Below are 219826 nucleotides of genomic sequence, written 5' to 3' on the forward strand. Positions count from 1 at the left end.
GCTGTGATGGGAAATGCGGAACTGCTTTGCTAGACTGTGGCCCTCGCTTGGTCTTGGCGTTGGGAGGAGAGAGAAAAACCAGAATCACGGGCGCTCGTGGGTGCCTGACCCGTCCTAGGTTCTCATGTGTTTCGTGCAGCGGAGCCTCGCTGAGCCGCAGGCTGAGGGTAAAAATCGCCACCCCAGCTCACGGTGAGTGCGGGCTGCATTTGCTGAGATGGCCACAGCGAGATGTACTCCACATTCTCTCCTTAAAGTACCCTGTCGATACTTCCCCATCGAGAGGTGGGGTCTATCTCCCTCCCCTCTAATCTGGTAGAAAGTGACGCCGTAGGACCCCTGAGGCTTGGCCAGCTTGCACCTGGTCCGCCTGGGACATTCCCAGGTGGCTTGGAATCCAGCCACTGTGAAGAAGCCACCGGTAGGTGGTCTGGTCATCTGAGGCCCCAGCTACTTCAGTGTCAACCATCAGATGTGGGAGAACTTGACCCCCAGAACTGTAAGAAACAGCAATGATCATTGTTTCTTGGCGACAAGTTTTGGGGTGATTTGTTACGCAGCAGTCTGGTAACCAACACGGAGGAATGCATGGGGGCTCGGTGACAAGAAGTGCTGCTTGTGGAGGGGCCAGGTCTTGAGCCTGCATCTTCCTAACTCCAAATGCTGTCTTTGCCTCGATCCTGAACTGCTTCCTCTGGTTTCCGGGATGGCTCTGACCCAGGGAGAGAGTCCCCTTCCCCCCAGCCCCCACGCAGCAATGGCCAGGATGAAACCCCAGCCAGAGGTGCCCCGGGGCAGTCCACAAGGACAGGCACGTCCAGACACACACTTGTGGTTTATTACGCGCAGCGACAGCCGTCTACACAGACATGGGAGGTGCGTGGCTGGGACAGAGATGGCTGCTGGGAATGCCTGCGACAGGTGGGACAGCCTCTTGTCAGAGCGTGGGCAGCTCTGGCCGCAGCCGCCTTGCTCAGGCCAGCAGGGAACCGGCCTTGAGGTTCGCCTTGTCTGCACAACTCACCAGGAGAACCATTTCCGGCGGGCTGGCCGGAGCCACGGGTGGGAGACGTGGGCCCAGACTCTGAGCTGGAGGCCTGGCTGCTCAGGCCAGGAGAAGCCCCGTCCCGTCTGTGCTCTGATGCAGACACGGGGACAGGAAGTGGCAGCCAGTCCAGCCTGGGACCCTCCATCCACGACAGCAGTCACAGAGCTTGGCCACTACTCTTGGCCACAGGACATGTATTCTCGTGGCCGCTGGTGTCCTGAGGCCTCCCGAACTGGGTGGGAGCTAGACCCTCGGTGCTTTCTGCCGACTGCACCCCAGGGCCAGCTGCAGGTGCTTGGCGGGAGTCTCGTCTGGGGGGCCGAGCGTGTGGGCAGCCGGCTGTGGCTGGGTCCGGCTGTAGCTATTGCCAAGCCCTGGGCCCTCTTGGCGGGGGTGTGTCCCGGGGGGCTCCAGAGCTCCGAGGGGCGGCTCTTGCAGGGCAGCCCCACAGCTGCGAGTCTCTGCACTGCTCAGGCGACCGCAGGCCCAGCCGGGACCTCTGCAGCCTGTCCCGAGCAGGAGCGTCCACCTTCGTCTCCTTCCTGGGAAAGCCAAGCCCCCGGGGGCCCTCGGGGCGAGCTGGCCCCAGGTCGGCCTGTCCGCATTCCTGTAGCTTCACGTGCTGATGGTGCTGGGCGGGTGGGCACACTCGCAAATGCGAAAAGGCCACAGGTGGCACATCCCATGAAAAAAGATCAATATATTACTGCTTTGTTTTTACAAAAATTAAAAACGTCCACACAGATCTGTACAGGTGTGAGCTGGGTCTGGGGGTCACTGGAAAAGGAGGAGAGACAGAAGGTGACGAGGGGCCCAAGAGACCCCTCCGGCCCCACTCCCATCCAGGCCACCCTGCTCCAGCTCCCCTGTCCCGCCCATGTCCTCAGGAACACGTCCGGCCCCTCCTTTCCTCCCTCTCCTCTCTCCACCTCCACTCCCTCTCAGCGGGGCAGGGGGCACTGACGGTTTTGCACTGGCTGGGCCAGGTGTCAACCCAGCCCTGTGGGAACAACAGGTGGGTCACGCACAGTCACCCAAGACCACACGGTGGAAGAGGCACAACCAGGGACATGATGGGAACATTGTGCAGACGCCCAGCACTCTGAGTGAGCCCTCCCACCCCCCATCCTCCCTCCACTCTCCCGAGCCTGCCCCAGAGACACTTCCCTGCCAGGTACCTTGTGCCAGCAGCCAGGCACGGGCAGCCCATCGGGGCCCTGGAAAGAAAAAGGTTTCGGTGACCGGACTGGGTCTGACCAGCTCCCTGCATGCCGCACACCCCTGCCCTGATCTGTAGAAAGATGCAGCCCAGGTAGCTGCTGTGTGTGGCTGCTGCAGCCCACTGAGGCAGGGCTAGGACGCCTCTTGTGTCCACCTGGGCGGCAGGGGTGAGGGACATGATGGCCCTGGGGGAGCCTGGGACAGAAAACACTTCATGCTGTTCCAAAGCACAGGCACGGGCCACAGACGCTGGGGCAGACCCCCTGGGACATTCCCGGGTGTGTGCGGGGCACAGTCTGGGGACCAAGAGGAAGGTGGGGAGGAGGACCGAACGAGGAGGAAGGCTGCAGGGAGGGAGGGCAGGGGCAGAGTGGAGGCCCAGGCCACCCAGAAGGCCACACAGCACACAGCACACAGCAGGCCCGACCGCCTACCGCAGGGCAGGGCCTCAGGCCCCTTGCCCGGCTGTGCCAGCCCGGTGCACCTTGCTGGCCTCGGCACGCGGGATTCTCCTGTTTCAAAGGAGACAAGGCTCACTGACTCTCGGGGAGGGCTGTGTGCCCCCCATGCTGCTCTCCGCTCTTTTTCTCATTTATTCCCCAAAACCTCTGGAGAGAGGGCGCCCCGCCCACCGCGCACAGATGCAGACACTGAGGAAGGGTGGGGTGGGCTGGCGAGACCCATTCGCAGCCAGAGGGGCAGGTGGGCCGGCCGCCCTGACGCCCTCCAGAGGGTGGGGGCGGCTTGCGCAGGACACAGTGGGACGCCCCTCTCCCAGGCCCCGGCCGGGCACGGGCATCTGGGCATCTGGCCGGTTTCACTGTGGGAACCCAGCTGCTTTGTTTTTCCTCCTTCCTGAGCTCCGCTGGACGAGCAGGACTCGAGACCCTCGCTGCCTTCCAGGCAAAGGGTGGGCTTGCCAGCGCGCCCGGGGAGCAGCCAGGGCTGCCCCTGCCCAGAGAAAGGCTCTTCTGGGAAGCAGGAAGGAAGAGGAGGGACACCCAGAGAGGTCAGCGGGTCCCACCCCTCCGCGGTGGGGAAGCTCAGTTCTAGCCCAGCCTGGCCTCAAGCCCAGAGGGAGTCCGAGTCAGACCGTGGACCTGGGAGGCAAGGGTGATGGCTGGGGCCGTGCAACATCCCCGTGGCAACGGGGTTCCTTCCTCAGGGCCTGGGGCTTTCCCGGGCGGCCCCTGACATTAGTGACAACTCCGGGGAAAGGCTGCTCCGAACCTGGTCAAGCCCCTCTCCGGGCCCGCACAAGGTGGCTCGAAAAGGGTCCCCACTTAAGCCAGCGCTGCCTTGGGGCCGAGTAATGGGGGCAGCGACAGAGGGGCTGGGTCTCCCAGCCATGCCTGTGGTGGGGGTCAAGGCCAGAGCTGGAGGAGCCGGGATGATGGCGGCAGCAGCAGCAGCAGTGGCCCTGGCAGTGGGCGTGCTGGCATGGGACTTGCAACTGAGTTCTGAGGACAGGGGCTGCCATCCTGCTGCGACACGTACCACAGGACACGGCTGGTCCAGGCCCGGCGGTCCCGGTTCACCCTTCTGGCCCTTCACTCCTTTCCGGCCGGGAACCCCTCGATCTCCCTGCACAGAGGCAAGATGATGGGATGGCCTCGGCTTCCCGGCTCAGAACCCTCGGACCTCGGACCCCGGACCGCAACACGCAGTCAAGCCCCAGCTGATGCCTCCGCGTGACCCCGCCCACCGCCTCCCGCCTCCCCCCCACCCGGCCTCTCTCCGCCTGCTTGGGCTCCCCTTCTGCTTGCTCCCCTCCCGTGCGCCTGCCCCCAGCTCCTGTCCCCCCTGCACCTTCTCTCCACGCTCGCTCCGGTCACCTTTCTCCCCTCGGGGTCCAGGGAAGCCCTGATGAGAGGATTCAAGGTCAAGGCTGGACACGAGGCTGCCCCTCTGTTACCCACTCATCTCCGCGCCTCTCCCGCCCACCCCCCTCCTTCCTCCACGCATTTTTGTGGCACAAGTGGGTCTGGCCCCAACTGTTAGGTGACCCGAGTGCTGGGAACCAGGCTGACGCACTTAGGACACCAGCTCTGCTTCCTCCAAAGCAGACTGTTGTCGGCGTGTGGGCGGGAGCCCTTGGCCAAGCTGTCTCGAGGGGCTGCTGCCAGGCGCAGCCGGGCGGGCCTAGGCCTGGCTGGGCACAGACACCCCAGAACCCATGGAAGTTACATCACCACCTTCGACAGAATGAGAATGGCGATCTCTCGTTCTCTGCCCCCGGCTCAGCTTCTGCACACCTGTCTGTCCATTCATCTACCTGTCCTCCCAGGCAAGCAGTATGCATAAGGACCCACTAGGAACTAGGCTGGACACTGGGGACAGAGGAAGGCATCTGGCATGTCCCCCCATGTCTAACGGGGCAGGCAAGAGTGCAGCTGCTGACGGTCAGTGCTCAGTGACCCAGTACGGAAAGGGGTGGCAGGGCGGTGGGCGGAACAGTTCTGTCCAGGGATGGGGGTTCAAAGGAAGCTTCTGATCAGAGCAGGGTCCCCCATTTCAGCTGGGCCTGGTGGAACCGAGGACCTCCCAGGGTTTGCCAGGTAGAGCGGGTGGGCTTGTCACTGAGAGGCCACTCTGAGCCCTGGCCTCCTAGAAGATGGCTGTGGCCAGGTCCATGGAAGCCTGTAGTCCTCCGCTCCACTCCCCAGCGCGCCCAGCGCCGGAACTGGATCCAGGCTCGTCTTCTCCCGTCCCTTCTCGCCGATGGAACGCAGCCCTCCCGGTCAGAAACCCGGGCTCTTCCTCTTCCTTGTCCACGCTTGCTCTCCAAGGCAACATTCTCTTTTTAAAGTCCAGAGGGGACCCCAGAGTCCTCGCAGCCCTGTCTCTGTCCCTCGCGACAGCTGCCGCTGTTTCACAACCCACTGCCTCCTCCCCCAGGGCCGAGCCCGTGAGCAGCCTGCATCCCCAGGGCCAGGCGGCGGTGCAGTGTCCACCTCCCTGGGGCCGGTGAGACTACCCGGGAGACTTCCTCTGGGAGCTGGGAATGACTCCCACGCAGGGGAGCAGAGACAGGAGATCGTGGCCCAACCTCCAGACTTTTCAGCTGTAACTCATTTTAGGCCAGTTTAAACTGTGTTTTCCTCCTATGCGACCAAAGGAGACTCGAGACATTCAACGTTGGGCTAATACTTCCCTTCCTCTCCTTCTCACAATACTGTCCCAGCTGAAGCCTTATCGTGTGTCACCAAGATACTGCGACAGGCTTCTCACTGCTCTCCCATCTCCTTGCTACAGTGCATTATCCATCCATCATCTATCCATCCATCCGTCTATCCATCTATCCATTATCCATCCATCCACCCATCCATCCATCATCCATCCATCCATCCGTCATCCCTTCATCCATCCATCCATCATCCATTCACTATCCATCCATCATTTATCCATCCATCTGTCTATCCATCTATCCATTATCCATCCATCCACCCATCCATCCATCCATTATTCATCCATCCATCCATCCATTATCCATCCATCCATCCACCCACCCATCCATCCATTATCCATCCACCCATCCATCCATCCATTATCCATCCATCTATCCATTATCCATCCATCCATCCATCCATCCATCCATCCATCCATTATCCATCCATCCATTATCCATCCATCCATCCACCCATCCATCCATCCATTATCCATCCATCCATCCATTATCCATCCACCCATCCATCCATCCATTATCCATCCATCTATCCATTATCCATCCATCCATCCATCCATCCATTATCCATCCATCCATCCATTATCCATCCATCCATCCACCCATCCATCCATCCATTATCCATCCATCCATCCATTATCCATCCATCCATCCACCCATTATCCATTCATCCATCCACCCATTATCCATTCATCCATCCACCCATCCATCCATCTATCCATTATCCATCCATCCATCCATTATCCATCCATCCATCCATCCATTATCCATCCATCCATCTACCCATCCTCCATCCATCTATCCATTATCCATCCATCCATCTATCCATTATTCATCCATCCATCCATCCATCCATCCATTAATCCATCTATTCATCTATCCATTATCCATCCATCCATTAATCCATCTATTCATCTATCCATCTATCCATTATCCATCCATCCATCAACAATCCATCCATCCTTCCATAAAGCACCAACTCTGGGCTGTGCACTGAACTTGGCACTGAGGACCCAGGAGTCAGCTGCAGTTCCAGCCCTGGGAAAGGGGGTCACACTTGAGCTAGCCAGATCAGGTTACCGTATACGGGCGGAAGACACACACAGAGGGACCAGAACACTCAGAGTGAATGATGAGACACTTACGTCTAGTCCTGGCTCCCCGGGCCTGCCCTGAGGAGAGACACAGAAGGGTGAAGGGGCTTGTGGGGGGGGGAGGGTTCTGGAAGCACAGCTGCTGATGAAGTTCAGCTCTGTGAGTTGGCCACAGACACGGGGGCAGGGAGACCCACTGACCACGCAGGCTCAGAGGACAGGGAAGACACGGCACCCACAGAGCCTGAGCTCTGGCCCCGTGAGGTGCAGGGACCCCGCGAGGTGCAGGGTTGAGCACGCAGGGCTGGCTGACACTGTGGACACACGGCCATGGTTGGGGGGGTCCGAGCAGGGTGGTTACCTTCTCTCCTTTGGTTCCTGGCAGCCCGATAAGGCCCGGTGGGCCAATTGGCCCCTGGACGGAAAAGGACTGGGTCAGGAGGCATGCCAGCTACAGGAGTGACCCTCTGGGGACAGACAAGGCAGGGACACTCACAGGCAGGCCGCCGGGGCCTCTCTCGCCAGATGCGCCCTTCTCTCCCTTGGCTCCATCCGAGCCCTGGAAGCAGAGGGGAAATCGGTCAGGGCGTAGGGGCGGACAGGCAGCAGACGGGCACGCTTGGGGCCTGCGTGGGAGGTGGGTGTGCACGGCGGAGGGGCAGATCCAGGCTCCACAGGCTTGGCCCAGCTTCCTCCATGGCAGGGACAGTCGGGATGAGCCACAGGCACGTGCATTTCACCTTTTCCCACCTCCGCTTCCCCAGCAATCATGGAAGGTGACTGCAGCCACCCCGGCCACAGATGAGGGAAGGAGGTGCAGGGAGGGCCAGGGACGGGCCCAGCCCCGCAGCTGGGCAGGGAGGTGGCAGAGCTGAGCACCAGTCAGGTTTCCGAGCCCCAAGCTTGGACCCGTCCCTGACAACAGCTGCCTCTTGCAAACATGGTCTGGGGAGGCCTCAGGAGAAAGCGGAGCCAGGAGCAGCACCTCTCTGGCTGGGCCATGCTCCACCCCACTCGGGCCTGGGATCCCACAGTGGAGCCCCCGTCCGGCCTCCGAGCTGGGGGAGCAGAGAAGTGCTGCTCGCCGGGGCAGGCCCGGGCGAGCTGAGCAGCACGGCCAGATGGCCTCCCCTTCCGCGTCTGCCTCCCTGGGGCTGGGCGCACAGGCAGGCCACACTCGCGGTTTTAATTCAAGAGCAGAGAACACGCTGTTATGTAACGACACCCACCCCGAGGAGACTTCATGCTCTGTCTGCGCGAGGGCAGTTGAGAAACAGCTGTGCATGGGGTGGGGGAGGCGCAGAGAAAGGAGGTGAGGCGGGGACTCAGAGGGAGGCCGACAGGAGGAGGAGAGAGGACAGAGGGGACTGCACGGGAAAGTAAAGGAGCAGCGCCCCAGGTGGGGGACTGGCCGAGGACACGTTAGGGCACTGGGAGGACGCAGGGCTGGGCCCGGGGCTGGGTGCGGGTCCCCCACTCGCCCACCAGCAAGACTTCGCACCCCAGGCTGCGAGTCTGGGGTGAGCAGGGGGTTCCACCCACTCACCTTGGGACCCTGAACTCCCTGAAGGCCCTAGGGAGGGAGAAGAAACAGATCAGAAGGGCTGTCCGGCTGGGCCCAGACTGCAGGCCAGGGCCCTGCTCGGCGGCCACAAAGGCTTCAGGCCGTCCGCTGGCCCCTGGGCCCTGACCTGGGCTCTGCTCTCTTTGCAGGACATGCCCGGCTCCCCCCATGAGGATGCCTATCCGCCCCCCCCCCCCAGCCCTTGGTGTCCTGGCTGCTTCAATCCAAGCCATGCTTACCATGGGGCCTGGGGGCCCGGGGGGGCCAGGGGGCCCTGGCTCCACTATGATCTGGGCCTAGGAAGGGTCAGAGATGGGTTAGTCACCCACTGCGCCGTCATCCCTCACCCATCCCCCACACTCACTGGCTGTGGACCAGGGTGCTGGCCCTGGCCCTGGGGGTGAGCCTCCTTCCTGTGTCCAGGAGGGCACGCCCAGTGCTGGCCTTTGGGTTCTTGGGCGGGCCTCAGCTGGGGGACACGGCCCGAGGCTTCCTTGCTACTCTCCCCCGCTGCCCTGGGCTCGGTCGGGCCAGGTGGCCTTTGTCCCAAGGCTCGAGCCCCCACTGGCTGGGACTGGGTGCTGGAGGGAAGCCCTGACCCCATGCCCCTTACCAGGCTCTCCTGCAGGCTGTCGGACGCCGAGTCCCCCTTCTCCCCCTTGGGGCCGTCGGCGCCCTGCAGGACGGGATGGCCTGTGAGCGCTTCCTGTCCGGCACCGAAGTCACGCCGCCGGTGCTCAGCGACCTCCCCCTCCCTTCCCCACACAACGGGTGCGCAGCTGTGATAAGCTGGCCTTTGCAGCTTAAAAACTGCGCCCGCCGGGCCCTGGGAGGTGAGCACGGTAGGTCTGCAGAGACACGTGGCCGGCGCACAGACTGCTTTCCGGCCCCGGAGGCGCAACTGGGGCTCTGGGGCGAAGATCTCGCTTCCAGCAATCCTCGGGGACAGACAGCGGGGTTAGGGTTAGGCTGTGGGACACCCGGTGGCACTTCTAGCCCTGCCACAAGAGCAACAAGGACCACGGCGATGATGACAACCAACAGTGGGTATCTATGGGGTACCGGCCACAGCTCGAAGCCCTGTCCCCACATCCCCTCGTGGGGGCGGGGAATTATCCCCCCCCCCCCCCCCCCCCCCCCGTCAGACGGGAGGACACCTGGCAGCGAGGGAGGCTGCCCCTGCAGGGATCCGAGTCAGCGAGGGCGGGCGGGAGGCAGCTCAGGGCAGAGCACAGTGCCCCCTGGCCCCGCCGGGCCGGCCCTCCCGTTTCATCTTGGGGAGGATCCTGGGGGGGGTGTCCTTGTACGGACGAGGAAGTGGAGGCTCACAGAGCACAGGGGCAGCCCTGGCCGGGGCACACATTCTCCTGGGGACCGGCCACAACGCGTGGCCCAGCCCGGCCACCTACCGGGAGTCCGGACAAGCCCATCTCGCCTGCTTCCCCTTTGAGTCCAGTGGGCCCGGGCTCCCCTGGGTCTCCTTTTGGTCCTCGGGGACCCTGAAAGCCACAAGAACAAGGGATAAGTGGGGCTAGACAGGCATCTCCCCTCCCCCACCCGGGCGGTCCCCAGAGCTTAGTCTGGGCCAGACACCCACTTCCGCTTTGTGGGTCCCCACCTCCAGCCCGGGTGGCTGGGAGCCTCAGCAGAATGTTGGGGGGGTATCTGGATGGAGACAGGGAGGGGAGACCCCACTCCGGCCTCACTGCACTCGGGGTGCAGGCACTTGGAGCAGGGGGATGGGGAGGAGGGGCCGGGGCACGTGGGCCTGGGGCTGCCACTTGAAGGGCACTCGTGGGGTACACTCTGTGCTCACAGCTCAGGGCCTGTGCGGGGCACTGCCAGCCCCCCATACCCTTATAGCCACTGCACCCCTCCACTCAGCCAGTCACGTGACATCCAAGGTGTGCTACACACTGGGGACCTCGAATAGCGAGTGACCCCACGGATGTCCTCATATCCGTGTAGGATTACACGTGTGCACACACACGTGTAGTTACAATAATACCAACAAGGACAGCAATGCCAGCAGCTGACGTTTGTGGGCCCTTTGCTACCCCGTGGCGGGCACTGCTCTAAGTGTTCTACCTGCACGGTTATTCAACCCTCAGGACAGCCCTGGCACCTCTCGCCTGCGTGCACGAGGAACCTGCCTGGAGTGGGCGGCTCGTCCCAGGCCTGCAGGCAGACCGGGCCCTGCACCCCGGCAGCCTGGCTGCGCAGCCCACACCTAGTGCCTCTGTGTCCCGTGGCCTCCCGCACACGGTGGTTTCTGACTCTGACTGCACACATGCATAAGCACGCAAACACACGCACACGCAAACACACACACACACACGCACACAGAGCCCAACACCAGGCACCGGCATCACCAAGGAAAGGAAGGGCCCAGAGACCTTCTCTCCATCGATTCCTGGGGCACCCGGCAGTCCAAGCTCGCCCTGGAAGGGAACAGACAGTAGGAGGGGTCACGCCTCCCTTGGCCAGAGAGGGGCTGGCGGCTTGAGCTGCTTCCTGACCTGCACCTCGCCTGGGAGGGGTCCCTGCAGTTGCCCCTCCAGGAAGGTGCCCCCCACCTCCTCCCTTTCATTTCCGTGGCCCCCTGAGGGGCAGCCGTGGCCCGTGGCTGGGAGCTGTGGCAGCCGTGGCACAGACTGGGAGGCTGGGGTGTGGAGGGTCAAGTGGCTTGCTCCAGGCCACTGGGCCCAGGTGCAGCAGTGCCAGGACCAGACCTGCCTGACCTCAGAGCCTTGGGCTCGTTCTCCTGGGACAAACCGGCAGGCTGTGAACCGAGGGGCACCAGCGCAGGACCGGCCGTGCACTGGCCTGGCGGGATGTCACGCGGGCTGGTTCTTCAGTTTCAACATGTGAATGAGGGTCCCGGGAAAGCCGCCCAGGGCAGGCAGCGCCCAGGACGAAGGCCCCCGGCTTGGTTAGGAAGCAGCAGGGCCCCTTTCTCTGAGCCCCAGCGGCCGGGCCAGGAGCCCAGGGGGCAGTGGAAAGGGCACATGCAGGGAGGAGGGGGAGGCGGGCCCTGGGGACAAGGTGGGGACCACACAGCTGCATCTGCACTGACCTTGGCTCCAGGGATCCCTGGTGGCCCTGGGGGCCCCTGTGGCCCAGGAGGACCCTGTGTGTGAAAGTCACCCCAGTCAGTGGTTAGGCAGGGCCTCCCTTCGCTGCCCGCCCAGCCCCCCACCGTGGGCCAAGTCCCTGTCCAGCTGAGCTGCAGCAGGGCCAAGGGACCTTGGAGCCCGCTTCTGCCCTAGTCACATCAGGCCACACTGCACATGGCTGGATCTGGCCCCCAAGTCTCAGAGAAGGCCAGGGAGCAGCACCCAGCAACGGGCAAGAGAGCATCGTGTCCACTGCCACAGAGGGCTCTGAGCCCCTCTGCCCTCAGAGCCAGTCTGCCTCACGCAGAGATTTCTTCACAGCACTGCCCTGCTCAAGATCCTGCGATGGCTCCCTACTGCCTCTGGAAGCAAGGTCAAATCCTCTGCTGGTATTCAAGGCTGGGCCAAACTGCGTCCCCAGTAGCAGCCTGGCACTGCCGTCTCTGCCTGTCTTGTGAGCCCTCTGACCATCTGGCTCCGTTGCCTGCTACCTCCTGGTCCCGGGGACTTCCTCGGTCTCACGGGTGGAGTGTGGGGTCTTTAGCTTTTCTAGGTCTGCCCCCATTTCCAAGCTCCCGTCCTGACCTGTCCTTCCTGCAGGCTGCCTGCCCACGACGGCTCATCACCTGCCTCTACTCCGCCTCTGGACAAGCTCTGGTCCCCCGACTGCTGGGTCCCTTCCCCCGGGTGCTCCTTTCTTGTTGGCGTCTCCACTGAGATGGCCCTGGGCTTCCCTCATGCCCTCCATCCTACCCACCTTGCTTTAGACCCAGGCCTCTCTGCCGGGGCGCCAGCCCCCCTACGCCTTCTCGCCGCTCCCCAGCACGATGGGTTTTTATTTTTTGAGACAGAGTCTCACTTTGTTGCCCAGGCTAGAGTGAGTGCCATGGCGTCAGCCTAGCTCACAGCAACCTCAACCTCCTGGGCTCAAGCGATCCTCCTGCCTCAGCCTCCCGAGTAGCTGGGACTACAGGCATGTGCCACCATGCCCGGCTCATTTTTTCTATATATATATTAGTTGGCCAATTAATTTCTTTCTATTTTTAGTAGAGACGGGGTCTTGCTCTTGCTCAGGCTGGTTTTCGAACTCCTGACCTTGAGTAATCCGCCCGCCTCGGCCTCCCAGAGTGCTAGGATTACAGGCGTGAGCCACCACGCCGGCCCGATGGGTTTTTATTGCCTTAGCGGCATTACCTGCTCGAGAACTGGCTATCGTCATCCTCCTAGCGGGCATTCGAAGTCCCACTCCTCGCTCCCTGCCCTCGCGGAGCTCCTCCCACTCGGCTAGCCGGCTGGGACACGCCACCCATGTGCACATGCATTGGGGCCACGCCACACCACACCACACGCCATGCCGGCCGCAGTGGGCCACAGTTACCGTCAACACGTGCTTCCCCGAGGCCTTCGGGAGACACCTGGAATTGGCGCTCCTCGGAGACCCGGTGCCAATGCCCCGTCTGGTCTCCGGCGACCACCCCTCCCCGACTTCACGGGGACCTTCTGGGGTACCCAAGAGCGCCTGGCATCCAACCTGTCTCTCCACTGGTGGGGGCCCCCAAGTCTGCCAGTGACTGGGCAGGGTTCGGGGACACAGGGACCACACCTCCCCGGGGGTTGCTGGGCCAGGCCTTGCTGCTATCATCCTCCCCCACAGAAGTCCCTGCAAGTCCCAGCCCTCCAGCCAGCGTTCCTGGGGAACGGTGTTGGGACTAGACAACAGGAAATGCTCTGTCTCCTGCCCTTGAGTGGGGAGCTTCCCTTTTTTGCCTTGGCCTCTGGGGAGCTCAGGGCCACATGCACGCCACATTCACTGCAGGTCTCTCCGCATCTTGCGGGTCTCAATACAGCACTGATTTCCATATCAGGCGTCTACTGAAGTTGGGGCCTTTTCTTTTTCGAGGCAGGGTCTCGTTCTGTTGCATAGGCTGGAGCGCAGTGGCGCGATTGTAGCGTACTGCAACCTCTAACTCCTGGGCTCAAGTGATCCTCCTGCCTCAGCCTCCCGAGTAGCTGGGACTACAGGCATGCGCCACCATGCCCGGCTAATTTTTTCTATACGTATTAGTTGGTCAATTAATTTCTTTCTATTTACAGTAGAGACGGGGTCTCGCTCTTGCTCAGGCTGGTCTCGAACTCCTGACCTCGAGCAATCCACCCGCCTTGGCCTCCCAGAGTGCTAGGATTACAGGTGTGAGCCACCTCGCCCGGCCGACTATTCTTTAAGGAAATGAACATCTGGGGTGCTTCCTGGGAACACTACCTTGAAGGCATCCAAGATCCGGCCATCGTAGTCGATCACCACTGTGTCGCCTTGCTCACCCTTGAGGCCTGGGGGACCCTGAGGCCGGAAGCAGCATGAGAGTTTCAGGGAAGAGCAACGAGGGTGGGCGAAGCCGTAGCTATCTCTGCATCGCACCCGGGCAGGAGGCGAATGGAAGAGCCGTGTGATGGGGCCCACACGCATGCTTGGTGTGCGCCAGTTCTCAGATGCAAGCTGGCGACATCCCAGCACGTGAGGGTAGGGGCAGGCGGAGGAGGGGAGACTCAGGGACACGCCCTGCCTGGTCTGAGCCCAGGGTGCCCGTGATCGGCCTTAATGCAGGCGTTCAAGCCTCCTGAGTTCTCAAGGGAAAATGGAAAGCCTGATTTTTTTTTTTTTTTTTTGAGACAGAGTCTCGCTTTGTCGCCCAGGCTAGAGTGAGTGCCGTGGCGTCAGCCCAGCTCACAGCAACCTCAATCTCCTGGGCTCAAGCAATCCTGTTGCCTCAGCCTCCCAAGTACTGGGACTACAGGCATTCGCCACCATGCCCGGCTAATTTTTTCCATATATTTTTAGTTGTCCAATTAATTTCTTTCTATTTATAGTAGAGGCGGGGTCTCGCTCTTGCTCAGGCTGGTTTCGAACTCCTGACCTCGAGCAATCCGCCCACCTCGGCCTCACAGAGTGCTAGGATTACAGGTGTGAGCCACCGCGCCCGGCCTGGGACTCTTATTTTCATATATTCACATCTGAGCATTTTACCAAAAGCAAGTGTTATGAAATAAAAAATAAAAAAAAAAATCACTAATAAATTATTTAAAAAATTTAAAAGGACTCCTAGTTCCTGCAGCGCCACTGTTTCTCTGGCTCCGTGGGGGCAGGGGCTCTGAGGCCACCACGACCCTGGGAGTCCATCGGTGTGGCCCTGCTGGGGCAGCAGCTTACCCGGGGCCCCGCCGCTCCGTCTGGTCCTCGGTGGCCGGGCTCCCCCTGCGGAGACACACGGCGGGGCGCATGTGCAGGGGTGCAGATGCGAAGCCCAAGGGCCCCCACCCCCGCCCACCTGCAGGCCCCTCTCCCCACAAGGCTGGGGCCCTGACGGCCGAGCGTGTGACAGTGGCACTCCAGCGCCAGGACGCCCGAGCCCCCACCGTACAGAGACGGGGACTCCGAGGCCTGGGAGCCAGAGACTGTGTGGTGACCTGGCCCTGGGGGGGGCCTCGACACTCACTCACACGCACTGCCCCGCCCCCAGGCCGGCCTCACCCCGTAAGTCCAAGCAGACCCCCGTCCCCAGGCCAGCCTGATGCCCCAAGTCCAAGCAGACCCCTGCCCCCAGGCCAGCCTCACCCCGAAAGTCCAAGCAGACCCCTGCCCCCAGGCCAGCCTCACCCCGAAAGTCCAAGCAGACCCCTGCCCCCAGGCCAGCCTCACCTCGTAAGTCCAAGCAGACCCCCGCCCCAGGACAGCCTGATGCCCCAAGTCCAAGCAGACCCCCGCCCCCAGGCCAGCCTCACCCCACAAGTCCAAGCAGACCCCCGCCCCAGGCCAGCCTGACGCCCCAAGTCCAAGCAGACCCCCGCCCCCAGGCCAGCCTGACGCCCCAAGTCCAAGCAGACCCCCGCCCCCAGGCCGGCCTCACCCCCAAGTCCAAGCAGACCCCCGCCCCAGGCCAGCCTCACCCCACAAGTCCAAGCAGACCCCCGCCCCCAGGCCAGCCTGACGCCCCAAGTCCAAGCAGACCCCCGCCCCCAGGCCAGCCTCACCCCCAAGTCCAAGCAGACCCCCACCCCCAGGCCAGCCTCACCCCCAAGTCCAAGCAGACCCCCACCCCAGGCCAGCCTCACCCCCAAGTCCAAGCAGACCCCCGCCCCCAGGCCAGCCTCACCCCCAAGTCCAAGCAGATCCCCACCCCCAGGCCAGCCTCACCCCCAAGTCCAAGCAGACCCCCGCCCCAGGCCAGCCTCACCCCACAAGTCCAAGCAGACCCCCGCCCCCAGGCCAGCCTGACGCCCCAAGTCCAAGCAGACCCCCGCCCCCAGGCCAGCCTCACCCCCAAGTCCAAGCAGACCCCCGCCCCCAGGCCAGCCTCACCCCCAAGTCCAAGCAGACCCCCGCCCCCAGGCCAGCCTCACCCCCAAGTCCAAGCAGATCCCCTGCCCCCAGGCCAGCCTCACCCCCAAGTCCAAGCAGACCCCCGCCCCAGGCCGGCCTCAACCCCAAGTCCAAGCAGACCCCCACCCCAGGCCAGCCTCACCCCCAAGTCCAAGCAGACCCCCGCCCCTAAGCCAGCCTGACGCCCCAAGTCCAAGCAGACCCCCGCCCCCAGGCCAGCCTCACCCCCAAGTCCAAGCAGACCCCCGCCCCCAGGCCAGCCTCACCCCCAAGTCCAAGCAGACCCCCGCCCCAGGCCAGCCTCACCCCCAAGTCCAAGCAGACCCCCGCCCCTAAGCCAGCCTGACGCCCCAAGTCCAAGCAGACCCCCGCCCCCAGGCCAGCCTCACCCCCAAGTCCAAGCAGACCCCCGCCCCCAGGCCAGCCTCACCCCCAAGTCCAAGCAGACCCCCGCCCCTAAGCCAGCCTGACGCCCCAAGTCCAAGCAGACCCCCACCCCCAGGCCCTCCCCAAAAGGGCAAATCAGAGGCGAAGCCACATGGGCCCCTCCCGACTGGGTGAGGGTGTGAGGGGCCTGCAGGGCGGGGCAGTCACCTTGAGGCCAGGGGCGCCGTCCACGCCGTTCTCTCCTCGGGGCCCCGCACTCCCTGGCTCGCCCTGAAATGGAACAATCGCAGTGAGAGGGAGCGCTGGGCCGGGGCAGGCCAGGGAGGGGGTGCCTGAGCCCACCTGGTGCCTGAGCCCACCTGCCCCAGGGCTGTCCCCAGCTGGGGGGGGCACAGGACCACTGCCCCCGATTGCCAGTCTGGACCTTGGCACACACTGGGGCAGCTCAGGGGCTCAAGAGACAGCCTGGACGCCGACTGGCGGGATTTGGGGCTGTCGTGAGGGGTTGGAGGAGGAAAGCTGGAGGATGACCCCCATTCCTGGCTTGGGGACAGGGCGCAGAGTGGGGTCCCCGGAGATGGGAACCAAGAGGGCTTGGGGGAGTGAGGGGAGGGAAGTGGCCTAGACGAGGAGCCAGGCCCGTGGGCAGGAGGCGCTCAGGGCCCTCCTTGACCTGGCTCTGGCTGCCCTGGGCACCGGCCCAGCCAACGAAGGGGCTAGGACGGGGCTTTGCCAGGCAGACAAACCCGGGGCGGTGGCAGGCACAGGCCTGCTGAGGGACGGCAGACACCCACCTTGGGGCCGGGGGGTCCAGGGAGTCCTGGCTGGCCTGGCGTGCCGTCAACCCCCTGCGGAGAGAGCAGCAGAGCTCAGTGGTTCCCAGGCTCGAGCTCACATGGGTGTCACCTGGGGGCTGGTGAAGCGGACCTGGGCCCGGCCTCACGGTGTCTGCTCTGGGGGCCCGGGGGCTGCACCCTAACAAGCCCCGGGGGACGCTGGTCCCGCCGTGCCAGTGTCCCGCCATTCCCACACTTGGGAACGACATTCCCAGGCCCCGAGGTGGGCACGGATGTGACGTGTTGGAGGAAGAGAAAGGATGAGTGAGACTCCGGCTTCACGGAGGACTGGGCCAGGGCGGTCACCCCCGTGAGGGTCTGGTCTGGTGGACGGAAGGCCACCTGCCCTGTGGGGGCTCCCATGCCTGCTCCGGCCCAGCCCCCTCCTCCTGGGCCCCGAGCCTTCTTCCCAGGCACGGCGGGCTTATCCGGAGGGGCGGCGGGGGGGCTCAAGAGAGAGGTCAGAGCCTAGGCGTGGCCTGGACGCACACAGGCCTCTCGTCCTGTGGGAGAAGTGGCACCAGCGGCCCGCCCAGGGCCGGCCAGAGAGCCCTGGAGCCTTCGGAGAGGCACTCGCGGGCAGCGGCTGACGGTCTTGGATTCCACGCCTGAGCCAGTCGCCCCGAGCTCGATGACCCCAGACAGGTCACGGTTCCTGACAGTGGGAGGTGGCTCTCCAGCCGAGGGGACGGTGCCCCATGGACGGCCAGCCCTGGCACACACTGAGGGCGCTCTCCCCACCCGTCCTCTCCGGCAGGGAGGACCTCGCTTTCCGCCCGGCCCTGCACGAGGAGGGGACAGGGGAGAGGGCGACATCGCGGACGGCGTTAGCAGCTGAAGCGGTGGGACACGTATGTCCACGCAAAAACCCGCACGTGGATATTGACAGCTGTTTTCTTTCTTTCTTTTTTTTGTTTTTGAGACAGAGTCTCGCTTTGTTGACCAGGCTAGAGTGAGTGCCATGGCGTCAGCCTCGCTCACAGCAACCTCCAACTCCTGGGCTCAAGCGATCCTCCTGCCTCAGCCTCCCGAGTAGCTGGGACTACAGGCATGCGCCACCATGCCCGGCTAATTTTTTCTATATATATTAGTTGGCCAATTAATTTCTTTCTACTTATAGTAGAGACGGAGTCTCGCTCTGGCTCAGGCTGGTTTCGAACTCCTGACCTCGAGCGATCTGCCCGCCTCGGCCTCCCAGAGTGCTAGGATGACAGGCGTGAGCCACCGCGCCGGCCTTGACAGCCTTTTTCATCATCGCCGAAACTCGAAACTCGGAAGCGAACAAGAGGACCGCCCGCGGGCGAGCGGGCAGACCCGCCGTGGGCCGCTCAGACATGTCTTCTGAAAAGCTACTGAGCCAGCACAGGCGTGGAGGGGCGCGGTGCGTGTCACTAGGTGGAAAAGGCTGGCCCAGTGCGAAGCCACCGTGGCAGGCAGTGGCTGCCAGGGCGGGGAGGGCGGAGAGGGCGGGCACAGAGAGCGGGCAGGGTGGCGAGAACACTGCGGCACTGCCACGCTGGGCACTTGTCACCACGGTGACATGTGTGCCCAGGCTCTCACGTGCACAGTGCCAGCGGGGCCCTGGCGCGTGGGCCTCGGCGAGGCTGTGTCGGTGCGGGCCCCTCAGCTGCCACCCACGGGCGCGGGGGCGACACGGGAACTCTCCCTACTCTCCGCTCAATTTTGTCGTGAATCAAAAACCGTTCTAGGCCGGGCGCGGTGGCTCACGCCTGTAATCCCAGCCCCGTGAGAGGCCGAGGCGGGAGGATCACTTGAGGCCAGGAGTTTCAGACCAGCCTGGGCACCACAGAGAGACCCCGTCTCTACAGAAAAATTTAAAAATCAGCCGGGCATGGTGGCGCACGACTGTAGTCCCGGCTACTCGGGAGGCTGAGGCAGGAGGATCGCTTGAGCCCCAAAGTTTGAGGCTGCTGTGAGCTATGATGATGCCACTGTACTCCAGCCTGGGCAAAAGAGAGAGAGATCCTGCCAGAAGAAAACAAAACAAAACAAAAATAACCCCCTCAAAAAGTGAAACAAAAACCTGTTCTAAAAATAAAGTCTATTAAAAACCAAAAAGCTAGGCCGGGCGCGGTGGCTCACGCCTGTCATCCTAGCACTCTGGGAGGCCGAGGCGGGCAGATTGCTCGAGGTCAGGAGTTCGAAACCAGCCTGAGCAAGAGTGAGACCCCGTCTCTACTATAAAAATAGAAATAAATTAATTGGCCAACTAATATATATAGAAAAAAAAATTAGCCGGGCATGGTGGCGCATGCCTGTAGTCCCAGCTACTCAGGAGGCTGAGGCAGGAGGATTGCCTGAGCCCAGGAGATTGAGGTTGCTGTGAGCTAGGCTGATGCCACGGCACTCACTCTAGCCTGGGCAACAGAGTGAGACCCTGTCTCAAAAAAAAACAAAAAAACCCGAAAAGCTGAAGTGTGTTTTGTTTCAATCCTCACCACTGAGTGTGAAGAGGGCAGGAAAGGTTTATCATGCCCCATTGAACAGATGGGTAAGCCGAGGCCCAGAGACACGCAGTCCCTTGCTCGTAGTCACAGAACTTGGTTTCCTGGCCCTACTGTCTGGCGCTCACGTGTGGGCGCTCTGCAGGAGCCCACCCGCAGGCTGGGTCGGGGAGTGGGGCACACTCGCCTCGGGCCCTGGGGGTCCCTGGGGCCCTGGAGCAGGAGAAGGGACGGTGTCAGATGCCATGCCAGGGGCCACTGCGGCTCCCGTCTTCCCGGCACCAGGTCCCGCAGAGGAGGAGGCAGGGCTGTCGCAACGCCGGGGCTGCGCTGCCCGCTCCCGCCCGACCCCGAGTGCCGTGGGCACTTCTGCACGAGGACTTGGTGGTGACGGGGGACCGCAGGGCCCCCCAGGAATCCGGGGCTACTCGGGCTCTGCCCCGGCTGGCACCTCCCCCATCCAGAGGTGGGAGGACAGGTGTGCACAGGCGTGCGTCTGAATCGCGTGCGTGCACACGCACACGCACACTCGTGGCGTCCATGGTGTGGGGAGGGGTTCCGGGACTGGGAACCGCAGTCCTGCCCGCCCAGCTCCGAAACGCCCGGGACACTGACCGTCTCGCCGTCGCGTCCGGGCTCTCCTCTGGGGCCCTGAGGACAGCAAAGGGGGGGGGCAGGACGTCACGTCTGACTGAGCCCAGACCTCAAGCCGGACCCCGAGGGGCTCTGAGTACAGCGTCTCGTGCCATCCCCCCAAACCCCAGGAGCGGCCCCGCCCGCCCCTACAGATGAGAAAGCTAGACTCGGGCCGGGTGACAAAGATGAGCCTCTGAGTGGCTGCCTGTCGGGGGGCTGGGGTGGGCTCTGCACGGCAGGGGGGGCAGTCTGGCGTCCCTGGGGCGGGGAGGGGGTGGCAGAGTGCAGTCTGGCCCCGGGATTGGGTTAGGGCCCCGGGATTGGGTTAGGGCCCCGGGATTGGGTTAGGGTCCCGGGATTGGGTTAGGGTCCCGGGATTGGGTTAGGGCCCCGGGATTGGGTTAGGGCCCCGGGATTGGGTTAGGGCCCCGGGATTGGGTTAGGGTCCCGGGATTGGGTTAGGGTCCCGGGATTGGGTTAGGGCCCCGGATTGGGTTAGGGTCCCGGGATTGGGTTAGGGCCCCGGGATTGGGTTAGGGTCCCGGGATTGGGTTAGGGCCCCGGGATTGGGTTAGGGTCCCGGGATTGGGTTAGGGTCCCGGGATTGGGTTAGGGCCCTGGGATTGGGTTGGGGCCCTGGGATTGGGTTAGGGCCCCGGGATTGGGTTAGGGTTCCGGGATTGGGTTAGGGCCCCGGGATTGGGTTAGGGCCCCGGATTGGGTTAGGGTCCCGGGATTGGGTTAGGGCCCCGGGATTGGGTTAGGGTCCCGGGATTGGGTTAGGGTCCCGGGATTGGGTTAGGGCCCTGGGATTGGGTTGGGGCCCTGGGAGAACTCAGAGGACTCGTTAGCAGCAGGGAGGGCAGAGAGAGGAAGAGGGTTGCTAATGACCAGCCGGGAGTGTGGGGGAACACGCAGGGTCTCAGGGTCTGGCTGGGTCAGGATGGGGACTGGGGTGGCAACCAAGGGCAGGGTAGAGTTTGGAGTCAGGGTCACGGTCTGCAGGGGTCAGGGTTAGGGGCTGCCTAATTGTCTCAATTGGGGTTGTGGGTCAGGATTTGGGCCCACGGTCTTTTTTTTTTTTTTTTTTTTTTTTTTTTTTGAGACAGAGTCTCGCTTTGTTGCCCAGGCTAGAGTGAGTGCCGTGGCGTCAGCCTAGCTCACAGCAACCTCAAACTCTTGGGCTCAAGCGATCCTCCTGCCTCAGCCTCCTGAGTAGCTGGGACTACAGGCATGCGCCACCATACCCGGCTAATTTTATATATATGTATCAGTTGGCCAATTAATTTCTTTTTATTTATAGTAGAGACGGGATCTTGCTCTTGCTCAGGCTGGTTTCGAACTCCTGACCTCGAGCAATCCACCCGCCTCGGCCTCCCAGAGAGCTAGGGTTACAGGCATGAGCCGCCGCGCCCAGCCGGGCCAAGGTCTTGATTGGGGTTAGGGACCCCATTAGTGCTGCATTTAAGGTCTGACCGGGGTAAGGGTCTAGGCTGGAGTGAGGGGCGGGCTTAGGTCTGGGTCAAGGACAGGATCTGAACTGGGGTCGAGGCTAGGCTGGGTTGGGGTCCGGCTGGGCCCGGGTCCGGTGTCCGGACTGGGGTTAGGATCACATTGGGTCTGCACTAGGGACAGGGCTGGGGTTGGGGTCGGCTCTGGGACGAGGCTTTGGGGTCCCGGTCAGTACAGGGCAGGTCCTTGGCGGGCCAGCGCGGCGCCCCCTCTTACCGCCTGGCCTGGTGCTCCCCGGGGGCCATCCTTCCCAGTGTCTCCAGGAGGGCCCCGGGCCCCAGGCGGTCCAGGGGGCCCTGGAGGTCCGGCAGCTCCGTCTTGCCCTTGGTCTCCCTGAAAAAGATGGGGCTCAGCATGGCTCTGAGAGTGGGGGCAGGGCTCCAGCCTCCAGAGTGGCGCCCGCAGCCGGGCAGTCCGCCCTTTCCCCGCCCTGGGCTGGGCTCGAAGGGAAGGGCTTTGTCACTGGGCCGCTCGCCACTCTGTGGCAGCTGCACGAAGGACAGGTCTCTGGGCCTCGGTGTAAGAGGCCCGGCAGGGACTTTCACACTCCCGGGGTTCACTCTCCAGCCCCTCAGCCCAGCTGCGGTGTTTGGGTGAGTGTGTGCACAACGGGTGTGGGGGAGCCCCGTGCCCGCCCAGCCCCCGCCTTCCGGAAGGGGGCTGAGTGTCTCCCGAAGGACCTCAGCCGGTCAACGCCTGCCTCATTGAAAGTGGTGGAAGTGTGCACTCTCGGGCACTTATCCCAGAGAAACGAAAAGTTAGGTTCACACAAAACCCGCACACGTATGTCATGGCACTTTATTAGTGACAGCTCTGACCCGGACACTCCAAGCGTCTTTCAGTGGGTGGCGGTCAGTCGGCGTGGTGCGTGGGCATCGCGGAACGCTACTCGGCAGGAAGGGAAAGGACCAAGCCACTGACACAGGCAGCCACTCGGATGCACCTCAAGGGACTCGTGCTGAGTGACAAAGCCCATCCCCAAACGCCAGTGCGGTGTGACAGGATCTACGCGGCACTCTCGGGACGGCGAGGTTACGGACATGGAGAACAACTTTGTTTTTAAGACAGAGTCTCGCTCTGTCACCCGGGCTAGAGTGCCGTGGAGTCAGCCTAGCTCACAGCAACCTCAGCCTCCTGGGCTCAAGCGATCCTCCTGCCTCAGCCTCCCAGAGCGGTAGGATGGATGACAGGCGTGAGCCACCTCGCCTGGCCGAGAACAAGTTAATAGCTGCCAGGAGTTTGGAATAAGAGAGACAAATGTGATTTTTAGATCTCCATGTGATGGTTAAACGAATTTACAAGTGTGATAAAATTGCATAAAACTACACACACACACACACACACACACACACAAATGAGTGTATGTAAACTGGGGAATCTGAATCAGGTTGGTGGGTTTTATCAACGTCGATTTCCTGGTTGTGACGTCGAACTACAGTGACGGAAGGTGCCGTCACCGGGGAGGCTGGATGCAGGTGTACGGGCGTCACCTGTCACCAAGGCAGGTGGAATCTGTAATTATCTCACGAGGAAAGTCACAAGCAGAGGTGAGGCAGGGCCACACAGGCTCATGCAACACTAAGTCCCCGGCTTTCGGACTTGATGTTAGTACCGGGTCAGACCTCAGGCAGCCAGAGCCCTCACTTCTTGGCCCAAGCTTCAACGAGAAAAGCCCACAGTGTGACCAGCACACCTTCCTGCCCCCCTAGCAGGGCCTGCCCAGGGCACAGGAACGGGGCACAGCAAGGCCATGGTGACAGTAGCTCCCGAACTTCTTGTTATCAAGAAAGGAAGAAAGAAACCTTCTGCGGACCCCGCACTGAGCAAGTGAGGACGTCGTGAAGACCGTCCTATTCTACTATCCATCTGCATCTGCATGACGAGTTGGCCAGGGCACGGTCACCGTCTGGCTGGGGGTCAGAGAGGGACAGCATTTACTTAAGCCTGCAGAGCCTTCTCTGACCGTCAGGGCGGATGGTCCCTTTTATTTATTTATTTATTTATTTTTTGAGACAGAGTCTCACTCTGTTGCCCAGGCTAGAGTGAGTGCCGTGGCGTCAGCCTAGCTCACAGCAACCTCAATCTCCTGGGCTCAAGCGATCCTCCTGCCTCAGCCTCCCGAGTAGCTGGGACTACAGGCATGCGCCACCATGCCCGGCTAATTTTTTCCTATATATATATTAGTTGGCCAATTAATTTCTTTCTATTTATGGTAGAGACGGGGTCTCGCTCTTGCTCGGGCTGGTTTCAATTCCTGACCTCGAGCAATCCGCCCGCCTCGGCCTCCCAGAGTGCTGGGATTACAGGCGTGAGCCACTGTGCCCGGCCTAGATGGTCCCTTTTAGACACTGTTTTCACCCACGGTTGCCATGATCTGAGAGAGCTCCTCTCTCTAGCAAACTGCACTTAACACATAATTCATCTGGTTTCCCAACAACAAAAAATCAACGGAAGCGCTCAGTGTCTGCCATGCAGATCTTCCGCCCAGTCTGGCATAGCCAGGGACCAACCAAAAGGTGGTGACTCCGGCTAGAAGGAAAGAAAACTGACAGTCTGGCCACCAGCTTCGGGTGGTGAGAGGGTCAGGTAACTCCTGTTCGTCTTGTGCTGTGTCGGGGAGATCTGGAGACCCCCCCTCACCCCTCTGCTGCTCCTCCGCAGCTCAGGGGTCTCAGCCTGGGGACCTCCTACTAACAAGGCAGGAAGTGGGTCTGGACACCCGACCGGGTCCAGGACAGATGCTCTTAGGCTCTTCCCCGGGCGCCCTCCTCCCTCCGCTTGGGTGGCTGAGGTCTCGCCCTGGGGGTGTGGGGTGAGTCCAGGGGTGAGCACAGCAAAGCCGCGGGCCCAGACCCCGCTCGGCAGTCTACCTTGAGCACGTGGAGACTGTACGCGTGGCGGTCTCTATTTAGAAAGCCCGGATGGAGCCGTGGGAAAACCATCTAGTCCGCAAACAGATCGTGTGGTCAGAAAGGCAGGAGGGTGATTGCAAAATCCACAAGGCTCTTGACCCTCTGGAGGCAAAGCCACCCAACCCAGCCCAGGGAAAGGCGGCTTGGTGATCGGGGACACAGACGCCTACTCCAGAGAGGTCCCTGCACCAGCTCCCGTCCCACGGGCTCTCCAGGGACAGCAGGTGTGGGGGGGAGGGGTGGGGGTGGGGGCACTACTTCTCCACCCCCTTGATTTGGGACGGCCCATGACGGATTGCACTGACGAAACACAGGGGACATAATGCCGCCTCCGTTCTGGGTGTGGCTCTCAACAGGCCTCTGGTGGTGCCTGCCTCTAGCCTCCGCCAGGCTGTCCTCGGGAAGCCCCCGGCCTCCTCTGGGACCAGCCGCTCTCTCGGCTCCATCCCCTTCCACCCCCAGCCGGTGAGCAGGTGCTCGCCGTGGGTGACCGGCTGCAGGCTCAGTTTCCACCCCACGACCTGCTTAAAACAGCCCGGCGCACGCCGCTCTCTGGCCTGTCTCCGGGCAGCTGGAGACCTGCCTGTCCCCCCTGGGGCCAGTGCTCTGTAGCCTCCTGCCCGGCTGTGCCAGAAACGGCAAGGGCCCCCGTGCACGGCCAGCCACTCAAGTGACCCTCCGCCGAGACCTGCTCTGTGTGCTACCTCGGGGCTCGGCTCCAGCTTCTGTGTAGGAGACCCGAGGCCCAGCGCGAGGCACTTCTGAGCGCATGGGTGCAGGGACCCTGAGGGCAGGTTGGTTGGGAGACTGACCTGCTGTCCCCGTGCCGGGGGGCAGAGTGCTGGCTTGTGTGAAGCAGTGAATCTTCACCACAACCGCCTGGGGTGGGGGCTGTCACCCCCACGCAGCGTTGTAGAAAGGCTCAGAAGGGGGAAAGTGACTTGCTCAAGGCCCCTTGGCTGGTAAGCGGCAGAGCTGAGCTCTGGGCTCACGTCTGCTGGCCCTGGAGCCAACCCTCTTCCCGGGGCTGCTGCCCACTCCCTCCCGACGGTCGGTTTCGGGTCTGGGTCGGTGCCAGCCCCACTGCCCAGCATCTCAGTGATGAGCTTGGGACCTGGACACCTGCCAGACACTCTTCATTTGTGCAGGGGGGGTCCCTGGGGGCCCCCACACACTGGCCATGGGGGGGAGGAGGGGCTGGCTGCCTCCGTGTTTCTGTGACCAGCTCTGGAGAGCTGGGAGGCAGAGGGAGTGACGGGGGCCTTGTTATTACAGAAAACCTGCGGCGTGGACAGACGAGGGAGGTCCTGCTCGGTTCTTACCCGGGGGCCAAAGTCTCCTGGTACACCCTAGGAACAAAAGACAGGGAGACACGTCACCACCGCTTCCGTTATTTCTCCCCCTTCCCTGCGTGCTCTGCATGCGTGGTCTGCCTCAGCCCTGGCAGAAACTGCAGGCGGGCTCTCCTGCTGTCTCCTTTCCAACGGGAAACCGAGATGCGCAGAGGCCCGTGACTCTGGCCAGAGGCAGCCGCTCCCCCAGCACACTGGGAGGGGTGACCGCGATGGTTTTATGCTGGGAAGCTTTGGGGCGGTCATTATGCAGCAGCAGCTACCAAGACTCGGGTTCCTGTCTGGCTTCAGAGCCCCTGCGTGGATCACTTCTGTGCCTCGGTGGCATCAGTCAGAGCCAGCGGGACGTCACCAGAGGGTCACCGTGACACCTGCCTATGCGCCAGTCTCTCATTACCGATGAACAGTCAGACCGTGACCTCACGCAGTCCTCCCCATGAGGACTGGGAGGTTGGCTTTAATTTACAGCTGGGGAAACGGAGGCTCACAGAGCCAGGAAAATTGTACAAGGCCACGCGGTTGGTGGCGGGGCCGGAAGGCAAAGCCGAGGCCCTGGACACCGAATCCTGTGCCTTCCAGCAGCGTCCTCAGCCCCGACAACGGACGGGAACCGCCCCGCTCTGACCCTAAGCTGCCACTTCGCAGAAGGGCCCTCTTCCCCACAGCCACGTCTCGGGCCGGGGCGGATGTGGTCCAGGCACACCTCCGTGTGTCCTGGCCACTCCCCCTCCTGATCCCACAGGGGACACACAGGTCTCCTGTCCCCTTCCAAGGCACTCGGAGACCCTCGCCCTCCAGTGGGGCCGAGTGTGACTGACTGTTAGCGCCAAAATGCCAGGGAAGCCTGTCTCACCGGGGGCTGCAAAGACAGCTCTCGGCCATCTGTGTTCCTGTGGGTGTCCTCCCCACGGAGAGTGCTGTGCACGTGGTCGTTCAACCCCCAGGCCCGCCTGGCCGCCCTCTTCATGATTAGTGGCTTTGGACACTCATCATTTGGGACAGACTGGGGCCCTCCGGGTTTTGTAATTTGTGCTCTGGCGCTAGGAGAACTCAGACCGAACCCTTCTGCGTGTGAAATATAAGCCTCGCAACCATTTTAGTAGGCAGGCACTGCTCGCCCTGCTATATACAAGGGGAAACTGAGGCTCTAGAAGCGGCTGTGGCATGCCCAACGTTGCACTCTGGAACTGGGGTTTGGAGGCAGGTTTTGGCATCCTCCCTCAGCTGCCACATCTGGACGGCCTCCAAGGCTTCGCTTACCTTTTCCCCTTTAGGGCCTGGAAGTCCCTGGAGAAGGAAAGTGGAGAAACAACAGGCCTGAGCGAGGAGGCCGAGGCTGGCCGCCCTTCCGGCTTCCCCACGGCTCCCAGGGCCTGTGAGGCTGAGCAGAGCCGTGGGCAGCTACGTGGCAAATGGCACAGGAGCCATCAGCCCTTAACGAGAGCTGCCCGTGCTGGCCCAAGGCAGCGCCCCGGCTCAGTCTTCAGCACGAGGGAGGTGAGGGATTTGAGGCCTCCAGCAAGGGCCCACTGGCATTTTCTCAGCAGGGAAAGGGGCACATGCACTAGCCACTCGTCCCAGAAATCACAGCTGCCCCTCCCTGCACAGCTCCCACCTGCACCTGCTGCCGGGGAGGAGACCACTGCCCCCAAGCTGCCCGTCTGGAATCTGCAAGGCAGGCAGGCACTGGACAGAGATCCTGTTTCCAGAAATGTTCTTTCCTTTAAGGGTGGTAGCCTTTTGGAGTCTGGGCTCCATCCATCAGTCCTTGCTTGGAAGAGTTATCCATCCATCCATCCATCTATCCACCCACCCACTCATCCACCCACCATCTGTCTGTCTGTCCATTTGTCAATTCGTTCACTCATCCACTCATATATCCACACACCCATCCACCTATCCACCCATCCATTCATCCATCCACTCATCCATCCATCCATCCATCCACCCACCTATCCACCCATCCATTCATCCATCCACTAATCCATCCATCTACCTATCCACCCATCCATTCATCCATCCACTCATCCATCCATCCATCTAACCATCCACCTACCCATCCATCCATGCATCCATCCATCCACCCACCCACCCAACCAGCCACCTATCCATCCATCCATCCATCCATCCATCCATCCATCCATCCATCCATCCACCCAACCACCCACCTATCCATCCATCCACCCACCTATCCACCCATTCATTCATCCATCCACTAATCCATTCATCCACCTATCCACCCACCCATTCATCCATCTACCCATCCATCCATCCATCCATCCATCCATCCATCCATCCATCCATCCATCCACCTATCCATCCATCTATCCATCCATCCATTCATCCACCCACCCAACCACCCACCTATCCATCCATCCATGCATCCATCCATCCACCCACCCACCCAACCAGCCACCTATCCATCCATCCATCCATCCATCCATCCATCCATCCATCCATCCACCCATCCATTCATCCATCCACTCATCCATCCATGCATCCATCCATCCATCCACCCACCCAACCACCCACCTATCCATCCATCCATCCATCCATCCATCCATCCATCCATCCATCCATCCACCCACCTATCCATCCATCCATCCATCCATCCATCCATCCATCCATCCATCCATCCATCCATCCATCCATCCATCTCTCCATCTACCCAGCCATCCGTGTATCCATCTGTCCACATCCAATTATTCGTTTACTTGTGCTGTCTCCCTGTGCATTTTGTTCATCTGCTGAGGATGCCCATGGACTATGGGCCCCTGGCCCAGGTGTTGAGAACTCAGCCCGACGCCCACCACGGAAGTCTTGAGAACACATCCAGAGACACTCTGTGCCTGGAGCCTGCTGGGAGGGGCTCCCATGCCGTGAGACATGAGAGTTGAGTGGACACCAGCAACGATGCTGCCCACAGCTCCCCATAACCTGAAAACATTCCTGTCGGCGAGGGGTTAATGCACCCATTTCATAAACGAGAAACCCCAGGTTTGGGAGGTGAAGAGGTTCCCCGCCCCCCTGTGGGTGTGACAGTCAGCAGGTGGTGGACCTGGATTGGAACTCAAGTCTGGCACCCAGCAGCTTCTCTCTGTGCTGAACCGGGTTCCCAGTGGCCCCTTCCCTCTGGTGCCCCATGGTCACTCACAGCCCCACAGTGGCAGTGCCATCCCAGCACCACCTAGAATTGCCTTGTCAACACTTACGGGCTTGCCATCCAGACCCAGGGGTCCCTGCAAGATGAAAGAGAAAGAGAGAAAGGGTTACACGTGGGAACAGCATTTCCTCTGTGCCTTAAGACCCAGGTCAGTGACAAGAAAAAGCCGGCCCTGAGCCCAGTGGTCTGGGCACATTCCATGTGGACTGGGGCCGGGCTGGGGGAAAGGAAGGCATCTGCTGCCTAGAGCCCCGGCCTTTGACGACAGAGCCCCATTCCTTCTCTAAAGACAACCCCCTCCCAACCCGTGGTGCCTGGCGGCTGCTGGGGGACAGGAAGCATGTCACCAAATTCCCTCCACCAGGGTGCCAGGGGCAGGGACGGGCCTGGGACCCCAGCTTGCCTGGGACTTGGAATGGTCGTGGTTTAGGGGAAGGAGGGCTCTTCTTTCCTGATGGGGCTCAGCCTGTAACTCCCGGGGCCCCCAAGTGGCTCGAGAAAAAGCTGACAGAGAGGAAGGCAGAGCTGAGAGACAGAGAGAGGCAGGGCGGAGGGCTGGGAGCTGCAGCTACTCCTGCACACTTCAGTCCCCGAGCTAATGCTTCTTTTTTTCCCTTAAGCCAGCGTGGATTGAGTTTCTTTTTTCTTTTTTTTTTTTTTTTGAGAGAGTCTCGCTTTGTTGCCCAGGCTAGAGTGAGTGCCGTGGCGTCAGCCTAGCTCACAGCAACCTCAGACTCCTGGGCTCAAGCGATCCTCCTGTCTCAGCCTCCCGAGTAGCTGGGACTACAGGCATGCACCACCATGCCCGGCTTATTTTTTCTATATATATTAGTTGGCCAATTAATTTCTTTCTATTTATAGTAGAGACAGGGTCTCGCTCTTGCTCAGGCTGTTTTCGAACTCCTGACCTCGAGCAATCCACCTGCCTCAGCCTCCCAGAGTGCTGGGATTACAGGCGTGAGCCACCGCGCCCGGCCATGAATTGAGTTTCTGTCACTTGTAGCTAGGAGAGTCTTGCAGCGCTTTGAGCTTCCTGCGTTGCTGTGGGCTTTGCAGACAAAGTAGAGGCTGAGACAAGCCGGGTCACCCAGGGCTGGCTCTGAGAGCCAGCGCACCACAGCCGCGTGGAGTAGAGAGGAATCCAGCCTGGTCTCTGCTAGCCCCGTCCTCCCCTCCAGCTGTTCCCCATCCCCACGTACACTTCGCCCTTGACCCAGCGACGCTGCACGAGGCTCCACACTTTCAACACACCCCGCCTGCCCGCCGGGCGCCTCCCTCCCTTGTGCAACTGCGGCTCAGTTACGTCCCCTTCCACGAAGTCCCCCGGGCTTCTCTGCTTCCCAGAGCCAGCCCGTCTGTCCCTGTTGCCTGCACATACATTCTAACTGTTGCACACGGCACGATGTACTGTTGTTTTTTTTTTTTTTTTGAGACAGAGTCTCACTTTGTTGCCCAGCTAGAGTGAGTGCCGTGGCGTCAGCCTCGCTCACAGCAACCTCAAACTCCTGGGCTCAAGCAATCCTCCTGCCTCAGCCTCCCGAGTAGCTGCGACTACAGGCATGCGCCACCATGCCCAGCTAATTTTCTCTATACGTATTAGTTGGCCACTTAATTTCTTTCTATTTATAGTAGAGACGGGGGTCTCGCTCTTGCTCAGGCTGGTTTTTAACTCCTGACCTCGAGGCAATCCGCCCGCCTCGGCCTCCCAGAGTGCTAGGATTACAGGCGTGAGCCACGGCGCCCGGCCACGACGTACAGTTAGCGGCGTGTGGTCTGCCAGGCCCTCCTTGGCAGAGCCAGGACAGGGTCTGATCCCCTGTGCGGATCATGAGGCCTGGCATGGAGCACGTGCCCGGAAATCGTGCGCTAAGGCGACCCGGGGAAGTAGCGCAGGAAAGGCAGGGTGTGCGCAGGTACCTGTAATTCAACGTGGAAAGGGGTAAGGCAGGACGCACGAAGGGGTCTGCCCGTTCGGAGCCGGGAGAGCGTGTCCCGGGGGACTGGACTACGAGGCAGAGCTGCCTGGGGACAGCAGCAGCGAGGACTTGGACCGACGGAGAGCAGGGAGGGCCGCTCAGGGACGGCGGCTGGCAAAGGCCGAGGAGGGACCCTGTGGGGGCCGAGGGGTAGGGGAGCTCCGGCCTCAGCATGGCTCACCACCCCGACTGGGGCTGCCTCTGCCTGGCTCTGTCCCCACCCCTCTGGGCTCCCACTGGCTGGGACAGACTCCGTGGCCCAGCATGGCGTTCTCCACGGCGGGGCCAGCTGCTGCTGCGCGGTCACTCTGCGTCCCGTCACCCGCTGAGCTCTCTGGCTTCTTTCCCACCCTCATGGCTTGGCTCGGGCTGTTCCCCTGGCGTGCAATGCTCTTCCCCGCCGTCTCTGCCCGGGGCGAGCCGGCTCTCCTCTGGGAAGCCTTTCCTGGCCCCCAGCGGACCGATCTGTCCTCCTGCAGCTCTGGACATGGCTGGGAGCTGCCCACCCGCCGGTCAGGAGGTGAAAACCGCTGGTTTCCCTGGCGCGGCCTCCACGCCGCCCTGAGCCGTGACAGCCAACCTGGCAGTTCCCCAAACGACGTGAGAGCAGCCACCCTGGGGACCTGCGGCCAGGGCCTTACCGGCGGCGGGAAACCAGGGCCGTTCTACGTGCTTCTGGCCATCAGCCCGAGGGCGGTGGAGGTCTGGACATCAGAGCGTGGGCCTGGGGCCCCAGGAGAGGGCGTGGGGCCATGCCAAAGTCTCGGGGCGTCAGGCCTGGAGGCTCCCGGTGGGGGCCTGGGCCCACGTCACAGGTGCAGTGCCCGTCCTTGCCGTCCCTCTCCCCGGAGCTGCCCCCGCCACCTGTCTCCCCCAGCCGGCGCCTGCCGTCCTGCTCCCAGGACCCCCATTAATGAGCCCGGGGCCTCGTGAAGTGTATGTAACTCATGTATCTCTTCACTTTGGGAGACGAGTGAACTATTTTTTAGGTTGCATATAACGCACACACAGCAAACAACAAAAAATAACAAGTTTTTCATTGAATTAGAAAGGATCGTTTTGTTTTCCAAGTTTTCATTCTATTTTCGTAATAAAACACAGTGGCCCCGAGGAAAAATTTTTTCTAGTGTAGTGTTAAGTACGAAAGGTCGGATTCCCCTTACGTCGTACTAAGTGTCATGGCTCTGACGCTTCACGTCGATACTTCTCGTTTTGTTTTCGTTGCGAAGGTGCATCCTCAGTCTTGCACGCACGCGTTTTGGCTTGTGAGTATCTTCCACGTCGTTTCAGAGTGATTTGTGCGAAGCCACGGGTAAGTCACGATTGGCGTTATGACTCAAACTGGCAGTTTCCATGGGGGGCAGAGCCTGGCTCTGGGTGCAGTTGGGGAGGACGCACACCTCCGGTAGGGGCCGGGGCTGGTCCGAAGGGAGCCAAGAACAAACCTGGGGGGTCGTGGTCGGGGGCCCAGGCAGGCCGGGCAGGGTCCAGGCCGAGCGTCGAAGCTGGGGCCAAGCTGCTCTGAGCAGCCTGCAAGGGTGGAGCCCCCGTGCAGGGCAGAGGCGTGCAGAGGCGCGTGCAGGGTCTCTCCTCTCCAGGCAGCCCTCGATGCCCCTGCAGAAGGAGTGTGAGGGATGGTGGCCCGCGCAGGTGCACCTGCAGCTCACAGAGGCAGGCCCGGAACCTTGCTAGGCCTGGGTTCAAATCCACGCTCGGAGCCCCAGCTGCAAAGACGCCCCATCCCCGCCAGCTCCCTCCCCTGCCCGATCAAAGCCAGGGGACCCACCGGAGGTTTTCAACACCTTCCGCCTCCACGAAACCCCACAGCTGTTGACAAGCCTCGGTGCTGCTTTAATCACTCTCTCCTCGTGGAGCTCAGTTGCGCTCCGGGACGTCTCAGCATGCGTGGGGAGCAAACAAAGCCCTGACTGCACGCGAGTGGCAGGCCAGGTGGCCGGCGGCTGGGGACGCCAGCCGGGCTGACCCCCCTGCCCCCCACCCCGGGGGCTGGCTTAGTCCCTTGCCCCACTCAGGGACCAGGGAGCTCCAGGGCCTTAGTTTCCCCATCTGTAAAATGCAGGTGATGCCGTCCCCTCTCAAATGACAAGTTTGAGTTGAGTCTCAGGTCATTCTCCTGTGTTCCTACCCCTCCCTGAGCGACCCAAGCTGATGCAGAAGTGGGGTCTGCCCTGGCCCTGGGGGGACAGTGCTGCAGGAGACCTTTGTGTGGCTTTCCGAGGGGCTGGCCGTCGGGTGCAGGGCCTCGCCGTTTGCTGTCGCCTGTTACCTTGGGGCTCGTGCCTCCTTCCCTCCCCCACGCTGTGGAATGCTTCCTGAGCGGGGTTCCAGAGAGGCGGCGTCTGAGAAATGCTGGCAAGCGTTGCAAAGAGGGGTGGGGGTTCTTGGGGAAGCAGGTTTGGGGTGCAGCACACGGCGGCTCCATGCCCGGAGCTTCTCAGTGCTCATCAGCCAGTGACAGCCTGTGCCGACCCCGTGACTCCCGGCCAGGGGGGCCAGGCTGGCCCTGCACCTCCCTGCCAGCTGCGCAGTCCCCTTGACGGCGGCCCAGCCCTCCCCCCGGCCCCCCATCAGCCCCAGCCTCTGCTGAGCCGCACGGAATCAGTAACCGGCGCGTTTCGATGCAGGCACGAGCACATGCTCCCATCGGCCGGCGCTGCGTGACTGTCTAGCTTTCTGCTCGGAACGAAGGCCGACGGCTCCCGTCGGGGGGTGGAGCCCTCCCAGCGCACTGGGATGGGGCCCTGCCCGAGGGGCTCCCCAGGATCTTCAGTCCGGCCCGGTAATTACGCCCCAGATGTTGACAATTCATCAAATTACAAGGCTGCTGGGGCCCGAGGTCCCAGCCCGGGAAGCACATTCCCACGTGCTTCTCTGCTGGCCGGCGGGCGCGGGCTGGGCGGGCAGTCCCTGCGGGGCAGGCCGCGCCATGTGGCTCTGCTCTCCAGCCCGGGCTGTCTGCACACACACGGGCCGCAGCAGGACTGTCCCGGGCTGAGCGATTTCCCAGACTCGGATTCCTCGCCGCAGGGAAAGGGAGGGAGGGCCCAGCGCTTAGGTCCAGCTCAGACGCTGCTGCTCACGCTCCGATGGTGGCACAGAACTGCCCCGGAGAGCCGCTTCCTGGCATCCAGGGCCCTTCACGGAGTGGGATCTGCAGGCGCCCACTGCCCCCACTCACAGCCAGCTGCGGCGGCATTAGCTGCTGGGGTCCCAGGAGCCTGCCGCAAGGCCCTGTGCTCCAGGCCGCCCCCCTCTGGGCCCCTCAGGGCTGGGCTCAGGCAGTGTCTCTCCTGGGGCCGGGTTTTATTTGGTCTATGCAGCTAAAATAAATAAATAAATAAATAAAAACCCCACCGCTCCAAACCAACTGAATTAGTTACAGCATTTAAAAATTGTGACCTTCTCTGGGAGGCAGAGGCGGGAGGATTGCTCCAGATAAAGAGTTCGAAACCAGCCTGAACAAGAGCGAGACCCCGTCTCTACTATAAATAGAAAGAAATTAACTGGCCAACTAATATATATATAGAAAAAAATTAGCCGGGCATGGTGGTGCATGCCTGTAGTCCCAGCTACTCGGGAGGCTGAGGCAGGAGGATCGCCTGAGCCCAGGAGTTGGAGGTTGCTGTGAGCTAGGCTGACACCACAGCACTCACTCTAGCCTGGGCAACAAAGCGAGACTCTGTCTCAAAAAAAAAAAAAAAAAAAATTGTGACCTTTTACATAAACATCCAGAATTTGGACTTTTCTTGAAAACGTGGGAGATCTCCCAGCCCCGGGCCCAGGTTCCTGCCGGGCGATGCCCGTCCCTCCCCGCGGGCATCTGAGTTTGTGACTCGTAGCCTAAAACGTCTCCTAGGGCCCTTGCAGGTCTGCAGCGCCGTGAAGCCACGAGAGCAGCTGGTTCCTATTCGGGAGAGGGCGTGCTCGGGGCTAGCCCGTGTGTGCTGGAAGCAATTACACGCATGTCCGTGTTACACACCCTGGCTGGCAGAGGCGGTGTTTACAGGGCTGTGCCTTTGAGCAGATCCCCAAATCCCTGCCGAAATTGCACATGTGCCCGTCACTGATATTTGGTGGGGAGAGAGGCGATTACCCCGTCAGGTCTCAGGAAGAGCTGTTCCCGGTCGGTCGGCGGAGGGGAGTCAAGGGCCTTGGTGGCCCCTGGGTGTGGGAGGACGGGGGGTGGGGCCAGGGAGTCAGGCTGTGTGGGCCTGAGCCACCTCTGGCCGGGTGTCACCAGCTCAGGCACAGGGAAGGCACTGGGAGTGGCAGACAGGCTGGGGCACCCCTTGCCGGCTCAGTCTGGTGCCACCCTTGGACGAGGTGGAGATCTAGAGCAAGGAGCAGCAGCTGACCAGAGGGGCCACAGGGTGGCCGGAACTCGGTGGCGAGTCAGTCCAAAGGGACGTGTGAGCCGAGACGCAGCTCGGTGGGTGCTAGGGCAGCCTGCCTGGACGGCTCAGGAGGTGCAGCTGAGACCCGCCTGGTCCGGACACTAGCCCCTGCCCTCCTGCCAGCAGGGACCCCACGGCCCTGGGCCACACCCAGGCCAAGCCCTGCTCTGCCCTCTTGCCCTTGGCCGGGCCACTCGCTTGCCTCCTTGCTGGCCTCCGCGGTAGCTGCCCCCTGGGCTGCTGGGCGGGTCCCCCTTTGTTCCCCCAGACAGACAACAGGGGCTGCACAATTGCCACTCACCACCAGTAAAGACTGAGCCAGAACCCTTAAGAGTCCAAAGACTTTGTGTAAAGTTTGGATTGCCAGCTTCTCCTGAGATATTGGAAGGTGTGGTCATGGTCGCCCTGTGGGGGCTGAGCCGCAGCGCCGCGGTTTAGATGGGGCAGGTGCCCGCAGTCTGCCCCAGGCCCTGCCTTCTCTCTGCGTCCCCAAAGAGCCAGCCTCAACCGTTTCCCGCCGGGCATCGACCCGCTCGCCCCTGTGACTCCAGCTCCGGTCTGCCTCTCCATCCTCGCGCCCTCCTGCCTGCGACTTGGCTTCCCTCCTGGGCCAGCGCCACCAGCCTCCCTGCCTCCTGCCCACACGCCCTTCCTTCCTGCCCAGCAAAGGGGCAGGGGAAATCCTGATGACCACGTGCCCGCCCTGGATGCCCCGGAGAGAGCTGCTAACCTCCCCGGGGCCGTTTCCTCCTCTGGAAAGCGGAGCGAGGCACCCAGCGGGCGCCAGAGCAAGGTGGGCCGAGAGTCCCTGTGCCACGCGGGGCAGGTGCTGGGGCAGGTGCATGCAGAGACAGCGGGACTCACGGGACGCACACTTGCCTTCTCATCCAGCCACTGCCCACCCTGCCCACAGCCCCGTCAGGCAGGTACCCTCATCGGCCCCATTTCACAGACGAGGAAGTGAGGCTCGGAGCAGCCAGGCATGGCCAGACGGGCCTGGGATGCCAGCCTGAACCTTGTGCTCGAAACCCGTGTGCTCCCTGCCTGAGCACCCTCCTCTGGCAGCAGGGGCACCTGCACACCCTCACCCACCGCCCTGGGGCAGAGCCGCGCCGGGGCCTGGCCTTCCAGAGGACTCTGCCCCCCAAGCACCTCCTTGCAGGCTCACGTGGCCCCTCCCCATTGTCCTGTCTTCCTGTTACCTCTCGTTCCACGGGACCGTCCCCCAGACCTCAGAGCCCACCATGGGCCTGGCTCTAAAGAACTTTAAGGGTCTCTGATGCTGGGCCACCCAGTGCCACCGCTTGGGTTTGAATGGCCCGGAAGGAGCCCCCACCCCCCGGGGGGCAGCGACCTGCCCTCGCTGAGGGAGACGACTGCTGGGCTGGCCTCACCCTTCCGGAAGAGTGGGCATGTGGCCTTGGCTTGCACACCTCCAGGGACAGGGAGCTTACTGCTTCCCGGGGAAGGCTGGTGGGTTTGCAGTTTCCGTTTAAGCCCAGAGCGGTCCAGGTTAGACGCTCCATCTGCGCTGCCTGGCTCAGCTGTGCTCAGCACCTCCGCAAGGCCAGGGAGAGGGGACTCGGCTCCAGCCCAGCAGAGGCGCCTTGGCTGGGGGGTGGTGCTGTAGACCCCTCTCTGCCCACCTGCCTGGCGTAGAACCTCAGCGGGGAGGGGTGGCAGCCAACTCCTAGACGGGGCTGGATGCTCCAGGGCCACCAGCCTCTCCTCTCCTGCACACTTACGAGCTGGGCCCACCCTGGGGGTGCCCTCCTTAGGAGCCTGGCCCACCCTGGGGGTGCCCTCCTTAGGAGCCTGGCCCACCCTGGGGGTGCCCTCCTTAGGAGCCGAGCCCATCCTGGGGGTGCCCTCCTTAGGAGCCTGGCCCATCCTGGGGGTGCCCTCCTTAGGAGCCGGGCCCACCCTGGGGGTGCCCTCTGTCTGGATGTTCACCATGAAGCTCCCCACTCATCAGCACATACTTGGCCTTCCGGCCTCGACCACGTCTCCCTTCCCTGGGTCTGCGCCGCTGACCCCCCGCAGGCAGGCCTGGGTCACAGGTGGTCACGGCGACCTCACCTTCGCGACCCTGCCCCCCATGCACGCTGAGGCTAGATCTGCCCCAGTTCTCATTCTCTCTCCCTCAACCACGGGCTCCAAGGGCTAGGGAGCCCTCGGCGTATTTCTTGCTACTGTATCCAAAATGCCAGTGTCTTGTGCCTAATGAGAACATGGTAATTATTTGCTGAATTAACCCACCGTGGAAGACATGATTCTCTGAATGCATGTCCCACGTCCCCGTGGTGGCCGGCCTGGGAGCACTAGGGGGCGCCCCTGCCCTGCCGAGGCTGCCGCCAGCCCTGACTCCTGCCAGCCCTGACTCCTGCCCTCCCGCCTCGGCCTGGGCGTCAGCCGGGACGCTGGGAGGTGAGGACACAGGCCCTAAAGGGGGTCCTCCAGCCTCACAGCTCCCCCTGCGGGGTCAGCAACCATCCTGGCAGTAGGAACTGTCCCCGAGCCCAGTCTGTGTGCGCAGCACTGGGGCTCCCCCGGGGGCCACCTGCCCGGCTCCCCCAACACCCGAAGGCTGGGAGGGGTCGGGGATGAGCCTGAGGTCACCCGGTCTGCAGGGCCCCTGGAGCCCACTCTGTCCCCACTGCACGGGCCGGGCACGGGCCAGTCCCTGATGTCAGGAGAAGCTGGGGGGAGCAGCTTCACACCCAAATAACTGCTTTTTCTCAAGTCTATTTACTGCGAACACCTGGGCTTGACTTGGTGACATCGGCCAGACCAGGTACGGCCCATGAGCACGTTCTTCCACTCCATGCAACGAGGCGAGGTTGCTGCCGGGGTGCCCTGCTGCCCGAGGAGGAGGGAAGAGGGTCCCCATGGCAACCACTCTGCAGACAGGCAAGTCGGCGAAGTGCAGGCCCGGCGCCCTGGAGCTGCGCCAGGATGGGAGGCTCCGGGCCACTGCCAGGAGCACGCACAGGGCGAAGGGGGCGTCCGGGAACCCAGAGCAGGAGCAGAGGCTCAGGCCTCCCTGACTGGGTGTGGCTGCCTCGTGTCCCGTGACACCCCTATGGGACACTCATGGGGCTCAATGGGGACACAGTGCTGGGCCAAGGGGAGGGGCCGGACTGAAGAAGCCCCTGCTGGGTACTGGCTCAGGGCCCGGGGAGAAAGGCCGCATGGTGGCCCCTTTCCCGCAGCCTGGCTGCACCTCCCTGAGGTCCTGTCTGGGGGCTGTCTCGAGGACGCGGAAAGTCTGCTTCCATCCGTCCCTGCTCCGCCGGAGCCTGGGGGCCGGGGGGCAGCCCTGTAGGGGTCAGATGACACTGAGATGGAGGATGTCGAAGCCTCCAACATTTGGGATATTACAGCTGAATATTTAACTAATTGCATTTTTACAATCAAAGTCGTTTCCGAGCTGCGGGAGTGCAGGGCAGCATGTGACCCGGTGGTGCTCTGTGGGCCTTTCTGTTCGCTTGATTAATTCCAAACAGTCCGACCGAGTTGTTCATCTCGAAATTGGTCCCAGGCCGAGGCCCCGTCTTCCAGACCGCCTCGCCCAGAGCTCGAGCTGTCCCCTGGGCCTGGCTGCTGATGCTCCCGGGACTGATGCTGGAAGGATGGTGCAGCCCCCGCCCCCACGGCTCCCAGATTTAGCTGGACGGGACCTGGACCCGGGGCTCTGCGGCTGGGAGGAGCCGGCCTGCGACTCCCGCCAGTTCTCAGTTCCCAATTCTTGGCTCAGGCTTTCTCGGCAACTTACTGCAACCAGCTCCTACCTGGACCCTCTTCCGCCAGTCTCCACCCTGTCGCCAGGGAAGCCTTTTCCACGTACAGATCTAAGTCAATCCAGGGCTTCCGTGGCCTCCACACTCTTCTGCGGGTGGGTGAGGGGTGCTCTTCACTCTCTGGGCCAGCCGGCATCACCCCCCTTTCCTGCACACCCTGGATCACGGTCCCCGGCCAGGGGGACCACATGTCACCTCCTGCCCCACATGCCTCCATCATGCTCGGGCTGCAGGGACTGCCCCCCACCTTGTCCTTCTGCCGAGCTCCTGGGCATCCCTCAAGACAGCTCAAATGTTGGCCGGGCGTGGTGGCTCATGCCAGTCATCCTAGCTCTCTGGGAGGCTGAGGCGGGCGGATTGCTTGAGCCCAGGAGTTTGAGATTGCTGTGAGCCAGGCTGACGCCAGGGCACTCACTCTAGCCTGGGCAACAAAGTGAGACTCTGTCTCAAAAAAAAAAAAAAAAAAGACAGCTCAAATGTCCCTCTGCTCTGGGGCCTCCCCTGGTCCCAGGCAGGGCTATCCACTCCTTCCTGCGTGGGCCCAGAGCCCCGTCTGTGCGCACTGCAGCTCCACCCGCCCTGCAAGCGTCTCTGTGTGGGAGCTGCTCATGCTCAGCGGGGCACAGCGGGCAGGATGAGGGGTGACAGGTGGCAGGTGGCAGGCCCGGAAAGCAGTGTGAGCAGCTCAGAGGGGAATTGGAGGGGACTCACGAGCTCCTGCTGAGTGGGACATGTGGTTCTGAAGGCCGCACAGACACTATCTGCTCCCCTCGGATAACGCGTGCATGAGATAGAGACCTCGACCTCGATTTTGCACATGGGGAACAGGGGTCCTTTGCCCGAACCGGCACGGGCCTTTGGCACTGGCGCCACCTACAGGCCGGAGGACTGAAGTGATGCCAGAGCTCAGCCAGGCATTAATAGAAGGCCAGGCGGTCAGGGCGGGCAGGGCCCTGGGGAGCCCTCAGGGCTGGACTGCGCCCGCATGCTTGCCACTGCGAGGTCTGGCCACCCTCCACTTGGGGCTCTCCACCCACAGGACAGGCGCTGACCCCGACAGGTGCAGGGCAGGAGGCCTTCTGACACTGCAAGGCGCTGCATCCAGCCGGTTCCTGGAGTTTTCACCCTGGCTGAGCCTCACTCTTTGCACCCGTGCGCACAGAAGCAAAGACTCGCCTATGGGCAGGCGGACCGTGCGCACACTGGCCCGGGCTGGCGGTCCCCGCGCTGTGCCCTGCTCCGTTCAGCTGCCCCTCGACAGGGACAGCGCCCGGGCAGCGAAAGGGAACAGGACGTTTCCTCGAGAGAGGTGTTTCTCTACCTAACCTCCCATCATGGCCAAGACACAGAGGAGGAATGGCAGAGAAGGTGAAGTGGAGAAATGGTCTACTTTATTTGAGTTGGGGTTTTTGTTTTTGTTTCTGAAAGCAGGAAAATGTCCTAACGGTTTGCTAACGGAGGGCGAATGCGGTCTTAGGAAGAGGGCTCCAGGGCTGGACAGAAAGGGATGAGCTGGAGAAACCGAACGTTCACGCTAATGATCTGGTTCTCTGGCTGCTAAGAGGAGAAGGACCCTCCTGCCAACACGCAGTGCGCAGGCCCAGTCTCTCGGCTGCAACCAGCTCCCTGCAGGGCCGGCTGGCTGGCGGGACAAAGCGAGATCCCGCAGCCGGGCGCCAATCTGGGCGTCGGCACGCAGGCAGGCGGTGTCTGTGCCGAGTCCGCCACGCTCTGAGCTCAGATTCCTCATCCTTCAAGTGGGGCCAAGACCACTGGCCTTCCACGGTGGGACAGCACGTGTGAGCACGCACCCAGCCGGCGCCCAATATTTGCACTTGCTTCCCTGGCATGTTGGCAGGGCTTTGGGGCGTAAAAGGTGACACAGCCCTTTCTTCTCTGTTCCAAAGAATGCATCGGGAGGGGGACACTCGGACCCCTTGGTGGTCTGTCTCTGGGGACAAGTGTTTCTGTAAAAACAGAGCCACGTTCCACTCGCCTCCCCGGCATCAGCCTCTCCCTGTGGCCTGCAAGGTTCCCTCGGTGCAGCCCTGGAGACCTCTTAGGCTTCGCCTTCTACTGTCCCCTGCCACTTGCTCACTTACTCTTGCCACATTGGACTTGCCTGTATCTGGCCACACAGGGCTCACTCTAACTTCATGACTGTGCACTTGCTTCTCCCCTGATGGGAACACATCTCCTTCAAGATCTCTGCACCTTTTTCATCATTTAAGTCTCAGTTCAAATGTCACTTTCCCCAAAAGCCTTCTGATTGTTTAATCCAACCCCCCATCCAACCAGCTAGCACCATCATCACAATCCTGCTTGATTCACTCTTAGGCACATTCCTTGTCTTCTGGATGTGTGAAACAAACCAGAAAGGCACTAAAGCTCAATAGTCAAGAAAAATCAAAATACCAAAGAAGAGGAAAAGAGAAAATTCTGATGTTGTAAATAGAAGATGAGAAAATCTAATGTTTTCTGTACAAAAGCCAAGGTATAGGCAAGATTAAGCCCTGTGTGGGAGGCAAATCTTTTCATCTCAGACAGAAGCCACAATTTAGAGAGGAAAAAAGGGGTTGTGATAAACAAGATATCTCTGGGAAGATGACACTGAATTCCTAATTATTCATTCCTCCCTCTCCCGTGGCAAAGTCCCCCTCCCACGTGGCTCTCCAAAGACTGTGACAGGGCCTGATCCATCTTTGTACCACCCCAGTGTGCCCAGCACAGGGCGTGACACCATCCAGATGTGTTGAACAGAGCTAAGCCTTCTTTCTATTTATGAGATGACAAAATTACTTCATCAATACAAACGCTAATCACCACTAAAAAATTCAAGAGTGCCATGTCCAGTGTTCCTGTATAGGTCCAACCTGTGATTCACAATGTTCTGAGATCATAATTATTCCTGTGCTACTGAGTCCACGATGCTTGCTGTGTCTGGACCATTGGGATCTGAAAGCTCTCCTTTGGTGACTTCCTCCTTAAGCTCTATGCCTACAATTCCAACCTCTACCACCAGGTGGCAGTTAGGATCACACAAACCTCCCTATCAAACTAGCTTAATCTTTAACACTTCTAATTAAAATGCACCATAAATTAAAACAATACACATACATTTTTAAACTTACGTTGGCATAGATTGAAAGGTATGATAATGCCCACAGTTGGCCAGGGTTTGGAGCAAAATGCAACATTCATTCACTGTTGGTGGGATGCAAATTAGTACAGCCTCCCGGAGGGTGATCTGGCCGTACACATCAAAAGCCTTAAACATGTGCAAACCCTTTGGTGCAGCAATTCGACATCTACATATTTATTTTAAGGAGGTAATCATGGAAATAAGCCTACACTTCTTCCCAGGATGCTGGCTATAAGGGTGAAAAATTGTCAATATAAATAACTTGGAGATGGGTTAGATAAATTATACATATTAAATATGATCAAATTCTACATAGCCATTACATTCTATAATGGAATTTTAACAGTGTGGAAAAGTCTCATGATACAGTAAGTGAAAAAAACAGGCTACAAAAAAGTATGTCCAATGCAATCCCATTTTTATGACAATAAATATAAAAACCAATTTGCATATAAAAATACTAAAAGAACAACCAGTAAAATACTGAGAGGTCTTATCTGTGGGTGGTAGAATTACGGATGAATGTGGTTTTTCTTTGTGCTTTTCTTTTTGTCTGAATGTTTTACGAGACGCATACTTTTGCTGTCAGCAGAAGAGGGCTATTAAGGAACCCTTGGGAGCAGAGAGGACAAGGACAGGCCAGCCAAGGTGACCCCAAGGCCCTTGCCAGCTCTGATTCCCTTGAGTCCACCGCCTGCCCCACAGAGGAGGGTGGCCCTGTGCCCTGTGTCCTCCAGCCACTCCCTTCGGGTCCACACATGGACCTGGTTTAGCTGCGGGGCAGCCCGAGTTAATCCAGAACGTGCAGCTGACCTGCACACAGTCTCCGCCACACCCGATCTCTTCTTGTCCTCACTTCCTTAGGAAGCGATCAGGTTCTGGCACAAGGAGAAAAGCAACCTCCGAGGCTGGTCCTGGAGTTACTCCTAAGCTACAGGAGAAACCTCCCTTTCTAAAGCAACCGTTCTCAAAGTCGTCTTCCTGTCCAAATATTGCAAACGTACATTGAGTAGATTGGAATGATTTTATTTTTTTTTTTTGAGACAGAGTCTCGCTTCGTTGCCCAGGCTAGAGTGAGTGCCGTGGTGTCAGCCTAGCTCACAGCAACCTCCAACTCCTGGGCTCAAGCGATCCTCCTGCCTCAGCCTCCCGAGTAGCTGGGACTACAGGCATGCGCCACCATGCACGGCTAATTTTTTCTATATATATTAGTTGGCCAATTAATTTCTTTCTATTTATAGTAGAGACAGGGTCTCGCTCTTGCTCAGGCTGGTTTCAAACTCCTGACCTCGAGCGATCCGCCCGCCTCGGCCTCCCAGAGTGCTAGGAGGACAGGTGTGAGCCACTGCGCCCGGCCTGGAATGATTTCTTAAATCTGTCTCTCTTTCTCTTGATGCTTTTGGCAATGAGGCAAGATAGTGACATTGATGGAGGAGCTGTCACATCTTGGAGTGGACTGGGGCTGGGCGGGGGTGGGGTGGGCAGCTCCACGTGTGACGCCTCATTTAATCCCTGACTCAGTAGGTGTGATCGCCCAGGTCCCAGATGTCAGGAAGCCTGACTAGTCCACACAGCGACCGACTCGAAGCCCATCGTGTTCATCCACACCAGGTGCCTCTGGGGGGGGGGGCGCAGACCCCTCAGCACTGGGCAGTCGCCCCAACCTCTGGGACGGCCACAGGGAGCGTGTGCAAACACTCTCCATGCTGAGAGCCCGGCAGAGCCCTCCCGTCCTCTGCAGGCCAAGAGATGGGAGTTTCCGCTCAAAACGCCCGGGTCCCGGGAGCCTACAGAAGTCCTCCCGCTCCCTGCCCCGGGAAGCCAAGCGGGGCAGCAGCCCCAACCCCAATGGCAGTGCCAGAGCAGGGGCTGGGAGGCACACAGGTCCTGGTGGGGGCGACACGAATGCCGGTGCCCAGCGGCAGGCCAGCTCAGAGAAGAGATGCCCACCTCTGCACGGAGGCCGGGTCTGCTTGCAAGCTGGGGCCAGACGACCTCAGGAAGGCGGCCGTCACAGGCTGGGACACCAGCCTCCCGGAAACTGGCAGGGTCCAGCCTGCTTGGGGCTTCCCGGTGACCAGGGCTCTGTCCTCGGACCAGGGCGCTGTCCCCGGACCAGGGAGCTGTCTTTGGACCAGGGCGCTGTCCTCGGACCAGGGCGCTGGCTGCCAGAGCTGCCCCACACAGGGAGTGGGGCCTCGCTGGACCCCAGCCCAGTGCCTTCCTGGAAGGCTCCCTGCTCCATGCCTGAGGGACAGCCCTGTCCCCACCCCAGCCTCACAGAGCCCTTCCCTGGGTCGGGGTCGGGTGTGAGGGCTGAAGGTCTCGAGCACGCTGAACCTCCCCTCTGATTCCCCGACAGGCCTGTGACCCCGGCGGGGCGGCCACTGTCTGCTCTGACTCCCAGCGTGGTGCTCCCGGCCGCACAGCGAGTGAGTGACAAAGGGAGAGCCAACTCCAGCTACCTAATGCCATGCCCCACACCGGTCCCCTGTCCAGCAGCACCATCCTGCCCGGGTCCTCGGAGGGAGCCAGGCTCCTGGCGGCTCCAGGTCACAGAAAACACAGCGATGGCGGAGGAGAGAAAGTCGCTCACCCATGCACCACCCACGCCCGCCTGGACCCACAAAAATACGGAAAAGAGCAACCCGAGGGTAAAAGTTAACCGCAAGGCCATGCCAGAAGCGGCTCTGCTAGAAGATCCCAGTCCTCCGAGCTGGTAAAGAAAGCCACAGTGCCGAGGCGCAAGGCTGAACTTTCCGGCTGTTCCCCACGACTGCCGGTGCCCTAGCCCCCCCAGTCCAGGAGTTGGGAGCCTGAGTCCTGCCTCACCAGGAAGGCTGGCCCGACCCAGCGTGCTCCCCGGGGAGGAAGGAGCATGTTGCATTTCTATGTCCCGCAGCGCCGGCATTTCTGGTCTGAGAGGCCGGCTGCTGGGGCTGCCCGGGGTGCGCGCCCCCACGTCCTGCAGGGCCTGCCCGGGGTGCGCGCCCCCACGTCCTGCAGGGCCTGCCCGGGGTGCGCCCCCACGTCCCGCAGGGCCTGCCCGGGGTGCGCGCCCCCACGTCCCGCAGGGCCTGCCCGGGGTGCGCGCCCCCACGTCCCGCTGGGCCTGCCCGGGGTGCGCGCCCCCACGTCCCGCAGGGCCTGCCCGGGGTGCGCGCCCCCACGTCCCGCAGGGCCTGCCCGGGGTGCGCGCCCCCACGTCCTGCTGGGCCTGCCCGGGGTGCGGGCCCCCACGTCCTGCAGGGCCTGCCCGGGGTGCGCGCCCCCACGTCCTGCAGGGCCTGCCCGGGGTGCGCGCCCCCACGTCCTGCAGGGCCTGCCCGGGGTGCGCGCCCCACGTCCTGCAGGGCCTGCCTGGGGTGCGCACCCCACGTCCTGCTGGGGCTGCCCGGGGTGCGCGCCCCACGTCCTGCAGGGCCTGCCTGGGGTGCGCGCCCCACGTCCTGCTGGGGCTGCCCGGGGTGCGCGCCCCACGTCCTGCAGGGCCGGCTTGGGACACGCTCCGTGCTTTCTGTGCAGCCGTCACCTGCTCGGCCTCATTCAGCCCTAATTCCGACGCTGCGGGGGACACCTCCATCACCCCTTCTCAGGGCAGGAGGCTGAAGCCACCCGGCTGGGTGACCTCCCTGCCGTTCAGGGCTGCACTCAAACCCTCCGCCGCACTGCCCTGGAAGCGCAGAGCAATCTGCCCCTCGCAAGCACGCAGGCACGCACGCACGCTCTCCTCCCCCGCGCTCGCCCTGCCCTCTGCGTCCCAGACTGCCGGGCGCTGCCTGCACAGCCGCCACACGCCTTGACGCTCACGTGGCACTCGCCGGCCTGGGCTGGGGACATGGGCCCCACGCGGGAGCCGCTGGTTAAACTGGGAAAGGTCTGCGCACGGCGGACGCCACGAAGGCCAGCCTGGAGCCGGCCAGTCTCCTGCTCCCGAGAGGCCGGAGGGACGCGGTGGCTGGGGCGGGGTGAGGTGCCCAGCGGCCCGTGGGTCCCCAAGCCTCTGTGCGCTGCCTCGGGGCAGCCTGAGTGCAGGGAGCGCCGAGCCCTCCAGCAAGCCGGGAGAGGAGCAGCAGGGCGCAGGCAGGGAGGGATCGAGGCTCAGGGGGAATGGTGGCGTCAGAGGAGAGGCAGAGAGAGCAAAAAAATAAACAGCAAATTACCGGGTAGCCATCTCGTCCTGGTTGCCCCTGTGGTAATTAATACGTCGTTAATTAATCATCAGACTTTCGGCAGAAACCCATATGGCATCACTTAGCACTGGATCGGCCCGGCCACCCCCAGGTCCCGGGGCTCTGGGCACGGAGCTCCCTCTCCCGCGGGGACAGGACGGGACCAGGGACTGAACTGGTCCTCCAGTCGGGCCTGCGCAGGGGCCTGGGGAAGATCCTCCTTCCCTCCCAGTTGTCGCCGGGACGGGTGGACCCGGAAAGAGCCTCAGAAGCTGGAGCTAAGGGGCGTTTACTGCTCCTGGACGCTTCTGGGCCCCCGACATGGGCCAGGCCTGGTTGGAGCCCTGGGCGCCGGCCCCTGCCCCCCACGCCCCTCTCAGGTTGCAGCTCCAGGACGTCTGTGTTTGTCTAATACCTTTAACATTTTAACAGTCAAGTTAAAAAAAAAAACAAAAACCCTGCAAGGCCCTGTGTGCTACGTCCTCCCGCGGGTGCACACGAGCTGGCCTCCCAGGCGCAGCCGGGAACAGCCTGGCTGCGAGGCACCGCCGTGGCCGATGCATCTACACGTTTCCGCTGGCTTGCTTTTTGGCTCAGCGTGCGGCTACACGCACGGAGCAGCCCAGATGCCGGAAGGTACTGATCGGGAAATGAATCATGGTAAGTGGAAGTCAAAAACACAATGGCTCATCTGAAAGGAATTTCTTGAGAAGGTTGGTTTTGGCCCAGGCCGGCTGTCAATGTGCTTCTTGAATGGATTCGGGGATTTACTGGGCCCTGAACAACGGCCAAGAGGAGTCAGAGGCAGACGGATCCCGGGCCCTGGAGAATGAATATGGGATCTCCAGGGCTGCTCGGAGTCCCCGCGCTCAAAGCTGCCTCTGGTGGCCACGGGGAGCTCGGGGGCGCCGCCCAGGGCTGCCCCTCGCACGCTTTGCAAATGCATCGATATTCCCGTCTGCTCCGTTGCACACCCTTGCCAGCCAGCTGTCCCATGCATCCTCTGGCAAACGAGAAAGATGGCCCCAGGGTCTGCTGATCAAGCCCAACCTATTCCTGGAACAAGTGCCTCACTCTAGCGCCCTTTCTGCCAACGTATTTGAGACAAAAGCGTTTGAAAATGCCAGTTGCCACAGAGCGTTTCAAAGCCACGGGCATGGTGCTTGCATCCTGCCCACCAAGCTGAGCCAAGCCTTGGTGAGGCGCAGCCAGGCACGGGCCAGCTCTCTTGGAAGGGAAACGGTCCCAGAATGTTTCAGGGCAAGTCAAGCCCATGGAACTCACTGCTTGCACTCACCTACAAATTGGAAAATAATGTGGCCCCTGTCCAGGACTGATTTTTTTTTTTTTTAAGGACACACCCCTCTAACCAAAAATTATTTTCACGGAAGCACTGCAGAGAAAATACCAAATGTCTTATCTTTCGGGAGCAGAGAGCGCAGTCCAGGACACTTACCGGAGGACCTGCAAGACACAAGCAGAGAAGCCACAGTCAGCGTTGAAGGGGGAGAGGGTCCCCAACTGTCCTCAGCACAGCCACTGGCCACCTCTCCTCACAAGGGTCTGACACTGTCATGGCTGTTTCCTGCCACAGCCTTGCAAAGAAGTGTCAGTCCCAAAGCCAAGGGTAGAGAGCAAGGAGCACCTCTGCCCTTGGAGGGGCCAGGGGTCACGTGAGTGGCAGTGACAGCCCCACGTGTGTTGGCCCATGCACTCATTTCTCGAGGCTGCTTGGTGCTCGCCTGTTTTGGGTTCTGGCAACCCAAGCAGGAATCAGAGCTTGTTCCTTCTTGAAGAGCAGTTAGGAGAAGTGGAGGGAGGGCCAGGGAGTAGGCTGGGCCAGCTCAGTGGGGGAGGGTTCGTCTCCCACGGACTCGGAGAGACGCAGGGGGGCAAGCGTTGCGGGCAGAGGGAAGAACGCAGGCCAGGGCACGCAGGAGTGTGCAGCCCGAGCAGACGTTGGGGTGCCAAGGCCCAGCCTGGGGGCAGGTGTGCATGGGAAGTGGCAGGGGTGAGCCTGGAGTCGAGGGCTGGTGCTGCCGCCGGGACTGTCCTAGCGGACGGGGGCTCACGGAGAGCGCTTGCAAGAAACCGACAGGGGCTGCACCTTGCACTTTGCAAAGGGTGTTGCATTACCCGTTATTGCATTTGACCTTCCCAACGACCTGTTGTGAGGGAGGATGAACTCTCCAAGGGACAGCTGACAACACAGAGGCTCAGGGAGGAGGGACTTGGGTAGGGTAGGGTGGAGCTCAGCCTGGAAGGGGTCTCCCGACCCTGCCACCCAGGTGCACTCTGCCTAGGCCGTGCCGCTGTTGCTCTGCCCATCAGACCCGAACCTCGCACTGGAGGTGGGGCTGGCCCCGGCAGGCAGCCCTCAGCGGCCCGTTGGCCAGTGGGCGTTTGCGGACTGTCAACTGCCAGCCGGGAGCCAGGGGCAGGTCGGGGGACCCAGTAGTGCATACAGGCGGCAAAACCCGACCCACAGAACGTCCACGAAGCAGATGGACACCGAAGATGACAGTCACCCTGGGGGAGCACAGGACGCTGCAGGTGCAGCACAGGGACCTGGCCGGGCCGACTCTGGGAAGTGGAGAGACTGAGACCAGCAGGAGGAGGGAGAGCTGACTGCCAGGGAGGACCGCTGCAGAGGTGAGGAGGTCAGGACGTGCCAAGGGCGTGGGCTTTTGAGCAGCGAGGAGAGGGGCTGGGAGGCCCGGGAGAGGCAGGGCCAGACGAGCACAGGGCCTGGTTTCACGTTCGGTCTGGAGGGCTGGGCCCTGAGGGCAGTGGCAGCCACTGCAGGGGGGCGAGAGAGGCCTCAGAGATGCTCAGCAGGTGTCCCCAGGCAGGTGTCCCCAGGCAGGTGTCCCCAGCAGCCCGGGTGGGGGCACTGGCGTGGCCACGGGGAGACGTGAGGGTCAGGGGTCGCTGGTCAGGGAGGAGAGACAAGCTTGCTGACTGATCTGATGGTGTGGGACCGGGGCCTGGGAGAAGGAGAGACGACAAGGATTTCTGGCTTGAAAAACTGACGCACTCAAACCCAGGAACGGTGACATGGGGACTGTGGTTTCCTGACTACGAGACTGGGGCGCCCCACACAGCTGGCTCCTCGCTTTCGGCCAAGGACCGTGATTCCTATAATATTTTCCAAAGAAAACAAGCAGACTCACCCAGCTGTGGGTGAACCCACGATGCCCAGCTAACTCTTCTACTTTTTGTACAAATGGGGTTTTGCGATATTGCTCAGGCTGGTCCTGAATTCCTGGCCTCAAGCAATCATCCTGCCTCAGCCTCCCAAAGTGCTGGGATCATAATAGGCTTGAGCCACTGTGCCTGGGCCCTTATTTCTTTTACTATATTTTTTGAATTGTTTTTTATTGGTTTTCCTGGGGATTATAATTAACACTTTAATTAAAAATATTCCAGTTTGGATTAATAACTTACTTTGAATTGTATTCAAATATTTTACTCCAATATTGCTAATTCCTTTGTACTGTCATTGTAAAATTACTACTTTATACATTATAAGCCCATCAACACAGTTTTATCATTACTGTTTTATGCAGTTGTCTTTTATTTTTTTATTTTTTTTATTTTTATTTTTTTGACTTCTAGTAAGCCTTGAATGCAGTTGTCTTTTAAATCAGAATACAGGAAAGAGTTATAAATTAAAGTACATTTATACCATATTCCGTATTTACCTATGTAGTTACCTTCAGTGGCCCTTTATTTCTTTGTGTGGATTTAAATTATTGCCTAGTGCCCTTTCATTTTAGACTGAAGGACTTTCTTTTCTATTTCTTGTAGGGCAGGTCTGGTAGTGATCATTTCTCTTCATTTTTGTGGGTTTTTGGGGGATTGTCAAATGATCCTTTATTGAGACATTTCCCTTTGTACTTTTTTTTTTTTTTTTGAGACAGGGTCTCGCTTTGTTGCCTAGGCTAGAGTGAGTGCCGTGGCGTCAGCCTCGCTCACAGCAACCTCAAACTCCTGGGCTCAAGCGATCCTCCTGCCCCAGCCTCCCGAGTAGCTGGGACTACAGACATGTGCCACCATGCCCGGCTAATGTTTTCTCTCTTTATATATATATTAGTCGGCCAATTAATTTTTTTTCTATTTATAGTAGAGACGGGGTCTGGCTCTTGCTCAGGCTGGTTTCGAACTCCTGACCTTGAGCAATCTGCCCGCCTCGGCCTCCCAGAGTGCCAGGATTACAGGCGTGAGCCACTGCCCGCGGCCTCCCTTTGTACTTTTTACCTAGCTGGGCATCCACTGCGCCACTGGTGATGTCATCTATGATGTCATGGGGGTGGCGGCCATCAACATTGCAGCCCACAGACTGGGCAGTCCCCAGGATCTCTTTCATGGTTCCAGAGAGTTCTCTGGCTAAAGATCGGGTGCCGCATCTGTCTGACAATGTTGAAAATCTCATCAAAAGTGTCAATGCCATCGTGTTTAATGTTTTTCTGTTTCTTTCTGTCTCTTGGTGGTTCCTTGAGGGCTGTGACGATCAGGGCAGAGGCAGAAGGTGCCGCCTCCGTCTGGGTCTGTCTGTTCTGCATAGTTAGTTTCACTGTAATCCTCAGACCCTTCCAGTCACCAGTTGCCTTGGAGGTGTCATCACCAACCTTTTTTTTTTTTTTGAGACAGAGTCTCGCTTTTGTTGCCCAGGCTAGAGTGAGTGCCGTGGCGTCAGCCTAGCTCACAGCAACCTCAAACTCCTGGGCTCAAGCGATCCTCCTGCCTCAGCCTCCTGAGTAGCTGGGACTACAGGCATGCGCCACCATGCCCGGCTCATTTTTTCTATGTGTATTAGTTGGCTAATTTCTTTCTATTTATAGTAGAGACGGGGGTCTCGCTCTTGCTCAGGCTGGTCTCGAACTCCTGACCTCGAGCGATCCGCCCGCCTCGGCCTCCCAGAGTGCTAGGATGACAGGCGTGAGCCACCGCGCCCGGCCCAACGTTTTTTGGAGATAGACTCAGGAAGGCGGGCTTGGGAACCCGGGCAGATGTGGCACCAACTTCACTGCCAGTGCACTTCAGGTATGCGTCTTTGACCTCGCGGGGGTCGAACTTAGGCGGCAGGGTGGAGCGGCTTGTGTTGGATCAACCCAGACTCAGGACGGCCAAAGAAAGTTGCACCTTGGCCTCTTCTGAGCCGAAAACTGAAGAAAGCTCTTCACTTTTATATGAAAATCTCTTAACTTATCCTCCATTTTTTCAAAGATAGTTTTGCTGGGTATAGATTTCTTTGTTGACAGTTTTTTCCCCCCTTTCATCATTTCTCATGAGAAACCACCTGTTGATCTTATTAAGGGTCCCTTTTCTGTGATAGGGCATTTTTCTCTTGCTGCATTCCAGACTGCTTTCGGCAGTGGCACTATGATGTGCTTGGGTGTGTATCTCTTTAGGTTTGTCACGCTTGGCTGGGTGCTGTGGCTAACACTTGTAATCCCAGCGCTTTGGGAGGCTGAGAGGGGAGGATCACTTGAGGCCAGGAATTTGAGACCAGTCTGGGCAAAAAAGCAAGATCTTGTCTCTACAAAAAAAAAAAAAAATGTTTATCCAGCTAAGGCTGGCAGCTCTGACGATGAGGTGAGTACCTCGGTCTGTCTCTGCAGGGCTAGCACAGGCCTCAGCCAGCCGCCACGTGACAGCTTCGCCCTGGCGTCTTCCTGCCTCCCACCTCTATTCTTCATCTGCCACCAGGCCCCCTTTCTCGCTCCTCCTTCCCGTCAATGAGCACTTGCGGGCCACCTCCCGAGTGCCTGGCGTCTGTTCCAGCCCAACTCGGGGGCAGCTCTGGGCTTCCCCAGCTAAGAGACCGGCGGGGGACAGAGACACACACTGGCTGCGGGACCGCGAGGCGCTCTGCAGGTGAAGGCGCCCATCTGGGGCTAGGGAGGCCCCGCCCTGCAGGCAGGGGACGCCCGTCTCTGCCCGTCCGCAGCCGTGGCAGGAAGGCCTCCTGGGCAGACACAGCCTCCCTCCCGGCGACACAGGCAAAGGCCGCTTTGTACCAGGGACGGTGCCAGAGCCAGACCGTGCCTGTGGGCGAGACTACCTGGAAATAAACGCCAGGCCCAGCCAAGCCCGTCGGGGAGGACGTCAGCTCTTGCTGCAGTCCGACGGGCACTGCAGAGGAAAGGCCGCCGAGCGGGAGGAGGTGCAGCCTTGGACAAGACACTTCTCCGCCTGGAGCCTCAGTTTTCTCATCCGCAAAATGGGAACGATAACACAGCGTCATCCTGGAGTGCTCTGAGGGTCCCGTGAGATGAAGACATGGGAGGCCTGGGGGGGCCTTGTCTTTCTCCGACGTTTCAGACTGTTGTGAGCTGGAGTCAGAATTCCACTAGGCGTGTGAGTAAGCTGAGCGATGTCATGCTCTGCCCTGCGACAAGTGGCTGCGTATTCCTCATCTCCTTCCACAAAGCGTGCCCGAAGCTCGCAATAAAAGGCAATGGAGCCTCTCCCAAGGGTAGAAAGGAAGCGCCGAGTAATGGAACGAGCGTCTTGAGGGGTTGCCGGGGCCCCGTGCAGGCCCTAGACATTCATTCATTCATTCATTCATTCAGTCACCGTGCTGCGAGTTTACACGCCCTGGGCCTGTTCTGTGCTGGGGGTGGGGTGACACCCTCAGCTGAAAGGGTTAGAGAAGGTTTTATGGTGACGACACTTGAGCTGGACTTGAAGGACAAAGAGTCATGAACTCGGGTCAAAGTCCAGGAGGGGGGCCGGGCTCGGTGGCTCACGCCTGTCATCCCAGCACTCTGGGAGGCCGAGGCGGGCGGATTGCTTGAGGTCAGGAGTTTGAAACCAGCCTGAGCAAGAGCGAGACCCCCGTCTCTACTATAAATAGAAAGAAATTAATTGGCCAACTAATATATATAGAAAAAAAAATTAGCCGGGCATGGTGGCGCATGCCTGTAGTCCCAGCTACTCAGGAGGCTGAGGCAGGAGGATCGCTTGAGCCCAGGAGGTTGAGGTTGCTGTGAGCGAGGCTGACGCCACAGCACGCACTCTAGCCTGGGCAACAAAGTGAGACTCTGTCTCAAAAAAAAAAAAAAAAAAAAAAAATCCAGGAGGGAGGCAGTGGCAGGGAGGATGCAGAGGGAAGGCTCCGAGGGTAGAGGCCCAGGACACTTGCAGTGGGGCTGGATGTGGGGGATGTGGGGTGGGGGTGGGGGCTGCTGGAGGCTGTGGCAGGAGGACTCGGGGCCGGGGTCCAAGCTGCAGAGGAGGCAGCTTGACTCGGGGTCCCCCTCGCAGGGGAGCAGGTGACCGAACACTTCTTCCCCGAGACTCGGAGGCTGCAGAAGAGCAGGCTGGGGGCGCCGGCCTGGGGGCGGGGGGACGGTGTCCACCCCCCAGAGGAGAGGACCTGGCTGGAGGCGGGGGGTGGGGGCGTTGTCAGCATCCTGGGGCAGCTGAGGCCACAGCAGTGGCAGGTTGTGGGGGGAGAGGAGATCTGTGCAGCAGGCGGTGGGGGCCCGGGGGAAGGGCGCAGAAGCAGGGGTGGGGTGAGGGAGGAGAGTCGGGGCAGCGGCCCCCAGTGAGCGTCAAGAGAGATGAAGGGACAGGAAAGCGTCCGCCGGTGTTGCCATCAGGGGTCAGGGGTCAGGGGCGACCGTGGCCAGGACAGCGCAGAGGGGCTGTGGACGGGGGAAGGTTCGTGGAAGGGGCGGCTCAGTGCCGCCCAGGGAAGAGTCTGGTGCCGTGGCCAGGGGCAGAGCACGGGTGGCGGTGAGTCCACGCTGGGTGACGATTGAGGATGGCAGGAGGGAAGGGTGGCGGGGACAGGTGCGTCTGGGGGTGTGTCTAAAGCAGGTGGAGGAGCCTCCTCCTGGTGGCCCTGCGGAGGGCAGGACGGGCCGGGTCTGGGGGCGTGGGGACACCCAGGGACACCGTCGTGCCACGTGGAAGGACCCAAGGAAGCGGTGTGGCTGGCGGCTCGATCGCCTCCCGCCCCCGGGGAGGGGAGGCCGCCGCAGAGGGCTGGCCGGGGACCGCGGCGTCCGAGGCCGACAGTGAGACGGGGGCCGAGGGCGGGAGCGGCAGTCCTGGGACTGCAGGCGCCAGGAAGCCGAGGGGAGCAGCACTGGGCGCGTGGCCTCTGGAAACGGGGCTGGAATCAGGAGGGAGGGGAGGCCGGGAGGGGAGGCCGGGCCAGGGCCGCAGGCTGTGACCGAGGGTGGGGAGCAGGTGTCGGGGCCCCGCCCAGCGACTTCCAAGGCTGGGCCAGGAACGGGGAAGTCCGGGACTCACCGGGGTCGCCTCTTTTCCCAGGCTTTCCTCGACGTCCGGGGGGCCCTAAAGAGGAAAAGAGGGCGGATCCGTTGAGAAGGGAAGTCAGTGGGCTCAGCAGGGCCCGTGGGTGCCGCTCCCCCTGCACGGGCTCACCCAGCCCCCTCCCCATCACAACCAGACGCTTTCTGGGAGCAGCTGGCCTGGGGGAGACGAGTGGAGCACCCCCTTCCTCCTGTCCCTCCAAGCTCCCCACCCCTCGCGGCGGCTGCGTTCCTCACCCCCACACGCCACCTGTCATCTGTGTCGTGGACCCTGGACTTGGAACTCGGCTCCTGGGACGGGAGACGGTGCCCTCCCAGGGCAAGGCACACGCTCCGGCAGGGCCCGGCACGCTTCCAGTCCCGCATCCCGGGAACTCTTGAGCCGGCGTGACCAGTGGGCCTGGTTCGCCCAGGCCTGAGAGGTTCCCTGGGGCTCTCGGGGCGGAAGCTGGGCCCCTCTGAGGCCTCCGGCGGCCACTCCGGCCACTCGGTGCAGCCCTGCGTGGGGACCACAGCCTGGGAGGAGCGGGGGGCTGACGGGAAAGACTCTGGGGTCCAGAGGGGCAGGCCCGGGTGCCAGCCTTGAGGCCACCAGGCCCTGCCTGCTCAGTTTCCCTGCGCCAGGGACATTAGACAATACCTTCCCAACCTCTCTTCCCCCAGGCCCTGGCAACCACCATTCTATTTTCTATTTCTAAAGTTTGATTACTTTGAAAACCCCATACTAGTGGAATCATGCAGTGTTTGTCTTTTTGTGACTGGTTTATTTCACTTGGCTTAACGTCTTCAAGGTCCATCCCATACTGTAGCATGTGTCAGGATTTCTTTCCTTTTCAAGACTGAATAATATTCCATTGCATGTATAGATCCCATCAGATTGCTTTTTTTTTTTTTTTTTTTTGAGACAGAGTCTCACTTTGTTGTCCAGGCTAGAGTGAGTGCCGTGGCGTCAGCCTAGCTCACAGCAACCTCAAACTCCTGGGCTCGAGTGATCCTTCTGCCTCAGCCTCCCGAGTAGCTGGGACTACAGGCATGCGCCACCATGCCCGGCTAATTTTTTTTATATATATATCAGTTGGCCAATTAATTTCTTTCTGTTTATAGTAGAGACGGGGTCTCGCTCTTGCTCAGGCTGGTTTTGAACTCCTGACCTTGAGCAATCCGCCCGCCTCGGCCTCCCAAGAGCTAGGATTACAGGCGTGAGCCACAGCGCCCGGCCCCATCAGATTGCTTTTGAAAAATGGTGGTAAAATATATACACAAAACAACAAAAAAAAATTGTGCGTTCGGCGGCATTAAGTATATTCACAAGAAGCGCACGTGCGACCGTCACCTCCGTCCAGTTCCGAAGGTTTCTTACCACCCCAAACAGAAACTCCGTTGTCAATGCGTCCATTAAGCCTGGGCACAGTGACCAGCTGTGGGCTGGTCTGCAGAGCTCTGCTCCGCCACCCCCGTCCGTCGGAAGGTGCAAGTGACGCTTCGTCTGCATCTGCAGCCCGAGCTCTGCCTCCCCCTGACCAACTCGGTGTACAAACTGTCTTCCGTGAAACCGGTCCCTGGGGCCAGAGAGCTGGGGACTGCCGCGCTAAGCAATACCTCCCCACCCCAGCCCACCCCCAGTCCGAGGTAACGCCTCTTCTATTTTCTGCAAATTTGCCTCTTCTAGGTATCTCACATGCGTGGAATCACGCAGTATTTGTCGTTTCCACTGGCTTCTTTCACTTAGCATGATGTCTTCCAGGTTCCTCCGGGCTGCGGGCGTGGGCGAGCCCTCCATTCTTTTCCTGGCTCCTCCGCGGCGGCATGGACAGACCGCGTTGTGTTTGTCCACTCTCCTGGTGCAGGCGCCTGGCCTGTCCCCACCTCTTGCTTGCTAAGGCTGCAGTGGACACCGGTGGACACGCGTCTGTCTGAGCCTCTGCTCCCGGCCCTTCGGGGTGTGCATCTAGGACCAGGATTGCTGGGTCATGGTCTGTGGTTAGCAGGGCAGTACTTTTTCTTTCTAGCAGAAAAGAGATTTTGGCTGACGGTGGCTGCTGAGCGCCCCAGAGGTATTTCACTGACTCTGTGGCCAGCGACCCCCGCTCTGACCCCAGCCCCGCCAGGGCCCCGCTCTGTGGCGTCCCTGGGAGCTGCCTGGCTGTCTCCCATCTGTGCAGAGGCCACAGTCTGGTCAGAGACCCCCAGGTGCCTCCGGACACAAGCGGCTCCTTTTTCCTGTGCCGCTCTGGGGAGGGCTGGGCTGACGCTGAAGGGCGCTTCCGGGCCAGGACGGTGGGGACACTGCCCAGAGAGCTGGGGGCCCACCGTGGAGAGCAGTGGCTTCGTCCTGCAGTCCCAGGTCCTGCCTACAGCTCGAGCTCGGGCTCTTGCACTAGGGAGGCGACACGGACACCCCGGCTGCTCCCTGGAAAGGCGTTCTCGCAGGGGCAGGGCGCTGGAGCGCCGCGGGAATCACGGAATGGCTTCCGCCTGTGGACCTCCCGTGTGCTGTGCCCTGCGCTGGGCTCATCCGGGGTCTGCTCGCCTGATCGCTGGTGGCCCTGCCAGGGGGGTGGCAGGAACCCTCCTTTGCAGATGGAGCACAAGAGGCTCACAGAGAAGGGGCTTGTCCCAAGACACACAGCTGGTGTGTGGCAGAGCTGGGGCTCAGACCCAGCTGTGTCCACTTCCAAAGAAGTTGCCTTTTCTTTCCTCTTTCTTTAAGAAAAAGAAATGGAACAGTCTGGGGTCTCCCGATCTATTCGGAAGCCATCGTCCGGTCAGACAGACCCGGGCAGCCCAGACACCAAAGCCCTCCCTTCCAAGACCGTGTGCGGCAGGAGGGCCGGGGCTACTCCGTCAAGTGCCGGGGTGCCCGTCCCCACCCCCGGTTTCGGGGCCCGGGGGGGGTGGGCTAGAGGGTCTGCACGTTTAGCAAGTTCCGACGACACGCTGCTGCTGCAGGTCAGGGAAACACTTTGAAAGCCACTTGGTGTTTTTTCAATTTTCTCTTTTTTTTTTTTTGAGACAGAGTCTCACTTTGTGCCCAGGCTAGAGTGAGTGCCGTGGTGTCAGCCTCGCTCACAGCAACCTCGAACTCCTGGGCTCAAGCGATCCTCCTGCCTCAGCCTCCCGAGTAGCTGGGACTACAGGCATGTGCCACCACGCCCGGCTAATTTTTTTTTCTATATATATATCAGTTGCCTATTAATTTCTTTCTATTTATGATAAAGACGGGGTCTTGTTCAGGCTGGTTTCGAACTCCTGACCTTGAGCAATCCACCCACCTCGGCCTCCCAGAGTGTTAGGATTACAGGTGTGAGCCACCTCGCCCGGCCTAATTTTCTCTTTAAATACTATTTTCTTTCTTACAAAATACTTCGAGCCTCCTGCACTTTCCCACCGTGCCACGGTGTCTTTCCCGTGCTCAGAGAGTCAGGCTGTGAGCTTGCAAAAAGCCCAGGGACACCAGCTCTGGGCTCCCAACCCGCCGGTGGCCATTTCTACCCGCACTGCCGCCGCGGCGTGCGCTTCCTGAGCCGTGACCAGTGCCGTTCTGAGCGCTGTCCCGGAAATCGCTCGTGTCATTTCCACGGCTGCCCTCCCGGGCGGCAAGCCAGCGCAGCTCGCTCCGCCAAGGAGGAAACTGCACCCAGAGGGCGCGTCCCGGGCGGGAGGCCACCGAGCATGCACAAGGCTCGGCCGCCCTGCTGTCCGGCCCCAGGGTTAGACAAGAGCACAGAAGCTCCTCATCAATTCTGGTGGCAGCTGGCGAATGGCCTGAGCCAGGGTCTTCTCCCACCCGACCCCCCAGTCTCGGAGTCCCCGGTCTGCCATCACCCTCTGCCCGCAGCTCGGCGGGGACGTGCGTGGCTGCCACACCTTCCAATGCGAACGGCGGCACAGCTGCCACTCTGCAGCGCTGTCCGCGGGCCGGCCCTGCTGGGCACTTAGGTGCGCTGACCGCGAGCCTCCCAACGGCCCCACGAAGCACGCACTAATATCACCCCCATTTTTACAGGAGGGGATTGCAACATGCTCAACGCCCCACAGCAAGGGGAAGAACCACATGCCCCCGTGTCCCCTCCAGGTCCAGCACTGACACCTCTCCGGGGGTCCAGGGTCACCGCCTCCCCCCTGGCCTCCTCCCTTTCGTTCTCCACCCTATGGGTCGGGGCGTCTTTCCAGGCCACGAATGGGATCACGCTGCTTCCCTTTAAAGGCGTCCGGGGTCCCCTGCTGTCCTCAGAGTGCACCCCCCCCCCGCCCCGGGCAAGGCTGGTCCAGCCTTCCCTCTCCGGCCCGCTCTGCCCACCCCTCCTTGCCCTCCCTGAGTCACTCCTGGCCCACCTTTTGCCAAAACACCTGGCTGGGACACGCCACAGCCCCTGAGCTGTGCTACTTATGTCTCCAACCTCCTTTCTCCCATTTCTTTTTTTTTTTTTTTGAGACAGAGTCTCACTTTGCTGCCCAGGCTAGAGTGAGTGCCGTGGCGCCAGCCTAGCTCACAGCAACCTCAAACTCGCCTTTCTCCCATTTCTTGCCAGGAACGCTCCTATTCATCCTACAAGACCCAGCTAAGACACGGTGCCTTCCTGGCTGCTCACTCTGGCTTCAGGGGTATCTGCTTGCTGCTGGAGTTCCAGCACCAGGAAGGCGCTGCCTGCCCGTCTGTCTCCCTGGTAGACCCTAGATCCCTGCACAAAGCAGGGATCCCACTGGATTTGCCATGGTCCTCTGAGTGGCCCAGGCCCAGGCAGAATCTAGCTAACCTGCACCCAGGTGGACGGCCACCAGTGGCCACGCAAAGAGGTTCTGGATTCCAGAGGCCCAGCAGCAGCTCGGGTCCCGGTCTGACCTCTGCGGACCGTTAGGAAAGGAGAGCCTGTGACCTCTTTTCCCCTCCCCTGTTTGCACCTGCGCTGCCCGCTGCGTCTCGGCGGGAAATGCCCGCTCATGAACCCGGGCACGCCGCCAGGCTCCTTCCGGCCCAGGCTGCTGGAAACCACTTGAGTGGGTCAAGCCCCAGTGAACTGCTCTCCGCCGCTCCCCGGGGAGAGCCCCGAGCCCCCAGGTAATCAGCCGCATGTGTGCAGGAGACAGGCCCATTTCCCCCGAGGATTTATGAGCAGGGGAACATGCTCGCTGACCTCCCTCGCAGGAGGGGCCTCTCTCTGGTATCCTCGCCGAATATTCCATCCACAGCAGAGTACATGTGCTCGCAGTCAGCCCGACACCGTCACGCGCATGTGTTTCTCGTCTCCTACGCATTTGAGCTCGCCCCGGAATGCACCGAACGCCCCACACAGCTCCGAGGGGGCACTCACAACTCACCCCCCGTGGGCCCCCAAACGCGCTCGGGCCCCCAAACGCCGCCTCTCCAAACGCGCTTGGACCCCCAAACGCCGCCTCTCCAAATGCACTCGGACCCCCAAACACGGCCTCTCCAAACGCACTCGGACCTCCAAACAATGCCTCTCCAAATGCACTCGGACCTCCAAACAATGCCTCTCCAAACACACTCGGACCCCCAAACGCCGCCTCTGCAAACACACTCGGACCCCCAAACACGGCCTCTCCAAACGCACTCGGACCCCCAAACAATGCCTCTCCAAACGCGCTCGGACCTCCAAACGCCGCCTCTCCAAACACACTCGGACCCCCAAACGCCGCCTCTCCAAACACACTCGGACCCCCAAACGCCGCCTCTCCAAACACACTCGGACCCCCAAACACGGCCTCTCCAAACACACTCGGACCCCCAAACGCCGCCTCTCCAAACGCGCTCGGACCCCCAAACGCCGCCTCTCCAAGTGCGCTCGGAAGTGGATCCAAAATTTATTTAGAAAGAACATTTCTTTAAAAAAAAAAATAGATGGAAAGAGAATGTTTGTGGATTCTGTCTCCCAGCCGTGGCTCACGGGGACCTTGGGCACGACTCCTCCGCCCACAGCCCGACACCCTCCGGAGAGGCCAGGGGCGTGAGCCGGGGCTGTCTGTCCACACAGGTGCGCTCCGGGCCGTCCTCTCTCCAGTTATCCACCTGTGACGCTACCTGCTCCTCCCTCCCTCAGGCCTTCTCTTCCCTCCCCTCCCCCGCGTTCCCTCACCTTGTCATTAGACGTCACTGTCCCCGTGTGATGAATCAGTCCTCCATCCATCCGTTTATCCACCATAGGAAAGCTACTCGATACCAGCTTTTGGGGAATGGATGGTTTTATTCATCCAGGCGGCCAAACATCTGCCTGCGTGCTGGTCCGCCCATCCACCCGTCCAGCCAGCCACCGATCTCTGTGCATTCGTCGCGTGGGCCATCCGTGCACCCAGGGGAGACGCTCTAACACCCCCTCCGTGCCGGGTGCTGCACCAGCCCCGGGTGCCTCCAGCAGCTCGCCAGGAGCGGGGACAACAAGCCAACCAACCCGTGCAGCGCAGCGCGGGAAGCGGGATCGGACAGGGACGCGCAGGCGCCGTGGGAACCGGGCGAGGGACACCGATGCTCTGGCCACGGGAGGGAAGACGGGAAACCGCAGGCGGCAAGCCCACTCCCTCCCCGTCCTCGGGACCCACGGGGCAGCAGCCGGGGCAGAGCAGACCCGGGGGCCACTCCACGGCCTTGCAGACATTTGTCACTCTGGGCGGGGCCCACTCAGATTTGTCACTCTCTCAGTGATTCTTTTTTTTATTTTTTATTTCGGCATATTATGGGGGCACAGATTTTAAGGTTTCAATAAATGCCCTTTCCCCCCTCCCCCCACAAGTCTGAGTCTCCAGCATGACCATCCCCCAGATGGTGCACATCTCACTCATTATGTATGTCTATACCCGCCCCCCTCCCCCTCCCCCCTGCCCAATACCCTATTGCTGTAGTTCCTATGTGACCACTTAGGTGCTGCTCAGTTAATACCAGTTTGCTGGTGAGTGCATGTGGTACTTGTTTTTCCATTCTTGGGATACTTCACTTAGTAGTATGGGTTCCAGCTCTAACCAGGAAAATGCAAGATGTGCTATATTCTCTCAGTGATTCTCGCGGCAGTCCTGTGAGGCCTGTGCCGTCACCCCACTCTGCAGGGGAGGAAACGGGGGCTCAGGAGAGTGGGGTGCCCCGAGCAGCTGCAGAGCCTGTGCTGCGGTCTGAGGACGGGCAGCAATGAGCGTGGCCCTTGCACGGCCGCTCCACTCTGAAGGTCCCCGGGGTGCCCAGGCCACAGGCCCCATCGCTGGGGGGGGGTCAGGCCTCCCTGCACCCCACATATCCCAGAGCTGTGCGGACACCCGGGCAGCCAAGTGCCCCAGGTCTCAGCACCTCCCTCTTCCCGGCCCGGGGTCCGAGGTGGAGGACGAGGGCCTTGCCTGCTGAGTGGGCGCCGCACACGTCCGGTTCCAGGCTCCGGCCCCTGCAGAGAGTGCAGCCTGGTGCCACCAAGATCCTGGACCACCACTGCCCGGCCCCTCCACGGGGTTGGGCAGCCCGCCTGCCCCTCCAGCCGGACCCCCTCTGGCACAGGGAGCACTGTCCTTCAGGCTGCCCCCTCCCGCCAAATGACAAGTCCTGCCCGTGTCTCCTTAGCCCCGACAAATGCCCCCGCCTGCCTCCGGCTGTGGGGGCCTCCTTACAACCTCCCTCCCCTGGGCTCTGCTCCTCCCGTCCAAGGCACCTACCTCCAGCCAGGCCACCCTCCCCTAAAAGGACAAAGCCGAAGCCCGTGGCCACCTGCTCAGCACAGACCCAGGACGGTAAACAGAGGCCCGGGTTCAAAGCCTGGCTCGCTCACGTACACTATCCACGTGTACTTGGGTAACTCGAGGGCTCTGGGCCTCAGGTTCCCCATCTGTGGAATGGGCACATTAATAACTTTCTCATGCAGCAGCTGTTGTTCATTTTATGGGGTGCATACTCACATTTATTTTTTAAAAAAAAAACAGCAAAGTACTGCTTGGTAACCTAAACCAGCCCCAATCAATGTTAGTTCTAGAGGGTAACCCAAGGGATCTATTAAAAAAATAAACAAAGAAAAGGAGCCCAGCAGTTAAGGATGGGAGACCGCGGGTATACACTCGTCTCTACTCCTGCTAGCAGCCTGCTAGGTCCAAGGGCGATGAGATCAGGAAAGGAAACACCAGCGACGGTTAGGACACTGGGAGGCAGACAAGGGAGGGCAGAACACCCCAAAGCTCGGGGGTCACCAGCGCTGGTGACCTGAGGAACCAGAGTCTAGACCAGGCATTTCAGACCGCGGCCTGTGAACTACATCCGACCCGCCACGTGTCTTTGCAAATAAAGTTTGATCAGGACGAAGCCGCCCCTGTGCATTCATGCGCGCTGTGCCCCTGCGTTTGCTCCACGGCGGCCGAGACGGGCAGTTGTGGGAGACTGTGGGACTCAGAAGCTGGGACATCTGCCGTTCGGCCCCAACCTGGACAGCTGCCTTTCCGCAAACCGGGCAGAGCCGGGGGCTGCTCTCTGGAGAGAGGAAAGTGGTCCCTAGACTGCAGCGAGCCAGGAGCAGTTGAGGAAGAAGTACCATTAAGAGAAAGTTTCCTGTCATCCTAGCACTCTGGGAGGCCGAGGCGGGCGGATCGCTCGAGGTCAGGAGTTCGAAACCAGCCTGAGCAAGAGCGAGACCCTGTCTCTACTATAAATAGAAAGAAATTAATTGGCCAACTAATATATATATAGGAAAAATTAGCCGGGCGTGGTGGCGCATGCCTGTAGTCCCAGCTACTCGGGAGGCTGAGGCAGAAGGATCGCTCGAGCCCAGGAGTTGGAGGTTGCTGTGAGCTAGGCTGACGCCACGGCACTCACTCTAGCCTGGGCAACAAAGTGAGACTCTGTCTCAAAAAAAAAAAAAAAAAAAGAGAAAGTTTCCACTGAGAACGTGGAGGCCCCCCCTTCCTCAGCGTGGCCCCAGGACACGGGCAGCCAGTCCTCTGCTTCCAGGCAGGGGACAGGCAGGCTCTTCTCGGGGACGCTGATGAGGCCAAGAGAAAAGACTGCAGCCAGATCACACTCCCCGGAACCCACCGCCAAGAAGCTCCATCAGTGTCCCTGGAGCTGCAAGGCAGCGTTTTATTAACAGGCTTCCTTCCACTCTGCAAAATGAGCCAAAGGTGCCAGGCATATGAGGAAGTCCTAACTTGAGAGACGGAGGCAAGACAAGTGGAGAGAAATCACTCAGGGGAGATAGGCCTTTCAGAAAGAGAAAACTTGGAAAAAAACCTTATTTAATATGCTCAAAGACAACGGTGGATATTATATCCATGAAACAAGAAGAGGATGCTATTAAAAAGGAACAGTCCTTTTTAATAGCATATTAAATATTTAATATTCCACTTGCACAAAATCCCTTGCAAATTAGACATATGCCGGCAAAGATTAAAATTTCATTAGAAATAGAGTTGTGAGAGAAAGGTTGGGGGGGTCTCCAAGAAAGTAGAACAAGACATACAGATGCAGAAAATAGAAAAGAAGAGTTAAGAAAATCAGTCCAGGGAGTCAGGATCAGTCCAGGAACTATTCACAGCCCCCCATCCCCAATAAAAACTTGAGAGAGAGAGAACAGAGAAATTTGGAGGGGAAGTCATCAAGGAAATAACTCAAGAAATTTGGTGTTGTGAGAGTCCAGCTCAGTGAAAGAAAATAGACCCTGAGAAGGAACTTCATCTCGAAATTTCAGAACACTGAGGTTAAAGGGAAGATCCCCAAACTTGCAGAAATAAAATAGCAGATTTTGTGCAGAGGGCTGAGAAAAAAGGTAGGCTTTGGATTTCTACTATTATAGATAATATTTAACACTGAAAAATCCAGAAGTTGCAGGGTATTCATGTTATTTGGAGGAAGGTGACAGTTACCAACAGAACCCCCACGATTTAGCGGGTGCTGTGCCAGCCACTGGGGACAGAGTGGGAGAGAGGCAGGCACAGCACGGAGCCAGGCGTGGCGGCTCATGCCTGTAGTCCCAGCTACGCAGGGTGCTGAGGCCGCAGGGTTCAAGGTTACAGGGAGCTGTGATCATGCCACTGCACTCCAGCTTGGGTGACAGAGCAAGGCCCTGCTCTAAATAAATAAATAAAAATAAAAATTTGAAAAACGTTCTCCTACAATATTTTCTTTCTTTCTTTCTTTCTTTCTTTTTTTTTTTTTTTTTTGAGACAGAGTCTCACTTTGTTGCCCAGGCTAGAGTGAGTGCCATGACGTCAGCCTAGCTCACAGCAACCTCAAACTCCTGGGCTCAAGAGATCCTCCTGCCTCAGCCTCCCAAGTAGCTGGGACTACAGGCATGCGCCACCATGCCCAGCTAATTGTTTCTATATATATATTAGTTGGCCAATTAATTTCTTTCTATTTATATTAGAGACAGGGTCTCGCTCTTGCTCAGGCTGGTTTCGAACTCCTGACCTCGAGCAATCCGCCTGCCTCGGCCTCCCAGAGAGTTAAGATTACAGGCCTGAGCCACTGCTCCCGGCTCCTACAATATTTTCTGGAAAAATAAGAAAGGTAGGCGCAGTCCCCCCTCCCCCCCCATCATTGCAGATCGGTGGGGGAGACAGGCCTCAGCCCAGGAATGTGCCAAATGACAAGCTGCTGGGAGCCGGGGAGGGAGGCCCAGCGAGCTCTTACAGCACGTGCCACGGTGATCACAACCTGGCCTGGAGCGCTGGGTCTCCCTGAGGAGCTTATGCCTGAGCTGCGGCCAGGCAGGCGGCAGGAGCTGGCTGGGGAAAGAGAAGGAAGCGTGTCCCGGCAGGAAGAACGGCCTGCACACGGGCTCAGGGCCACCGGGAGGGATCTCAGGACAGACTGCTGGGCCTCACTGCCAGAGTTTCTGGGTCTTCCTGTGTAAGGGCCTGGTTGCAGCCCAAAGCTGCTGGCTCACTTGTGCGAGCCCGGATAACAGAAAATTGGCCCAGGGGAGGAGTAATCGGCTTCTGGAAACTGCTAGCTTGGGGCCCAAAGGTAGAGCTATCGGCTACACGCATATTTCTGCTTCTGAGAATCGCTTGCTTGCAGCTAGACGCATAGGTACGGTGCCAGATAAGGGAGAAAGCCCCCTTGCCGCCGGCGGGCTACCAGTCCACCAATCATTTTAAAGACTAACCGCACAATCAGCTTGTGCAGCTCGGGTGTTCAAGAGGGAGGGGGGATCAAAGGGCAGCCCCAGCTTTGGTCAGGGTCCTTGCCTGTAAGAGCGACCACTGCGCTGGCACTCTAGGGCCTGGACCCTGGCTAGCCAGAAAATAAAGCTCCTCTTGAGTGATTGCATCCTTGGTGTCTTTGTTCATCTACCTGGCGGGGTGCAGGAAGCCGGTCCCTAACACCTGGGGCTCGAGAGTTTGCGATCCTAACAATTCCCAGATGAGGCAGGCGCTGCTGGTCCCAGAGCCACCGCTGGGGAAGCGCTGTCCTTCCTGTCTGCAAAGCCCAGTTCTAACAATCCTGCTTCATCAGAGGCGCTCAGAGGGAGACTCATCTGGGCACTTGTTTTTTTTTTTGAGACAGAGCCTCACTTTGTTGCCCAGGCTGGAGTGAGTGCCGTGGCGTCAGCCTAGCTCACAGCAACCTCAAACTCCTGGGCTCAAGCGATCCTCCTGCCTCAGCCTCCCGAGTAGCTGGGACTACAGGCATGCGCCACCACGCCTGGCTAATTTTTTTCTATATATATTAGTTGGCCAATTAATTTCTTTCTATTTTTATAGTAGAGACGGGGTCTCGCTCTTGCTCAGGCTGGTTTTGAACTCCTGACCTCGAGCAATCCACATGCCTCGGCCTCCCAGAGTGCTAGGGTTACAGGCGTGAGCCACCGCGCCCGGCCCCGGGCACTTGTTAAGCATGCAGTCACCAGGCCACCCCAGGGGTTTGCATTCTGTGGGCCGGGCGGGGCACTCCAGGGCTGGCAGGGGTGCCAGGCAGGCACCTGGGGGACGCGGGAGGGAGTGGCGGGGCCTCCCCAACCCAGGCAAGGGCCTAGTGGTGGGAAGGGTGGCACGGATTTGAGAGGGGACAAGACAGGGCTGAAGACGGAGCCTTGGGGACCAGGGTCCGACCTCAGGCCCCCCAGCCAGCAAGCCGTCGGCTCCCGCCGCGCGAAGCCCCTCTGTCAGGCTGAGACCCTCCTCCCGGGGGCCGACTTCGGGTTTCAAGTGTCAGGAAAAGTTCACCGCCCAACTGATTTCCAAATTTTGTGAAGTGAATGCATCCCCAGGCCTTGGAGACTGCCGTATCTGATTTCGTCTGTGGACGGCCCAGCCAGCACGGAAACCTGCGACGTCTGACTTCAGAGTTCAGCAGAGTCAGCCGCGATGTTTCGGACGGCTGGACGGAGCCCCAGCTCCACTGTGTCCCGGCAGATGAAGCAGGCTGCCCCCGAGCCCACACCAGCCCTGGACCCTCAAAAGCCCAGCCCGGGTCCCCCCCGCCGGCCAGGAGGCAGCCGATCCACAGACCCCGAAAAGCACTTGGGTCCCCCCCCAACTCCCCAGGGGAGACCGCTGTCCCTTGGCCAGAACAAGAGCTAGCAGAAGTCCAAAAAGGCCATACTCGTCAGGCCCGTAGGAGCTCCGAGTCACACCCGCCCCTCGGGGTCCTCCCTGGGCCGCCGCACCCAGCCAGGGACAGAGGGCTCCAGGGCAGGCTGTCAGCAGCTTGCGCCACGCGGCCCTGGGTAGCGTCCCTGGCTGGCGGGTCTGAGGAGGGAGTGAGCTCGGAAGGGAGAGGTGGTCCCTGCACACTTCTCAGGGACCCCTGGGACCCCGGCCCCGCTACCCACCACGTGGGAGAAGGGCCTGGACACCTGCCCACTTTCCAAAGCCTCCACCCCCTTGCGAAGGCCGGACCTACGCACGCACCCCATCTCTGTCGGCTTTGACCTCCGGTTTGTCCAACCCTCGGGCCCCTGTGCGGGGTTGCTCACCCCTTCCCACGCAGCCCTCTGAAGCCGCCCACGGCACTCGGGCACAGAGCTGTCCCCCGGCTACATCTCTGGCCTCATTTCAGATCCCCCCGCCCCAGTGAAGCGCTCGGACTTTCTCTCTGCTCTTCCACCCCAGCCCCCGGTCCCCGTGTGTGTCAGCCCTGCCGCCTGCCCAGGCTGCCCCCTTCCTGTCACCCAGGTCTCAGCTCAGGTGCCACCTCACCGGGGAGGTGCTCGATGACAGCCCTCTGGGACTGGCTCCCCGATGACTCTGTCACAGCCCGTGACTTGACGTGTCTCCACCCTGCCGGAAGGTAAGCAGGGTGGAGTAGCTCTTGTCTGTCTGATTTCCTAGCGCCTGGCACGCCGTTGGGGCTCATAACTATCTGCTGAACAAATGAGAAGAGAACACGGAGGCCCCAGTGGAAGGAGAGTGACCGGCCCAAAGTCGCAAGCTAGCGGGAGGGGCCTGTCATGCTGCACTCCCTGCTGCTCCCTCCCTGCTACTGGGGTGCTGGCTTGGGGAGCTTGGGGGTGGCTCTGTGTCGAAAGAAGCTTCTAGAAGGCAGAAATGATGTTTCTGGGTTTACCAGGCACAGACAGTTGCAGAACGTGCAAACCAGATCAGAACTCGTAGTCACTGAGCCAGGAGACTGTGAAGCCAAATAGGCCTGGCCCTGCTGCTCGCTCCCTGCACGGCCCTGGGTGAGCCACCTAAACTCAGTTTCCCCATCTGCAGACTGGGCGTAACATGGCATCCTACCTTCTTGAGTTGTCACGAGGCTCACGGGAGCCCTGGCACAGCAAGCTTCAGGCCACGTGCCCTCAGAGCTCTGTCAGTGGTCCCCAAGGAGTCAGCTGCCCTCAGGGCGGGTGATGGTCCCCTTTGGCTGGGGTCCTTAGTGGGGAGTGACTCTGAGGACACAGTCAGCCATCTGGGGGGGTGGGGCAGGCCCAGATGCCACAGGGCACAGGGTGTGTGACATATACCGCAGGCGTCTCGATTTCAGGCGGCGCTGGGCCAGCTGCAGGGCTTTTCATCTCCTAATCCCAGCTGTTATCAGCTGCCGGGAAATAGCGGAGCCCAGCCGCTAAGCTGGCAGAGGCTTCCTCTGAATTCCACGCAGAGAACAAAGAGTTCCGAAATAGTGACACAGCTGTCCCGACTGGCAGCCCAGGCAGTCGGCCGGCAGGGCCAGGCCAGGAGGTAGCACGCAAAAGCCAAGCAAAGCCACTTGGCCAGAGGGCGGGGGCAGCTGCAGGAGCCCCGGCTGACCGGGCACCAGCCAGGAGCCGTGCTGGGCTCGGGGGGCTGCCGGGGGGCTGGGGGGCATGCTCTCTCTGAGCCGCGCCGTTCACTGCTTGGGAACCCAAGCCCTTTGCCCCCTGTACGGAGAGCTTTCCTGTTCAGCTGCTTTCCTGTAGCGTGGGCCCTTCCTTCCAGCACTGACGACAAATTTCCCTGCTTTCTTGCTGCTGGGATACAGGTGTGATCTATAACTCACCGATCAGACGCGTCTGAGCGAGATTCTGACTCAGAGCTGAGTTGGGGGGCTGGCGTGGGGGGGAGTGTGGGTCGGCAGGAGCGCTCTTGCAGGTTGGCTCGGAGGGCGGGTCACCCTGGAAGCTCGAGGGCTCCGGATCCCTTAAGCACCCCCCCCATGCGACTCTGAGTCGGTCTCCAGGAAACGGTGACCGGCACTCGATTTCAGGGCCGAGAGGCACAAGCAGCGGGAGGGAGACTGGCACACTGGAGACCGGGCCCTACCCACAGCAGCTGCTACTATGCACTCACAACTGGCTGCTTCCAGATCTTTCCATTTTTTTTTTTTTTTGAGACAGAGTCTCACTTTGTTGCCCAGGCTAGAGTGAGTGCCGTGGCATCAGCCTGGCTCACAGCAACCTCAAACTCCTGGGCTCAAGTGATCCTCCTGCCTCAGCCTCCCGAGTAGCTGGGACTACAGGCACGAGCCAACATGCCCAGCTAATTTTTTATATATATATATACATATATATATATATATATGTGTATATATATATATATTAGTTGGCCAATTAATTTCTTTCTATTTTTTTTATAGTAGAGACGGGGTCTCACTCAGGCTGGTTTTGAACTCCTGACCTTGAGCAATCCGCCCGCCTCGGCCTCCCAGAGTGCTAGGATTACAAGCATGAGCCACCTCGCCCGGCCCCAGATCTTTCCATCTTCCAAGAGAAGCCAGGAATTGGGATTTTTATGTGAAGCAGTCCTTATTTTTAACTGTTGACTCATGTCTTAAAAATACTATGCAGGCCCAGAACAGAAACACCCCGGAGGCCCGATGCCTTCAAGTCTGCGTTTGGCTTGTGGTGGGCCCCTGGTGACCACAGACAGCTTCCAGGGTCTCGCGACGGCATTTAAGGCCCTCTGACCCCCCTGTGCGCAGGGCCCCACAGCATCAGCCCTGTCCCAGGTCCAGGCTGGCCCTGACCAGCCACACCCTTTAGAACATGTTCCGCCGTCCTGCTCACACAAGAGGCTCCCTCCCTGGGGACGAGAGTGCCCCGGGGCAGCCCAAGGCCGCGGCCGCTGGAGTCCCTTCCTCAGACCCAGACGGAAAGGCCAGCGCTCAACTCCCCGAGGGCCTGCCTCGGGCGCTTCCTAATTAAAAGGGAAGGTGGGATTTCACAGGAATGCTGTTTTTTTTTTTTGAGACAGAGTCTCACTTTGTTGCCCAGGCTAGAGTGAGTGCCGTGGCGTCAGCAACCTCAAATTCCTGGGCTCAAGCCATCCTCCTGCCTTAGCCTCCCAAGTAGCTGGGACTACAGGCATGCGCCACCACGCCCGGCTAATTTTTTTTCTATATATATATTAGTAGGCCAATTAATTTCTTTCTATTTATAGTAGAGACGGGGTCTGGCTCTTGCTCAGGCTGGTTTTGAACTCCTGACTTTGAGCGATCCGCCTGCCTCGGCCTCCCAGAGTGCTAGGATTACAGGCGTGAGCCGCTGCGCCCGGCCAATTTATATTTTATCATCAATTTTTTTTTAAGAGACTGGGTCTTTCTCCACTGCCCAGGCTGGAGTGCAGTGGCCCGAGGCCCAATCTAGCTTACTGCAGCCTTGAACTCCTGGGCTTAAGAAGTCCTCCCACCTCAGTGCCCTACATGTGCCTTACGCTTGGCTAATTTTCTTTCTCTCTCTTTTTTTTTTGTAGAGACAAGGTCTTGCTATGTCGCCCAGGCTGGTCTCAAATTCCTGGGCTCAAGCCATCCTCCTGCCTCGGCCTCCCAACGTGTTGGGATTACAGGCTCGACCCACGACATCTGCCCTGTCACCAACATTATTAGTATTGTTGGAATCTCAGTCCCTGACACTCACTGAGTGGTCCCGCCACGCCCGGGCACTATGCTTTGGCCATCCTTATGCCCCACGCTAAGAAGTGGGAGCCACTGCTATCCTCACGTCAGCACCGAGAAACAGGTATGCTGTGAACTGAAATAAAATCTTAAGCCCCCCCCACCCCCGTCCCACCGGCTGACCGAATAGACCCGCTTGTGGCCAAAGGAATATCCTAAAACTAAATTCCTGCCAGGCTGGGGAGGTCAGACAGGCCTCATGATATTCTTGGGGACATCCTTGGTAACCCATTAACAGGCCTAAGGGCATGCAACACAGCCCTGGAGGCCCTCAATTTACACAACAGATCTGTGTCTGGTGGCTTGTCTCTGATAACAGACCCTTACTATGAAACATTCCAAGCCTTCAGACAAAGCTTCATGTCTCTAACCAATTACAACAAGCCCTGCTGACGCAGGCAGGAGGACCGAGGTGCAAACCCCGTCACTGCCCAGGCCCAGCAGAGTGACTGTGGACAGTCTCTCCTCCTCCCTGTGCCACGGACTCCTCGCCTGCAGGACTCGGCCCGTGGGGCCACGGGAGTGGTGAAAGGGGAACCCACACGGCCTGCCGGAGCAGGGCCCCGAGGGGGCAGGCCCTCGGGGACAATTTATTTTAAAAAAGAAGATATTGAACATGAGAACTCATGGAAAAAAGAAAAAAAAATTAAAAATAAAATAAAAAATAAAAAAAGAAGATGACTTGTGATATGCCAATCATTCTCAACCCTCTCTTTCATGAGGGCCCCTATTTTTCTATTAATATGCATTTTGCTAGATAAGAAGTTGGGTTTGTTGTCACTGACTACACAGACTGCCAATAGCACCTGCAGGAGAAAACGGTAGCACTGGGGGTAAATAGCAGATTGCTAGAACTAAAGAAAGATGAAAAGATCTCGGACTGCAAGGGCCCAGAGAACGCCAAATAAAGTCCACACCGCGGTATGTTCGAGGGAAACTGAAGACCGTCAGAGGTGGAGCGGAGCCTGAAAGTCCCCGGGGAGCAGAGAACAAGACGAAGGGACAAGACTCAGCGGACAGTGCGCTTTCCCGCCGCAGTGCGGACTGCAAAAGACGGGACAAGCATCTTAAGTACAGAAGGGAGCACCGACGTTCCAGCCTGGATTTTTATATCCAGCCAACTGTCATCCGAGTATGGGATGGCAGGACCCGAACATTCTCAAACGCAGAAGGCCCTAGAAGTCTGCCCACGTGGGAAATACTCAAGAACTCAAAGGAGGGCCGTGCACGCGGTGGCTCACGCCTGTCATCCTAGCACTCTGGGAGGCCGAGGCAGGAGGATCGCTGAGGTTGGGAGACGCAGGGACAAAGGGGAGGGGGGGCAGCACAGCTCTCGTCCTGGCTGAGGAACACATGGGGAACAGTTTTCTTTATAAAAAGAAAGGATAGGCCGGCGTGGTGGCTCACGCCTGTCATCCTAGCACTCTGGGAGGCCAAGGCGGGAGGATCGCTCGAGGTCAGGAGTTGGAGACCAGCCTGAGCAAGAGCGAGATCCCCCCGTCTCTACTAAAAATAGAAAGAAATTAATTGGCCAACTAAAAATATATAGAAAAACTTAGCCGGGCATGGTGGCGCATGCCTGTAGTCCCAGCTACTCGGGAGGCTGAGGCAGGAGGATCGCTTGAGCCCAGGAGTTGGAGGTTGCTGTGAGCTAGGCTGACGCCATGGCACTCTAGCCCGGGCTGCAGAGTGAGACTCTGTCTCAAAAAGACAACAACAACAACAACAAAAATAATACAAAAAAGAGGAGACACAAACCCAGGACATGCTCCAAGACGCACGTAGATCAAAGGGTGACCAGATTTTGAAGCAAAGACTGCCGTCCCCAGTACCCCAACCCCTGAGATTAGCTAAGACCCAGAGAAGAAAGAGAAGACGCCGTCCGCAATGACACGATGGGACCGGGTGGTGGGAGACGCAGGGACACGGGGGGGGGGGCAGCACAGCTCTCATCCTGGCTGAGGAACACATGGGAACAGTTTTCTTTACAAAAAGAAAGGATGAACCAAAGAAGCACAGAAAAAGCAGAGGGACAAGCTGAAACCATAAATTTGCCAGTAAAAAGGCAAAGACTATTGATGGGCTAAGCCCCAAATCCAGCCATAGGCTTTTTACAAGGAACACACGGCTAGGTTATAAATCTAGTGACGAAGGGGCACGTGGTGGAGGGGGCTGAAGTCTGTTGGCCCTGGACGTGGGTCCGCCCGAGGGGGTCCACTTACCACCCTGCCCACCCCCGCAAACCTCTGCATTTTCCCATTTAAAAATGCTTTTTTAGGGCCGGGCGCAGTGGCTCACGCCTGTAATCCTAGCTCTCTGGGAGGCCGAGGCGGGCGGATTGCTGAAGGTCAGGAGTTCGAAACCAGCCTGAGCAAGAGCGAGACCTCGTCTCTACTATAAATAGAAATAAATTAATTGGCCAACTAATATATACAAAAAATTAGCCGGGCATGGTGGCACATGCCTGTAGTCCCAGCTACTTGGGAGGCTGAGGCAGGAGGATCGCTTGAGCCCAGGAGTTTGAGGTTGCTGTGAGCTAGGCTGACGCCACGGCACTCACTCTAGCCTGGGCGACAGAGCGAGACTCTGTCTCAAAAAAAAAAAAAAAATGCTTTTTTAGGAAACTGTGTTTTCTGACCAAATTTCTCTCTTCTCTAAAAGTCCAAGCCAGCTGTCTTATTGCTAATGTTTATGTCGTCGTGTCCATCGCTTGAACTTTCAAAAATAAAATGGCTACGTGGAAATGAGCTGACAGACACGGCTTCACTGGGTAGTGGCGTGAGCACCGGCGTCCCTCGGCGCCTGTGTGGGACTGGCTCTGGGACCCCCGCGGACACCAAAGGCCACAGATGCTCCAGTGCCCGATATAAAAGGTGCAGCATTGGCATGTGACCTGCACACAGCGTCGTGTGGACCCTAAATCGCCTCTAGGTTACTTACTATGCCCAACACAGTGTCAATACAGTGTTACGCTCTGCTGTTCAGGGAGTAACGACAAGAAAAAGCCTGTACATGTTCAGCACAGATGCAACCACCCCTTCTCCCCAAAAAACTTTTTTTTTTTTTTTGAGACAGAGTCTCGCTTTGTTGCCCAGGCTAGAGTGAGTGCCGTGGCATCAGCCTGGCTCATAGCAACCTCAAACTCCTGTGCTCAAGCGATCCTCCTGCCTCAGCCTCCCAAGTAGCTGGGACTACAGGCATGAGCCACCATGCCCGGCTAATTTTTTGTATATATTAGTTGGCCAATTAGTTTCTTTCTATTTATAGTAGAGACGGGGTCTCGCTCTTGCTCAGGCTGGTTTCGAACTCCTGACCTTGAGCAATCCGCCCACCTCGGCCTCCCAGAGAGCTAGGATTACAGGCATGAGCCACCGCGCCCGGCCCAAAAAACTTTTAATATTGGATGCAGAACCCATGGATAAGCGGGCCAAATGCATGCCCACTGCCTCCAGAAGTTTCCGTAATTCCTCTTTTTTTTTTTTTTTTTGACAGAGTCTCGCTTTGTTGCCCAGGCTAGAGTGAGTGCCGTGGTGTCAGCCTAGCTCACAGCAACCTCAAACTCCTGGACTCAAGCGATCCTCCTGCCTCAGCCTCCCGAGTAGCTGGGACTACAGGCATGTGCCACCACGCCCGGCTAAGTTTTTCTATATATTTTTAGTTGGCCAATTAATTTCTTTCTATTTTTATAGTAGAGACAGGGTCTCGCTCTTGCTCAGGCTGGTTTTGAACTCCTGACTTTGAGCCATCCGCCCGCCTCGGCCTCCCAGAGTGCTAGGGTGACAGGCGTGAGCCACCGTGCCCGGCCCTCAAAAGCTTCCAGAACTGGGCTGTCCTCTATGGTAGCCACTAGCCCATGCGGCTATTCTAACTTGTTTTGTGTTTGTTTTAAATCGAGGTATAACTCACATAACATAAAATTCACCATTTTCAGCGATTTGGGGTATAGTCATATCACTGTGCAGCCATCGCCACCGTCTAATTCCAAACTGCTTCCACCACCCCAAGAAGGATCCCTGGTGATCTCGTCCCGGGCCCCTCCCCCAACCCCTGGTGGTCTCGCGTCTTCTTTCTGTCCTTCTAGATTCGCCCGTCTGAACTTCTTGCATACACGGGATCCACAGCGTGTGGCCTTGTCGTGTGGCTTCTTTCTCTTGCCATAATGTGTTCAAAGCTCACTCACGGCTATTCAAATTTAAATTTAGTTTAATTTAAAATTCGGTTCTTCGGTCACATCAGTGACATTTTTAGTTTCAGTATGGGGTGGCTCATCGCAGAGGGGTCCCTGCTTGGGGGGCCTGTGGGGACAGGGAGAGTGGGGCCACCAGACCTTGCTGGGCCCGGCCCTGCCCACCAGGTGGGCGTGGGCTCGTCAGGTCCCCTGGTCAGGTCCCCGGGGGCCGTAACGGGATCCGCCAGCAGTGTCAGCGGTTTCATGGCCTCTGGGGACAGTCGGCCCCCCCAGGCCAGCCCAGCGCTGGGCTCCCTCAACGTCCACTGGAGTTCTCCCTGCCCGTGCAGGGCCGTTCCCGTCTGCAGCATCAGAAACTCCGCCCGGCCGCTGTAGGTGACGCCGCTTAACAGTGATGGGGACACAAGTTGGCTGCTGCTCCGTCAGCGCAGCCTGGGACGCATGATCTCTTCGGGGGGGGGAAGGAAAATTGGAAAGGGGCCTCGTGGGATCTCACCGCGCCAGGGCAGCCGTAGTTAGCGTTCTTGCCGATAGCATCCAAGGCTAAGGTTCGAGGATGTGCGTGTGTGTGTGTGTGTGTGTGTCTGTGTGGTATATAACGTATGTATACATTGGTGTTTGATTTTGAAAGATCAATTTAAATAACACAGTTTTTTTTTTTTTCATTCCTGACAATTTCCAATGATCATCTTAAAGAGGAATTAGGGGGCCGGGCGTGGTGGCTCACGCCTGTAATCCCAGCACTCTGGGAGGCCGAGGCGGGAAGATCACTTGAGGTCAGGAGTTTGAAACCAGCCTGAGCAAGAGCGAGACCCCGTCTCTACTATAAAGAGAAAGAAATTAATTGGCCAACTAATATATATAGAAAAAATTAGCCAGGCATGGTGACGCATGCCTGTAGTCCCAGCTACTCAGGAGGCTGAGGCAGGAGGATTGCTTGAGCCCAGGAGTTGGAGGTTGCTGTGAGCTAGGCTGACGCCACGGCACTCTAGCTGGGGCAACAGAGTGAGACTCTGTCTCAAAAATAAAGACAAAAAACTCAGGCTGCAGCTCACCCACTGCAGAGGGGCAGCCCCCCCTACCTGCAGGGGAGGACAGACTGAACCCCAACTCCCACCCGGACCCACGTGGGAGTGGGGTGACCTGGGGTGAGGAGGTTTTGCTGGACACACGGACGGCGGCATCGCCCCTGCGTCCCGTCAGGCACAGCCTGGAAGGGATCCTTGGCCCCAGCACCAACCGGGGCTCACCAGACTCCCGGCACAGCAAGGACGGGGTGATTGATGCAGAGAAAAACATTCTCAGCAGCTCCCCATCTGGTTTGCGTTAAGAGACGTCCGTGCTTGGATTTTGCTTTTTCCCAAGGTAGAAACGAACAGCGGGCCGGGCTGGGAGAAGGAACGGGCGCGGGCAGCTGGCGGGGAGGGCGGTGGAGCAGGGGGAACGGGGCCGGGAGACGAGACTGGGGCGGGCAGGAGGCCCCTTGCCCGAGGGCTGGCAGGGGGCCGTGGGTGCCCAGGGTGGTCACACTGGTGCCAGCACCCTTGACGCTGTGGCTGGCCTTTCTCACTTTGTTAGTCACAGTGGATGAGGTAGCAGGGAAAGGTGGCTGGTTCCCGCTGGCCCTCCCCCCAGGCAGGGCCACCCTGCCCCACGCCTGGCCCCGCACCCCAGCCCCCTCCTGCCTCATCTCTCTCTGTTGTACTGTCACCGTGTCCTCATGTCATACCCGGAGGCCTTCCTGTTTTGTCCCCTGTCTCCCAGCTGTGGCACGGACGCCCCCGCCAGGACCCGACTCCACTTGACTGCTAATCGTGTGACTAAATGACAGACCGGGTCCTGCTCCTGCCCCACCCCGGGTCGCCTGGGCCTGAGGCTCCTCTTTGGGGGGCTGGGGGTGTCCCCGTGGCCTCAGTCCCAGCAGTGGGCGCGGTCGAGAGGAGGCATCTCCCTGGGGTCGTCCCTCCCGGCCAGGCCTGGGGCGGGTGGCAGGCGTGGGGAGGCTCCGGCCCGTGGCGAGAGGCCAGTGCACACGCACGCGGGACGGGCTCTGACGAGGTCCTCGGCCCCTGACCCACCGCTGGGCACCCTGTGACCAGGCTGCAAAGCACGGCTGATAGACAGGCCCGAGCTGCGACGTTCCCCTGCCTAGAACGACCTTGCGCTCTTTTCCTCAGGCCTCGGGGCCGAGTGCCTGTGTGTCACCTCAGGGAGGCGGTGGCCCTGCCACTCTGTTCGTCCTTGCTCCCAGCCCCCCGAGCTCTGCAGGTTGCCCCACGCCTCCCGCACCACGGGCCTCGGACCTGGACAGCGTCAGCTCGGCCGGTGAGAGTGGCTCCGGCGTCCTGGCTCCTGGCATGGTGCCCGGCGGCAGGGAGCGGTCGGCACGGCGTTCCAGCCCCCCCCGCTGCATGGGGACAGGGTGGGCAGCACACGTGGCGGGGTGAACGGAGGGTGGTGGGTGGCCAGGCACCACGCCGGGGCTCACCAGCGTGCGGAGGAACCTGGCACAGGAGCCCCGGGCTGCCCCGGGGGACGCCACGCCCGAGGGTGAGCCAGGTTCCAAGAGCCCCAGAGGACGCGTGGCAGGTCGCAATGGCAGCGCTGGACACGGAGTGGGTGATCCTGCCAGGCGGGGGGCGAGGGGGCAGCTGGCAACGGGGCAGGGCTGCAGGGGCCCGAGCCGCCCAGGCCGGCCCGACTGCCTGGTGGCCGTGCGTGTGGCCTGCCACTCTGCCGCCCTGCCCTTGACGGAGCAGGCTTGCTTTGCTCGTCCAAGACCCTCTCCCTCCAGCACGCCCGCCTCTCCCCGGCCCGGGCTCAGCCATGCTGATACTGCTTTTAACAAACTGAGGTGTGACTCCAGGGTCACATGACCAGGCTGGACCTCCTGTCCAGAGTAGGGGCTCCTCCCCGACTGATAGTAAGGACGAGGCCCCCGGCGCGGTCTCCCACGGTGCCAGGAGACTCTGCCAACCCTGGGAAGGCTGGACGCCCGAGGCCGCGCAGGCAGGAAGCTGCGCTTGGAAGCGCCAGCCGTGGTCCTGGCTGGGTGGCCACACGGCCGAGCTCCGGCCACACAGAGACACGGGGTGCAGCCGCGGCGTGGGGGCGCTCACGGAGGGATGGGGAGGCAGGCACCTGGCTGGCCCTAGGGGTGTGCAAGGGGGATTCTGGCTCCAGAGAAAGAGTAAGGGGAGGCCGGGCGCGGTGGCTCACGCCTGTAATCCTAGCTCTCTGGGAGGCCGAGGCGGGTGTATTGCTCAAGGTCAGGAGTTTGAAGCCAGCCTGAGCAAGCGCGAGACCCCGTCTCTACTAAAAATAGAAATAAATTAATTGGACAACTAAAAATACATAGAAAAAATTAGCCGGGCATGGTGGCACATGCTTATAGTCCCAGCTACTCGGGAGGCTGAGGCAGGAGGATTGCTTGAGCCCAGGAGTTTGAGGTTGCTGTGAGCTAGGCTGACGCCACGGCTCTCTAGCTGGGGCAACAGAGTGAGACTCTGGCTCAAAAAAGAAAAAAAAAAAAAGCTCGGGGAGGGAAAAGGGAGGAAATAAGAAGATTGAGGGAGGACAGCCATTAGCCTCACATGCAGGGTAGGACAGGGAGGTAGGAGCTGTATTTCTTCCTGTCATAGAAGCAAACCTTTGAATGAGCAATGACATGTGTGCACAGCATGACGGGGCAGTCGGCAAGCCCTGCTGGGGACACATCCCAGCAGCTGTTGCTCAGGAAACGAGGAGCACGGGGGGGGGGGGGGGCGGCGAAGGGCCAATATAGCAAACAGTCCCTGGGGACAGGCGGTGTCCAGAGGAAGTGTGTGGGGCCAGGAGGCTGGGGTGCAGGGGCTTGACCGGTCTGGGGATCAGGAGGTGTCGGGCTGGGATCTGAAGGACTGTGGGGCTGGGGACAGGGTACTGGTGGAGGGACGTTCGGAGCCCAGAGGCAGGGAGAGCATGGCCTGAGGGATGACAGAGATTCTCTGCTGGACCAAACTTCAGTCAGGTGTTTAGAACGACCGCTCCGGACATTTTTTGTGGAGAGCCACAATTCGCTATACAGAAGGGTTTTAACTAATAGGCAGGCATGGCAGGGCAGAGCTCCTCCACCACTCAACCCACAGTGAGGACGACCCACCTGAGCCCTTGTCGGTGAGGAACGTGGCACCTGGCTAAGGGACAGGGCACCGGTTTCTGCGGCCTAATGACCACTCGCGCTGCAGGCCTGGAAAATTGCATCTGCTTCTGAGAATGCCACCGTGGGGGCGGTGGCTGGCCACTCCCCGGGCATCGATGAGTTAAACACCACTGCCGGCCGGGCACGGGCGGGGAGGTCTCCATGCCCAACACGTGCGCGGAACTTCCCCCCACACAGCGTTTGTCCACCTACCCCACGTCGGGTGTTTTGGGAGGGGAATAAAGAGAAGAGACCGGCCGGGCGTGGTGGCTCACGCCTGTAATCCTAGCTCTCTGGGAGGCGGAGGCGGGCGGATTGCTCGAGGTCAGGAGTTCAAAACCAGCCTGAGCAAGAGCGAGACCCCGTCTCTACTATAAATAGAAAGAAATTAATTGGCCAACTGATATGTATATAAAAAATTAGCCGGGCACGGTGGCGCATGCCTGTAGTCCCAGCTACTCGGGAGGCTGAGGCAGGAGGATCGCTCAAGTCCAGGAGTCTGAGGTTGCTGTGAGCTAGGCTGACGCCACGGCACTCACTCTAGCTTGGACAACAAAGCGAGACTCTGTCTCAAAAAAAAAAAAAAAAAAAAAAAAAAGAGAAGAGACGGTTGGCAAGCCACTCCGAACGCCATACCAAGGGGGACCTCGTGCGGGACAGCCTCCCGTGAAAGTAATCTGGCAACACACTTTGCAATCTGAAAAAAGGCACACACCCTTTGATCTGGCAATTCTGCTTTGAGGGATTCACCCTGGAACACACTTCCACATGTGCACGGAGGCACGATGCAATAGAGGGCTCACCGCGGCACCGCGCTCAATAGGAAAAGACTGGAAACTGGGCCCAGATGCCCAGTCAGGGTGCCTGGTGAAGTGAGTTACGACACACTCCTGCAATGAGACTCTACGCAGCCTTTAAAAAGACCGGAGCAAAATGAAGCTATAAAAGTACTAAAAGGAGCCATAAATTTCCCCCGTAATGTCTGATTTGGGAAGGCCCTTTTGTACACGACACGAACGAACCTCAGAAGCCACAAAAGACTGATAAATAGGAACACGTTAAATTTTTCCATGAGTCAAAACACACAGCAAAAACCCCCCAAAGCAGTTAAAAGTATAAAACCATGAGAAGATATTTCCGACTCGTATGAAAATCTGCTCAAAGCATTCCTACAAGCAACGGGGGAACAACCCAACAAAGAATGGGCCAAGGACGGGACGGGGCCGTTCCCCAGGAGGAAACGTAAGTCTCCCCGAAACGCATGAAGGGGAAACGCCCACCCTTAGTCTCAGGGGGACTGCAGATGAAAACCGCCCTGGGACCCTGGGACGTTGCTCCTCAGGGCAACATGCAACGGGGCACGCCTTGTAAGGGGACAGGGACACGCGGCTCAGCGGGCCGGGAAGGGCCTCCTGGCCTGAGTGGCCGAGCAAGGGCGTTGGCGCTGCCCCAGCGCAGACACCGGGACCTGCAAGCCCACGCGGAGGAGCCCACCCCCCAGACGCCCTCGCCCAAATGCCGTGCAGTGGCGCGTCCCAAACACCGAGGAGGCCCCGCCCGAGAGACAAACACCTCTCAGGTCGTCTGTTACACACGATAGCGTGTGTGCGTGTGTGCATGCATGTATTGCCATGGAGTTAAAAAACAAGAGGGTGAAAGACCGTGTTTATACACGTGTTGGTTTGCTTGGGCCTGAAACACCCTTCTCGGGATGCAGGAGGAGCGGGCAACTCCCCCTGCACCGGGCAGGGCGGCTTTAGGCTGCTGAAGGACAGGGTGGGGGGGGGGTCAAGTGACCCCCCCCAAGTCACACCGAAGAAGCGACTCACAGCCCGCGTGAGTTACCCGCCGGCTTGCTCTCCTGCCTGCAGGACTCAACAACGGGAGCAGCAGCGCGGTGGAGCAGCCACGGGATCGAGTCCCTTCCCACCGTCACCCTCGTCTGCGCTCCGTCACCCCGTGCCAGGGGCAACGGCGGCGGACGTGCCCCAGCCCTTCCGTGTGTGCCAGGCTCCGCTGGGAGTCCATCGCGCAGTCAGCCCTCAGCAAGTTCACCTCCAAGCAATCGGGACAGGCTCGTGAACGCCCGCACAGAGCCCGAGGTTTCCAACCAAAGTCCCCCTTCCTGGGGAAAGTACCAGCAGAAGCTGTGTGAGTTAGGAGTCCCAGCGGAGTGTCGAGAAAGTCAGGGGTCTCAGGTGGGGAGAACCGTCACGGCTGTCTAGCTCTGTGGTCCCCAAGCCCAGGGCCGCAGACGGGCACAGCAGGGGGAGAGCGGTGGGAGGGCCAGCGAAGCTTCCTCTATTTATGGCTGTTCCTGTCACCTGCATCACCGCATAAGCTCCGCCTCCCGTCAGATCAGCAGAAGAGAACCCTACTGTGAGCTGCTGCACGCGTGGGACCTAGATTACCGTATTTCCCCGAAAATAAGACCTCCACATAAAATAAGCCCTAGCAGGATTTCCAAGCATTTGCACAATAGAAGCCCTACCCCGAAAATAAGCCCTAGTGACGGGCGTGGCTGCGCAGCGCATCTGCACAACCCATGCATTTGGTCGCAGAGCGGGAAAGAAGACGAGCAGCCCTTCTCATCTGCCCCATCGTGACATGACCAGAAAGGTGCGGGCAGCCCCACCAACAAGGTCTGCTGCCCCTGTCGGGTCCCGGCCATCCTGTGCATGCTGCAAGCTGAGGCTTGGAGGGGAGAATGACACATCTCCTGAAAATAATCCCTAGGGTGTCTTCTTGAGGAAACATAAATATAAGACCCTGTCTTATTTTCGGGGAAACACGGTACACACTCCTTATGAGAATCTGATGCCTAATGATCTGGGCTGGTGCTGAGGAGGTGAGGGTAGCAGCTGCAAATATAGGTTATATCGTCAGCAGACAGGTCTGTCTGCACAACAAATGCAAAGTGCTTGAATCTTTCCAAAACCATCCCTCTCTGCCCCCTCCGTGGAAAAAATTGTCTTCCGTGAAACGGATCCCTGGTGCCAAAAAGGTTGGGGACCGCTGGTCCAGCTGAACTTCTCCTCAGCATGGAAGCGTGTCCACCCATCCAGCCACCCACCTCGTGTCTAGCATCTGCCACGTTGCCGGGCAACGGACCCTGCGCTAGCAAGACAAGGCCATCCACACGTGGCCCGGTCACGAGGTGCTCACAGTCCAGTGGGGGCCAATTCAGCGTTCTTTCCATAATGGCCTTGCACCCTGATTTTGCTCACTTCTTGCGCTGGGAACTCAGCACCGGGCAAGGAATCTCATTCTATCTTGTGGCATATGTGGCCTGTTCACCTCCTTCGCTTTTTTTTGTAAAAGAGACTGAGGCCCAGGGAGCGGAATGCGCGGCTGAGCTTAACCGCAAGCCAGCGGCACAAGGGCCCGCCAGTTTCAGGGCTGTTTCTTCCAGCTCCGGGCTCTCGGAGCCGCGGCACGTTGCTTGCAGGTTCTGGCTGAGATACTGAAGAGTTAAAAACTCATAAGGAGTTTACGTTGGTGACCACAACACCTACGTGGCATCTCAAATGCACAGTGTGTTCTGATGGCTGACTTTGCAAACCGAAAGTGCAATAAAATCAATCTGCTATCGTCTTAAAAATATTTTTATTTTATTTATTTATTTTTTTGAGACAGAGTCTTGCTTTGTTCCCCAGGCTAGAGTGAGTGCCGTGGCGTCAGCCTAGCTCACAGCAACCTCAGACTCCTGGGCTCAAGCAATCCTCCTGCCTCAGCCTCCCGAGTAGCTGGGACTACAGGCATGCACCACCATGCCCGGCTAATTTTTCTATATATATATATATTAGTTGGCCAATTAATTTCTTTCTATTTATAGTAGAGACAGGGTCTCGCTCTTGCTCAGGCTGGTTTCAAACTCATGACCTCGAGCGATCTGCCCGCCTCAGCCTCCCAGAGTGCTAGGATGACAGGCGTGAGCCACCGCACCCGGCCTTAAAAACATTTTTTTAAGATTGCTTCTTTCCTGCCCGGGGGGGGGGGGGGACAGAGCCGTGACAGTAGTCTCTGGCTCCGGGCCTGGCGCGGACGTGGGCTGTGGGGCAGGAGGCGGCGCTTGGGCTTCACGGGTGCCAGGCCCGACCGCAGCCGCCTGGGTACCTCTCCCACCCAGGGTTCTCGTCCCCACCTCTCCAGATAACTCGAACTACTGCGTGTGAAAAAAAAACAAAAAATCTAACATAGCAACACAGAGCCTGGGACGAGTGAAAAGTTAGCTTGCGTTTTTCAAAAAAGCGATTTCAGTGGAATGAAAGCATTGCTTGAATTCTGCAGAAGAACGGCACACCGAAGCGAGAGATCTAACTCCCTTTCCGCCATGCCGACCGTCTTCCCGTCCCCTCCGCCCCCAGCCCCTGGCTGCACTGGGCAGGCGTCCTCCCTCGGGAGGAAGTGACCCTGAGGCCGCCTGCCCAGCGACCTGGTGACATGTCCCTCCAGACGGCGACCTTCCGTTCTCACGGGCCTCCTGGCCTGGCCCGGCCCTCAGGGGAACTTCGCCTGCTCTGTGCTTTTGGAAAAGCCGGGCCACTTCCACACGGGGGCCTGTCTGGCTGGGAGCACGGCGCTGGGGGTCTCCAGGCTGTAGCTGTCTGCGGGGACACTCTTTAGCAAGTGTCTAAAGGAGAACACATTTTGGAGGTTGGTCTGATACCACAGGGGCAGGCGGCCCAGGGGCCAGCCTCGGGCTCTCCCTCGGCACCAAGCTGACAACGACGCCACGGCCCCGGTCTCAAGATGCTTGCCCCAAATGTAAAGAGATTCACCTGTCAGCTGGAATTTTCCGTTTCTATTTTGTTTAATGTCATGTCATGCCAGACTCAAACTACATGCATACAAGTGTGTGTGTGTGTATAAACACGATATACCCATGTCTAGTTTAGTGTGTGTGTGTGTGTGTGTGTGTAAACCCACACATATAAAATATTTACATATGTGACACATACAAGAAGGTCTGCTTTGTAAATGAAAGTTCTTACAAGAGAAGTTACAAATAGAGGGAGAACATGACCCGTGATTTTTATCACCTTTACACGACTGTAGTTAAAATTTGGCGCATTCCGTTCCAGGTCAGTGCATGTCACGTCAGTCTGCCTAACAGGAAAGGCTTGTGATTTGGTTTGGAAGAGCAGAGGGTGATCTATGGAGACAGAAAGCTGGGAGGGTCTCTGTGCACACTGGGAGGCAGCTGCGTTTTCCTGCAGGCCGGCCTTGGCTTTGACTCCAGCCCTGAAGGAATCGTCCGTGTGACCTTGGGCGAGTCACTTAACCTCCCCTGAGCCCCAGTTTCCACCGACAGCCCTTCCTGGCTACTGCCAATGACGTTAAGTCCTGAAGGGACTGGCAGGGCTCCTGCCAGAGTGGAGCCCCTCACAGGGTAATTCTCCTTGTCTGGTCTCACAAAACGCTTCCCCAGAAGATGAGGAGGAGACCGGGGCTGGCAAGTTTAAACCCTGTGCGTGCTCTGACACGGGCAGGTGCTCACGCACGGAGGCAGCGGGAAGCGCAGGTCGCAGGCGCAGAGCCCGCGCGGGGAGGGGCCGAGCCACCTCTCTGTCTGCAGGGACCCCCGTGGGCAGAGGGAAGCCAGAGACCTCACTGGGTTTCTGGGGAGAAGACGGAGGAGCGGGGCTGTCACGGTCCCCAGAAACCAAGCTTCTTTCTCCAACGGGGAGGAAGAGGGAGCAGGGGAACAGGATGGAGAAAGAGGGGGGCTGCGGGGGTCCCCAGGAGCAGGGGTGTGGTTGGGGTGGGCTTAGAGAAGCAGAAGAGCTTCTCCCGAGGCCAGAGCCCCACGTGAGACACGCAGCCAGTCCACGTCACAGGCCCTGGGGACAGCTCCCACCCCACGGTTCTCTTCTGTGGCCGCCATTCCTGCCCAACGTCCCGGAGCAATTTCAGGTTAGGAAAACACAGTCTGCCAGTTGCACCAGGAGGTGGAATAAGAACAGAAACTGCTCCGTTACTCCCAAGGAAAGTAAGTTTCTCTATCAGATTGCAAAATCGTTTCCCAGTGTGGACGGATCCATTTAAAGCGGCGGCTGCAACTGCGGGAGACGCACACGTCCAGGGAGAAGCTGCCCGGTGTGGACCTCGTCCCCTGGGGGGCCAGGTGGGGGCTCACATGGGAGGGACGGGGGGTGGGGGGTGTCCCGCGTTGGGGCGCACTCCCGGCTGCGGCAGAGGCCACGCGTTGCCGACAAAGAGTGAGGCACTCTAGCCCAGCAACAGAGTGAGACTCTGTCTCAAAAAAACCCACAACAATCCCTTGGGGAACCAGAGACCCCAGAGAGCTATGGTCGCTCCATGTCCCGGGGGGGAACTGGCTAATGGCGCAAAGGTGATGGGAGGGAAACGTTATGCGCTGTGGGCATGTTCTGCCGTCTTCCTCGGGCCCACCGGACCACGCAATGGAAGGGGTTCGACATTCAGCTTCAGAGCCAGCAAGCAGGGCTGGGAGGGTCAGAGCTCAGGGACACAGTGGCCCTGTCTTTGCTCCATGTAAGCACAGGATGCCCGGAGCTTCTGCCAGAGTCTGTTTCTAGGTCTTCAGTCATTGTACCATCTACACCGTTGTTTTAAAAAAACTTTTTATTCTTCTTCTTCTTTTTTTTTTTTTGAGACAGAGTCTCGCTTTGTTGCCCAGGCTAGAGTGAGTGCCATGGCGTCAGCCTAGCTCACAGCAACCTCAAACTCCTGGGCTCAAGCGATCCTCTTGCCTCAGCCTCCCGAGTAGCTGGGACCACAGGCATGTGCCACCATGCCTGGCTGATTTTTTCTATATATATATTAGTTGGCCAATTAATTTCTTTCTATTTATAGTAGAGATGGGGTCTCGCTCTTGCTCAGGCTGGTTTCGAACTCCTGACCTCGAGCAATCCACCCGCCTCGACCTCCCAGAGTGCTAGGATGACAGGCGTGAGCCACCGCACCCGGCCTTTTTCTTCTTTAAATAAACTTCACTTAAATAAAATATATTTGAAAGGAAGCCTCTATTACTGCCACAAATGGAAAACGAGTCTTCCACGCCACACGGCGTTTATTGTCACCGCAACACAGGACTCAACGCAGCTCTCTTCAGCTAGAACCCTTGCCCGAAAGTGCCCGACCGAAGGTCCATCCCCTTGTAAGAAAGGAGATTAGCAAGCATGAAAGGAGCGTTGAAGACACACTAGGGCCAGAGTGAGACACTCTCTTGGACCAGCGGGAAGGATTGCAAAGGCTTTGAAGACGTTTCTCATGTGGAGTCAACGTCTTGATATCGAGTTAAATGCTCCTGTGCCCTCCCCCTGAGGAACTGCCCTCCTGTGACAGGTGGCCTCGCTCTGAGGAACTGCCCTCCTGTGACAGGTGGCCTCGCCCTGAGGAACTGCCCTCCTGTGACAGGTGGCCTCGCCCTGAGGAACAGCCCTCCTGTGACACGTGGCCTCGCCCTGAGGAACTGCCCTCCTGTGACACGTGGCCTCGCCCTGAGGAACTGCCCTCCTGTGACAGGTGGCCTCGCTCTGAGGAACTGCCCTCCTGTGACACGTGGCCTCGTTCTGAGGAACTGCCCTCGTGTGACACGTGGCCTTGCCCTGAGGAACTGCCCTCGTGTGACAGGTGGCCTCGCTCTGAGGAACTGCCCTCCTGTGACAGGTGGCCTCACTCTGAGGAACTGCCCTCCTGTGACAGGTGGCCTTGCCCTGAGGAACTGACCTCGTGTGACACATGGCCTCGCCCTGAGGAACTGCCCTCCTGTGACAGGTGGCCTCGCTCTGAGGAACTGCCCTCCTGTGACAGGTGGCCTCGCCCTGAGGAACTGCCCTCCTGTGACACGTGCCCTCGCCTTGAGGAACTGCCCTCCTGTGACAGGTGGCCTCACCCTGAGGAACTGACCTCGTGTGACACATGGCCTCGCCCTGAGGAATTGCCCTCCTGTGACACGTGGCCTCACTCTGAGGAACTGCCCTCGTGTGACAGGTGGCCTCGCTCTGAGGAACTGCCCTCGTGTGATAGGTGGCCTCACCCTGAGGAATTGCCCTCGTGTGACATGTGGTCTCACTCTACACACACACACACACACACACACACACCCGCTCTGCTTAACACCCCCAGGGCTCTTCTCCCCACCTGCGCCGCAGCCCAGCCCTGGGACCCTGGCCTCGTCTCCCTCACACGCCTGCCCGCAGCCACCAGCCCTGCCCAGAGCGCCCGCTGCCCCACATCTCCAGCCCTGACCACCCGGCCCCACTCCTGCCCACACTGCACGCTGGACCCTTGTCTCCTTTGGGACCCACGGCCGCCTCACAACAGGCGATTTCACACAACTGTGCTCGCTGCTCCTGTCCCCTACACACGAGGCAGGAGGGGCGTGGCGGCACGGGTCAGGGGCCTGGCAGTCTCCATCCGATGCTTTTGCTCCCCTCCAGGCATCTTCCCACCGACTCACTCTGGAACTTTCTCTGCAAGCTACAGGCTGAAACAACACAGGAGCCACAGGTCCTGCCTAGGAAATGCTGAGTGGGAGATAAAGGAGTCGCCATTACACGAAGGTGTCCCTCCTCGGTGCCCAGACACGGGCTGTTATTACAGGCAACGGGGACACTTCCCAGGTCCGGCTCTAGCTGACGTCACTGCAGGTGTGGCAGGGACATCGAGGCAGGAAACACATGCGGGCACTTCTTTCCCCCGCTGACCGCCAGGTGGTTTTCAGACTGGCTCTTCCTGTCCCCGCCTGGCGGCTGGTAAGTGGGGACGCCATGTGCGTTTCTACCCGGAGCTCAAGGGGAGGGAGGGAGGCAGAGTTTGGAGCCAGGGGCATGTGGGTTTGGGTGGCAGCTTGACCACGGACCCCAGCGGCGCTGGGGGTGTGTCCCACTGAGTCCCGGCCAGCCATGTCAGTGGGTGACTCAGCATGGCACCCTCCACTGGGCTCACGCCCAATCCTGGCCGAGCCACGGCTCCCTTCCCCTGGGGAATCGGCCGTCTCTTCCTTTGCCATCAGCACCCCAGTTCTCCTCCGGAGAAACATCCCACCCCACCCCCGGGCCACGCGCATCCTCACGTCGGAACTGTCCCCACCCGCCCTAGCCCAGGGCAGGTGACTTTGGCCTGGCCCATGGGTGCACTCTCGTTGTTCTGGCTGCTGTGACTGGCTCAGAGTGGGCCATGTCACCAAGGACTGGTCACCATGTCACCAAGGAGTCTCCGCCATGGGACTTCTACTGGATTAGCAAAGGGAGGCTCTTTTTTGGTGAAGCTACAGGAAAGGGGCAAGGCTAGAGCTTCGAAGACTCCACTTCCGGAAAATGAAGCCAGCACGGAGCAGAGCAGGCCCAAGCTCTGGGAGAGGTGGGCTCCACGCCACAGGTGAGCACCCAGACCCTATCATCCTCTTGTCACCTGTGACTCTGATCACTGTGTACGTTTTATGTCTTCAGGTTGTTGAAAAGAGCTGACTTGGGCCTACGTACGAAACCCGCCGTCCACAGGAAGGAAACTGGAATTGCCTCTTGGCTGACACAGCCCACTCCTTCCCTCCCTGGCCCAGGGTGTGTCGAGTCCGCCTGTGGGCTGGTCACTGTCCCCATCAGACTGCCGTGACTATCAACCAACCACCTACACTGCCAGCCAGACTCCGGTCTCCTTCTCATACGAAAAACATTAGGACCTTTTTGTCAACGCTCGTCTGCAGTCCCAGCGCACTGGGAGTAAACACTGCCTGGCTCTGACCGGCGCAGGGCTTGGACCCGGCGGGCTTGCAGCTCACTGTCACCTGGTCACAGAGGACACTTCGCCTGGTCCTCTGCCGGCGGTGGCTGCAGGTCTGCCTCTGGCTCCCTGCTCCAGGGCTTCTAGAATCCATCCCTCTGCGAACCGGGATGGTGCTGTGGTCACGTCCACCAGCCTCTGTTCTTCCTCCAGAGGCAGCGTGTCTCTGAGATTCTCTTCCCGAGTCCTTGCCACACTCGGGCACCTCGACCCACAGAAGGAGCCGTGGGCACAGCAGCGGGCCGTCCTCAGTGCGGCCGCTGCCCCTTGACCTTATGCCACACGGGTGGCTCTTCTCTGTCCTCGTGCCAAACAGACTTCTAAGAGCCAGGTGTGCCCGTGCGCACATTCTTAGCAGCCCTGGGCCTGTCCTCTGTCGGGCCACCCCCGGCCCTGCTCCTCCCCCCCCCACCCCCGCAGCACACACCCCTGCTTGGTCGGAGGAGAGAGTTCCACACGCGTGTGGCCCCAGCAAGACCCGCCCGGCTCCCCCGCCCGGGGAAGAAGCCCTTCTTTGTCCTTCGTCCTCCTAACAACTGCCTTCCTCATTTGCAGCGTAGGAATCCTTCGGTTTGCGAGACGGCAGCTCCAGGTCCCCAGGAGGGTGAGTTGGGGGAGGAACAGCCGCAGGTGGCGCCCACCTGTGTGGAGGGGCCCGTCCACCTGGCAGAGCCGGAGGTCACGACCTCATAGGCTGCGCCTCCCCCATCCTGCCCCGCCCATCCCCAGCATCTGTAGATACCGAATTCTGGTTCCAGAAGGGGGGAGGGGAGCCCTTGGAACCTGTCCAGCAGTTGCACCTTTAATCATCAGCATCACCCCACGTCTTTTCCTGTCCCCAGCCCAGAGCTCTGGGGTGAGCCTAAGGCACCAGGTCTGTGAAATCAGCATGGGCCGCGCAGCGCCCGCCTGGGACCCGGGCTCCGGCGAGCGCCAGGGTCCCGTTCCCGTGCCGCCCGCCGGGCTGGGGGCTGGGCCCCGCTGCTTGTGTCCGCGCAGCCTCGCCAGTCCCCAGAGCCCTCGAAGCAGTGGGGACCCTGCCGTCGGGCCAGTAAACAGAGGCACAAGCAGACAACTCAACAGAGAAACAAACCGCAGTGGCAACAGCAAGCTCTTTCTAACTTCTCCTTAGGGGTGGGCTTTACGATGTCGCTTTCTGTTTTCTTTTTTGAAAACAGGCAGAATTGTTTTCTTGGGACTCCATCCAAGAACATCAGATAAATAACTGGGGCCCCGCTCCGGCCGCTCACAGGAACCCGGGCGGGCAGAGTGTGGGAGAGCGAGGCTGTGCTTTGATGCATGGGGAGGCCACGCTGGGGGCACGGGGGTCTCTGCGGATGTCCCAGGCTCTGTCGTCTCTGCCTATGGCCTCGGGCAGTCCCAGGCTCTGCTCCCTCCTCCCCGCACACGCTCAGCGCGTCATATCTGACCGGCGCTGTCCCCCTTCTTGGTGTGTAAGGGGCACACGCCTCCGGGGCAGGAACCAAGTGCCCCCGGGTCCAGCCTGAGCCCACCCGATTGCTCCCCGATCACCCCCACCCCCCGAGCTCCACTCGACTGCCCACTCAGCCCCCACCTGGGGGGCAATGTCCCTTTTCTCCGCAACAGCTGTGCTTTCTTGGGCAGAGCTGTGTGATTTCTGTTCTCCGCCTGGAAAACCAAATCCTATCTGCCAAGCCCAGTTCTGAAGTCACCTGCCCACGGCCAGAAGCCCTCCCTGGCTCAGGATGGGGCTCCCCTGGGGTCCACTCGCCCTACTCTCCGTGCCGGGCACCGCCTGTGAGGGTCTCCCTGCCACACCGGGGCTCCTCGAGGGCAGAGCCTGGGTCCTCCAGGGCTGGGCACACTCCTGGAGTCCCCGAGCACGGCAAGAAGGGGCTGTGGCCGGGGGCACGAAGGGCTGGGAGGCAGACACACTGAGCTCAGACCCCACTCGAGCCTCCCCAGCAGAGTCACTCCTTACGGCCTGCAAGAACCTCCTCTTACCCCCAAACTCAGCTCGGAGGACCCCCTCTATCACAGTGGTCATCTTCTGCCTTGTGTCCTCACACCTGGTCCCCCCTTCATCGGGGCAGGTATTGCACCCGTTGAAGCTCCAGGTCCCCTTCTGGATGGTGAGTCCCGGAGGGCAGGGCGGGGGCTGAGTCATCTCCTCCTCCCCGGAGCCCGGCCTCGGCCAGGCCCGAGGGCCACTGCGACTCTCTGCTGGCTGAAGGGGCGGCTCCCAGCCCTGCTGGGCTATCGGTGGCGAGGGGAGGCCCTGCCTGTCCCTGGGTCCCCCGGGCATCCCCTTGTCCTGGACCGCGGCTGCCCTTCCAGGCTGCTTTGCACCCTGCCCCCGAGGGAGTGCTTGCAGCCCACCCTCCTGAGACTCACGTCACTGTGCCAGACCAAGGCCCTGTGTCTCTCTGTCTAACCCCAACCCGCCTCCCAGCGTCAAACAGCACCCTGCCGTCCACACCGCTGCCCGGCCGCACTGAGCCCACTGCAAGCGTCCCCACCCCTGCCCGCTGCTCCCGCGTGTGTCCAAATCGGGTCTATGTTCGGGCTCAGGGCGGATGCCTCCTCTTCCTCTCCCCGTCCCCCAGGCAGCGGGGCTCCCCCGCCTCCGAGGCCCCAAGGGACCCATTTTGCAACTGGGGCCGGCCGTTCCCCAGGCCTCCAAGACCCAGAGGCGTCCCCTACGAGGGGCACGGTGGGGGGAAGCATCTGTCCACCCCGACTTTTACACGGGATGCGTGAGACCCTTCTCTGCACGGGCTGTGGTCTGTCTGCTAGGCAGTCCGTTCTGCTATCAGACGGAATTCAGTCGTGGTCACGTTAGAAGCGTCCCCCTGGCCGAATCACTGTCCCGGGATGCCACCGGAGTATAAATCGGCACCGGCTGGATCTGCTTGGAGACGGCCGTCGGCGTTTGCCCCGAGCCGTCTGAGGACGTGCAGACGAGGGCGCCGCCCCCTCGCTGGGGCGCGTTTCTGTAATTCGACCGACGGGAGCCCCAGCTAGAGAAGGAAGGGGGTTTGGCCGCAGGCAGGGCCCCTCTCTGCGTACCTGTCTCCCCTCGGGCGCGGGCAGGAAGCGCCGCACGTTCACGTTCACGCGGGGGGTGGAATGATCTGGGTGGTTCTGATGCGGTGCCTGGGTGGGTGTGTCCCCAGTGTCCTTTCTGCAGAGCTCCGAGCCACCGTGGCGGGGGCACGGGCAGCCAGGCCGCTGGCCGGCAGACCCTGCACCTCGATTTTCACCCAGCGCTTAAAATGCCAAAGGAATAATGGAAATATGGCAGACCTACGCAAGGGAACACTATTCAGCCTTCAAAAAGGAAAAGGGAACTGCATCATCGCAGACGAGGTGGGTGGGCCCAGAGGATGTCGCGTTGGGTGGGACACGCCAGACACGCCGTGTCACAGGGCTGAACGTGGCAGCTAAGAGAGCAAGCCTCACAGGAGCAGAGAGACTTCGGGGTGGTCGGGAGATGGGGCAGATATGGGCCGAAGGACACGAAATTTCAGGGAGACAAGAGGAGTGAGTTCGAGAGTAAGCGCCAGGCCGGGCGCGGTGGCTCACGCCTGCAATCCTAGCTCTCTGGGAGGCCGAGGCGGGTGGATCCTTTGAGCTCAGGAGTTCGAAACCAGCCTGAGCAAGAGCGAGACCCCCGTCTCTACCATAAATAGAAAGAAATGAATTGGCCAACTAATATATATAGAAAAAATTATCCGGGCATGGTGGTGCATGCCTGTAGTCCCAGGTACTCGGGAGGCTGAGGCAGGAGGATCGCTCGAGCCCAGGAGTTTGAGGTTGCTGTGAGCTAGGCTGACGCCGCGGCACTCACTCTAGCCTGGGCAACAGAGTGAGACTCTGTCTCAAAAAAAAAAAAAAAGAGTAAGCACCAACCATCACACAACTTCCTGACTATAGTTAGGAACGCTGCGGTATATACTCGAAAACCAAAAACCGCTGAGAGAAGATTCCGTGTTCTCATCACCAACAAAAGGGGAGTACGTGAGGTCACGTGTGTGTTCAAGGGCTCGACTCGGCCAAGCAATGTGTACATACATGGAGACATCCTGTTGCACACCATAAACACATATAATTTGCATTTGTTGCTTAAAAATAAACGAATTAAAAAGCAAAGGAAGAACATTCTGGGTAGAACTGATGAGGAAATCACACGCAAGGACCTCTACCTCCTTATTCTAAATGGGTTTGCCCAGCGTCACCAAGGCAGCACCCCAAAACGCGAGACAGGTGGTGGCACCCCGTGTTGGCAGGCTAGGAGGGGGGGAAATGATGTGGGCAACGCTCAGACTACAGGTCCATTTGACTCTAAAATCTTTATACTCAGGGGCGCCATGGCAGGCAGGGAGCACAGCTGAGAGGGGGCCAGCCCTGCCTCAACCTCCCCTACGCCCATCTGCTGAGCTGGCTGGCCTCGGGCTCAGCCCTGGGCATGTGGTGACCGGCTCCGGGCCTCCCTCTGGGGCCCTGTCACCGACCCCTGGCCTGGGCTGACTGGCTGGGCGCCCGCCTGGCCCTGGGTCCAGCTCCCCATCTCACGTGCCCTGGGCCGGTCCCACACTGTCCTTGTCCCCCCCTGACAAGGGAGCCCCATCTCGTGTTCCCTCCCGGGCGGCAGGCATCCCACCGACATGGCAACAGCGTCCCCTCTCCTCTGGCCACCCAGTGGGCCTCTCCTGTCCCCCTCTTGCGGAGTCCGGCCCCACCTGCCCCTGCCCTGGGTGTTCCACGGGGCCCACTGCGAATCCCAGGGCGGGAATGTTTCTGAGCATTAATTTTATTGCTACTGCCGACCAGAGTTAAACCCTCCCAGTTCAGCTTTGAACTCTAGAACGACAGCTCTGAAGGTCTAATAAGCTGGTTAAGACGGATTTTAGGAAAAAAAAAAAAAATCAAGCCTAAGTCTACGACAGCAAACCCAGAACCATCTTTTTTTTTTTTTTTTTTTTTTTTTGAGACAGAGTCTCGCTTTGTTGCCCAGGCTAGAGTGAGTGCCGTGGCGTCAGCCTCCCTCACGGCAACCTCAGACTCCTGAGCTCAAACAATCCTCCTGCCTCAGCCTCCTGAGTAGCTGGGACTACAGGCATGCGCCACCATGCCCGGCTCATTTTTTCTATATATATTAGTTGGCCAATTAATTTCTTTCTATTTATAGTAGAGATGGGGGTCTCGCTCTTGCTCAGGCTGGTTTCGAACTCCTGACCTCGAGCGATCCGCCCGTCTCGGCCTCCCAGAGTGCTAGGATGACAGGCGTGAGCCACCTCACCCCGGCCCCATCTTTACATTAGAGGTTGCACAGCAATGACTGCCGTGGCCAGGGCTGCCCCAGACCCGCTGCGTCTGGCCTGCAGGGTGTTTGTAAATCATGCGACTTTACCGTCCAGAGTTAACAATCAGGCGATTTCACACACAGCTCCGGATTTCTGGTTCCTCTTGGAGAAAAGAGGTGACCCGGAGCAGGCACCAACCCTCCAAAGACGGGGACTGGCTTGGGGTAGAGGGGCCCACGCGGCGGGCTGGGGGCTTCTCGCGAGAGTGTCACTTAGGAGAGGGGCGCCGGGCCGCAGATGCAGACCCCGCTGGCCGCAAGCGCTGGCCCGACCTCCAGCCTTGGCAGGAAAGCCCGTGTCCCCAGGTTTTCTGTTTTTCATTAAAGCTTTTAGGCAAAGGGCTTAGCTGCCGACCGCGGTGCCGGGGTTGCCCTGGCCTCATTAAACACAAGCACCCAGCCAAGAGGAAATGAAGAAAGAAGGAAGGACAAGCAATGCCAAAGGGGGAAAAACGGGGCCAAAAACCGGCGTCCAATACCGGAGGGAGGGAGGCTCGAGCCCTGCAAGGGGACAGACGGGGTGAGGTGGAGAGCGACAGCCGTCCTCAGGTCTCTCGGGAGAAACCCGCGCTGTGCGTGCTGCTGGGGTGTGTGGGCTTGAGAGCCACCACCGCTGGCTCTGTGCCCTCGGGCCCCAGTGGGTTTGTTTGGTGCCTCTCCTGCTCTCAGTTTTCTCAGCTGTAAAATGGGCACAGCAACAATACTGACACAACAAATTCCTCTCGCCCCGTTTCCTGCCATCCTTGTCCCGGTGGGGCTGCCCCCACGGGAGGCGTGGGTGCCAGGTGACAAAGCACAGCAGTCAGCGTTACCTCCACACACACCTGAGCAGGCCCTGCACCTGCGGGGAGGCAGGAGGGGCGGGGCGGGGCGGGCGGGCAGGGGGATCGCTCACGGGTTCCGTGTGCATTCAGTCACCCACGCGCCACAAGGCGTTCCCGTAACCTGTCTGTTCACGGTGATCAAGTGGGGCCTCGAGGGTGTGTAATTCTCAGCACACTCTGGCTTCTGCCAGAGCTGAGACGTTTGATCTAAAAATATTCTGCTTCCGTGAATAACGGAGTAGTAAGTCCTTTAACCGAGGAGGGGCAGGGTCTGCCAGCTCCCCCTGCAAGGACTGGAGCCAGAGCGTCACCCTGCCCGGCCTCTGCACACCCGCCCTCCCTCTGCGCATCCTCCCGCCCCTGCAGCAACCCTTCCACCCTCCTTGTGCGCTGGACGAACCCCCACTCGCCCTTACACACCAGTTCCGGTCACTTCCCGGACACCTCACAGTCGCTGCCACTCTTTGTGCTCGCCGCCCCTCCTACCGAGGGGCTCCCTGGACCCCGGTTGACGGGCATGCCTTGCACGCCGCCTCAAGGTTTTGCACGTGAAATCACGGGCTCGGGGACCAGACTGCCTGGGGTTGCGTCCCAGCTCTGCCAACTCCGTCCGTGCCTCAGTTTCCTCATCTGTAAAATGGGGGTGAGAGCAGCGCCTACCTCACGGGCTGGTGGAAGCATTTAGGTGAGTTCACGCATGTGAAGGGGTCAACAGCGCCAAGCCTTAGTAAGCGCTGGAACCCTGAAACCAGCTGAAACCGCTTCACACCGGCTAGGAGGGCTGGAATCAAAAGTCAGGGAGATGTGGGAAGACTAGAACCGTCACCCATTGCCGGGGGAATTTGGAAAACAGTCTGTCGGTTTCTCAAACGATCAAACCAGAGCTATCCTGTGACTCCCAGAATCCCACCCCTAGGGGAATCAGGGGTCCAATAACCTCATCAGCCAAATAACCAATAACCCACTGTCAAATAATCAAAGAGAAAGGATAACACAGAGCCACAAGAGAAACTCGTACACCGACGTTCATATGAGTGTTATTTACAACAGCCAAAAAAGGTGGAAACGACCCAAGTGGCCATCCACTGATGAACGGACAAAGAAAACCGTGGCCCCTCCGTACACTGGAATCTTATTCGGCCCTGGGAAGGGACAAAGTACTACCACCTGCTGCAAGGATAAGCGCTGGACACGCCGTGCTCGGTGACAGAAGCCAGGCACAGAAGGCCACTGACTACCTGATCCCGTTTATACGAACTGTCTAGAAGAGGCAAATCCACCGCAACAGGCAGCGGATCAGAGGTGGGAGGGGTAGGCCAGGTAGGGGGACGGCTAGAGAGCGTGGGATTCCCTCTCGAGGTGATGAATATATATGCTCTAACATCGACTGTGGTGACGGGTGCATATATCTGTGACTACATTAAAACCATTGAATCGTACCCTTTCAATGCATGAATTGTATGATACATGAACTATGTCGCAATAAAGATGAGAGAAAAAAAACCTCAGTGGCTCAGCTCAGTTGCAGGGATCACAGCTACAGCTCAGCGCGGGCATGCCCATGGACAGGGGACGTGGGGAGTAGGGAGGCCGGGGGAGGAGGAGGAGGCCACGCGGAAGACACCCCCCTGCAGAGGCAGCCAGGGGACGATGGCTTCGGCGCCGTGAGCAATCCCGTGTGGGTGGCAGGAGCCTGAGGCCACACCACAGGGCACAGCAGAGACTGGGGAGGCAGGCGGGGGGCCCTGGCAAAGGGATTTTCTCAAAAGACACCACGGTGGCTCTCCAAGAGGCGAACAGACTCCGGCAACCCTCAGAAAACACGCGTGTGCACGCCACCTTCTGCCTCTGCTTAGGGTCTTCACGCAGCCCTGAGGTCTGTGGTCCCCGCCCCGCAGCAGGGGGGCTCCCGAGCAGGAAAACACCAGCAGGGACCGGAGCTGCAGAAGGCGCCGCAGGAAGGGCACGGGCTGGGACAGCTTCAAGTGCTCAGAAAGATCTGGAGCCTCCCGGGAATGGCCACCTGCCCCGGGAGGAGGCAAGGACGCTTATCGACAAATCTGAAGGGCGGGGAGCACAGAGATCGTGGGCAGGTGGCAGCGGCAGGGAGACACAGAGGCTGGCCCAGGCTCGGCCAAGTTCGCCGGACAGGGACAGGCCTGAATGTTCGCAGGGACTTCACACAGAGGCCCTCCCCTCCTCCCCAATCCAGAAAGCTCTGAGCCCCGGGAGTTCTTGTTAAATTACAGCAGCCCCCCCCCCACTCCTGGAGGCAAGCCAGACGGACGGGAGGCTGTTTACAGACTTTACTCATCCCACTCGGGGCGGATTTATACATTTCACCGCGGAAACATGAGCCGGTCCGGCCACAGGGGGCTGCCCTCGAACATTCGGAATTCTGCACACATCAGGCCCGAAGGGTTTGGAGAACATTGTCAACCTGCGCCAGAGAAGCCCAATTAAATTACTGCATATTTGTGGGACGGTCAAAAACAGAACCCAGAAAGACCTCCAAGACATAGTGCTCAGCTAAAACAAAAACAAAAACAAACAAAAAAACCCTCCAAAACCTTATTCCTTTAACCATGTAACAAAAACTTCAGAAGTATCTAACGAGCCAGGCACTGGAATCAGAAAAGTGAAGCCCGTGTAAACATACACCCAGCGCACACCTGTACGTGCGCAAATGCACAGGACACGGCCTGGGTGGACCCACGGGAACCTGGTGGCAGAGGGACCTCTGGAGAGACGGGGCTTGCAGGGATAAAGGTAGATTTTGACATCTTACTCTTCACACTTCTGTTTGTATCTTTTAGCAATAAGCCATCGTTCATATTACTCCTATAGTTAACAGAGAAAAAACAAGAACTGTTAAAAACAAAAGCCAATAAAAGTAAAACAAGGAAATGGAAACCACTCACATAGGTGAATCTGCTTATTTTACAGATGAAGAAACCGAAGGTCAGGGAGGCTCCACAGCCTCAGGTTGGGACCGGAACCAGGCCCCGAAGGCTCTCTTTCAGGCTCCTTCCCAAACCCAGGCTGCCGGCAGCACAGACCCCACGACGATGACGCAGCTAATGGCACTTTGGGAGCTGTGGGGAGCCGCACGCGCTTGCCCTTTCTGATGGACAGCACGTTGTGTATTTGGCGTGTTTTGTCAAAGCCGTTTTTGCCACTGGGGAGCAATTCTATTTATCCGTGGAAGCCACGGAGAGCAGGGTGTGGCAGGCCAACAGGTCCAGGGCTGGAGGGACGCAACCCTGCGTCACAGGTGTCCCTTGGAGAGGGGACGATGTAGCTGCGTAAAACTTAACACCCCTGAATTCCCGGTGTATGCGCTACTGCTTTGCGGGTTTCTTTTCTTGCCGTTTTTATATTTCTCTCATATTTCCTTTCTTCCTATTTTTTAACTAAAGGGAAAAAAAGCGCTGTCATCCGCAGCATCTGGTCAAGAGCTCCACGTTTCGATCTTGCGACTGCAGTTGATTTCGTTCATTATTGTTTTGAATGCGTTAATTTCCACAACGAAACATTTTTCAACGGGTGAAAAGCAACCCGAGAACCAGGCCCCACAGGAAGTGCGGGGGGGGGGGGGGGGAGGAGGGCGGACAGCACAGCCCCGGCGGAGGGGACAGCCTGGGCATGGGCACAGAGGACCAAGTCTGTGGCCAGTTTGGGGACTCGCAGCAGGTGGGAGGGCCGGGGGTGTGGGTGAAGCCGTGTAGACTCCTTCCGTCCCTGAGTGTCCTGCTGAGCCCTGTCCCAGCTGCGGCCTGGGAGAACCTTCTAGGGCCTAGCGGCAGAGGCTCCGCCCGCCGTGTGGGGCTGATCCGGCTGAAGCAGGCTGGGGAGGGCGAGGCCCGGCACAGGTGCAGCCCACTCCAATCTGCGGCCAGTGCTACCAAGCCGGTCATTTCACATTCAAATCCTGATTTTTGGCCGGGCTCCGTGGCTCACACCTGTAATCCAGGCGTGGTGGCTCACGCCTGTAATCCCAGCACTCTGGAGGCCGAGGCGGGAGGATTGCTCGAGGTCAGGAGTTTGAAACCAGCCTGAGCAAGAGCGAGACCCCGTCTCTACTATAAATAGAAATTAATTGGCCAACTAATATATATATATATATATATAGAAGAAATTAGCTGGGCATGGTGGCGCATGCCTGTAGTCCCAGCTACTCGGGAGGCTGAGGTAGCAGGATTGCTTGAGCCCAGGAGTCTGAGGTTGCTGTGAGCTAGGCTGATGCCACGGCACTCACTCTAGCCTGGGCAACAAAGAGAGACTCTGTCTCAAAAAAAAAAAAAATCCTAATTTTTTTCACTTAAAACATCAAGGGGCCTGCAGTCTGGCGTGGCCACCATCACGGGCGTGGACCTGGGCTCTGCCCGTCGCCGCCCCTCGCTCATTCACTCCACCCGTCTGGGGTGGGGATGCCGCCTTCCAGAGTTAATTCAGAAGTGGCGTGCGCAGGTGCCTATCACCTGGGGAGGGAACAACGGGAAAGCGGGCAGCGCAGCAGGTGGCCGCGGACAGACACAGGGACAGCCCTCTTTCCGGGGGGCCAGGAACCAAGGGGCGCTCGAAGGCTGCCTGGGCCAATCGGCTCGGGAAGTCCCTGGCATCGCCCGGTGTGTACGGTGGCCGCAGGACAGCTGAGACGGGGGCTCGACCGGCGGCAGCACGTCCACCCCAGCAGGACCGGCCGCCCCGGACGCCAGCGCCGCCGGGCAGGCGGGCCCCGCCGCGCCTGCTCTGCTCTTACCGCAGCTTTGGTTCATGGGACGAAATGACACACCAGAGACGGGCTCTGACGCCCCGTGACTGTGTCTCTCTGGGCCCAGCCCTGCCCACACGGGGATGCTCTGGCCTGGATTTCTGGATCCAACTGGTACCTTCCATCCCCCGTGGGGAAGCCACAGGCGTCCTGAGGGCAGCGCGGTCCCGGCCCCGAGCCTCTGGGTGAGACGGTCTGGTTTGGGTCCACGACACTGCACTGCCACCTCCCTGGCACTGACGGTGGGGACTGCGGCACGGCCCCGTGGGGCTGGGGCTGCTCAGCCGAGAGGCAGAAGCCCAGAGAGGGTGGGTGAGGGGGGCCGAGCACGGTCCATCATGACGGCGGCAGCGTCAAGCCAGGCACGACAAGCACGCCGAGCTGGTGACCACAGTGTGCAGAGTTCACCGCCCAGAGCTGTTTCCAAACCCAGATCCAGGGACGGGAGCCCAGCCCCCGCTGCCTCCACCTGGCTGGCTGCGTTCTCATAAACCCGTTTTCCCGAGGTGTCGGCTTCTCCGTCGGTCGTGAAGCCTCAGGAAATCCTGGAGGTGTCCCCAGAGTGGTAAGCAAGGCCACAGCTCGTCTAAGGCAGGCTTCTCCTCCCTGCCCCCCCACAGCCCTCGGCGTCACGGAGACCGCGCGTGGACGGCCCCAAGGTCCCCGCCGGTGCCGTGCTGTGCACGGCCAGCGCGCCCCACTCCCTCCTCCCTCCCGAGCTCATTCTGCACCTGTCCCTGCAGTCGGGCTTTGCAGACGGGGAAACCAAGGCTCAGAGAAGGCAGAGCCAGGATTCAGACTCAGACGTGTCCCGTTCCGGACCTGGGAGCCTTCCGGGGGCCATGGCCACCCGAGTCAGAGTGGGCACGCACCGGGGTGACCATCTGACAGCTGCCCAGACCCGCACTCCACAGTGGGGACCTCCCAGAACAGCCTGGGGCGTGGAGTCCCCCCGAGAGAAATAGGCGAGTCTTGTGCAGCAGCATTAAAAGACTCTGGGGGCCGGGCGCGGTGGCTCACGCCTGTAATCCTAGCACTCTGGGAGGCCGAGGCGGGCGGATTGCTCAAGGTCAGGAGTTCGAAACCAGCATGAGCAAGAGCGAGACCCCGTCTCTACTATAAATAGAAAGAAATTAATTGGCCAACTAATTTATATAGAAAGAAATCAGCCGGGCATGGTGGTGCATGCCTGTAGTCCCAGCTACTCTGGAGGCTGAGGCAGGAGGATTGCTTGAGCCCAGGAGATTGAGGTTGCTGCGAGCTAGGCTGACGCCACGGCACTCGCTCTAGCCTGGGCAACAAAGCGAGACTCTGTCTCAAAAAAAAAAAAAAAAGACTCTGGGGAAAAGTCTGCTAGGAGGAAAAGACCCAGGGGTTAGAGGTTGGGTGGGCACAGAGGCTTCCGTCGTTTGGGTTTTTTTCTTTCATTTTTTTTTTTATTATTTCAGCATATTATGGGGGTACAAATGTTAAGGTTATGTATATTGCCCTTGCCCCCTGCCCCCTTGAGTCAGAGCTTCAAGCGTGACCATCCCCCAAACGTTGCATATCTCACTCATTATGTTTGTTTGTACCCACCCCTCCCACCCGCTCGACACCCGATGAATGTTATTCCTCTATGTCCACTTAGGTGTTGATTTGTTCGTACCACTTTGCTGGTGAGTACACGCGGTGCTTCCGTCCTTTGGTGCGTGTGTCTGCCCGCCCCTGCCCGCCCCCTCCGAGCCAGACCACCCGGGCTGCCCAGCCCACACCTCCGGCTCCGTCCCCAGAGCCTAAGCACGTTCGCACCGCTAGCACCTCTGTGGCATCCACTGGTGGCTGGGCCGGTGCTGTCGCGGCTGGGGAACCAGCACTGGGGACATCCCGGGGACCTGCATACCCGGCGGAGCTGTCTCAGCCACGACACAGGGGGCGGGTCTCGCCGTCTCCCGGGCTCCTCCCTCCCAGGACCTGAGATCTCGTGAGCTGTTGGGGCGGAGAGTTTGGGGCGGGAAGTAAGCCGCCCCCACACCCCCCTGCACCCACGTGTCTCCACACCTTCAGACTGGAGGCAAATGGCCCCAAATGGCAGAATCTGCGCGCGGTCCTGACTCAAGTTCCTTTCCCCGGGACAGAAGCCCGGCCCGGCCCCAGAATCTCCGGGGTCTGGGACCTGGGCCCCCTCCTCCCTGGGGGTGGCCGGGCGCAGAGCCGCCTGCCACACGTCTTGGTCTGATGATGCACGCCCGGGCCCGCGGAGCAAGCTGGCGTGGGAAACACCAAACAGCCGCCTTCAAAGGCGCTTGACACGAAAACCAGGACCTCTGGGATCAGAGAGTTCCCATGTCAGCCAGCCGCCAGGGTTTTTAAGAGACGCATTCGATCCATGTTAGCCTGGATTTCGCACGGTGTTTTGCTGATCTTCCCTGTGCTCATACGAAAGCTGACGTTTCTTGGGAAACTAAAACCCACGTGTCCTGACCATCTAGCATCAAAGCAGAAGAAGGCAGGGTGCGCGTGGAGTTGATAAGCTCGTGGCTGCATTAACGGGCGGCTGGAAAAACGGACGCTGGTGTTGCAGGCCACCAGGCCACGCTCGTACCCGACCGGGGCTTGGTGTGCACGCGGGTGGTGGGCGCGTTCTTTCAATATTATTATTAAAAAGGCAATATGCTACTCCAGGAAATTTTAGGAACAAGACCCACCCACGATCCCAGCAACCTAGCACAGATATTTCCATTTCTGGCCACCTGCCTGCAGCCTGCTGGCACGGAGACCTCGGTGCGCGGGAGGACGCCAAGGCGGGGGCCGTCTCCCTCCCTGAGCGCCCCACAGCCGCGACCCGGGGCGCCGGCCCCCGAGAGGGAAGTGTCAGCCGCACGGGCCTGAGCGGATGCCCAGGGGTCCTCCGGGGACAGAAAGGGCCGAGCCTCAGCTCCCGGCGGGAGGCGAGAACCCAGGAGGGGAGGTGGCGAGACCCGCGTCCTTCTGGCCACGGTGGGACAGCCTCTCTCCGCCGCCACGCCGAGCAGCTCGCTGCTGTGCACTGAAGCAAGGCCGTATAACCGGAGTGGCCATTGCCACTGTCATCAGACGCCGGAGTGGCTTCCCACATCTCACCGGTAACACGAGAGCGGCGAGTGTCTGGGTCCCGGCCTCGAGTCTGCGCTGCTGGGACTCCGGTGCTGGCTCTGCCTCTCGGTCCAGGCTCCCTGCTGTCTGACCTCCTCCCCGCCCTCCCCTTCTTCTCTCTCGAGCCAGCGGCGCCCAGTCCCTCTCTGCTCTGCCACTTTGCCCGTCTGGGCGCTGGCAGCGCACGGCTACCCTATGCAGGAACCTTCCGGGGCTCCCGCGTCCAGCCTCCCCAAGAAAAGCCACGCTTCTTGCCCTGGCGACCGAGCCCCGCCCGTCCCAGGATCGATCCCCTGGGCCTGGACTCCCCCCGCCCTGCTGCCTCACCCCGTCCCGCACGCCCTTCAAATTCCCAGCTCTCTCAGAGGGTCCGCCTGCCTTCTGGGGCCACCACGCTGCCGGCCGACCTCTGTGCACCTGCACACGTGGCCCCTCCACTGGGCCCACCTGCCCACGCAGCCCGGCCCTCCTGCTCTCCTGTCCCCGCACGGCCTCGCCCACGCCCCCCGGCCAGGGCCGGCCGTCTGCTGCGGTTTGTGCTGTCCCTGCCCGCTTGCCTGCTCCTTCCTCCCGGCCTGGAACCCGGGGAGGAGCAGCCTTCGTGGAGGGCCCTGGTGGCCTTGCAGAAAACGAGGCAGGAACGGAGGCAGCTGTAAGGAGGCCTTCCCTGGCGCGCTGGAGCAGTGCCGACGAGAACTGCCACCACTGAGACTGCAAATCGGTCCCCGGGAGGAGAGGGACGCCGGAGCCTCTGACCCCCACGGCTGCCGCCCGCCCCGAAGCCCCTCCTCCGCGTGCCCACGGACGCGCTGTCTTCAGGTGCGACTCTCTTTTCCATTTTTTATTTATTTTTTGAGACAGAGTCTCGCTTTGTTGCCCAGGCTAGAGTGAGTGCCATGGCATCAGCCCAGCTCACAGCAACCTCACACTCCTGGGCTCAAGCAATCCTCCTGTCTCAGCCTCCCGAGTAGCTGGGACTGCAGGCATGCGCCACCATGCCCAGCTAATTATTTTGTGTATGTATATTAGTTGGCCAATTAATTTCTTTCTATTTATATTAGAGACGGGCGTCTCACTCTTGCTCAGGCTGGTTTCAAACTCCTGACCTCGAGCAATCCACCTGCCTCAGCCTCCCAGAGTGCTGGGATTACAGGCGTGAGCCACCGAACCCGGCATCTTTTTTATTGTTTTTTGAGACAGAGTCCCACTCTGTCGCCTGGGCTAGAGTGCCGTGGCGTCAGCCTAGCTCACAGCAACCTCAAACTCCTGGGCTCAAGCAATCCTCCTGCCTCAGCCTCCCCTGTAGCTGGGACTACAGGCACGCGCCACCATGCCCGGCTAATTTCTTTCTATTTATAGTAGAGACGGGGTCTCACTCTTGCTCAGGCTGGTCTCGAACTCCTGACCTCAAGCGATCCTCCCGCCTCGGCCTCCCAGAGTGCTGGGATCACAGGCGGGAGCCACGGGCCTGGCTGGTTTTATTCTGTCGGGCTCACCTGTCAGAGTCCTTAACGTTTTTACAGGGCGTAAAGTTCTGAGATTCAGGGTCTCAGCCGCTCCCTGGCCTGAAACGGCTTTTGCAGGGAATTTTCCATAAACATAAGTCCCCTGCCAGTAAGCAGGTCCATCTAAAAATGTAAACAGTGCCTTTATCAGAGCTAGTCCTGATAATCCCACGGAGAGCTCTCCACTCTGCGTGAGAGTTCGGGGATGGCTGGGATGCATCGGATTTAATCCCAGGTTCCCTGGTCCCCAAAGGTGAAGGACGGCCAGAAGTGCCCTGTGGGAAGCAGGTGTGACCTGGGGCCTTCGGGGTCGGCCTGGACAGTGACCTGCACTTACTGAACACAAGCACATTCCAGCTCTTCAACTGCTCTTTCCAAGTCCCAGAAGCAGCCCAGGGGCCACGGCCACTGCCAGCCGCGAGGACGGGGTCTCTGGGTCGTGGCAGCAGTGGAAGTCCGTGCCGCTCGGCCCTCCCTCTCTGTGGCCCACTCCATCCTCGCCTGGTGACCCCGCCAGCCGTCCCAGACTACTCCCAGGTAGCTGCCGAGATGGACCCTCGGACTCGGCCAGTGGCCGGGGCCGCCCAGGGGCCTCCCTGCGTCCAGCCCAGCACGGCCACACCATTCTCCACTGGTGGCATCCGATTCTGTCTCTTCCTTGCACCAAAGCCTGTCCTGGCTCCCTATTGCCCAAGCTGCGCTTCCCGGAGGACACAAAGGCTGCAGGGTGGCTCAAGGGAAGCCCTGAGTAGTCAGAGTCAAAAAGGGCACTCGATGCAGGACTTCTCAGGGCCTTTAGTAAGCTAACATCCCTTTATAACTCTTCCAGGTGGGCATCTGGAGGGGATGGGACATGAGGTTTCCCAAACTTCTGTGGCTGTGGAACCCTCTATCCCAGGGGCATCTCCTGAGTCGGGTGCTCAGAGACACTGATTTGGGGACCACGAACTAGAGGCCCAAAATTCACCTTTCTTACCAGGACAAGCGAAGCCTTCGTAACCGGGCCTCAGCTTATTCCTCGGGCCCGGCTGCCGCGTCCCACCGCCTCGGCACGTTGCTTTTACGGAGTCTGCAAAGTCCCACTCCTCCTCCCAACACAGCTTCCTGGCCGCCTCCTCCAGGAAGCCCTCTCTCGTTCCCCTTCCACAGGCGATTTTGTCACAGCGTGACAATCACGGGGAGGTTCAGTGCAAACAGCAACATGTGCATGTAGTCAAAGCGACTCTTCGGTTTGCATTTAGAGGACAAACTGCTCGAAAACTCCAGACCTCACACGCACGGCCAGATGTTCGCACGGGGCTTGCAGGGGAGGCAGCGGGCTCGGGAGGGAGCGCACGCTCTGGCCCCCCACAGGCCCTGCTGGTGCTGCTTAAATGAGTTCTCTCTCTTTTCGCCCTGCTCCCCCGCCTGGTGGCTTTGTTTTTTTTTTTTTTTGGCCAACTGTAGACCTGGATTTGCATCAATCACATGTTTAAGTTTCTTTCCCCTCCTGCCGGTGGGTTCTCAAGAGGGGTTCTGCCCAGCCTTTGGTGGCAGGGCAGTGGCAGGGAGCTGCACGCCACGTGGCTCCCCCGGCCTCAGTGAGCCCTGGGTGGGCGTGAACACGCAACGCCGGCCACCCTGTGAAGGGACGCGTGGGCAGGGATGGGCTGGCCCCGCCAGGCCCCGGGTGAGCTCTCCGCCGTGGTTAAAGCCACAGGCCCAGCCGCAGGGGCCAGCAGCGAGGCGGGAGAGGCCGAGTGACCTGCCAGCCGCTCGCTCCGTGTGCACCCGTGGGATCCAAACATGCATCTGCTGAGGCTTCGAGGATTTTGTCGCGAGAGATTCGTTCTCCCTCCAGAGCTCCTGCAGGCCGTGCAGGCTGTCTCGGGGCTTGGGGGACACGGTTTGAGGACATTCCCACCTCAGGCCCTGCTCGATGGCCGGGGTGACTGCATTATTTGTCATCCGGACCAAGACGTTTTAAGAAGGCGTCGGCATGGATCTGTGGGAAGAGCAGGCACAGATGGCACTGTCCTGACACTGTGGGACACACGGTCAGTTTAGCCAAGGTCAGCTGGGGGAGAGCAGCCAGGGACAGCCAGCGAGGCTCCTGGCCACGGAGCAGGTCGCCTGCCCGTGCACGCTGGGCTCACCGCGGAAGAGAGGTGTGGCAACATGAAGGAAGGGTTGACCCCATCTGTTCTGACCATCTGCCCTCCCGAGGGTCCATTGGAACAGCCCCCCTCTCTCACCCCATCCCCAAGTGCACGGGACAGTGAGGGGCAGAGATAGCCCCATAAAGAGCCCTGCAAGGCCTCCCAGGGCCATGGACACCCAACCACCAAGGACTGCGTCATGGCGGCTGCCATCAACACGGTTCTCAAAACCTGTCTGTTCCAGTGAGGGCTCCGAGACCCTCAGTGGGGAAAAACAGCCCTTTCAAAACTTGGTGCTGGGACAACTGGATATTCACATGCAAAAGAAGGAAGGTGGGCCCCCTACCTCACACCATATGTAGAAATTAACTCAAGGTGGATCAGAGACCTAAGCGTAAGAACTAAAACTATAAAACTCCTGGAAGAAAACATAGGTATAAGTCTTCATGATCTTGGATTAGACGATGGTTCCTGAGCTATGACACCAAAAGCACAAGCAACCGAAGAAAGAATAGATAAATAGGACTTCACCAAAACTAACAGACAAACAAACTTCCGTGCTTTAGAAGATACCACCAAGAAAGTAAAAAGACAAGCCACAGAACGGAAGAAAATATTTGCAAGTCATATATCTGGTAAGGAACTCGTATCGAGAATAGGAAACGGACTCTTACAACTCAATGATAAAAATACAAAGAACTCAGTAAAAAGACAGGCCGAGGATGTGAATAGACCTTTCTCCAAAGAAGATAAACAAATAGCCAATAAGCACGTGAAGAGACAGGCAACATTGTGAGACATCAGGGAAATTCAAACTAAACCAGGACAAATGACCACTTCTCTCCCCCACTGGGATGGTTAGAATAAAAAGTCAGGTAACGACAAACGTTGGTGAGGGATGGGAAGAAACTGGAATCTTCATACCCTGCTGGTGGGAATGGAAAATGGTGCAACGGCTTTGGAAAACAGTCCAGCAGTTCCTCAAATGGTTTCACACAGACTTCCATACGATCTCGTAGGTCCAGTCCTAGGTATTTACCCAAGAGAAACGAAACCCCTGTCCACACATCCACTCGTACAGCAATGTTCACATTACGCATCAGAGTCGAGAAGTCAAGATGACCCAAATGTCCATCGATCGATGAATGGATAATGGAGACGTGCTATACCCATACCATGAACATTATTTTGCAATGAAAAAGGAATGGAGTGTTGACACATGCTATGACATGGACATGCTTACGACATGTGAACGTAGCCAGGCACAGAAGCCCACACGCTGTACTACCCCATCGACATGAACCATCCGGAGTGGGCAAGTCTACAGAGATGGAAACAGTAGATGAGTGGTTTCCTGGGGCTGGAGTTTTGAGGGCAAATGATGGGTGACTAGTAAAGGTGTAGGGTTTCCTTTTTTGGTTTGATAAATTGTTCCAAAGTTTATTGTGGTGCTGGTTGCTCAGCTCCGTGAGTACAACGAGAACCACTGAACTGTACGCAGTCTCGGGTGATCTGCACAGCGAGTGAATCGTGTCTTGAGGAGTCTGTCGCAGAACTGAATCGGTCTGCACGGCCGAGCACGGGTGCAGCCGCACCCTCCGCCCTCAGCCCACGGGACAGGACTGCACACGAGCCCACGCCCCCAGCAGCACCGTCCTGGTTAACTGTCGGGACGCGAGCAATTGTTTGCACAGGCGGAAGCACTAAGCCGAGTTCTCTGCCTTCTTACTGCCATACATGCCCACCGGACGTGGGATCACAAGTCAGACGTCGTGGTTGGTGCCTGGTGGCCCCCAGCCCCCACTGCCCTCCAGCCTGTTGCCACCCTCGGCCTAAAGCAGGCTCCCGGGTGTGGCACGCCACCCAACAGCCAGCTTGGCATTTTTCCCCCTGCAAATGTACCCGTGAGACCCCTCCCGCAAGTAGCCACGTTGTCAGCAATAGAAAATGCCACCTGGGCAGAGCAGGTCCCAGGAAGAGCCAGACCCAGTGAGGTGGTCCACGCAAGAAAAGGAGAAGGAAGACGTCAGAGTGTGCCGACAACGTCTGGGCACGAGAGGAACACTCCCAGGGGTCTCAGAGCAACTCTGCTGCCGCCGCCACGGTTCCTCGTCCGAACAGAACAGGTACAAGTGTCCACCCCCCTCACCTCACTGGGTGCTCAAAATCACCAGCCGGGGCACCTGCGTTTCGCAGAGGGGCTCAGAGAGGACAAGAGCTGAAGGACCCACAGTGGGGCATGGCAGGCGGCAGTCGAGCTCGGTCTTCGAACTCCAACCTGCGTGGTGTCGTCTAGACGGTCTGGTTGGACGTACGTGAACTGTCTGGCTCAAAAGACGCCCTTGGCCTTGAATGTGACTCAGCCTTAAAAAGGAAGGAAATTCCGAGACATGCCATGAGGACAATTATGCGGAGTGAAATAAGCTAGTCACAGAAAGAGAAACGGTGCAGGAACCCACTTATAGGAGGTCCCCGAGAACAGTCAACTCACAGAGACAGAAAGCAGACTGCGCTTGCCGGGGCGGGGGCGGGGAGTTGTTCCCTGGGTAACTGGGCACAGAGTTTCAGTTTTTCAGGATGACAAGTTCTGCAGACGGACGGTGGTGGCAGGTGCACAGCACTGGGAATATACTTAACGCCACTGAACCGCGCACTTAAAAATGGTCACGGTGTTATTAAACTGATGTTATGTGTATTTTACCAAAACCTTTTGAAACATGCCCTGGCGCCCATCAGATGACCTGGGACGAGCTCGAATGAGAAGCGAATGGATAGAAACCGACAATCAAGACCCTCTTTTCCCTCTTTTCAACTAATATTCCAAGGCAGCCAAGGAGTGGGAGGACCCGGCCCCACCCTGCCTCTCCTCTCTCTCCCGAGGGGAAACTGAGGCCTGGAGAGATAAAGTGGCTCCCCCAAGGTGACAAGCTGGACAGCAAGGTCCTGTGGCTCAGGCAACAGCTGAGGGGAATTAGCTGCGCTGAAGTCCCGTTAAGCGGCATTCGGCCGTCAGCCCCAAACGTCCGGACTTCAAAGCAGGACAGCTGAGCCTCTGGACTTCCCTGGTGTCCACTGGGCAAGCACCAAAGATCCGGCACCGAGGGCCACCTGTCCCTCTGACGGGCTTTCCGGGACGAGGCCACTTTGGCCTGGCGTTGCACTCGGTCTCCAGGAAGGGGTGTGCAGCGGGGCGGACCACTGAGGGGCCAGGCCTGGAGTTCAAGACCTGCCTTAGAAGCCTGGCGGGGCTCAGTGAGTAGCTCTGAGCCTCAATTTCCTCATCTGGAAAAATGTCGTAAAAATACACATAGCATGAAATGTATCATCTTAACCATTTTTGAATACACAATTCAACGGGCCGGGCGCTATGGCTCACGCCTGTAATCCTAGCTCTTGGGAGGCCGAGGCGGGCGGATTGCTCAAGGTCAGGAGTTCAAAACCAGCCTGAGCAAGAGCGAGACCCCGTCTCTACTATAAATAGAAAGAAACTAATTGGCCAACTGATATATATATAAAAAATTAGCCGGGCATAGTGGCGCATGCCTGTAGTCCCAGCTACTCGGGAGGCTGAGGCAGAAGGATCACTCGAGCCCAGAAGGTTGAGGTTGCTGTGAGCTAGGCTGACGCCACGGCACTCACTCTAGCCTGAACAACAAAGCGAGACTCTGTCTCAAAAAAAAAAAAAAAAAAAAATACACAATTCAACGGCATTAAGTACATTCGCAATGCCGTGAAACCGTCACGCTATCCATTTCCAGAACTTTCTCATCATCCCAAATGAAACTGTGCACCCATCAAACGATAATCCCCCGCTTCCCCCTCTCCCAGCCCTGGTAACCTGTGTTCCACCTCCTGTCTCTGGGAGTTTGCCCATTCTGGGCACCGTGCGTAAGTGACATCATCCACATCTGTCCTTTTGTGTCTGCTTATTCCATTGAGCAGATGCATCCGACTCGTGGCATGCAGGATCACCTTCCTTTCTAAGGCTAACACCCCACTGTATGTGGATCCTACAATTTGTTTATTCATCTGTTGATGGACATCCGGGTTGTTTGTAGCCTTTAGCTCTTGTGAATGATGCTGCCATGAACACCGTGTACAAGTATCTGCTCCAGTCTTTGCTTTCAGTTACTGTTCCTATCGTTCTGCCTTTGACAGACCGTCATTTATAAATGAAGCATAAAGTATGCAGTATTTTTTTTTTGTTCTTCACCTTGCCATACATAGCACATCTGATGTTCACCCACGTTGCTGTATCGTTATCCGTTCCTTTCTATCGCTGGGTAGCGTTCCATTGCACGAAGGCACCACGACTTGTTTGACCATTCTCCATTCGAGGGACATTCGGGGTTACTTCCAACGTGGGGCGAATATGAACAAAGCTGTTATAAACTTCTGCACGCAGGCTTCTGTGCAAACAAGCGCTGCTGCTTCTCGTGGGCAGGCGGCCCGGCGTGGGACTACAGTCGCGGGAAGAGGACACTAACCCTGGAAGACTTGCATCTCGCCAACACTGGGCACTGCCAGCCGCCCCTGTTATTTTTAAACCCTCAAAGTCTCCGTCACTTGCCTGATCTAGACAACAACGGCAGTGGTAGGAAGTGGGTGACCGGCAATGGCCATTTGCTGAGATCTTCTGGAAGTCAGACACACGTCCAGCTGCTGGCTGTGCCCCCACGTGGGGTGCCTGCGGCTTTTCCGTGTCGTGTCCTTCAATCCTCGCACTGCCCCCAGTTTACAGAGGAAAGGACTTAGACGTAGAGGAGAAATAACCTGCCCAAGGTCATGCCGCTAGTGCCAGCTGACCGAGACCTGAAGCCAGGCGTCCGGCCTTCCTGGCATACACAGCTGCGACCTCCCCTCCCTCCCCTTGTCGAGTCGCAAAGACACCCTCTCCACGACTGCAGCACCTCCTGGAAGGCAGGATTACTCGTCCCGTCATATTGACGACGTCCGCTCAGCCAGGGAGCTGCAGAGGCCCTCGAGCTGGGCCTCCTGCCTCCCGTGCCCCAGCCTCCACCTCACACCAGGGTTCCCCAGCACGCAGCCTCCACTCCCGAGCAGTTGGGTTTGTCCGCTGCAAACAAAGGCCAAGAGCCTCGGGTCTCTTTCAGAGCCCCGGTGGTCCTTATACTTCCTGGCCGAGACGCCTCGCCAACGCGTGGCCCTCCCCGCCCACCGGCTGTGCCCGCGTCTCCCCAATGCTTTCCGAGGAAGACAACGAACGTGAGGCCAAAGAGAATAAAAGAACGAATGCTTCCGTGCAAAACTCCACGCATGGAGCCTTTTGGGGCAGCCCAGAGGGCGGATGTGGGGGGCTGCCCTGCGGCCTCGTCCAGCCTCTAATGATGAGAGCCTCGAAAGAACGAGAGCTTTGGCCGGGCGCGGTGGCTCCCGCCTGTAATCCTAGCACTCTGGGAGGCCGAGGCGGGCGGATCGCTCGAGGTCAGGAGTTTGAAACCAGCATGAGCAAGAGCGAGACCCCGTCTCTACTATAAACATAGAAAGAAATTAATTGGCCAACTAATATATATAGAAAAAATTAGCCGGGCATGGTGGCTCATGCCTGTAGTCCCAGCTATTCGGGGGAGGCTGAGGCAGGAGGATCGCTTGAGCCCGGGAGTTTGAGGTTGCTGTGAGCCAGGCTGACGCCACGACATTCACTCTAGCCTGGGCAACAAAGCAAGGCTCTGTTTCAAAAAAAAAAGAAGGAGAGCTTTCACTGAAGGGAAGGTCAAAGGGCCTTTTCCTGCCTTTGGTGGAGTTTCTGGGGAAGCACAGGCTCAGCGGGAGGGCCCGCACCCCGCATCTCCCGCAGCCTGTTCACACGGCGGGCAGTCGGGCCGGGGCGGGGGCAGCTGCTCCCGGGGCGCGGCGGCCAGCAGGCAGGGCCCCCCTCCCGGGTCCTCCTTTGATGCGTGTCTGACTTGCAGGACATCTCAGCAAACGGTCGTCTCCATTCACTCACTCGTTTCCACTGCCGTTATTGCTGAGATCTGGCAAGCGGTGGCCACTTTAAAGGTCTAACACTAAGAGAGGCAGCTGGCGGTGCCCGGCATTGGCGAGAACGTGGAGCAGCCCCAGCTGGTCCCCAGCCCTGCGCGAGTGTGCAGCGGCCACGCTGCTGGGTGCTGGCGCCTTCGGAACGTGCTCGGTCGTGACAATTGCCACCGTCATTCGCTCACTTCACTGACCGAAGAAGGTGTGCGTGGGGTCCGGGGAGAGACCTGAGGGTGGATGCAGGGTGGCCGGCTAGTGGGGGTGGGCACCAGACTCTGGGTGACCCCAGGAGGGAGAAATCAATCAACCTTGCTGAGCAGGACACGCTTCACGGAAGAAGAGATTTTTTTTTTTTTTGAGACAGAGTCTCACTCTGTCACCCAGGCTAGAGTGAGTGCCATGGTGTCAGCCTGGCTCACAGCAACCTCAAACTCCTGGGCTCAAGCGATCCTCCTGCCTCAGCCTCCTGAGTAGCTGGGACTACAGGCATGCACCACCATGCCCAGCTAATTTTTTTTTCTATATATATTAGTTGGCCAATTAATTTCTTTCTATTTATAGTAGAGACGGGGTCTCGCTCTTGCTCAGGCTGGTTTCGAACTCCTGACCTCGAGCAATCCGCCCACCTCGGCCTCCCAGAGTGCTAGGATTATAGGCATGAGCCGCCGCGCCCGGCCTACTTGTTTCCTTTTAATTTTTTTGGTCTCATATATCCCCAGCTCAGTTCTACAGGAGCTGGGGGCTCAGAGGCACCCCACAGAGTCAGGAGAAGACACCTGGCAAGCAGTAAGTAACGAGGCACTCCTGCTCCACCCAGCCAGGGTGGCATCTGGGAGGACTAGTAGACTCCCACCCCTCCCAGGGGTAACAAGGAGCCCTCCTGTACTTTCAGGGTTAATGAAGACTGAGTTGAAAACCTGGACTTCCACCGCACACTGGAAGCCATGAAGTGATTGCCCCTTCCCCTTTGCTCATCAGCATGGTGTCTGAGGAGGTCTGCTAAAGCACAAGACTTAAACAAGATCCAGAGTCTCATCACATAACATAAAAAAATGTCCAGGATGCACCCCAAAATCACTCATACCAAGAGAACCAGGAAAACCTCAACTTGCATGAGAACAATCAACAGACATGAACATGGATATAACACAGATGTTGGAATTATCTGACACAGATTAGAAAACACTCATAACAATGTTTCAACAAACAATTATAAATATACTTGAAACAAATGAAAAAAAAAACCTGAAAGTCTCAGCAAAGAAATAGAAGATATAAAGAAGAATCAAATGGAAATGTTAGAACTCAAAAACACAAGAAACAAAATAAAAATTTCAACGGTTAGGCTCAGCAGGAGAATGAAGAGGACAGAGGAAAGAATCCCTGAGCTTGAACAGAGAACCAATGGAAATGATCCAACCTGAACACACAACCCTGCATGAAGGCAAAGCAAGACCACCAAGCCCAGCTGTTAACAGACTGAATGAGGTAGAGGAGGGTGTGTGTGTGTGGAGGGGAGCCAGGTTCCCCGCACCCAAAATGCAGCTACTGCTGACCTGCCTCATTGCTCCCAAGAAAAGACAGGGCAGGTTTTGAATAGTCTGTCCCTCAATTTCACAGTGAGAAACCCAGAACTGTGAGCACTGGTTCTCTCACCCCCCCAGTGAGCTGGGCTGCTTGGATTCAGCCTCTGATTCTCTCAGGAAGGAATTAAAATCCAACCAAAGATCCTAACGTCCGCTCGGTCCAATCAGACACTCTCTTCCCCAGCTGGGGTCCCCATGGAGCCGGCTGCACTGGGATGGGGGATGGGCCTGCCTGGCTGGGTGAGTGAGGTGGGTTTGTGCTGCAGACACCGAGCCACCAAGTCAGTGGCAGGTCTGGACTGGGATAATGTAGACGGCTTAGAGAGAGACGGGTGGGTTCCACGTGCATTTAGGAGACAGAATGACGCATACGCATGCCCATTGTAAAAGCACGTCCGTGTGCCGAATGCTTCATGAGCACTATCTCGATCCTCATAACTGCCTCCGGCCAGGCCACGGAGACCGAGTTCGCCAGCAGAACAGATGCGGCCTGTCTCGACTGTGACGATAAAGATCGCGAAATGCCCGCAGAAACCAGGACATTCTGAACCTGGGCCGCATTAACGACACCTGACTTGGGCCCCAAAGAAAATCGCGTTGTTTTTTTTTTCCTGTCGAGTTCGACTAATAAAATTCCCATTTTACAGATGAGGAAACTGAGGTCCAGAGAGATCAAGCAACTTGTCAAGGGCCTCGCGGTTAAGTAGCTGCTGAGGATGACCACGGCGTCTGACATGGGGACGGTAGGCAGGGCGGAGCTGAGGGACAGGGCGCTCCCTGGTCCAGCCCCGTCACAGCCTGACTCACAGCCCAAGGTCTGGCTTCATCCCATCCCCCACTGCTCCCCCAGGTGTGTGTGTTCTGCACCAGAACGGGAGTTTCCAGAGAGTTCGGGACCTTGTGCATGAGCGCGCAGGGCCCGCTGCCAGACGGGGCCTGCCCAGTGAGTCCCGGTCTGACTCAAAGACCTTCCTGACACCGTCGAGCAGGAGCCTTCGGCCTTGTGCTTTCTGGAGGGCTGTCCCACTCCCGGCCGCCAGATGGCTCTTTTGGACGTGCGTGTGCGCACACACACACCACACGTGAACACAGACGCCAAACATGCTTACGCACGTGCAACTGCACAACATAAAGGTGCAAACAGCTGTGCATGCACACACGTGCACACAACACGCACAGAGGTGCACACGGCTGTGCACACACACAAAGCTACCTTCAGAGGTTTGATCCTGGTGACTGTGGCTTTCAGACTATGGCCAAGAAGCCCCCTGCTTCTCCTCGCCAACATTTTCACGGGTAAAGAAGCTGCCCTCTTTCCGGTAGCAGAGCCGTGCTTGCAGTCGCTGCCCGGAGGGGGGAGTCCGGCATGCAACATTCTGGATTCTCCCTCTGGAAGAAAACCGCAGCCCTGCCCCCACCCCCACCCCCATTCCGCCACCCGTTTCCCCAGCGCGGTGGCATTATACGGCAGGAAGCCGCAGGGTCTGTATCGGAGGGAAACCCAACCCTTCACGATAACGGGGCGTCTGGAAGAACGCTCAGGAACGCCAGCGTCTGGTCAGGTGCTGAGCGCTCGTCTGTGCGGCAGTCCCCCCCCCCCCCCCCCGCCGCCCCTGCTGCCTGCCTCCAGCCAGGCCACGGAGCCCGAGTTCGCCAGCAGAACAGATGCGGCCTGTCTCGACCGTGACGATAAAGATCACAGGATACCCCCAGAAACCAGGACATTCTGAACCTGGGCTGCATTAACGGCATCTGACTCGGGCCCCAAGAAAATCGCATTTTTTCTGTCAAGTTCAATTAATAAACATTTACTCGGGGCCGACTATTCATTCGGCTTCATGTTCCGGTCCCGGGCTCCTCCGCCAAGGGCCCCTCCCAATGCCAGGGCCGGCGGGGGGCTGCCGTTGGGGGGCTGCAGGAAGTCGGTTCCCTGTGGAGGGCCCAGTGCCGGGGGACCTGGCACCTCCGTGCTAACTCGGATCCCACCTAGCTCTGCCACTTAGCAGCTCTGTGACCCTGCGCAAGTTACCGAAGCTCTCAGTGTCTCGGTTTCATAATGTGCAAAATGGGCATAAGCACGGCACCTCGCTCAGGGTGGTGGCGGCTGAGATATCACACATAAGATACGAGACTTTTACGTATTCTGTAAGGGCTGGCTATTATTATTCATAACATCGTGACAACGATCAGCCTCTGTGTCTGGGCGCCAGCCTCAGTTTTCTTGCCTTATTCTGCTCAGACTTAATATTCCTCTACGTCCTGAAGCCCCTTCCTGGATGCCAGCCCTCCCGGCCACACCCAACCCTCTTGGCCCCCAACGGAACCAGACACGGAACCAGCCGTGCGTGTCCACCTCAGCCGTGGGTCTCGCTGTCTGCACACCTGACCCGAGTGTGAAGGCCACCTGCCCCTGGCTGCCTGGCCTGGGCTGGCCCTGCTGCCCTCAGGCAGAGCCACCTGCCTCTCCCCCACTCACCCCCACTGGGGCCTGAGTGCCGGCAGCGGGGCCAGCCCTTTCGCCAGCCTGCCAGCCCCACGGGGACTAGGCTGCCGAGCCTAAGCTCCGGTTTGAACCCAAGCCCTTTGGAGGAAGCAGGATGCAGGTGAAGAGGTTGGAGAGAGGAGATCTGAAAACAGGGCTTGGGTCTTCACACCATCCTCTCTGCTCGTCTGGGTCGGGGAGGGGGCAGCCTCACCCTAAACCCCTGGTCCGGCACAGTAAGCCATGTGGCCCCAGTTTTTACGGGACTGCAGAGAGCCATGCAAAGATAGGATTATACAGTTACAGACTGAATGTCTGCACCCCGCCCCCATGCAAACCCCAGGAGAGCAAGGACCCCGCCTTCCTTAGTCACTTAGTGCTCGGAATGATGTCCGACCCACAGCAAATGCTCAAGACAGACTTGTAGAACGAACGAAGCAAACACAGTAGCCCCATGCGGCCTGCTCCCTGCCCCCTTCCCCCAGGCCTCAGCACGAGTTTGCAAGAGCATCACCCGCTGTGTCTAACGTGGCCATGGCCACGCCCAGGGTCAGTGGCCCGGGACAGAGCCTCCCCCTTTCATTCCAGTGCAGGGCTGCAGTCACTGACGGTGACACCAAACACCTACGGAAGACCCGTTCTGTGCCAGGCACAGGGCTACCCACCGCTCACCTGAACTCCCTCCTTTCACCTGCACCCGAGCCTCCGGGCCGGTGTGACTAATGGCCTCCCGTTCCGCAGCTGAAGGAAGAAGGCACCTGCAGGCCGCGGGCACAGACCCGGCCCTCCCCCCCGAGTGCCACCCAGTCCCTGATGCTGGGAGGCGTCGAGCTTTTCTTCCCCCACCTGTTTTCAGTCTCAGGGAAAAGCTGAACCAAGGACTGTGTTCAGCAAGTCCGAGTTTATGCCCCTGTCCCATCACATACCAGCCGTGTCACCTTAGGGAAATCGTGTCACGTTCCTCAGTTTCCTTCGCTACGAAACGGGGGGTGGTAGGAGCCCTTCTGGGAGGCTGCCGTGCGGGCCAGAGGGCCCTGCTGTCGGGCACGCAGGACAGGGCGTGGCACGCACAGGTGCTCGGCAGGGCTGCCCTCCTGCCTCCCTGTCCTGACATGTCACTTCCCCGCTGGCTACGGGAACACGAGGGGAATGTGGGCTTTGGCACTGTGAAGGGCAAAGAATCTCCCAGAGGACAGGAAACTCGATCCACTCTGGGGTGGTCTTCGTACCCACGCTGGAGGGAGGGCTGACCTCGTGGGGGGCCTTTGTTATTTTCATTTTATTTCATTTGAACCAGAGTTCCCTTCCCAGAGAAAACCCTCGTGGAAGCTGAAATGCAAACAGAGCACCCGCTTCCCTGGATGGGGTCACAGAATCCCAACCCCGGGCAGCCACAGACCCCCAGGCCGGGAGAGGGTGCCCAGCGTTCTGTGTTTACTAGGAAGCTCAAAACTCGGTCTGCTCCACCTTGTCTCCATTTTCTCTTTTTTTTTTGAGACAGAGTCTCACTTTGTTGCCCAGGCTAGAGTGAGTGCCGTGGCGTCAGCCTCGCTCACAGCAACCTCAAACTCCTGGGCTCGAGTGATCCTTCTGCCTCAGCCTCCCAGGTAGCTGGGACTACAGGCATGCGCCACCATGCCCGGCTAATTTTTTATATATATATCAGTTGGCCAATTAATTTCTTTCTATTTATAGTAGAGACGGGGTCTCGCTCTTGCTCAGACTGGTTTTGAACTCCTGACCTTGAGCAATCCGCCCGCCTCGGCCTCCCAAGAGCTAGGATTACAGGCGTGAGCCACAGCGCCCGGCCTTCCATTTTCTCTTAATAAGTAGATTAGTCTGGGAAAATAACTGCTCGCGGACAGTTGTAGAAGGACATTGTCCTTCTGCAATATAGTTGGAATAAATTCCAAGAGAAAGACTTGCCCGAATACGTCATTATAATTGTACGAAATAGCGCTCATAGTCTTTGTAATTAAATCATGATTAGACGTGGTCCCTGCAACTGCTAAAAGTTGCCATAGTGTCACCAAACTGGTCCTGAAGGACATTATCCATCGAAACAGGCACGCCCTTCTTTTTGGAGACACAGGTTGACTTAAGTGAGTGTGGTCCGTAGGAACAACATTGTTCTCCAGGAGAACAAACATTTAGGACTGCTGAGCAGACAGCAGTCTCGGAGCTCAAAGGACGTGGATTTCTAAGCAGGTTCCACCCTCCCTCGCCGTGTGCTGTTTCTCCAATCACGAAGCTTCTCGGAGCTTCCTTTTCCTCATCAATAAAGTGGGAGTGATTGTTGGGAGCTGAATTTGGGGACGGATGAAGGCCTCAGCACAAGAAAAACACACTTACTCCCTGACCCCAAAAGTCTGCTTTCTCCTCTCACACTGGGTGTTTCCTAAGGCCCTGCCCCCAGCACTTGTTAGCAGGATCAGAGATTCATTCTATTAACAGAACTGACTGGAGGCAAGTGCACACAGGGGGGAGAGTGAATATGGGGGCGTGGGGGTGGCTGCCCAGGGGCTTGTCCCAGCTCTGACAGCTCCTTGATGGGTAGCCTTGAACACGCCCCTTCCCTCTGGGCCTCAGTTTCTCCTCCTGTAAAAACAAAGGCTTTCTCTCCGGGCTCTCCAAGCTCAGGTCCTCAGACTGTATAAACGCTTAGCTATGCTGGGGCCGCGACCTCCAAGCATGATTTTGAAGAGCGCATCGTGTTTCAACAACATGCGAGCCCCTTGGACTCCAGAGCTGGGACAGTCCCCAGCTCTGCGCTAGGAACATGCTGTCTGCAAGGACTCACCGAGCACTCACGTGGCACCTTCTAGGTACAAAGCTTCCCCAACACGGGCAGCTGCATTTGCCCAAAAGCCACTCTGACCGGCTGCTCTTCCACTTAACGTGGGACACAGTGTCAGCCTTGACAGGAGCACGGGGCAGCAGGCTGCAGCCACGTGGGTGGCTGAGACAGAGACAGGCGTCCCCAAGGGTGGCCCGTGCAGGAGGCACATTGTCCCTGATGCCAGCACTCCCCTGACTCACAGCTCCCACCTGTGAGCCCCCCAGCTGTTCACCGCCCTCCCCCCACCCCGTGCTGGGCCACCCATCCCCCTCCCGATGCTCAGGGAAGACGCTGGGGAAGACAAACACTCTGCGTGTCCGTGTAACGCCGGGGGGCTGTCGCTGACGGCCCCAAACTGTCCCTTGTCCGTCTACAACACAGTTGGAATAAATTCCAAGAGAAAAGACTTGCCCGAATACGTCATTATAATTGTACGAAATAGCGCTCCTCGTAGTATTTATAATTAAATCACGATTAGGACGTGGTCCCTGCCTTACCATGTTTCGACTTACAATTTTTCAACGGTGCAAAAGTGACGTGCATTCACTTCAAATTATACTTCAAATGTTAAATTTTGATCTTTTCCAAGGCTTAGCGATGCTCTCTTGCAACGCTGGGCGGAGGGAGGGACTGCAGCTCCAGGTCAGCCGCACGATTCCGAGGGCAAACGGCCGACACTGAGTTCTACAGCGCACTGGATTAAGTAAATACATGGTGTTCAACACTCTGTTACAAAATAGGCCTTGCATTAGATTATTCTGCTCAGCTGCAGGCTGACGTCAGCGTTCTGAGCGTGTTTAAGGCGGGCTGGGCTGAGCAATGACGTCGAGTGGGTTAGGAACAGTAAATGCATTTTCAACTTACGGTATTTTTCAACTTAAGCTGGGTTTATTTATCAGGGGGTGACCCTGTCGCTCAGTGGAGGAGCATCTGCATGGAAATGTAACCCCGAACGCACCTACGAATCCCTGGCATGTTCCCGCTCCGGCGGCACATTTATCGTTGTCGTGGTACCCGCGAGGAAACTGAGGCTCTCTGCAGGGGCTACTGCAGAACGGGGCTGGGACTGGAGTCCCTGGAGCTGGGGCTGCATCTGGATCCCAGCTGGCCGGGGACGCCGTGCCTCACAATGACACCCGTCTTTAACGCCCGGGTGCCCCGTCTCTCCAGACAGATGTCTGTGGGTGTGTAGAGACCGGGGGGTGGGGTGGGGTGGGGTGGGGGAGGGATGTATAACAGCTGTGGCCTCTCACCCTCCTGATCTAGCAGATCATTCAGGAGGGCTGGGAACCGAGAGGCGGAAGAAGTCCATTTTACAGATGAGGAAACTGACACCTGGCAGGGTTAAGTGACTTTTCTTAACAACGATTAAATCTTAGAACCCAAGGGGCTCTTCCTCCCTATCCAGGGCTCTTTCTCAGCGGCTGGGCCTCGGAGAAGTGCCTGCCCACGTGGCAGTGCACAGGGACTGATTTACACGGCCTCCCCGGCAGGCCGGCACGGCACAAATCCATCCCCACGTCCGGCGTTCATCCACTCACGCCGCACCCCCTGCATCAGGCACCAAAGCGACTCTACGATCTTGTCCAGGACAAAGGCTGCCGCTGTGAAGACGCGTCTTAAAACGGCTTTGCTGCATCAGGCGTGGAATGTGGCGAGGATCTGAAAGTGGCCTGGCTGGCTGGCCGGGGTTTCAGGCCAGCGCTGTGCACCGTGGGACGCTGACGCAGAACAGCCAGGGTGCAGGGAAAACCCTTTGATCCGGGGCCCAGTCACGTCCTCTGCTCAGCCGCCCCGGGAGAGGCAGTAAACCGTGCACGTCGGTTGGGGGGACAGCACTTAACGCTCTGCTCTGGAGCCGGACAAAGGGGGGAGGCCAGGCTAGGGCCAGGGCAAGACACACCCACCGCAAGCTCTCAGGACTGAAAGCTGCAGGCAGTTCCCCCATCGGATGCTCTGCGGGTCAGGACTAGCGGCCCTCGACTGTCCTCCTTGAAACAGCAATTCCTCAATTCAACGTGAACCGTCGCAGTGATGGCTCAGGTCCTGCTGAGCCATCAGCCACTGCTGGCCGGGCCGCCCTGGCAGGTCGTTTATCCTCCGAGCCTCAGACGCTGCAAACGTAAAATGCAGATGATAATCTCTCCCCTCAACTAACTCTCCCAGGCCTTCTGGAGGATTCGGTGAGATCATGCGTGTAAAAATACCACACAGCGGGGACTGAGCAAATGACCTAGGGGACCCCTCCCGTTCTGGAGAACTAAGAGGGGTCCTCCCCCCTGCGTCAGGTCGGAAGAGCCCAGCCTGGATCCAGCCACGTCTGTGTCTACCCACCACCTAAACCCCTCCTCCGCGAGGTGGAGACCCTGAACGCCCGGCAGGACCACGGAGGAGACACGTGGCACTATCCGTAAAGTCTAAAGCCAAGGGCGCCTGCTTCCCCGTCTCATCTCCGCCTCGGTTTCCTCATCTGCGAACAGGGGATACTAATAATTGACACCAGGAGGCTGTTTTGAGATGGATGGAAATCAAATGAGACGTCAGTTGTGCAAACAGCTAACACTTGTCTGGCGTGCAGAAGGCGCTCAATTAATGCAGAGCCTGCGTCTGCAGGCAGCCTGGGAGGGGCTGAGGAGACATGCCGAACGAAAGGCAGGCCCGTCTGCAGTTTCAAAGGAAGCTGGGGGCACACTACCCGCATCTGCCTCCAATTGCAGTCTCATTTGTTATCTGGTCTCAGCTTTTATTTGGAAAGATGCTTTGATATCAGCTCAGGGAGGCAGCAGGCCACATTCCCGTCCTGAAAGCACTGTGGCAGGGACATCTTCTGCTACAGCCTGCCCCACAGGTGGCGGTGGGCAGGGGCCGCCCCGATGTACTTCCTGCTCCTGGAACACACCGGGAAGGCTGGGAGAGGCCCCGGGGTCGCTGGGAGGCTGCTCGCTCCCCAGCACGGGGGTGCGGCCAAAGGGGCTCACATTCCGGGCCCTTCCTTCGACGCCTCTGTGGAACTCTTGGTTTAGTGTGGTCAGGAGTGGCGGCAGAAACTTTAGGAATCGGTTGTTTTTTATGTAAACATTTGTCTATTTATATAAAACAAACACGTCTAAGACTGATAATCATCTTTGAACAATGGAAAAGAGAAAGATCCATCCTCAAGCTCATGGACCTAAGAGAACTCTTTTGTGTTTCCACAATTCCTTTCTAGTCTGTGACCTTGTGCAAATGCACCCCTAGAGGTTTTTTGTTTGTTTGTTTTGAAACAAGGTCTCCCTCATTCTGTTGCCCAGGCTGGAATGCAATGGCGGCGTCTCAGCTCACAGCAACCTCAAACTCCTGGGCTCAAGCGATCCTCCTGCCTCAGCCTCCCGAGTAGCTGGGACTACAGGCGTGCACCACCTCACGACCAGCTAATTTTTAAATTTTGGGGGGTGGAGGAGGGGATCTCACTATGTTACCCAGGATGGTCTCAAACTCCTGACCTCAAGTGACCCTCCTGTCTTGGCCTCCCAAAGTGCTGGGATTGTAGGCATGAGCCACCATGCCTGGCCCAGCCCTAGAGTTCTAATCTGAGCTCATGCCTCTTTGTTCCTTGCATTCCCCTCCTACTCATTCAGGTACCCACATTTTCCCACGCGGCCTCTTCATCTTCACTGGTACCGTTTCTAGTGGCTGCCCCAGTAGGAAAGCCCGGGCCACCATGCCCCGATGCGTGCACGCCCCTCCTGCAGGACAGGACCCTGCTTCCTTCCACCTGCTGTCACGCTTAGTGCCGAAAGCCAGGCATGCGTCCTGTTCTTGCTGAGATTCGTCGGAAGTGTTGGGGGCTGCGTCCACCCCTGCAGCAGCCTGTGCCTTCCCTGGCGCCCCTACTGGGGCGTGATTTGAACCAGCCATTTAAAGACAGGCTTGTCACACAAGCCACAGACAGAGAAAACATCTGCAAAAGGCACATCTGATAAAGGACTGCTGTCCAAAATACATAAAGATCTCTTAAAACCCAACAAGAAAACAACCCCCATTAAAAAAAAATGGATCTGTCACAGATCTTAACAGAGGCCTCATCAAAGAAGACGCGCGGATGGCAAATAAGCACAGGGAGAGCTGCGCCCGCGTCGTGTGTGATCAGAGAACTGCAAGTTAAAGTGACAGCGAGACACCGCTCTGTGCACCCGTTAGCTCTGCGGAAACCCAGAGCACCGATGACACCAGGCTCGGGCCAGGGCGTGGGGCAGCGGGGACGTCCATTCCTCGCTGGTGGGAATGCAAAATGGCTCGGCCACTGCGGAAGGGACCAGGGCAGTTTCTTACGGCGCTGACACGCTCTCCCCATAGCATCCAGACGTGGTGCTTCCGCGCATTTGCACAGGGAGCTGCAAACCGACGTGCACGCGAACACCCGCACGCGGTTGTGTGCAGCCGCTCGCTCGCTCGTGACCGCCAAACCCAGACACCACCAAGACGCTCCTGCAGGACACTGTCACTCTGCTGGCCTATGCGGATTCACCCCGGGCCTCACTGTTCCCTGAGCTCGCCCAGCTTCGGGACGTTGACCCCAGACGCAGGTGTGGACGCGGAGGGCCCCGGCCTCTGGAGGTGTCAGGGGGTGCTGCCCCTCACCCCCGTGCCGGCCCGCAGCTCCCTTCCCCCACACAGATGGGGGCCCCCCTGTCCCTGAGCCCCACGGCACCCAAGCCGCAAGGCCCAGCGTGGGGTGAGGGGTGCTCTCCTCCCTGCTGGTGACGCCCGGCAGGGCCACCCGGCTCTGCTGCCCGGGCCAGGTGAGGGAGGGCGCCGCGGCATCTCACCTGCTGTGCCCGCCTGCACCCGGGAGGTGGCGTGGGCCCCCCCGCAGAGGAGGGCCCTGAGGTCGGGAGGGGCCGTGACTCCTCCAAGGCCACATCGCAAGGTGCTGGGCCCAACCCCCGCTGCAGCTCCTCCCGCACTCCCGGAAGTCAAGGGCCTTTCCTTCCTCGTTGCTCTGCTTCCTCGGCCCGAGCTTCCCCGGGATCCAGGCCCACGGGACCCCCAAGCTGGAGGGTCCCCCGAGTTCCAATCTGACCCCCGCCTTCCTGGTGAGGCCACACCGTCTCTCGCCTGGACCCTACAGCTCCTCCCCAACCCCAGCCTCTTTTCCACTGATGCCAGAGGGGCCTTCTGGGCATGTGCCCCTCCCTCCCCGCACCACCCTCCATGGCTCCCCACGGCCTACTGTCCAAGTATTGTCCAAGTGTCTCAGCTTCCCTTCACTGCGTCTCATAGGACGGCTCTACTTCCTTCCTCTGGCCTATGGTCTGGCTTTAACCCCACCACCGTCTGCACCACGCCCCAGGCTCGCCTAGAACTCTGGTGCGTCCTGTCCCCGCCGACCATGCCTCTCCCTCTTCCGGGGTGGCCCTTCCACGCTCCTGTCCAGGCTGGCTCTGGAGCCAGTTTTCGTGCCCCGGCCCCAGCAGGCCCCGCAGGTGTGTTCAGCCAGGGACGTCAGCCAGGTGCCCCTGGAAGGAACTGTGTGCCCCCGAGGTGGATTTTTTGAGCGTTAAATACTTCCGGATGGAACTGTCACTTTGAGACCTCAAGCCTGAATGTGGGCACTTAATCCAGAACGTACTGCACTGTCCCGACTGTGCACCCGTTTCCTGTCCGCTGAGCGTGTAATGTTGCTCCTGCTGGCAGCAAACGATCAAACCCCATGAGGAAATTCTTCTGTGCCAGCAATTAACAAAGACACGCAGGTGACTTCGCCAGGGCCCCGGCTGTCCTGGGCCTCTGCCCAGCGGAATTCTGCCGCCGTTGCCAAGAATTCCAGAAACGGGTTCCAATTTCCCGTGGACATACACGGCCCACCGCTTTGCAGAGTTCCGTCCCGGGGCCCACGGCCCCTGGAAATGGGACCTGGGAAGGCAAGGAGAGAAGACCAGTGCTGTGTTCTTGCCAGGGGACCTTTCTCTCTGCCCACGGGCTGCCGATGCCCGCGCGTGTCCGCCTCTGCGGGAAGGTCTGCACGCGTGGGTGGCCGTGTGACGGGCACACGCGTGTGTGAGCATGTAGGGGTACCACCGGGGCTCGTTCCTGATCTCAGGCAGAAGGCTGAGGAAGGGGCCAACACGGCTGGCTGGTTCCTTTCAGTGGCAGTGTGGGAAACAGATGGAACGAGAACAAAATTCAACACTACTCACGTTTTCTGAGTGTCCGCTCTGTCCCAGCCCCTGAGATCTGTGAATACTGACCCTCGGCCACGCGCACGCACAGCCCTGTGGCTGCCGGGTGTGGGTGCAGGGCTGAGCGGGTGTGTCCCTATGGGGGAGCAGCACCCAGCAGCTCTCCGGGCCTCCCAGCTCCCCGAGGGACCCCAGCCTGGAGGCCTGGCCGTGAGCCTCCCGGGGCAGTTTGGGTGGAGGGACTTCTGATCCCCGAGCTGCTGAGGACAGGAAGGAGGGCCGGGACGGTCTGACCCAACCGTGCCCTTCTAGAGGCCCGTGCCTCGCCACCGCTCCGCTCTACTCACGGCCGGGGAAACTGAGGCCGGCCGGGGAAACCGAGGCCTGCCCGGGGTGGGGTGTGGAGTGGAGCTTCTCGGGGCCCCGGAGTTGGATCTTAAGCAAAGCGGGATTCCAGCCCGGGCTGACTGCAGAGCTGTGACGCTTCCAGAAGGGCGGCGGTCCCTACCTGCGCCTCCCGTCCCCGCACCACCGCGCCCGGCTGCTGCCAACCGCGCGTCCCCGGGGGCCTCTGCCTCGAGGAGGGGGGCGCCGGCCGGAGCGGCCTGTCGCCCGAGCTGTGCCCCTCGAGGCGCTGCCCGCCCGGCGGGAGGAGGAAGCAATGACCTTTGGTTTGTCCCCGGCTCCTGGAGAGTTCCCTCTCTCCGGGGAAGCTACTTGTGGGTCACAGCGGAATTTCTGTGACAGCTCGTAAGGCGGGCTTTCTGTTCCTGGAGCCTGGGACCCTGGGGGACACGCGTCGAGTTCCTCTCCTTCCCTCCTCCTCCTCCGACGGGGGTGGGCTCGCTCCCGGCTGAGTGCCCGCCCTGGCCAGCCCAAGCTCGCTCTGTGTCATTTGCAAGCACAGAACCGGGGACCCGAAGGGGCCCTGCTGTCCCCTGGTCTCGCCCAGCCTCACGCTCTTACAGACGAGGAGGGAGAGGCTCAGACGGGAGGGACTCCTGCCACTCTCGGCCTGCACACGGCGAGCCTGACGTCGGGGCCGGGCCGGGCACTTCGCCCCACTCCCCTCCTCTGTCTGCCGGGCCTGGGGCGATCTTCGGCTGTGCGTGGGGTGACTCCGGAGTGCCCACGTGCACCCCTGACTCGGCACAGCTGAGCCGGCGCCAGGCCCAGAGCGGGGCACACGGGACGGCGGCATCATTAAACAAAATGATGCCTCGGACCTTTTCTGTCCTCCAGGTGTTTGGCCTTTGTGCCGCGGCCGCCACGTCGGGGTGGCGGTCCTGGCTCTGCCGTCTCGCCTCCTGCCGGTGCTCAGCTCCCTGAGACTCCGCTGTCCTGGAAAACTGGCACTCATGGTGCCCCTGTCCCCTCGGCTCCCTGGGCAGCGCCGGAGCTCCTAGGCGGGAGCAGCACAGCACGAACAGCATGGGCGACCCTGTCCAGGGCAGCGGGGCGGGGCGGGAGGGGGCCGCAGTTGCCGGCCAGGCCCTGTTCCTCCTTAGACGGCCGTCCTGGAGGTGGCCCTGGAGAAGCACTCCCTCCCCCCTGCAACTTCCCGCCGTCCTGCGCAGTCCCTGGCTGGGCGCTTGTCACACAGCGAGCACGGAGCGTGCTGGCCGCCGCCGTGCCGCTATTGTCCCTGTGGATAGCGGACGCTGCCCGAGGGCAGGGCTCTTCCCAGGACGAGCGTGCAGAAGGCCCGGGGAAGGCGGCCACGCGGCCGGTCGCTGTGGACAGCACCCTGGCGTGCCCGGCGTCACGTCTCATTCTGCCTGGGCAGCCAGGGCGCACCAGTGACGTCGTAACTGGGCACTCGGGCTGCACCTGGGCCTGCCTGCCCACTGGGCCGGGCAGGAGGGACGGGGGAGCGAGCGGGGGGACGTCACACACACACCAGGCAGCAGCCAGAGACACGGCGGGAGACGTGGGTGGGCGAGGTGGCCAACAGCTCCCAGAGCCACCCCGGGTGGGGACTCCACGTGCCAAACCCAGGTGTGTGCGGCTGGGCTGCCAGTGGGGAGAGAAAGGGGCAGAGGCAGGGAGGCCGGTTAGGAGGCTGCCCCAGCCCAGGCCGCAGGGAGAGGGCGAGATCCTCGGGACCGCGTGAGACTGCACGGAAGGTGGAGGAGGCAGGAAGGGAGGGGCGGGAGGAGCAGGTGCGGAGAGCTGGTGGGGGTGGGGACACTGAGCTGCGGAGAGAGAACGCACAGAATGCCGACTATGGCACAAACCGCCTGGGAACACTCTGCTTGCTCTTCCCAAAATGTGCCCTAATCAAGAACACGCAGGGGCTGGGCCCGGGACAGAGGCCGAGCTGCTGCCTCCCTTGTGGTGTCCCTGCCCAGCCTCGGGCGGCCAGCTGAGCCCCCCCTTACTGGGGAGACAGGGTGGGGGCCCAGGATGAACACCGCTGATACCCCAGCCACCCGTCTGGGCCTCAGAACTGAAAGCTAACATTAACTGGGTACTTCCAGTGTGAAGAAACCGCCAAGCTCCTGGCAGGCTTCACTCATCCAATCTTGGTAAAAACCCTAGGGGTGTTGCCCTGCCATCTTTTGCAAAAGAAGAGACTGAGGGTCAGAGAGGTTACGCCTCTCTGTCAAAGTTGCACAGCAGAAGGTGCAGCCAGCGTCTGCACAGCCGACAGAATACTTTCAGAGCCTCATCTCCTTTTGAATTCCTTGTTTTCCTGTGATCTTCCTCCCTAAAATCACGAGGCCGTGCAGCAAGGGGACTTGAACCCGGGGCCACCTATCTCCAAGTCCAATATTCTTACTACCCTGCGCTCCAGTATAATCTTGACCTTCTATGGAATTCTGGGTGGCGGGTGGGGGTGGCTGTGACCAAGTTCCGGCTCTTCACCATCTGCCTGGGACTCAACTTGGCCTGGGCACAGGATGCAGGGACAAACGGAGCACAGCGCCCAGGGAGCAGGTGGCTACGCGGATCAGGCCCACTTCGGGGTCTCTGCGGGCCGGGCATGAGCCTTACACCCCCCAGTTCCCAGTGGAGAACAGATTCGGGGGGGAGGGGACACGGCATGTGATCTGCCCAAGGGTCACCCCAGCCTCTGAACATACGGTCCTGGTCCCGGTGGGTTCTCTCTGGAGGTACCCACGTTCCCACCTGGGTCCCCACGGCCGCGGCCCCTCTGTGGCCAGCCCTACCTCTCCATCAGCCCAGCGCCGGCTCCTGCCCAAGCTCCACAAGCCAAGAAGCTGACCCAGTCCTGGGGTGCTTGGGGTGCCTGGGGGATTGGACCAGGGCTCCGACCAACAAGGGGCCCTGGGAAGGGGAGGGGCGGTGGGGTCAGCCTCAGCTGAGCCGAGCTGCTCCTGCCTGGCCTGAGTACCCACCACAAGCTCGGGGGTCCCCGCCTGCTGCAGCGACTGAGCTTGAGGTTTAAGCAGGGCTGCTCGAAAAACCTCAGCCAACTTGTCTTAATGGCCTGGAGGAGGACACGGGGCCAGAGACACTCAGAGGCTCCTCTGTGGCCCCTGTCGCCTCCCTGGGACCCTCTGCTGTGTCCAAACCAGATAATTCAAGGACCAAGTTCGAAGAACACAGACAGTACCCAGAGAGCCTAAGATGCCAGGGCCTTGGTGAAACGGCCCAACCTGACCTAAAACACGAAGCGTAACACACAGTTCCGGTCCCACCTCTCACATCACCACTCTAGGAGTTACAAGATACCTGGTGTCACGGGCAGGAATGCACAGATGCCAAACACCTGGAGGACAGAAAAGGTCCCAGGCATCATTTTGTTTAATTTACTATCTGAAAATATCCGGGCAAGGAAAGCATGCATAAATGAGCTTTGCAGTGCAAGCCGGGGTGTCTTCACCTGCTTCACCTGCAGGTGGGCAGGTCATTCCACGTGCCCCATCCGTGTTTTTCCTGCACACACATGCTGCGGAAATCACAGAAAAGGCAACACGCAACTAACACTCTAGTTCCTTACCCGCAAATATCTTTACATTCCTCTGTATCTGTATTTGTAAATATTTTATGTAAACCAGATGGATTTATAGAACATGTGCAGCGGAATCTGGTTTTATTTTCTTAACAACATGTACTATAAAATGCTTCAGAAAAGTGATCTGTGTATTTGAAAGGGGGAAAAAAAAATAAAAAAAGGAGTTCTGGGTCTACTTCTGAAACAGCAAATGCATCAAGAACGGTCTCTTAGGAAATGCTAGCAGCAGAAGCATCTGCCCAGAACTGATGCTCGGCTCTGAGTGTGCACGTTATAATCACCTTGCAGATTTCACAACTTCTCATGGTCAGAATTTGGTCACAATGACACCAAAAACTCTGGTGAGAACCAGCACATCAGTAGTTTGTAAAACTCCCCAGATGTTCCCAGTGTGCACCTGAGCCTGAGGTCGGGGTGCGGTGGTCCTCCGCCCAGGTGCACGGTGGACTCACCTGGGGGCCCGCACCTCTCCATGGCCAGCCTGCGTCCAGACCGGTCCCATTAGAACCCGGCCAGCAGATCTTAAAGATTTCCAGGTGTTTCGAATATGCGCGCCGCGCCTGGGAACCACTCCCCTCAAAGGACTTGCGCACAGTCCTCGGGGATGTGACAGCCGGGGCCAACCGTGCCCGGTGGGACCTAGCACGGGCCGGGCAACGTCATCTCACTCCAGACCTCAGTCTTGCCCGAAGTCGGCGACACCTTTTCTCTCTCTGCACTTGCCTTCCCCCGCCTGCCTCTGCCTCTCCGTTCCCTGTCGCTTCACCGCCACCCTGCCACTGGGGGGAATCTTCTAGAAAGCAAATCTCATCACGTCTCTGTTCGAGCCCTCCGGCAGACGTGGAGGCACACACGGGACCCTCGCAAGCTGCGGGGACGTGAGACGCGCGGCTGCCCCAGGACTCGGTTTGGGAGTGTCTTGGAGTGAAACACACGCTGACCGCGAGATGCAGCAATCCCACTGCCAGGGCATCCCTGGCAGAAACGGAAACATGTGGCCACGCCAAGACTCGAGTGCAAGTGCTCACAGAAGCATTATGCACGATAGCCCCGAACTGGAAACCACCGAAGCGTCCCCCGCCTGGGAGTGGATGAACAGGGGGGTGGCCGGTGGACGGGAGGTCACTGCACGCCCAGCACGAGGAGCCCGGCAACGCGACACGGCCCGAGGGAAGCCAGACGACGGTCTGGACGGTAGGCGTCCACGTGCACACGATTTCTAGAAACGACGAATCCACAGAGACAGAAAGCAGACCAGTGGTTGACTGACCTGGGGCTGGCGGGTAGGAATGGGGATTGACGGAGGGAGGCACAAGAGAACTTTCTGGAGTGATGGGAATGCCCTAAAACTGGACTGTGGCTGCACAACTATTTAAATCTACTAAAAATCATGGAACTGTAGACTTACAATGGGGCGGATGTCATGGTATATAAACACTTCATATAAAGCTGTTATAAGAAAACAAACTTCGGCCGGGCGCGGTGGCTCACGCCTGTCATCCTAGCACTCTGGGAGGCCGAGGCGGGAGGATCGCTCGAGGTCAGGAGTTCGAAACCAGCCTGAGCAAGAGCGAGACCCCGTCTCTACTATAAATAGAAAGAAATTAATTGGCCAACTAATACATATAGAAAAAATTAGCTGGGCATGGTGGCGCATGCCTGTAGTCCCAGCTACTCGGGAGGCTGAGGCAGGAGGATCGCTTGAGCCCAGGAGTTTGAGGTTGCTGTGAGCTAGGCTGACGCCATGGCACTCACTCTAGCCTGGGCAACACAGTGAGACTCTGTCTCAAAAAAAAAAAAAGAAAAGAAAAGAAAAGAAAACAAACTTCCCATGGGACAGAGCAGCATGCTTTTAACACTCCGGCTAACTCGCTGTAAAATCAACCTTGAGTGCTGCAACTGGTATTTTAAAAAATGAAATAGAAGAGAAAAGAGAATATACTGCACACAGTAAGCGCACCGTTTCATGAAACGACTTCCCCTTTCTGTGCGCACATATTCGTGTGCATACTGAGTTGCACGTTTCTCGCTGTGGCTTGAGGTTTGAAAAGTGTGACAAAGGCTGCATTGGACAAGGCACCCCTCGAGGGCAGCGGCCGTGCTGTTCCCTTCTGTGCCCAGCACTGGGCTGGGACCCCGATGTCACCCTGCAGGGCACCTGCTCAGTGCGGTGGTTTCAGGTGCATTTGAAACTCTCCCTGCAACTCGATGGTAGGTCTTGCGTCTTGCATTTTTCCCCTCCCACAACACGCACGGGGTTTTAAGAAGTTCTCTGGCTGACAGATCCCACTCGCCTGCAGTTAGCAGACCACAGCGAGAGGTTCGAATGATTGCTGCAAACCTCAGTTATAAAACTGCTAGAAGCATCCAAATGCATTTCTTAGAGTTAAGATATATAACGTGAAATCATAATACGATAATAATAATTCAAATCTAAAACTCCAGATGGGACTGGACACTCAATTTGTGGGGGTCCGGTGCAAAAGGAACATGCAGGCCCCTGTTCACAAAGTATTAGGAATTGTAGGATGGCAGCTGCAAAGGCTGGAAACCCAGTGTGGGGCCCTTGGGTCGGGGCAGGGGGAGCTGGCCCTGACCCCAAACCACAGGGGCTGGATGGCAGAGGGATGGGCTTAAGGGGGCCACCTCACTGGGTCTTAGTGGGTGGGATACAGAAGATCCCATTTTATTCTGATGTTTGGAGAAACATCATTAAAAAATGCTTTTGAGACAAATAAAATAGCCAAAGAATCCGTGATTCTGATGACTTAGGGCCGGCAGGGTCAGCATTCGGCTCTGCCACAACCCCGGCTTGCTCCTCTTTGGGTTTGATGCTCCGAGCCACTCGCCCAGAGCACGGACGCCCACGAACCCCAACCTGACGGCAGTGACGGAGGGGACCCACGGAGGGCTTGGCGGGGCCCAAATCCCCAGCGACAGAGGGGCTCACGGAAGACACCGCTGTTTCACAGCCTGCGCCTGCATAGACGGAGGGTCCCTCAGCTCATGCCTCAGTTTCCCTGCCCTGAACCCACACCTGTGTGGCCAGGGCCTTGACTTTCCACCTGAGCCCATGCACTGGCCTGGCCCTGCTTCCTCCTCTCCCTCCTGGCCTGGAGCCCCAGAAGGACGAGTCGAGTCTAAACTCGGCCTCTCTCTCGGTCTCATACGAGCCGGGCCGGGGGCTGGTGGTCAGGAGGAGGGAAGGGCATGTCTCACGCACAAAAACACAACGCCCAGGGTTCTCTTTGCTGGTAATTTCACCAGGAAAACCGCCTGTGACTTGTTTGAACGGTCTGCAAAGGGGGATGGGAGCAATTTTTTCTAAAGATCACCTTAAAATATCCCGTATGACTTAAAAATATCATTTCAATAATGTTGAGCTTCTTTGAGAAACTTTTTTTTTTTTTTTTTTTTTGAGACAGAGTTTCGCTTTGTTGCCCGGGCTAGAGTGAGTGCCGTGGCGTCAGCCTAGCTCACAGCAACCTCAAACTCCTGGGCTCAAGCAATCCTCCTGCCTCAGCCTCCCGAGTAGCTGGGACTACAGGCACGCACCACCATGCCTGGCTAATTTTTTCTATATATATTAGTTGGCCAATTAATTTCTTTTTATTTATAGTAGAGACGGGGGTCTTGCTCTTGCTCAGGCTAGTTTTGAACTCCTGACCTGGAGCAATCCGCCCGCCTCAGCCTCCCAGAGTGCTAGGATTACAGGCGTGAGCCACCGCGCCCAGCCTCTTTGAGAAACTTTTTATTGCTAAGCACATCAAAAGTAATTTCCCATCACGAACCTGCAGTGATGGGCCTGAGCTTCCCCGTCCCCAAGAGCTGGGTCCTCGGCTCGGGGCCACCAGCTTGCTTTGGCATCACTGGGCTCCACGGAACCTTCTAGTCCTGTGGCGGCCATATGTTGTTTCAAAGCAGCAGCAGGCACCTTGCAGGGGCCCAGTCTAGAAATCACCGGGGCGGACAGGCTCTGGCTGCAGGGCTGGACTCGCCGTGCCCCTGGCCACCCTGTGCCACCCGCTGCTGTCACCTCTCGACTCTGCAGAGCCCAGCTTGAGAACCCCTGGCCTATCCTGCCCCACCCCGCCCCTATTTCACAAACAGGGGAGAAGGAGCCGCTGTCGGGGGGCCCCCCCCACAGTTTCCAGAACCTTCCCTGGTCTCTAGCGGGCGATGGCTCCAGCAGCCCAGGCTGCCTCTCTGCTTCCTTTTAGGCGCTGGGAGTTTAAGGGCCCTGGAAGACATGAAGCAGCTTGTGCATCTGTGTGGTCCCCGCGGGGCCCCGTCCGTCCCCGCACTCGCTTGGGCCCGTGTGGCCTGCACGGCGCGCCCCAACCCTCCTGCGGCGTCTCCCTGAAACCCATTAGCGCGCAGACGCGGTGCCCATGTGAAAACACTTAGGTGCGCGGTATGGTTCCAGGCAGCAAACCAAGCCCACGTTCACGGCGAGCTGCAACTTGAGAGCCTGTTGAGGGCTCCCCCAGACCAGATCCCAACTGCCCCTGCTGGGGAAGGGCATTCGAGACCAGACACGCTGCGGCAAGTGTCACCGGCCACCCGCCTCCTCTCTGTGCAGATTCCGGCCAGAGTTTCCAAAATTGAAATATAAAAAAAAATTTTTTCTTTTTCTTTTTTTTTTTTTTTTTTGCTGTACAGTTCTATGAGTTTTAAAACTTGCATAGGTTCTTGGAACTGACATGCTTACAGAATAAAGGACAATTCCCCCCCACCCCCACCCCAATCCTCTCCTGTCATCCCTTTGCAATGAGATCATCTCCTTGTCCCTAATTCCCAGTGACCACTTAACTGTTCTCCGTCACCGTGGTTTTGCCTTTTTCATAATGTTACATAAATGAAATTATACAGCGTGCAAGCTTGGGAACCTAGCTTCTTTGCCTCAGCACAATGCATCTAAGATTCATGCAAGCTGCTGCGTTGCTGAGTGGTATTCCGTGATATGGACGTACAACTGTTCTTCGCCCATTCCCCCATTGAGGGACGTTTGGTGTTTTTCCAGTTTTTGGTGATTTTGAATAATGCTACTATGAACATTCTTGTACAGGTTTTCATGTGAACATGTTTGCATTTCTCTGGGACAAATGCCCACGGTAGGATCTCTGGGTATTAAGAGTGTGTTACTTTTCTAAGAAACTGCCAAACTGTTTCCAGAATAGCTGTACTTACCATCTTGCACTTTCCTAACAATGCATGAGAGCTCCGATTGCTCGCATCCTCGCTCATGTTTGGCGTTGCTTTTTTTTTTTTTTTTTTTAGCCTTTCTAATAGGTGTGTAGTAGTATCACATTGTGGTTTTAATGCTCATTTTTCTAATGGCTAATGATGTTCAGCATCTTTTCATTATTTGACACCCATACAACTTCTTCAGTAAACTGATTCTGCCCATTTTTTAAATTGGGTTGTTCGTTTTCTTATTGTTGAATTCTGAGAGCTCTTTACGTATTCTGGATACAAGTAGTTTTTTTGGATATGTAATTTGTAAATATTTTCTCCCAGTGTACAGCTTGTCTCCTCATTCTATTTAGAACAAATTTTGGTTTAAATCTAACTTACCAAAATTTTTTTTAATGGATCTGCTTTTGGTTGTCATATCTAAGAACTCTTTGCCTAACCCAAGATCATGAAAAGTTTCTCTTATGAGTTCTTCTAAGAGTTTTGTAGTTTTACATGTATCGTTTATATCTCTGATCCATTTTGAGTTAATATTTGAATATAGTGTGAGGTTTTTTAGGTTGTGGTTCTCTTTTTTTAAATTTTATTTCTTTGCATATGAATGTCTGCCCTGTCCCAGCATCCTCTGTTTAAACCACTGTCCTTTCTCCATTGAATTACTTTTGCCACTTGTCAAAAATCGGTTGACACTATTTTCATGGGTCTGTCTCTTAGCTCTCTATTCTGTGCCCCTAGCTTAGGTGACGATGCCTTGTCACACACAGCATGCTGTCTGCACTGAGTCCTCTCAACTTTGTTCTTCTTTTTCAAATTATTGTTTTTGCTCTTCTGGTTTCTTTGCTTTTCCATATAAATTTTAGAATGAGCTTATTGGATATCTGTAAAGAATACTACTTGATTTTAACTGGGATTGCATTAAATCTATAGACCAATTTGGGAAGAACTGACATCTTAACTGTACTGAATCTCCTAATCTAAGAACCAAGGTATGTCTCCCCATTTACTTAGATTTTTAAAATTTCTTTCATCATCATTTTGTAGTTTTCAGCATATAGATCCTGCATATATTTTGTTATACTTAAGCCCAAATTTCTCATTTAGGAGAGCGTATTGTAAATGAGAGTGCTTATTAAATTTCAGTCTCCCATTGTTGATTATATAAAAATATGATTGATTTTTTTTTTCTGTTGACCTTGCTAAGCTCATTTATTGCTTCCAAGAGCTTCTTTTTCTTATAGATTCCTTTGGATTTTCTAAGTAGACAATCATGCTACCTATGAAGACAGATAGTTTTCTCTCTTCTTTTGCAATTCAGGTGCCTTTAACTTCTTTTTCCTGCTTTATTGCATCTGCTAGCATTTCTAGTACGATATTCGGTAGGAATGTTCCCCATGTTATGGGGGGCAGTTCAGGGGGAAACCGTACGATGTTAAGCCTGACGTTAGCTACAGGAGGTAGGACGCAACCCCGGGCGCCAGGAACTCTCCTTGTAACCGGGGCAGGTGGCTGGGCAGGTGAGCCCAGCCCGGCCCTGCAGGGACAGTGACAGTAACGCCGCCGGCCGGAGGGGATGGAGGAGTTGGTGGCCACATCAACACGGGACAGGACGCCGCCCTCCCTGCCACGGCTCCGCCTTCGTAGGAAGGAAGCCCCACTCTGGCCAAAGCCACCCCGATCCACAGAATAACTTAAGCAGACAATTTCCGTGTATGTTTAGAAGAATAAACAGACGAGAATAACTGAGACATTTCTGAAAAGGAAAAAAAAAAAAATGACAAGAAAGTGACTTGAGTCATTAAAGAGAATGACATAACCACATGCACTGAAACCAATGGGCACCGGCACAGATTTCTGGAAAAACACTCTCATGTCACACCCTTTCCTCAACCTTGACACCACAACAAAGAACAGATTTGTGAAAAAGAGTTAAATGGAAAAATAAATGAAGACTTCTATATTTCCCTACGTTTTTACAATTCCACAGCAAACACGGATTACTTTTGTAGTAAGGGAATAAACAATAAAAGTAGGGAAAAAAAGTGAAGCCTTATATAAACCAGAAGGCAACACAGGTAAACATTTAAGTGATATCAGATGGAACTGGACAATAAAAGAAGTAGATCAATAAACTATTCATAGATTAAAGTTTTCAAATTTCATATATTAAAAAAACCATAAAAATTGAAAAGCAAATGAGAAAAAATATTTACAGAAAACCTAACAAGGGATTGTTGTACTTAAGATATTAAAAATGCCTTGCAAATCAACAAGAAAAGCACTACAATTCCCTGATTTCCCATTCCAAAGACAGTTCAAAATAGAACTACAGCTGTCTAATAAACCTATGGCTGATGATTTAAAAATGCACAGAGATTAAAATGATGAGGCACCTTCTTCTGAGCCTGCCTGGTAACACTGAACCACTAACTATTACTAATGACAACGAAGAGTGTTGATCTCAGTGCCGTAGGCCCTTCCATGCTCAGCTTGTTCCTTTTTCAGAACACGCCATCATGTGTGTGGGCTAAAACATGTCCCCAACCACTGACTGTCTCTTTTCAGTCCTAAAAGTCAGGCCTAAAGAATTGATTGTGGCCGGGCACAGTAGTCCACGCCTGTAATCCTAGCACTCTGGGAGGCCAAGGCGGGAGGATCGCTCAAGGTCAGGAGTTCGAGACCAGCCTGAGCAAGAGTGAGACCCCATCTCTACTAAAAATAGAAAGAAATTGGCTAGACAACTAAAAACATATAGAAAAAATTAGCCGGGCATGGTGGCGCATGCCTGCAGTCCCAGCTACTCGGGAGGCTGAGGCAGGAGGATTGCTTGAGCCCAGGAGTCTGAGGTTGCTGTGAGCTAAGCTGATGCCATGGCACTCTAGTCCAGGCAACAAAGTGAGACTCTGTCTCCAAAAAAAAAAAAAAAAAAAAAAAGAATTTATTGGAAATAGTAATGAAAGTAAAAGGCGAGGATGTTTATCATAGCATTCTTTACAGTAGCAACAATTTGAATATAATCTTAATGTCCAAAAATAGAAAAAAATTTATATCAGATGTAGAATGTCATGCTCCCGTTAAAAAGAAGGTTTTCCTTAAGAACAAGAAGAAATGCCCAAAGAAAAACAAAAGCCACTTAAATTGTGTTTGGTAACCATATTGTTGAAGGTAGTGTTACATGCGTACCAGGGAATAACACGAGTGAATCAGGCCGGTGGTGTTGAATGGCAGGGTTTTCATCAAGGGTAAAAGATCATGTTAAGGTAGCCAGGAGTGGTGGCTCACACCTGTAATCCCAGCACTCTGGGAGGCTGAGATGGGAGGATTGCATGAGGCCAGGAGTTTGAGACCAGCCTGGGCAACATAGTGAGACCCTGTCTCTACAAAAAAATTAGCCAGGCACGGTGGCGTGCACCTAAGGTCCTAGCTACTGGGGAGGATGAGGCAGGAAGATCCCTGAGCCCAGGAGTTTGAGGTGATAGTGAGCTATGACTGTGGTTCTGAACTCTAGCTTGGACAACACAGCAAGACCCTGTCTCTAAATAATAATAATAAAAAAGATCATGTTAGGTAAAACTTGGTAGCCTGGAATTTAAATTAAAAACGGCAGCATGCACTTAGGATGCATTTTATCTTAAAAACAAGCAGGCAGGCATTTTTCTAGTTCTGTCTGTTAAAAAGGCCTAGAAAACATCACTAATCAGTCTCAATGGGCACTCACAGCACCAGATTAGGGTCTCTACTTATTTCCTCCTTTAAGGAATATACATGTAGGATGAGCCTGGACCATCTTGTCAAAATGGAAGCAAAGAAACCGTCAGAGACAGTTGGGGTCATGTATGACGGACTCCGGGGCCACCCTGCAGACACCCACTGGAGACACCTTGAGCATCAACAGAAATGACGGCAATGGACTGAAAATGCCCCAAATACGTGTAAATGCATGAGGTCATAATGCTACTAAAGACAGAACTCAGCGGCCACCTTTGGAGGGTGCTTGGGAACAAACTCACTATTTTGAAAATTGGTAAATAAGGGGGGGGAAATAGAACATCCACCCTGCTGTACTAGAGGGTAACGGAGCAGTCGAAGAGGGGGAGTGTCACTTTATAGAAGTATTCCAGCTAATAAACAAAGAAGAGGAACAGGATTAGAATATCATGACTTTACAAATCCACAATAAAATAATGGATCTGGGAGATCATTGTCCACAGCTGTTAGTGAGCATTGCTTGCTTCCTGCTGGGGTACGCCCCCCCCTAATATTCTTACCCCCAAAGCCAAACCTCAATCCCATCAAGCCTGCAGCTCCACCCCCCAATTTACAGGAAATACAGGGTCAGAGGAACATACGGAATGCCACCGCAGGAATGCAATCGCCAAAATCCACATTGAAAACTGCAGGACAAATGACCGGGTTTCTTCAACAAATAAATTGCAAGGAAAAATGAAAGAGAAGGAGGCAGGAGCTACAGGCTAAAAGAGACTTCACGGACAAATCACCGTGTTTGAATCCTGACTCAGACCATGAAAAAGTTATTAAACCAACTGGGGAAACCTGAACACCAACCGGATAGTTAATGGATGTTAAGCATTCGTTAACTTTCCGATTTTTATATATAATAAATGGCATTTTGGTGATTTTTTAAAAAGTGTCTTTGATCTTTAAATATTTATAACTGAACTATTTACCAAAAAATAAATATGATGGCACAATGTCTACAACTTACTTCCAAAAATAATTCAGGTGGCCAATAGTTGGGAAACAAGATGTTTCTAGATGAAACAAAATTGGTTATGATTTGATAACTGCTGAAAGCAGGTCATTGGTAGGTGGAGTTCATATCATTCTCTCTCCTTTTGTACAATGCTTGGAATTTTTCCTAATAAAAAGGGTCAAATGCAAAATGAGATTTTTTAAAAACAATTTTGTGAATGATGTGGAGATAAGTTCACGGTATGGCAAAGCTGGAAAAAGCTACAAAACTAATATCGAGGGGGGGTTCTCTCTCGGTGTTGCTGTAAGCACATGAATAATTTTGAGGTCCAAAGAAGAGAATTCGATATAATGTTAACAACAAATGTTATCTGTTTATGGTGGCACGATGGGTGGCTTTTACCTCCTTTACATTTTCTGTTTTCTATTACCAATAGGCCTTACTTTATAATTACAGAAATGTGTTTCAAAAAGCACCGCACTTGGAATTTGCCAGGGAAAGCTGTTTGTTATGTTCATAGAGTATTTATTTCTGCTTCGGCCTAATCATTCCCAACAGTCTGAGCAGCCATGAGCCCAGAGACTGTTGCTGTGCAGAGAACCTCCACGTTCAATAAAATAACAGGCCAAGTCAGACTCACAGTGCCTACAACTCTTTCCCGCAAGGGGAAAAATGACCAAGCAGAAAAAGTGCTTTGCAAAGACGAGCAGGGCAGGGCAGGGCCGTCCTGGCAGGGGGGAGCCGGGCGGGGACATGGGTCAGCGACATGGGGTCTGTACTCAGCACACACGAAATGATAAGGACAGCTCTGTGCAGTGGGAAAAGGAATCCTAACGGCCTGTTAGCCTAAACCAGGAAGCACAGTTGGGGCCGTTGGGGGGGGGGGGAGACTCAGTGAGAGGCTGAAAAAGCAAGAGACGTCCGAAGTGTGGTGTGGCCGCTTCCCTCCAAACTGCAAACGGAGCCTTCGCCTCTGAAATGCTTTGCCGCCTAGTGTGACAAGTATCTGCCCCACCTGGCTGCCTTGCGCGTCTACGCAGCACCCCTCCTCTTCCTGCCTGACACCTGCTCCCCTGAAATGCACGAGACTGCCCCGTCCTCCCCGCGCTCCGAGAGGGGCTCGGCAGCCACGGGTTGCTGGTCACACGGGGCAAAAGCCTCAGACCTCGCTGCAGCCCAGGGGGGCCGGGACACAGACGTCCGAGACCCCCTTCTTCCCGTTTGCGACACTCCTGTTTTGGGGGCCTGCGGGTGCGGTGGGTGTCTCAGTCCCCCCAGCTTTTTTTTTTTAATTTTTATTTATTTATTTATTTTTGAGGCAGAGTCTCACTCTGTTGCCCGGGCTAGAGTGAGTGCCGTGGCGTCAGCCTGGCTCACAGCAACCTCCAACTCCTGGGCTCGAGCGATCCTCCTGCCTCAGCCTCCCAAGTAGCTGGGACTACAGGCATGCGCCACCATGCCCGGCTCATTTTTTTGTATATATATTTTTAGTTGGCCAATTAATTTCTTTCTATTTTTAGTAGAGACGGGGGTCTCGCTCTTGCTCAGGCTGGTCTCGAACTCCTGAGCTAAAAAACGATCCTCCCGCCTCGGCCTCCCAGAGTGCTGGGATGACAGGCGTGAGCCACCGCGCCCGGCCAGCTTTTTTTTAACTTAAGGAAATAAATAGGAGTAACTCCCCCTGGGAAAGCCTGCTGGATCGGCTTTCAGAGAGAGCTGCTCTCTGAGACGGGATGGGGAGCAGAAACAAGCCACTTCACGCTGCTGGCGGCAGGACTGGGGCCTTCCACGTGCAGAGAAGGGAACCGGTGGCAGCTCAGGAATCAAATTTCTCCTGTCGCTTTGCCCCTCCGGAGCGAGCCAGCCACTGCCCCCAACCCTGGGGACAAAAGCACTCTCCAGAGAGGGGCGGACTGTGCCCGGGCTGGGGCTGGTCACGGTCAGAGTGGGGCCAGGCCGGCGGGCCACCTCCCTCCCCTCTCCTGGCCGGAGTGGCTGTTTCCACCGCAAGGACAGGGAAGACAGGCTGGCAGAGCGGGCCAGGGACCTGCCACCTCCTAACTGGCTCCAGCAGTCCTCGCCCCTGGGCCCCATTAGCTCTACAGGGTGATTCCACCCAGGGAGGGAGGGACCGCCCAGCGTCACCGTAAATAGATACTCTTACCACGTTTTAACAGCTCGGATAATTATGGGGACGCTTTGGGGGCATTTTAAAGAATTTCTCTACTTTGGAGGGACCAAGGTAAGCGACATGCAACAGCTCTTGCAAAAGGTGCTCATCCAGAAGTTCTTGATAGCACACGGCCGTGGGCACCTGGCACCGCCTGCCCGGGCCTCAGTTTCCTCATCTGTGACGTGGGGTAGATAACTGTATCTACCTCACAGGGAGTTTGAGAGAGGATGAAGAGAGGTAACGGGCCACAAGCAGTCTTGGCAAGCACACGGCATGCGCCCAGCAAGTACTAGCGACGTTGGCTGTGCTATTTTCCCTGTTCAAATAATAAGGGCGCGAATTGGAGAAGACAGACAATGAAGTCCATGCAAGTTCAGGGAAGAACGGAAGGAAAACACCAGAAGACTGGACAAGCTGAGGCAGTCAAAGGAGCAGCCCCCGCAGGTTCCTGCCCATCTGCAGCAATCGGATGTTGTGCAGCAGATTTGGTTTTGAACCGGTGAGTCTGCTTAGCGCTGTGTTCTTGGCACCAAGCATAGCTCCTGGCACATAGTAGGAGCTTATTAAATATTTTTGGCAGAGTAGGAGAAAGGAACTGTGATCCAAGTAGCCATATACTCAAAACATTTCCTCTGCGCCATGCCTGGTAAACATTGCCACGTAACTGAACTCTTGTTTTATTACCGACATTTTGCAGGTGACATTGAGTCTCCGGGAGGTTAAGTCAGAGGTATGTTTTTCCTCCAGCAAACAGGCCCAATCCCCAAGGCAGCTTTTAAACAAAAGCAGCTGAGGCATTTACTCTGGTCAGTAATGAAAATTCAACATTCTTCTGTCATTGATATAACTTATAGGGTGCTTTTCATATTGATTCCTTTTATCTTTGCATTTGAGGCTAAGATAAACCTGTATGCATTTAACTTATTTCAGCCATTTAAAGGAATAAAGAACAAAAGAGAAGAGTCTGTATTAAATCAGGCACAATAAGAGGAAACATTTTTAACAAAATATTATGCTAAGAGCTTCAAGTTTCTATAAATCAACCCCATTGAATAATCCCTAAATTACTATTGTTGTGCTATTCAACACTCTCCCCTCCCCTCAATTCACAACGGCTGATAAAAGTGCCAGATCAGGGCAAATACACAAAGTCGCAAGAATTTTTAACTTAATTCTGACTCTGCATTACTGAAGCAACAAAAACAAACAATCAGAACCTTCTGGGATTTAACAAATTTAACTACAAATCACAAGTCGGATCCTTTCAACAATTAGATGCCTGGAGAAAAAGAATGTTTCCCAAATCAAATTTCCCGGATTTTTTCATTAACAAATGTCCCTGCGGTTCGCTCTTCGGAACTAGAGCCAACATGGAAATTGGTGTGAAAATGAGCAAACATTTATGAAGAGCAGACAACTGCAGGAGGAAGGAGGAGGAGAAGACGGGAGGGCAGCATTTGCCATTTATTTGGTATAATGAGCAAAGCAGAACTGCGCAGGGCCGGATGTTCACAGGGCCGGTGGGTGCAGGGTTAGGTGCCATTTCACGCCTCACTGCACAGCTATTAAATAAAGGGAAATATATGTATTTTTGAAGTGTGATTGGACTTCGGCAGCACTGATGGGGTTTTTTGCTCCAGTTGTTTTGGGAGCCGCGCACCTTTAAGCTACAACCAGGGGGTGCGTGCAATACACCTGCAGGTGGGGGGGGTCAGATTTCTCCCCCTAAGCTGCACCCCTGCCCACACCCGTTTTTACACTAGGGGTTTACACCAGGCTGGGTAACATGCATGCAATGCAAAGATCGCTTTCTGTCACCTCTGGAGAACACACCAACATTTACAATTTTTTAAGTGTCTGCGAAAACTCTGCTGTTCATCAGAGGTGTGGAAACAAGTCTATTTTCTCAGACAGCCCAGGACGTAGGCAGGTTTGGGTTTCTTTTCCAGAGCTCATTCTGTGAGGCTGGGTGAAACCGTCCCTAGGTCTGGAAGGGTGCCCGGAGCAAGAAGGGCAAGACTGATAATGATAATAAGCATGTATTGAGCACTTACTGCATGCCATGCGATGTAGAGACAGTCACTGAGACGCCCCCCCGTGAGGTGGGTAATGTTAGGATCTCTGTTTTGCAGGTGAGGAAACCGAGGCAGGGGAAGTTAATGAACTTCCCGCGCTCACGCAGCTGAGAGCACCCGCCGGAGACTCCCCCGGTCGCTTTCCAAACTCGAGCCAGCCGTGCCGGCCCCTGCCGTCGCGTAAACACAGGGGGTGTCTGGATGGGAGCAGACGTTTCGTTTATAAACAAGGAAGAGCTCGAACATCTGCTCCTCCCTTTGCAGGCTCGGACACTGAGCAGGTACGAGCCCTTTGACCTGCCTGGTCCACACAGCGTAAATACAGGGGGGCCCTGCTCCTTTTCCAAAACCAGCCTGGGCTGCAGAGACCTCAGGAACGAGCCTCTCGCTCTGGGCTTCCAGACGACGGGTGTGGGCAGGGGGGAGCTTAGGGGGAGAAATCCGACCCCCCCACCTGCAGGTGTCATGCACGCACCCCCTTTTTATTGCAATAACACACACAACGCAAGCGCACCATCGTAACCATTTGTAAGTGCACAGTTCGGTGGCATTAGTTATTTATATTGTGCAGACGTCACCACCATTCGTCTCCAGGACGTTTTCCTCTTCTCAAACTGAAACTCTGTCCCGGTTAAACACTGACGTCCCGTTCCCCTCCCCCAGCCCCTGGCAGCCACCATTCTCCGTCTGTCTCTATGAATTCCCCTACTCTAGGCAACTCCCACGAGTAAAAGCATACAGTGTCTGTCCTTTCGAGACCGTCGGCTTACTCCACTCCGCATGACGTCCCAAAGGTTCACCTGTGCCGTGGCGTGTGCCGATTTCCTTCCTTTTTAGGGCTCAGTGTTATTCTGCAGTAGGGACAGCCCACATTTTGTTTGCTCGCCCGTCTGCCGACAGGCACTTGAGTGGCTTCCACGTCCATGCAGCCCATACAGACACAATGCATCGCTTCTCCCCGGTGTGACACACGGTCGCAAGCCCGTTGCTGTTTAGAAGGCACCGCAGCCCGGGCCACGTGGGAGGCTCTGGCCACCACTCCACCTGCCCGTGGAAACGCAGGAATCCCGGCTCTGAGCTGCTGGAGCGTCCCACTTATCCCTTAAAGAACATGGAAAGCTGGATTTTTAAAGGACTTCCACATTTTAAAACTGTTAATACTTTAAAACACTGTGCAAGCCAAACTAAACTGGCCAGAAGCTGGGTTTGGCCCTCAAACCCACCCCCAGTGGAACCTCAGCCTTGAAACGCTTCCATGCAGCAGGGTTTTGTAGACAAGCACACAGCTCAGAGAGGTTGAGTTGCCCAAAAACCACAAAACAGCACCTGTCCTCAAAAGAAAGCCATCGGCTCCAAGCCCAGTCTCCTTCCAAAATGCCACTGCTGCCCGCCTGAACATACCTGGCAAATGAAGAGACATACTTAATGTATGGTTGTTAGCACGAGTGAAGGGCTGGCTTTCAGCAGAGCCCTAAAAAATAGCTCATTCGATTTAAAAAGTACATCCGAAGCCCAGCCAGGTGGGGGACACGGGTCTTATTAAGCGTGCCCAACCTCCCAGTGGCAAAAGGAAACAATGCTTCTATCTTCGCAACCTTGCACGGCACGTTCACTGAACTCATCGAGAATCAGGGGGTGGCCTTCCCGCTGTTAATCAAGAGCCTGGCTGGTGACGGCTTCGGAGGCAGGGGGCTCAGAAGTCCTGCAGTGAGCTCTGGGGTCCCGGGAACACCAGGTTGCCATTAACCCTTAGCGTACAACTCTTTAGCCTGACTGGACTCCCTAAAATCGGAGATGCCGGGTTCCTCGGGGAGAAAGAAGGGGTTAAAACGGTGCATCTGTTTTCCCTCTCAGAGGGTAAGGAGCCCAGACGCAGGTTTAAAAGCATTCTTCACGCGGAGGCAGATAACCCCTCTGACACTCCCAGCCAGCCTGCTGTGGGGGTCGCTGACCCCTCCTCACGCCGGGGCGTCCCGCGGCACCCAGGGCAAGGCTGGGCCGCTTTCAGAGCCTGCAAAAGAGGAAGAGGCCCTCTCTGGCCTTGGTGTGCTTTCTGGGCCTCTCTGGAATATTCCAGCATGCTCTGATCCCTTTGGTATTGGCAACACATCTGTGAGCAGTCTCTCCCTGGTGGGGATCCCATTCTAGCGGGACCCGCGGGGCAAGGCGATAGAGCAAGTAGCTGACCTAGCGGTTAGGAAGGGGGGCGAGTCCCTACCGCGGGGAGGCGGCGGGCGACTGACTGGGGCGGTGACTATCGGCCCCTGGCAGGGCGCCCTCTCTCCCGTCCAGCTCCAGGAAACTGATGCCACAAAGCCTTTGAGAAAGCCTTTCGAGAGACAGAGACCTTCACGGACATGAGGCCACCTAAAAGCCACCGTGTCCCCATCACCTGCTTGCTCAGCCTCCCCCTGCACCTCCTCCCGAACCCCATGCGGTGACCGGCTGTGGAGCCACCGGGGGAAACGCTCCTCTGCCCCCCCAGCCCCTCCCCCACTTGGTCCCATGGCCCATCTTTAACAGTGGCACAGACAGGACCACGGACGCAAGGGGTGCCAGGTCTGGGGAGCGCAGAACGGCCCCCGCCGGTCGCTAACAGCATAGTCCTAGCTGTCACCGTTGTTGTCACCATAGCTTTTTTTTAAAAAAAAAATGCCAAGATTTTTTTTCTTAGAGTTGTCACAGAAGAAAGAGCTGGCCTTGTTCATGCGATCATTCTAAGGTTCCCTAAGCCGGAGGGGACCCGCTGCTTTAAAACACGGCTGCAGGAAACCGAGGCAGGCCTGGGCACCGTCATGCCCAGCCCCAGGTGCCAGGGCCCCACGTTCTGGGCTTTGCAATCCACAGGACCGGTGTGTGGCTCTTTCCTCGGCTCTGCTGACGGGGGCAATGGCCCCGGCCACACCCGCCGTCCCTTGGCCACAAAAGAAAACAACCAGCAATGGTCACAGCCAGGACATTCCCGCCCCGCTGGGCGGGGCTGTCAGGGCAGCTCTGGCCACACCAGGCGGGCCAGGTGGAAGGACGCCGTGTCTGAGACCAGCAGGTGACACGGCAGTCCCAGTGAGGCAGCAGAATGGATGTGGGGATCAGGGGAGGCCAGTGCATGTCCCTATTCTAACTGTGAGACGGGAGAGCAAGGTACGGCCTCAGTTTCCCTAGCTATAAAATGGGGATAGTAGTCCCCACACCGGACATTTATTTGGACGAATAAGTAAAATAACAGACATAAAATACATATGTATATAAAATGTAAAATGCGGCAGGGCGCGGTGGCTCACACCTGTAACCCTAGCACTCTGGGAGGCCGAGGCGGGCGGATTGCTCCAGGTCAGGAGTTCGAGACCAGCCTGAGCAAGAGTGAGACCCCGTCTCTACTATAAATAGAAAGAAATTAATTGGCCAACTAATATATATATATATATATATATATATATATATATATATATATATAGAAAAAATTAGCTGGGCATGGTGGCGCATGCCTGTAGTCCCAACTACTCGGGAGGCTGAGGCAGGAGGATCGCTCGAGCCCTGGAGATTGAGGTTGCTGTGAGCTAGGCTGACGCCACGGCACTCTCTCTAGCCCGGGCAACAAAAGCGGGACTCTGTTTCAAAAAAAAATAAAAAATAATAAATAAATAAAATGTGAAATGCCACGGCAGCACACTCTACTATATTGTTATTACAGGTGTACGCTGGAGAAACTCATAACGGGGTGAGTCGAGACGTCCTGAGTCGGAGCCCTCTATTTTATGCCCCAGTCCCTTTGCACAGCTCACTGTCCCATTTCTGAACCCAGGTCGTTCGGGAGGGGGCAGGAGCTTCTGCTGCCAGGAGGCCCCGGGGAAGGAGAGCGCTCGGAGGTTGGGCAGAAACGCCAGGGTCTTGTCGTCCCGTCCCTGGGGGAGACTGTCCCACCCTCTCAGCCAGCGACCTCTAGGTGACAAGCACTCCCTGATGTCTGCTCTGGGCGTCCCTAAGCCGGGGGACTGGGCACCCCGCGTGGCCCCGCCCTGCCCCATGCCTGGGGAAGTGAGTTGGTCAGATGCACCCAAAGGGGCAGTCTCCGCAGAAACCTGTGCTGCTTTGTTGGGGAGTGGGGTGTCAGAAAGAACTACAGAGAGGAGGGCACACGTGTGCCAGTTCGAAGGATATGGCGGAATTTTCTAGATCTTTCAAACGTCTACTTGCGTGTTGCCAAGTTCCCACCCCGCGGCACACCCCCGTGACATTTCTGCCAAAGCCAGATGCTGCTTCTCCTCTTACTGATTTAATTTTTTAAAATCGACTTTTTTTTTTTTTAGAAGTTATTTTAAAAGTAAACATTATACACTATGGTAAACAAAAAAAAAAAAACCAGTTCCACTTGCCAAAAATAGAAAGAAATTCTAAAAATAAATACAAAAGAGGGAAGTTATTAAATTATAACCAGACACGACCGCAGCTGGGGCCCGAGGCCTGCTCTGTCGGCCAGAGCGGGGACCGGCAAGCGTTGGGGACGCGCCATGGTCTGCAGTGAGGCCTTCTCCGGGACATCAGGGAGGAGGAGCGGGAAGGGCAGGCTCTCAGAGAGCACGGACGCCACACCGTGCCCCGCCTGCGCACGGCACGACGGCACTTCCGGGGGGAAGCTGCCTTGGCAGGAGACGAAGGTGAGGAGTTCCCGGTGCCAGGAAGAGGAGGGTAAGAACCAAGCTCAGGGCGAAGGTGAAGGAAGGAGCGCAACACCCGCAGCTCGCATTCCCCGAGGGCTGCCCGGGGTCACCCACCCCCACCCAGGGCTGCAGGGAATCGCTTCTTTGCACCCCCTCCCTGCCGCAGGAGCAGGTGCCCCTCACCCACACCTGCGCCTCCCCCTTGTCCCTCCCAGCTGAGCTGACCTCCGACCTTGTCCCCGTTTCCGTCCCTGGAAACTTCCCCACGCCCTGACCTCCGACCTTGTCCCCGTTTCCCTCCCTGGAACCCTCCCCACGCCCTGACCTCTGACCTTGTCCCCATTTCCCTCCCTGGAACCCTCCCCACGCCCTGACCTCCGACCTTGTCCCCATTTCCCTCCCTGGAACCCTCCCCGCACCCTGACCTTTGACCTTATCCCCATTTCTCTCCCTGGAACCCTCCCTGCACCCTGACCTTTGACCTTGTCCCTGTTTCTCTCCCTGGAACCCTCCCCGCGCCCCGTGGCCAGAGGCTTAAGAGGGAAGGGCTGGGCGAGGTCATGGTGCTGGGGACAGGCCCTGATGTCTCATTTATAAATTCATTAACTTTTAAAAATTAGTAACAGTTCTTTTTTTTTCTGGTAAAAACCACATAACCTAACACTTGCCGTCACAGTCATTTTACTTGCAAGCTCGGTGGCGTGAGGCTCACTCACAGTGCCGTGCAGCCGCCACCACCTGCCCCGGGCTGAACTCGAGCTCCCGCTTTCTGCGAGCCCTTCTCTCCTGGGCGCCCGCGTAAGTGGGACCGCGCAGCATCCGTGGTTTGTATCGGCTTATCTCACTTAGCACGGCGTCCTCCAGGGCCATCCGTGTTGTCGCGTGTGGCAGGAGGTCCTTGCGTTTCCGGGCCGAGCAGTGCCCGCTGCACGCACGTGCCACCCGCCTGTCCGCCCAGCCCTCGTGCACGCCGCGCTGCTCCCGCCTCACGGCTGCTGGGAAGGCCACCGCCAGGAACGGGGGTGACGAGCATCCGTCTGAGTCCCTGCGTTCAGGACGAACTCGCAACTTTGAACGTGGTTAGGGAGGACCCTGTTCCCTCCGGCACTGCCGGTAAACGGGCTCCCTGGTCCGCCTCCTGTCGGCCCCGCCTGGTCACGCCCGTGCTCTGAGACGCAGCTTTAACAAGCGCCACCGTCTGCAGAGGACCGTGGCACACGCGTGTGCTGAGGGTGTGTCCGCCCCAAGACGATCGATGGAGAGGACACGGGCGCCCTGCATCAATGGAGGGGACACGGGCACCCTGCATCAATGGAGGGGACAGGGGCGCCCTGCATCAATGGAGGGGACACGGGCGCCCTGCATCAATGGAGGGGACACGGGCGGCCATGACCTGTCCTCCTGCCTGTCCCCACCCTCACGGAGCCCAGGGGAGCTCTGCCAGCTGCCCCTGCCCCGGCAGCAGAGGGACCGGCGGACCCTCTCCCGGCCCCGCTGCTGCGGCCCTGACAGCCAGCATCAGCCCTGGGAGGAGACAGACGGACAGACGCTCCTCCCGGGGAGCCCGAAGGCCACGCGGGGGGGGGGGGCGGGGGCACCCAGAAACGCCTCCAAAGATCCATCCCACCAGCCCGGGGCAGAGGCCTGCAGGGACTCCCGTCTGTGGTTTTGTTTGTTTTTCTCCATTGTCAGGTCTTTTATTTATTTATTTTTTTTGTGGTGTCAGCCTGGCTCACGTCAACCTCAAACTCCTGGGCTCAAGCGATCCTCCTGCCTCAGCCTCCCGAGTAGCTGGGACTACAGGCATGCGCCACCATGCCCGGCTCATTTTTTCTATATATATTAGTTGGCCAATTAATTTCTTTCTATTTATAGTAGAGATGGGGTCTCGCTCTTGCTCAGGCTGGTTTTGAACTCCTGACCTCGAGCGATCCTCCTGCCTCAGCCTCCCGAGTAGCTGGGACTACAGGCATGCGCCACCATGCCCGGCTCATTTTTTCTATATATATTAGTTGGCCAATTAATTTCTTTCTATTTATAGTAGAGACGGGGTCTCACTCTTGCTCAGGCTGGTTTTGAACTCCTGACCTCGAGCGATCCTCCTGCCTCGGCCTCCCAGAGAGCTAGGATTATAGGCGTGAGCCGCCGTGCCCGGCCTCTCACGCGTCTTTAAACGCGCCCACCCATTCGTCTAGCAGCGCGAGGGGCCGCTCTTGCCGGCCCCATCAGCCCCTTCCGAGCTTCACCTTGCGAACTCCGGTCCTCCGTCACCAGCCTCCCCAGAGGCCGGGCGGCCGCACGCAGACATCTGCCCGGCGCACGCAGCGGCTGGCGGCCAAACCCGAAAACTAAGGCGAGTCCTGGCCGCTCCGTGTCTGGCGGGGCCGTCCCGCAGGGCCCCTCTGGACTGCCGCTGGCTTTCGGCTGGCGCCCGGCCTGCGCCCTCCTCCTCTGGGCCCGCTGCCAGCACCTCTCGGCTCATCCAGCTCCCCCTTGCCTGCCCGTGTCCTTCTGCAGCCGGGAGCCCGAGCCCACGGCAGGCGGAGTGGCCCTCGGGCGGGCACGGTGGCCCTGGGCCGGACGAGGTGGCCCTTGGGAGGGAGCGGTGGCCCTGGGCCAGGCACAGTGGCCCTCGGCCGGGTGCAGTGGCCCTGGGGCGGGCGCAGTGGCCCTTGGGCAAGTGCAGGGCCGGGCACGGTGGCCCTCGGGCGGGCGGGCTCCTGGAGGGCAGGCCCTCACCACCCGGCTCACCAGCTAGAACTGTCCTCCTCGCTCTGAAACAGCCCAGAAAAACCGCCCCAAACCACACAAGCCGGGCAGTGTCCCCGAGGCTGCACAGACTTCCACCTCCCCGCCCAGACCCACGGCCACCCTCACCCCAGAAGGGAGCCGGGCAGAAAGATCTGGAAGATCTGAACCTAAGCCCACGAACAGGCCAGAGGGCGGGAAAGGACACAGAGGTGCGAGACAGGGAGGCGGATGAAATCAGAATGGGGGTCAAAGGCCGGGCCACGCGGGCAGACACCCGGCTCATGCCACATGGGCACCCGCTCAGCCGGAAATCCAGAAGTTTCCCCAGTGTTCCCGGGACCTGCTGCCCAGAAGCACCTGGATTCCCACGGAACACAGAGGCTCCTCCTGTAGCACGACGGCCCGGATGCCTCCAGGGCCACTTGGCGGTGCCCGCTCTGAGAGCCGCACTGGAAGAAGGCCGTCCAAAGCCCGTGGCCGTCCCCAGGGAACGCTCAGGAGCCACCAGGGTCCCTGTGTTAGTCTGTTCCTGGCTGGCCCACGCCATGACCCTCCCCAGGTCTCCCTTCTGCGGAGCGTGGGAGCCGGCTCTGCAAATAAGCGATCAGCTCCGTTGCAAGAGGTGGTTCCCAAAAAAATCCACCTGCTCCCGCGGCCAGCTTCACCAGGCCACCTGGGCACCCCTAGTGTAGAGTTGGGGTGCCAGGGAAGCGGAGGGCTCTCTGGACGGCCAATCTGAGAGCATTTAATGGAGAGTCACTTAGGAAGCTTGGACAAGGCACAGTGCAGCTCCTGGGCTGTGGCCGTGGGCATTCATCACCCCCGATTAATTATGTTTTTTATATTTTCTGACGCTTTGACAGCTCGGGGCGGCTCCCTGGCCAGGGAGAGACTCCGCTTCCAGGGCTAGTTTTTAGAGAAGCAAACAACTTGCCTTTAGGCATGCCTTTCACATGCCAACCAACACCCCCCCTCCCTGCCCACCCTCCCACCGCCCCTTTGTCTAGCTCTCCCTCTCCTCTGCCCCAATCACCCAGGTACCAAATAGCTGGGGCCCAGCCCTATAGCCCAGAGCCTGCCGGAATATTCTAATTAGCCAAACAAGCCGGCCTGCCTCACCCCTTCCCTTTTCCGCAAGTCCCAAGAAAGGCTCAGCCCAGACTCCTCCCTGCCCCCCACCCGCCGCCTGGCCTGCGTGCTGTGGGAACTGCCGTTCTTCCCAGCAGCTGTCCCCATGTCTGTCATCTTACCACACCTAGTGAAAATAAACTCCTAGGGCCAGGCTAGGCCAACCCCGAGGACTGGAGGGGCTGGGGGGGGGGCAGCTGCCTGGAGAAGCCGCAGGAAAGGGGCTGCAGGGACATTCCTTGCTTGAGGGACACATGGCCCTTGGGTGAGTCAGCTAAGACCCAGCTGGAAGCCACAGCTAATCCAGGGCAGCCTCCTGGGGCCCAGAGCAGGGTGCACCAGGACGTGGGATGTGTCTAGAAGAGCCAGCGCAGATGCCTGGCACCCTCGGGCCCTGCTCCAAGAAGGTCCGACTCGGTAGCTTTTCACCGGGGCCTGGGAATTTTCCTCCAGTGCTTCCTAGATATTTCCGATGCACAGCCAGATACGGGTTACACACTACGAAATGAAGGCCCTGTCAATATCGACAATATTAGCAATGGCTACAGCAGCCACAGCGACCATGCACAGAGCACTTCTGTGCCAGGTGCTCACAATGCATAACTCCTAATTTCCACAACACCCCTGAAAGGTTAAGTGTTATCACTCCTATTTTATAGATGGGGAAACTGAGGCTTAGGCTGGTTAAGTGACTTGCCCCAGGGTCATGCAGCTTGTCAGTGGAAGAGCTGGGATGTCAGGTCGGTCTAAAAGCTAACATAGTCGGCCCTTCACGGGTTCCAGATTTGTGGGTTTAACCAACCACGGATTGAAAATATTTGGGGGGGAAAAAAACAGCAATAAAAAATAACGATACAACAATAAAAATACAAATACAGTATGACAACTAGTTACATAGCATTTACATCGTATCAGGTATCATAAGTAACCTAGAGTTGGTTTAAAGAGGATGAGCACGGGTTATATGCAAACACTATGCCATTTCATGTAAGGGACTTCAGCACCTGTGGATTTGGGTCCTGGGACCAAACCCGCCCCCAAACCCAGGGATGACTCGCCGCCAATCAGTCAAGACTGCAGGGTCGCCAGCCGTGACTCTGCACTCCCCAAACCTTTCCCAGTCGCCTTGACGTGACTCTCACCATGCTGCCCAGCATCCTAGGGGTTTTGTTGATGGTTGCTTACGATAAAAAATCACCTCGACATCTTTGAAAGAAAGATGCTGAACAGCCACACCAGGTTATTAATTTCATGTTCAAAGGAGCTCATTTTCCGTGGTAAGATGTGAGCATTTTTATTTCCTTGCACCCTGAAAAAGCAGTGTTCAGCTTGAAGGTGGCCACTCTGCGCCACCTCAGCCCCGGCCAAAGGTAAGCAGGTTTCAGCAAGAGAGCTAAAGGTCAGTCCCAGCGAGGAACGTGGTTTTGCTTTGAAAAATTCTTCAGGACAAGCGTTCTTAACCTGGGCTACAGGAAATTCTCAGAGCCCTGAAGTTGCACATGAGATTTTGCATGAATGGGCACTTCTGTCTGAGCCTTTAGCTTTCATTAGATTCTCAAAGGAGCCTCAGAAAGCCAGAATTTTATCTCAGTTTCTTCCATAACCAACTTTAAAGGTTACCCTGCCTGATTCCCCTTCTCTTGTTTTCAGTAAAACTATGGCCTGCTCCAAAAAACATGCAGTCAGTGAAATTGAGTTCCCAAATATTTTATGATACTATAGAGCGGTGGGCTGCATAAAAAAATAAATTTTAAAAGGTCCTGTTCGCTTATCTTATTCATAACTAAACAAATTATTTTATTGGATTTCACTTCGAGGTTTTTACTGAAAATATTTTTTTTCTCTAAAACTCAGTGTCTTCTCTTCCCTTGTGGGAGGTCAAAGAAAAAAAATTCATATTGAAGCAGTTCAGTGAACTTGTCATGTTTCTTTCTGAACCTTTCTGACTGTAGAGGAATGTGGCCCATCGAGGACTTATACTGTAGGTGTGTTTTTATTAGATAAAATATTCATCTAGTCACTCAGCACGTTTTTTTATTGAGTGTTGTTCCAGGCCTCGGTTCAGGTACAGAGGGTGCCGGCGTGGACCCAAAAAGTCAACTGCTCCCAAGAAACTTGCATTCTAGTAGGGGACCCAGACCACAGACCACGAACCAGAGAGAGAGAAAGAAAAGAAGACAGTGATAAAGCACTACACTCGTTCCCGGGGCTGCCTGTGTGGCCACCCACAAACTGGCTGGCTTAAAACAACAGAAATTGATTCGCTCCCAGTTCTGGAGGCCACAAGTTCAAAACCAAGGGGTTGCCGAGGCCATATTCCCCCTGAAGGCCCCAGGGAAGAGCCCTTCCTGCCGTTTTCCCGGCTTCCTGTGGCTGCCAGGAATCCCCCGCGATCCTCAGCTGGTAGACGCGTCACCCCATCTCTGCGTCTGTCCTCATGCAGTGCTTGCCCAGTGTCTCAGTCTCCCCTGTCCCCAGTGGGGGCTGGGGTTTGGCGAGGACCCCCCACACACACACACTCCACTGAGATCCCATCTTGCCTTGCTTATATCTGCAAGACCCCATTTCCAAATACGGCCATAGTCAACACGCAGTGGGGTCAGAACGTTACGGACCTTGTTGGGGGACACGATTTAACCCACGACAATGCCATACAAAAAATTAAGCGGCCCTCTGGGAGACAGAAAGTGCCGGGTGCCGAGATGTCTGGGAGGAGGCGTCATCGGAGCAGGGACCCGAATGAAGTGAAAGGACCACGCACAGGGGACATCGAGGTGTGGGGTCTGGGCGGAGCCCCGAGCACGGGCGCTAAGCTGGGGTGCCTGCCCTTCCAATGCTCGGAAGCCATGAGACAGCAACTGTTTGCTGTGGAAGGGGTTCCGCTTTGTGAAGGTTTCTTTGCAGCAACAGAAAACGTTGACAGTCGCCCTGCAGTGGCCTTGCCCGCTGTATTGTGTCCTGTTGCTGTACAACAAGTCACCACCGACATAACTGCTTTAAGCTCAACTCGCAGTTTCTGCAGGGAACAAGCCCGAGCCCTCCGCCCAGGCTGTCTTGAGGCTGGGATGATCGTACTGCCCGAGGGGCTGCGTTCCTTTCTGGAGTGCAGGGGCCTCTTTCAGGCTCCCGCGGCTGTTGGCAGAATTCAGTTCCTTGCAGTTGGCCGGGCGCGGTGGCTCACGCCTGTAATCCCAGCACTCTGGGAGGCCGAGGCGGGCGGATTGCTCGAGGTCAGGAGTTCGAAACCAGCCTGAGCAAGAGCGAGACCCCCGTCTCTACTATAAATAGAAAGAAAATTAATTGGCCAACTAATACATATAGAAAAAATTAGCCGGGCATGGTGGCGCATGCCTGTTGTCCCAGCTACTCGGGAGGCTGAGGCAGGAGGATTCCTTGAGCCCAGGAGTTTGAGGTTGCTGTGAGCGAGGCTGACGCCACGGCACTCACTCTAGCCTGGGCAACAGAGTGAGACTCTGTCTCAAAAAAAGAAAAAAGTCCCTTGCAGTTGCAGGACAGAGGGCCCCAATTTCTCGCCTGCTGCTGGGCAAGGGCCCCTCTTAGCTCCCAGACGTGGCCCACAGTTCCTGGCCACGAGGACCCTCCGGAGCTCTCAGGCTGCAAGCCCCCTGGACCCCCTGCCTCTCACCCCCAGACTCAGACTGGAAGGGCTCGTGTGATCAGGCCAGGCCCACCTGGACAACTCCCCGTTGGTACACTCGAAGTCAACTGATTAGTGACCTTAATGACATGGGCAAAATCCCTTTCCCATGTAACGCAACACAATCACGGTGTTAACAGCCCATCATGCTCACAGATCCCGCCCACATTGGAGGGAAGAGAACACAAAAGTGTGTGCCGCAGGAGGCAGAGACCTTGCGGGCTATTTTAGGTCTTGCCTGCCGTGCTCGTCTTCGGCTCTCGTTGCTGGAACCGTCGGTGTTCTGGGAGCCACACACGTGCTCTGCGTGTGGGCAGTGTGTACTGTCCACCATGTGGCCAGAATAAAGGCAGGGGGCCCGGGCAGCTGCTCTGTGCCAGACACCATCTGGGGACTTCGCAGGTGCTATTTCAGCACAGGCGTTATTAACTTCCCTGTTGTACAGACGAGAAAAATAAGGCTCAAATGACTGAGATGACTTCTCTACGATCCCAAATGCAAAGTGGTGGAGGCAGGGTCTGAACCCAGGGTCCCCAGGAAGGCAGCATGCTGGTGCTGGCTCTATTCCTGTCCACTCCTGTCTCCCGCTCCGCTGGCCTCACTCTGCCCATCCACACAGTGGGGTTAACAGAACCCCCACGCGGATGCCCTCCCGGGCCTGCCGTTTGGTTTCTGTAAGGAATAATGGCTGGACCTGCACCTTCTAGACAGTAAAGAGCCATACAAGGCTGAGAGACTGTGGCTGTTGACATTACTTTTAAGCACGTTTATGTCCACTTACTGGAAGAAGTTGTTTTCTGGGCAACCCGAGGCTTCAGAAAACAACCAAGCCATGAGGTCATCTCGAGGCTGGCTCAGTCGCTGAGCAGGAGAAACAGCGACTGGAGTTTGGGGAACGGCGTCAGGCTGTGCCGCGACAGTAAGAGACGCTGGGCACGCACAGACTGTCCCTGCCCCACACCAGAGACACAGACTCTTCCAGTTTTACCCATATTTATGCAGGATACTGAGTCACCGGTGTAGCCCGGCAATCCATCTTGCCTGAAAACAAATGGCTTTGTGTAAATGAAAAGCAGACGGCGTAAGCAGAATGTCCCCAAAAAGAGTGTCATTCGTGCCTCCTTATTAGGCGCTGGTGGGGCTTTCGGAGAGTCTGGCCTCAAAGGGAGACGTGTGGTCAATCGCTGTGCTTGTTGCCTAATCTGGAAGCAAAACCCTTGAAGGACATCTGAAGGTTCATCTTGGAAACGCAAAACAGCCTGGAGGACCCTCTTCAGGAGAAAACACGTCTGTTTGCAATAGTCAACCTATCCCTCCCCCCTTCCCTCTCCTCCAAGAAGAATGTAGAACAAGGAGAGGAAATCATTTGGGTCTCAGGCTAGCATTATTTTGGACGTCGATTATAATGGGTGAAGTTTGCAGTTCTGATGCTCTGGGCAGTCCTGCGGGGTTCAGGAGTGATTGGCCCCATTTCACGGATGAGAAAGTCCAGGCCGAGAGAGAAGTAAACGTGAGAAGGCAGGTGCCAGCGAGAGGGGCAGCCTCGCAGGCCCCCCATTCCAGTTGAGGGAGGTCTTAGGGCCTGGACACAGTGGGGCACACGGCTAGGGTCGGGGGGACAGAGCATGAGATTCCAGCCACGGGGGAAGCAGGTGGGGGAGAGGCCAGGCCGGGGGCCCTGCAGGACCCAGCTCAGTCGAGCCGGGGGATGAGCCAGAGGATGCGGCTCCCCCACCCCCCACTGGGGGTTAGACATCAAAGCTCCCCGGGAGCCGCATTCAGGAGATGGGAAGACACCAGGGTTTGGCCAGAAGAACCAACAAATTGCCAAGACGCCTGGAGAGGGGCCGGCAGGACCCAGTGGGGTTTAGGACACAGTGGAAAGAAACCAGGATCAGCCTGGACTAGCTGGGACAGCCGCGCTGCAGCAGGAACGGCCCTCCAGAGCCAGGCGACAGCCTCGCTTGTCACCCAACCTGCACGGCGTCCGCGCACCGCCCCAGTGCTGCACGCTTTCCTGGCTCCGGTCCCTTTAACTTTGCAGCTGCAAAGCTGCCTTCCAGCACCTTCCCTATCGGCGCTGAGGCCCGCAGCCTGGGAAACATCTGGGAGGACTCCCCCAAAAGGGGTCCCATCTGGACAGCAAACATGTCTGGTGCCAGCCAACCCCCTCCTTTCCTGTGTCCACGGAGAGAGTGTCTGGAGAGATCAAATTCATGTTTTCAATTAATATCTGGGAAAAATACCCGAGGCCAATTGTTTCATCTGCGGAGCCAGATGCACTTGGGTTTAAAGAGAAGTAGCTAGGAAAGACGCCGAGGGAGCCCTTTTGAAGGCTCGGGTGCCTTCTGGTGTCCCCTTGATTCGGAGAAGAACGTGAAAAGGACTCCCCCATCCCCCCACCCCCAGAACAAGGGCACAGAGAGGCAAGTGACACACACAGAGATACCAAAATTTCTGGATCTGGGCGCCGCACCGATCATCGAAACACCACCGGTGTTCCAAGAGGGCCTGTTCTCCCAAACACTGAGTTCCCCTGTCGCCTGGCTTCCCCGGGCCACGCAAGGCAGGGAGGTGGCCAGGCCTCAGTGGCCCCAGCCTCGGTGGCCTGCGACCTTCATCAGGGCCCGACTAATCGCCGCAGTAAGGACTACGATGAGCATCACGGTGGTAACAGCGGACATTCGCTGAACACCGAACGTGGTCAGGCACTTTTACGTGCGGGATCTAACATGAAGCGCGTGCGATACTTATACCCATTTCACAGCTGGAGAAATGGAGGTTCACAGAGGTCCAGCCACCTGCCCGGAGTCACGCCGCTGTGCGGGCTGGGGCGGGCCCTGGACACAGGCATCTTGCTCCGGGGCCCGTGCGCCTGACCCCGCAGCGCCCAAACCCCGAGCCGCCGCGTCCACGCCCCACCCGGCCGGGTCACTGGGCGGCCGCCCTTGTCACCTGCGCTCGGGGACGTGGCTCGCCTACAACCCGAGCGGCAGCCGGAGACCACGCTTCCCCGAGCACGCGTCCACAACTCTTCATCACACTCCAGAAAGGAAGGCGGGTCTTCCGGACCAGCGGGATCAGTCGCCAGAGGGCGTATGGGGGACACTGCACAGAGATGATGACGCATTTTGGAGACGAGCAGAAAAATCTGGATTTGGACTGAAATTATGTGATGCTCAGGATTCACACTGATCGTAGGTGTGATAATGACACTGTGATTATGTGGGAAGAAAAAAAAAAAAAAGCCCCAATCCCTGAGCGATGCACAATAAAATACTTGTAAATAAAATACAACGTTTCACTTTATAATACGGCCGTGCGTCACTTGACATTTGGGCCACTCCGGAAGCAACCTGTTGCCGGGCGATCTTGCCTTGTGAGCATCATGGCATGTGTTTGCAAGACCCGGAGGGAGGCGCTTAGCACACACCTGGGCTGCGTGCTCTAGCCTGCCGCTCCTGGGCCACACCCTGGGCAGCGGGTGACTGTTCTGAGCCCCGGGGGCCACTGAAACACGGTGCTAAGCGTTTAACCATCTAAATAAATCTAAACGGAGAAAAGGTAAAGTAAAAATAGGGTGTGTTACAATCTTACAGGACCACCATATAGTCTATGATCGACTGAAACATCCTTATGCTGCGCATGACTTTACTCTAGAAAAAAATTGGAAAAAAAAAAAAAAGGTAGAGAACATAAATGAAACCAGATCAGAAAACTGATGGTAACTATTGAAGCTGAGGGAAGGGCTCTTAGAGGGATCACAGACTATTTTGGAAACCAAACTAAACTAAATTATGCCTCCCTTGGAAAGGCCAGATCCAGGCCCTAACCTTAATCCCAACCCCGAAGCCTAACCCATAAACTTAAAGCCCAACACCAACTCCTAAACCTAACCCCTAACCATAAGCCCAACCATAACCCCTAACCATAACCACAACCGCTAACCCTAATCCCTAACTGTAACCCTAACCCCAACCCCTAACCCCTAACCTTAACCCCAACCACAACCCCTAACCCTAACCCATAACCGTAACCCTAACCCCTAACCCTAACCAAAACCAGTAACACTAACCCCAACCAGTAGCTGTAACCCCAACCCTGAACCCTAACCGTAACCCAAAACAGTAACACTAACCCCAACCCCTAGCTGTAACCCCAACCCTGACCCCTAACCCTAACCCAAAACAGTAACACTAACCCCAACCCCTAGCTGTAACCCCAACCCTGACCCCTAACCTAACCCAAAAAAGTAACACTAACCCCAACCCCTAGCTGTAACCCCAACCCTAAGCCCTAACCCTAATCATAACCCTAACCCCAACCCCTAACCCTAACCCCTAACCATAACCCTAACCCCAACCCCTGACCCCTAGCCATAATCCCACACCAATCCCTAACCTTAACCCCTAACCGTAACCCCAACCCCAACCCCAAACCTTAACCCCTAACCGTAACTCCAACCCCAATCCCTAACCTTAACCCCTAACCGTAACCCCAACCCCAATCCCTAACCTTAACCCCTAACCATAACCCCAACCCCAATCCCTAACCTTAACCCCTAACCGTAACTCCAACCCCAACCCCTAACCCTAACCCCTAACCGTAACTCCAACCCCAACCCCTAACCCTAACCCCTAACCGTAACCCTAACCCTAACCCCAACCTCTAACCCTAACCCCTAACCGTAACTCCAACCCCAACCCCTAACCCTAACCCTGCTGCCTGGGGTCTACAGCCACCCCAGGGTGCTCGCTGTTTCTCCCCAGCAGGCCCTGCTGCACAGCCCAACCCCCGGAGCTCCTGACCCTGCAGCCCACCCCAAAACCCCGCCACACCACCGGAACCCGGCTTGAGAGCACCAGGCCTGTGACATTCTTTTATTGTAAACAAGACGACGGCCCCATAGATAACTCCCAGCCTCTTGCCTTGCATGGCATGTCTCTGTAGTGTCTCGAACGCGGCCAACAGCAGTGTCTCCCTTATTCTACATTCGACTGCCAAAACCCAAAAGGAAACTCCGCAGGGGAAATTTCCAAGGTAAATAAAAATCTAGTCAACACAGGGAACAGCCAGACTAGATATCTAGTCAACAAGGACGTGGAAAGGCTGCTCTTTACAGGTTTAAGTGGTTTTGGCTATGTGAATGCAATCTTTGTCTAAGATGTCAGGGATATCCACAAACATTCTTAAAATCAAAAATAAATGTATTCACTGAGTAGTATAAGCTGAAAAAAAATAAAATAAAATAAAAAATAAATGCGACCACATACAAAAATTAACTCAGTATGGCACAAAGACCTAAACTTAAGAACTGAAACTATAAAACTCTTAAAAGAAAACATAGGGGAAATTTTTCATGGCATTGGATTCGGCGATAATTTCTTGGATGTAACACATGCAACAAAAGAAAAAATAGAAAAACTGGATTTCATCAAAATTAAAAACTTTTCTGGGCCAGGCGCGGTGGCTCACGCCTATAATCCTAGCACTCTGGGAGGCCAAGGCAGGGGGATCATTTGAGCTCAGGAGTTGGAGACCAGCCTGAGCAAGAGTGAGACCCTGTTTCTACTAAAAATAGAAAAGAAATTAGCTGGACAACTAAATATATATATAAAAAACTAGCCGGGCATGGTGGTGCATGCCTCTAGTCCCAGCTACTAAGGAGGCTGAGGCAGGAGGATGGCTTAGCCCAGTTGTTTTTGAGGCTATGGGGAGATATGATCACGCTACTGCACTCCAGGCGGGGCGACAGAGCGAGATCGTGTCTCTTGAAAAAAAATGGTTAAAATGGTACATTTTTATGTTATGCATATTCTATCACAGTTTAAAAAATATGAACAGGGCAAATAAACATGTCACTAATGACCACTTTGGAGCAACGCTGAGGTTGGCAAGTATCAGTTTTGAGCTATGCAGATACCTAAATAGAGTGAAATCTTTGCATGTAATTTCACATAATTTCCCTTCCAAATGGGCCTTGTTTTGCATTACCAGGGAGAAAATTATACAGGACTTTATTAGAGAATACATTAGATGCCACATAAAACAGAGGAATCTGGGTGCGGGGGGGACTGTCCAAGGAGCAGGAAGCTGGGGCTGTCGCCACCACAGGAGATGCTGCCGGGATCCCAGCCGTTCTCCAGACACAGAATTTAGAGCCTTTCTCTGCACACACCTTCCCCTCCCCCTCCCCTCCCCTCCCCTCCCCTCCCCTCCCCTCCCCCTCCCCCTCCCCCTTGCAGCCCAGGACCTCGGCTGACTGCAACTCGCAAGTGGGAAGACACTCGAAAAAATTAGAAGCATACGGTCCAGCTTTTAAAAATTATTTAACTTTTTGAAAGAACTACATAAAATATTTACGTTTCCAAAGTCAAACCTAAAACCCACAAGGCACATTCAGATAAAGTACAGCTTTGATTCCTATGCATACAGCTTTCTCCCTTGCTTCTTTTCTCTTCTTTTGATTTCCTTTTGGTTTCGGTTTATCTTTCCATATTAGGTTCCCCTTGGTTTGGTTGCGGGTTCCAATTCCACCTGGGCCATCTTTGACCCCACGAGGGGGTTTGGAGCGCTGTGCCCAGGGCTTTCCTTTGAAAGAAAACTTTTATACTGCAGTCAGTAAGCACACAAAAGAAAAAGGAATACGTGTTTAGGAATGGCCATTTGCCTCCTTTTGTTCTAGAACGTATATTTACTGGGCACCAACTTTCTGCTAGGCATGAGATTTCTGAAAGCAATTTGTTTTTGTTTTCATTTTTCTCTGTTTTGGGGATGATTCTAATGTGAATCCTATTAAAAATTAATCAAAGCAAAACACTCAAACAGAACTAAGAGCAGTTTGGTGAAAGAACAAAGATGGGGTCTCGCTGAGGCCAGCTCCGGCCCGCCGTGGGGCCCTCCTGACGCACTCGTGTGGAGCCACCTGCTCCCTTGTCTACCGGCAGTGACCACAGGACATTGTCACTGCTCAGCGTCTGGCTCCCCGAACTGTAAGCACAGTGAGGCTAGGAGAGATGGCTTATTCCTTCCTGATAAATAAGAGAACATATTTGTAAAGAGTCTAGCATACTGGAGGTATCCTTTAGACGGGAGGTTCTGGCCAAAGACACCCGGCGTTCAACAAAGTGAGCACCCAATAACTGTGAGCCGAAAACATGAATGAATTTAGAGGACTCTGCCAGGTGATGAGGAATGACCATACAGTGCTGGCAATCTGACCCTCTAAAAAACTATTCAACTGTGTAAAAAAAAATACACTCCTAGTCGGGTGTGGTGGCACGTGCCTGTAGTCCCAGTTGCTTGGGAGGTTGAGGCAGAAGGATTGCTTGAGCCCAGGAGTTTGAGGCTGGCCTGGGCACCATATTGAGATGCCGTTTAAAAAAAAAAGAAAAAAAGTACTCCTAAAATTCCAGCAATATAATAATAGTCAATTTACACATTTACTTCCCATCTCATTCCAAGGATATGAAATTAGTGTGATTTTGTTCGTAAGGAAATGTCAGGGCCAGCAAGCTAAGTACAGAATAAAACTTGACATTAAAAAGGAAACCTGCCAGGAACCTGAGTTTGTGGGCAGACTCCTCAACCCCCCAACTGTCCATCATGCCGGGCAGCAGCAGCAGGAGGGCAGGGGCTGCTTTATAAAAGAAAGGGTCCCCAGAGAAAATACAAACTGCATATCCCTCGGCCTTTGAAAGTTGACAAAAACTTCTGCCCTCAAATCCTGATGCCCGGTGTTCAAATTACTCAGGTGCTTAAAACCGTTTGCAATGACCCGGCCACCTTGTGCACACATACCCACAGACCAGCAGGTGGCTAAACTGACAGATGTGCGCAATGCACGTGTAAACCTGGGCCACAGAGGGGCTACCACCACATTTGACTCCTATAAACTCCAGCCACGTAATTTCGAGAACATTCTAGAAGATGCAGATAACCTAGAACTCCCTGAAGATGTGGGAATGCTCAAAAAGATTCAGAAAGCTATTCAGCTCTAAGAAACAACGGTGATATAGCACATCTCATATTTTCCTGGTTAGAGCTGGAACCCATACTATTAAGTGAAGTTTCCCAAGAATGGAAAAACATGCACCACATATACTCACCAGCAAACTGGTGTTAACTGAGCAGCACCTAAGTGGACACATAGGTACTACAGTAATAGGGTATTGGGCAGGGGGGAGGGGGAGGGGGTGGGTATATACATACATAATGAGTGAGATGTGCACCATCTGGGGGATGGTCATGCTGGAGACTCAGACTTGTGGGGGGAGGGGGGGAAATGGGCATTTATTGAAACCTTAAAATCTGTATCCCCATAATATGCCGAAATAAAAAAAAAATGATTCAGAAAGCTGCAAAATGAGGACAGCTGTGATCAGTCAACGCACACAGGTCGCCAAAGCCCCTCAACCAGGATGAGCAGAAAGGTCCAAGTTTTGTGTGTGTGTGTGGGGGGGGATGTCTTAGTCCAGGGAGATTTAGCGCTTGAGAGACGAAGACATCGAGCGTCACACAAACAAGATCTGGCGCAGAAAATGCCCGAAGGTAAACTGCGACAAGAAGTCGGAGACGTTCGCTGTGCAATTGCCATGTTTACAAGGCAAGACGGGCCGTTAGTTAGCAAAAGGCCGAATGAATGGTTACGATGCTAAACAAGAAAAGGAAATTGGGAGGCCTGGAAAACAATCGGCAAATGCACAGAGGCTCTTTCTGGAAGGGGCAGTGAGACGGCTTTGTCGGAGCGGAGATGACTCCAGACCACAGGGAGGAATCCCGCATAGACGGGTCAACAGGGGAAGCTGAAAGCTAAACGGCCGAGGAAAACCCAAAGGGGCCCCAAGCGTGCCAAGGCCAGGAGGCCTCCCCACGGCAAGGGGCCGGGCGTGGGGCCAGCTGGACGGCCATTTAGGAAGGTGACAAAGCTTCACGGACACCCAATGCCTCTTGCCTGGGACTTCCAGGTGCCACCAAGACGCCATTTCCCGCACTGAGCCGAGAACCGAGGGGACCGGCGGGAGGTGGTGAAACCCTAGAAACAAATCTCTGGACCTCCTGGCCCGCCCTACCCGCAGCGACACCAGCGGCACGGGACTTAAAACTGGACACCTGCACCCAATCTTTCAACTGGAATCCCTTTTACACCAGACAGCCCGGTCCCAGTGTCTGGAACCTGCCTACACAGAACAGGGTCCGCTCCAGCGCCCTGTCGCACAGGTGGCTCTGCACGTGACAAGGACGTGTTTGCTACGTCCATCTCTGAAAGTAGCCGCAGTACCGGCTCAGTCTTATTTTCTGGAAGCACCTGAAGAAACTTGGGGAGGAATGTGGATCTCTCCAGCGCAGCCAGGCACCTGTGGGGGCTAGAAGGTTCCCGGTGTGACGCTTGCCCCAGGAACGGCTCCAGAGAGTCCTGGGACTCGAGGGGGTCTCACGTCTGTCCTGAGAAAACCAGTGGGACAACACATGGTGGTGGAGAAAGAGACACTTCCATTCAGGCCACCAGCATTTCCTCTGACTCACGGTGACCACACACCTGGCCAGACTCGGAGTGGGGTGCCTGGTCCCACTGGAAACCTGGTCACTGGGTTTTCAGGAAGACCCGAGCCACATGTCATACCACCTCTGCTCCGGGCAGGAAGAGCTTCCCCAGGTGGCCCATCAGGCCTGCTGGCCTGCAGAGCCGACGTCTGGACACACAGCCTCTGCAGGTGGAGGGTCCCAGGCCTTTCCGCCTTCCGGGGCTGGGGGCCGACACCATGCCACCGGTCCTTGGCAGGGAGCAGGGCCTTCTTCAGGGGAGACTAAATCCGACCAGCAAAGGCCAACGCACGCCATCACACCAGGCCATGGGCCACTGCCAATTCCAAACCTGCTTCTTGCACAAATCCCAGAACAGACTTTTATGAGGCACAAGCCGCTAGTGAGACTGGAGCTGCCACTGCTTGTGAAGGTGCGACTGAAGCCCCTCCCTCTTGCCCGTGTACGGCAACACGGGGCTTCATTCCCGCAACCTGGTCTGTGTCTAATTCAGCTGTGAGAGAAAGTCCAGCAGGGCGGGGGCGAAAGTTGCATGGGATCGTGGCTCCTGTCTAGTTCTGTAATGCCGCAGGGGGTCTCAGTTATATCAAGGGAGGACTGTGAGAATCTTAGAACATTCCTGGAAAAAAAATTAGCTTTCGTCCACCGAGAAGAACGCATTTGGTTTTGATTCGATAGACACTCATGGAGGGCAGAGCATGCCAGAAGTCACCCAGCCCTTCCTAGAGCAGGCGGGCATCTCACTATTTATTCAGTATATCACAGTAAAAAATGAGAAAAATAGTAGTGGGGTGTGTATATTACAGGCTAGCAGAAAGAAACAAGTGAAAAAAGAAAATATAATCAACAAAATAAGGTTTTAAAAAGGCAAGAAGTAGAAAAGCCTAAAAAAAGTGAGGTAATTCAAAGTCTTTAAAAGACATCAAAGAAACAAGTCCAAATATATTTTAAAAATTACATAAATAGGTCGACTAAACTCACTAGTTAAAAGAAGTGCAGTGATAACTGGATGATTAAAATAATCCAACTATGCACTGTTTATAAGAGATATGCTAAAAGCATAAGAATAGAGAAACTAAAACCAAAAAGCTTACAAAAGATCTATTTAACAAATATAAGCCAAAATAAAGAGAGAAAACAGAAAACACATTAAAAACCCTACAAAATAAATATCAATACTATCAGAGAGATAAAAACAAAAAAATGTATCCAGGCTAGATGCAGTGGCCCACATTTGTAATCCCAACAGTTTGGGAGGCTAAGACATGAGGATCACTTGAGGCCAGGAATTGAGACCAGCCTGAGCAACATAGTGAGACTGTGTCTCTACAAAAAAATAAAAACAAAACCTAGCTGGCCATGGTGGTGAGCACCAGTAGTCTTAGCTACTCAGGAGGCTGGGGCGGGAGGATCGCTTGAGCTCAGAAGGTCAAGGCTGCAGTATGCTATGATCATGCCACTGCACTCTAGCCTGGGCAAAAGGCAAAACTCTGTGTCTAAAAAATAAAAATGGATGTATTGATGACACAGAGGCAAGGTGCTATTTATGAAAAGGAGGGGGGAAAGTAGTAGTTTTACAGTGGAGAAACCAGACACAGACTACCTCAACCGGGTGGCCCGAGATTCGCATGGACACTGCTACGTCATGTTGATCATGGATGAACCCTTGATATAAAGTCATGAGAATGGTACTTCCCCTCTGTGGTCTTCCTCCTAAAAATCCACACCCCCACTCTAACCATGAGCAAAACATCAAAGAAATCCAAGTTAAGGAATATTCTACAAAATACCTGACCAGTACTCAAAATTGTCAAAGTCATCAAAAACCAGAAAAAGTCAGACAAACTGTGACAGCTAAGAGGGATCTTGGGAGACATGACAATTAAATGTAATGGGATCTCATGCATGAGATCTTAGAACAAAAAAAAAAAAAAAAAAGGTAAAAACTAAGGAAATATGAACAATTAGGGGCATGTATCGATACTGGTTTATTAATTTTTACAAATGTACCATACTAATGCATGGTGTTAATAATAATAGGAAAACTGAGTGTGGAATATATGGGAACTCTCACAACTTTCTGTAAATCAAAATCAATTCTAAAGTTATATACTTTAAAAAATAACTTTGAAATTAAAAGCACAATAGTAGAATCGAAACTCTACAAAAGGGTTAGAAAACAACAGTTAAGGTAACATTCCAGAAAGAAGAGCAAAAATGAATAGATGAAAATAGAACAGCAAATATAAGAAAATTAGAGGAAAGCTCAACATCCAAATGATAGAAGTTACTGGAAGAGAGAACACAGAACAGGGTGAGGAAGTCATCCTTAAAGCAATTCAAGACCACTTCCCAGAACTGAAATACGTCAGTTTCCAAACTGAAAGGATCCGCTAGGCATAACAGGTCCCTTCAGAAGCTGGGTACAAAGAGAAGACAAGGAAAGTTCTCGGTGATATCGGAAACAAGAAGACAAAGGAGCGATACATTCAAAATTCTGAAGAAATATGCTTTCTAACATAGCATTCCACAACCAGCTAAATTATCAATGAAATGTTTGAGTAAAATAACGATATTTTCAAACAGGAGAGATGTCAAAAAAATTTTTTTTGAATATGATTTCCACCAAAATGAAAGTGCAAACTAAGAAGAAAAAGACACACGAGAAACAGAAAATAGGAAACGTAATAACAGGAAAAAAAAGATAAGGGACTCCCCAAGCTAAAGATGAAACACTCCCGGACGACGGCAGTTGCAAAGGATAAAGGGCGACCAGTGCAAACTGGAACAGTGTTATAAAGAGTAAAGTCAACCACCAAGATGTGTCATGCCACCGCACTCCACTTTAGCCTGACAAAACTACTGGAGGACATGTTCCACCAAAACAGTGAGATAAATGAGGAAAGAAAAAGGCATGAGACCCAAACGAGAAAGACAAAAAAAAGAACGTCATGAGATGACAGGTGAGAAGAATTAGCAATAGACAGACATGGAGACAGGTGAAGTAAATCCAGATCCAAAGCAAACATTAACTTCAAGCAAAACACAAAGAAACTGGAACACATTTTGAAATCTGAGTGATATTTGCATAGACTTAATATGATACTAAATATTCATTTAAGTAAGAATTATATTTATAAGCACTCTAAAAGATGCTCAATGTTATTTGTCATTGGTGAAGTGCAAACGAAAACCCTAACGAGATGGCCCTGCACCCCTGCCAGACAGCTGCAGCTAGAAAAGAGGAGTAGATGGGATCTTCCTACACTGTAGGCAGAAATGTAAAACTCTGGAAAACAGTTTGTCCGTTTCTTAAAGCGTTAATCGTGTACTCATCATATGATCAGCCCTTCTACTCCAAGACATTTATACCTAAGAGAAGTGAGAGTGTATGTTCATACAAAGGCTGGTCCGTGGATGTTCACAGCAGCTTTATTTGTAACAGGCTCAAACAAGTGAATGGATAAATAAACTGTTAGAGATGTACAAAGGAATAGTACTCAGCAAGAAAAAAGAATGAATTATTGACACATTCTACGACACGGATGAATCACAAAATAATTATGCTGAATGAAAGAAACCAGACCAAGTAAAAATGGCACATGCTATAGGATTACGGTTACATAAAATTCTAGGAAATCCATGATAGTTCATAGTAACAGAAAGTCAATCAATGATCACCTGGAGGAAGGGTAGGGAGGTGCAGAGGGAAAAAGATTACAAAGGGACAGGAGGAGGCTTTTGGGGTGACATATATGTTTATTTTCTTTATTGTGGTGATGGTTTCATGGGTGTACACATATATGTCAAAGCTTAATAAATCTGTATACTTTAAATATGTTAATATGTCAATTACACTTCTATGAGGCTGTTTAAAAATGTGAAATTGGATCCATACCCCATAACATCCACCAAAATCAATTCCAGGCAGATAAAGAATTTAAATGTGAAAAGTTAAACAATTTTAGAAGAAATTATGGGAGATTATCTTTCTAAACTTGGTTATTTCTTAAACAAGCAACAAAAGGCACTAACCCTAAAAAGAAAAAAAGGAAGAGAAGATTGGTAAGTACAACTACACTAAAATAAAAAACATCTGTCAAAACAAATGTCAAAAATACCATAAAGAATTTTTTTAAAAAGCCACAAGCTGGGAAATGATATTTTCAACAGGTGTAACATTACATCTTGACTAAGGATTAGTATTCAGAATACATAAAGAACACTTACAAGTCAGTAAGAGTTCTGCTTCTAGGCAGATGGAGGAGATACACTTTTCCTTATTTCTCCCACTAAGTGCAACAAAAGCCTTGGGAATTATACATAAAATAATTATATATGAGAAGGCAGACCAGCGAGGGACCCCAGGACCTAAGGAAGGATAGCAGCGAGTCCCTGGGTTTTCTTTTGCCTCATTGATTCTGGATTTGGAGCAGAGGAAACTCAACGGGCACAGACAAAAATAAAAGCCCCAACAAAAGCCTGTTCTCTGTGGCCAAAGGACCAGGGACGGGGCTTCCTGGCACGGCAGAGGGCTTTTAGATGACAACCACTGTGCTCCAGGCAAACATCACAGAAAAATGATGACGCCACTCTCTCCCCCACCGCAGAAGGCTGAGGGGAGCCCAGACTCCTGCCCTCGGGAGGCCGTGCCCAGGTGCCCTGACACCCTGTGGGGGTGGCATCAGGGAAGGTCAAGCAGGGAGCCAGGACCTTCACCTGAGCACCCCGGTAATGAGGCCCCACTTGGGGGACACTGGCGACCATGGGGGGGGGCAGGACTCCCACCCAGCCCTGTGGGAACCAAGAGCCCTGCCTTGGTGTCAGCGGGGGCCACGTGGGGCCCTGGTCTTCCACCCCACTGGCAGCAAGGTGGCCCCACCCCTCCCCCGCCTACACGGAGGGGTGACGAGAAGGTGTCAGCAAGAAAAAGATAATCTGATGGGAAATGGGCAAAAGACACGAGTAGAAAAGATGTCACGAGAGCACCGGCTTCTTAGGCTGTTTTTATGATGAAATGACACATGTGCTCACAGCAGTTTCCAAGAGCTGGCATTACTGTCGTTATCAGCACTGTGTCACAGGATGTGACACGCACACGCTCCACACAGGAAAGGATGCTCAGCGTCATTAGTAATCAGGGAATTCAGAGACGTGCTAATGAAAACCATATGAAGCAATAGTTCACACACTATTTGCACACTAGATTGTCAAGAAAAAAAGAAGAAGAAGAAAGAGAAGAAGAATGAGGAGGAAGAAGAAAGAAGGAAGAAGAAGAAGAAGGAAGAAGAAAGAAGGAAGAAGAAAGAAGAAGAAGGAAGAAGAAGGAAGAAAGAAGGAAGAAGAAGAAGGAAGAAGAAAGAAGAGGAAGGAAGAAGAAAGAAGGAAGAAAGAAGAAGAAGAAAGAAGGAAGAAGAAAGAAGAAAGAAGAAGAAAAAGAAAAAAGAAAGAAGAAGAAGAAGAAGAAGGAAGAAGAAAGAAGAAGAAGAAGAAGGAAGAAGAAGAAAGAAGAAGAAGAAAGAAGGAAGAAGAAGAAGAAAGAAGGAAGAAGAAAGAAGAAGGAAGAAGAAAGAAGAAGAAGAAAGAAGAAGAAAGAAGGAAGAAGAAGGAAGAAGAAGAAAGAAGAAGAAAAAAGAAGGAAGAAGGAAGAAGAAGAAAGAAGAAGGAGGAAGAAGAAGAAGAAGGAGAAGGAGGAAAAGGAGAAGGAGGAGGGGGAAGGAAGAAGAAAGAAGGAAAAAGGAGGACGAGGAGGAAGGAAGAAGAAAGAAGAAGAAGGAGGAGGAGGAGGAAGGAAGAAGGAAGGAGGAAGAAGAAAGAAGAAGAAGGAGGAGGAGGAGGAAGGAAGAAGGAAGAAGGAAGGAGGAAGGAGGAGGAGGAGGAAGGAAGAAGGAAGGAGGAAGAAGAAAGAAGGAGGAGGAGGAGGAAGGAAGAAGGAAGAAGGAAGGAGGAAGGAGGAGGAGGAGGAAGGAAGAAGGAAGGAGGAAGAAGAAAGAAGGAGGAGGAGGAGGAAGGAAGAAGGAAGAAGGAAGGAGGAAGAAGGAGGAAGGAGTCCATCAATACCAGGCTGCAGTGCGTGGAGGGCGGCGCCCGCGGGCTGCGGGCGGAGCGCAGTCGTGGGCACAGCCACTCGGGAACGTGTGAGGCCATCTAGGACAGCGGGACGGCGCGGGCGCTTGGTGGCCGGCGGGCCGTGAAGGCTCCAGCAGCGCCGTTCCCAGCGCAGAAGGCTGGCCGGCCGAGGCCGCCACCGAGCCGCCGCGCTCACCGCTGCACGCAGCGCGGGTGCCAGCACGACAACGGATGAGTGACAGCCCCGCGACAGCACGGCTAGCCTCACGCACCGCGCGGGTCACAGAAGAGCACGTCCGGAACCAGACACACCCGGAACGGGCTCCCCACTGGTTAAAAAGGGGCGAGAAGGAGGGAGCCATGAATTATTCCAGAATGTCTGTGTCGTGCAAGATGAAGAAAGCCTGTAGCTCACCGCAAGCCTCCGACTTTTGGGGCTCGAGGGATCCTCCTGCCTTAGCCTCTCAAGTAGCCGGGACTATAGGTGCGTGCCGCCACCCCTGGTTAATTTTTTTTCTTTTTCTCTTTGTAAAGATGAGGGTCTTGCTATGTTGCCCAGGCTAGTCTCAGACTCCTGGCCTCAAACAATCCTCCCACTTGGGCCTCCCAAAGTGCTGGGACTGCAGGCATGAGCCACTGTGCCTGGACTTCAAAGCATTTCAAAACGAAAGGGAGGCCTGGCCATATGTGGTGGCCACCAACAGGTGGCCTCCTTGCTGAGTATCAGTTTCCTGGGGCAGCCATGAAAAATTCAACAAGCTGGCACAGCCTCAAACAACGCCACTTCCGGGAGGCCGGAAGTCCAGGATCCAGGCCTTAGCAGGGCTGGTTCCTCCCGGCGGCTGAGGGAGGGGTCTGTTCTAGGCTTTGCTTGCAATCTTTCGTGCTCCTTGACTTGGAGAAGCCTCCATCTCCGCCTTCGCCTTCCCTCGAGCCCTCCCTGTGCATCTGTCTCTGTGTCCTAATCTCCCTCTTGTGTAAGGACCCCGTCGTGTTTTGATTAGGGCCCGCCTTGACGACCTCATTTTAACCTGGCCATGTGCAAAGACCCTACTTCCCAATAAGGGCACACGCACAGGTGCGGGGTGGCAGGACCTCAGTATCTTTTGGGGGGCGGGTAGAGGTGAACCTCCAACACTAAGATAATCGGCAAAGATCAGAGCAGGGGCTCGGGCCCGGGAGGATCAGGAAGGGGCCCAGTGGGGGTTCAGAGTGGGGCGCAGACTCAGGGACCGGGAGTCCGGTCATTGGAAGTAGACACGCAGAGGGACGCCTGTCAATGAGGGTCAGACGCTCCCCACCCCAGACGGCGGACCCCAGAGAGAAGGGACAGGTGCAGACAGCCTGGTGCTACAACCCTCTGCGGAGCTGCAGATGCTGACATGCACAGGCAAGTCCCCGGCTGCTGGCACCTTCAGACCCTGAGTTTCTGAGGGGACACGTCCACCCAGCGGTGGAGCCCGAGCCTGGGAGGGACACGGGGGGACCGGGGCTGCTGCGGGACTGGAGAAGACGGATGGAACAAATGAACAGAGGTGAAACCAAGCAAGACAGAGCAAAGACTTGCCTCTTGCCCGGGACTGCATCACCCTGCCACCGTCGGGGACTGGCCTGTGCTGCCAGCCAGGGCTCAGGCCGGGGCGTGTTTTCCAGCTTCTGGCCCGAGTCCTCCGGGCCCCGGCGTCCTGGGCGCCCCACGGCTGGTGCACGCCCATTGGGGCGCAGTTATCAGAAACCAGGGAGCCCAGCTGGGCACTGAAGTCTGCAGATGGACTCCAGGAACAGCAGAGGCCGAGGCTGTAGCCGGTCACCCCCTGCACCCGGGGAACACCCCCGGGCAGTGAAGCCCAGTGGTGAGCGCCTGGCCTGCAGGGTGCCCGCAGGGAGACCCGGTGTGGGGCTGCGGCTGCCCTAACCCGATTAGCGATGGCAAGACTTTACTTAATTCCCAAAATATTATATTTGTACCTCTTCCCGTGCAATGGAAACCTTGGTTCCCAAAGACATTAATACAATTACTCATGGCTAAATATGCTTATTTGCATACATCATAGTTTCAAAACAACACTACCATTTTGATCGCTGACAGTAAGACTACCGAATGCAGTTGCGGTTTTATTGGTGGCTGTCTTTGTTTGTCTCCCTTGGAATGCACAAATTACTGTTTCGAAGTCACCCAAGGCAATCCTCTGGGAGGTGAAGCCATCGATTTTGTACACCAGGATTGTTTGTTTCAGTTTGTTTGCAATGTTGAAAGATGGTTTTTATTCCTTTTGGTTTAATTTTGCTTTTTATAATGGTTACGTAAAATGGTAACAGGGTTCCAAAGCCAACTTATAAAACAAGGTACATTGTTTCATTTGTAACCCTGTGGTTTATTCTTCCATTTTTTTTTTCTTTTTCAAAATAAAACCAAATATATATTATACTTTCCTATTACCCCATTTTCTTAGATAAAAGGCAGCGTGCTCTTCTGTGCCTGGCCTTTTTCAGTGGGCAACGTCCTGACAGTAGTGTCACGGGGCTGCAGAGCAGTCAATAAATGTTTGCTGTTGCTTTTTCAATTTTGTTTCATTTGTTCATAGCCCTGGTATTTAATACTTTAAAAGCCATGCGGGCTGGGCGCGGTGGCTCACACCTGTAATCCTAGCACTCTGGGAGGACTGTTTGAGGCCAGGAGTTTGAGACCAGCCTAAGCAAGAGCGAGACCCCATCTCTACTAAAAACAGAAAAATTAGCCGGGCACAGTAGCGTGCAAATGGAGTCCCAGCTACTCGGGAGGCTGAGGCAGGAGGATCGCTTGAGCCCAGGAGTCTGAGGTTGCAGTGAGCTATGATGATGCCATGGCACTCTAGCCCAGGTGACAGAGCAAGACCCCGTCTAAAAAAAGAAAAAAAGAAAAAGTCCACCATGTGGATGGGGAGTGGGGAGAGAGATGCAAACCGGATGGCGTGCTCCGTGCTGTCAGAGGTGTAAGATCACACGCCGGGCCAGGGAGGCTGCAGGGCACGTCTCTCGATGTGGCCCCTTCGGCTGACCCCTCTCCTCTTGGAAACCACTCCCCGACTCTCCATTCTGAATACATGCAGCTGCCCCGCGTGGGCCCCCGACCTCCTAGGGTGCGGATGGGGCGCCCCTCCGAGTACCCCTCAGCTCCCACATGCTCCACGCGGGCCTGTGCCCACCTTGCCCACCACAGAAGACCGGCACCTCACACCCGTCCCGATGCAGGACAATTAGCAAACGAAAGGACCAGGCACACCGCGTGCTGCGCGTGCTCGGTAACTGGCGCCCTCCCGTCCCTGCGCCACCAGCCCACAGTCAGGGCACAGCTGGACGCGGCCGACCAGGCCCGGTGAGAACAGGAGAAACGGCAGGCCGCCCACAGCTGTCAGTCTTACCCCACGACTATATTGCTGACGTTTAGACAGGTGTCTGGCAAACACACCTGTTGCATATGCATGCATGCATGAGTGGATAAAAGCAAACCTGCACCCCGAACTGACGGGCGAGGAACGAAAAATGCAGCAGCCCAGCGTCCAAGACACAGAGGGAGGGAACGGAACGCTCCCGGGACCTGTCTACACCCGGCCCTGCCGGAGGATCAGCGTGTGTCCCACGAGTGGCGCTAAGGAGCATGCAGAAAGGATGCCAACAGGAGTCCATTAAATCACCCGAATGACACCTTGCCCTCAGGACAGGGTCCCTTCTCTCTCTCGGTTCCCGCTTAGGGCCCGGGCTCTGGCGACAGCAGTCCCCTCTGCTGAACCGCAGGCTGCGATCTGAAAATCTTTCTCACCTGCATCATCTGCACTCCCTGCCCTGCTGGCCTTGCTTTCCGGATGAGAAAACTGTCACCGCAGGGGCACAATGTGTCAGAACAAAGCCCAGGGAGAGGGACGGATGCACACAGGGACTGACTCACGAGTGGCTGGATGGGTGGATGGGTGGAAGGACAGATGGATGCATAGTCACGGTGGAGCCAGGAAGGACAGGGAGGGGACGAAGGCATGACCAGCAAGCTTGGACGGTCCTTGACTTTGCTGCCAGGGCAGAGGGCTCGGCGGGGGCGGCCGTTGCTGGTTCCCAGCTTCAGTGCGCACAGATAAATCCGTGACTCGAAGGTCCCTTGCGAATGTCCCCAGCAGCCCCCACGCCCCGAGCACAGGCGCTCGCATGACTCTCCCCATACCGAAGAGTTGTTACGGGGTGCACCGAGGCCAAAGGACAAAGCCAGGTCATTCCGGGCCGGGACTCAGGCTCTGGGGAGAAGGCACCTGCGGGACACCCCCGAACGGGACAGAGCTGCACGGACCAGCTCATCTCCGTGATTCATGGGCGAGAGAGAGAACAGGAGGAGACGAATTCAGGAGTCAGGAGGAGCAGGGAGGGCTCAAACCTCAGCCCCACCACACACTAGTTAGGTGACCTTGAGCAAGTCCCGTAATCCTCTGAGGGCTTCGGTGTTTTCATCTGCAACGTGGGGTGATGAGGTCTACCTCCTGCCACGTCTGTGAGGGTTAAATGACACGATGCCATGTGCTTGGCCGTGGCACACAGCCTGGTTGATAGCAAACCACCAATAAATGTCAGCTCAATTTCATCGTATTCGATTGTCCAAAACGTATGTTGAGATGGAGACTTAACAGGAATAAAATGCTAACATACCAATGTGTCACTTAACAATGGAGATGCATTCTGAGAAAGGAATCATTGGGGGATTCTGTCACTGTGTGAACATCACAGAGTGGATTTACTTTAAAACCCCTGGACGGGAGAGCCCACCCCACACCTAGGCTATGTGGTGCCGCCTACTGCTCCCAGCCTGCAAGTCTGGGCAGCTGCTACTGTACCGAATACTGCAGGCAACTGCCACGCAGTGGTAAGTATCTGTGCATCTAAATACATCTAAACATAGAAAAGATACAGCAAAAATATGGCATTATAATCTTATGGAACCACCACTGGACGTGTGTTATGCAGTGCACGCTTTGCACTAAATTTACTACCTAAAACTATTCCAAATCAGCATTTAAGATCAGACTTAAAAATTAAGATCGACCAGCACTGATGGTCAGATGTCCATCAACTGATGAACAGGTAAAGAAAACGTGTTATATCCACACAGCGGAATATTACTCAGCCTGAAAAAGGAAGTGCCGATACATGCTATTATACGACACAGGTGAACCTTGCAAATGTTTTGCTAATCGAAATAAGCCAGACACGAAAGTGCCTAAATTGCACTACTCCATTCTCATGCTTCGTCTAGACCAGGCAGAGTCACAGGGACAGAAAGTAGGTGAGGGGCTCCCAGGGGCTGGGGGAGCAGGCACGGGGGCTATTGCTACATGGTTAAGGGTCTCTGGGTCATGGACAGTTTTGGAGGCAGATGGCGATGGCAGCCACAACACACTGTGCATGTAAGGGACGCCACTGAATCCTACGCTTACAGTGGTTCAAATGACAATCTTCATGTTACATATTTTTTGCCACAATAAAAACATTTTCAAACCAAAACGAATGAATGAAGAGGTCTTAGCAAAGGAGCGACTCTTCTAGTTTGTCCAAAGAAAGGAAAGAGCTACGTGACTTCGTGCTACATAAACATTAAAAACGTTCAGAGTTAGCTACAGGAAAGTGTCTTTTGCTCTTTGAGACCTAAAATGTATTTTCAGTTTCTGAAACTCGACCTGCATGTTTTGCTTTCTGTAATTCGGGGGCAGGAGAGAGAAAAACAAGAGACCAGGCAAGTCACTGTGTCTGGACGACAAGCAGCCACGGAATGGGGCTCCCTCTCCCAGACGAGGAGGTGGGTGCAGAGAGGGTGACCACAGTCACCCAGCAGGGGACGGCGAGGCCACTCCCGGCTGCCCTTGGCCCAAGCCGTGCCCGCCCAGGCCTCGGCCCTGAGGCACACGTGCATGCCAGCCACGGCCAACACACACACACACGGGGGACCCAGGAATCTTGGAGAAAGAACGTTTCCAAAGGGCAGGTGACAGGCCTGCAGGGCAGTGCTGGAGGGCAGGACTGGAGGGGGTGTCTGTGACCCTCCGATGGCCGGGTGACACGGCAACACCGAGAGCCGTGATCCGGGCGAGCGCCAGGCGCCCACACGGGGACACCGTCAAGGAACCAGCGTCCGCTCGGAGCGACCGCTGGTGACTTCTGCCGATGCCTGCTGCTGAGGGGCGTCCCCTTGACTCTAATGACATCATCCCACTTAGGCCTGGGGACGCCAGGATGGCTTCACGGCCCAGCTTCGGCAGAGACAGTTCCAGCAAGGAGCCGGGCGCCCACGCCCGGGACTGAACCTGACAGCGCCCTGCGACATGGGCAGGTTCTGAGCGCCCCGCGGGCCCCGGGTTGAACAGGTGTCACTTGGGCCCCAGCCTCGGAGCAGGAAGCGCCTCTGGGCTCCGGCCCCGGTTAGCCACGGAGGGGATCCTCGCCCCGGCTGCTGCACGGCCACACTGGGATGGCTGCGTCTGCGTCGTTCTCTTTCCTCGATCGCCGTGCTGCGTCAGTGCTTGTCATTGTTCCCATTACTGAGCCGACGGGGCGTGCAAAACGCAAGCCGACGTGCCCAGAAAAACACTCACTGAGACCGCGGACGAGGAACAATTGGAAGGAAACTCTGCTCGATGGGGTCAGCGCACATTCCAGACGCCGATATCCCTGGGCTCCCAAGAGCTGCCTTGGGACAGAGCCACGGCCCTGCGGCGTGTCCCCGTGCTGCTACTGGGGGGGGAGATTAGGACATTTCAGCTCTCGCTCGCTGTGACAGCTATTTCCTGAGGGCCTCTCCTGTCTATGGCAGTTTATTTACTTGACCTCCAAGGACTTCAGAAATGCAAACATCCGTGGGAATGAGCGTCAGCAGGGACGCAGGATCTGTGCCAACGGTCACAATGCCTGGGGGACAACTGCTGTCGGCAGGGCAGCACCTTGCTCAGGACTTCCACCGCCAAAGGTCAGCACCTGCGTCCAACTAGCTGGAAGAACGAAGAGGACTGATCGCCTCCCGATTGGCTGAGAAACCCAGTGCCGGTTTCAGGCACAGCTGGATCCAGGTGCTCCAGGGACATCATCGGGACGCTTGTCTTCCCCACGCCTCAGCTCCGTTCCGACCACGCTGGCTCCACCCTGACTCGGCACGGGTTTTATTCTTCATTCTGGTCATAACAGAAGATTTTCTTTGCTACGAAGAGTTACTCGCTTTGGGCACTCTTGCAAACAAACATAGGATATAGATATCTTTAACAACTTTCAAGATAAAAATTATGAAGTTGGACTGAATTTGGTTACTTTAGTGAGCATGTGTACAGACAATGCACCTTCCACGACAGGAAGACATGAAGGGTTTTTGCACAAATTTTAAAAAAAGCATCAATAATATTAATACTATGAGAGTATTAATGCTCTCATTTCTTTTCATTGTATCCTGTATCAGCAAAATCTCTGTGCTAAAGCTACTATTAATATTTTCAGTGACACTTTGCAACAAACTATAAGGACTGTTTACTATATTTGTGCAAATGCAACTCGGCATAGTAAGGAAAGTCAGTTTCCTAACGCTAAAGTGGAAGGATGAGGCATTCAGTGAGGGTTTGCTGCATCATTCTAAAGCGTGTTGGCTGTCGCAGGGACAGATGCTAGCCAAAATTTTACCTCTGCAAGAACAGTTGAATTTTATGAAGAACAGAATCAGCAATGTGAATTACTGCAAGAAGGTTTCTGTAGGAATGCTGCATTTCTGTATGATATCGTGTTCCATCAAAATGACTTGAATATTTCTCTGCAAGGTAAAAAACTAAGTCTATATATGATGTGTGGCAAAAAGTCCAACCATTTCGAGAAAAGCTATCTTTTTTTCGAAATACCTCTTCTTCAAAAGGAGATTTCAGATGAACATTTCCCCCAGCTAGCAAGGGTCACTGATAAACAGGATGATATATGTGAATCATCGGAAGAATACGCAGCTGTTACAGGCCTGTTATTAATTGGAGAATACAATGGAAGGTTCACTGGCTTTGAGAGTCATGACATCACACTCATAGTAGCATTTCGCCTAGTTGACATCACCAAGGCCCCTAAAGAACTATAGATGGAACTGACTGAGTTCTCAGTAGGTGACATTTTTTTTTTGAGACAGAGTCTCGCTTTGTTGCCCAGGCTAGAGTGAGTGCTGTGGCGTCAGCCTAGCTCACAGCAACCTCAAACTCCTGGGCTCAAGCGATCCTCCTGCCTCAGCCTCCCTAGTAGCTGGGACTACAGGCACGCGCCACTATGCCCGGCTAATTTTATATATATATATATTAGTTGGCCAATTAATTTCTTTCTATTTATATAGTAGAGACGGGGTCTCGCTCAGGCTGGTTTTGAACTCCTGACCTTGAGCAATCCGCCCGCCTCGGCCTCCCAGAGTGCTAGGATTACAAGCGTGAGCCACCGCACCCGGCCTAGTAGGTGACATTTTAAAGTCATTGTTTGATGCTAAGGAGGATCCAGCTGAAATACAGAAAGATACAGTAGAATACCTTTGGCAACATGCCTGAAAAATGTTTCCTTGCTTTTCAATCACATTTCTCCGCTTGCTACGGGAGACCAGCACAACCTTGACACCAAAACCTGACAACAGAAGAAAAGGACGCGAGGCCGTCCCTCTGTCAAAGCACATGCAGATTCCTAGACAAAATGTTAGCAAATTGAATCCAGCAACATGTTAAAATAATACATCCCATCCGACTGGGGTTTATTCCAGGAATGCAAGGGTGGATATCGTTCTAAAATCAATCAACGTAATTCACTGTTTTGGCAGCAAAAAGAGAGAAATATCGTATGATCATCTTATAAGTACAGAAACATCATTTGACAAATTTTTAACACCCAATCATCACTTTTTTAAAAAGCCTCTTAATGTTTCCTCCTCCGAGTTCGGCTGTGAAGCCAGGAGCTGCCTGCTGTGGCCAATGCTACTCACTGCTGAAGGTCCCTTGCCAAAGAGCCGAGTCAACTGAAAGGGACAAAAGGCACAAGGGTTGGAAAGGAGCAAATAAAACTCTAATTATTTATGGGTGATCCGATAGAAAATACACGGAAAATCTAAAACCATTAGAATTAACAAGTGAATGTGGCGAGGTCACCGGATAGAAAAGCAACAAGAAAAACCATCAGCAACAAACGAAAAGCAAATTTAAAAAAATACTCTCAAGTAAAATAGCCTCGAATAGCATCAAATTCCTAGGGATAAATCTAATAAAAAACGCACAAGATCTCTACACGCAAAACTATAAAACACTATCAAATAAAATTAAAGAAGTCTCAAATCCAAGGCGTGATATGCACTGGGTTCATGAATTGGAGACTTCAAGATTGCAAAGACAGCACATCACGCTAAATTATCCGCATTTGATGAATTACATTCAAAACCTCTGCAGGGGTTTTTATGCGACAGGGTCTCGCTCTGTCACCCGGGCTAGAGTGAGTGCCGTGGCGTCAGCCTCGCTCACAGCAACCTCAATCTCCTGGGCTCAAGCGATCCTCCTGCCTCAGCCTCCCGAGTAGCTGGGACTACAGGCATGCGCCACCATGCCCGGCTCATTTTTCCTATATATTTTTAGTTGTCCAGCTAATTTCTTCTTCTTTTTATTTTTTTTAGTAGAGATGGGGTCTTGACCTACCTACCCTCCTTCCTTCCTCCCTCCCTCCCTTCCTCCTTCCCTCTCCTCCTCGTTCCCTTCCTTCCCCCGCCAACCCTGCCTTTCTTTCTTTCTGAAATTGGCAAACATCACAAAATTTACGGGGAAATGCAGACGCCCAAGAACAGCCAAGGCAATTCGGAAGATCAAAATTCTACTGGATGTCAACACTTGCTGCAGAGCTTCGGTGACGAAAGTAACGTGGTATTGGCACACGGATGGACAACAATAGAGCAGCACGCCCAGAAACAGAGCTGCAAAGCCACCAGAGTGACTACAGGGGCAAAGGGAAACGATCCAGGTGTTGCTGGAGACGCAGAGCGATTGGAGCTCTCACACGTGCCCGGTGCGACGACCGCCCTCTGGAAAGGATCTGGCTCTACTTGCTGAATGCGAGGCGCGCCTATGCCCGCGTTGTTCTGCCGCGAGCATAAGCGCAACAGGTCGCATGCATGCACGCGTCCGCCAACAGATCCCGGAGACCGCTCACAGCAGGTCTGCCGACAGCAGACAAACACCGGACGCCGCCCAAGTGCCCCTCGCGAGCGCGACAGATAAATACACGAGCGACCCTCGGCTGCAGGCAGCAACCTGGACGCACCTTACAAGCACGACGCTGAACTGCAAAGTGAGTCCAGCGGGGGGAATCGGGACCGCGGCCACCCGGGCCAGGTGGGGGTCTCTGGGGGTCTGGCCGGGCGCCGCGTCTCGGCCTGGACACAGTGTGTTCTGTTTGTGGAAGCTCATCACGCGGCAACCCCACGTGCCACTGCCCGTGGCCAGTTATGTTTCAGTAAAAAGTGAACGGAAGAGTAAGGCAGACACCAGAGGAACTGCCAGGCTGATACCACAGTGACAACAGCCAGTGATGGGTGGCAGAGCCACAGGACAGTAACGTGTGCGTGCCCACTGCCCTTCTGCCCCTCCTAAGGAAGGGCCTGCACTGTCACGGCGGCTGTCACCGCGGCTGTCACTGTGGCTGTCACTGCGGCTGTCACTGGGGCTGTCACTGCGGCTGTCACTGTGCCTGTCACTGCAGCTGTCACTGTGCCTGTCACTGCGGCTGTCACTGGCTGTCACTGCGGCTGTCACTGGCTGTCACTGCGGCTGTCACTGTGCCTGTCACTGCGGCTGTCACTGGCTGTCACTGCGGCTGTCACTGTGGCTGTCACCATGCCTCTCACCGCGGCTGTCACCGCGGCTATCATTGCAGCTGTCACTACGGCTGTCACTGGGGCTGTCACTGTGGCTGTCACTGCGGCTGTCACTGCGGCTGTCACTGTGGCTGTCACTGCGCTGTCACTGTGCCTGTCACTGCAGCTGTCACTGCGGCTGTCACTGCAGTTGTCACTGTGCCTGTCACTGCGGCTGTCACTGCGCTGGCACTGCGGCTGTCACTGCAGCTGGCACTGCGGCTGTCACTGTGGCTGTCACTGGCTGTCACTGCGGCTGTCACTGTGGCTGTCACTGCGGCTGTCACTGCGGCTGTCACTGGCTGTCACTGTGGCTGTCACTGCGGCTGTCACTGGCTGTCACTGTGGCTGTCACTGTGGCTGTCACTGTGCCTGTCACTGCGGCTGTCACTGGCAGTCACTGCAGCTGTCACTGGCTGTCACTGTGGCTGTCACTGGCTGTCACTGCGGCTGTCACTGCGGCTGTCACTGCGGCTGTCACTGCGCCTGTCATTGTGGCTGTCACTGTCTGTCACTGCGGCTGTCACTGCACTGTCAATGTGGTTGTCACTGTGGCTGTCACTGTGGCTGTCACTGCAGCTGTCACTGCGGCTGTCACTGTCACTGTGGCTGTCACTGCGGCTGTCACTGTGCCTGTCATTGTGGTTGTCACTGTCTGTCACTGCGGCTGTCACTGTGCCTGTCAATGTGGTTGTCACTGTCACTGCAGCTGTCACTGTGGCTGTCACTGTGGCTGTCACTGTGCCTGTCACTGCAGCTGTCACTGTGGCTATCACTGTGCCTGTCATTATGGTTGTCACTGTCTGTCACTGCGGCTGTCACTGTGCCTGTCACTGTGGCTGTCACGGCGCCTGACGGGGAGAACGCACAGAGCCCAGAGCCGTTCCAGCGGCTGGAACGAAACCAGGAGACTTCCACGCTGGAGACAGAGGCCGGAAACCACCGGTGTGGAAAGAAACGTGGAAAAGGTCCAGGAAGGCGGGGAGGAGAAGCAGACCAGAGCACTGGAGGAGGAAGCGGGCGGGTGAGGGGGCGCGGGGCAGGCGCGGGGACATTCCCCTGCTGGCTGCTTCCCGCTGTGCGGCACAGATTCAGCTGCGTCTCCACCTAAGAGCGGCCTGTGGGCCCTGGGCCCTTTAGGTGGGCTGCCCAGTGGACCCGCTGCTGCGACTCAAAACAAGTTTTCGGAGTGCGTTATGTGCCACGCGTTATTTTATTTCCGTGACGATGGGAACGCGTGTTTGTGCCGAAGCACAGAGCACGGGCTGACACAGTGCAGACTGAACCGACCAGGCCGTTCGCACCCCGGGCACGAGATCGGATGCGAGATGGGAGATTGTGTTTTTAACCCCATAGCTATGGGTTTGTTGAAGGGTAGAAAGTGAGATCGTTTTAAGAAGCATAGTTGCTTTGACAATAATGTTTTCTAGAAAATACGAGGCGGACAGGCTGCCCAGAAGACCGGAGACGGAGGGGACTCTGAGGAAGGGGTGGCGGCCTGTTCCGGTGGGAAATGACCCCCCGCCCCCCGCACAGTCCTGGGGGGCTCACGACCAGCCCAGCGAGCCCCCCAGGGCCTCCGGCCTCCAGCTTCCGCCTCCATGCACAGGTGGCCTGAGGGTCAGGTCGCTGGCTGGCGGGGCGGGCAGGCACTAGCACACCTGGGTCCCATGTCTCCCACCCACTCCTCCACCACCCTTCCCCAAACCATCTGCCCTGGGAAAGCAGCCCAGGCCGGGCGGCCTGTCGACAGCCGGGCGTACTGCCCGCAGTTCTGGGGCTGCCAAGGCCGAGACCAGCCGGGAGCGGCCTGCTTCCCTCCCGGCCGCGCTTGTCCGGCCTCTCCCGCGGGCCAGCCCCGCCGACAGGGCTGCCGCCCGCGCTGCGCAGTCTGCGGTGCCCGTTCCTTCAAATACACAGCTCTGTCCTCCGGCCTCCTGCCCACGCGCGCACACGCAGACACACAGACACACACACACACACACATGCCTGCGCACACACACACACACACCTGCACACACACGCCTGCACACACACACACACATCCACACAGACACACACATGCCTGCACACACATACACACACACATGCCTGCACACACACACACACACAGACACACACGGCTGCGCACACACACGCACACACACGCCTGCACAAGCACACACATGCACACAGACACACATGCCTGCACACACACACGCACACACACGGCTGCACACACATGCACACACAGACACACACATGCCTGCACACACACACATGCACACACATACACAGACACACACATGCCTGCACACAGACACACGCACACACATGCCTGCGCACACACACACATGTACACACATACACACACACATGCCTGCACACACACACGCCTGCACACACACACGCCTGCACACACACAGACACACACATGCCTGCACACACACACATGCCTGCACACACACACGCCTGCACACACACACATGCCTGCACACACACATGCCTGCACACACACACGCGCACACACACAGACACACACATGCCTGCACACACACACACACGCACACAGGCACACACGCACACAGACACACACACACAGACACACATGCAGACACATGCACGCGTGCACACAGACACACACGCAGACACAGGCACACACACGCACACAGACACAAATGTGGACACATACACACGCAGACGCGCGCGCGCACACTCTTCTCTCCCTCAGTCCACTCCACGCGGTGCCCACGTGGCCTCTAGAACACAGGGCAACCCCTCCCCCCTCGCTCCAGCCGGACACCCAGACAGCCCCTGCCGGGCCGCGCCCTCCTCCCAGGCTCGCCCGCAAGGCCGTTCTCCGGGTGGCATCAGCCCGAGCTTTTCGATCACAAACCGGACAACGCCACGTCTCTGTCTGCAACCCAGAGAGGGTTTCCCGCCACTCCTTGGACAAAATACACGCTCCTCCAAGTGCAGGAGGCCGGGCCCCACACGGGCAGCCCATGTCTCCCCCACGGTCCTCCTGCCCCGCCCCCGGGCCAGCTCAGACGCCCTGACCCCCCCCAGAGGACACCCAACCTCCTGGCTGCCCGTGAGGAACTCGTCGTTCTTGGGGCCTTGGTTCCTCTTGGATGTCTGGCTCTTCCTGGTCTGCAGCTCTCAGCCCCTGTCCCCTCCTTCGAGAGGCCTCCCCGACCTCCCTTTCCAAGGACAAGACCGCAGCCCAGCACCCGCCCCTCCCCTCTGCCTGGTGCCTGCAGAGCTCCTGTCTGCAACGCACCATTCTCATTTATTTCTTTACCTGTTTTCCTTTGTCTGTCTGTCTGTCTCCTCCACCCTACCCCCCGACACCCTGCAGTGCAAATTCTATTTTTTTTTTTTTTTTGAGACAGAGTCTCGCTTTGTTGCCCAGGCTAGAGTGAGTGCCGTGGCGTCAGCCTAGCTCACAGCAACCTCAATCTCCTGGGCTCAAGCGATCCTCCTGCCTCAGCCTCCTGAGTAGCTGGGACGACAGGCATGCGCCACCATGCCCGGCTGATTTTTTGTTTATATTTTTAGTTGGCCAATTAATTTCTTTCTATTTATAGTAGAGACGGGGGTCTCGCTCTTGCTCAGGCTGGTTTCGAACTCCCGACCTCGAGTGATCCGCCCGCCTCGGTCTCCCAGAGTGCTAGGATGACAGGCGTGAGCCACCGCGCCCGGCCAGTGCAAATTCTTGAAAGCACAGGCTTTGTCTTGTGAATCTAACATGGTAAACCTTATTGAGTGAAGGATGAATAACAAATGACTACTAAGTTGGGGATTATCATGCCATTATTAAAGCGGGAGTTAAGCAGAGTTCAGAGAGGTTAAGTAACACTTCTAAGGCCGCACAGCTCTAACTGACGGATCTGGGATGGGAATCCAGGTCTGTCTTATTCCAGATGTGACTTCTCTATCACTCTCCCCTGGCTTCTTTATGAACCAGTATCTACAGGGCACTTTTCAGCTTAAAAGATCTCTTAGAAATACAGCGCATATTAAATGCAAACATTTTAGGGGCATCTGTGATAGGCCAGGTGCTGTGCCAGGAGGACTGTGCACTTAGTCCTGAAAAGGCTGCCTTCCCAGGGGACCAGGACAGTGGCCCCCGGGCAGAGCACAGGTGTCCTGTCTGCCACACACCTGCGTAGCTCTGCGACCAGCTCAGGGCCACAAACAGTACTCTGTCTCCTGATTTTTTGGTTGAATTACATTTTAGCTGTTTTGTGTTGTTTTTTTTTTCCTGATTATGGTGGTACTACACGCTCATTTTGTAAGCAAATTCAGAAATCGCAGAGAAGAAAAAAAAATGAAGGGCAATTATAATCTAATCACCCAGTGAAAAAATCACTGATCTTACTGTGATATTATTTTGTTTTATAATCAGTTTTCTCCCCTCAACAGAAACATTGTGGCTGTCTCCCATAAATGGCTATGCATTTTATTTCTGGCGTTCCTGCCACTGTAAATAATGCTCTGATAAATATCATTTATGGCCGTCTCCTTTGCACTGTTTCTTGAACCTAGGAGTGGAAATGTTAAGAGAAAGAGTTCGTACTTTTTTTTTTTTTTTTTACTACCAAAATTCTTAGTATAGAGTTCGTACTTTTAAAATTTTTCATATTTATGTGCCAAAATGCCCTCCCCAAAGATTAAAACGATTTAAGTTTTACCAGTTTGAGAGCTGAAAACTGATTTCATGTTACTGTGTATTTCCTCAATTATTCATGACGTGGGCCATCTTTTCAAGTGTCCAGAACAGGGACCCGATGGAAGGTGTGTTCTGTAAGGACTCATTGAAGGAAAGTGCCACCATTTGTACTTTTTCCTACGCGGACTCCATTCGTAGCCTCTGCCCATTCTTCTAGAGTATGTTCCTTGCTCTTCTGCAAGACCACTTTATATCTCGTGAGTATTAGCCATCTATTATTTGTTATCCGTGTTGAAAAACTTCTTTCAGTTTGTCATTTATCTTCAGACTTTTGTTAAGGTGGAATTTTCCTTCTGCATAGAAAACTTAAACTTGTACCCAGGACCTCCCTTTACCAAAAAAAAAAAAAAAAAAAGAAAACTTAAACTTGTAAAACTTAGAATGTTCGAGAAAATGTTTTGCTCTGTGGCAAGGTTTTCCAAGCTGGGCACTGCTAACATTTTGGGCCGGACACGATTCTCCGTGGCGGGGGCACTGTAGAATGCTTGGCAGCACCCCGGCCTCACCCCCTGGATGCCAGGTGGCACCCCCCAAATCGTGACAAACCAGAAATGTTTCCAGACCCTTCCAAGTGGCCTCCTGGGGGGTGGGCACAATGGTCCCCGACTGAGAAGCGCTGCTTTAGGGAGTCTGACTTCAGGGGCCATGCTTACCAATCCCATTTCTACCTCATGGTGTTAATAAAAAGTGCCCTATTGTATTTTTGTCTCGCCATCCACAGTTTCAGTTTTCACATTTGAATCTTCAATCCCTATTGCAGCATACTTCGGCACAAGAAGCGAGGTGAGAAGTCAGACATTGGGACTGCGCTGCGTTTGTCACCGGAAAAGGCAGCTTCGGCGTGTGCCGGGTCGGGACCAGGAGGAAGGGGACAGGTGCGAGGGCCAGGTGCCAACGGTACTCTGCCACCACCAAGCCGGACGGCGCTCGACAGATGCTGAGCGGGTAACGCAGCTCTTCGGGAAAAGTGTTTTCCAATGAGCATTTTACCCGTCTCGGGATCATCTTAACCTCCCAGACCAATAGCCAAACCCCTGGACTCCAGAACCACCTAGAAAATTCTAAGGGGTCTTCCATTTTAGTAGCAAAACATCACAGTGGGTGGTTAACTTTGTGTGTCAGCGCCCTTGGTTTGAATTTTTGTATACTTTCCAGTAAATTTTTAAAAATATACATTAAGTATCCTTTTCTTTTAAATTCCTGCTGGATTTCTATAGAATTTGGTGAATATAGTGGGCTCCCTCTGGTGGTCACGAGAAAATCTCCAAATCTCAACGGTTAGTACACAGTTAAACTTGAACATCTTTATTTATAGGACATAGGCCGTTCTATAATTAATAGAGTCAGAGTGGCTAGACTATGCTTTAAGAGGAAACGTCTAATTATTTCTTTCCTTTCATCAGTGTGTCTCACAAACTGGCTCGTAAGGCCCACTGCCTAAAACCAGGCTTCTAGATCGTCCCTTTTTGGGGGTGTCCTGTTTCTGGCCAGGGCACCGCCGCCGCCCCAGGCTTGGGGCTGCAGTCTCCTCTGCCCGCCCATCCCCATCTGCCCGGTCATGAGGCATGAGTCTGTACCCAGCGACTGTCACAGCTGTTCCCGGCTATCAGTCCTCACGATGGTTATCAACCCTCCTCTGCTCCTGGCTCAGTCCCAGGCTGGGGGAGTCCTGCTGAGCGTCCCTCAGGGGACTCCCCAGTTGTTGGAGCCAAATCCCTGATCCAGCCTGGCCCCTCCCCCCCCGTTTGGTTTCTGGAGTCCTGCTCTTAACACCGAATTCTATTCAGACACCTTCAACTGTGTCCCACACCCCAACTCACCCTCCCACCCCCTGCCACCTTCAGAGCAAACAAAACCGGAAGAGCACGCTCCTAGCTCTGGCTTGGGAGATGCAAAGGCATTATGTGCAACCAAAATGTTTGTACCCCCATCATATTCTGAAATTAAAAAAAAATAAAAACCCAAAAACTCATACTGTCATGAGGTGCTCCATTTGCCTGTGCTCGGAACGTCAGGTCTCATGGAATGACATGTCCCCCACTCAGCTGGCTGACACGCCAACCCACCTTCAAAGCCCCCAACAGCTGCCAGGCTCCTCAGGAGGGACCACCCAGACCCTCCTGACCTGGAGTGACCTCTCCCTCCCTTTAAGTTCTGTAGGACTTTTCCCCTTAGGACTCATCCTAGTCTCAATTCCTCAGGGTTCTTGCATCTGTCTCACCTTCCTCTAACAGCCGGGTCCACAGCTGCCAGGGGACAGCCACCAAAACAGGGCAGGGACACGTAAAGTACCTACTCCCACTGGGTAGAGTCTGACACAGTAAGAGAGTAACCGCCTTGCAGGGTACTCAGTTTTGCCAGGAACTCAAGTTCACCAGGTTTTAATAACTCTTTGAAAAAATATATATGCCATTTTTAGAAATCTTACAAATAAAAAAATAATTCGAAAGAGGATAACAATCTCTTGCTTCAAATCACTGAGAGAGCATGTGCCCTTCACTGAGTTCTTTTTTTTTTTTTTTTTTTTTTTTGGCTTACAACAGAGGCGGTGAACGGGCTGAGTGTGAGCAACTTGCACTACTTCTGTTCCGCTCTGTAAGATTTTCCATAAACTATCGATGAAATGTATCGGGTTCTGTCTGGCAGCTTTTGTCTATTGAAGCTTCAGTCTGTCACTTCCACGCTGTGCTCTATGCTGGTCGCAAGTTGAGTTTCACTCCTGTCTGCAAACTTCCAAACGTCTTCAGAGCAGGGAATTTCTGACTCGGATTAATCTGTTTAATTTCTGGAAAAATCACCCTGTGTTGCAAGCAGAGTGTGCATCCTTTGGAAACCACACACAACGTCTCGGGAATATTATGCAAGGGCACAAAAAGACACAAAAAGAAAATGAGGAGGGTGACCAGTTTTCTAGAAAGTTCCTAATGATGTCTGGGGCCGTCTGAGCCGGGTTGGGACGGGGTGAAGGGCAGGAGGAGCCCCAGGCCCTGCAGGAGGAGAGCTCATTCGTGCCTCACTTTCTCCCCCTCTCTGCTTCTCTCACTCCCGTGTTGCCAGGATTTTCTCGCCCATGTCCCAGGGGAACGTGCCAGAAAAGTCTGCCAAGCCTTTGTTCTTTCCTTCCAGAATATTCCCAGCCAACCTCCGACTCCGTATCTCTTCTCCCTTCCTCTTCGGCAGCCCCTCCCACCCTCGAGGCCATCCCACGAGCGGGCACGGCTGAGGCCCACTTGAGACTTGAAAAACTGAGCCACAGGGAGGCCGAGTAACCGGCTGAGGCCACACAGCTGGGACACGGCTGAGAATTCAAACCGGGCAGTCTGGGGCCAGAGTCGGTGAGCTTCCCCCTGGGCCACGCTGCTTCTTGGTGGCTCAAAGTGGATCCGATCCTCTGGGCAAAGCCGAATCTGGCTACAGTCCTCAGCTGAGGACCAACAACCGGGCCTGGCTGGCCAGCTGTCCCCGGAGCAGGACTGAAACGGTCGCTTGTTGTTGGTGCCACCCCGCTACATCCGTTTTCTCTTCTTCTGGGACGAGCACCCCGATTTTCCATGGGGGAACCACCCTTCCCCACGCCACACAGTTCTGGTATTGCCAACCCTTCCCCACACCGGTCTCCACTAGCTCCCAGAATGGTCACATGACCCGAGCAAGTCACATGACCTGAGAGTGGCCACAAGACCCAAACCCAGGCAACCAATGGCTTGACGGGCCCCTGCCCCGAGCCAGGCATGCCAGGGTCAGCTCTGAGACTTTTCTCTTTCTCAATCACCGTAAAATACATATAACATAAAACTGACCATGTTAACCATTTTAAAGTGCACGGTTCCATGGTATTTAATACATTCACTGTGTTGCACAAACATCACCAACAGCCGTTTGTTTCTAGAACTTTCTGTCTTTCCAAACAGAAACTCTGTGCTCACTGAACAATGACTCCCGGGTCCGGGTACCGTGGCTGCCACAAAACTGCCACAGACTGGGCAGCTTAATTTTATTTTTATTTTCTTTTATTTTTTTACCTTTTCTTTTATTTACCTTTTATTTTCTCATACTTCTAGAAAACAGAAGGTCAAGACCAAGGTGTTAGCAGGTTGGTTTCTTCTACGGTCCTTGGCTTGCAGATGCCTTCTTCTCCCTGTGCCCTCAGGTGGCCCTCCTCCTGCGAGTCCAAACCTCCTCCTATAAGGACACCGGTCACACTGGGCTGACCCCAGTGGCCTCATTTTACCTTGGTTACCTACTTCCAAACACAGTCACTTTCTGAAGCACTGGGGGTTAGGGCTTCCAGACATGAATTTGGGGGGAGGGACATAGTCCAACCCATGACACCCCTCCCTCCCTCCCTAGTTCCGGGACTTTCGAGAAAGAGGAATCTTCTGGGGCTCCTGAGCAGGTGCGGTCAACCCCGAAGCTACTGGCACCACCTTTGCCAGCAGAGATCAGCCCCAAAGAATGACTATCTGAAAACGAGGCAGCCAAGAGTTGAGGGAGACTGAGCCCCTGCGCCCGGACATAGCTAAAGCCAGCTCTGCCTCAGGCCCTTCCATGCCCAGGGAAGTGAGCTAACAAATGTCCTTTTTTACTTTATTAATGAAGGACGGTCAGGCCTTATTTATTTATTTATTTATTTTTTTGGAGACAGAGTCTCGCTTTGTTGCCCAGGCTAGAGTGAGTGCCGTGGCATCAGCCTAGCTCACAGCAACCTCAAACTCCTGGGCTCAAGCGATCCTCCTGCCTCAGCCTCCCGAGTAGCTGGGACTACAGGCATGCACCACCATGCCCGGCTAATTTTTTCTATATATATATATATATATATATATATATTAGTTGGCCAATTAATTTCTTTCTATTTATAGTAGAGCCGGGGTCTTGCTCTTGCTCAGACTGGTTTCGAACTCCTGACCTTGAGCAATCCGCCCGCCTTGGCCTCCCAGAGTGCTGGGATTACGTAAAGGACAGTCAGGCCTTAATGAGTGCTCCAGTGCGTGTAATTCAAAGGTGGGTTAATGCAAAGGCCTCCTACCCCGGGGTGCCCGTGACTGCAGGACACGCAGGGTGTGACCCCAAGGCAGCTATTTATGTGTCGGAGTCAAGATGCAACCCCAGGCCTTGGGCGGCTCCCGTGTCACCACCGTACACAGCACAGCGGACGCTGGGCCGTGCTGGCATCACCCACGGAGCCGGCGCCAGGGCCCACCTGGGCCACAGAGTTCCCTGCAGCGTTCTGTGACCCCCGGGGCTGCAGAGATGCCAACGACAGACAAAGCCCAGGACAGGCAGGGAACGAGGAGACGCATGCGGCAGGCCTGCCTTCCTCCCAGCACGGGAGGGACGCGGCACGTCCGCGCAAACAGGGGACGGGAACAGCCCGAACGTCCTTCGGAAGGACTGACCGAGGACATCACGCGACAGCCCGCGGGATTCCATCGCTGAGCCACAACGAGCAGCCCCTGCGCTCCGATTCGGAGGCCGAGCGAGCACGGCACGCAGGACGCTCAGGCGGAAAAGCAGCACCCGGGGAAGGAGACGCCACCCCCACCGTGCGACAGGCAGGAACTGCTCACCATCGGGGACGCCACTGCCTCTGCAGCCGGGGTGGCCAACGCCAGAGCCACTCGCCGTGACTCACACTGAAATCAGCTAAAATAAAATAAAACGTAAACACTCAGTTGCTCCGTGTCACCAGCCACATCTCAAGGTTGGCCGACGGTTACGTGTGGCCGGCAGAGGCCGCAGTCCTGGACAGCGCAGGCCCAGAAAGTTCTGCCAGGCAGCGCTGGCTCTCGAGGGACACGGCAGACCGGAAAAGGGCCCTCGGAAAGAGGAGCCGGAGAACCAGGGCAGGGGAAATCGCTTTTCACCAATCTTTCATGGCTGAGCTCAACCCTGCAGACTCCTCTCCCGCTGGGCCCCAGACACTGAATTGTCACACCGTGGACCCACCTTTGCAGAAATCTCGGGGCCTCTCCCAGCCCCGGGACGCTCATGATCAGGGGGTCTGGTTTCCGGACCAGCTGCGGGGGTCTGGGAAACGCGGGGCGGCTTGGCCAGTGGAAGGGAAGATACTAAGGACAGGAGACACTGCGTTCGGCTCCCCTGTTCTCTGAGGAAGTCACAGGTCACTTCATTTTGCTGTCACCCTTCCCTGTACGTCGGGAAGTCTGAGCCGCACGGTGCGTTCCCAGGCGCTCACTGGTACTGGGTACCACCCTGAGAGCATCATTCGAACCCTGGACACACCAGGTTAGACACCACACCCCGAAACTCCCAATCACAGTCTGTACAAGGCTCCCCCACCTGGGGACAACCGGAAGACCCGCTTCCAATGTGGATCTGAGCCACATGGATTATAGGAATCAAGAATTACCCTGGCTTTATGCATAGCCGTCCTGGTCCACACCAGCAAACGCCAAGAGAGACGTGACCATCTGAATAATTCAGACCAATTTTTCTGTTCCCTTCCTGTCCCTCCACCGAAAGGAAACAAAAAGCTTATTACGCCCACCAGATTATTTATCTACTTCCCACATGTCCAGCTCGGAGAGCTCTGGTGCAATGCTGGTCCCGAGCGCCTGGGAGTCCCATGGGTGCACACCTGTGGGACCGCCACGCCTTTCCTGCCATCGCATCCTTTATTCTAAGTCATCTCTGATGGAGTCTTTGTTCCACCACCAACCAAACCACAGTATTTCATTTTACTGGAGACTCAGACGGGGAGCCTGCCAGGCCCAGGACAGCCCACAAGGCACGAGAGCCTGAGCCCGTGCGTGTTGGTGGCAATTTTGAGCAAACAGCCCAGAGAAGGACCAGACCTAAGGAAGTCTGGAGCCAGCAAGGCATGAAGCCTCCACTTACCTGGGGGGCAGACACACTCAGATGGCGCTTCCCGAACGGTCCGGAGCTTGGCTAGTCCGTCCAACTTCTGAGCAGGGAAGAAAAAGAAAGGAAAAAAAAAAAAAAATGAGAATGAGTTTCAGGGCAGGGAGGGGTACAAGTGGAAAAATCAACAAGAACAGATGGATCTAAAAGATCTACCCTGATGATGGTGTTTTCGAGAACATTTCACAAAGGATCATTAAATTCGACAGGCAGTTTTAGAATAAGAGGAAAAACCAAAAACAAAACACTGAACAGTTACCGGGGAGTCCTTGAGGAGAAAGAAGGTGGCCTGTTTCTGCTCTGTTACGTTTTCAAATACGATGCCAAGAGTTAAAAACAACAGAAACCAGCATCTTGCAAATTAAGAAAAGCCCCTTGACCATTTCTCAGAACTGGGCCCTGGGGCCAGCTTCCCTACCCAAAGCCACCCCACCTGCACCCTCCCCTGCCCCGGTGACAACACTGTCCTTCCTTCCTTTCTTTTTTCCATTTTCCTTTCTTCTTACCAGTGGGGATCCTTGGCCTAGAAAATTCGGTTCAGTACAACTTAACAAGAATCCCGGCACATGCCCAGCCCTGTGCCCGATTTGGGTGAAAGGAAAAGAATTACTACAGAAATGGAGGCAAAAGTGAGTGGCGACTCACAGGGACAGCCCTGGCATGCTCACGGCCTGATGTGGCCCTCGGGGCAAACTCTGAGGCCAGAGCTAACGTCCCTGCCTCACAGATAAGGGGAGGGAAGCTTGAAAGAGAGAAATTTGTCCCACGTCCCAAATCTAGGCTCAGAGGAATGAAGCCATTGGCCCCTAATCCCAAAACTAGCCAGGACTTGAGTCCTGGCAAAGACACACAAAGTATTAACCTTTCTTTGGAAGGGGGGGGTGGGGTGGAAACCCTAAAAGCAAAACAAAGCAAGGCAGGAATGTGCTAGCCTGCGGAAACAGTGCAAGACAACTGCGGGAATGGGGGCTTCAGGTTCAAATGCAAAATGGTGATTTGAAGAGGGAGGGACAGGGCACCCCCTGGTCTGTGCCCTTGACCCCCAGGCCCGGGGTTTTCAAAGGAGACACCCCCCAGCCCGGCCTGTCTGCCTCCGGCTGTAGTAGCCCAGCACCGGGAGGGGGAGGCCCGAACCCGATGGGACCTCCAGCCACCTGCAACGCTGACCCTGAACGCAGAGGAAGACAGGGCCAGCTACCCTCACCCTCACCATGGGGGAAACACCACCAAGACAGCAGAGGGGCCCCGGGGCAGCACCTTTAGGTGCACTAACACCTCCGTCCTCACTGCACCACTGGCCCCGGCCCCACAAGGCCCTGGGCTTGCCCCGGACATTGGAACCCACCCGGCTGGGCCTCAGGATGCCACCTCTCGGCTCCCTGCAGGGACTGCCACCAGCCACGTGCCCCTGCTCTGGCCCAGGGTCACCCTGTGGGCAGCCTGGGGCGGACCCCAGCCTCCAGGGCCCCCCCCCCGCAGCTGCCATGGGTTCCTGCGGGGGGGGGGGGCAGGGAACCCCTCCCACGATAGGCGGCAGACACCCAGGCCTGCCGGCCACCCCAGCCCAGCTGATGGGGAGGCCCATGCAGAAGCTTCAGCCAGACCTGGGCACTCACTCTCTCCCCATTGTATCTGCAGATACTAAGACAGATTTCAAAATGTGCTTGGATAAAGAGTCCAGCCTCCTAGTTTAAGCCAGTTAATTTGTGCAAGAAGCTCTTATCTGCTTTTATCAGTGCTAGACAGAAAACAAAGGACTGCCACGCTAATTTCGTTTTTTTTTTTTTTAACAAAGGCATTTAATGCTAAAAAAAAAAAACACAATTCACTTTTAACAGCTGGTATCACACTTGGGCAACTGCTATCACATCTGGGCCTCTCTCCTTGAGGGGAGGGGAGCTTTCTCAAATACTGATAGGAAACACAATGACTTCTAAGCTACCCTTACTTGAAAACGAAAAGCTAGCTAGGAAACTACTGATGAATGGGAGAAAATGTACTGTTAATGCCAGCGGCTGGGATTGTAGGTTACCGGGACTGCGTTTTTGTCTTGCCATTTATTCTAACTCCGGAGCATTTGTCTTTCTAGATCTGAGGGCCAGTCTGCAACATTTTTATCTCCTAGTCCCTTCCCCTCCCCCACCCGCAGCCCCTCACTGTGGGTTTGAACCGTCCCTACTAAGATGAAATGTTTGACTTAGAAACCCAATCCCACAATCCTGACTTCATGCTTTTTTTGCCCCCCCTAATTCTAAGAAAATATTCTTTTGTGTCCAGGTTTGTAAAAATGATTTAAAAGCCTCAACTTTTTACGTCCAATCTTCTGACTGTACCCCTAGCATCTGCAAACAATACGGTGCTGGCTTTACATATGCAAACAAGTCCTGACTCTGAAAGTAAATAAAGGAAGAGTTTCTGAGAAAAGAGCAGGGCGACTCTGGGGGCCATTCCCTGGGAGAAACACCGAGAAGGAGAACTTGAGGTTTGGGGGAAGGTGCCAACAGCTCGGGGGGGAAACTCATCAGGGGAAACCATGGGTTTCAAAACAGCAGTCCATGGTCAGATGATAAATTTATTAATAATGTGTTGGAGCACTAGTCTAGAACAATCCACCAGATGTTTGATCACATCCTCAAAATGGTTCTGCGCTGATGAAATATAGATTGATGTACAAAAAGGGGACGTAGTGATTCATCTCTATAAAAGGCTGCAAATAAAACCATAAGACTTTTCTATCCTTGCACTGAAAATTCCTACGCCGGGGAATGCATCCCACGGAAATACACCCGCAAAAACAAGAAAATGCTATTCGTGGAGAAGCCGCCCGGCAGAGCAGCGGGCACGGTCATGGCGGGACGGGCAGGCCCCGATGGACTGTCACACGTCGGGAGACAGCGTTGTGAAACTGCAGCCACCAGGAAAAATGTTCACGACACATCAAATAAAACGTCTGCGTCTATGTAAAAATTCAGGCATACGGGAGAGGCCACTACCAACAGAACCCAGTGGGTGTTGGGACTATCAAAAGAAATTTAAGAGGCCGGGCTCGGTGGCTCACTCCTGTAATCCTAGCACTCTGGGAGGCCGAGGCGGGCGGATTGCTCGAGGTCAGGAGTTCGAAACCAGCCTGAGCAAGAGCGAGACCCCGTCTCTACTATAAATAGAAAGAAATTAATTGGCCAACTAATATATATAGAAAAAATTAGCCGGGCATGGTGGCGCATGCCTGTAGTCCCAGCTACTCGGGAGGCTGAGGCAGGAGGATCACTTGAGCCCAGGAGTTTGAGGTTGCTGTGAGCGAGGCTGACGCCACGGCACTCACTCTAGCCTGGGCAACAAAGCGAGACTCTTGTCTCAAAAAAAAAAAAGAAAAAAAAGAAATTTAAAAGTTCTGTGTTGTTGTGATACCACCTTCTCAGTAAAAATAAGAAACCCTGGAAGTAGAAGACACAAGATGAACTCCCAGCCCAAGTGAGATTTGAACAGCAGGTGCGTGATTCTGGCTCCTCGGGGAGACCCAATGCCAGGACCAGCCCTGCTAATAATGCACATGCACCACTATGGCCGGGGCAAAGGCCTGCCTAGATAGAGTCAGACCCCCGGCCCCAGCCCCCCCTCCTCGTTCTTCTTCCTGCCCCCACGAGGATGGCTTTCCACCACTCCTCTGTGCCAGCTTGCCCAGTCCCCCCAACATTGGCCCTTCCAGGCTGGGACGATCACACACGCCCATTTACAGACGAGAAAACTCAAACTTAAGAGAGGGAAGTGTCAGGGCTGGACTGGAACCCTGGTAGCAACTGACCCCAAATACAAAGCAGCAAGACGACCTCTGCTTATGAGCCACTTGTGTGCCTGGGACACATTTGTTAAAAGTTGCTATCGAAAGCCAGGCCTTGGAAACTATGGACAGAACTCAACCCCGCGTTTGGGGAAGGTTGGAAGAGTGAGAAGAATTAAGCCCAAGGCGTGGTGGTGTGGAGGAGATTAAGGGCGATAGAATTGTTCCCTGTGGCCCTGGGGTGGTGGACGGGTGACTATGCATTTGTCAAAGTCCGGAGGGCTGTCTGTCACAAAGACTGAACTTTAAAGGATATTAATGAAAACCAAGGTCAATCAGGATCCTGGAGAATCCCAGGCCCGCTGAAGGCTACGGGGGTGGGGGGTGGGGGTGGGGGGGAGAGTGTAGCTTAGCTAAGTTACTTGCAAAATAATATTTTGATTGGAAACTGTAAAAGAATGGGGACAGAGGGACCCTGACATAAACACTGCGCTCTAGGCCAGGTTGATACGGGGTGCAGGTGAGCAGTTTTGAAGCTACTGTACATATTAGGGCCGAACAAATAAGTAAATAAACTATAGGCAACGAGAGCCAGGCTTCTCACTGTCCAAGAAAGAAACAGTAAGTAAGCAAAGTGCGTCCGATAGAATGAACCCGTTGTGCTGGATCGGAATCAGGGACGTCACCATGAGGCCACGTTTACGTTCTGTCCACAGGTCAACGTTGTAGGGACCATGGGCAGGGTTCCCCTTGGCCCTCTGAAAGTTTGCTGGAAAAAATCAACTAATCAATTAAAAATAGGCAGATTAGGCTGGGCGCGGTGGCTCACGCCTGTAATCCGAGGCGGGCGGATCGCTCAAGGTCAGGAGTTCAAAACCAGCCTGAGCAAGAGCGAGACCCCGTCTCTACTATAAATAGAAAGAAATTAATTGGCCAACTAAAATATATATAGAAGAAATTAGCCGGGCATGGTGGCGCATGCCTGTAGTCCCAGCTACTCAGGAGGCTGAGGCAGGAGGATCGCTTGAGCCCAGGAGTTTGAGGTTGCTGTGAGCTAGGCTGACGCCACGGCACTCACTCTAGCCTGGGCAACAAAGCGAGACTCTGTCTCAAAAAAAAAAAATAGGCAGATTAATTGGAGAAAAGGCACACAACTTTATTTGACGTGTATACACAGGATCTTTCAGAATGAAGACCCAGAGATACAGGGGGAATTGTCCATTTTCATGCTTAGGTTCAACAAAGTATAGGCAGCCACGTAGAAATCGGATTGGACAAAAAGGCATGACTTAATGCTAGACTGAGAGGAAACACCCAGGGCCTGTCTGTCTAGATTCTTTTTGTTTTTTGGTTTTTTTTTGAGACAGAGTCTCGCTTTGTTGCCTAGGCTAGAGTGAGTGCCGTGGCGTCAGCCTAGCTCACAGCAACCTCAAACTCCTGGGCTCAAGCGATCCTTCTGTCTCAGCCTCCCGAGTAGCTGGGACTACAGGCATGAGCCACCATGCCCGGCTAATTTTTTCTATATATATTAGTTGGCCAATTAGTTTCTTTCTATTTTTATAGTAGAGACGGGGTCTCTCTCTTGCTCAGGCTGGTTTTGAACTCCCGACCTCGAGCAATCCACCCGCCTCGGCCTCCCAGAGAGCTAGGATTACAGGCGTGAGCCACCGCGCCGGGCCTGTCTAGATTCTTCTTGCCCTCTCTGAGCATGAATTCCTTCCTTCTAGGTGTGGGGCAGGACCCTCTCTGGAATGGGGGTCTTATGACCTGCAGTCAAACAAGATATGTCGGATGATTTCCTTTGTTCTTTTCTTTTTTTTTTTTTTTTTTTTTTTGAGACAGGAACTTCCTCTGTCCCCCAGGCTAGAGTGCAGTGGCAGCATCATAGCTCACTACAACCTCAAACTCCTAGACTAGGGTCATCCTGCTGCCTCAGCCTCCCAGGTACCTGGGGCTGTCAGTGCATGTCACCTCGCCAGGCTAATTTTTCTATGTTTTATAGAGATTGGGGCCTTGTTCTTGCTCAGGCTGGTCTCGAACTCCTGACCTCAAGCAATCCTCCTGCCTCAACCGCCCAGAGTGTTAGGATTACAGGCGTGAGCCAGCACACTCAGCCCAGATTATTTCTTTATGGCCAATTTTTAAATAGAAATGCAGAGGGAAAGTCAGAGTAATTTTTTTAGGTTTTATGGCTAGCTTTGGGAAAAAGGGGGCTCTGGTTTCTACGACCCACCTTGGGGAAGAGGGAGTCTCCTCCCTATGGCTAGCCTCAGGGGAGAGTGGGACTGAGAGACGGAGGGCAGGAAAAGGTCAGAGAAAAATTTTTGCTTCTGGGGCCTTCATTTTGTGGTATTGTTTTCCAAGCCCCAACATAACATACAGAAATAGTTACAGATATATGCAAATAGAAGGGTTACTATACATGCATATACACCCTACCTCTTTCTACAGAGAAGGCCTACAAAGAGGGACACCCTAGTAGCAACAAGCACACCCAGTGCTCAGATCTTGGTTTCTAAATATCATTCTCCAGTAAAAGGAACCAGGGCTTCTTGGAGAAATGGCTGGTTCTAGGCCCAAGGTAGGAAAAATATGAGATAAGCCTAGCATCTTGTAACACCAGAAAGTAAAGAAGTGCTTTATAATAAGCGGGGTGGGGGTGGAGGGTATATGCCAAAGAAACACAAGAACCAACCTGAAGGGCTTGGAATGGCCAAAGTTGGAACAGTTTAAGCAACCAAATAAGTAATGTGGTATTGACTTATAATCCAAAGAATAAATTGAATACCATATGTTTCCCCCAAAATAAGACCTACCCATAAAATAAGCCCTAGTAGGATGTCTAAGCATGTGTGCAATAGAAGCCCCACCCCGAAAATAAGCCCTAGTGACGGGTGTGGCTACGCAGCACATCTGCACAACCCATGCATTTTGTCGCACAGTGGGAAAGAACACGAGCAGCCCTTCTCATCTGCCCCGTGAGAGCTCTAGTGCTCGACAGGAGAGATAGGGGCCGATGGTTCTAAAGGAAAACAGAGTCACAAGAAATTCAGGATGGAATTCAGAGTTTGGAGAATTATGATGATGATGTTCCAGAAGAAGACGACTTAACTATATTTGAATCAATGTAGATTGTTGTACTGTACTTAAGAGAAATAACACATCCCCTGAACATAAGCCCTAGGGTGTCTCCTTGAGGAAAAATAAATATAAGACCCTGTCTTATTTTCGGGGAAACACGGTACCCGTAAGTCCATGTTGATATAAATGATTGGATACGTAAATGGGGAGAAGAGACAAAACTACCTTGCAGTCTCTCAAATAATCTACGGAGCTAAAGTCCCCGTCCTTGAGAGTGAGCTGGACTTACTCAGATAGTAACTTTACAAGGGAGAAATCTGGCAGACACTACATTAACCAAGTGATCAAGGTTAATCATCAGCAGAGCTGAGTCACACTGACGTCACGGACCCCCTGACATCGTGCCACGAAAGTGGCAATCCACCTCAGTGGCATCCTCTCCAAACACCTAACCTAGTCTGATCACGGGAAAGTCAGACTGGCCCCAGGTGAGAGGCATGCTCCGAAATGCCTGCCCCCGTGTGTCTCAAAACTCTCTAGGTCATAAAAAACAAGGACGAGGCCAGGCGCGGTGGCTCACGCCTGTAGAGACATGTAGAGACGGGGTCTCGCTCTTGCTCAGGCTGGTTTCGAACTCCCGACCTTGAGCAATCCGCCCGCCTCGGCCTCCCAGAGTGCCAGGATTATAGGCGTGAGCCACCGCGCCCGGCCGAGGCTGCTGTTTTAAAATACACTCCCCCCTGCAACAGGGAAGGGGGACTGGGACAAGTGTCATAATGTGCCCTGCAAAAAAATAACAACACAAAAATAAACATGAGTGTACATTTACTTGAGTATGTGTTTTCAATTCTTTAGGGCATAAACCTAGGAGTGGAATTGCTGGGTCACGTGATATTCATACTTAGTTTTTTTAAGGATTCACCAAACTGTCTTCTGCACTGGCTGAACCATTTTCCGCTGGCACCAGCAGTGTGTGCAAGTTCCAGTTTCTCCAAGCCCTTCCCAGCAGGTACAGGTGGGTGGGAGGTGGTGTCCCACTGTGGTTTATGTGCAGCCCCCTAATGGCTAATGATATTAAGCACCTTTGCATGTGCTTGTTGGCCATTTCCATGTCCTGTTTGAAGAAATGTCTGTCAAATCCTTTTCCCACGTTGAAATTGAGTTTTGTGTCATTTTGTTGTTGAGTGGTAAGCATTCTTTAAAATTCTGGATGCCAGGCCGGGCGCAGTGGCTCACGCCTGTAATCCTAGCACTCTGGGAGGCCGAGGCGGGCGGATTGCTCAAGGTCAGGAGTTCGAAACCAGCCTGAGCAAGAGCGAGACCCCGGCTCTACTATAAATAGAAAGAAATTAACTGGCCGACTAATATACATATAAAAAATTAGCCGGGCATGGTGGCTCATGCCTGTAGTCCCAGCTACTCGGGAGGCTGAGGCAGAAGGATCGCTTGAGCCCAGGAGTTTGAGGTTGCCGTGAGGTAGGCTGACGCCACGACACTCACTCTAGCCTGGGCAACAAAGTGAGACTCTGTCTCAAACAACAACAACAACAAAACTCACAATTACATCTGAAACCATAGCTCTGCAGACACTGGTAGCAGGCCGGGAAGGACAGGGATCTGAGACACAGGCGACAACCAGGAGCGCACGGCCTGGGGCGCGGACGGGCTGAGTGCGGGGAGGGGAAAGACAGACGGAGCCTGGCAGCCTTTCTGTGCATAGGTGGCGCTGGGAGTCCAGGGAGGCTGAGGCAGGCTGAGTCTGCGGGGGGGGGGGGGGGGACCGGAGAGACGGCTGCACAGAGACAGGCCAGAGTCTGGCACTAATCGGCAGCCATGGGCAGGGAAAGAACCACCTGGCGGACAAGAGGGGACAGCGGCCAGTGCTGGAGCCGGGCCAGGAGCGCTCACAGCTGCTGTCCCCCAGCTTTCTGGGCAGGGCCAGGAGGGGCCGCCTGAGCCGCAGGGCGCCAGCAGTCCCCCCCCAACAGACCTGAAACTCGAGACCCCAAAGGACCAAAGTGTTTCCAAGTAACCTCACTGCCGCGAGACAAAGCCACGAGTATGTACAGGGATGCGATGACGCCCAGCAACAGCCAAAGCTCATCGCCCTGTCTGCCACCCAGTGAGAAAAGTCACCCGCAGGAAGGTGGCCCCCAATGAGCAGAAAGACCCACTCAAAGGAACAGACCCCAAACTGCCACAGATGCCCGGGCTAAGCAAGCAAAGACCTTAAAGCAATTATTGTAACTGTGGTGCATATGTTCCGAGTGTTAAGTAGAAAACAACAAAGACATTAAAAAGATCCAGGCCGGGCGCGGTGGCTCACGCCTGTAATCCTAGCACTCTGGGAGGCCGAGGCGGGCGGATTGCTCAAGGTCAGGAGTTCAAAACCAGCCTGAGCGAGACCCCGTCTCTACCATAAAAATAGAAAGAAATTAATTGGCCAACTAATATATATATATAAAAAATCAGCCGGGCATGGTGGCTTGTGCCTGTAGTCCCAGCTACTCGGGAGGCTGAGGCAGGAGGATCGCTTGAGCCCAGGAGTTGGAGGTTGCTGTGAGCTAGGCTGAGGCCACGGCACTCACTCTAGCCGGGGCAACAGAGTGAGACTCTGTCTCAAAAAAAAAAAAAAAAAAAAAAAGATCCAAACTAAAAAATTCGAGAGTTGAAAACCACCAAAGCCTGAGATGGAAAATATGGGGGGCCGGATTGACGGCGGAGGACACCTTGCGGAAGAAAAGAAGCTGAACTTGAAGACAGCAGTAGAAACCGTCCAAAATGAACACGGAGAGAATGAATTATTATTTTTTTTTAACAAAAGGAAAGAAAAAGAGAAGAGAATTGGTAAACTATGGCCTGAATACATGTAATCGGAGTTGCTAAAGGAGAGAAGAGAGCAGAGGAGGAAAAAATATTTGAAGAAGGGTCAAAAAGTGTTTCCAAATTTGATGAAAATGATGAACTCACAGATCCAAGAATCTCAATGAAACCCAAGCACAACAAACACCAAGAAACTACACTAAGACATACCCTAGTCTGATTCCTTAAAATCAGTGATAAAGTGGAAATCTTAAAAGCAGTTGCAGAATTGCCCGATCATCTATCTATATTACATGGACAGTTGGAACCCTCATACACTGCTGGTGAGAATATAAAATGATACAATGGCTTTAGACAACAGCTGGGCAGTTTCTTAAAGAGTTAATCCTTCATCCCAGGGATGCAGGGATGGTTCAACATACGTAAATCTATAAATGCAATTCACCACATAAACAGAAGCAAAAACAAAGACCACATGATTCTTTCAATAGATGCAGAAAAAGCTTTTGACAAAATTCAACACCCTTTCATGATACGAACACTTAAGAAAATAGGCATAGAAGGGACATACCTAAAAATGATACAAGCCATATATGACAGACCCGTAGCCAACATCATACTGAATGGGGAAAGACTGAAATCATTCCCACTTAGAACTGGAACCAGACAAGGCTGCCCACTATCTCCACTTCTATTCAACATAGTGCTGGAAGTCTTGGCTACAGCAATCAGACAGGAAAATGGAATCAAAGGTATCCAAATAGGGGCAGAAGAGATCAAACTTTCACTGTTTGCTGATGATATGATATTGTATCTAGAAAACTCCAAGGATTCAACCAAGAAACTCCTGGAACTGATCAATGAATTTAGTAAAGTCTCAGGATACAAAATTAATACACAGAAATCAGAGGCATTCATATACGCCAACAACAATCTAATTGAGAACCAAATCAAAGACTCAATTCCCTTCACAATAGCAACAAAGAAATTAAAGTACCTAGGAATATATTTAACCAAAGAGGTAAAAGACCTCTACAGGGAGAACTATGAAACACTGAGGAAGGAAATAGCAGAGGATGTAAACAGATGGAAATCCATACCATGCTCGTGGATCGGCAGACTCAATATCGTCAAAATGTCTATACTACCCAAACTGATCTACAGATTCAATGCAATACCTATTAAAATCCCATCAGCATTCTTCACAGATATAGAAAAAATAATTTTACGCTTCGTATGGAACCAAAGAAGACCCCGAATATCAAGAGCAATTCTAGGCAACAAAAACAAAATGGGAGGCATTAATATGCCAGATATTAAACTATACTACAAAGCTGTAGTAATTAAAACAATATGGTATTGGCACAAAAACAGGAATATTGACCAGTGGAACAGATGTGAGAATCCTGATATAAAACCATCCTCATATAGCCGTCTCATCTTTGACAAAGCAGACAAAAACATACGCTGGGGAAAAGAATCCCTCTTCAATAAATGGTGCTGGGAAAACTGGATAGCCACCTGTAGAAGGCTAAAACAGGACCCACACCTTTCACCTCTCACAAAAACCAACTCACGCTGGATAACAGACTTAAACCTAAGATATGAAACTATTAGAACTCTAGAGGAAAAAGTTGGAAACACTCTCCTAGACATCGGCCTGGGCAAAGAGTTTATGAAGAAGTCCCCAAAGGCAATCACAGCAGCAACAAAAATAAATAAATGGGACATGATCAAACTACAAAGCTTCTGCACAGCCAAAGAAATAGTCATGAAAGTAAACAGACAACCTACAGAATGGGAGAAAATTTTTGCATCCTATGCATCCGATAAGGGACTGATAACTAGAATATACTTAGAACTCACGAAAATAAGGAAGAAAAAATCAAATAACCCCATTAAAAAGTGGGCAAAGGACTTGAACAGAAACTTTTCTAAAGAAGACAGAAGAATGGCCAACAAACATATGAAGAAATGCTCAACATCTCTAATCATCAGAGAAATGCAAATCAAAACCACAATGAGATATCACTTAACCCCAGTGAGAATGGCCTTTATCCAAAAATCTCCAAACAATAAATGCTGGCGTGGTTGCGGAGAGAGAGGAACACTCCTACACTGCTGGTGGGACTGCAAACTAGTTCAACCTCTGTGGAAAGCAATATGGAGATACCTTAAAGCGATACAAGTGAATCTACCATTTGATCCAGCAATCCCATTGCTGGGCATCTACCCAAATGATCCAGTGACACTCTACAAAAAAGACACCTGCACTCGAATGTTTATAGCAGCACAATTCATAATTGCAAGGCTGTGGAAACAGCCCAAGTGCCCATCAATCAAAGAATGGATTAATAAAATGTGGTATATGTACACCATGGAGTACTATTCAGCTCTAAGAAACAATGGTGATATAGCACACCTTATATTTTCCTGGTTAGAGCTGGAACCCATACTACTAAGTGAAGTATCCCAAGAATGGAAAAACAAACACCAGATATATTCTCCAGCAAACTGGTATTAACTGAGTAGCACCTAAGTGGACACATAGGTGCTGCAGTAATAGGGTATTGGGCAGGTGGGAGGGGGGAGGGGGGCGGGTATATACATACATAGTGAGTGAGATGTGCACCATCTGGGGGATGGTCATGATGGAGACTCAGACTTTTGGGGGGAGGGGGGGAAATGGGCATTTATTGAAACCTTAAAATCTGTACCCCCATAATATGCCAAAATAAAAAAAAATAATTAAAAAAAAAAAAAAAAAAAAAAAAAAAAAAAAAAGAGTTAATCCTATACCTATCATGTGACCCACTGCTCCACTCCAAGGTATTTATACCCAAGAGAAATTAAAGATAATAAAATAAAGAGTGGCATGTGGCTATTCACAACAGCTTTATTCGTAACAGACAAAAAACTGGAAACAACCTAAATGTCTATCAATGGGTGAATGGACAAATTGCGGTATATCCACATAATGAAATAATACGTGGTAATGAAAAAGAATGAATTATTGTGCAAAACTAATTATTTGCATAACCATTATGCAAAAATATCAAAGACTCTCTCAGTAATCATGCTGAGTAAAATAAATCCTGAAAAATGAAGATGTCAGGCCGGGCACGGTGGCTCACGCCTGTAATCCTAGCTCTCTGGGAGGCCGAGGTGGGCAGATTGCTGGGAAGTCAGGAGTTCGAAACCAGCCTGAGCAATAGCAAGACCCCATCTCTACTATAAATAGAAAGAAATTAATTGGCCAACTAATATATATAGAAAAAATTAGCCGGGCATGGTGGCGCATGCCGGTAGTCCCAGCTACTCGGGAGGCTGAGGCAGGAGGATCGCTTGAGCCCAGGAGTTTGAGGTTGCTGTGAGCTAGGCTGACACCATGGCACTCACTCTAGCCTGGGCAGCAAAGCGAGACTCTGTCTCAAATAAATAAATAAATAAATAAAGAGTGGCATGTGGCTATTCACAACAGCTTTATTCGTAACAGACAAAAAACTGGAAACAACCTAAATGTCTATCAACAGGTGAATGGACAAATTGTGGCATATCCACATAATGAAATAATACCTGGTAATGAAATAGAATGAATTATTGTGCAAAACTAATTATCTACATAACCATTATGCAAAAATATCAAAGACTCTCTCAGTAATCATGCTGAGTAAAACAAACCCTGAAAAATGGAGACATCCACACTAACAGAAATCCGTGGTCCCCGGGAGGCAGGCAAGGAGGGAGGGAAGGGAGAGAATTCAAGGGGGCAGGAGGCAACTTCGGAGGGTGATGACTATACATTCCCTAGCCACGTTGCGGAGGTGGCTTCACAGGTGTGCACGTATGTCCCAGTTTATCAAGTTGTGCATTTTAAATTTATAGAGTTTGCTGTATGTCAATATACCTAAAAAAAAAAAAAAAAAAAAACCCATGCAACAAAAAACCCAGGCTGCGGCTTCCCTAAGTGTGGCTGGGGCGGTAGACCCATGTGGGGGGGGGGACTGGAGGCATCACGTGGAGCCTCAGATTCCACCTGCGTTTGGTGCCAGGTGGAACCCCCGGCCGAGTCACAGCAGAGGCACAAGGTGCGCGGTGGCCCCGCCCAGGCCGCGGCGGGAGCGGAGCTGCTCTCTGGGGAATGTGGCTTTGCCGGGGACTCCCGCGGGCACGCTGAGCGCCTGTTCCAAACCACACCAGCAAACACGTTTCCGGAAGGGTCCTGGCTCAGCCCTGAAACGCCTTAGGATGTTTTGAAAGGGCTGGGCTACAAACAAGATGTGACTCTGCAGTAATCCTTCATTTGTGTTCCCATTCATTACTTTTTCAAAGACACACACATCACTTCCCGGCAGAACCGCCCGCTGGGGCTCACCACGCGGGGCTGGCAGACGGAAGTCCCATCCCAGCCTGGAGGGGAGCGTGCAGTTTCCATCACAGCCCCTGACACGCCCGGCTGCCCCGGATCTGTCCCCAACGCCGGCCCCACGCCGGCCAGGGCTCCTCTGCAGGCCCCGGCCACCAGGCGTCCCCTCCCGGAGGTCCCCAGCCCGTCCATCCTGTCCACAGCGCACCTCCAGTCCCCTAACATGCAAGCCCGAACCGGCGGTGTGACGAGCTGCATGGCAGCCCCCGCCCCCAAATTCATGTGCTGAAGTCCCCAACCCCAGAACCTCAGGCCAGCTGTGTTTGGAGACAGAACCTTTAAAAAGGTGATCAAGGCAAACGAGGTCATCGGGGTGGGCCGTAATCTGAAATGACTGGTGTCCTAAAGAGAGATGGAGACACAGAGCCGCACCGAGGGAAGACCACGTGGGGTCACGGTGAGAAGGTGGCATCTACCAGCCAAGGACAGAGGACTCAGAGGAAACCAGGCGACGCTGCCGGGGGCGCTGGGCCTCCGGGTGCTGCGGTCAGCCCTGGCTCACCCACATGGTGGGTTCGGGCCGGCCCTGTCCTCTGCAGAGTCCCCTCGGGACGCTGGGCACTGATGTGGGAGGGGGCAGGGACGCACTGAGTGAGGGCTGTCCCAGCCCTCAGCCCACAGGGGCCAGGGAGAAGCCTGGTCCCCACCACGGAGGAGCGTTCCGGAAGACGCAGGAGGCAGACCTGCGGGGACAGGCGGAGGGGCCGAGGAAGCCATGCAGACGTCCCGGGCAGGACGGACCGTGTCACAGGACACAGCACCTCCTTCCTGTTCACCTCGGGCAAAGCCAGAACTCCGGGGGTCGACGCCTCCCTGCGGGAGTGGGAAGGAGACAGAGGCGCTGTCCCTCAGAAGGGGCAGCCACCCCAGCAAAGCGGGAGTCGGGAGGCAGGGCCACGGCTCCGCCTCACAGAGACCAGCGGGGCACCTGCTGCCCCCCTTTTCCAGAGCAGGAAGTCGAGGCTTGGAAAAGTCACCTAATTTGTCCCAGCACCCTGGCCGGTTCAGAGGCAGCTCCAGACTCAAACCCAGGGCTCCCAACTCTGCAGCCATAGCGTGAGCCATGCAGGGACCAGCGACAGGGGCTTTTGGGGGACTTGAGGGGGACAATTTCTATGATAAGGGGATAAGGTCAGGCTGGTCGCATCTGGGCACACTACAAAGTCTTTCGCTGGGATTCCTTTACAGAGCTCATGTGTGTGTGCGCGCACACACCCCCATGCACGCACACGCACACTCACATGTATGCCCACACACCTGCGCATACAACACACATACACACTTATGTGCACGTGGTTTTGCACATGCCCATATGATGCATGTGCATGCATGCACACTCATGCACACACATACATGCATGCACACAATGCGCACACGCATATGCATGCATGAGCACACATGCATGCACACACATGCACGCATGTGCACACATGCACACACATGCATGTGCACACATATGCATGCATGTGCACACATATGCATGCATGTGCACACACATACATGCAGGCACACACATGCACACACACTCTCTAGTCCCCTTGACACCATGGGAACTTGTCTTTCATTTGACTGCACCAGATAGTCTGAAAACAAGATGCTGTGGGTGACAACAGCCCATACATCATACAAAAAAGCACAGTTAGATATAAATGGGCAGGCCCTGGTTTTTGGCGTGTGATGCTCCTCCCCAGAGAACCAGAGTTGAGTCTATTTTATTTAAATTGTTTTTTTTTAAAACACCAGAATGCATTCTATCTGCTTTATGGTTTGTTTCACAACTCAAAATTGGAACCCACTTCCATTCCAGAAGTTGCCGTTGCCCATGTGAAAATACTCCCCCGCCCCCAATTCCACGGCTACATCAGGAAAATAAAGGTTTCATTTACCGATGTGAACCGGAGCGGCCGTGTGCGAAACCCCTAATTCACCAGGTGAAACCATGAACATTTGGGGGCGCTGGCGCCATATGGCACAACCCCCAAACCAGACTGCCCACCCTATTAATTAAAGCGAACTGGTTGTTGGATCTTTCACAATGACAAATCCATAAAATTATCTCCATGAATAATTTGATTTTTACTTTGGTGATAACGGTGACATTTTTAAATTCAATGGAAAATCTTATTAAAATGAGAGACCCAAAAATGGAGTCACGAAGCTAATGCAGTCTTTGCCTTTCTTTGACAATCAAGTCACGTCTCTGCTCCTTGACTCAGCGTCTGGACATGCGTTGGCACCTTTTTTCGCTTCTGTATGGCTCAAGAGGAGGGCAGAGACCCAGGTTCAAAGACTCTTCAGGTCGGCCAAGGAGCCGCAGGACCGTCTCTCTGATCAGCAAACAGACACTGACACTCCTCCCAGCTCAGTCAAAGAGAACATTCCAGTAGGAACAGCCATGTCGGCGTGCGCGTGCCGCACCGAGCGCTGGGCGCGTGTCGCCTTGTGGAATTCCCACGGGGACCTTGTGAGGCAAGCACGGTGGTCCTGCCTGCCAGGCGGGAAAAACGAGGGTCCGGAGAAACGCTCATCTACCCGAAGCCACACGGCTGGGAAACGGCAGAGCTCGGGACGCGGACCTGGGGCTGCTGACAGCGCAAGTCGTCCCCGGCTCCTGTCACTCACGGATGTCTGCAGGGACGTCCACGCACCCGCAGAAAAGCTGCTGCGGCTCAAGGCTAAACCACTGCGTCCCCTGGCTGTGCCACAAGCCGTGCAAAGGGCAGGGGGCCAGGGCTCAGGTCACCCGGGTCCAGGAGCCCACGGCCGCCAGGGGCCGGTCCCCGCCCCTCTCTGGGAGGGGACTCCCACCGCTCAGGGGAGGGAAGGGTGGGGAGCACACGGGCGTGCTTGCCTTTAAAACTCCACCTGCAAACTCAGTTTTTCTCCCAGCGGTTCGTGCTTAATCCTGAAATATGTTTCTGGACACGGGGAAGGGAGGTTCTCTGAGTGCCTGTGTCAACAATTCGAGATTAATCCTCGTTCTGCACATGGGGGACTGAACGGGGGAGAGAGCCGCAGCCGTGTGTGGCCTCCAGAGAATGTCCCCACCTGGAACAGCGTGTGTTCCGTGACCAGATGCACGGGGAGGACCAGGGTGGCACCTGGCACCATGCACCGCTGCACAAGGCAAGTTTCTGCAGCAAACCAACGAACGGATCTATTTCTGAAATGCAACGCTCAGACCTTCTCTGCATCTTATTTCGAGGCTTTCTGGGTTGTCCATCGCCTTTTGCTTTCAACAACACCGACGGATCCAACCGAAATAAAAATTCAACTATAAGATACACTGCATCCGCTGAGCCCACCGTAAAACCTGAAGCACAAGCTCACACTGTCCAACAACTCGAGGCCACTGCAGGAGCAGAGACTCGTCTGCACGGACAGACTTGGATGTTTCAAAATTAAAACAAAAAAAAGCCCCAAAACACATTCTATTTTATCCAGTTATGCGGGATCCCAAAGAACAACGGAAGCAAGAAACTCTCCCCGCAGAACCACTGACTGTGCCGTTACCGGAATGCCTTGTTGACACTGGAGGGTGCAGATTTTTTTCCCGACGGGACACTAAGTGTCCTTAAACACGGCAATAAAGATTGTGCATCACCTGGAAAATGTTTTTACTATAAGGTGTAAGAACATAAAAGCAAGGTCTAAACAAATGGTGCACCACACTCTGTGGTTAAAACCAGTGGAGTGAAAAATCCGCCCATGGGCAGAACGGGAAGGAATTATGCAAAAAGTTAAATAGTCCTTGTTTTGGGGTGGTGGGGTTATCAGTACTATTCTTCACGTTAAATCAAGACAACAGTTTGGTTACTTTTCTTTGAAGAAAAGGAGGCGGGGGAAGGGTCGCCAAGCTGGCACCCCACGCCCCAGTCCTGGGCACGAGACCTGGACGAGCAGGTGGCGGCAGGGGTGGCGGGAGCCGGGCTAAGAGCACGGGGCGAAGGGGAGGCGTGCGTGTGCAGCTGCCCGAGGACCAGAGCCTTTGTGGGGGCTTGCGGCTAGTTGGAGAAAAGGGAGCCACGCAGAGAGCGGGTGACAGAGACGGCTCCTCGGAGGGTACCCGGTGGCGCCCACGCACGGGGAACTGGGCTCCCCAGGCACGTGGGCGGCAGCTCCTGCTCCCAGCAGGCCGGCGCTCTCCCGCGCAGCCCGGCACAGAAGGAGACCGCAGCTCATCCCCGACCAGGCCACCCGCAGGCAGTGGTGCCCTCTGGCCACCATCTAGAACCTTCCCCTCCGCCTGCAGCACTTCCCTCCTCCAGACTCAGCCCTGGGAAAACGGTCTGTCTGTCGTGGGGCAGAGGGCGCCAGGCAGTCTCCTAGACATGCCCACCGCCTGCTCCGGGTCCCCAGGACTCGGGACACCCCCAGCCCCCCCCAGCTGGGCCGCAGGCCTCCTCGGAGAAAGAACATCCTCCTGGAGAGACCCCAGAGAGCGGATGGAAGTGGGCAGAGGAATGTGGGCCCCGGGCAGCTGGCCCCGGGCTGGGCGCGTCCACACTGCCCCAAGCACCAAAGGGGGAGGGGACACGCCCGTCCATCCTGCAACCCGGGGGGGGGGGGGGAGGGCACAGCCCCCGTCTCTGTGCCAGTCCTTCCTCCGTAAAACAGCCGCGGTGACACCTGTCTGGGACGTCTCATGAGGCGGGTGCAGGGAGGTTTTAGGGTTTGGAGTTAGCCTGTAACTTTTAAGGCTCACATTTTGTGAGCACGTTATATACAGAGAAATAAAGATTTCAATGTTGCCACAGAGCGCACCCAAATGTATCGATGTACGATGTACGCAGAGTCCTGCGTGCGGAACAAGTCCCCACGACCTGTCCTGTTGGCTAAAACACGCGCTAGCTGCGTTTCAAGCCGCCGAGGTATACTCTTTCCAGAACGTGGCTCCAGCTTGCTGCCCAAGCCCCTCTCTCGCCATTGCGTGGGCGGCCACCTCCCTGTCCTCCTGGCCCCACGTCCTCTCCCCCTGCTGATGACAGCACTCCAAGCTGTCCTTTGGGGACCACCTTCCACTTCTTGGTCCCTTCAGCTCCAGGGGGGCTGCCCCTGCACACACGTGCACACACATGTGCACACACGCACACACGTACACACATGCATGCACACATGCATGCACGTGCACATACATGTGAGCATGTACATGCACGCACATGCACACGCGCACGCGTGCGTGCACATACACATACATGCACACACATGCACACGTGCATGCGCAAACACACACATGCACACACATGCACGCGCACGCACACACACACACACACACACACACACACACTGGTCCTGCAGAGAGGCTGCCTGGCTGGTCTCGGTGGCCAGTGCTGCAGGTCCTCAGAGATGGACACAGGTGACCCACGCAGTTGACCAACGCTGGTCCATCAGAGCCAATCAGGGAACTTCTGCTGGGACTTAGAGAGATGTCCACGCTGAGGGTGGGAACCAGGAGCTGCTGGAAGCTTCCCTGGCACTTCGTGGGAAGAGGGAGGGCACCCTGAGAAACGGGGGGCCCATACGGAGAAACACAAGGGCAGGCACCTCTAGCTGCCTGCGGAGACGCTTGCCCGGACTGCTCTGTGACTCAAGCTAATAGATTCCCTTTTAAACGGAAGCCACTCTGAGTCCGGGTCCCGCCACATTGCTATTTGAAGGTGCCAGGATCCGGAGGCATCTAGAAAGGCCGGATCTGATGAGACGAGGCTTGTGGGGCAGAGGGGCCCTGCCGGGGGCCGGGGCTCTAACCGCACGCGCTCCGACGATCGGATGTGGAGGCCACCGTGCGACCTGCCTGCTGAGAGAGCCCAGGGCTGGGCGAGGTTATGGGGACACCAGTGGGTGCAGGGGCAGCACGCACGGGCTCCTTGGTCCTCGCCAGCCGCCCCAGCCTGAGCGTCCGTCCCTGCAGAGTGACACGCGTGGCCGAGCCCCGCGCCGCGTGTGCTGGGAGCGCAGAAGGTTTGGGAGCAATGCCCTGGAGCGCCACCCTCGGTGTGGGGCCGCCCAGCCGGCCACTTCCAGAGCAGAGCAGCATCTGCTCAAAGGCAGGGACCAAGATCTGCGAGGAACGGCCCCTCGCCCCATTCTCCGGGGTGACAGCAGCGCCATTCGATGGCACCTAGCTGTCACCGTGGGCTGCTCCTCCACGGCCGAGCCCAGACTTCCTAACAAAGCCGCTATTCCGCTCTGGGGCGAGGCGCCCAGCCACCCGGGGATGAATCACGACCGGCCAGAGCCTCCCTGCGGCAACCCCGTTACCCCGCCAGCGACAGGGTGACGGTGACCGTGTGACCCAGCTCTGGCCGGTGGCTATCAGGGAAGTCTGCCGAAGTGTGATGGGAAAGCTTTCTTCTTGGTTTAAAGAAAACAGAACGCCTCTCCAGAAGACAGCTTTCCCCTGCCCCCCTTCCCTTCTCCCCTGGCTACTCTCGGGTGGGGATGCGTGCTTAGAGCCGCGGCAGCCATCTTGCAACCATGAGGAAGGGATGAGAGAATGGCAGGCTCTGGCTGGCACCCGGGCATGGCCAAGTCGCTGACAAACCCGGGACCTGCCCACGGCCTGGAAGGCTTGTTATGCAAGATAAGTGGCCACACTCTCGGGTGTTCTGTTATTTCGCATCAAAAATGTTATTTCCTGACGTACGCTTTCCTCAACGGTACTGTGTTTGCTCGTCAGGACAGTGGTGGCCACCGCAGGAGAGCAGGGGACCGGCAGGCTCGGGAAGTGGACGGGGTTGGGTGACAGAGCTGGTAGATGGTGGCACCGGGTCTCGAACTCTGCTCTGCTGACGAGAAACCCCAGGTATCACCTCCCCTGCGCGGCCCCGGGTATGGATTCCTTCAGGGCTCGGATTCCCACCTTCGGGAGCCCGGCCCCAGATCTCCAAAGCCCAGGCGGAAAAGTCCAATTCCACAATTCCAAAATACGTCTGTGAAAGAAACGCCCCATCTGGGCACGGTGGCTCACGCCTGTCATCCTAGCACTCTGGGAGGCCAAGGCAGGTGGATTGCTCGAGGACAGGAGTTCGAGACCAGCCTGAGCAAGAGAGAGACGCCCCATCTCTACTATAAATAAAAAGAAAATAATTGGCCAACTAAAATATATATATAGAAAAAATGAGCCGGGCATGGTGGCGCATGCCTGTAGTCCCAGCTACTCGGATCACTTGAGCCCAGGAGTTTGAGGTTGCTGTGAGCGAGGCTGACGCCATGGCACTCACTCTAGCCTGGGCAACAAAGTGAGATTCCATCTCCGAAAGAAAGAAAGAAAGAAAGAAAGAAAGAAAGAAAGAAAGAAAGAAAGAAAGAAAGAAAGAAAGAAAGAAAGAGAGAGAGAGAGAGAGAGAGAGAGAGAGAGAGAGAGAGGGAGGGAGGGAGGGAGGGAGGGAGGGAGGGAGGGAGGGAGGGAGGGAGGGAGGGAGGGAGGGAGGGAGGGAGGGAGGGAGAGAAAGAAAAGAAAAGAAAAGAAAAGAAAGGAAAGGAAAGGAAAGGAAAGGAAAGGAAAGGAAAGGAAAGGAAGGAAGGAAGGAAGGAAGGAAGGAAGGAAGGAAGGAAGGAAGGAGGGAAGGAGGGAAGGAGGGAAGAAGGGAAGGGAAGAAAGGAAGAAAGAACGAAAGAAAGGAAAGAAATGCCCCAAGAGTTGGCTCATTCTGAACATGCTGCTATTATTATAAAGCTCTTCCAAACTGCAGCAAAAAAAAAAGACAAGAAAAGAGTGGAGAGAGAGCGAGCGAGCATGCCAGGAAGTCACTGAAAGGAAACTTTTCTTTGGTTTAGGAGCCAGGAAACGACAAGGCAACTAATGTAGCTACGATTTACACTCCATTTCCAGTTGTGCCATGGACTTAAAAACATAGGCATCTTGATGAAAAGGGACACCACAGCGCGGTCCTGACATGGACAGATTGCCACAGAGGCCAAAAAAATCCCCATTTGACTCCGGGTGTGACAGTTACTTAGCCAACCTATATAGCTGATGAGAGGGAAGGAAAGTGCTCGAATTTTACCCAGTCTCTGGGCTTTTCATGTTTTCAAACTGATTGGTCTGGACAATGGAAGGCCGACAGCCAACAATAAACCCATTGTGAGCTGGAAATGGTCTCCTCTGAATACAACTAAATATTTCTTCAATCCTTGCATTAAATTTTTTACTGTATTCTGAAAGCTACACACTCAAACACTTACGCTTTTATGACACTGTTTAACCGTACATGTAACTGTGGAGGCTCGATTACTCAGGCAGCCTATTTAGGGCACTTCAAAAGCAAAATATTAGATGTTTGTGTTGCATGAATATTTTCAGATCACACTGAAGATACTATCATTAATGCCCTTATTCAGAAATCTTGTTTTTATATTCTGAAAACCATTTCTTCCCTTTTGTGCCATGGGAAAGGTCTTTAACGATCACGAGTTAACATGAATATTCCTTTTCTGTGTCCGCTTTATCGGGGACATCAGCCAGTCCCAGAAAAATTTATTTCACAATTCTGCTCCCAAAGGAACAAAGAGAGTGGGTCCCCTATTAACAGTGGCTTTTGTTGGCTTATTTTTTTTTTTTCTGACATTAAAGGCATGTATGGTTGGCCAGGATTTCTTTTCTTTAATTTGGACATACTCTTTCTGCCTCTGATGCTCTGAAAACAAGCTTGTTGGTAGAAGGACGAGCTGGGAGATAGGACGTGCTCAGCCACCGCAGCGCTGGCTAAACGGGACTTGTCGCAGAACAAACCGGAAACTGACGCTCAGCCTCAAGTAGGAATGCTCTTTCCTTAAGAGGTTTTCAGTCCCATCTTTAGCTGTCTTTCATTCACATCTAACGATTCAAAAGAGTCCCCACGCATCGAATTAAAGTCAATTACTGGCTCCACAATGCACACTTCCCGCAGCCCCTTGTCCCAGCCGGGGGACTCGCTGTCACCAGCCAGGCTGTGTACATTTCCCATCCAGCAACATTTATGAGGAGAATGGCTTGTAGCAGGGACCCGCTGGTGCCCTGGGAGAGAGCTGCCTTCCCACAGGGACACCCACACAACCCGCAGTTCAACCCCGACTGCATTCATTCATTCGGTGCCATCTCTGACTCCCTGCTGTGTAGACTCCAAAAACAACACGCGCCTCACTCTGGGTAGCTGGTAGCATGGTGTACTGAATGGCACAGCAAATTATCCCGTGGGAATCCGGGGATTCTACGTTTCCTCTTTGCCTTTCTAATCAAGAGGAGAGAGAGAGAGAGAGAGACACGGACGCTCTGTCCAATAACTCGCTGTTTAAGCACCTTAGCACTGGAGTTCACCCAGGTAAAATTCAGTGGGGCAGAAGGATGCCTGATTGATGAAACAACTACAAATCTCTCCCTGATGAAGTTGAGGACGTTAAGAATCAACACCTCTTAGCAGCGGCTGCCTTTCCACTCCAGAATGGAACACATGCAGTTTGCAAGTTTCTTGCAAAAGGGATTTACCGGGATTTCTGATTCACTCAATCAGGGCTTGCGGTTTGATTTTAGCACTAGCAGGTAGAAACTTCACTGGCCCTCCATAAATCAATTCGGCCCCCCTCCTGGTCTCTAGGGATTTGCCAAGAGATAATGGGAGCAATTATGAAACCATCGCCAGGCCTTGCCAGCAGGGAGAGACTTCTGAAGTCTGCAGGGGCTTTCAAGGGGAAAATAGGAAATTGTTTCATGAAGCAGCAATTTTGCCCATAACGGAGCTCGAAGAGATGTAGCGCCGGCTTAAACTAAAGTGACTAAGAAATAGGTGGGGTGAACAAGGAGGTACGGTACAGGACGCCTCCCATCCCCCCCCCCCAGACTCCAAATTAACCCAACATGAGAAGAGACCGCGGCTCAGCACAGCCTGGGGACCTGGTGGCCAACAGGGCTTGCACCCCCTCGCCTGCCCTGAAACGCTGCCTCCTTCATCCCGGGGTGCAGGATGCCCCCTTGGGGTGCTGCTTGGCCCAGCGGGAGGGGGAGGGGGAGAGGAGGGGGAGGAGGGGGATGGCCAGGAGGGGAGATGGCCAGGAGGGGGGATGGCCAGGAGGGGGGATGGCCACGAGGGGGGATGGCCAGGAGGGGGGATGGCCAAGAGTGGGGATGGCCAGGAGGGGGGGATGGCCAGGAGGGGGGATGGCCAGGAGGGGGGATGGCCAGGAGGGGGGATGGCCAGTCCGCCCTGCCCGTCCCGGTTCTGCGGGGAGGAAACCCGCTGCACAAAAGCGGGCTCTGACAGGCATGTGGGTAAGCGCTTTGGGGTCCGGATGTGGCCCCTACTTCGAAGACAGGCGGCGACCCTAACCTCTGGAAACGTCCCGGAGCCCGCAGTGGCGCCGCCAGGTAAGCCGTGGGAATCGCCCCTCCAGGCGCGGGCGAGGAGGCTCCGCTGCGCCCGGTCCTCAGTGCGCAGCCGGCGCCGCCCGAAACCGCCGCCCGGGGCTCCGGCCCCGCGGTGTCCCCTGCCCCGTCCCGCCCGGCTGCTGCGCCCCGCGCCCCGGCGGGCGCTCACCGGGCGGCCAGAGCGCTCGACACAGAGCGGAGCCCGCCGGGCCGGCCTCCCCGCAGACCCGGGCGGGACGTCCCCTGCCGGGTGCCCGAGTCGCCCGCTGCGGTCCCGCGCGCTCTCCCCACGGCCGAGAGCGCGGGCGGAGCCGGGCCGGCGGGGCCCCTCGGGGCGGGCGCCCCGGGCTTCCGACGGCCTCGGCGCCCCCTGGCCCGCCCCGCCCGCCGCCCCGCGCGCCCGGCCTCACCTCGCGCAGCAGGCGCTCCACGAGCGGCGCGGCCCAGGCGGCCTCCGCGCCCGGCGGCCCCGCGCGCCGCCACAGCTCGTGCTCGGCCTCCAGCGCCGCCACCCGGCCCCGCAGCGCGGCCGCCTGGGCGCCCAGCAGCAGGCAGGCGGCCGCCGAGCCCGCGGACAGCAGCAGGCACAGCGCGCCCAGCGCCCGGCGGCCCGGCCGCGCGTCGCCACCGCCCCCGGCGCCCCCGGCGCGCTCGCCCGGGCCCATGGCGCGCAGCCCGAGCGGACCCGGAGCCGGAGCCGGAGCGGAGCGCGGGGCGGGCGGGAGGGCGCGGGGCTCGAGGGCGGCCGGCGCGGGGCTCGGCCTCCGGGCAGCAGCGCGGACCGCGGCGCACGCCCCCCGCGCCTCGGCCGGCTCCTCCGCAGCGGCCACCGCGGGCAGCTTCCTCTATGCAAATGCCCTCCGCCGGCGACGAGCCGGGCCCACCCAGGGGAGGAGCGGCCCGGCCCGCGGCGAGGGGCGGGGGCGGGACGGGGGCCGGCGCCTCGGAGCACCGAGTCCCTCCCGCGCCTCCCGGCCGGGCCCCCCGCGGCCCCCCGAGGTCCCCAGCGCGCCCCGCGCCGCGCCCGCTGCAGCCCGGCCCTGGGCGCGGCACCCTCCGCCCAAGCCTTAGGAGCAT

The 219826-nt window shown here is 56.1% G+C and overlaps 1 protein-coding gene and 1 pseudogene across 1 annotated transcript; both read right to left on the minus strand.

The window, feature by feature from the left end:
- Positions 1-787: 787 nt before the first annotated feature.
- Positions 788-219414, minus strand: COL23A1 (collagen type XXIII alpha 1 chain). Its single transcript, XM_075998436.1, has 29 exons — positions 219160-219414; positions 194276-194342; positions 54639-54683; positions 47827-47834; positions 46362-46388; positions 28915-28941; positions 26963-26989; positions 25673-25699; positions 21655-21771; positions 19902-19941; positions 19472-19503; positions 17228-17248; positions 16784-16837; positions 16197-16259; positions 14433-14477; positions 13488-13565; positions 11188-11241; positions 10508-10552; positions 9521-9610; positions 8725-8787; positions 8351-8407; positions 8094-8120; positions 7044-7106; positions 6909-6962; positions 6599-6625; positions 4079-4132; positions 3767-3853; positions 2227-2265; positions 788-1825 (listed from the first exon to the last, which is right to left on the minus strand). Exons 1-29 carry the CDS (start codon positions 219412-219414, stop codon positions 1823-1825), a joined length of 1596 nt encoding a protein of 531 aa, XP_075854551.1. The 3' UTR covers positions 788-1822.
- LOC105883821 (large ribosomal subunit protein uL11-like) lies at positions 48698-51589 on the minus strand (annotated as a pseudogene).
- Positions 219415-219826: the final 412 nt, after the last annotated feature.

Source organism: Microcebus murinus, chromosome 28 (genome assembly GCF_040939455.1).
Source record: "Microcebus murinus isolate Inina chromosome 28, M.murinus_Inina_mat1.0, whole genome shotgun sequence".
Classification (NCBI taxonomy): domain Eukaryota; kingdom Metazoa; phylum Chordata; class Mammalia; order Primates; family Cheirogaleidae; genus Microcebus; species Microcebus murinus.

What these genes read in the sequence shown, in the direction of transcription:
- COL23A1 (XM_075998436.1), bottom strand. Translation starts at nt 219,414, where the DNA reads ATGGGCCCGGGCGAGCGCGCCGGGGGCGCCGGGGGCGGTGGCGACGCG. An exon ending in TGGGTCTGGATGGCAAGCCC is followed by an intron (nt 26,990 to 28,914) that starts GTAAGTGTTGAC and finishes TTCCTTCTCCAG; the next exon opens with GGACTTCCAGGCCCTAAAGG. An exon ending in CCGGGGAGCCAGGACTAGAC is followed by an intron (nt 4,133 to 6,598) that starts GTAAGTGTCTCA and finishes TCCTCTCATCAG; the next exon opens with GGCTTCCCTGGACCCCGAGG.